General features: G+C 42.1%; 3 protein-coding genes across 6 annotated transcripts; 1 reads left to right on the top strand and 2 right to left on the bottom strand.

Annotated features, from left to right (window-relative positions):
- Positions 1-917: 917 nt before the first annotated feature.
- Positions 918-136,999, bottom strand: AFG1L (AFG1 like ATPase). Of its 2 annotated transcripts, XM_073336943.1 has the most exons (14): positions 136,770-136,999; positions 131,953-132,018; positions 114,810-115,033; positions 87,830-87,881; positions 86,630-86,731; positions 77,634-77,764; positions 67,860-67,959; positions 65,619-65,677; positions 37,516-37,598; positions 30,123-30,193; positions 29,766-29,866; positions 5,663-5,803; positions 2,621-2,734; positions 918-1,491 (listed from the first exon to the last, which is right to left on the bottom strand). In XM_073336943.1, exons 1-14 carry the CDS (start codon positions 136,852-136,854, stop codon positions 1,363-1,365), a joined length of 1,458 nt encoding a protein of 485 aa, XP_073193044.1. In that variant the 5' UTR covers positions 136,855-136,999; the 3' UTR covers positions 918-1,362. The 2 variants fall into 2 exon arrangements, with proteins under 2 accessions (XP_073193044.1, XP_073193046.1); XM_073336945.1 differs by lacking the exon at positions 131,953-132,018.
- Positions 137,000-166,857: 29,858 nt separating this feature from the next.
- SNX3 (sorting nexin 3) lies at positions 166,858-201,146 on the top strand. 3 transcript variants are annotated; one of them, XM_073336941.1, is made up of 5 exons: positions 167,122-167,202; positions 173,719-173,839; positions 194,091-194,186; positions 194,545-194,669; positions 200,439-201,146. In XM_073336941.1, exons 2-5 carry the CDS (start codon positions 173,738-173,740, stop codon positions 200,542-200,544), a joined length of 429 nt encoding a protein of 142 aa, XP_073193042.1. In that variant the 5' UTR covers positions 167,122-167,202; positions 173,719-173,737; the 3' UTR covers positions 200,545-201,146. The 3 variants fall into 3 exon arrangements, with proteins under 3 accessions (XP_073193043.1, XP_073193041.1, XP_073193042.1); XM_073336942.1 differs by lacking the exon at positions 173,719-173,839 and having other exon boundaries at positions 166,858-167,136; XM_073336940.1 differs by lacking the exon at positions 173,719-173,839 and having other exon boundaries at positions 166,859-167,202.
- Positions 201,147-209,854: 8,708 nt separating this feature from the next.
- On the bottom strand, positions 209,855-235,569 carry NR2E1 (nuclear receptor subfamily 2 group E member 1). Its single transcript, XM_073336939.1, has 10 exons — positions 235,545-235,569; positions 230,401-230,546; positions 226,288-226,375; positions 223,539-223,774; positions 221,190-221,336; positions 216,048-216,144; positions 215,516-215,665; positions 215,367-215,369; positions 215,143-215,248; positions 209,855-210,244 (listed from the first exon to the last, which is right to left on the bottom strand). The coding sequence occupies exons 1-10, from the start codon at positions 235,567-235,569 to the stop codon at positions 210,082-210,084; spliced, it is 1,161 nt and encodes a 386-aa protein (XP_073193040.1). The 3' UTR covers positions 209,855-210,081.
- Between the last annotated feature and the right edge of the window lie 8,224 nt (positions 235,570-243,793).

Raw genomic sequence — 243,793 nt, 5'->3', positions numbered from 1 at the left:
GGGTCAGGGAGAGCGAGCTGGCAGCTGTGGGGAGCTGTGGCGGACCCTCCACCTGCCCTGGGCATGGGGCCTGAGCATCCCACTGCCCAGTGTCCCTGACCCCCAGGCTCCTCACCCAGGGCAGGTGGAGGATCTGGGCTGTGGTTCCTCACAGCTGCCCGCCCAGCTATTAACATCAGAGCCCTGCGTGGATACAAAATTTGTATCCACATCTACACTGCTATCTGCAGAAATGGTCCACGGATATAAAGTGGATACCCGCGGATTTGCAGGGCTCTAGTTGTAATCTTGTCTCTTGACTCAATTGTACTATAAAGTGTGATCAAGTCACGCCCAAGTCAACACTGGCCAGTACACGGCTGTTTATAGAAACACAGGAGAAAATGTAGTGTAGCCCAGGCCTTAGAACTTTTAGGCTAGAAAGTACCAAGTACCATGAAGTCCCATCCCCCATCTTCTGGCAGGAACACCCAGCTGGCAGTAGAGATGGACTCTTCTTTCTTGTGCTTTGATGGAAAGTCTTGAAAAAGTATTAATTTCCACTTTTCTATTACATTTTACTCTCTCCCTTGCATAGTTTATTTTTTTTTTTTATTTAGTCACCCTTTTTAACTTGGACCTCTAAGGTGACAAGTACCCTCACCTCCAGCTAGGGCTCATCCCGTCCCCAGGATCAGGCCCTTGGCTTTCAGGCAGTAAGATGGAGCAGCAGCCTCATTAGAATGACAGCAAACAATATGTACCTCAGGAAACTATCAGAGAGTGAAGCATATCCTTGCAGTAGAAGAGAGGAAATTTGAAGTTCAGCAGATGGCTACAAGTCAGAGTTACAAAAATAAAAAGATAGGACACAGGAGTTCTAGAATCTTACAGACTGACTCTAGAGGGAGCAGAGTAAAAAATACAAGTAAATTGGATTTGTGTGGCTTTGATCTTTCTTTTTGTGCAAGCTCTCATAAATATGACAAAAATAGTGCATAAACCACTAAGATGTGCATCCCTGATTTACTGTGACCCCTGCCTATATGGTTGACTTGAGCAGCAGACTAAGAAGTTAACCAGTTAACCATGTTGAATACTGAAGTCATGCTGTACTGGACAAAAAAACTGAAATATAAAAGGCATAATAACAGATCCACAAGCTGCGGGTGTCAAAGAAACCTAAACCAAAACAAAAACCACAATTTACAAAGCTCTTAAATTTGAAATGGCAACATTGCAGATGAAAAGTTATGGTCCAGAGGATAAGTGCAATAATAATCAATTCATTTATATTAAAAATGCTTCCAATTCTATTAGAATCTTTTTTCTTTATATACTATTTTTGTGTTCTCAGAGGTTTTGTTCATCTTTGAGCTACAACTATTTCTTGCTTCTGTCCCCATCTTTCCAATATTGTTCAGTCTGCATTTCTGTAAGTCGTGAGATAGTTCGTTGAAATGCAAAGATTTCCTCCTCTCCTGTAAACATGGAAAGTCCTCCAGCTGAATCCTAGATTGATATATAAAAAACGACACAGAACTGTGAGGCACGGATCTATTTTGATCAGCATCCCATCCAAACTATACTTCTGAATTCTTTAGAGAGCTAAATAATACAAGACAGTGGACAGTATAGGGTACCAAAAAGGAAATAAAATGTAAAAACCCTCGAAGTAATGTTAAAGGAAATCCCTGTTTCAGCCACTCAATTCTCTGTAGAAATATGACAAAGCAATATATGTGGGCTAAAAGGAAAATGATGATGTTGGCGCCTACTTCCACTTTTTTGTTGACTGACTCAGTACAGAGCTACATTTTCTTGATTGTTTTAACATACAATTGCTACAGTTTAATGGCTGATTACCATCACTGGTAAAATATGGTTTTATTCTTTCCTTAAAATTAAATAATTATAACAAATGTTAAGTAATCCCAAACCTTAGATGAATTTAAGCAATCAGAAGACAGGCAATACTTTTGGGGGCCAGTATTGCTTGCTTTGTGTACACCGTAATGCACATTGCCAGAGGTTTAATTCATTTGAGTCATCCAAAAAAATTGCAGAAAAATGCCCTATATGGAGCGATCTAGTTAAAAATTATTTTAAAAGCTATTAGCAATTGTAATAAATCAACTAGGTAGATTCCCTTGTAACAAACACAAACTTATTAGGAACCACTCAGACCAGTAGCCAGTGGACAGACTTGTAAGGTAGCTCTGCATCTCTACAAAGAGATACAACTGACAATTTATTTGTCATTTCCAGTTGTTAAACATAGTGAGCTAAACTGATGCCTGGTGCAACTCCACTGAACTCACTGAAATTACATCAGGGTGAAGCTTGGGTCTGTCAGTATTTTCATAATTGTTGAGCAAATACATAGAATATTAAGATATAAAATGATCCCTAGATTTATGCAAAATGGATCCAAATCTATTGATCTTTTCCTTGACCATACAGATACAGTAAAATATGTAATTAGAAAAGTAACAACTGTGGTGCATGGATTCTACTACACAGCAGCAAGCCACCTGGTAAATGTTTACCTCATTCTTTCTCCTGCACTGGTGCCGTGATATCAGACCAAAGACAATTATGCTCTTTTGTAACAAAAGGAGATGATGTTGATATCACTCACCTGGCTCAACCCCAAATCATCCATCAGTATTCTGCTTTCCTCCAGGCCACTGTCATGATGCTCTAGCAGAAACAAGCTTTGGAGAGGTGTCAGTGCAGAACAAATAATGCGTATCTGAAACAGGGAGAAATGTGCATTGGCGCCATCACTTGTGTTCTACACACACATCTCGTATGGGAAAAGCTTTCCAGGACTTCACTTCGTTTTTCCAAGTATCTTAACTTTCACCCACCCACTAGCACTGCAGCTACCTGGATTTATTATTTAGTCACTTGTGAGAGACAAGGAAATAGATAGTGATATTAACTCTAATTAACCAGGTCTTTTTCTGAATAACAGCTTGCAGACTTTTTATGCACATGCCAGGGTGGCAAGTGCTTTCTCCCCTCAGTGAGTCATTCAGCAGGAATGGATCCACCTAACTGTGTCACCTCAGAATACTTGTTATATGACATAATATTTACCGCTGTAATCTACCTTTTTAAAAAAGCAATATGAAAACCACCGGGAAATTATGGATTCTCACTAGTTAGGGTTGCACTGAGAGGATAAATGAACTGCTCAGACATTCCAATCAGCTGAATGTTTAAGGAATATGAAGTCTTTCTAAAAGTTCAGTTTGGCCACTTCATTTTGGACTCTCAAAATTCAAGTGAGTTAAAAATTTAGCTTGAGTTTTATCATTACTACTTTTTAATAATACTATTAAGGCTGGAATAACTATTTTCAGATTGGATTTGAAGAGCTACTGTATACAGTGAAGTACCAATATCCCTATGAGGTTTATGATATAAACATACTGTAATAGCATTGTGGACAGTGGACAGAATATGGATAGATCCCAGACAAAAGATTTCCATTGCAGATCAGTCTCCACAAATATTTAGTTTCACAATGATGGAAAAAATATAGATTAGTATGTATTAAGTTTTAACTGTGATTTTTTAGATGATTTTTCCACAGGATTAGTCATAGGGTAAATAGGGATAATGTTGCTTAATGCTCATATGTACTTTGGAGGAGGTCATATTTCATGATCACCTGATGTGCTTCTTAGAGATGATACTAAGAGGTAACAGATTGCAAAAATAAGTATCTCTGATTTTGTTACTCCATGCCTATGCATACATATTTTCTAAGACACTGTATTTTGTCCCAGTTCAGCATGGTATTTAAGCAGGTTCCTAACTGACTTCAATAAGACTAAACTTCACATGCTTAAAGTTAGGCAGGTACTTAAGTTTCTTGGTGAATCAGGGTCTTTATGATCATCTTGTAAAAGACTGATATCTCAATTGATATTTCCTGATTGCATACATATTTAAGTGTGTACATATATAATCACACACAGGATGGAACTTAATATTTTCATTACTCTTTTAAAATGATCAGCTTAAATATGAAATGCCTTTTTTGTTGTTTTAATAGTGCTGATTTTGCTTCCCCATGATTGAAACCTTTGTAAATCCCAGTTAAGTGGGTGCATTTATCATTACTGTTCCATTAGCAGTTCTGCGACCTGATTTAAAATCTACAATCAATGTTTCTTCTACAATGAATATCACATTTTAACAAATATATTAACACTTTAATATTCTCTTCATTATTAGTCCCGACTGGCTGTGCTAACATGCCAATTGTCCCTTCCAAATTAAAATCATCTAGCCTGAGCTTAGCTCCAGAATACTCAGTGGCACATTCTTTAGTTACTAGAATGACACCACCCATTTAATTGTTTATTTCTTGATTCAGTAAAACATCCCTATTCAGGAAGGACAAATAAGTACCTACCTAAATTTAAGCACATGCTTAAGTCCCATTGAAATCAGTGTTTGTTTTAAAACATCATCGTATTATGCTAAGCTCACAAATTTTCAAAGTGTTAACAATAATTTCTCACTTTAAAAAAAAAACACTTCATAGATTACAAATGTCTAGAAATGGCCAGATTTTACTCCTAAGCGAAGGTACCTTTAATAAGGGAAAATATGTACATTTCAGATATGGAAAAAGCCAAAGTAAGTTATGTTTTTGAAAAATAAAAATAAAGGAAAATTAATTCCCTGTAATTCTGCTTCTCTGAAGACATCACATAGGATTTTCAATCCTGGAATTAAGCTGGAAGTTTTGTGACATTGTACTAAGGAGCACAAACTCAAGAGTCAGAGTAACAGCCGTGTTAGTCTGTATTCGCAAAAAGAAAAGGAGTACTTGTGGCAGTCTCTAAGGTGCCACAAGTACTCCTTTTCTTTTTGCAAACTCAAGAGTGAGAGTCTTATAGGAGTAGGTCTTCAAAGAAGAATATTCAACCTTATTGAATGATCAAAGAATTTTCTGGACATGGTCATTACTTTCTATTTAAATATGAAAAATGTAAGTGACCTCTTTCCTCTCTCAGTACCCAAGCCACTCTTACTAAGGGTAAAGGAAGAAATTAAAATATAGCAGGACCTTGCTAGTTCACACGAATGCCTGGGAGACACCTGGCCAATTACTTGAAACTTGCGAAAAAATAAGGCCCTGATCCTCCACTTAGCTGCCTGTGAGCAGACCCTTCCACCAGCATGGAGCCCCAATGGCTTCATTGGGGTTCTGTGCGGGCTCTGGGGTCAGCCCCCATGGAGCTCTGTCCTGGATTGGTGAGCAAACAATTGTGCACTAAAAGTGATAACAGAGGTGATAGCAGTCTATTTGACTTGATTTTTTAAAATGGATGTTGCAACATTTATTGTGTATTTGAATGATTGTAAAGGCACCCAATGAGTCTTGGCTGGACATGATCATGGCAAATTTTATAGTAGTAGTCATCTCAGTAATATACTACCTCTGTTGTCAAGTCTTTGCCAAAAAATGCAGAGAAACTGCCATTTTTGTGTGTGCAAATTATGTATGTGACTGAACTAAATGTGAGATTCTACTATAGCTGACAATGTTATCTAAAATAAGATGGTCTTACTTGTTACCTGATGGAAGACAGGATTAATTTATAAAATGGCCAAACAACATTATAATACATGTGTAACTGAAACACTTAGTTCTCACCTTATGATCATAAAATGTATCAATAAGAGTAATGAAGCGGCGAGCTTGGGTCCTTTTTGCTATGGTAAATAGTGGTATGTTACGAACAAAGACTGTGTCAAAATTCTTAGATATTTCCAAATAGTCGCTAGCTCCAACTGGCTGAAATTAAAAAAAAAAAAAAAAAAGTGATCACTGGAATGCCCACTACAGAGAGAATGATACATTAACCCTACATTTCAAAATACTACAATTACAGCATGGTGGATGAAAACTCTTCCAAAATATTTCTTCTTTTCCTTCTTTATATCGTTTGTCTCAGAGAAGCTTCGGTTTCAACGTCTTCCATTTCTGATTGCACATTCCTATTGTTGATGTCTCAACCTAACAGTGCTTGATTGTTCAGAATTTGGCTCATCTGAAAACTTCTCATCTGCTTTTTGACAACACATTATGACCCCTATGACAATCTTAACACAATAACAGCAATAAGGCAAAATCAGCAGAGGAACAGACTGAACATATTGTTTAGCTACAAAATCAACCCAAATTATGAATAATTTGGACTGCTATTAGAAATATCTATTATTGATGCTTTTCAGTAGCAAAATCTGCAGTCAAAACACAAATCCATAGTTTAGATACTAAATCTTAATTAGAAATGTATTTGGCACAACTAAGAGCAATTGTCTAACTTTCCAGATTCTGAAAGAGATGTCACGATATTACATACAGTTCAAAACTTGATCTACCATTAATACTGAATTAAAAGCTTTAATGAAAAGGTTAAATGTTCATTTAAAGATCTGAAATCATTAACAGAAGATACACACTGAGATAAATATCACATGCAAGAACACACAAGCAAATCTGTTTAAAATGATTTTCTGCACTATTTATACATCAAGACCTAAGCTGTTTGCAGTGTTTTTGTAGCCATGTTGGTCCCATGATATGAGAGACACAAGGTGAGTGAGGTAATATCTTTCATTGGACCACCTTCTGTTGGTGGAAGGGACAACCTTTCAAGCTTCACAGAGCTCTTCCTCAGAGCTCTTCCTCTTCCTGTGAGAGATTGTCCCTTCCACCCACACAAAGTGATCCAATAAACAATAATTACCTCATCCATCTTGTCACTCTCAAGACCTAAGTTCACAGGTCTACATTTTTCCTGCAATAGTCAATGATGTCCCCAATACAGTTAACACTATATTACTACAGGGAATATTTTATATTGAGCTATTCATATGTAACTGTGCTTAGAAGAAAAAGTCTTGCACACTGATTTACAACTTATGGGCCAAATCCTATTTGCCTTACTCATAAAGAGGTAGTTCAGTGCCTTGAATGGAACATGCAGGATTTTTCTCTATCAACACAGAAATCCCTTCATCCATTAATGAAATGCATCTACTTCTACAATTAAATATGGTGACAGTGCATAGCAACACCTTTAAACAACAGCTTAGAACAGGAAGTAAAAAAATGTTATCCAACTGAGAGTACCAGGGGAAGTTTTTTGTAGGTCAAATGCAATTACCCAACTGGAATTTCACCTGGACCTCAGGGCTCACACCTCTCCTCTTAAAAGAAATTGTAGGAGATCTTTAATTACTAGAAGTGACCAGGACCTTGGTTTCAAGTCTCTCTCCCTACATCCAAAGCATCAGTCAAATGGAAGAGAGCCACAAGAATTAAGATCTTGTAGAGAAGAGGTTGTCTATATAAGATACACAAACAAGGGAGAGTGAAGTTCTGAAAGACATTCCAGAAAAATCTTCTCAAGAAATAGTGAAACTGAGGCAACCAGTTTCCAGCTCCTTCAGCAGAGGAAGGCATGGATGCTCCTAAAACTTCTCTAATATCTCAAGGGTTCCCATGGATCCCTTCCCCTCCCATTCATAACCATGCAACATTCCTATGCCAACTACAGCAATTACCTACATCATGGAAAAGTAATATTAAAGTATATAAGTATTTTAGCTGTCTTTAGGGTGTTATATATTGGGTAGTCACTCAACAATTAAGCACAGAGTTTATTTTTCACTTCATTTCACCTCCCCATTCCATGAGTGATGTATCTCGCAGCTGGAATGTGGACCAAGAACAGCTGCATCATCTGGATCAGATAAAGCAGGAAAAGTTTAAGGAAGTTGTGGAAGAATTTGTGGATGGAAATTCTGCAGAAGATATCAAGCTGAAACAATCCAGTTTAACACCAGATTAATCTGACTGAAATACCAGCAAACTGGACAGCAGTCATATTGTATACCAGAGCAAATGATGTACAGTGTATACCATGATGCATCCAAGGATTAGTGAGTTGGCCATAATCAAATGTTTCAGCTAGTGATAACTCCTATTCCAGGTCTCCTGGAATACGCAGAGAAGACTAAATACTTCTGCATTCCAGAATGCATGTAAGGGACACTGGGAAGTGTCCTGATGGTATTTGAGAAGAAGAATAAGCACATATCTGTAATTCCAAAGAAATACATAAGTGAATAACCACTCAGGTCCATTCTAGCACATGACCAGACTAAGCATTCTTCTACTGCAGCTCCAAGTTCTAAGGCATTAGTAACCCATACAGGGTAGTTTTGCACTCTACTTCTCAAGTAGTGACTTGGGCTGCCCTGACTCATTTTAGGGACAGTCCTTTCAAGGATGGAGGCAAATCTCCCAAACTAAAAGCCAATTAATAAAAGAAAAGAAAAAAGTACAAAATATTACAGAACTCCAAACCAAACACCCATCCACCATGGTGGATTGATTTAAATCAAAGTGATTTAAATGAGCAAGCAGACACCCTTGATTTAAATAATCTATTTTAATCTTGTTTTGCATTTGTATTTCTTATTTTCCTTAAGAAAAGTTGATTCTCACTGTTCGGTAAAAATTGGTAAATCTTTTTGTTAACCAGGAGGACACACTATATCCATACACTTTAAGAAATTATATAGCTTAACATACAATTATTCAGATTCTGATTTTTTAAAAATTGTGTTAGAAGATAGTGAATGACTTTTTTAATAGATGATAATTTTTTACTTGTGATTTGTGTCATCTTGCATTTGGATGGAAATTGGAATTCAATTAAAACTGCACAAAGCAGCATTTAAAATTGCTTTTTACTTGTTAAATAAAACTACTTTAAACATGATGGATACTTTTTTCTTATGTAAGTTTAGCAAAACATGTTTTGCATTTAAAAATTAACTGATTTTAGATTGGACATTAGGAAAAACTTCCAGTCAGAGTGGTTAAGCACTGGAATAAATTGCCCAGGGAGGTTGGGGACTTTGAAGAGCAGGTTGGACAAACTCCTGTCAGGGATGCTCTAGATCAGTGCTTCTCAAGCTATCTGATGTGGGGGACCAGCAATTTTTTTTCCCAATGTGCGCACAGACTGGCAGCCGATGGCTTGCGGACCAGCACTAGTCTGCAGACCATCACTTTGAGTAGCACTGGTCTAGATAATACTTGCTTATTATATTAGATAATAATGCCTTGAGTGCAGGGGACTGGACTAGATGACCTCTCAAGGTTCCTTCCAGTCCTATGATTCTATGATTTATTAAATAAAGGAAGTGATTAGTGAATTGAACTAATTGTTTCTGGTCACCATGTCCTTCAAGATTTTAGAACTGGTAGATCTCATCCTCACACACCTCATTTTTATTCATATATTAGAAGAGAAAAACAAGCTTTCCTGCTTTTCAACACCCAGTTGGTTTCTTAACTGTGAATGAACTAGTAATCGAATTTAACTCGTTAAATAAACTGAAATTAAGAAAATATTCTCTCTGAACCTGCTACTGCTTTCAAAAGTTAGTTAAGCACATCAACAAATTTTGCTTCCAGGTGCTTAGTGAGCGACTTCCAGCATGTTTGACTTGCTTTAGCAATTTGGCAGAAAATGTTCTGCTTGTATATTTTTAATGTAAATTATTGTAATGGATTATACTAAGTTTGTGCTTTAACACAGATTGTCATAATCTCACAATTAATTTTAAATAGGTTTTTTTAAAAAGAAAAATGTTTTTAAATCAGATTTTTTTAATTTAATTTTTTTTATAATCATAAATTTTCATCCATCCTGCCACCATCCACTTAGATGTATATCTTCTGACAATAAAAATTACAATTAATTAACCCAATGGACTCCCACTCATGGAGGCTAAAAAGTGCGATAATGCAAATTATACTTTAATAGAAACTGAAATAGTTGTAGAACAGACAAAAATAAAGCTAATGTGTTTCAAATCTGTAAAGAGCAACAAGGTTTTTTATAAACTATGGTTAGTTTTTATGTATATCAAGATCAAATATACACACACTCAATTTATAGACAGCTAAAATATACCTCCTAACAAGGGTAAAAGAAGACCTTGAGGTACTTCAGCAATGCAAAAGGTGGGCAATTTAAACAAAGAGATATCCCAAACCAAATAAAGCTACAGCTAGATGAGTTTGAGCACTCCTCAAGCTTGGAAATAGGTTCTATACTATTGATAAGCCAAACCCATATTCTTGTTTAGAAGCCAAATCTACGCAATAATGCTTGGTAAATATGTGCAGAGAGCACCATGGGAACTGCTATGCAAATCTCCTGAACAGAGAGACCTGGCGACCATATCTGTTCTATTCTGACTGGAATGATCTTTGACATCACTGCCAAGCTGCACACCTGCCTACCTGTAACTGAGATGTAGACAGTAATATCTCTTGGCAACAGGAAAAACTAATCACATTAGTGTCATATGAAAGACAGACCTAGGCGGGCTTTCTAAGAGCAATAGTTCTCTCCATGTAAGAACTCTATGACCTTTTCTTTTCCAAGTTTGTGTAGAAGGGCGTGGGCCTAGCAAACAAGCACAGTGGATTTTAATCCTAGTTCCAACAGTGGCTTGTTTTGTTATCTTGGATGAATCACTTAATGACTTTGAGTCTTACTTTCCCCATCTGTAAACTAGGCATAAGAATAATTCCTCAATTTATAAATGCTTTTATGGTACTTTAAAGCTTATCTTTGCACTCCCCAATGTACTGCTGCTCTGGGTAGGCAGCTCCCTCTCTGCTGTGTTTAAGCAGTTTGAATTTACATTAGGTAATATCAGAAGAGACCAAAAATGCAGCTGAGGGTTAATGTGACAGGGCATCCTGATGATACCCCCTTCCCCATTCTCATGTCCCTGCTACATGGGCAGCATGAAGGGTGCATGGCATTAGCACCCCTACATTGGTGCTATCCCACTGAAGGATCTCTGGGCCAGTTAATCAAGCTTTATGGCCAGATTACACCCGCACTACAGCAAAAAGCAGTTGCATTGTACTGGAGGTTCTGGCTTTTTTAACTGCAGTAATATTCAGAGGCTTCAGTCAGGATTAGGGACCCATTGTGTTAGTCATTGTACAAACACAAGAAAACATGGTTCCAGCCCTTCAGAGCACCTCAAAAGCTTTCCCCCCTCCCATATTTCCAGCTGGTCCTTATCCAGCTGCCGCTCTCTGGCAAGCACTGTGATAGTGTTGGACACACCTGCTGAAGAAATATAAATCTGGATGTGGCCAGCATATCACTGGCAATGGAGCTCATGCATCATCACAGACAGTTATGCTTCCTTCTGTCATGATTCATGATGGAAAAACTAGGTCTGGCAAAAACAACTTCTTTTCTTCTTTCAAAATATGACAGCACGTACAAGTATAAACTAGTAAATATTACAGAAACCCAAGTACTACTTGCTACTAAGGAGGCAGTGTTGCCTCATAGAAGGAGACCTGAGTTCTATTTCTGGTTCTGCTATTGGCCTGCTACGTGACCTGGGGCAAATCACTTCACCTCTCTGTGCCTTAGGTTCCCACCTGTTAACTTTGTAATGCACTTTAGGTCAGATTTTGAAAGGTATTTAGGTACCTAAAGATGCAGGTAGGTGGCTAGTGGGATTTCTAAAAGTGCATATTCAAATTCCACTAGTGCCTACCTTTATTGTTAGGCACCTAAACGCCTTTCAAAATTTGAGATCTATGGATGAAAAGTTTTATAAAAGAGCTGGGTATTATTTTTATAAAGCAAAAATATATTCAACTTAAAAAGTCTGGTTAAACCTGAGACCCTGCTCGGATAATACTGAGCCCTCAGCAATACATCTCCTTTGAAGTTTTGCACATTCTGAAAGGCTCCTGATCACTCAACACAGATTAGGTTCTGACTACCATTAATCTATGTCTGCAAGATTGGTGGCAACTGATAGAGAAATGGCGGTTTTCTAAACTTTACAATTCTGACAGGCTGTATTTTATTTTATTTCATTTCATAAGCCTTAATATAATGGACTTTTCAAGCCATAATTAATATTCTGAATTCACATATCCTGTCCCAGAAATACCAGAAGTTGGCTGATTTATTGAGTACTGAATGGCACTTTAGTTAGTAACATCTCTGAGTATATTACTCCATCTTTTAAATTTTAGTTAGGATTACCTCATACCAATCCGTCACAAGGTAATGATGATATTCCTCATCCCCCTACCTGAGCAATTAAAAAGTTCAACATTCTTGGATGTATCTGGTTATCTGAATAATTTTCCAAATGGGAACAATTAAAATCTACTTTTTGATTGATTGTGCATTCTTTGGTATTGTCTGAATACCTTTTGTTTTTGTAAAATTCTGATCAAGACTCAAAGAACTTTAAAACGATCAGGAGTCTGCAGGACACATTTGTCATTTTAAATTAGCAGTCAGCCATCTCATATGCTGAGCAGACTTTCTGTAATAAGCTTTCACAGATAAGGATCTGATTTGCTGTTGATCTCATTGCTCCTGTGTAAAACATGCAGGTGAGGTAAAATCATTGTAGATTTCTGTAATTAACTCTGATGCCAGGCCTCAAGATTTTATCAACAACACACTAATGCAAAATGCATTAGCACTAACATGGGCTACCTCCTGACCAAGAGGCTAGTCCACTTCAGTTTGCCTGACTGCGCTGTCAACTTTATACTTTTTTGTTTCTCTGTCTAGTTAATGCATGTTCTGCTATCATCATGTCCGTTCAAGTAGGAGGTTTATTATTTAGTGTTCTCTGTAGACTGTACTGTTCTCAGAGTTACTCTTCTATTTCCATTATATATTCCTGGTAGAGATACATGGATAGCTAGCTCTTCATTTAACAAGAGTATAAAACATCCTGCTCAGCAATGACAACACAGTATGTCCTATAGAAACTAGTTTTTCGTAGATAAAAGATGCCTTACATAAGTTAGGATGAAATGTCCTTTTCTAAATGAAGGGAAAATATTATATTGATTGATGCTGAACTAGATTATAGGTCCAGACTTAATGAAATACGTAAGACTAGTGATTGATAATTAAGAATACTGAGTGCTGAAAATCATGTACACAACAATACAATTTAGAATACATACATTTACTAAAAGTCAAAAACTGTTCAAAACCTAGAAGCTTGTGAATTTACATATTGAACAACATAAATATATAAAGTCCTTTCTACAGATTCCAGGGAAATCATTCTTCTCTAAGCAGTTTGGCTGATGATGCACAGAATCAAGACAATACCCTTATGATTATGATTCAAGAGAGAAATAATAAAACTTGGGGCATGACCCGTAATTCAGTTACATGTCTGAGGTTGAAGATGAAGAACACAGATAGCTAAAACACTCTGATACCATGGTGAGGCGTATGGTATAAAAAATGTAAAACTCAAGGCATGGTTGACAGTGTAAGTGTACTGGACAGCTTTGTGAATTTAAAGGTAAAAGACAGTGATTACATTTTACCTATGGTTACATTCTGAAGATTTACTCTAAGAAATTTTCGTACTGACCTACTGACATGAGCTATATGGTCTGACTGTTCTTTAAAAGGTCCACTGTGGGGTTTCTTGCACCTTCCACTGAAGGCTCTGATATTGACTACTTCCAGAAACAATATACTGAACTAGACAGACCAATGATCTGATCTGGTATGATGGTTCCTATGTTAATTACACACAAAAAACCTGGGTTCAAATAACATTATTAAGGTTGCAAAGTTAAGCTCTCAAAAGTTAGGAAATGCCAGAATTAAGGTTGCCTGTACGACCTTAATTCAGCTTCCTTGTGCATATGCATTATGATAAAGTCTTTAATTACATGATCACATACTATTTTTTCAATAGGACCCCAACCTCTCTCAGGAGACTGTGTGAAGGTTGGATCTCTGGAATTCAAGCAAGAAGTGTGGGTAGCTGAAATAGTGGATGATAATTTGTTTGGAGTTCATTGTGGCTAATAACTGTGTAATCAATGCCAGGAAAGGGGTCTTATAAATTCAGTCTGTAGAAATTCCCTTTAAAGATATGGCCCAGGTTATACACGTGGTTTGTATGCAATTGGTTTGCAGTGAAAGAGTTGTCGTGCTCCAAGGAGCAGAAACCATTATAACAGCTACATGCTGTGGTAGCTTTCCAGCAAGGGAAAAGATGAGGAGTGGCTGAAACCTTTATGAGACTTGGGGAGCAGGAAGCGGAGAAGTGTCTCTAGGCGGAATCTGAGATACTAAAGTGCTTGTGGATCTGAAACAAGAATTGATCCCTGTTTGTTTACTTATCGTTTGACAAGTGAAGCAGCAAACATGAAAAAGGGAACCACGGTTGCAAAGTGTGAACCGGTAGATCTGGTAAATGCTGGTACAAAGTAAAAGTACAAGGGAGAAAAGGGTGAAGGTGAGCTCTCAGAGTTTCTATCGGACCTGTTCCAGGGCAGTGTTATACACTTAAATGAGGATTAGGATTCAGCTGTTCTCTGAATCCAGCAAAGAAATAGGTTGTTCTGTACTGGTCCAGCACATGGTTGGTACTGGGGGGAAACCAACCCATTAAAGTGCCCCTTCCCTGTTTAACAGTAGCAAAGAGGGACAAGGCATTATAGGCCATTGCGGAAATGTATGGGGAAGGCATAAATAATCAACCTGCAACCAGTCCTTGGGCCCTTGTGTTGGTTAAGAAAAAGGATAGCAGCACCAGACTTTGTGAAAATGAAATGAAGTAACTTTAAAAGATTCTTATCCATTAGCACAAATAGATGATATCCTAGCAGGTTCAATTTGGTTTTCCATAACGGATCTTCAAAATGAGTATTGGCAAGTGAAATTGAATCCAAAAACTAAGGAAAAAACTGCTTTTCGTAGCAGGTCAAGATTTATGGGAGTTTATAGTGATGGCTTTTGGCTTGTGCAGTGCATCAAGTATATTTGAGAGGCTAATGGATATTACATTACAGGGTATTACATGGCATCCCCTCTCAGCCTGTCTGCTATACTTAGATTATATCCAGGTGTGCACTAAAACATTCACAAATGGTCTGTGATAAGCTGAAGGTGGCCAATTTGAAACTGAACCCAAAGAAATGTGAGTTGTTTCTGGGTACAGAATGAGTGAGTAGGGAATTTCCAGTGTCAAAAGCCAGACACTCACACAAGAGCAGAGTTTCTAGAGCTCTGCTCTTATGGTTTATTTGTGGATTTGACAATATTGCAAAACCACTGTATATGTTGGGTGAGAAAAGGAAACCAACTGTTTTAATTGTAGTCCCAGAGGGGGAACATGTACTAAAAATGTTGGGGTATATAGGATAGTCAAATCCTGATAGAAGGGATCAGATTGAACAATGGTTGTGTTTTCAAAGACAGGAATAGGGGAAATCACTTGATTTCCAATTGAGGTAAACTGCTTAGGAGTAAAACAGAAGTTTGGATCTGTGACCCGACACTCCAAGGAACCAAAAAGGAACCTTTCCTGGTTGGTTACTATGCAAAATTGGCTATTTCCAGCATTGGTCACCCTCTCTGTAGGAGTCTTCCATCTGGTCAGTTGGACCATACACCCTAACGATGATTGATTCTGGAGCTCTCCCTGCAGTCGACAGAAGATAGTGTTTGCCTCAAATACATTACATCTGCAGATATACTGAGGCCCCTTTTTAGAGCAATAGGCCATCTGTGGAACTTTCCATTTTTGGGTTAGAGTGTGATAGACTACCAAGGTACGCACATTGACATGTTCCTTGTAGATGCCATCTTCAAGGTGACCTATAACCACCTGACCCAAAGTTGAATATATACAATTGTAACTTGAGGATTAACAGGTTCTTGCCCCAAGATCAGGTCCAGTTAGATTACTGTAAAATTATCATATAATTTGGGAACCCAAATGTACACAGGTGCAACACTCACACTATAGGAACTATATACATACACACACACACACAATTAAATGATTTATTAATAATTTAGCAAAGTTATACACACACAAACTCAACAAGGCAGATAGAGATAATACAGAAAGTACATTTAGATGGCCATACTTACACCCTGGAATGTTAACCATTATCTCTCTCATCACGGTCACCGTCCTCATCTTCCCCAGTGGCCATCATTCTGGCCCCTCCCAAGGTCTACATCTCTCTACTTGCTGCCCCTGGGAGGTTACTTTTATAATAGGTTATGCTGATGTTACCATGTCCAATGCATATTCAATAAAGGTCCTTATTTGTATTTCCTACCCTTAAGGTGTCAGTTTTCTATAGGTTAGTATATGTATGATGTTACACGTCAATTTGTTACCATGGCGCCTTTGCGGTCGGACATTCTGTCCAGAACCTTCCAGATGCTGGCATCAGCTATGTTCTGTGGGTGGCTGATGTCGGTATTCTGGACAAAATTCCCCCTCTTGCATGCTACTTTCAGTTCCCTATAACTTATGAGTTACTTAAATTTATCTATGCCAAAGGTTATAGGCCTCAAGCCTCACACTATCTATTAAAGCCAAATCTTACAGGATAAAAGCCTGTAGGTTCCTCGCAGAATAACAAAGCAATGAGTATAATATAGGTAAGCTGGCCCACTGGGCTACAGGGGACTTGTTCTCTTAAGTCACTTATGTGCTTTTGAAAATTCCACCAGTGAGCTTCTTAACTTAGTACTAAGTCCCTACCTCTCTCTCTCTCTCTCTCTCTCTATTTTAAACGCTTGCTACATCTGTTTTCATATTAAAGTTAATCTATTCAAGCCAGGGACAGGGTCTTCCTATAAATATGTACATCCCCAGCACAGTGGGGCCCCAATCCTGATTGGAGCCTTTGAGAACTGCTGTACTACAAATAATAATATAATGTAAATTACAGTTTGCAGGTTACAAGGAGGCAAAACAACTTTCAAACTAAAAACATAGTGGGAACACTTTGAAAGATATGGATTGCTGTATTTTTTTTTTTTTTTACTTTGCTGTAGAATAGTATGTGATCTAGTGGTGAGAGGCCAGGACTGGTAGGAATCCTTGGTTCTCCGCCAGTAATGACTTATGTTGGTCAAATCACTTAATCGTTGTTCTTCAGTTTCATAGAATATCAGGGTTGGAAGGGACCTCAGGAAGTCATCTAGTCCAACCCCCTGCTCAAAAGCAGGACCCATACCCAATTAAATCATCCCAGCCAGGGCTTTGTCAAGCCTGACCTTAAAAACTTCTAAGGAAGGAGATTCCGCCACCTCCCTAGGCAACGCATTCCAGTGTTTCACCACCCTCCTAGTGAAAAAGTTTTTCCTAATATCCAACCTAAACCTCCCCCACTGCAACTTGAGACTATTACTCCTTGTCCTGTCCTCTTCCACCACTGAAAATAGTCTAGAACCATCCTCTCTGGAACTACCTCTCAGGTAGTTGAAAGCAGCTATCAAATCCCCCTTCATTCTTCTCTTCTGCAGACTAAACAATCCCAGTTCCCTCAGCCTCTCCTCATAAGTCATGTGTTCCAGACCCCTAATCATTTTTGTTGCCCTTCGCTGGACTCTCTCCAATTTATCCACATCCTTCTTGTAGTGTGGGGCCCAAAACTGGACACAGTACTCCAGATGAGGCCTCACCAATGTCGAATAGAGGGGGACGATCACGTCCCTCGATCTGCTCGCTATGCCCCTACTTCTACATCCCAAAATGCCATTGGCCTTCTTGGCAACAAGGGCACACTGCTGGCTCATATCCAGCTTCTCGTCCACTGTCACCCCTAGGTCCTTTTCCGCAGAACTGCTGCCTAGCCATTCGGTCCCTAGTCTGTAGCTGTGCATTGGGTTCTTCCGTCCTAAGTGCAGGACCCTGCACTTATCCTTATTGAACCTCATCAGATTTCTTTTGGCCCAATCCTCCAATTTGTCTAGGTCCCTCTGTATCCTATCCCTGCCGACCAGCGTATCTACCACTCCTCCCAGTTTAGTATCATCCGATTACAGTGGGGGATGTTGAAATGCCCATATAGATCCTAGGAGACCTGGCATGCCTTACAGCCGTGGCTCATGAAACCTTATATGGGAAACCTGGACAGCAGTAAGGAGAGGTCAATAACAGACTGAGTATGTGCCGGATGACAGTAGAATGTGCCTTTGGCAGATTAAAGGCGCTCTGGCGATGCCTTTATGCCAGGCTAGACCTCAATGAGGATAATATTCCCGTGGTCATAGCCGCATGTTGTACATTGCATAATCTTTGTGAAGCTAAGGGTGAAAGATTTGCTCAGGGGTGGAGTGTTGAGGCAGACCGCTTGGCTGACGTTTTTGAGCAGCCAGATACCAAGACTATCAGAGGGGCCCAGAGGGGGGCAATTCGAATCAGGGAGGCTTTGAGGCAACACTTTGAAATTGAGAACCAGTAATGTACATCTCTGTGATTGGTGCTGCAATGTTACATTACATGTAGTTTTCCTTGGAAATAATGGTGACATTTGGGGCCTTACATTCCAGTAAGCAAATGATGAAAGTGCCTGTGTAGGTATTGGTGGTGCCTGCTATCTCAATTTGTAGGAAACAAATAAAGATGAGTTACCATTCAAAATCTTTGCTCTTGTTGCACAAGAAACAAGACACACACACAAACACACACAAAGATGCTTGGTGGGAAAGGCGGAATCAGGGAAGGGCAGACTTTCAGAGCTATCTGTAGGTCCCGCTATCCTTTTGAAAGTTGTCCAGGGCGTGGAGTGAAAGGGAAACCGAGAAGTCCCAGAAAGCGGAAAGGACTGTAGGTCAGAGTTTGGGACAGGGTATAGAAAAGAGTTCTGAATGTGCTGCAGGGGAGAGTGGGCACGCATCTGCTCAGTCTGCAGCATTATTAAGGACTTCAGCATCTTTGTTTGCTCCTCCACGACTTTAATCATCCTCTCAGTAGCATCCTTAAACTCCTGATTTTCTTTTCTGTCCTGCCTTTCAGCTTCCCTCCACTCCTTGTGTTCCCTTTTCTCTGCATTGGAGCAATGCAGTGCCTCCTGGAACGTGTCGTCTTTGCTCCTTCTTGGGCGCTTTCTCATCTGGCGGAGACACTTGGCTGGTATGTGTGGGGTGTTCCTGAAGGCTACATCTGCTGAGGCAGAGGGAACAATCCACAGAAACATGATTGTTATGTTCATGCACAGCACTGAAACATTTCAGTAAAATACACCTTTTGTAACATAACAATCACTTTCTCACTGACCCTTGGCAAGCACACATCTCGGTGAACACCCAAAGTGTGGTGAGTGTTGGCTGGGGGTGCAGGTCACTCTACATGGGGTAAAGGGCACTTTGCAAGGGTTGCGGTGCAGCTGACTAGGGAAAAAATTCTCCCAACCTTTTCCACAAGTGGGGGTCATTATAGCAGACATCTCACTGCTTAGGGTAAGCAGGGAAGCAAGGGCACATCTACTACACACTTGTGGCTTCCGCCCTGGTCCCTATGCTGCTCACCTGTGTGCTGCTTTGGTCCCTGCCCAAGTGACTGCCGAATGGCGTGGAAAAGTTTCCTACAATGGGGGAAGGAACAAAGCAGCTCTGCCAAGGAACCTTTGGCAGAAGATTGCTGAGTACCTCCAGGAAACTTTCCTAGAGATCTCAGCATGCATCAACACCCTGTTCCGCTGTACTAATTAGCTGTACAGGGGAATGTCCAGCACACAGAAACACAGCCAGCTTTGTATATTTCTATACCCTGAACCCACCTCCACACTACACAAACCACAGCCACGTACCAGGCATCTCCTCTCCTGCTTCTTGCTCGCTGAAGAGCAACGGCTGAGACTGGTAGACACCTCCAGAGTGGTGAACAGTTCCTGGCTGGCTACCTACCCCACCGGACGACCCTGCCAGGAGCTCCACTTGGTCATCTAACTCCACCTCTTCATCAATGACTTCGTCCTCAGGGTTAGGTGCTCTTTACACCACCTCCAGGCCTGCTGAAGTATCCACGGGGCTCTTGGCAGTGGAAGTGAGGTTGCCACCAAGGATAGTGTCCAGTTCCTTATAGAACCGGCAGGTCTTAGGTGCAGCATTGGAGCGATGGTTTGCCTCCCCCGCCTTATGGTACAGATGCCTCAGCTCCTTTATCTTTGCTCTGCACTGCAGCGTGTCCCAATCATAGATCTTTTCGCAGAAGGTATCAAAATTCCTACTGCTCAAGCGCAGCTGGGACTGCACAGCCTCCTCTCCCCATATACTGATCAGATCCAGCAGTTCTGCAATGGTCCAAGCTGGAGAACATTTGCTGTGATAATTTGCCATGGTCACCTGGGAAGGTGTGATGAGACCTCTCCATGCTGAGCCAAAAGGAAATGGAATTTCAAAAATTCCCAGGGCTTCTAAGCAGGAGGGGCAGATGGTTGTTTACCTGGCTGCAGGGCAGTGGAGTTCAAACTGCTGACCAGAACGGTCAGGATGGGCATTGTGGGACACCTCCTGGAGGCCAATTAAAGTGATAAAATCAAGCGTGGTGTCAACACTGGCACTTTGTTGACAAAAATTTTGTGCAAAAAGCCTTATGTCTCTCGTCGGGGTGGTTTTATTTTGTTGCCAAAACAGGGCATTTTTGCTGCCAAAAGTTGCATCGCAGTGTGTATGCATTCACTGTTTTGTCGACAAAAGCTGCCTTCTGTCGACAAAACTTTGTAGGGTAGACAAGGTGTTAGGTCGACATAAACTGCATTATGTCGACCTAACTATAGTGTAGACCAAGGCTAAGATGTGCTTTGGATACTTTTATGTAAGTGAATAGTGCCAGCAGAGGGCAGCATTTGCTATGCATAGGTGACAGCATCTTTGAAAGGTGCATCAGGCAATATTGAGAGCAGCTAGACTATGTTCTAGTCCTTAAGAATAAGGAGAACTTTCCTATATCTAGAATGTATACTTCTATCTATTTAATTTATACTAGACTAAGACTGAAGAGTCACAGTTGTCACAGTTATCCATTTTAAAACTAGGTCAAATGTAAATAAAACAGAATGGAAGAAGCAGCAGAGGAAAAGAGACTTTCCATAGAGTCATGAAAAACTTCATGTGGCTTCAGTCTCATGAGATATTTTATTTACAATTTTATAATTTCCAGTTGGCAAATTTGAAAATTTTACATCTAATTAGTATCTGTGCTTTTAAAATAAACAAGGGAGAAATGTTTATTTGACCTCTCTATATATTTACATTATCATAGCTCTTTGACTGACCAAATGTGTAAGGAAGGAAAGATGTTGTTTATTAAACATTTTGTTAATTTAAGGCATCTGGTCTAATCCATCTGAAAGTCTTCTAAAATCTGGTAATTAGTGATAATTATAGGTGCTATTTAATTGACAGGATCCTGATCCTTAGGCTCCAGTTTAATTGCAACCTTTTTCTTAACATACTAGCTATGTGGTCTACCTCACTTTGCAAACATTTTGTGTATAATATAGCACTTTGTGTGGTATATAGCACCTGACATAACTAAACTTTGCAACACTCTTGTCATGTAGCTGAGTTTATTCTTCACATAGAGGTGTAGTGACAGAGAGAGAGAGAGAGAGAGAGAGATTAAGTGACCTATCCAAGGGCACAGAGAGTGGAAGGGGTGTCAATGTCACCATTAGAACTCAGGAGTTGCATCTCAGTCCTATGCTCATCACCTCTCTCAGGTACCTCTAATTAATTAAGTCTGTTTATTTATTTGGAACAGAAGAGGATGTCGAAGCAAAGAATAGATGTTTGATAAAAACAGACAGCTATATTCTGGAACATCACCCAACATTGAGAAATGTCTTGGTACAGAGAAAAACAAAATTATAGCATCAATTCCAAATGGTAGAAGATTACGTGCAAGTCATGGCAGTTTCTGAACTACCAGCATGAATCTTTAGTGCGTCTGAAGTACAGAAAGGTTGCTACACATCATGATTTTGTTAAAGCAAACAAAATAGGTTAAACCTCTTTCATCCTGCTTTGTTATAAATTATGTTCTTGAACACTGTCACATGAACCAATAAACCAAATAATTAATTGTATATGTTTGTCTTATCTTTCTGCTTTCTTGATCCTATGTTAGTTGATCATAACTGAGAATTCTACCTATTTCAGGACTTGTATCATGACAGATTGAATTGTCCCTGAGTTTACCCAAGACCCAAATTTATGACATACTGCCACGGAGAACAAGTCTGACTTTGTGCTCAGTCGGTAAATAATTACTTGTTTCTACAACTTATGCAAGAGAGTTGATCCTCTCACACATCCTCTCCAGCATAAACCCATCAAAGAATTTTGGCACTCTGGAACATGCAAGGGCTCTAGCAGATTTGAGAAAAATCTGTAATGTATTAAATTCATTGCTGTGCTTTTGTGCCAAGGAGATGATCACATATCAGACCATATCAGCTGGCATATGCTTGTCTGGGAAAACTTCACCTGATATCTTCTGAGATGTTGCTGCAACATTACAGTGCAATCCATAAGAATTTCCAAGGACAACTGATACTCACTGATACTCTGAGTCATTTTTCCTGTCCTAAATTATGTAATGTTGTTGGATATGCTAAACCAAGGATAAATGAGAAAAAGACTTAATTAATGTTCTGTATAATGCTTTGAGGACCTCAGGGGAAAGGTGCTACAGATACAAAGATGTCTACCCACACTATTTTATTTTAGGTAAGACAACATCAGAGATAGATTAGATAGAAAATTATCCATGGCAATGGTAGCTACTTTCTGTTATAAAACCGTGTTTTCAGTTGCTTATAACTATACTATAAGCAAAGTTTGGCCTGAAATTTTCCATACCAGATGGCTGCCTCAGACTGATTTTTTTTGGAAAGTTTCAGCTAAAACCATTCTGCTGTTTGAGAATGAAGCTAAGAAAAAAAATATTGTTCTGCCCATGTTAAATTTTTATAACTGTTTTATTGAGACGTTCTAGTGCTGCCATCGCCATGCTTTGGAACAGTGACATGACATGTGTCAGGAGAACTGCCCTAATGTTACGCACATGTCTTGAGCTGTTCTGTGAAAATCTGGGAGCTGCGTGTGGAGCTGAGAGCCCAGGCTCACAGCCCCCCACACTGCCCCTCTTAAGCTGTTGGAAGTGCTCCTGGTGAGGACACATGCCACCTACACCCTCTCCAGTTTTTCAACATCCTTTTAAAAATATGTACACCAGAACTGAATGCAGTATTCCTGTGTCTATCTTACCAGTGCCATATACAGAGATAAAATAACTTCCATATTCCTACCTACTGCTTCCCGGTTTATACAACCATGGATCACATTAGTTCTTTTTGCCACAGCATGACACTGGGCTCTCTTGTTGAGTTGCTTGTCCACTATGATCCCAAAATCATTTTCAGAGTCACTGCTTTCCAGGATACAATCCCCCAGTCTATAGGTATGGTCTGCATTCCTCATTCTTAGATGTATAACTTTGCATTTGGATGTATTAAAACAGTTTATTTGAATGTATTTGAATACAGCCAAATGCAAAGTTGTATTTCTAGCAAAGAGGAATGCAGTGACACAGATCACTCTATGCTGTAAAACTGCATGGTCTCTTACCCCTTTAGTGGCACAGGGAGGACAACAGCCATTAGGTCAAGTGGTAGAGGTGTGTGCTGCGGATCTAAAGGTCCCAACCCACTGATGACCGAGGTGGGGGTCAATATGGTTCCACATAATGGAACTTCTGTATTTTTAGTTTGCTTTTTAAAAAAACCTAAGAAATTACATATGAAAATAACTTGGTCAAAAGAAGATTATTAAGGTTGCAATATCAAGCACTCAAAAATTAGGAATTGCCAAAAGTAAGGTTGCTCATGCTCATCCCAGTCTTCCGCCACCTCCTCTTCCCAGTTCCTTACCCCTAAGCTCCACTTCCGAGACCGCATCCCTGCCTGCTGTGTTGTACCCTTCCATTGTAATTCATATATGGCAATGGGGTGAAGTGGCTTCTCTGAGCGGTTTCACTCATTGTTAAGAGGAGGAGAAGTGAGAACAAAAGGCAAAATTAAAGTTGGAATTGGAACTTTCCCTGAGCATTGTCAGTATCAGCTGTTCAGGTTTTTTTTTTAAAACTAAAACCTCATTAGTTGATTTTCACATATTTATTGTAAAAATTAACTCTCAATACTCTGAATTTTAAATTTATAACTTTTCTTGTTACTGTTGTTTTAAATTACTCACAGAAACTTATGACTGTAAAATAATTTTTTATATGGAAAGTTTCCTAAGTTCACTTTTGCTTTTATTAAACAAATTTCTACCACTAGGCCTGCTTTTGTCCATCCACTGTAAAAAAAAAAAAAAAATAAAATAACAGAAGGCCCTAGGGAAGAAACCTGGTGGCATTTCCCCTAAATCACTCTATGGGAAGACAGAAGTTTGAACCTTGGTGGAACAAACAAGAGATTCCACAGTAGAATTTTTAGGCCCTCCTGAGATCCACATGGATCTTAGGGAGATGGGCAGGAGGCCAGTACCTTTGGCATGAACTCAGCGTTTCCCTATCCACTATCCTATGGTTTCTAGGCAGCATAACTCATCCTGCTCTTTCCCAACTCAGCCCCCAATAATGGAGGCTCTACAGTACATGGGGAACACAAAAATCTCAATGGAGCCTTGGTTACCTCAAAAATCAACCATCAAACTTTCCACAGAATACTCAAAGGCATTAGCCTTCACTGGAGATCAATGAATAAAAAAAAAAATCTGGAGTTTATAAACAAAATAGTTTTTGAGATAGTAAATTAAAAATGTTAGACCTTTTCTGAAAATTAAAATATTATCAAAATATTATCCTCTCTCAGGAAACTGAGCAGAAAGGTATTATTTTTGTGTTTTGTTTTTCAGGAGAGTGTATGTAAAAAAACCAAAGTATATGGAGTTTGCTATCATGTCTCTCTAATAAACAACAGAGTTCAAAGATGATATTTTACTGAAATGTATTTCTTATTAGAAGTATTTTCATGTCATCCCTACTTCATTGCTCTAGGAGTAAGAAAGCTGTTGGTATATTGCTCAGATTCTCAGCTCAAAAGAAAATAATTTTTTTATTTTGCACAAAAAGGAAAAGTATGTGTCTTTCTGGAGGTATGTAAAACATGTTGAAAATTGTCAAGATCTGAGGTCCAGAAAACTTGCCTTACAATAAGAGATGAAAGGAGATCAATCTAGCTAGCTTACTGAAGAGAAGGTCAAGAGGTGGCTTGATCAGTCTTTAGGCATCAGCACACTAGAGGACTCTTTAATCTAGCAGATGGATATGTAACAAAAGCCAGTGGCTGGAGCTGAAGTCAGCAAAGTTCAAATTAGAAACAAGGCACACAATTTTAACAGGATAAACCACCACTGGTTTGGCACAGATTTCCAAAGGATGTAGTAAAATTCTCCATCACTTGGAGTTTTTAAATCAGAATTGGCTGACTTCTAAAAAGAAAAAGTGGGTGTGGTAATATCTTTTATTGGACCAACTTCTGTTGCTGAGAGACAAGGTTTTGAGCTACACAGTCACTCTACTTCAACCACAAATTGTTGGACTAGATTCAGGAGTTCAGAGTGAAATGTATGGGTTGTGTAGTACAGGAGGCCAGACAAGATGATCATAACAGTCCCTTCTGGGATTGAAACCAATGGATTTAAAGGTAAAATTGCCTGGCTTCACATTTTGATTCTGGTTTTGTCAGACGGGAGTGAATCACGGTTTCTGAAACCTAACGCTTTTGGTTTGCTGAGATGGATCACACCAGAGCTGGCAGGTTTTGCAAATCTTATTACTATGTTTCATCCAACAATTTGTGTCATAATGCAGACAACCTGAATAATTAAACAGTAGTATGCTGACATGTTACTTTTCATATTTGAATAAGCTGTGTCATCCTGACACAGAAGAAAGGTAGGGAAGTTTAGTTATCTGCAAATAAAAATATTAAGAGGGCAATTTTATTTTTTTTAAATATTACTTCATACTCCAAAATTAGAGAAGAAACAAGGTTGGGTCCAGCACAGTCTATTGTGACACAAGGACCCATTAGTACCAGCTGGCAAAGGGTTCAATGTTCTATAACAGCAACTCCTATCAGCCTGACAAACTGACTACACCTAACACACTGCTTTCATAATATTTAGGTCATGTGAGGTGTCTAATAAAAAGGCCATGTGAGCTGTCTAATACAACTGTATGTCATATAGAGCTTCAATCATTGCAAGATGACTGTAAGGATATTTAAGGAGCTATGTGTATGTACTGAAAATATGTTTTTGAGTCTGTGTCCCAGGCATGGTTGACAAACAGGTTTTGCCAGACAAAGGGATGCATGTTCACCTATTGCCTAGGTTCACATGTAGATTAAGCATCGTAAACCAACACAATGGAAGTCCGTTTTGGACTCAACACCAGTATGTGAAAACAACTTGGAGCCAGCACACCAAGAAAGGAACCAGAGGACTCATCCTGACTCTGGAGGAAAAACAATGAGTTCTGGTAAATACAAGGAGAAGCAAGGACATTTTGTTATCCTGCATTGAGGAAGTAAATGGACAGTGTGTTTACACTCATGAAAACAGGATCTCAATGAAGATTTGGTTGAATGCACTGAAAAAGGCTTAAGGATGCGATAAACTTATTTAGACAAAAGGTAAGACTGCTAAGCTAAGTTTAGTTTTGAAGAAGTATGTTATACTTTTGCTTTATATGTAACCATTTCTCTTTCCATTATCCTTGTTCACTATCTCTTAAATCTTAGCCTTTGATAATAAACTTGTGATTGTTTTCACTAGAACTATATCTCCGTGCTGTGATGTTATAAAGGACCTGATCCGGAGTTGTACCAGTCAAGTTGTACGTATACTGTTCTCTTGGGGACAAGAAACCAGGTAATTTCTGTGGGTATCCAGTGACAGGGGCTGGATACTATAAGGGAACGCTTTCAGAGGGGGCCAGGGGCTGGGGTGCACCTGTTGCTAACCTGCAAGGCAAAGTAAGGGCTAGCAGGACCCTGAGGAGATTGTCTGGGTGGTTAATGGGCTTGTGGGGTCAGGGAGCTGACATCCAATTAAGTACACGCAAATCTTCCTCTCGCCAGAGACAGGGAGGTAACAAGGTGACTCTCAGTCCAGGGTACCCTGAGAAAGTGGCACATCTATCTACAACTTCTGGAATGTAGAAATCCCAGAAGCCCATGAATGCTGGCTCTGGGTAGGCCAATCTTTTTAGTCTGAAGGTCAATTTGTTGCACAAGTCTCCTTTTTCTTTCAGCCCCCAAAATGTTTTATACTGGGAAAGACTGCACAGTGTAAGTGAGGAGTGATGTAAGTCTAGGCCAGGCGTTATTTCTCCCTTGGTTGGGAGAGCTGAAAGCATCAAGCCAGTGTGTGAAAGTATTTTGAGTAAAGCACAAGAGTTCCAGAAATTCTTCTGCACCTCCTCTATCCCAATAGCAAGTGGTTACATAACACATCACCCATTTTTATTTGCAATGATGGTTCTCTAACAACTATCATCACTGCATTGGGGGACCTCTCCTACCCATACTATTAGAAGAGTTCATGGGTTTCCACCCTCCCTGCTCCCCAGCTCCTCCTCTAGCCTTTTTTTTTTTTTTAAACGTGAGGGGGTTTGGTTTTGGGATACCTGGTCCCTTTGTTTTTGCTGGTTCAGTTCCTGTATGGAGCAGCCCCCCAAAAGAGCCCAGTAACGTTAGCTGCAGCCCCTTTAAATTTCTTTTCCTAGTCAGCCCCATCTAGGGCTTAATGAGCCTGCTTCTATACTATTTTTAAGATCCAGGTTGTCATATGGTGATGGGGGGGGAAGGGAGAGAGATTCCATCTCTGAGCAAGGATACTTGTTGGATGTCCAATTCTGTATTCTGCAATTCCTTGCCTAGCCATTCAAAGTCTCCTCCTTCACGCTCATTGAGTCCCAATTTCTTTCCCCAACTCCTAGTCTCTCCCTCTCCCCAGTCCCAGTCTCCTTACCCAACCAGTTCTCACTTCCATCCCATTCCTCATCTGATCCGTCTTGCTCCTTGTTCCAATCTCCTTGTCCAGCCAGTCCCAGTTCTCCCATCACACCCCAGCTCCTTGCCAAATCTGTCTCTCCTCCCCCACTGCCCAGTTCCTAGTCCCCGTCTCCTTGCCCAGCCAATCCCAGTCTCCTTGTTGCTCTTCCCCCAGTTCCTTGTCCAATTTTTTTGTTCTGCACCCCCAGCCAACTGGCTCCCAGTCTCCCATCCTCTCATTTCCCTCACTGGTTCCTAGGCCCAGCATCCCTTCCCCTGCGTCTGAGCCTTCTTGTCCAGCCAGTCCCAGCCTTCCCAATTCCAACTCCCAGTCACAGTTTCTCTCCTCTTCTCCAAGCCCAGAATCCTTGTCCCAATCTACTCCTTTCCCTCCAGTGCTGGTCTGGCTTTTCCCACCGTGTATTCAAATCAGATGGCTTCCTCCATCCAGCTGCCTGGGTGCCAACAGGGGCATGATCAAGAGCATAGGAGAGACAGGTTCCCTGCTCTCACTTCCAATGCCTGGTCCCACTCAGGCCTGAAGCAGCTGGGAGCAACCCTTACAGGGAAGGTCCTTTTGAGCCCCTGGGCCTCTCTGGCCAGGAGTGTGCTCAGTTGCTCTGTGGGGAGGACTCATGTACAGTCTGGTCAGCGCTATGAGGGGATGGAGCATGCTCAGTAAGGAAGTTCAGAGATTTTAGTTGTTAAGCTCTAGCAAGTCTCTACTGAGCATGTGTGGACTGTGATTTTTCAAAGGCTTATAACTTGGTCAAACTCAGGTGGATTTTCACAGGGTTGGCAAAAAGCACATCCCTGACATAAAGGCAACCTTCTGCCAAATTTCAAGTTCCTACTCCATAGCCTGGGGGCACAACAGCATTTAACAGAAAAGGTCTCCATTTTTAATACAGGCAAAACAACCCATTTTTCCCTAGCCTCGTTCTCAGAAATGACTGAAACATTTTGTCTGAAATGTTCTAGTCTACTTTGAAGTAGACACTCAGCATGGGAAATTTAAGCCCAAATGGTTAAAGTTTGCCATAGTTATAAACACCTGAAAACAGAGTCTTATAATAACAAGTGTTTGGTATCACTAATAATAGGCAGTGCTACCAGCCATGCCTGTAACACAGTTACGTAACTGGCTAATGTTATAATTTTAGAGTCCAGCTGACAAATTATCACTGCACTAAACTTTTACCTCTAGAGACCTATCTTCAAACCTGGGTTAGGTCATGTCTGAACAAGGACTTCATGGAACATCTTTAACTTATGACTACATCACATAACTAGCAGAAAACTTGGCACTATTCATCATCATTGGCAATCTTTGCTTAGAAGAGGCACAGAACTGAATAGCAGGCAATGACAGAGATGTGCAATGATAGTTGTGTGGAGAAGCTTGCACAGCACCTGTCTCATGCTTTGAAGTGCCATCAAACCATCACTTGAATGAGCATCAAGTTTACCCAAAATTTTAAACACATTATAATTTTGTTTACACGTGAATGTGTTTTGAGTTTTAATATTCAAGCAATAAAACTAATTATCCCAGCCACGTAATTCTATTTAGATTTTTAATTATATTCTAGGTTGCCTTCAAGAGATTATTATTGCACCATTATCCGTAAGGAAACGTTCATAGGCGTTCACCCCTTTTTAATTTTGAATTCACATCTTTTTTTGTCAGTTTTAAAAAACCATCTTTGGGATACCTGGGGTTTGGAAAATACGAACTTTAAAAAAAAGCCCAACAACTTTGAAAAGACTCAGTGTTAAACTGATCTAGATTTGACTGGGTACTCACTCTGTCACATAGCTCTTCAAATGTGAAGTCTGCAATGGTTCCACAAGCTTTATTCAGCTTCAGCTCTCTGCCTTGCACTTTTAGAATCCTTGGTCTAGTTACTATGGGAACATGAACAAAGACTCAATCTTGTCTGGATAATTACTATAAAATTCATCTCTTACAGATAGGAAATGCATAGCTTGATGAATAATAGCACATGATTCAACACATAAATTAGACAAAATGCTGATACAATGACTGCCACTTGAGTGTGGCATCAACCCATATACAGCAATGGAACTTATTAATTGGTCAGTGGAGATTGGGCATTGTGTTCTAAATGTATTCTCTTTCAAGAGAAATTAACTTACGCACAATCATTTTGTTTCTGAGCCAGCTCATCAAACAACTTATCCATGACAGCCTCCACATCAGCTTCACTTGTGCTACAGTGAAAAGAATAATAGAATATGAAATTAATAACACTTGAAGCCAACATCAAACAGCTGCCTGAGCCTGCTTAGCTTTTTGCCCATAAAAAACAGAGAACAGGATGTTATGCTCTAAATACAAACATTAGATTTAGAATACACTTAAAAGCAGAGAACATTAACTCTCAGGTAGATGATTCTACCTTATTTGCATACACTGAAAGACTTCTGTGTTTTGAGCGGTTTCCAGTAATGAGGCAATACAGGCAAAGCAAATCCATTAACACTATGTGTACCCAATGAGAAAGAAAGGCTTCTGGCTCTATCCTGCATGCAAAATAAAAGCAAATAGACAAGGCAAGGCAAAGCAGTCAAGCATCTGAAGACGTATCCTTTGAAATCTCTGAGAGGGTACATTCTGAAATTAAATATTGAAATGACTATTTAAAAAAAATCAAGTCAAACTGACTGTGCTGATCAAACATTTTCAAGTTAAAGTATCAGCTTTGAAATACCAATCTGATCAATCAACATCAATAAATTTATCAGACTTCTTCCCTTGTTTGGGAAACATCAGCTATAAACAGCAAAGACTCTCACAAAATCACCTTGTGGAGCACACAAACAAACTAATTAGAAGACACTATATGGTTTATAGAGTCCAAATTTATAAGTGTCATCGTTTCTGTGACCTTTTTTCTCATTTTACTAAGCATATTATTTACACTTCTCCTTTAAAAACAGAGTATGAAACCTGATAACAGTAACAAAAAATTATTGTATATCATCAAGCCAAAACTTAAGTATACAATACTTCGTCCAAATTCATACACAGTGATCTGTCAGTGAATTTACTGTTGGTGTGGAAGTCCACCTTTAAGAAGGTATAAGACGCAATGAAGTTTCATTGGTAGCGTAGTTGTAGGCCTTTCTTAATTGACAAATAATGATCTATCATGTTGTACTATTATTCTTTCGTTTACTGTGCCTTAAGCACTTTAACTACAATTAACATTGAAACTAATTAAAATCAACTGAATTAATTTCCAAGAGGAAATTTAACTACAAATAATGTTGTAGGTTTACAACACAAAGCTGTTCAGCATTTCTGGGGTAGAGGTGAGTGGCTGTGGGGAAACAAAACCCCACATTGTTTTAAACTGCATCATGAAGTATAAAGTCAGTCTGAAGTGCTAGGAATGTTATATTTTTCAGTGACACCTTCTGCAAGTGCCATTTCAAACAGTAACACTTATAAAAACCAAATCTTCTAAACGGGAAGTTGTGTCAGCGTAACAGTATAACTTTCTTTAATTCGTATTAGACTCTCTCATTAATAGTATTATTCCAGTGGCACATTACTGCAATGAAATGACATTAGGAAGGAAGTAGTTCAATCAGAAACAAACCAGCAAAGGGATAAGAATATTAAAAATTATTACAAAATGTTTGACCTGAGGGCTACAATGAGCAGGAAGTGCATGAATACAGTTTTTTTAGGTAGATATTTCATTCCTAAAATTCCATACAATTCCTGAGAAGATTTGTGTTGGAAGCTGACAGTGAAACCAAGCAAGTTTACTTCGATCATCACTCTCATAACTTTGATTATTATATGCAGAGTCCATTTGAAGAGGAGTGGAATACAGTTTTATCCACATTTATTTGCATGTTTAAAATAATAGACTATGCAGATTACGAAGGAAGAAGAGGATTGTGTTTTATAAAATAATTCTAAGTGATAACACTATAGCCATATTATATAGGTGTCCTAATGATTGCCTTTACCAGAAAATTGAGTCATGTCAGAGCACACCTGAAGGAGTCATGTTTGATGTTAAACACAATTTCGCAGTCACTGTAGACAAGGACAAGCTGCGTTTAACATTGCAGTAGTTGGTCATGGTTAAACCCTGCTTGAAGCAATAGAAATGTAATTGTAGTAGGGCTGTCAAGTGATTAAAAAAATTAATTGCAATTAGTCACGCGATTAAAAAAATTAATAGTGGTTAATCGCACTGTTAACAATAATATAATACCATTTATTTAAATATTTTTGGATGTTTTCTACATTTTCAAACATATTGATTTCAATTACAACACAGAATACAAAGTGTACAGTGCTCACTTTATATTTATTTTTGATTACAAGTATTTGCACTGTAAAAAAACCAAAAGAAATAGTAGTTTTCAATTAACCTAATATAAGTACTGTAGTGCAATCTCTTTATCATGAAAGTTGAACTTAAAAATGAAGAATTATGTAAAAAAACCCAAAACCCTGCATTCAAAAATTAAACAATGTAAAATTTTAGAGCCTGCAAGTCCACTCGGTCCTACTTCTTATTCAGCCAATTGCTCAGACAAACAAGTTCGTTTACATTTGCAGGAGATAATGCTGCCCGCTTCTGGTTTACAATGTCACCTGAAAGTAAGAACAGGTGTTCACATGGCACTGTTGTAGCCGGTGTCCCAAGATATTTATATGCCAGATGCACTAACGATTCTTATGCCCTTTGATGCTTCAACCACCATTCTAGAGGACATGCGTCCATGCTGATGATGGGTTCTGCTCGATAACAGTCCAAAGCAGTGCGGACCCACGTATGTTCATTTTCATTATCTGAGTCAGATGCCACCAGCAGAAGGTTGATTTTCTTTTTTGGTGGTTCGGGTTCTGTAGTTTCCGCATTGAAGTGTTGCTCTTTTTAAGACTTCTGAAAGCATGCTCCACACCTCGTCCCTCTCAGATTTTGGAAGGCATTTCAGATTCTTAAATCTTGGGGTAAGTGCTATAGCTATCTTTAGAAATCTCATATTGGTACCTTTGCATTTTGTCAGATCTGCAGTGAAAGTGTTCTTAAAATGAACAACATGTGCTTGGTCATCATCCGAGACTGCTATAACATGAAATATATGGCAGAAGGCGGGTAAAACAGAGCGGGGGACATACAATTCTCTCCCGAGGTCAATCACAAATTTATTTAACACATTATTTTTTTAATGAGCGTCATCAGTATGGAAGCATATCCTTGGCCAAAGCATGAAGGGGCATACGAACATTTAGCATATCTGGCATGTAAATATCTTCCAATGCCGGCTACAAAAGTGCCATGCAAATGCCTGTTTTCACTTTCTGGTGACATTGTAAATAAGAAGAGGGCAGCATTATCTCCTGTAAATGTAAACAAACTTGTTTGTTTTAGCGATTGGCTGGACAAGAAGCAGGACTGAGTGGACTTGTAGGCTCTGAAGTTTTATATTGTTTTGTTTTTGAGTGCAGTTATGTAACAAAAAGAAATCTACATTTGTAAATTGCACTTTCAGATAAAGAGATTGCACTACAATACTTGTATGAGGTGAGCTGAAAAATACTATTTCTTTAGTTTATAATTTTTACAGTGCAAATATTTGTAATAAAAAAATACATGTTGATTTCAATTACAACACAGAATACAATATATATATAAAAATGTAGAAAAATATCCAAAATATTTAATAAATTTCAATTGGCATTCTATTGTTTAACAGTGCGATTAAACTGAGATTAATCGCAATTAACTTTTTTAATCGCAATTAATTTTTTGAGTTAATCTTGTGAAGTAACTGCAATTAGTCGACAGCCCTAAATTGTAGTAAATATTATAATACTAAATTGTTTATATGGTTGATAAACAATTAATAAACCAATTCATCATCTATCAGATGTATGAAGCTTTCAGTGGCATGCTAGTCACCATTTAACTTTTAAAACTTTTTCAGGTGGGCACTTAAAAGTCAATTTTTTCTATATGAAGCCTTAAAAGGAATTGCAGCTTTGTAAGTTTTGTAAATTACAGAACGGCAAACCTGATCTTTCTTTATAGTATCCTACTTCGTGCAAAAGAAGGTCCCTCAACTCCAAATTTCTGTAGCATTAGACAACACAGCCGCTCCCCATCAATAATTAGAAGATACAACCACTCCCCCAAAAATGTAACAGGGAATCTTAATCTTCATTTAAAAAAAAATAAAAATAAAAATGGAAGCTTCTAGTATTCAGTAGGATGCTACTACCACTGAGGGCGGTGTCTTATTTTGGTATTTCAAGTGGGTGGACTTATTTTGTAGATAGAGCTTGGAAGATTACTACTACATTCCCCCGCCCCCCCCACCCCCCGCCCATGCCTCCCCACAAAAATCTGACCTCCATTCTAAACACAGAGAAATTTCCATTTTTCAGGACACACACATACCCTGTTTATTTATCGAAATTAAAGTTGTGCTGATCATACTTATTAATAGACAGCAGGGTGTGAGGATGGTGGACAAGAATCAGTCAACAGGGGGTGGGGGGGGCAGAAGGAGGGGCATGGCAGAGTTGGCAGCAAAATATTTCAGAGATCTGACAAAAAATGTCAATGCCAGCTCTTCAAAGACTGAAGGTCCTCGTGCATGTAAAAGAAATGTGTATTCCTATGGAGATGGTGAGAAAGAGAGGCAAAATGCATCCATCTCTCTGCTGGAGTTGCAAAGATTCTACTAATTTTTCTTTACTTCACATTACACTATTTCAGTGATTTTCAAACTTTTTTCTGGCGATCCAGTAGAGGAAAATTGTTGATGTTCGTGACCCAACAGAGCAGGGGATGCGGGGTTTGGGGAGGGCTCAGGGCCAGGCAGAGGGTTGAGTTCAGGGGTGAGGGCTGTGGGGTGGGGCCAGGAATGAGGGGTTCAGGATGTGGGAGGGGGCTCTGGGCTGGGGCAGGCGTATGGGAGGGGGTCAGGGCTCTGGGCTGGGGGTGCAGGCTCTGGGCTGGGGCCAGGTATGAGGGGTTTGGGGTGCAGAAGGGGGCTCAGGGTTTGGGGGGCTCAGGGCTGGGGTGCAGGAGGGGGTCAGGGCTCTGGGTTGGGGCTGGGGATGAGGGGTTTGGGGAGCAGAAAGGGGCTCTGGGTTTGGGGGGGACTCAAGGCTAGGGTAGGGGATTGGGGCACGGGGTTGGGATGCAGGCTTACCTCGGGGGGGGGCTCCTGGTCAGCGATGCAGCCAGGGTGCAGAGGCAGGCTTCCTGCCTATCCTGGCACTGCAGAGCACGCTGCACCCCAGAAGCAGCCAGCAGCAGGTCCAGCTCCTCGGCGGAGGCGCGCAAGCAGCTCTGTGTGGCTCTTGCCCGCAGGCACCTCTCCCCGCCCCCAGCTCCCATTGGCCGTTTCCCGGCCAATGGGAGTGCGGAGCCAGTGCTCAGGGCTAGGGCAGTGCGTGGAGCCCAGTGGCCCACCCACCTAGGAGCCAGACCTGCTGCTGGCTGCTTCTGGGGCGCAGCGCGGTGTCGGAACAGGTAGGGACTAGCCTGCCTTAGCCCGGCAGCACTGTCGACAGGACTTTTAACTGCCCAGTTGACGGTGCTGACCAGAGCCTCTGTGACCCAGTACCTTACATTCCAAGACCCAGTACTGGGTTGTGACCCACAGTTTTAAAACCACTGCACTATCTTGTGGGTTCAGGAGGCAACCAGCATCCTTTCAGTGACGGAAAGCTGGATGGGACTACCTTCAGTCTCCATCACTATCACTTGGTCATAAGTTTTGCAACTAGTATCATGTACTAGAGCACTAAGCCTTGGGGCAGATGTGTATGTCCCAGTTATGGTCCTTTAAACTGGGAGCTGTAATTGCAGGTCAAATTCTTGTTCTTAATCATTTGGCTTACAGAAAACAGCATAAAGCTTTCTGCCTCTTAGGTGCGGAAGCAAACAAGACAGATCCAGGGTCAGGGCCCCGCGTGCCTCTTGGACAAAAAAGACTTGAGAGGGAAATAGGTGCAGGAAGCAAAGATCAGACGGGAAGAGTGTGGGGAGAGGCTGTGAAGACCTGGGGCAAGGGTTAGAACGAAACCCTGCTGGGTGATTATGACTGTTACAGTCCGTATTTCTAAATGAATATAGAAAAGCCCTGAGTAAAAAAACTGGAACTGGACAGTTTCCTGGAGCATGATTTCACCTTTTCCAGGTGGTATCTGGCCACTTGCTTCCATACTCCTTCCCACAGAGGCTAACTATGCCAGATCCACAGTCACAGCCTTTGAATAAAAGCTGGCTTTTGGTTTCTGGGCTCCCATAAGGTACAGTACAGTACCATTACGGATTCACCAAATGTTTGTTCATTAAGTATAAGGCCCAGATCCTGCAAAGATTTACACATGCACAGTGAAGTCAGTGAGACTACTCATAGGGATAAAGTTAAAAGGTGCCTAAATCTTTGAGGTATTGAGGCCTAAATAAGTACAATTTTGATCTAATAATTCCAAGAATAAAGAAAAGCACCATGTATTTAGAAAAAAGGAAAAACTTTCTAGTATTTAAATTCTCTTCCTCTACAATGCTTTTTAATAAAATGAATACTCAAGAGTAATTTCACTGTTGTAATTTTACTAACTAGTTCTTTCTACGTCTAGAGAAACAACTGTAACTCTTTAATTTTATTATGTGGTACAGGGACATTTAATTTCAAGAGGTCTGTCTCCCAGGCTGAAGCCCCTGAAGGTGCTCATAAACCTTTGTTACTGGAAACATGCTTTGCGACTACATTGTAATTACACCATGGGCAAGAAGATATTACAGCTATAAATCTCATTTAAAATAAATTTGTCTGCACCACTCTGGTTGCCACTGACATAATGATAGACTTGCCTTAAAAGCGCGTTGGCAAAGACAAAAGTCTGTGATGCAAAGGTGTTCCAACATTTTGACTCAAAGAGAAGATGTTTCTATCAGGCAGATGTATCCACTTGTACTTATGGCTGTATTGTGTATCATTTAAATATTTTTATTATGTTCAAATACAGAGTAAATGCTAAAGTAAATTCATCGTGGTAAATACAAACAGATCATCTGTCAAAATAAGACTTTTTTTTTATACCCACACCCAACATTAAATGAATCCTTGTCAGAAGATTTCTATAAATACTTAATTACTTTAATACAATATGGATGTTCTTCTATTATAAGTGAATTGCACACTCTCCTACAAGAGGATATTCATTACTTTCTAACCATCTGTCACTTCAGTTCTCCAAACACCACACCTCCCCAAAAATCTAATTAGTTTTGATTCAGTTGCACATTGTAAATGAAGCTAGTGTGGATATTGAAAATGTAGTTTAATGAAGTTAACATTATGGTATAATGGAAGGCAGTCTGCTGTACAAAATGGATCAGAAGGCAAAGAAAGAAAAAAAAAGTCACACTCTTCTAATTGTATTATACATTTTTCCTCTCCTACTGAGTGAGAAGTTATTGGCTATTAAGAAAAAAAAAAGGGGTGGGGGGGGGCAAAAATCCCACAATAGTTCAACTTACAGGTAGTAAAGTTTCCCTGCTGCAGGAAGAACCCGTTTCCTATAATCTATTCCAGAATCAAGTTGGATTGTGCTGCAGTATTTCTACAGAAACAAAAGATAGCATGATTACTTTCCTCAGTTCTGGCATTAGGGAATGCAGGTTATAAAAATAAAACTAAAATACTGAAACCATACAAACACAACACAGTCAATCATACTCTGGAAAGAAAGAAGTACCCTACAACTACTTCTAATTTGTAGCAATCTTTATATTTTTTTAGTGCAACCAAGATTATAAAAATTCTTTAACTTGACTGAAACAGAAATACAGTTTTTAAAATCATCAACTAATTAGGTTTTGTTGGGAAAAGGACTGAAGCACAGAACACAAAGATTAAAATGCTCTCCCTAGACCAATTATTTTCTTCATGCCCAACTGATGTAAGTCATAATAAGGAACATATTTTTTTATTTTTAATAAACTATTATAACCTCTCCATTTCCATACTTGAACCATAATGTATTCATGATCGCTCACTGACCCTATTGTCATAATAACTATTCAAGCAGAAAGCATAGAACCAACAGTACCAGGTTGCATACTCTTTGGGTGAAATCCTGGCCCCATATAATTCAATAGCAACCCCCTCATTAACTTCAGTGGGGCCAGCATTTCACTCTTTGACGGGGACTATGTCAATGGGGATGAGGGGATTGGGTTTTTTTAGTTTTTTTTTTAAGTGCCCAAAACACATTTGGGCACTGTACAACCAGCAACCACAACAGGAGCCTCAAGAGAAGAAAGGTCTTTAAGGGAAAAGTCTGAATAGATAAACTTGAATCAAGAAGATAAACAATAAAGCAGAATTTTTTTCAGACAGCTCAACAATATTAAGATTACCCTTCATTCCACAAATCCATACAGTACCAAACTCCATGAAATTGTTGTGGATCTCAGCTTTCCTCTGTATTAATAGATTATCTTTAACAGTCTTAGTAAAGATTTCATACTTTGTCTGACTGTTCGACTAGGTCTGATCATTGATCAAAATTACTTTAAGCAGATAACTAATACAATTCACAAGTGTCAAATCTAGTCTATAACAACTAGATAGCAGAATGAATAGGTTAAGGAAACCTTAGAATACCTTCACTATAAATCTAGGAACACTCTCTTTTTGATGAGTGTGATGCTTTCCTAGGAATTACTGATGAAACAAAAAGTTCACAGGAGGGGACTGTGATGATAGGGAATCTTGCTATCACTTTATAATTTTTCTTGGACATTGCTGAAGATTCTGTAGATCTAAAAGTATCAGTTGTATATTTTGATTTAGCCTTCTTCCTCCTTTTAGAAGACATAAGAGTAAAGGAAAAAAGTGAAAAGGGCACCTTAAAAGAACAAAATCCTAGGAAAGAGAATTATTAGAATTTTCCTGGGAAGGAAAATAAAAACCAACTCCGCCCCGCCCAAATCAAAACAGCAACAAACCTAACATAGATTAAATGGCCACAAAAGTAAAAAACAGAGTAACATTGTAATTGGAAAAAATACGCTCTGGAGATAGGCAGCAGCATGAACAAGCAAGTGAGGGATGTTTGAACTTCCCCTTAGCATCATCTGTATCTACTGGTAAGCAAGGCAAAGTAGCAGAGCCCCAGAATTTTACAGCAAGGCTGGTGTAGTCTGCTTTTCTTTGTCAGGAAGCCGTACTCAGCATTTCACTCGCTAGAGCTTTCTAGTTCAACAGAAACGGATCAACGAAAATGTAATTTTTTTTGTCAGACAGAGAAACAAATTTTGGCAAGAGTTATCAGTGCTCTGAGGTCATATAGATCAGCTTTGGGTCTCTGATAATGCTTTGCACTGGTTTCTTTTATCTGGAAATAGTGATCCCTCACTCTCACAGATCTTGGGAGACAGGCCAGTTCTCGCTTGCAGACAGTCCCCCAGCCTGAAAGCAAATACTCACCAGCAACCACACACCATACAACAAAAACACTAACCCAGGAACCTATCCTTGCAACAAAGCCCATTGCCAACTCTGTCCACATATCTATTCAAGGGACACCATCATAGGACCTAATAACATCAGCCACACCATCAGAGGCTCGTTCACCTGCACATCTACCAATGTGATATATGCCATCATGTGCCAGCAATGCCCCACTGCCATGTACATTGGCCAAACTGGAAAAATCTCTACGCAAAAGAATAAACAAACACAAATCCCGTCAAGAATTATAACATTCACAAACCAGTTGGAGAACACTTCAACCTCCCTGGTCACTCAATTTCAGACCTAAAAGTCGCAATTCTCCAACAAAAAAACTTCAAAAACAGACTCCAACAAGAAACTGCAGAATTGGAATTAATTTGCAAACTGGACACCATTAAATTAGGCTTGAATAAAGACTGGGCGTGGATGGTTCATTACACAAAGTTAAAATTATTTCCCCATGATAATTTTCCCCTTACTATTACTCACACCTTCTTGTCAACTGTTTTAAATGGGCCATCCTGATTATCACTACAAAAGTTTTTTTTTCCTCCTGCTGCTAATAGCCCACCTTAATTGATTAGTCTCATTACAGTTGGTATGGCAACACCCATTTTTTCATGTTCTCTGCGTGTGAGATATCTATATCTATCTATCTATCTTCCTACTCTATTTTCCACTGCATGCATCCGATGAAGTGGGTTTTAGCCCACGAAAGCTTATGACCAAATAAATTTGTTCGTCTCTAAGGTGCCACAAGTACTCCTCGTTTTTTTTGCTGATACAGACTAACATGGCTACCACTCTGAAACCTGTGGGTTTCTTGGAATTTTGCAGGAGATTATGGGAGTTTGACCTCATTTTCCACAATCACTTAGGGCTTTTAGGAGGCTTTTCAAAATCCTCCACTACTTCAGGGAGTTGTGGGATAGGTACCCAGAGGGCAGTGCAGCTGCAATGGAACAGAAGAGTTGGAGTATGGCTAAGGGGCAAAGTGCATCTGAAACACGATAGCTAGTTTGGTCACACTGCACTGTAGATACTTACAATGATGTTATCTCATTAGTTCAACTACCAATAGTTCTAATTTGCTAGGGAAGATGCTTTGCATACTTTCACTTTGCTGGTGAGGAATGGGGACCGATTACGCAGACTACTGTTATGAGCAGGGTGAAACCTTGTTACGGGTTGCGTTTAAACCTCCTTCAGAGTGATGTGTGAATGAATTCCCCATTGAAGGCAGATAAGGGCCCACATCTAAAACAAAGCCTCACAGAGTCTGCCCAGAAATAGCACTAGGTTTGGCTGGGTATTGTGATCAGACGTATGGGGGTGGGCGGCAGAACTGGGGAGAGAACACCCAGAAAACTAAAAGAAAGCCTGAAGGAGCAGCTGAAAACTCGATGGCTGACTTTGCAAGTGGTTTTTGTGTCAGGGTGCAGGCTGAAACGATTGCTCTTGAGCAAAAGCAGCTGCTTCCTGCTATTAGATTCTGTCTGCATCCAGAGACACAGGACTTTGTACGTTCTTTTTAAATAAACAAATCCTGCATTATAAAAATACCGATCACCAATTTCTATTCCCAACTGGAACACCCACAGGGCCCCAAAAATTGAATACTGCACGGGTCAAAAAGGGGCAACACTACTGAGGTTGGCAGAAGTACGGTAGCATTTGTTGCTACTGCTATTCATAGCTTGTTTGGCTGATGGGGAGTTTACCATTGTGAAGAAGGTAGGAGTTTGTTTTAATCATCCCAGTGATTTAATCTGTATAGTGAAGGAGTTTATGGAGATGAGAATTGTGAATATACATATTATCAATAACAGCTACGAAGTACCTTTGTTGTGCTCAATTTGTGGTTGATTCACTCTTTTGCTGTATGTCTGCCTTGCCTCCTTTTGTTCATAGGTTAGAAATCTTTTTTAGAAGTGAATTGCTATATTGATATTAAATGTAAAATGATTGGTATAGGATCACACAAAATCTATTCTGAAAAATATCTGTATTAGAAACACAAACATGCAGACTAGCTGCAATATCGAAACAGGGTAACTTTAACCAGAAGGGCAACAGAATATGTACATATCAGGGACATGAAATATACATTTTGTGGGTTTCTATTTTCTTTGCTCTGCTCATGTGCAGGGGTGGAGAGCCACAGAATGGATTTAGGGGGATTGGAACGCAGGAGCAGTCCGATATGGAGCATTGTATTATATTGAGCAAGTGGTACAAGCACTGATTTAGGGGTCAGTTACTGGAATAGACACAATGTCTTCCTCTTTAGAAGCCTTTTGGTATTTATTAAATATTTCTCTTTGGAATGGCCATGACCTTGTTTCCGTGTCATGGCAGATATAGTTCATTGTAAGTTCTTTGTTGTCCTGCTTAAAGCTGTCCTGCCTTTCTAACAGTCCTGGTTTTTCATCTTCAAACCAGAGTAACTAGAATATTCATAGTCCTGTTTCATAATGCTCTTTGTATCCCTGGCCCAGGCATGCTTATTATTGTCCCAAAATTCATTGAATTGGACTTTAAAGCCAGCCTCTTACTGCCACCGCTTGCCAGAGTGATGCTATACTCGGCAAGGTGCTTCAACAGCTGGTTGTAGATGATCGTGTTCCCAACAGAGTTCAGCTGCAACAAAATCTCCTTACCTTTCTCTGTGGTCACCAGTGTCTGTATGTCTGCCACTGTCTTTTCTTTTTAAAAGTGAGATAGCTCAATGAGGCCCTAAAGCCTATTTGGCTAGGCACTGTATACAAATAACAAAAAGATGGCCCCTGCACCAAAGAGTTTATAATCTAGCTTGCAACATGCTCATAGGAAAGCTTTCTCTGAAACATGATTGCTGTTAATTAGATTGTAAGCTCTTTAGGGCAGAAACCATTTTTTCCTTATGCATGTGTGTATAGTACCTAGCATAATTGGACCCTGATCTAGGAGTGGGGCATCTAGCTGCTACCACCAAACAAATTAATAATATAAATAATAAATCACAAAGGAGTGGATCATTGGAGAGTAAATATGCAAGAAACTGATGCTGGCAAAAGTAGCACACAAATGAGCTCTGGTGTGTGCAGTATTTTTGCAAAGGAGACTAAAGAGATTTTCATTCCAGGTTTCTCTAATATAGGCATGGCCACTGTTGGAGAAGTTTAACAAATCCCAAGTTTTGTTTCCATATTTGTAAATTAGGAATAATTTTAATTTACCTACCTCACAGGAGTGTTGTGAGGTTACAGTTAATGTTTGCAAAGAGCTCTGTAAGGGGGAAATGCTGTAAGTGTTAAGTATTAGGAAATGTAACTGGTATGTATTGTAAAAAGAATGAAAATATGCACTAGAAATATTGTATAAATTCAAAATTGAGGGCTTTCAACACTTGAGATTTATAAAAGACGAAGATTGACATACATAAAAAAGGTAAACATTATGGAAGGGCTATTAGTATGTGCTTGTATGAAAAGATGTGTACTGTTCACAAGTACAAATAGTGAACATTATAGAATGTATATAAATGTATTGTGGCAGGTCTAGAAAAATGTCCTTTTCTCCCCCTTATAGATGCCTGTAAAGCTTTATTTATAAATTTGGGAACTGGAAAAAATGATAGTAAAATTTTACAAACTCTTCATGTTCTTAGATGCACTGTCACAGACTTCCCAGCCTTTTAAACTTAATCTTTTATTAACATTTAAAAAAAAGACTAATATGAACTATAGGTTTTAATTTCTCTCTCTTTGGATAACTAACTTCTCCATCTTCAGACTGATTAAACCCTACAAATGTGATTGCATTCTCATACTCACTAATCACCACCAAGAAATCCTAATCAGCAGCAAAAGAACTTTAACTGGAGTCCTCAGATTGTTAGTCCTTAATTGTTAAAGCCACAATCCTAACTATTGGTTTACATTTTTAAAATGGAGCTTTAAACTTTCAGATTTCATCTGCTTGTGCTAGACTTCTCTTATCTTTGTCCCTAAATAAAAACTTAGGGTCAAACCTAGAGTTAGCCTACTCAGGCCTTGTGCTGCTACCTTGGGTTTCCAGCAATTTCTCTGTGCAATGAAGGTATTTAAGGACTGTGACTTCTTACCCCATTCAATTCAAATGCATAAAATTAATCAGCCTTACAATTTATTTTGAACTGGTTTATGTATTTATGTATACAAAGGACAAATACAATTACAGTCTGAAAATGCAATTAGTAAGTTAAAAATAGAGAGTTATCATGTACTCATTACCATATAAGTGGGAGAAAAAGCTTCTGGTTCTGGAAGGAAAAAATGTGAAGCCTCAAAGCTCAAGTGGGGGTAGACAGCACTAAAGAAGAGGCCATAAAACTTAGAACGGCCAATGGGTTGGATTTTACACTTTGAATAGCTCTAATGCTGCGGTTAAAAGTTATTAAATGCACAATGGCTGTATAAATCATCATAGAAATGCAGGACTGGAAGGGACCTCGGTAAGTTATCGAGTCCAGTCCTCTGCAATGAAGAAGGACTAATTATTGTCTAAAGCTTGTCTGACAGGTGTTTATCTAACCTGTTCTACGATGGAGATTCCACAACCTCTCTAGGTAATCTGTTCCAGTGCTTAAGTACCCTTACAGTTAGGAAGTTTTTCCTAATGTCTAACCTCAATCTCCCTTGCTGTAATTTAAGCCCACTACTTCTTATCCTGTCCTCAGTGGTAAGGAGAACAATTTGTCATCCTCCTCTTTATAACAACCTTTTATGTACTTGAAGGCATCATGTCCCCCTCAGTCTGCTCTTCTCCATGCAAAACAATCCAATTTCCCCCCCAATCTTTCCTCGTAGGTCATATTTTCTAGACTTTTAATATTTGTTGTTGCTCTCCCCTGGACTTTCTCCAGGTTGTCCACATCTTTCCTGAAGTGGTGTGCCTAGAACTGGACACAGTACTCCAGTTAAGACCTTATAAGTGCTGAGTAGAATGGAAGAATTACTTCTCATGTCTTGCTTACAACACTTTTGCAAATACATTTTTGACGCATATTTAGTTTGCGATCCACTATAACCCCCAAATCCTTTTCTGCAGTACTCCTTCCTATGCAGTCATTTCCCATTTTGTACTCATGCAATTGATTGTTCCTTCCTAAGTGGAGTACTTTGCATTTGTCCTTATTGAATTTCATCCTCTTTATTTCAGACCGCTTCTCCAGTTTGTCCAGAATTTTGAATTCTAATCATGTCCTCTAAAGCCCCGGCAACTCCTCCCATCTTGGTATTGTCTGCAAACTTTATAAATGTACTCTCAATGCCATTATCCAAATAATTTATGAAGACACTGAATAGAAATGGACCGAGGACACATTCCTCCAGGACCCCATTTGATATGCCTTTCAAGCTTGACTGTGAACCACTGATAACTACTCTCTGAGTACACTTTTCCAACCAGTTGTGAACTCTCCTTATAGTAGGCTTGTCAAGGCTATATTTCTCCAATTTGATTCTGAGCAGGTCATGTCAGATAGTATCAAAAACCTTACTAAGTCGAGATATATCACATCTACTTCTTCCCTCCTATCCACAAGGCCTGTTATCCTGTCAAAGAATGATATTAGGTTGGTTTGACATGATTTGTTCTTGACAAATCTACGTTGAGTGTTACTTATCACATTTCAGAGTAACAGCCGTGTTAGTCTGTATTTGCAAAAAGAAAAGGAGTACTTGTGGCACCTTAGAGACTAACCAATTTATTTGAGCATAAGCTTTCGTGAGCTACAGCTCACTGAATGAGCTGTAGCTCATGAAAGCTTATGCTCAAATAAATTGGTTAGTCTCTAAGGTGCCACAAGTACTCCTTTTCTTTTTACTTATCACATTATTTTCTTCTAGGTGCTTACAAACTGATTAATTGCTCCATTATCTTTCCGGGTGCCAAAGTTAAGCCAATTGATCTATAATTCCCTGTGTTATCCTTATTCTTCCTTTCATAAATAGGTATTATAGTTGCCCTTTTCCAGGCCTCTGGGATCAATCCTGTCCTCCACAAGTTCTCAGCAATAAGCACTAATGGCTCAAGGATCTTTTCAACCAGTTCCTTAAGTATTCTAGGATGTATTTCATCAGGCCCTGCCAACTTGAAGACATTTAACTTCTTGTCTAAGTAATTCTTAACTTGTTCTTTCCTTATTTTAGTTTCAGTTCCTACCCCATTTACATTTATGTTCACTATATTAATCCTCCAATCACTGCTAACGTTTTTGGTGAAAATAAACAAAAAAGGTTTAACATTTTGGCCACAGCTGCATTTTCTGTTATTGTCTTTCCCTGCCTCATTGAGTAATGGGCCTACCCTGTCCTTGGTCTTCCTCTTGCTTCTCATTTGTAAAATGTTTTCTTGTTAAATAAATCTTGTAAAATAAATATTCCTTCCTTTAAACTCTTGTATTATTTATTTGCTATTGCATTCATGTTCGGATACAAGGCCGTTTTTAAATGTTGTCATGATACTAATATATAGTATCTTGATACTAATATATAGTATCATGATACTAATATATAGTATCTTGGACTAGATGACCTCCTGAGGTCCCTTCCAACCCTGATATTCTATAGCACAAAAGTCTGGTAAATAGAGGGACAAAGATTTTTAAGAAGCTCAAATGAAGGTCAAATAAAGTTAATGTATTAACCTGGCAGTCCCCCAAGTAAAATTCCCCTAAGTCGCATTAACATATATGAAACCAAAATAGGTATATTATTAATAGTAAATATTTATATTATGCTTGTACCCAAAGACCTTTCTGGGATTGGGGCTCAATTGTACTGGGCACTATACAAAGAGAAGAGAAAATTCTGTCCTGGATGACTTATCCTCTAAAGAGACAAACAGACAAAGAATAGAGGATGGCTACAGAATATACAAACAAATGAATTTGAAGAACTGGCCCAAGCCAGTATTGCTGCTTTTATTTATTTGGGGGTGCAGTAGGGAGTAAAGCAGCAGGGAAAAGAAAGAAGAACAGAGGGGCAATTGTAGTTCATTGTCTGCCTAGCCATTGCCAGCAGATAAAGTTTTGCAGGCACCACAGCAGAGGATAGTCTTAAGCTTGGACTTGGAGGAGGAGGATGTAGTAGTAGTTGTATGGATTTTATTAGGGAGTTTTCCCCATGTAAGGGTCACCATGAGAGAAAGCATGGAGGTATTTGAGCAGCTGATTAATGGGTAGTAAAGCCAAGAGTTAAAATCGTGAGAAGTTACTAAATCAGATAGCAGCTGAGATGATGGGTTCAGAGTGACAAGCCAGAAAGTTTATTTTACTACATTTGAGGAGAATGAGGTTGCCTTAGTTAAGGTCAGAAAGAAGGAGGTGGTAGCATCACAACATGAAATGAGGATTCATGAGAACAAGACTTTTGGCTGAGCAGATAGACAGGAAAGGCCAGATTGATTAGGATACACAGGCAAATGAACGACAGACACCGGGATGGATTTAAGCAGCAGGGTGCAACTTTATTAAATTAACACTGGGAAGAGGTGCTACACATCCACCTCTGTTCTCATGTATCAGACATTTAACTAATCCAGTGCATGGTTACAGGGCTCCCATCATGTAACTAATAATTTAGGATAGCCCCTGATTGGCCTAGCCCTAGGACTCAGATCGCTTCTCAGTCCTCTCACCCTCAATCCACATGCGGAGGGGAGAGGGTTTACCAAGGAGGGACCTCAGTCCATGAAGACTTCAGGTCTTCCCTTCTCCTGTAGGTTCACCAGTGAAATCCTTGGTCTCATTTGCTTCTGAGAGTTAGTTTTTTTAGCTTTTATTCACATTGGACACCAAACACAAGTTGCGACAAGCTAAACAGTCTTACCATTCCTAATATTAAACATTCAAGACCTATTCCATTCAACCCAATCATGCCTCAACAATACTGTGAGGTAGGTGAAAAACTCCACCAGATCTCAGACAGTCTGATCCACTGTGAAAATCTACTTCCTGATCCTAAAACAGGCCAGCCAAATCCTGAAAAACACAAATCTTACACAACAACTAAAAGGAGAACAGGGGCAGCTAAATGGGGTTTGAGGCTCTTCAAAAGCCCAGACGGAGTTTAAATACACTGGGCAGGTTGGAGGAGAGGATAATGGCCAATCAGCACACCCAGTCCCCAAAGCCTGGCTAATGGGAGATGCAGGACCCGAGAATATGTGGCCAGCTCCTGCCTCCCCACTCTCTTTCAGGGACTGTGCCTCAGTCCTACTGGTCTGATCAACAGACCCTGTGTTCATTTAAGGGGGATGGAATGGCAAGATTTAGTCATAGTAAGACCATGCAGTCAAACTGGGGACTTATCTCTGCTTTATCTACTTATTGAAGGGATCCAGATTACATTTTGCACAAGTATTAAGAACATAAGAATGGCCATACTGGGTCAGATCAAAGGTCCATCCAGCCCCGTATCCTGTCTTTTGACAATGGCCAATGCCAGGTGCCCCAGAGGGAATGAACTGAATAGTTAATCATCAAGTGATCCATCCCCTGTTGCCCATTCCCAGCTTCTGGCAAACAGAGGCTAGGGACGCCATCCCTGCCCATCCTGGCTAATAGCCATTGATGGATCTATCCTCCATGAACTTAGCTAGTTCTTTTTTTAACCCTGTTATAGTCTTGGCCTTCACAACATCCTCTGGCAAGGAGTTCCACAGGTTGACAGTGCATTGTGAAAAAATACTTCCTTTTGTTCGTTTTAAACGTGCTGCCTATTAATTTCATTTGGTGACCCCTAGTTCTTGTGTTATGAGAAGGAGTAAATAACACTTCCTTATTTACTTTCTCCACACCAGTCATGATTTTATAGACCTCTATCATATCCTCCCATAGTTGTCTCTTTTCCAAGATGAAAAGTCCCAGTCTTATTAATCTCTCCTCATATGGAAGCCATTCCATACTTCTAATAATTTTTGTTGCCCTTTTCTGAAACTTTTCCAATTCCAATATATCTTTTTTGAGATGAGGTGACCACATCTGCACGCAATATTCAAGATGTGGACTCAGCATGGATTTATACAGAGGCAATATGATATTTTCTGTCTTATTTTCTATCCCTTTCTTAATGATTCCCAGCATTCTGTTAGGTTTTTTGACCTCCGCTGCACATTGAGTGGATGTTTTCAGAGAACTATCCATAATGACTCCAAGATCACTTTCTTGAGTGATAACACCTAATTTAGACCTCATCATTTTATGTATATACTTGGGATGTTTTCCAATGTGCATTACTTTGCATGAATCAACATTGAATTTCATCTGCCATATTGCTGCCCAGTCATCCAGTTTTCTGAGATCTGTTTGTAGCTCTTTGCAGTCTGCCTGGGACTTAACTATCTTGAGTATTTTTGTATCATCTGCAAATTTTGCCAACTCACTGTTTATCCCTTTTTCCAGATCATTTATGAATATATTGAATAAGACTGGTCCCAGTTCAGACCCCTAGGGGACACCACTATTTACCTCTCTCCATTCTGAAAACTGACCATTTATTCCTACCCTTTGTTTTCTACCTTTTAACCAGTTACCAATCCATGAGAGCACCTTCCCTCTTATCCCATGACAGCTTACTTTTCTTAAGAGCCTTTGGTGAGGGACCTTGTCAAAGTCTTTCTGAAAATCTAAGTACACTACATTCCATGGATCCCCCTTGTCCACATGCCTGTTGACCCCTCAAAGAATTCTAGTAGATTGGTGAGGCAAGATTTCCCTTTACAATAACCACGTAGACTCTTCCCCAACAAATTATGTTAATCTATGTGTCTAACAATTTTGTTTTTCACTATAGTTTCAACCAGTTTCCCTGGTACTGAAGTCAGGCTTACCGGCCTGAAATTGCCAGGATCACCTCTGGAGCCCTTTTTAAAAATTGGCGTGACATTAGCCATGCTCCAGTCATTTGGTACAGAAGCTGATTTAAATGATAGGTTACAAACTAGTTAGTAGTTCTGCAATTTCACATTTGAGTTCCTTCAGAACTCTTGGGTGAATATCATCTGGTCCTGGTGACTTATTACTATTTAGTTTATCAATTTGTTCCAAAAACTCCTCTAATGACACCTCCATCTGGGACAGTTCCTCAGATTTGTCACTTAAAAAGAATGGCTCAGGTTTGGGAATCTCCCTCACATCCTCAGCTGTGAAGACCGATGCAAAGAATTCATTTGGTATCTCCGTAATGGCCTTATCGTCCTTGAGTGTTCCTTTAGCATCTTGATCGTTCAGTGGCCCCACTGGTTGTTTAGCAGGCTTCCTGCTTCTGATGTACTTAAGAAAAAAAATTGCTATTACTTTTCGAGTCTTTGGATAGCTGTTCTTCAAATTCTTTTTTGGCCTTCCTAATTATATTTTTACACTTAATTTGCCAGGGTTTATGCTCCTTTCTATTTTCCTCACTAGGATGTAACTTCTACTTTTTAAAGGATGCCTTTTTGTCTCTCACTGCTTCTTTTACTTTGTTGTTTAGCCACGATGGCACTTCTTTGGTTCTCTTACCATGTTTTTTAATTTGGGATATACATTTAAGTTGAGCCTCTATTATGGTGCCTTTAAATAGTTTCCATGTAGCTTGCAGGGATATTACTTTTGGCACTGTACCTTTTAATTTCTGTTCAACTAACTTCCTCATTTTTGTGTAGTTCCCCTTTCTGAAATTAAATGCTACCATGTTGGGCTGCTGTGGTGTTTTCCCCGCCACAGGAATGTTAAATTTAATTATATTATGGTAACTATTACCGAGCGGTCCAGCTATATTCACTTCTTGAATGAGATTCTGTGCTCCACTTAGAACTAAATCAAGAATTTCCTCTCCTCTTGTGGGTTCCAGGACTAGCTGCTCCAAGAAGCAGTCATTTAAGGTGTCAAGAAACTTTATCTCTGCATCCCACCCTAAGGTCGCATGTACACAGTCAATATGGGGATAGTTGAAATCCCCCATTATTATTGAGTTTTTTATTTTTATAGCCTCTCTAATCTCCCTGAGCATTTCACAGTCACTATCACCATCCTGGTCAGGTGGTCGGTATTCTATCCCTACTGCTATATTCTTATTATGAAGTACATTCTATTGAACAAGCCAAAATCTCGAAGCATTTAAAAGTTACTTTTTTGAAAATTTTCTCTAGATTTTAACATTTTTTCTACTTTAGAATTGTTCAAACTTAAACCACTCAACTATCCATACTTATACATCTTAATGCAGGGGTAGGCAACCTGCGGCATGTGTGCCAAAGGCGGCATGCGAGCTAATTTTCAGTGGCACTCACACTGCCCGGGTTCTGGGCACCGGTCCGGGGGGCTCTGCGTTTTAATTTAATTTTAAATGAAGCTTCTTAAACATTTTAAAAACTTTAAACTTTACTTTACACACAACAATAGTTTAGTTATATATTAAAGACTTATAGAAAGAGACCTTCTAAAAATGTTAAAATGTATTACTGGAATGCAAAACCTTAAATTAGAGTGAATAAATGAAGACATGGCACACCACTTCGGAAAGGTTGCCGACCCCGTCTTAATGTCTACAGTATCAAGTAGGATGAACTGAAAGAGACTTCATACATAATAAAGGAATTATTTAAATGCAGGTTTTATATCAGCTATCCTATATTGCCACAGTGCCCAGTGCACATATATAAAATATATATATACATGTGCACCTGGTTTCAGGTCAACTCTCCTCTTACTGTAATATCTACTCTACACATGTGCAGCAGGTTTCAGGTTCACTCTCCCTTTACCGTAACATTTGGGCTATGTCCACAGAACTGGTTTTACATCAACTCTCTCTTTATCATAATGCCAAGACTATACAATTGTAGCTGGCTGCACATCAGCATTCTCCGGAATGCATGGACTATACATACACACAACTCTCCCATTACTGATCTACACACAGCTGGTTTCAGATCTCGTCTCTTTTACCAGTATAGCAGCACCATACACATACTGACAGTTTTACATCAGCCACTCACACTAAAACACCTCACAATAAAGTGTTAAAACTTTTAAAAAATATTATGCACATTTCAAGCAAAATTAACAAAATCATTTCCCCCCCTCCCCAAAAACAGAGGGAAAGCCAAACAAATAACAGCATTAACACGTTAAGGTTCCTGGACTCCATTCATAAAAACACAATCATTAAAAATAAGGAACTCCTGAGTTTAGGTTCTCTTTCAAAATTTAAGAGAAACTTCCATAAATACTCACCATTTCAAAAACAAAGCATAGCAACTTTTAACTCTGACCATGTTCACAAAAATTTTGTATGTTGCACTTATTATCAAAACAGATTCATATGGGCAAGTTATTGTATAGCACACATATGCCTTTAGGGTAGAAAATGAGCTTTAAAATATAACTTTTATAACAATGCAAGACAGAAATTATTACATTAGTAAATTGTTTATGAGTAAGATAATCTATTGTTTGGCAGACATGCGGTTATGTGTTAAAACATCAACATTAGAATATGTTTCCAGCTACAGATTTCAGATATCTAGTCACTGTGACATTTTAAAAGAACTAAAGAATGATTTATGAAAACCTCAGCTACAACTTAAGCACAAAACCCCCCAACCCAACATGAATGGATATGCTGCATTATATGTTCTCTATGAAAATTTGTGAATGATACAGTGTTTCTTGAATTACATAGCATCAGGGTGTTTAAATATTGAAATGCATCAGCTATTAATATCTTGTCCTATCTCCAATTACTACAGTAATCCAATCAACATTCTCTCTCAAAGCCATTTGATAACACTTTTTAAGAGCAAAAATGTGTACATATATAAATTGACAGTGTATTCAGGGTCTTGTGGTACACAATCTGTTCTACATAATTCTTGTTAGAATCATAGAATCAGCAGGTTAGAAGGGACCCCAAAGGTCATCTAGTCTAACCCCCTGCCAAGATGCAGGATTTGTTGTGTCTAAACCATCCAAGACAGGTGGCTATATTATTTTTTAAAAACTCAAATAAAAGCACCTGTGAAGTATAGATAGAGAAGAGATTACATTGCTATCTTGTATAAATTGTGGAGAATTAATTGTGTAGATGTGTGCTATGAAATATTTTGTATAGAATATTTACTGAACTGTAATCTGTGATTTAATATTTTATTAAATAATGCGTGTGTACAGCAATATGAGATTGCCAGAGTTGAAGATGCTTTTTTGTTTTTATTTTTACCTACATGTGCAATACATGAAAGATAAAGTGATTTTTAAATATTGAGAAGATATATACATATGCATATACGCACATAACTATTAGCTTTATAGAAAAACACACTTTGATGAACCTGTGCAAAAAAATAAAATGGTAAGTGTGGTTTTAAACAAGAGATTACAGGGATAATGACACCACCTTTGTAAAGTGTTTTGAGATCTACTGATGAAAACCCCTATATAGGAGACAGATTTTTATTATTTATTATTATTATTATTATTAACCAGCAAGGATGGCAAAGTACATAAGCTAAGGTCCCAATCCTGCAAAATTTATGCACATGCTTAACTTTAAGCTTCAACTGGACTATTTACATGTATAAAGTTAAGGACATGTATATGTGTTTGCAGCACCAGGGGCTAAAGAGTATAAGTTACCATCACTGTTCTGAACTACTCCAATATGTCCTAAATTGTGAGTATCTTAGGGATGGGGAATCATAAGAAATGGGAAATAAAAAAAAGAAATGTTTTAAAGAACCTGGTACTGTTCCTACTATTGTGTAAAATAACCAGAGTTACATTCTAAATTTCAAGTTAACTAATATGAAGTCATGGTATTTTGTTTCATGGCAATCACTTTTTCTGCTACTATTCCACTAGGATGCAGTTGTATGGATAGAGTGCACTCTCTTTTACAGCACCATTAGAGAACAAAATTCCATACAATCAGTTGCTTCTGCCAACTAACTTGGCAGAAACCTGCTTTCACAAATACATCTGATGGCAAGGACTGCTTCATACTACTGAAGTGAGCTAAGATTAAGATCTTTTCTCCTGTTCTCAGACTCATAATGCTATATAATCAGCTATTACACTTACACATACATACACCATAATTAATTTTAAAAAGAAATATATATGAACACCAACTGTTTATAACCAAGGGCAAGCTGAGCCTGAGAAGTGCAATTCCAACAGAATTTTCTCAATGAAAGGATCAACAACTACTGTTTTAGACTTCAATCTTCCCTTTTCAAGTATATCCTCTCTAGCTAACTCCTTCACGTTACATGACGTCCAAACAAGTATCCAACAGTAACAAGACTGCACAACTGATTTAGACTTCCCTGGCTATTCATGACGACTGAAAATCCCTCCTTCCGTCAAATTATCCAACAACAAGAATTTTCATTAATCATTCTCCTCCCCACCAAGGGATAAAAAACACTCTCCCTTATGATGGAATGCATAAACGTATTGTGGGTGTCTTCCATCACTATTACAAAAAACAGTAGTTTTACTTTTCTTGGCCACAGTCTGTTATCTTTTCTGGTTTCCTTGGTATTTTCATTAATTGACCCATATCAAGTGTCTAATTAAAAGCAAGAGTTTTATTTGAGGGTTTTAAAATTCTTAACTGAGGGATATCAGAAAAAGGCTAACAGACACTTCTCCTTCTGAAGAACACCACTGGAATGGAAATCATTCCAAATAATTCATAACTATAGTAAAACAATAATACTTTCTTAAGTAGGCACATAGTATGTTTAACGAACACATTTGTTTTCTGAGCCACCATATATGATTAACATTAGACTAGTTACAATGGATGGTCTTGAAGTTTTCAGCTAATGCCAATCACCATCTTATTTCAGGATTTAGAGTTAGTCAAGCAGGCCTTATGATTTATAAGACCTGCTCCTCCAGCTGTTTGAAGTTAGGTGGGGCAAATTGGACCGTAAGTTAACACCATCCCTTGTCCTGTTAAGAGAGAGAGAGAGAGAGAGAGAGAGAGAGAGAGGGTATGCTGGCAGTATACTGGTTTCTCTCTGGGCCAGCTTCTGAAGGAGATAGAACTAGGCCATGAGTTACACAACATGTATGGGATGCAGGACCCTGAGAAGCAATGGTTACTTGCATTGCTTATACTTAAGGTTAGTCCTGTTAAACGAATATACCGCATTTTCAGCGCTCCTAATACTCTGCTGTCTAGACTCCTAAGAATTTAAATTTACAACAACAAAAGCAGGAAAGAGGAATCGTCAGGTATTTCATGGCATAAAAAACTTGATCAAAGTCTTGTTCGATATGCACTCAGTTTTCGTCTTCATGTTCAGATGCTATTGAAACAGTAGACTTAAAAGAAATAATGTCAATGAATCCTCCCAAGCACTATACATGACCTCTGGGGTAATTAGCAATCATTCAAAAGCAACAAGACTAAAATGTTCTATTCTTTATTACTGTCAGCTCTTATCTTGATCAGCATTTTAATAAAGATGGTTCGTTTCTAAGACAGTTTCATGAATCAGTCATAATTACATTCTGACATGCAGTGAATAGTAAAGCAAAACTAAATATCACTTCATCAACCTTTCTAACCTTTATGCAAGTATTAACTGTAAATAATTTTTACACAATCCTACAACAGAAAATCTGCATATTTCTTAGCTTTGTACATATTCTACCCTAAGTGAATTTCCTGTGACCTATACCTGAAAAACACAATCAGCCATAATTATTTAGTCTTGTGAGATATTCAGGTGTTGCCTTTCACAGCTCAAATCAACTTCAAGTACAAAAGACTACTTGTAATGTATAATGGCACAATGCTTCAAAAGGGTTAAATGAAATGCTACTTTCTTCACAGGGTTTTTCCTATTATTTTTCAATAACTGTGGAATGATACAACATTGCAGGTTACTACAGTGGTGCTAGAAGCATCATTCCTAATACAACTTTAAAAACACTAGAAAAAATAAATTTTGTGGACAATTTTCAAAATGTTACCTTGGTCAGATTTTGCATTTTAAATAATACAAAAACAATTGGACTGAGTTGTTGTAGTTAAGACTGATCATGTATGACAAATGCAATTCTTATTTATGATATTTTAAAATTGTTATTCTAAATAGACAACAAAAATCTAGGCAGTTACGTGTTGACAAACAGAATTTGTAATATGGGTCTTCTTACACTTGTGATAGAAACATTTTCTCTTTAATCTGAGTAGTTTAACAGGAAAATCATTGAGATTAAATCTATGGAATTACACAGATTTACATCATAGAATCATAGAATATCAGGGTTGGAAGGGACCCCAGAAGGTCATCTAGTCCAACCCCCTGCTCAAAGCAGGACCAATTCCCAGTTAAATCATCCCAGCCAGGGCTTTGTCAAGCCTGACCTTAAAAACCTCTAAGGAAGGAGATTCTACCACCTCCCTAGGTAACGCATTCCAGTGTTTCACCACCCTCTTAGTGAAAAAGTTTTTCCTAATATCCAATCTAAACCTCCCCCACTGCAACTTGAGACCGTTACTCCTCGTTCTGTCATCTGCTACCATTGAGAACAGTCTAGAGCCATCCTCTTTGGAACCCCCTTTCAGGTAGTTGAAAGCAGCTATCAAATCCCCCCTCATTCTTCTCTTCTGCAGGCTAAACAATCCCAGCTCCCTCAGCCTCTCCTCATAACTCATGTGTTCCAGTCCCCTAATCATTTTTGTTGCCCTTCGCTGGACTCTCTCCAATTTATCCACATCCTTCTTGAAGTGTGGGGCCCAAAACTGGACACAGTACTCCAGATGAGGCCTCACCAATGTCGAATAGAGGGGAACGATCACGTCCCTCGATCTGCTCGCTATGCCCCTACTTATACATCCCAAAATGCCATTGGCCTTCTTGGCAACAAGGGCACACTGCTGACTCATATCCAGCTTCTCGTCCACTGTCACTCCTAGGTCCTTTTCTGCAGAACTGCTGCCTAGCCATTCGGTCCCTAGTCTGTAGCTGTGCATTGGGTTCTTCCGTCCTAAGTGCAGGACCCTGCACTTATCCTTATTGAACCTCATCAGATTCCTTTTGGCCCAATCTTCCAATTGGTCTAGGTCCTTCTGTATCCTATCCCTCCCCTCCAGCGTATCTACCACTCCTCCCAGTTTAGTATCAGTTTAGGGTGTGGCCCTATAATTTTAGTGATTAAAAATAAACACTTCTAGCTACTGCAGGAGAACACACAATTCATTTTAGAATCTTGCTACAAATGATTTTAAACCCTGTCTATAAATGTCTATAAATACAGTATCCAGTAAATAATTAAATTTCAAACAATGGGAAATGGGTGTAACATATAAGATTCTGATGTTCACTATGATGTATAATATTTCAGATCTTGAAACTAAACAAAATGTTTTTTATATGTGGGAGGGGGAATGGGGCATGTGGCTGGGCACAAAATGTCTTACTTTTTCCAGCCTTTTGAAAGAGGGAGAAGAAGGATAAAGAACAAGCTGTGTGCAACAGAAACAACACTAAATTAAACAGCTCTATTTCACCTTACTCTTTTGAAGGTCACCCTGTCTCCGAGTATACATCATAAATCTTACATGTTGCTTTAAACCTACATATATTTTGTGTATGTGCATACATACACCACCCCAACTATTGTTATTACTAATGGTTCTTAACAGTCTTTAAATAATAAGCAGTGGTTTGCTGAAAGACAGAACCCTAGCAATATCTCATACTAGATTAGAAGTGTAATAATTTACAAATTAATTCCTGGTATAATTCTGTATACTTTAATGAAGTTACACTAACGATAAAGTTGGCTCACCATGTTATGATTTTTTTTATTTTTTAAATTCTCATTTTATTTCTTTCCCTAGTATTAGCCTTTGCTCTTGCAAGAGCTGCTGGCACGGAGGGGGGGGGAAAGGAGTGTTGATTTAAGAAACTAGATTTCCCAGAATAAAAAAAATGCGATTAAGATCTAAACAAAGGCTAAAGATGGCTTACGCTTAGCTCTGATGAGGTCCACTACCTCATTACCCACAGCTGAAAACTTCTGATGCATTTTGTTTCAAGAGAATCCAAAAGTCCTTGCTGTAAAGCAGACTGGGGGGTGCAGAGTCCATTCACTCTTTCTGTATCACAACCATTATGTAAGAAGTATAAAACACTGCCTTTATGCTGCCAAACCACAATGACTCTTCTTACATCAAAGCATTTTCACCAGTAGGGTTTTTTCTTCTAAATTTATTCAAGCCAAGGGCAGGGAGACAACAATTCATACAGACTAATTACACCTAATTATCTATTCCTTTTTTCCCCCACCAACTTCGGCCAGTGTTATTTGCTATCTGGGTTTCTCACAACCTCCCCTTGCCCTGTCCATCCAGCTCAACAGTGAAGTCTTTGAAGAAAACAGTTGTGGCTTTTTACAATTTTCACAATATAAGGTTCAACTCAAATTAAATTATTCTATTATTAGTTTTGACACGTTTATGTGTTAAATATGAAGGTCTCTTGGTTAATTTGGCAAATTCCTCACATCTCTTCATGGTTAGAATCACTGGTAACACCCTCTCTTGTAGGAGCTTCTCCTCAAGCTTTCTTTTCATGATCTAAATGAAATGTTTATTGGATTAAAGTTCTTCTCTGCAGACCTCCATGGTGGCCTGTGACAAAGAGCTTAAAAGCTTTATTAATTGGCTCGGGCTTTTTTGGGGAGAGGGAGGACCTTATTTCACATTACATCACAAGCAAAGAAAACTGCCACGTGTAATTAAACTAATTTATCCTGTTACATCAAGAACTAACGATAACATATCTGTAATATACTTTGATTTGCCCATTTTAATCAAAGAATTCATTCGCTGAAACAGAACTGAGGAAAACCATTATGATTTAAGGGGAAAAAAGAAAAAGAACACAAGACTCAGCTACAGTAGCAATTATATTTACCCTTGGGTGATAAAACCTAGGAGTCTGTATTTGAACAAACTGCCGGGGGAGGGGTGGAATGTCAGATATGACTTGAAAAAAGGCTTGTAATATTATATAGTTCATAGTATCTACAATGCAATGAATAGATCACAAGAATATTATAATCCCTAAAATGTCTTTGAACTACATAAATACAATTAAACAATCCTTGCCTGTAAATATTTTATATATCACATTCTCTCACATGCACACATACACTTATTGAAAGTATTTAGAACAAAACTGTAAACCTCTAATCAGGCACACAGTAATCTGGATGCAATGTGTTTTACTTGTTAAAATGTTCTTTGAAAACTAATCTGTGTCATAAACAAAAACTGTCCTCAAACAATTCTGATATTAAGCACAGTAATTCATGACTACATTGTAGATGAAGAAGTTATTTTTATCCATTTGATTACCAGATATACTTCACAAAAATAAAATAAGCACTTCCACACCTCGCAAAAAAAGTACCTTCTACTTAAGAGCTTGCTTGGTTACATAATAAGAAGGGAAACAAAAGGCCTAACATCTTCAGTAATGAAGAAGTCAATTGATAAGCAAAGCCATTACAATATCAAAGAATTAATCCCCCCCAGTTCTGACTCAGGTGACAGTTCAGCAGAGGTCAGAGTGGCTGACACTGACCTCAAAAGCAGGTTTTAACTATTCAATGTACTGAAAGCTCCTGAGCTATCACAGCATTAGAATGGAACAAGCTGACAAATCAATTTAATCAGCAAAATGACTTTTTTTAAAAACAAATTGGCAGATCAGCCAATCAACAAATGTGTGTGTTCCTATCACAGATGGATGGACAAAGTACAGCACACAATTAAAAAAAAAAAGTTATATCTACCAATTCCTTTATATGAAATGTAAAACCTACAGATCTCTCTAAGAGTTTTAAATTGGTTAAGTTTTAAACACCTTCATTTCTCTGAACCAAAACCAAAAAAATACAGTCAGCTGATAAATATTTTTAAATTGCTCTGAAGATGGTTTTGTAAGAACAGATGTACATTTTAATATGAAAACCCTATAGAATAACTGAAGCAACCTAAGTATCACTATATCACCACCAACCAATGCTGCAAAAAGTGATATTGAACAGTACCACTCCTGTCATTCTGAAAGCAGGTTATTGTGGTTAGCATCGAATTATTTAAACAAAAATAATTTAAAAAAAAATGAAATATTGATTTATTTTGACCCCAAACAAGGAAATAAAAAAATGATTCAACTGAAAGAAATCTTATAGTGGTTTAATCTCTTATAAATACCACCAATTATGGATATCTGGTTTATATTTTGTTTTATTTCAGTTTAAAAGATATGCTCAGTCAAAGTTCAAGATATTACTTTAAAACTGTACCTGTCAATGATATACCAATGCTTCAGAATTGCTTATTTTTAGTATTAATAGTAGCTTTATTGTATGTAATAATAAACTTGACAGAGAAAATATTTTAGCTATATGATGAAATTGCACTGTGTGATTGTAATTTACATAGCATTTTACAAGAAATCTTTGGATGTTGAGAATCACTATTTATTGATAGTATTTTTGCACATCAAAGTACGGTTCGTAGAACACCAATAGTCCAAGGAGCCCCTCCTGCTGGTCCAAAGAATTCAATGTTGAACCAAACAGAGGGGGATTAGGTTGTTGGAAAGGGCAATAGTCCATGAGAGGATCTCTCTTTTACTAAGTGGCCTGCAGAATGAAAAAAATTGGTGAACTACTGCCAAACCATGTATTAAAGAATCCCTTCACCTCTCCTGCTAATAAAACAAGAACTCACTTTAGATCTTATGTCATCAAGTTTTTAAAGTATTGGTTACAACTCTACATGTAAATTATCTCTGTAAAAATGTCTGGAAATTTTTCAGACTAAATCACTAGGTACTTAGGCTCCTTAACAATTTGTGGAGTACCTGCATTCTCAAAGCATTTGGAAACTGAAGCTGAGCACTTGTTTGTGAGAATCAAGTAAGCCGTGCCTGTTAAGAAATTTTTGTGAATGTGAAGAAACTTTGTCCCATACCTGCCTACTTTAGAAGGCCCCAAAACTAACAGCACCTTAGAAAAGTATGTATGCAACTATGGAATTAAGGGATTTTCACCAAAATATTTCATATCTGTGGTATATTATATTTAAAAAATGGTATGGACTGAAGAAGCAATCTGATTGGTGGAAGATTACAAATCTATATGAATATTTAGCAACAATTTTTTCTCTGCAATCCATACACCTACAAGAGGGGCAGGATCATGGAGGAGGTAACACTGGACAAAAATGTCCCCTCCCCCACCTTATATTTGTTTCATTTTAGGACTGTGTAAAATCAGCCAATAGATTTTTGAAAATAGATACTTAAATTTAAGCAATGCAGACTTCTATTTCTAATGCTTTCATTTCTAACCACCACAGGCCAGACACATAATTCAGACAAGGAATTCTGCCCCAACAGATGATACTCCCCACTCCTTCCTTTTTTACATCACATTTTAAAGTAAGACTGTCGTTTCTTGTTGTTGAGCTTTTCTGAAGCCATCTTTCGGTTTGCTCAGAGAATCTGGTTTTACACTAAACTCTAAAAGCATCAAGATTTGGTTTGAACCTGATCTCCAGTGGTAGAAAACCAAGCCCTTTTATAATGAATACTCTACCTTGCAGAGTTTCAGCCATGGCATCCTTGTACAACGCAGCTAAGCTGAGAGTTGCCATTCACTCTGTATTCTCTGAAATAGCTAAGTCTTAACCTACTGACAGCTTTAGAAAATTGAACCTGGATTTCAGAATGGATCCAGAATTGGACAGGGAGCCAAGTGCACTCCATGAAGAACTGCCACAGTGTGATCTCATTGGTCAATCCCACTTGGGAAGCAGGCTCCCGTAAATTGAACTAACTGGAGCTTGTATATGGCCTTTGTAATCAAGCCCAGATATTATTTATTATTTTTATTGCAGTAGCTCCCGAAGACCCAAATCAGGATTAGGGCCCTATTGTGCTAGGTGCTGTATGAACACAATGGAAAATACAAGCCCTGATGAGTTTACAATATAAAAAGGCAAGATAGACAAGCATATAAATAAAATACCAAAGGTATACATCTTGTGAATTACTTAAAAAAAAAATCTTTCCCCGACCCACCTCTGCTTCCCTTGTTCCCCGAGCTTGGGGCCCAGCCAATCTGCATCACTAGTGTTGAATTGATATGCCTTCTTGCTCACCCTACAAAAACTGATTCAGGAATGAAAAAACATAGGCATTGCAGTTATACAACTTGGAGACAATGAAAGAAAGGATGAATGTGGGTTAAGTCTGTATCTGAAAATAAAGGGTAATTTGCTGATGAGCCAAAGATGGGAAAAGATATTTCTGGCCACTACTACTATCAGTGTGTCTAGGAGCAGCAGTGTCTAATGCATTGCAACTCCTAAATCGTACACCACATTGACAACTCGGAGGCAGATACTCTCAAAGGGTGAGAAGCTAGTTCCTTCCAATTAGTCAAAGTGGTTTCTCCGTCCCACCAATCTCAACTCCATCTTGAGCATATTGAGGTTTAAAGCAGGCAGTTTGACATTGACACTATTTCAAGAGAAGCAGCTCTTTTCAGAAATATACCATTTTCATCCCACTAAAGAGCACTCCCTAAAACCTGGTATAGGAAATTAAAGCCTCTTCTGCTGAGTCATTCTGGATTCAGGCGCTAAAACCTACATTATGATTCAGGCTAATTACTACTGAGTTATGGTGGCAAGTGAGTCCAATTAGCTCCAAGCAGGATATGTGAGACTGGGAGACGCTCTATGTGTGTAAAGGGAATTGAGAACAGAAGAGATCCCAGAGAGAACTCCTAGATGCAGTTAGGACTGATAATTTATGTTTTATTATTTTTTAATTATCCATAAAGCCAAACCCTAGGGAGGGGCTGAGGATGAACTAACTCATGGTCTGTGGACTCTGTTGAGGATAGGGTCAGGATGAAGACCATTCGTAAGCAACCAATTTAATATTTTCCTCCTGAAGTTAGATTGTCATGGAAAATTTCAAGGAACACCTTCAGTTTAATTTGTGTGTGTGTTTTTTAAAAGCTTAAATAGCATAATTGTGAACATGAACAGGAAATGGTGGTTATAATGAGACAATGTAGATGAATACAATGATATAGTTCACATACAAGCATCATGCTTTTGGGAGGAATAAATTGTCATGGTAAAAGCCTATGGCAGACAAAAAATTAGTTTATGTCCACACCTTCTGAACTGCATTCCACCACTTAAGACAATTTGTGTGTCTTATTTTTAAATTTATTCAATTTTAAAAAATGACTGTCCTGCTCCCACAAGTGCCGTATTAAAAATATGAGTTTTGAAGGTCGTTCTTTACTTTATATACAATGCTACCGTTGTTCAGTGTTTGTTATCGAGGACAGAATCCCGTTGCCTGATAAGCCTCCTATGATTTGCTTTTAAAATTTTAAGGGGGATCCAAATTATTTACAAGTACTGTAACATTTACTAAACTAATATTAAAGATGGATTTAATTACAGAAGTATTTAAAAACAAAGTAACATGAAACATACAAAGAACACAGAATAGCGAAAACACAAAGATTACCCTAATAACTAATCTCAGGAGGGAGAAGGTATCTCTTAATATTCCATATGTAAGGTCCTGCCTAAAATCTTGAGATAACTTTAACAGTCAGGATAGTGATCTGGTTTAAAGGCATGTAGTCATTCATTTTTTTGATAGCAAAAGAGGATAAATGACAAATAAAGGGTTTGGCAAGATAGATTCCATAAACCCAGCAATTACAGCAATATGTGTGTGTGTGTGTGTGTGTGTATGTGTATATACACATATACACACTCCCAGTAAGGAATGAAAGAAGGTCAAGGAGAAAAGACTGATTAATGGCAAAATGAAGGAAAGGTTCCAGTGATGCAGGCTGAACACAGTGTTGCCGCTCAGGAAATTAATATAGTTACAATTACTCCTAAGAATTAGGGCCCTGCATGTTCTAGGAGCACAGAATTTGCTGCAGAATATACCTCTGGCTGCAGAATTGTGTTGGAGAATCTCAGGCCTGGTCCACACATAAAAATTAGATTGACCTAGATATATCGCTCAGGGCTGTAAAAAATTTCACACTCTGAGCACTGTAGTTAGGTCAACCTAACCCCCAGTATAGGTGTGGCTAGGTCAACAGAAGAAGAATTCTTCCATCGACCTAGCTACCGCCTCTCAGAGAGGTGGATTACCTACACTGATGGAAAAACCCCTTCTGTAGATGTAGGAAGCCTCTACACTATGGTGCTATAGCGGCATAAGTTGCAGTGCTGTAGCTATGCTGCAGCAGCAGCTGTAGTGTAGACGTGGCCCATGCTTTAATTTTTAATTGAGTTTATAACTTTTATGGTTATGAAGAAAACCTTTCAACATTGCCTTCTTGACAGCATGAAACAGTAATTCTGAGACATGTGAACTGCCACATTCATCTCAATGAGATGTTAATTTTGAAGCCTGATAAGTTTAAATGTCAACACTGAATGGGATTTTCAAAGGGGCCTAACACAATTATGGGTCCTACTGCCATTAAGCTTTAATGGGAATTGAGTGTCTAACTCCCTTAAGCCTCATTGAAAAATCCCAGCCACTATTAACTATTTCACTGCTGATCACTTTAGCAGAAATATCCAATTAATATATTCATCCCACAATCCCAAACTGCTTCCCACTGATCCGTAGATATCAAAACCTCCAGCTTCCCTTCCCTCAATTTCTACAATACAGTTACCTTTTGTGAATTAAAAAAAATCTGTGCCATACCAAAACCTGAAAGTGTCGATACTGCATACATTCATTTTATTTATTATCAAAACAAACCAACCCCAGTGGTTACTCAACTGACTGCATTATTCATATTTAACTCAATGAAAACCTCCATTTTGAATTTAAATGAAGGTGTTGCAGAATTTCCAGTTTGTCATACCAAAGTATGCAGATGTCAAGGAGCTTCCTACAGAATTTAAGTTCCCCTTGCCATGTAGTACTGGAGTCTTTACCATCCCCACTTAGAAAGCCACTTTACATAGGAGAAAATATATTTAAACGTAAGATGGACTTGAATGTTGAAAAAGTGAGGGACAGTCGAATTCCAGAGAAACTCCAGAGAAACAATTATTTTTCTGAGTGAGAAACAATGAGACCCAGCAATTAAAGTGGTGGTGTAGCAGAATGGTTCCCAAACTGTGCTCCATGGCACATTTGCTGGTGGCCTGCAGAGAGCTGGATGATCACATGGTGCTAATTCTTATATTGTTTGTATAGGTGTCCATGGACATCACAGTAAAGGAAAGCTTGGAAATAAGGGGTTGAATCCAGCCACATGCTAGCCACAAGCAAAATAAAAATGTCCACAAGCAGGGAGGAAAGAATGAAGCAGATTGGTAGTAGGTTCCTTTTCTCCCCTCATCAGCTGGATTAAGTCACAAGGAAAGCATATTGGGGGGTGAGGGGGGGAAGGAAGGGGACAAGGCAAGAAAGAAGCATGTGCATGGGAGCAGAAATGAGAGATGAAATGAAAAGCAAAAGTAGACAATGTGATAACTTGAAAAAATTACGTATTATATAACTGAAAATATAGGAGTACCAGTAACTATTCCTTTACTTAGTGTAGTTTTTCAGTTGCAAAGCCTACATTGATGGAGTGCTTACATTTTAAGATAACATCTTTATAGAAAATGCCATTGGCTTGGGAAAAGTATGCTAGCATGATAAATCTAAAACGTCAAAAAATATTGCAGCAACATTTGTTATAACAATTATAGAAATATTACAGTCTCAACTTGCACATACACAGCTGTAATAAAATTCTGTCCAAACAAATATTTTCTACTATGTTACTTATAGAAGCTAACATTTTGCCCTGTTACATGTTCAGCTTTTCCATTAAATACAGATATTAATGTTACAGATGAAAAGTTGTTCCCCCCCATTACAATTTGCTTCAATGCCATAATAAATAAAGCATTTTTCCTGAAGTAAGATTGAAGTAATCCTGTACAAACCCTTGATTATCAATATGACAGGCAAAGAAAGAAAGCATTCAACAAGTGACTTTCCTTACCTTCAGCACAGCGATGAATGGTACAAAGTTAGCTCTCTGAAGCCCATTTTTATAGAGGTCTGAAAGAGAAAACTGGTACTAGTTTTGCTACTTAGCCTTGCCCCTTAATAATAATGCCAGCTTGTCTTTAAATCTGGCAAATAAAGCTCTATGCTGTTAGACGGATAAAGGAATGAAAGGGAATTGAAATTGATTTCTATTCTTTTGCTGCATGAAATTCATTACATTCTTAATAAGGGGGAAAAAAACAAAACAAAACAGAACAGCCCAAGAAAATCTCAAAAGGGATTCAGTGAAATTAGATTTAAATCTCTACTGAGAACTAAGTGATTTTAGCAGAAGAGATACAAAACCTTTGTATTAAAATAAGCTCATAAAAGAATTGGAAACGTTATGTATCAATCAGTGCAACTATAAGGCCAAAATATACAAAAGGCTTAATCTTAATGATTTTATTTTTTGTAAAAAGATTTAAACTACGAAGAAATAATGTCAATTGCCAGAGTTGGTAATGTCTTTATTCTGTTGATTAAGGTTACTCCCTTCATCTTCTAGTAATTCCCATCACATATACCATTTTTTTCAAGGCAAGAAAATACAATTTGCTTTGTAGGCAAACAATAAAATATGACAGATAAATACATTACCTTTGAAAAAAGGTTTAATTTATTAAAATATTTTATCATTAAATGCATATTTAACATTTATGAAATAAAGTGTAGATTAATAAATATAACTGGTAAAACAGAATTTTATATCTATAATAAAAAGGTCTCTTTTCTGGAAACTATGTAACTGTAGGGACAGGATGAATAGTTCCATTACAGCTTTATCATCATACAATAGTTATGATGTGCTACTTCACTTCATTAATACAAGTCTCCATCTGACTGCAAGGTCGTAACACTTGATAACTGGGCAGGTCAACAGAAGAATGTAGACACTCTGTTACAACTGCTCACCTAAATTCCCCTGCCTCTGACACAGACCATGTCAGATGATTATTATATAAGGATTAGATTTTTATCGCTAAATGTTGGTACATGTTGATTTCCCTATACACACAGGCAAACCAACAAAAAAATAAATCTATAAACATTTAAATTTATAGATCGGCAAAGTAAGAAAAATGCTGTTTGAGAACGTATTAGAGTTTCATTTAAGAATATTTACTTTGTCTATTTTACATGCTGCTTCAATGCACCCCCAGCAGCAGGGGACATTGAAACTGCAGCAGCATCCAATTTGCCTCTCAAGGAGAAGGTGATTTGGGGATCTCATATTCCCCCCTCCAACAAAAAGTGATTGTTAAGTCTCCAACTTCTTGTTAACTGAGTTGATCCAGCCCCAAGCACCATCCCACCCTGGTGCCACCTATCCTGATGGCACATGGCGGACTGCGCATCCCAACTGTGTTGCCACTTTTGTTGGTCTTGTTTTGAACACTTGCTAAATTGACTGAGGATAACTCAGGCAGGGAGGGATGCCTGCAAGCTCTGCAAGGGGCTGGGCAGGACAGAGAGCAGGAGGGCAGCTACCAGTGCTACCGCGGCTTCCTTATTTATACATGTGCTAGCACAATGAGAGCTAGTGTATGTTTTCAAAAACAGGGGAAATCACACCCCTGTAGACATAGGACTTGTCTATACCACTGATTAAGTCAACATAACTTACATCACTTACTCAGAGGTGTGGAAAAGTCACCTCTGTGAGCAACGTAAATTACACTGACTTAAAGCGGTGTCTACACCACGCAATGTCAGCGGGAGATGCTCTCCCGGCGACGTAGCTGCAGCGGCACTGAGGTAGCACGGTAGTGTAGACAAGCTCACAGCCTAAGAATGGGGAGGGAAGAAACAGTTACTCATTCACTCTCCCTTCTGCTGGCCAGGCTCTGCCTGTGTCCTTGAGCCCACCCAATCCTGAGGCAGTTTCTCAGCTTTTCTCCCCACTGTAGAGATAGGAAGGGTTACTAACATCACTTAAAGAAGCTGTGGAAGCAGAGAAAAAAAATATTTGGGAGGGGGGAGAGAGAGGAGGGGGATAGGACCCAGGATGAACCCTTTCTTCCATATATGAGAGAAAACTAGGAGGGGTCTGCATGGCATGGACAGAATACCACAGATTTTTAAAACTAGAGATTTTATCACCATTAAATTCGAATACATGTAAAGTGGCTTTTATAAGAAATGTGTTAGTTTCACTGTACTTTTATCATACTGGTAGCATGTTTGTGTTTACCTTCAGGTGGCCTATTGGATGTTGCCACAACGACAACCCCGTTTTGGAACAGATTTTCAAAAAGCTGTTTCAGAATCATGGCATCAGCAATGTCAGTGACCTGTGGAAGACAACACAGTTGTTTTTCTTGCTTTCAACTTCTGCCATAATAGATCTGCAAATGGTTTCATAGTCAGAAAAAAAAATGGCTTGTTAGTAAAATCCTGGAGAAGGATTCTAATTATTGCTTGGGGAGGGGAAGGGGGAAATAAAGGAGATAATTAATAAGCAGGGAACGCATGGCAATCTTTTAAAACTTGCCTGCTCTTTATTACAGAACCCCATCATTTCTTTACCAATTGCTAAATGAGTCCATGTTAACTTCTATTATAAAACTACAGGTGGGAGACACAGAAAACAGACCTACACATTTCAAAGAGGCCTAATTAATTAGAACCAACATGAAAAATAGAAGATAAAGAAAGAAAATACACACCAGCTGTTTTACATTTCTATTACCTTTCTAGTAAAGGTTGGTAGAGGTGACTTTAAATGGTCATGGGACTTCAGAAATAAGGACAAGTAGCCAACTATACATAATCAGCTGCTGTAGAAAATAGAATGATATGACATAGATACTATTGTGTGATTGTTGCACAAAACAATTCAACAGATGGCCCATCACAAAAATAAGCAATTTCATTGTTCTTTTTAAGTGCCTTCTATTACTGTCCATGAATAATCAAAAGGCACTGCAGTCACTTCCAGCACAGTCAGCCTCTTCTAACCTTCAGACAAAACATTCACTTAAAAAACATGAAAAAAATTGGGCGCTACAATTAATAGTGAAAAAAATTAACAAGCAGGAAAATGAAAATTCTTAGCAAAACTATTTAATAAGGCTAATTTTAACTAACCTTAGGGTATCTAGAAACTGATACTATAGACTTGCAGCATACATAATGTTATACGTCAGAATGGAGAAAAATGTAATAAACTTTTCTGAACAGAAGAAAAATTAGATATGACAGTATAATATATGGGTTACAGAATCTCACAGGCTAATAAAAAAAAATCAATGTACCCAATAACGAAACCATCTTAACTACTGTTATCTATTTCAGAGTGGTAGCCATGTTAGTCTGTAACAGCAAAAAACAACGAGGAGTCCTGTGGCACCCTAGGGACTAACACATTTATTTGGGCATACGCTTTCATGGGCTAGAACCCACTTCATCAGATGCATGGAGTGGAAAATACAGTAGCAGATATAAATACACAGCACATGAAAGGATGGGAGTTGCCTTACCAAGTGGCAGGTCAGTCTAACGAGACAATTCGATGAATGTTTTCCTCATATTTTCCCTCCTATTGTTCATTACATCAACTTGTTATACTTTGTCTTAATTTAGGCCCTGATCCCACAAGGGGGGTCTCTGTGCATCTGGATTGTAGGTCTGGAGCTGCGGGCTCCAATCCTGCAATAGATAACACATGGGTAGACTGCTATACCCACATAAAGCCATGCTTTTCACAGGCCAAACAGTCCATCTATGTGTTATCAGTTAAAGGATTGGAGCCTTAGGCCTAGGGTATGCCTACACTTAAAATGCTCCTGTTGGCACAGGTAATCTACCTCCCTGAGAGGCAGTAGCTAGGGACATGTCTTCACGTAAAATGAACAGCTGTACCGCTGGTGTAGTGCTTCAGTGAAGGCACTACCTACATTGACGGGAGGGCTTCTCCTGCTGGCGTAAGTATTCCACCTCCCTGAGAAGCAATAGCTAGGTCGACGGGAGAATTCTCCCATTGACCTAGTGCTGTCTATACCAGAGCTTAGGTCAGGGTAGCTACATCTCTCAGAGGTGTTGATTTTTAAATTCCCAGTGCAGACCAGGCCTTAGTCTACATTAGAAAATGTATAGCTATACTGGCAAACCCTCCTATTATACCAGCAAGAGTACTTTTGCTGATATAGCTCGTGCCGTTCCCCAAATAAAAGCACTTCTTTGCCAGTATAACTGTGCCTACAATACCAGCAAAACCCCTATTGTAGGCACAGTTATACTACAAAAAAAAAAAAATCACACCCCTAACCAACTTTACTATACTGGCAAAAGTTTTGTGTGTATATCTGGCCTTAAACGTTTGGGGGTTTGAGGGTTAAGTAGTTGAAGCCACTGCAGCCTCCACTTAATCCACCAATTTGTGGGGAACCAAGGCAAAAAGGGGGAAAGGAGGAAAGAGTCAGGCTTTGTCTACACTAGCACTTTTGTTGGCAAAACTTTTGTTGGTCAGGGGTGTGAAAAAAACCACACTCTGACTGACATCAGTTTCACTGACAAAAATGCCGGTGTGGACCGCGCTGTGTCGGTGGGAGATGCTTTCACGCCGACGTAGCTACCACCACTCGTTGGGGGTGGTTAAACTATACTGGCAGGAGAGCGCTCTCCCAGCGGCATAGAACAGCTACACAGGAGACCTTTCAGCAGCGCAGCTGCAGCGGTACAGCTGTGCCACCATAAGGTCCATAGTGTAGGCATAGCCTTAGACTCTGCTCCTGACAGCTAGTTTGGAGACAATGGGGGAAAGCTTTATTAACAGAAGCAGTTTTCTCCTTCCCTGTGATCCATCCTTCAGCAACCATTCACTTAATTCTTGTGGGAGGACTAATATTTAGGTGTATTTTTTTTACATTTGCTTTTCTTCCTCAACAATAAGTTCAGTAACACACTCCATGGAGTGCATGCATCATCCAGCAACCCTCTGGTGTGTTCAGGACAGTTATTATACTTCTATCAAAGTATGCATGTATTGGCTGAGGAACACACAACCTGTTGAGTATAGCTGCTTACAGGTCAGCGACGTACATTTTCCTGAAGGCTCTTCTGAATTATTAAAACTTCAGAAACTTCCAAAGCTGTCTTCAAAACTCAAGACATGTAAAGGAAAGTGGTGCTGACATTATTTAATTTGAAAGTTAAGATCCCTGTTATTTTTAGTTTCTACACACTCAAACAGAAGCTTCTTTTCAACTGCTTGAATGCCACTGTTATTTCTGATAAGAAATCAGAACATAATTTCAAATTTAAAAAGAATTTGGACTTTTTTATTGTATCAGAAAAAAAATCTCAGGCATTGGATTTTTTAAAATTATGATACATATTATTTTACTACAAACTTGGTATTTTTTTTAATTACACACTTATGTGGCAGAATATACTTTCGCAGGAGCAGAGTCCATAATGGAGGATTGAAGAGAATTATAACATTTATGCACACTCCAGTGCAAATGTTTACAATGAAGTAAAAGAAAGCAATGAATAAAGGCCTGTTACTGAGTTATTATTTGATGTTACAGAATTTTAGTGTTTTTGCCTTACCAGAATAAATTAACTTTTGAAAGCTATATAATTAATAAAGCAAGAGTCATTTTGTGTACTGGGGTGCCAATTTATTTTCTTTTGATCTTGTACAGCTTTGGAAGGGAAAGATAATTTTACAGCGTAAGCAAGCAGAAGACAATAACTGAAGCGTTCTCATAGCTCAAGTTTTTTCTGTACCCAGCATTCATTACAACCAGGAACAAAAGAGAAGGCTACAAATTACCAATAAGGGGAGTCTGCTAATGGAGAGAATGGAGAAATTTCATTAGCATTTAAGAGAAAAGATTTTTATGACCTAGTGCTGCTTTCCATTATGACTCACTTAAGTAAAAAAGAAAAAAAAATCCAATAGTTAATTTACATGTGTAAGTGCTTGAGACTCAGTCATCCACTGATTGGTACTGCTCCATATAATGAATGACAAACATAAGCATGTATTATCAGTAATTAGTATTAGCACAAAAATAAGAGCCTAGTTTTTTATTAGAGGCTTTTAATAGCTTTGCTGGCTTGTAAAAACTGTCTAAACTGTAGTTCTTTTTTAAACCCAAGTGATACTGAATAGTATTTAAATACTATCTCTGCGCGATCATTCTGCTTACCAAAAAGTAGGGATTCTATTTTCATTACCATTGCTATCTACCACAGGTAATACAAAATTAGAAGCCTAATTACTTTTGTATAGAGTTATTTCAGCACTCGACAAAATAAAATAAAACCCAGATTTTATTTTGTATCCTAGCACCCGTTAGGATACTGAAAAGCACCAATTATAATTACAAATGGCATGCAACTCAGGATTTTACATTTAGGGCCATCTATTAAAGGAGTATATTATTTATGTGGAAGCAAAAAAGATGGGTTGTTTTATTTATCATAAGCACTAATGACAAAAGATTGGGAAGAATACTATTTATTAATCTGTGCACAAGCAGCTCATATTAAGACTGATCAAGCTTTCAGAAACATCTAGTTCATAAGGCATGCTCAGAGGCTTAACTTAGGCATTCGTATAATGGCACCCATACAGTACTTGCAACATGTACTATTACATCTCCACTTTAAGATACCTGAATTCTTTCAATAAGAACTTTAAGAAATAATAAGTAGAATAAGTCAATATATCCTGAACTAGTTTTCTAAGTCACTTAGTCAATACATTATTTTAATTCTGTATTTCTCTGGTTGTTTCTCACCCCCACTCCTACAGGCTCTAAATGATTTACTCCAGGGTCACTATGATGTGGCTTCAGCCAGGTGTTAAATGGAACTCAGCAACTTCAGCAGTGCTGTTGTCTTTAACAATTCTGCATGTGGTAGTCTCTGAAAAGTGGGCATCTTCATTGCTTTCTGCTGTCAGTGTCACAGAATCTCATCTCCTCTATACCACAAAGAACCACATCTTTAACTTTTTCTCCTATATGCAAAAGGTATCGAAAGGAAACCTTCAATATTTCAACTAAATCTCAACAACTACTTCTGTCCATTTCCACAATGCATGATCCTGGGTTCTGCTGTAGGAATAACGACTTGCTTCCACTGTCATTGTCTTTTCTAAAGTAAAAGGATTTTTCAGCTGTCATTGTGGACAGCAATTTTGTCTGTATGTCACAGTTAATATTTGTTCTGCCTCTTTTGTTTTTCTTCCAGTTGTATTTGTAAATCTAGTATTTGCTTAAATTTGAGTGAATCAAGTCTTGTGTGAAGACTGCCAATTGGCATCTTTGCTGGGGAAACCAACTAGGGAAATGAAGGATAACATGTGTCTTTCTTTAAGAGTTTGTTCCCCCCATTTGAACAGCTCTTCCAGTCATCACATCACTTTGTGACTATTTCGGCAGGAAGATGACATATTCAGAAAGAGAGGCCTTAGCAAATTTGAAAATTGAAAATTGGGACTCACTGTCAGTAATTCAAACCTATACAGTAGCACATGGCTTACATATTCTATGACTTGCTACAAATGATCAGCAATCTACTGTCTGTTTGATCGTTTTGAAATCTCTGAATTCAGAGTAGTACCAAATTAATAAATACATTTATAAAATTGGCATAAGTATTCAAATACTAAATTTGTTGTTTCCCTCCCAGCCACACCTTGGAGATAGAAAAAGGAAAGCGTTATTTTATTCAGTAAAATGATGGTAGTACTTCTACCTTGACAAAATGGTGATGAGGCAATCAACTTGAAAAAAAAAGGCAATCAACTTGAAAAAAAAAATTCCAGAAGGATCCAAGCCTACCTTTGAAATGTGGAACGAAAACAGAAAACTCCTCAGTACTGGAGTAACCAAGCAGTGGGTATCCATATGGGAAAAGAGTTATTTATACCAGTATATCCAATACTGGAATTAGCAAAGAGGTTCCTTTACCAAGTGTTTAAAATGTACATCTCTGGCATATCATGTTTACTCAAAAACTTCTCATTGCTTAGTAGTATAAATACAACATGGCATGTAGTTGGATTATGTAGCAGAGCTCTGTTTTGTGATACTATTCATACTCACTGGATGAAGTAAATATAAAATTACCAGCAAACAACTAGGTTAAGAATCAGAAATAGTACTTCATTCAAAGCCAAGAGTTAAAACACATGGAAGAGGAAAAACTAAGTGAGTAAGCCTGGTACAAGTGGTTTCTTTTACCAAAGGAACACAGGGAAAAGCAAGCAAGCATGCAGTACAAAAACTAAAGCAAACTCTGAGGAAGCGTAATGTGGTGGTGAAATCCTTGTGCCTGACAAGGAGTGTAGAAATGCACTGGCAGTGTTTTCTAGATGGAAGGAGGAGATTGGGAATAACATATAATCAATAAGACAAATGAACTCTTCTCCCATCTGGCAACATGATTTTTAGCTTCTCTTCTGCCTGTGAAATAACTTTAAAACACAACCAGTCTTTTGCAAGAGAGAAAAAATGGCACATTTTCACTAAACTAAAATTTTACTTATCTATTACAAAGTGTGCTTGTATTTGCACAAGCCAACTAATCAGCCATCATGTATTTTTGACACTTTTGCATCAATGGTGGTGCACACACACACACACACACACACCTCCGCCTCCCCACAAGTCTTTGTATTTACAATACCTACACACACAAAAAAATTTTGACATGAGGATCTTCCTCAAAACTTTACAAAAGCCAGGCGATTCATAGCTAAAGTTGAAACTTTTTCTTGATTTCACCCTGCTGTCCTTAAGTATTGCCTGAGTTGCCACCTCCACTCATAAATGAGCAACCAAAGTTAGAAGCAAAACAAAATCCCAAACCAAAGGCTGAATATCTCAGGCTTGCAGAAGCTGAAGGATTTTATACTACTGTACGGGCAACAAAGCCATTATTTGAGAGTCTTCTGAGAAAGTTCAATCAGATTAGGGAAACAGTATTCTACCCAAGTTGCCTTATTATTATACTTGAGGATTTTTTAAAAAACACCACCACAACAAACACACGAAGGTCTGCCACCTGGTCAGTTCATAAATTTGCAGAATTGACCACACCACACCTTTAAAAGAGAGAGAGAGAGAGAGAGAGAGAGAGTGTGAGTGTGTGAGTGTGTGAGTGTGAGAGTGTGTGAGTGTGAGAGTGTGTCGGGGGGGTATTGTCCAACTTGCTGGGGAAGAGGGAATAGCTCTTTATGGCCAAGAGTGGGAGCAAGAATCAGAAGCTGCTGCAAAAGGGGGAGTGGGTCAGCGTGGCGACACCGACTCATCCCCAGGGACCAGAAGAGCTGGGAAGTTCAAAAGGGGCAAGTCTGGCAGGAGAAGCCCCTTTTCCCCGGACCAGGTGGAGCAGCACCCACCCTGCCTCCCCTTGAGGGGGCAAAATAACAGGTTTGCTCAGGCCCTGCTGTGGGCTTCGTGCTAGCTGCTCCTTTCTAGGGGGGCTGGGAAGGAATTTTTCCCTCACCACCAGATTGGCATAGATGGAGCGGGGTTTTTTTCACCTTCCACACAGTGGGTTCAGGAAGGGCTTTGTTATCGTGAGTAGGGAAGGGAGTTAGGCTATGATGTCACAACTCATTATACAAGTGTGGGGCAGAAGTCTATGCAGGTGCTTCACAGGGAAGGGATAGAGCGACCAGATGAATAGCTTGGTAAAGGACTCAAACACAGAGACGACCTGTGCCTGCCCATTGGGGGGGGGAAGAGGTGGCGCAGATGACAGAATGAGGGTAGCCAGCTTCAGCAGTGTTACTGAGCATGCTCAGTACAAGCCAAGCAGCAAATCTGGGGGTGCACATGACCTCAAATGCTCGCCCACATCACCACTGTTTAAAAAGGAGCAGAATGCGGGGGGGAGCTCCTATGACTGGTACAGCAGGGAGCCAACCCCCTTACTTATAGCCAACCTTAACCCTTGTTCAAGAGGGGGATGGTAAGGTCCCAGCAAAGGGTTTGCTGCGGGACCAGGATGGAAAAAGAAAGGGTCTGGTGGAAGCCCATCAGGTAGATATTGAATGAACATGGAATTACCTGCGCTGTACATTTTTATCTGCTGAGTAGTCCCAGACATCTAATAATAAAGTTGCAACGGGATTAAAACCATATCAAGTGTCTCTTGTCCTTCTTTCAGTATAGCCAGACAACAAGTTTTGACACAAAAGCCAAAACAAAACACAGTAGTCTCACTCCATGTCTCAAAGACATATCATAACATCTAGTTATTTGTAAATATTCAACTACAGTATATAACTAGCATACTAACTCATATAGTTAAAACAATATTTGACAAAATATCAAACAAAGGTTATTCTGTGATACAGAATCCTTTATCACAGTTGTTCACTTACTCATTAATTTGCATAATTCAATAATGTGCATTTCATCCTCAGTCACTAGGACAAAAAACAAGTTCTAATAAGAGACCAGCGCTGGCTTTTACCTATCAAAAGATATGCAAGAAATTTTCTTAAATAGAATTTTTTTTATTATTAACAAACATTCCTATGAATGACACTGCACCACAGCAATGTCCTTGTCCATTCTGCAGCCATACAGTTTACTAAAGAATTCACTGTTGCTGCAAAATTATACTCTAGAACAGAAGATTTAATTTTTTTTTAAAATTAACTTTATAGCACTAATGGCTATAAAAAAGCATTCCAATATGAACTGACTATAAACTGATGGAAATAAACAATTGTTCTCAGCGTCCACCGAAGGTAGGACAAGAAGTAATAGGATTAATCTGCAGCAAGGGAGATTTAGGTTAGATATTTGAAAACATTTTCTAACTGTAGTTATGCTCTGGAATAGGCTTCCAAGGGAGGTTGTGGAATCCCCATCACTGGAGGCTTTTAAGAACATTCTGGAGAAACATCTGTAAGGCATGGTCTAGGCCTATTTGGTCCTGCCTCAGCATGGGGGGCTGGACTTGATGAGCTCTTGAGGTCCCTTTCAGCTCTACATTTCTACAGCTCTATGATGAAGTGTTGTCTTCTCAGGTCGGTAGATTGCCTGAAACAATGGCTGAAAGGTGTAAGCTTCTCCATTCATCTCAACAGGATATATTAACTTTAAAAACTTAATGACAATTTAAATGTCAACACGGATAACTACTTAATTGCTGATCATTTTAGCAGTAATACCCAGCAAACGTCTTTATCCCAGACTGTCTCCCACAACTTCTCAGAAGCCAACAAGCCCCAATCATCTCAAGCTACCACAACCTCCAGCTTCCCTGTGGACAATTTCTATAATGCAGTTGGTGTGTTTTCAATATAAATTTGTGAGGCACAATTAAAATTAAGAATTTAGGGGTAGTACAGAATAAACTGAATTAATCAAGGTAAGTTAAACAAAGAATATTTTATCAATTTATTATTCATTTTCTTATTTAATTCAATAAAAGCTTCCATTTTAAAATTTATCTGACATGGCCACAGATTGATAGCCCAGTGCACAAAGTCTTCAGGACATTGCCACAGAATTTAGGTTTAATTTGATATATTGTTCCCATGTCCTTGATCTCAATGAGTCAAATTATTATTTTGTTATTTCAATTTCAGGAATGCCGGGGGGGCAAACATGGACCAGTGTACCACTGTGCTAGACACTGTACAAACTCCTTATAAAAAGAAAGTCTCTTCCCCAAAGTGCTCATAAGAATCTCATCAAATTCTATTTGTCCTCTACAGTGAGCTTTAATGATGTTGATTAGAGCAGATAACTGAAAGGGACTCAAAGTAGACTGAAGCAGTCAACTTCCACCTCTTTGAAAAATATTTTCTTCACAGTCTTGGAAACTCTTTCTATTTCTGAACTTTTATCTTCTACAGTTCACCATGGGCTAGTAACTTGAATACTATACTAACAACAAAGGGTATTATATTTAAGGTAAAAGATCAAACAATACTTTAAATGTTTTATTGAAGCCAGGAAACTCTCTCTAATTAATTACTTACTTGAAATTCATCAAAACACAAGAGACAGGCCCCCTCACTTATTTCCTCAGCTATAGGGGCTATTGGATCATATGACTTGGCCATTAGTCCTGGCTTCCTTTTAGGCAAGCTCTGTTTAAGACGATGTATTCCTGTAGTGAATAAAACAGAAAAAGAAACAGTGGAAGTGCTGCATTTAACTCTGTGGAACATATAAAGCAATAATACACACATATGTAGTTTAGATACAGAAATACAAAAATCACATGCATTATGATTTTAAAAGGCACACTTGGTAATTTTTCAACCCTTTAAAGCAAACTGCTAAAGCCTCACAGAGTCAGCAATCTGTGTTTTCTTGTTTACAAATAAAGTAAAGTATTGTACTGTAGCCCCACAGATGCCTGCTGTTACATACTTTTTTAAAATGGTGCATCTATCCTACCATTGTTTCAAAAAACTTTGATATTGTAATTGGTACTCTATCATTTTGTCTTGCTTCAAATTTATTACCTTGATTCAGTTGCATTTCTTTGAAATTATACCCACTCTCTCCTAGTCTATGCTCTAATAATCAGAACCCTTAAAGCATTTAGAAGTCAGCTGCAAAACACTGCACATTCCATTTCCCTAAAGTATGTTTACAACCTGTAGTCAAACTCTGAAATAGCAGGGAAAAAATCAACTCAGAGAAACCAATCCCTATGGTTTTAAAAAAAGGAAAACTGACTAAGATGCAAAGATTGTACAAAACAAGTATTACAGTAAAAAAATGTACGATAAGGTGTTAGAGATTGTACTCTATGTATGTATTTAAGATAAAGTGAACATTAGGAAAAGAAAGGCCCTGTGGTGGGAGGTTAGCTTTATTACTAGTAGACATAAAGGAACACACAGATAACAAGAGATATTGTCACTCTGGCCCACCTACAAGGGGTGCAAGTGGGGCAATTGCCCAAGGGCCCGGGCCCTTTTAAATCACGTGTGCGGGCTGCACGGCTCCTAGGCACACACGACTGCTCCAGGCCCCGTGCTTTGCGCGACTGGCCAGTTCGTCAGTCCTGGAAGTGACAGGCGGTCCCAGAAGTGACAGATTCGTCACTTCTGCCCCAGGCCCAGCCCTGGGGCCCGTAATTGCTGTCAGCGGGCCTGTTGTCACTGCAGAATGTATCTATTAGATTTCCAGAATATGGATCACCACCAAGTGCAAAATTGGTCATGTATCACAGAAAGCAATTGCTGTCTTGGAGTAGGTGAAGCATAGGGTCCCAAAGAAGGCAGATCTTAATATTTTATAAATGAAGAGGTTAAGTTTTAAGAAACAGTTTAGGGAAACTCTCATTGGAAAAGAGGAGACTAAATAAACTGGGTTTAAAAAAAATTACTAACCGTTTGTAATTGTTGTTCTTTGAGATGCGTTGCTTATGTCCATTCCATTGTAGGTGTGTGTGCTCGCCACATGCACTGGTGCCTGAAGTTTGTTCCTCAGTGGTATCCATAGGGGACTGGCTCTGGTGCCCTCTGGAGTAGCACACATATGCGCTGGTAAAAGGGGCTCCGCTGGCCATCTCCCTCCCTCAGTTCCTCCTTGCCAGAACTCCGACAGAGGGGAAGGAGGGTGGGTCATGGAATGGACATGACCAACAAACTTGAAGAACAACAGTTACAAAAGGTTAGTAACCGTTTTTTCTTCGAGTGCTTGCTCATGTCCATTCCATTGTAGGCGACTCCCAAGCAGTACCTCTGGAGGTAGGCAGGAGTTCATAGATGTGTCGATTGCAACACAGCTCTGCCAAATCTAGCGTAATCTCTGGCCTGCTGGGTAATGGCATAATGCGTGGTGAATGTTTGCACTGAAGATCACGTCGCAGCCCTGTAGATGTCCTGGATAGGGACTTGTGCCAGGAAGGCAGCCGGCGCCTGAGCCTAGTAGAGTAAGCCTTCACTATCGGTGGAGGCACAGCCTGCATCAACTTGTAACAAGTGAGGATGCAGTTTGAAATCCTCTGAGAGGACACCGGAAGGCCCTTCATCCTGTCAGCTATCGCAATAAAGAGCTGAGCTGATCTGCGGAAGGGCTTGGTGTGCTCCAAGAAGAAAGCTAGGGCACACCTGACAACTAGAGTGTGCAGGTGTCTCTCCTCGTTGGTTGCGTGCATCTTTAGATAGAACACTGGGAGGAAGATATCCTGGTTGACATGGAAGTGCGACACCATCTTCAGCAGGAAGGCTGGATAGGGCTGCAGCTGAACCTTGTCCTTGTAGGACACCATATACGGGGCCTCCGAAGTGAGGGCGTTAATCTCGGAGACTCACCTCACCGAAGTAATGGCTACAAGGAATGAGACCTTCCATGACAGGTGCAAGAGACAGCAAGAGGCTAGAGGCTCAAAAGGAGGACCGGTAAGCCTGGAAAGGACTAGATTGAAATCCCAATGGGAAACCGGATCCCAGAACGGAGGAAACAGCCTCTAGAGGCCTTTGAGGAACCTGACAGTCATCTTATGTGAGAATACTGATCGTCCCTGGACGTGCAGATGAAAGGCTGATATGGCCGCCAAGTGCACCTTGATTGATGAAAAGGCAAGGCCTTGGCACGTTAAGTGCAGGAGGTAGTCAGGATGGATTGTAAAGAGGCAGTAACAGGGTAGATATTTCACTCTGAAGCCCAGCAGGAGAAGCGCTTCCACTTTGAAAGGTAAGTAGCTCTAGTAGAGGACTTTCTGCTTTCCAGAAGAACCTGCTGGACCTGACTGGAGCAGGCCAGCTCCTCGGGGCTCCGTCATGCAACATCCACTCTGTGAGGTGGAGAGAGGTGAAGTTCAGGTGCAGCAGTGATCCTGAGAAAGTGGGTCCGGACATACGGGAAGAGTCCACGGTGCTGCCGCTGCCAAGTCCATGAGACTGCCAAACCAATGCTGGTAACGCCAGGCCAGGGCAATCATAATGACTCACGCCTTGTCCCTCTTGATCTTGGAAAGGACCCTGCTGATCAGTGGGATTGGCGGAAAGGCATACATGAGACCTCTAACTATGACAGACGGAAGGCATCTGACAGTGAACCGCTGTCGAGGCCTTGTAACGAGCAGAATTGATGCCATTTTCTGTTCTGTCTGGTGACAAACAGGTCCATTTGGGGAGCTCCCCACCTTTGGAAGAGCATCTGGCAACCTCCGAGTAGAGGGACCACTTGTGGTGAGAGAAGAAGGACCTGCTGAGGCGATCTGCCAGCATGTTCCGTATGACGGGGAGGTGCAAGGCTTCCAGGTGGATAGCATACTGGATGCATAAGTGGCTCAGAGCTTCTTGACACAGGACAGATGATGTGATGAAAGATTTTGCCTCTGTTGCCTAAAAAGCCTTATATCACTTTAAATTGAAGGTTTACAGAAAAACCTCAGAAGAGGTTTAAATTTCGGAAAAATTATAACTTGTTTAATTGGATATAAAAAGGGTGGTGACAGTGTCAGGACCCTTTGGGATGCTTAGAGTAGTGATTAGTTTTAAGAATAAGGTTTTAATTAAACAGAAATTAATAGTAGTTTACATTAAGAAAATCCAGAAATGGTGGCTATAGGATGATGTACTGTGGTGAAAGACTCCATAGGAACACATAGAGGGCCCATAAAACTGATGATGCAATCAGGAGACAGTATTATATCAGCCTCCTATGGGGAATGACTCAGCAAAACCCCATTGAAAGGAGCTACCTATCAAGGGTGAAGCTAAGAAATGTTGGAAGCTGATTGGCTGAGCTTGGGAGAACAAATAGTGTACAAGACCGACAGCCGACAGACTAAACCCTATAAGTGGGTCTGGGGTCCTGGAAGAGAGAAGACACCTGCAAGGAAGAAGATGCTTGCACAGAAGAAGCCACCTGAGAAACAATATCAATGGCAGCAGAAGAAACTAGGCAGCTTTGGGTGGAGGCTTGTTTGACGGAGCAGAAAGACAGCGCTTATTGACGGAGCAGAAAGACCAATAGATGAATCAGAGGGAATCTGATTGGAAGAATGTAAGTTATCAAGGAGTGTATGGATTTTGCCTCCCAATAAAGTTGGATGTCTGTGGTCTGAGAGAGATCTTCCCCTACCCATTCAATAACTGCCTGATCAGCACTTATTGGATGTTAGTGTAAATAGTTAAATATTAAATATGTGTTTAATTGATATATATTATATGCTTAATTGTTATATTGTTATAAGATACAGAGTATTAAGTGAATGATTATATTGCTCTATTATCTGTTATAGTGATATTGAAAGTGTTATTGTAGTGTTGCGTCTTTATTTGCCACGCCGTTTCACTCCTGCAACTGTAACCTTTATCATATTTGTTCCTACAGTACTTTATATCCATCTCTAATCTTTTACTGTGATCACTCATTCTAAATAAATATTATTTTGTTTTCAAAGATTTACTGCTTACCTGTCTATTCTTGATCGGAGGGCTGTATCTGTGTCCTTTCAAGGGAAAGCAAGCTAGCTGCAGCTTTCCCTGGCAATTCCTTTAGGGCAGGCCACAACCTTGGCTACCGATTTAAATAGTTAATAAGAAAAGGTTTTAAATTAAAAGCATTATTTTAGAGCACATCATTGGTTTAATATAATTGAATTCAAATCTTCCGGTAACCAAGACCGGGCTCCCCCTTGTCTGTTGATGTAGAACATGGAGGCAGTGTTGTCTGTCAGTACCTGCACCACTCAACCAGATAGACGGGGAAGGAACACCTCGCACACCAGGCAAATGGTCCTGAGCTCTCCGAAGTTCACGTGAAGTGACAGCTCCTCCCGCGACCATAGTCCTTGAGTTTTGAGGGAACCGAGGTATGCTCCCCAGCTGAGGTCAGATGCATCTGACACCAGGGACACTGTGGGCCGTGGAGCCACAAACAGAACCTCTTTCATCACCGAATTTGGATTGCACCACCATTAGAGAGAGGTGAGTACCTGAGGCGGTATCGTGAGGAGCCTATCCAAGCGGTGTCTGGCTGAGGAATAGACGGACAACAGTCATATTTGAAGGGGCCTCAGTCGCAATCTTGTGTGCCGAACTAGGAGTCTGAGACAGACCCAAGATCCCTTCTGACCTAAATATCTATGAATCTATTTGGTGAGTGGGTGCGCAGTGACTTGGGCAATCAGATCTGACATTGCTCTGAACCTGGCTTGTGGGAAGAATGCTCTGGCTTGGGTAGAGTCGACGACTGCTCCGATGAACTCTATCCTCTGATCAGTGACCAATGTTGATTTTTGTTCATTTATCAACAGGCCCAGGGCGTGACAAGTGGCTCATAGCACCTCCATACTGTGCTGCACCTGCCCTTTGGAGCGGCCCTTGATGAGCCAGTCATCCAGATAGAGATTGATTTGGACCCCCCCACCCGACACCTGAGGTAAGCTGCGACTACTGCCATGCACTTTGTAAACACTCTTGATGCTGTCGCTATGCCGAACAGGAGCGCTGTGAACTGGTAATGTGCCTGACTGACAACAAACCATAGAAATCTCTTCTGTCCGGGAAATATTGAGATGTGAAAGTAAACATCTTTTAGGTCAAGGGCAGTATACCAATCTCAGGATCCAGTGAGGGGATGATGGAGGCCAGGGAGACCATGAGGAACTTCACCTTCTTGAGATATTTGTTGAAGTCTCAAGTCCAGGATGGAGCATAGGCCCCCTTTGACCTTCAGAATGAGAAAATATCAGGAGTAAAGATATTTCCCTCTTCGTTCTGTGGGAACTTCCTCCACGGCCCCCAGCCGCAGAAGGGCTTGCACCTCCTGGGCGAGCAGTTGCTTGTGAGAAGGGTCCCTGAAAAGAGACAGGGAAGGGAGGGTGGGAAAGAACAAAATACCCCGATGCCTCTGTATTGAGGACCCAGCAGTCCGTAGTTATGGCGGTCCAAGCGGGGAGTAAAGGTAACAAACAGTGGGAAAATAAAGGGTGAGACAGATCCTGGTTGCAGGCTGGGAGTTTGCCCTCGAGTGTCCCCTCAAAATGATTGCCTGGTTTTGGGATGGGCATGGGTCAAGCCTGAATGAGCCCCTGCTGTAGGCTGTTGGCCTTGGTGACACCTATATCTGATGTCTCTCTCCTTTCTGATCCAGGGCTTGAATCCCTTGCAGATATGGCACTTTTCATGAATGTGGGACTCACCCAGACACTTCAGACAACTAAGATGTGGATTGCTGATTGGCATGGACTTCTTACAGCAGGGCTTGAAGCCCGGGGAGCCGGGCATTCCCTGTTCCTGGGCAAAGTCCCTTAGGGGACTATGAATAACTAAGTATGCTAACACTATTAGGAACTGATGACTATCTACAACTATTTACACAATAAAAGTTCAAAGAGAAAGAGAAACCACTTGCCAGAGCAGGGTGGGCAAACTTTTTGGCCCGAGGGCCACATCTGGATATGGAAATTGTATGGCAGGCCATGAATGCTCATGAAGTTGGGGTTGGGAGGAGGTGAGGGCTTTGGATGGAGGTGCAGGCTCTGGGATGAGTCTGGGGATGAGGGGTTTGAGGTGGAGGAGGGTGCTCCAGGCTGGGATCGAGGGGTTTGGATGGAGGGAGGGGGCAGGGGTGGGGCGGGGTGGAGGCTCCGGTCGGTACTTACCTCAAGCAGCTCCCGGAAGCAGCAGCATGTCCCCCCTCCGGGTCCTACACAAAGGCGCGGCCAGGTGACTCAGCACACTGCCCCATCCACAGGCACCGCCCCTGCAGCTCCCAGCCATTGAGAGCTGCGGGGCGGCGCTTTGGGTGGGGGCAGTGCGTGGAGCCCCCTGGCTGCCCCTAAACATAGGAGCCGGAGAAAGGACATGCTGCTGCTTCCGGGAGCCACACAGAGCTATGGCAGGCACGCATGGAGTGGCCACCAACCCCGCTCCCGGATTGGAGTGTGGGAGCGGGACAAGCCCCAGACCCTGCTCTCCAGCGGGAGCTCAAGGGCCACATTAAATCGGCTGAAGGGCCGGATGTGGCCCATGGGCCGTAGTCTGCCCATCCCTGTGCTATAGCAAGGGGAGCGTTCCAGCACTGTCACTGGCAATAAGAAGGAACTGAGGGAGGAAGGGGGCTGGCAGCGCCCCTTATACTGGTGCATATGCACGCCACTCCAGAGAGCACCAGAGCTGGTCCCCTACAGATACCACTGAGGAAAAAACTTCCAGCACCAGTGCACGTGGCGAGCACACACACCTACAATGGAATGGACATAAGCACTCACTCAAAGAAGAAGAATTAGATAAGTTAATGGCAGATAGGCCCATCAGTGACTATTAGCCAAGATGGTTAGGGACATAACCCCATGCTTGGGTGTCCCTAAACCTCCAAGTGCAGAAGCTGGGACTGGATGACAGGGATGGGTCATTCTAAATTGCTCTTTCTGTTCATTCCCTCTGAAGCATCTGGTTCCGGCCACTGTCAGAGACAGGATGCTGGGCTATATGGACAATTTGTCTGACCCAGTATATCCGTTCTTATTATGTTAAATACCCAATCTGATCTTTGCAACATAAAAGGTACATTGGCTAGAAAAATGTCCACTCAGAGGGTGGGAAAGGAAAGAGGAAAAATGAGGGTGGCAATGAATGAAATAACATGATTCTTTAGTAAGGCATACACAGATCTTGACAGATTTTTTTTAATTAGGTCATCTAGTCCACCTTCCTGAAATTTTGCAAAATCGCTTTAGTTATTCTTAAGTTGTTCCTAGCAGACATATAGCTAGTATAGCCCTAAATAACTCAAGTAATGGCAATTACATAACCCTTTGCAGAAGCTTTTTTCACTGCTACCTGTTCTTAGAGCTCAAGTTCTCACTGAGAATAACTGATTCCTGTCCACTCCTAACATTCCTTTTCATATGTGTAAAGTTATGTTTCCTGGACATGGAAGATATCCCAACCCCTAACCCTTCCTCATCTTATTTTCCAAACTTAACTTTGTTTGTTTTCTTTCTTAAATCGTTGTACCCTCAACTGAACACAGATGCCAAATAAGTATCAAATAATTTAACTGTAGCTTTTACATAAACTATATCTTTGGGACACCATCACATTATTTATCTCAGTCAATATAAAATTCACTATTAGCATATAACTTCTTCCGAATGGAGTGTAAGTTAATTGATAAATTATGGGTGTTTAGTTAAGGGGTAAATTAATCTTGAATATACATCTGATTTCACATACATCGCACACTACATTATCTTTTGAGTGGATATTCCTATTAATATTGGATATTGTAGCTATTAATAGCTATACTGGAATAACAGAAGATTCTAACAATGCTTTAATAAATGTATTTTTGATTACTTATGTAAAAGAAAGTGAAATTGGCTCATATGCTAAGAAGAATAAACCAGGGTTGCTTTATAGATCAGAGGTTCTCAAGCTGTGGTCCATGGACCACCAGTGATCTGCGAGCTCCATTCAGGTGCTCTGTGGATAGTTCCCTCTAAGGTGTGCACCTGGGTGGCTGCACACAAGAGAATGAAGAGCCACCCGTCTAGTTAGTGGAGCCGCGCGGGGAGGGGGGAATTTGGGATGTGCAGGGCTGCGGCAGCCAGAGAAAGAAGCGACTTTCTGCAGCTCCAGGGCTGCGGCGAGATGGCCCTTCTTCCCAGCCTCAGCTCAGGGGCTGCCGTGTTGGGGGAGAGAGGGAGAGACCCCACCTCCTTTCCAGCCCCAGCTCGGGGGCTGCCGTGTTGGGGGAGAGAGAGCACATCCATTGCATTAGAAAGGTAAGACTACTGATATTAAAATATGAGTTGTGTGCTTTTACTTGTCGAACAAAAAAGTTAATTGTTAAGTTTTTTTTTATATAGCGCTTTTATCCAAAGCGCTTTACAATAGTTATCTAATGGTACAAACAACATTTGGAAAGATCATTAAGTGGTCTGCCGAGACCCTCAGCAATTTTCAAGTGGTCCACAAAAAAAAAGTTTGAGAACCACTGTTATAGATTATACACTCAATGAGACTCATGTAAATGTCAGAGTATTTGCACTTACTTTTGTGTACATCTAGCATGAAACCATGAAAATGGACTCTCTTTTTCTTCTCTACTTCTATATGAGAATAAAACATGTCCATCACCATTGTCTTTCCTGTGCCTTCAAATAAAAAACAAATAGACTCAACAGGTAGTTAATTTAAAAACAGTATGTACTGATTACAGTAATGATTGTTCATTAGCTTTGAACTAATGAAACTACACTCTTCAGCTGAACAGTAAAAAGCTTGCTTGTTTGGGAAGAGAGATTATATTTTATGTTAAAAGAGCTAGGAGGAAAGTTGTATTTCACTTTATCAAGGACAAATTCTGAAAAAATAAAGTATGACATTTTGAGCCAACAAGTGGCCCTATTGTCTCCATCTGAGTCAAGGCATTTTCATGGTACATTGACATGACTAGAATAAAATCTTCATCTCTCTGCCTCCTTCTTCTTACTTTACACATGTTGTTAAATAGTGGTTATTTAGGAAATAACATGTCACAAACAGAAATACATTAATGCACGCCACTCCATATACAGCAACTGGATCTATACTTAATACCATTCCATATTCTAAAAGAAACAAGTATGAAAAGTTAATTAAAATAGTAACTTGTTATACAAAAAATAAAAAACCTTTGACATTAAAGGCTACATTAGAACTTGAGTAAGTCCTCTGTAGAAGGGCATGCCTGTCCTGTAGCATCCCCTGCTGGTCAAGTGTGGCCCTGCCTCAGTTTCCCCTACTCTCAGCATCCCTTAAGAATTCCACACAGTCCAAAAGTTATAAGACAAAATACCTATCCTGGGGTTCTACTTTATTAAGTTAAAATAAACTTAAAATAAAGTCTCTTTTTCCCAGACTCCAAGTAAAGTCTCCCTGGGCTTTTTTCTCTTCCCTCAGGTTCAGAGGGTGGCAAAGCCATCCTTTCTTGGGGTTATGTTTCTGGGCTCTCAACAGCTACCCCAACAGCTTTCTTCAGGAATCCTTCTAGCACCTTTTCCCTGCCTTTCCGGGCTGAGAGAGATTAATGGGTAGCAGTCCTTCCCTTGTTGCTACCTTCCCCTTTGTAAGGCGCAGATTCCTTCCCTTAAACCCAGGTAGGCAGCAGGCAATCAGTCACAGGTGCACTGGATCCTGCTCCCTCTTAAATGGAAACTCTGTGAAACCCTCATTTTGCCAAAACTTCCAATGAAATCTTTACTGAAACTTACCTACATCTCCATAGATGTAAAGACCTTTCGGAGGTTTGCTTTTTGCAAAGAGCTGCAAAAAAGAGAAGGATCACTTTATATAAACACGGTGTGTAATTAATGTGAGCCTATTGTTGAGGGAATGAAATCAGGTGGCTGGATTTAATTAACTAAGTAGGGCTACCATAAAAAATATTATAAATAAAACAGTTACTAACCTTTCTATAACTGTTGTTCGAGATGTGTTGCACATGTCCATTCCACTGTAGGTGTTTGCGCGCTCCAATGCATAATTGTTGGAGAGTTTTTACCTTTAGTAATGCCCTCAATTTCCCTTCTCTCCTGACCAATGTAATAGCTACTAAAATGCTATCTTCATTGAAAGGTGCAACAGAGAGCAGGTCTGTAGAGGTTCAAAGGGGGGGAATCCATCAGTTTTGTTATGACTAGATTCAGGCTCCATGGTGGAAGAGAGCTCTGTATGTGTGGAAATGGTCTGCCCAAACCCTTTAAAAATCTTACTGCGATCAGGTTGGAAAAAAGGGAGTGATTATCCACAGGAAGGGGAAATGCCAATATAGCTGCTAGGTATACCCTGATTGAGCTAATTGCCAATCCTTGATGATTCAAACACAAAAAAGATATTCTTGCTTCTATTCAGAATGTGTTGGACAAGGGGAGACCCCTTTTAGCCTCGACCAGGTGAAAAACTTATTTTACTTCTCAAGGTAAGTTGACCTCATTGATGGTTTTCTACTAGTCAGCACTACCTCCTGCACCTTTCCAGAGCTGGACTCATTTGCCAACGTTAACCCTGAAGTCTCCAGGGCCTGAAAGCTGGGATGGAGGAGGCGTCCGTGATTCTCCAAAAATAGGTCTGCATGAAGTGTGAGTAACAGTGGGGACTGATTGAGAGGTCCAAGAGCTGTGAAAACCAGTACTGACGGGGCCACGCTGGGGCAATCAGTATAAGACGGGCCTTGTCCTGCTTGCCTGGCAGACAACTCTGGGCAAAAGAGGGATTGGCAGAAAAGTGTACTGCAGACCTTCTGACCACAGCAGTAGAAAAGCATCGGTCAACAAACCTGGGTTGTGTCCTGCCCCCCAGAGCTAAAAAAATAACCTTGCTATGTCTGGGTAAAGGGACCACTCATGGTGATCAACCTTGCTCAGTCGATCTGCCATTATATTCTGAGTCCCTGGGACATGAGCTACTTTCAGAAGTATAGTTACTGATACACAAGTCCCAGAGCCAGATTGCTTCCTGATAGAATAGTGAGGATCGGGCTCCTTCCTGCTTGTTTACATAAAACATGGTAGTCATATTGTCAGTCAGCAACAATATGCCGCTTCCTACTTGGATGTGAGAAAGGAACGCCATGCAAGCTAAACGGCTAGCACCCTGGATCAACTTCTTATCAATCAGGGAATGGTACCAAGATCCTTAACCTCTGGAGGAATGGTGCTACCACCACCATACACTTTGGAGCCGCCAAGAGACCAAAGGGGCGGACTGTGAACTGATAAAGGTTTCCACTGACAAAGAATCTCAGAATTTTTCTGTGGCTCTGATGAACTGCCATGTGAAAGTAGGCATCCTTTACGTCAAAGGCAGTGTACCTGTCCCCCTGGCTCCAGAGAAGAAATAATAGAAGCTAGATTGACCATCCGGAATTTTGATTATTTTTAGGAACTTGCTTAGCTGCCTTAGATCTAAAATAGGTGTGAGACCCCTTTTACCTTCGGGATCAGGAAGGATGAACCTCCTCTATAGCTCTTACAAGATGAAGTGATTATATCTCTTGGAGTAATACTGTCTCTTGGGAGGGGTCCCTGAAGAGAGATGGGGAAGGGCAGAGAAGGGGGTTAGAGGCAGAAATAAAATGGAATGTATATCTCACCGCCACCATGCTTAGAACTCACCAATCTGTTGGGATGTGGGCCCAAGCACAACAGAAGTGGGACAGGCAGTTTGAAAAAGCTGGAAAAGAAAAAGATGGCACTCTTGTATGTAGTGGACTGCTCTCAATCCACCCATCAAAATGAGCTCTTGGAAGATGCTGCTGCCAGCCTCGCTGAACTGGTGGCTGTGGAAGCAGAGGCAGTGGTGGTCATCGTTTGTAACCTCTGCTCCTTCTCCTTGGTAGGACTTGGGGTCCAGGGGCAAATCCCTGAAAACACTGGAACTGAGAAGGATGAAACCCCTTCCACCTCTTTGCTGGGGTGTTAACTTCACAGAGTCTCATCTGTCTTTTCTGTGAAGCGCAATGTTGCTTCATAAGGTAGGTCCTGGACTGTATGTTACACATCTGGAAAGAGGCCAGAAGAGTGTAACCAGAATGATAGCATCACGATAGCAGAGGTCAGGTGGTGCACTGCAGAATTTGCTGCATTGAGACCTGCCTGCAGAGTTGTTCCGGCAACAAACGTTCCCTCCACTATGAGAGGCTGGAACTCTTGTTTCACCTCATCTGGAAGTTTGTCTTTGAACTTCAAAGCATATAGATTCATAGATATTAAGGTCAGAAGGGACCATTATGATCATCTAGTCTGACCTCCTGCACAACGCAGGCCACAGAATCTCACCCACCCACTCCTGCGAAAAACGTCTCACCTATGTCTGAGCTATTGAAGTCCTCAAATTGTGGTTTAAAGACTTCAAGGAGCACAGAATCCTCCAGCAAGTGATCCATGGCCCATGCTACAGAAGAAGGTGAAAAACCTCCAGGGCCGCTTCCAATCTGCCCTGGAGGAAAATTCCTTTCCCACCCCAAATATGGTGATCAGCTAAACCCTGAGCATATGGACAAGATTCACCAGCCAGATACCCAGGAAAGAATTCTCTGTAGTAACTCAGATCCCACCCCATCTAACATCCCATCACAGGATGAAATCGTAGTGCCTCAGCAAAGCTTGCTGGTTTGGAGGATGAAGCTGTAATTCACCTGTGGAATAAAGCTTCCTTCCAAATAAGTTCAGCTTCTTGTCCTCTTTATTTTTTGGCATTGGTGCCCTATCTTTCTTTTACACTGGCTGCTGCCACTACAAGGGAGCCTGGAGGAGGATGGTTACATAGGTGTGCGAACCCCTGGAAGGGGACAGAATACCATCTCTCCCCTCTTTTTGCAGTTGGAGGCAGGGAAGTGAGTCTGCCAGAGCGCTTAGGTAGGATCTAAGATAGTTTTACTGATACATGAGGCTATTCTAGCCAGAGCTGCAGATGTCAGAATGTCCACCAGTTTGTGGGATTTTTCCTGGATGTCCTCTGGGTGGATATCAAGGGTGATAGCCATCCTCCTCAACAACTCCAGATGAGCCTTAAAATCATCAGGAGATGAAGAAATAGGCTCTACCACAATTGGCTTATCAGGGGATGAGAACGAGGCTGCCAATGGTACCGGAGGCTGATCCAGTTCCTGCTCCTTTTGCAGCTGTTCGTGAGAGGGATCCTGACTGCTTGGTGCTGGGCTTGGTACCAACACTATGGTGTTTGAGGTGTTAATGCTCCTGATGCCCAGAAGTTGGAGCCAGCTGATGTGGCCATGGGGATACTCTTGATTGAGAGAGGAAGCCCCATGGTTCCAAAAGGGCCACTGGTGCAGCCTGGTCCCCAACTATGCATAGTCCAAAGGTCACAGCTGAAACCAGGGCAGGCAGGTGACATATCCCCTCGGATGGGACCGGCTAGGAGTTTGATGAAGAAGAAGCTTCTTGTTAGTATGTTGGTGCCGTACCCATCAATACTAGTGAAGAAGGCTGACTCTGAAGAAAGGGGAGCCAAGGAGATCATCTGTGGCTTTCCCCTCGAACAGGGGTGGGTGAAGCTTTTGGCCCAAGGGCCACATCTGGGAATAGAAATTGTATGGTGGGCCATGAATCTTCAGAAAATTGGGGCTGAGGTGTGGGAGGAGGTGAGGGCTCTGGTTGGGGGTGTGGGCTCCAGGGTGGGGCCAGAAATGAGGAGTTCAGGGTGTGGGAAGAGGCTCAGGGCTGGGGTGGGGGTGTGGGGTGCAGCGGGGGGGAGGTGAGGGCTCCGGCTGGGGGTGCAGGCTCTGGGGTGGGTCTGGGGTGCAAGAGGGTGCTCCGGGCTGGGATCAAGAGGTTTGGAGGGTGGGAGGGGGATCAGGGCTGGGGCAGGGAGTTGGGGCACGGGGAGAGGCTCAGGGGTGCAGGCGCTGGGTGGCACTTACCTCCATCTTTAAAAAAGGGAAGGAGGATCCTGGGAACTACAGGCCAGTCAGCCTCACCTCAGTCCCTGGAAAAATCATGGAGCAGGTCCTCAAGGAATCAATTCTGAAGCACTTAGAGGAGAGGAAAGTGATCAGGAACAGTCAGCATGGATTCACTAAGGGAAAGTCATGCCTGACTAAACTAATTGCCTTCTATGACGAGATAACTGGCTCTGTGGATGAGAGGAAAGCAGTGGACATGTTGTTCCTTGACTTTAGCAAAGCTTTTGACACAGTCTCCCACAGTATTCTTGCCAGCAAGTTAAAGAAGTATGGGCTGGATGAATGGACTATACGGTGGATAGAAAGTTGGCTAGATTGTCGGGCTCAACGGATAGTGATCAATGGCTCCATGTCCAGTTAGCAGCCAGTATCAAGTGGAGTGCCCCAAGGTTCAGTTCTGGGGCCGGTTTTGTTCAGTATCTTCGTTAATGATCTGGAGGATGGTATGGATTGCACCCTCAGCAAGTTTGCAGATGACCCTAAACTGGGAGGAGAGGTAGATACGCTGGAGGGTAGGGCTAGGATACAGAGGGACCTAGACAAATTAGAGGATTGGGCCAAAAGAAATCTGATGAGGGTCAACAAGGTCAAGTGCAGAGTCCTGCACTTAGGACGGAAGAATCCCATGCACCGCTACAGACTAGGGACCGAATGGCTAGGCAGCAGTTGTGCAGAAAAGGACCTAAGGGTTACAGTGGACGAGAAGCTGGATATGAGTCAGTGTGCCCTTGTTGGCAAGAAGGCCAATGACATTTTGGGATGTATAAGTAGGGGCATAGCGAGCAGATCGAGGGACATTATTGTTCCCCTCTATTTGACATTGGTGAGGCCTCATCTGGAGTACTGTGTCCAGTTTTGGGCCCCACACTACAAGGAGGATGTGGAAAAATTGGAAAACATCCAGTGGAGGGCAACAAAAATGATTAGGGGACTGGAACACATGACTTATGAGGAGAGGCTGAGGGAACTGGGATTGTTTAGTCTGAGGAAGAGAAGAATGAGGGGGGATTTGATAGCGGCTTTCAACTACCTGAAAGGGGGTTCCAAAGAGGATGGATCTAGACTGTTCTCAGTGGTAGCAGATGACAGAACAAGGAGTAATGGTCTCAAGTTGCAGTGGGGGAGGTTTAGGTTGGATATTAGGAAAAACTTTTTCACTAGGAGGGTGGTGAAACACTGGAATGCGTTACCTAGGGAGGTGGTGGAATCTCCTTCCTTAGAAGTTTTTAAGGTCAGGCTTGACAAAGCCCTGGCTGGGATGATTTATTTGGGGATTGGTCCTGCTTTGAGCAGGGGGTTGGACTAGATGACCTCCTGAGGTCCCTTCCAACCCCGATATTCTATGATTCTATGATTCAAGCGGCTCCCGGAAGCAGCAGCATGTCCCTTCTCTGGCTCCTATGCGGAGGTATGGCCAGGTGGCTTTGCATGCTACCCTGTCTGCAGGCACTGCCCCTGCAGCTCCCATTGGCTGCAGTTCCCGGCTAATGGGAGCTGTGGGGGCGGCGTTTGAGGTGGGGGCAGCGTGCAGAGCGGAGCCCCCTGGCTGCTCCTACGTGTAGGAGCTGGAGGGGGGCCATGCCGCTGCTTCCAGGAACCACGTGGAGCAGCCTCTGACCCTGCTCCCCAGCTGGAGCAGGGTCATTCCGCTGCTTCTGGGAGCTGCGTGGAGCGGCTCCCAACCCTGCGCCCCAGCTGGAGCACTGGAGTGGGGAAGCCCCAGACCCCACTCCCCAGCGGGAGCCGAGGGCCAGTTTAAAACGGCTGGTGGGCTGGATCCGGCCTGTGGGCCATGGTTTACCCACCCCTGCCCTAGATGGTACCAGCTCAATTGGGACCCAGGTGCAGAGATGAAGGTGTTCAAGGTGGTACCTTGGGTGCCAGTGCTGAATGAGTCTCTTTAACTGATGGTGACAGTGGCACTGAGAGGTTTAACAACTCTCTTGCAGCCTCAAACACCTTAGGAGAAGAGGGCATCAGTGGCATCTCAGCGCTTTATGCCTGTGTGGTGTGTGAGAGACTGCAGAGGCTGCCCCAATGGGTAAAAACAAGGGTAAAAACTCTCACATCTGCACACTGCTGTGCACAAACATCTACAGTGGAATGGACATGTTCAATCACTCAAAGAAGAACCTTGCTAAATTACTAACTCAGAAGTTTTCAACCAATCTAATATTACAACAATATGTGGGTTGTGCAAAGGGGAAAAAGAGGAAAAATATGTACAATTTTATTTAGAACTGTTTAAAACAATCATATCTCTAGGAATGCTTACAGTATTTAACACCACACATCCAAACTCCACAATTAAACTTTTCCCAATCCACCATCAAAACAGACTCTCTCATCATCCACTAAACCCTTTGACCACATAGCCCAGCAAGAACTCGGGAAAATAGATTTTGTTATATAAACCAGTATCATAATATTTGCAAATACATACTGTAGATTACCAGCAATGTTTAGGATGTGAAGTTTCTTGGCTTTAAAAAGGAGGTAGGGTTGCGTGGAGGATATTCTTAGTCTCCATCCTTTCTACCTAGAGCTTTTGAGCAAAAGTTATCTCTGGTTTAAGCTTCATTCAAGACAACAGAGTTACAGTAGGGACAAGTCTGTCTTTTTAGGTCTAAAAGTGTTTCACTTCAAAACATGTATTTTACTAACTCACAGTTTATCTAATAGTAAGTTGCATTTATCTTGAATGAATATTGCTGAAGTGTTTTCAGCCTGAGTGGCTGTTACTTGAGACATACCTGTTGTATTTGAAAGTTTGTTTTCTAAGTTACACTTAATAAAGGCATTCCTACTTGCAAATATTTCCATATAGATGATTTTGCTAAGCAGTTTGCATTTATCTTAAGATTCACAATTCACTTCCATTTTTCAAGTAACCGAACAGAAACATTTACAAGTGTATACATAATTCCAAACAGAAATCAGTTTCTAAAGTAGAGAACTGAATAAAAGTCTGATCAGCTTATGAGACTGGACTGACATCCACTACAATATTTCGCACTTGTTTGGTTATTTTAAATGCTGCAATTTCACAAAGCAATAAAAGCTAAGCAAGAACAGAGGAAAATTAAAATTACAACCCTGTGGTCTCATTTGGATTTGTGTAATTGCTAAACAACTTGAATCTGGAGCACATTTCAAAACACAGTGCTACATTAAAGAAACAGTAGCTTCTGTAGCAAAAACATTCATTAATGGGCATACAAAAACATAATACATGACCAAAAACAGCAAGATGCAAGTCTCAGAATAACACGCCTTTTTAGTACCAATATCCTCAACAAATATGCAAGTCTGACTATAATGGAACCACTTATAGTTTTAATTTAGAGAGCTATATTAATAGAAATGCCCCAAAATTTTATTAATTTAATCTGTAGTTGAAACAAGGTTTCAGATGTTCGGAACAGTTCCGCTAATAGATTCCAAGGCCAGAAGGGACTCCTGTAACCATCTAGTCTGATCTCCTGGGTAACACAGGTCATAGAACTTCCCCACAATAATTCCTAGAGCACATCTTTTAGGAAAACATCCAATCTTGATTTAAAAATTACCAGTGACGGAGAATTCACCACCACCCTTGGTAAGTTGTTCCGGTGGTTAATTACTCCTACTGTTAAAAATTATGCCTTATTAAGAGTCTGAATTTATCTAGCTTCATCTTCCAGCCATTGGATCATGTTATACTTTTCTCTGATAGATTGAAGAGTCCATTATTAAATGTTTGTTCCCCGTGTAGATAATTACCGACTGTAATTAAGGGACCCCTTAACCTTCTCTTTGTTACATTAAATAAATAGGTTTCAGAGTAGCAGCCGTGGTAGTCTCTAAGGTGCCACAAGTACTCCTTTTCTTTTTATTAAATAAATAGAGTTCCTTGAGTCTATCATCATAGGACATGTTTTCCAATCCTGGGTCTTCTCTGAATTCTCTTGAATTTACCGATATCCTCCTGGAATTATAAAAACCAGAACTGAACACAGTATTCCAGCGGCGGTTGCACCAGTGCACAATATAGAGCTAAAATAACCTCTCTACTCCAGTTTATGCATCCAAGGATTGCATTAGCCTTTTTGTCCACAGCATCGTATGGGAGCTCACGTTCAGCTGATTATCCACCATGACCCCCAAATCTTTTTCAGAATCACTGCTTCTCAGAATAGAGTCCCCCGTTGTGACAATATGGTCTACATTCTTTGCTCCAAGATGTATACAATTACATTTATTCATATTAAAACACATATTGTTAGCCTGCGCCCAGTTTACCAAGCAATCCAGATTGCTCTGTATCAATGATGTGTCCTCTTCATTATTTACCACTCCCCCTGCAAACCTTTTTAGCAAGGTTTTCTTCCAGGTCATTAGTAAAAATGTTAAATAGACGTAGGGCCAACAACCAGTCCCTGCCGTACCCCAATAGAAAACCCATTTGACGATGATCCCCCTTTACAAATACATTTTGAGACCTATCATTTAGCCAGTTTGTAATCCATTTAGCATGTGCTATATTAATTTTATATCTTTATGTTCTTTTAATCAAGTACCAAGTAAAATACCTTATGAAAGTCTAAGTATATTACATCAACACTATTACCTTTAACAACCAAAACCTGTAATAGAACTGGCTGCAACTGTTTTTGCTTGGGCTTTGAACATATAGCAAGATAATTTAATTGATGACTTTTTCCTGTGTGCATTTGTGCATTTTTTTAAAAAAAGCTTTCTCTCAATATAGTTGCAGAATCTCAGAGTTGTACAGCTAAGGAACAACAACAAAAACAAAAAGGATATTTGTATGAAAATATAGATCTACAAATTTCTTTTTGAAAATAAAAGGATTTCTCTAGAGTAAATTTAGGATTATTGACCGCACACCTGGTCATTTTTCATTTTTTATGAGGCATAAGATGTAATACTTATTAGTAAATAGAAAAAGTCTGCATTTTTAAAAAACTCAGGTTCCACAACTTAAAAAAAACAAACTAACTCTCTCTCCCACAAACACATACAAATAAAAATCAGGAAATGCAAATAGGTCAAAGCAAAAGTGAGGGTGTTGTTGCACAAATGTTTCCATTCTAAATGGTCTGTCTGAGTTGCTTGTAACTTCCTTGAATTTCAACCTTTTGGACAGATACTTCTGTTTGATTCTCACTCCAGGAGTTATCATCTCTGGAAAGTCTGAGAAAAAAAACTGTTTTGGGTCAAAGGAAGGAAGCATAATTGCTTGGACTCTCAGAACATCCAAGATTAACTTTTGAGGATGAAAGCAGAATTTGTCTTCACAAAAATTTATGACTGGTGAATGAAGTATCCCTCCGTTACTTCAATTCTGCTACTGAAGTGGTCTGAATGGATGTTCAGTGAGAGCTTCTGAAGATGTAGTTAGTCCCAGGAAAGGGCCCTACATACTTGGAGGAATTCTAGTGGTTTAGGGGATCTTTTCACATGTAAGTGAAACGATGTTCTATTTTATTTGATGTTGCCAGGAGAGAAGACACTGTAGTCACCTTTAGGATAGCTCATTTTGAAGACAGGTGGAAATTATAAGAATGTAAGAATGGCCATACTGGATTAGACCAATGGTCCATCTAGCCCAGTATCTTGTCTCTGAGAGTGGCCAGTGCCAGACACTTCAGAGGGAATGAACAGAACAAGGCAATTTTGAATTATACATCCTGTCATCCAGTCCCAGCTTCTGGCAGTTGAAGGTTTAGGGACACCCAGAGCATAGGGTTACATCTCTGATCATCTTGGCTAATAGCCATTGATGGACCTATCACTTATCTAATTATTTTTGAACCCAGTTATACTTTTAAATGCTTTTAAATTTTAGCATATGGTTTACTTGGGATTCCTAAAAGTGTCAATTTTTTTAAAAATTGAATCTCCTCCAAATTAAAAGAATAACTTGATTAATAGATTTCCAGAACTGCCAAGCCTAAACATTCAAACACGATGAGTCAGGCATCCAAAATCATGAGATCATGGTTTGTATCAGGGCTCTGAATCACCGCAGCATAACATTTAAGGCACCCAATGATGCAATACAGATGTTGACTGAACACTTTACTGGGCTGAATAAACCCCAGAGCATCACAGCATCCAACTGCTGAAAAAACCAGGCCAGCACCATGCATACAGAGGGGAACTACATACTCTCCACCCTGGAGCAGAAAAGAAATATTGGATCTCCTGGACCTGTGGGGGATAAGAGGCTATACAAGCACAGCTATGGACCAGCTGTAGAAAATGTACATCTAACGGGCAGATTGCATGGCAGTTGCAGGCAAAGGGATACAATGGGAATCAGTAGCAGTGCCGTGTGAAAGCGAAGGAACTTCACCAGGGATACGATAAGGTGAGGGTAGATAACAAGAAATGTGGTGCTACCCTGTAGATCTGCCACTTTTACAACAAACTGCATGCCCTACTTGGCAGGGACCCCGGCAGCGCTCCGTGTACAACTGCGGACACTTCATAGGAAGCTGAGGCAGAAACCCCTGTGGTGGACAGTGAGGAGGGAAGAGCACGTGACATGACAGAGGACTCAAACCATGCCACAAGCTCTTTGAGACTGTGAAGTCAAGCCAGTCCCACCACACAAACACATAGGAGCCCAGTGATAAGGGGGAAGGAACCTTGGGAAGGTTTGTTCAGGAATTATTCCTTGTATTAATTTTTCCCCTTGCTGTTGCTCAAAACCTGATCTCTCACCTTCTTCCTCCCTCCCACTGCCCTTCTTCACCATTTAAAAAAATGGCACCCGTCCCATCCTGAATTTTAGAGAACAAAGGCATTTACTTTTGATTGATTATTGATAAAGTGTTAGAAAATATAGTGCTAGAGAATACATTCTAAAAAATAGTATGGCAGTCAGGTCACACAATCCATGCCACATCAGTGGCCTGTGCTCAGGTGGAGATAGGTAGAAGAAACAGAGGTAGAATCCATATCTGTTTTTCAATATTTTGGCTTCTTGGGTTAGGCTGAGAGGCCCAAGCAGAGTACTTCGTTTATCTGAACAGGGATGTCCCTTTTGTCCTGTTGAGAGTTCTCAGTGAAACTTTAATGGAGATACTCTGTGACCCTCTCCTGAACATTGCTAGGGATGGCAGCCTTGTTTCTTTCCCCACCATAGAAGGCTTTCTCCCATGCCACTCTGTGATGAGCTCAGATGGCATCATTGCAATAGGCTAGCAGCATATGTGCCTGGATGGCTTCAGGACGACAGTAGCAGCTGGTTCTCTGTGCCTTTATCATCCTCAGGAAAAAGATGTTAACAAAAGTGACCGCTGCCGGTGAAAATATTGCCTATATTCACTGCTTTTCCCCCATACCCACAGGCGCCTAGTTTTTAAAGCTTACATGCAACAGAAGCCCACCCTCTTCTCCCCAGAAGGCTATGTCACAATGGTTTAAGCTGAAGAGTGGTTCTGTACCCAGCCTCCCCAAAGCAAAAGTGACCATTAGCATTTGTTAAAAATATTTATGGGAATAATGCAAGGGAGTTTTGAGACTTATCTTTCCCTTTTCTATTGGGACTGCAAATCTAACAGTGTATCTGTTTGTTGTAATCAGCCTCCTGCATGGTGGCCTTGAGAGGTTCCCTCCTCCACACCTGCTGAAAGTCTGACTCCGATGAAGAGGAGAAAGAAGAGCACTCAGGAGGATATGTTTGGCAAGCGCCTCCAATCCTCTGTGGCCTCGGCCCATGAAAATAGGGCTTGTAGAGCCACGAACACATAGAAAGTATGAGAATGGAGGGTTCAGTTGCCGCAGAAGAGGGAAAAGGACTGAGAGGCACATCAGGAAATCCACCAGGATATAATGGGTCTGCTCAGGTAACAAACACAAATGTTGTAGAGCACCATTGACTTACATGCTCACAGAATACTGACTCCACAGATTTTTCAGTCCCTGGAGAACTCTTTGGTCAGTGGTCCCTACATCCCACAACACAACAGATGGCATCACGGTGTGCACCCATACCCCTACTATGCCACACTGGGGGGAAAGCAAGGAGAACCACAGTTACACATACAGAGACCTGTGGAAACTACGCTATCAGACAATACTTGTTGCATTCCATTTTGGACTGTGGGTTTAAAGTTTGGTTAACCCTGTTACACTTTTGCTAGACTGTTTTTACTGAGTTTTTTGCACATTACTTTTGTTGGCTGTTGGTTTGCAATTTTTGAAAACTCTGCATATCTTTATTATTATAGGCAATAAACAACCCATATTCATAAGTTTAAACAAAGCATTACAGATATTATAATAATGTACACCAAGCATTACTGAATTCATAGTGACACACAATCCCTTCCCCCCTCCCCATTTTAAGTAATTTACACTAAGCATTACAGATTCAAAAATGGGAGAGACAGTAACCTATTCCTGAACACTGTTTCATAAAATGTTCAGACAATTCTACTGTGCCTGACTGCTAAAATGGTCTTTTAAGCCTCCCTCAGCGATACAGCTCCGTGGTGAGCTCTTCTAATAGTTCATGTGTCTGATTGTTCAAATTCAGCAGACAGCTGATCCACCTCACTCCACCACCACAGGATAACTTTTCTCCCTTCACTTCACAGACATTGTGCAATAAACAACATGCAGCAATAACAATGCCTCGCTGAAATCCAATCTAGTGGGCAAACATCTCCAATGACTCCTCAATCTACCACAAGCACATTCAACTGTCATTCCACTGAGCCAGTCCCTGAATCTTTCCTTGGTGCTGTAGAGGTGGCCAGTGTATGGCTTCATGAGCCAGGGGAAGGCTGAGTCACCCAGAATCACTATTGGCATTTCAACATCCCCAATTTGAATGCACTGGTTGGGGATGAATGTCCCTGTTTGCAACTTTTTGAAAACTCTTGTTTTCTTAAAGATGCGAGCATCATGAATCTTCCCCAATATCAGTGAAGTGTCCTGTCCTTGCATAACCATTGAAAAGTAACCCTTTCTGTTAATATACTCAGTGGTGACATGGGCTAGTGCCAGAACAGGGATACGTGTGCTGTGTATTGCCCTACTGCAGTTTGGGAAACCCACTGCTGCAAAACCATCCAGTATTTCATGCATGTTACCAACAGTCACAATTCTGTGTAGCAGGAGATGATTAATGGCCTTGCACATTTCTATGATGATGGCCCCACACTGTGGATTTTCCAACTCCAAAATGATTGTCCACTGACCAATTTGGTGTTGCAAGTTTCCAGAGTGTGATCGCTACGCACTTCTCCACTGCCAGTGAAGCTCTCATTTTGGCATCCCAGCACAAGACAGCTGGGGCAAGCTCAGCACACCCCTTCAGGAGCACAGGTTTTTGCACCCGAAATTTCTGAAGCCACCACTCATCATCCCACACCTGTTTTATGATGAAATCCCATTAATCAGTGCTTGTTTCTTAGGTGGCAAAAGTGGTGATACACCGTGAGGAGCTGCTTTGTGAATGCCTGTAAGCAACCAGGCTTTTTTTCCCCCACCATGTCCAATCAGCATGGAGTTATTGAGCCCAAACATCTCTGCATCTTCCTCATTACACTCCCAGTTGTAGTAGTATTTATTCAAGCTCTGCAAACAGGAGAATCATGCATCTTGTACTAGCAGCTGTCATGAGAATTCTGCTGAGCTGTGTAGAGTCCATGCTTCTGCCAGAGAGATAAGAGAAACCTAAAATGGCATGCAGGATTGTGGGAGATTTAAAAAACTGTTCCAGTACTATGGGACGGAACAGGTGTCACAGTTCAGAGCAACTGCATCTGTATTTCCCTAGTGGTCCACCAAGGGAACCCAGGCTCAGGCTTCTGGCTCCCCAGCTGTTGCCGTTTTTGGGTGGAAACCCAAGTCTCTCTCCCTCCCGACTGGTCTATTTCCAGGCTGAACAGTTCCCTGCCTTCATTGTTTTATGCCCAGTATACAACAGTTGGCCCAAGCAAGCCTGCTTTGCTTCTTCCCTTCAGAGATGACACATGGTATAACTGCCAACATTTGTAAGTTACCACACACCACTGCCTATGAAAGCCTATTTTATTAGTTAGGTAGAAACACTGCAGACAAAACATTAAAAACAATAAAGTAACTTACATGCATAGTAATAAGCTTACTCGAGATCACCCCAACTATCTTTGGCAGCTGAGTCATTCAAACCCCAAAAAGGGGTCTCATTTGTGGTCGTTAGTTCATAACAGCCCTAGCTCAAAACTAGGACATCATGAAAATTTAGTCCCTCTGTTATACAGTTTGGAGATCTTAGAACTGGAGATTTCTGGAGCAGGTAATCAATAGACAATCAGTTTCTTTCCTCAGGGTGTAGCTTCAAAGGGAGGGATTCAATGAGAGTCATTTGCATTCTCCTCACCCCAAGTAATTCCCAGGAAATCCATTTCAAACACATTGTCCCAAAAAGTCCTTTGAAATACCACACATCTCCCAGAGATTGCATGAATCTTGTCTTCCTGGTAAAGGAAATTTCATACAATCCCACAACAGTAAATATTATAGAATCATAGAATATCAGGGTTGGAAGGGACCTCAGGAGGTCATCTAGTCCAACCCCCCACTCAAAGCAGGACCAATCCCCAATTTTTGCCCCAGATACCTAAATAGCCCCCTCAGGGATTGAACTCACAATCCTGGGTTTAACAGGCCAATGCTCAAACCACTGAGCTATCCCTCTCCCCCCTAAACATTGCATTTTTAATACAATTGACCCCAAGCTATTAAATGCAATTCAATAAGGTTTAACTCAATCTTATAAGTTTTGCTCAATATATTGCAGGATACTGTCATATCTGTCACACTAGGCATTATTGGATGAAGAAAGTGGCATGACAGAAACTCAGTCTCTACTTTCAGAAATCCCTGGGTGAACTGGAGGCATCCCAGGAATTAAGGTGGATGGTGGCTTTGGGCACACTGGGATACCGACCTGTTGTGCACCGCATTTTATGTCAGTGCAACCATTCACAGAGAGGACACACACTGCTTAGGCAAGCACCCAAGTGTGCACATGTATGAGCGACATGTTACAGTTGGCAGCTATTCAGCAACATAATTTATGTTGACCAAACTTTGTACTGTAATGTAGACATGGCCATAAACTGTCAGATGGAAGTAGAGTAAACTGGAATCATAGTGCAGTGCTGCAGCAAGCCAGCAGAGTGTCTGAATTCAAAGGAGAAAGGACAGAAAGTAAAAAGAAACTTGAATTTTGATGGAGTGAGCAGATGTAAACCAACAAGTAGTATCCAGACCAAGGGATTGCTAATGAAAGAGAAACACTGTGGAGAGCCGTGGAGAGTTATTGTAGTTAGCTTATTCCATTCTTCAATTTTAGGAAGATTTTACACATACACTCCATACGTTTACCAAAAAGGCAGTTCAAATAGTAGGATTTTTTCACACTGCTCTGCAACCAGATCTCCTGATGAATATGGACTGACTTGGAATGGATCTGTAGAGTCCTTCTGGTCCTCTTTTATGGATATTAACCACTTATCATAGAATCATAGATTATCAGAGTTGGAAGGGACCTCAGGAGGACCTCAGGAGGTCAAAGCAGGTCCAATCCCCAATCACTTCATGGGGCTTTGAGTCGTAAAGGAGGCGGGGAAAACAAGGTAAAGTAGTGACTGCACTCAGATGTCTAGTAAAAATACTTAAGTCCACCTCTCCCTCAGACAAAATAGATTCTTGGACAGCTTTGTTTTTGCAGTGTCATCATTTAAAGATAACTAACACTTAATACCTACAAAAGCAAAGAGGTTAAGGCATACCACAAAAGCTGACTTGCACAAGGAATGGTCAAAAATCCACTATATCAATACGCTCCCAATAACCTTCCCAAGAGATGCAATCAGTACATTACCATACAGTCTTAACTATTTCCTTCTTTAAATCCTGTCACATCCAGCCCTGTGATAGACTGCTAACTCCTACTCCTCTGCAATATCCATAAAATACACCATGCTTATGATACCACATAATGCATAGAATCACTGGAACAGGCACATAGTGCGGGATACATATTTTTCTTTTCCTTTTTTATTTAAGTTGCTTTGCAAAAGTTTTGAAAATTGTTTTATATTCTTTAAAATATTAATTTTTCCAAAGGAGAGGCAGAATTTCAAACTATGCTCCCATACCAAATTAAATTAATTTTGTTCTCTACTACTGAGATCCTTTTTATCCTATTTTTAAAAAGTAATTTGTGTCTCTCACAGCGTGTTCTACGCTGGTTCAGACTGGATTTTTTTCTATTCCTTTTTTAATGTCTCTTTGATTAATCACTATTCTTTCCCAAGTGGTAATATGGTCAGAATATTTCATTTCAGTCTGAGAACTCTCCATTATTTCTTGAGTATTTTTAAAAGGGTCTGACAATTTTTTCTGTCTTGGATACTACAGTATGATAGGTGCCTTAGAAATACCTAACTGCCAATTTTAAACGTATTTGGATCATAATGTATTTGCCGATATGAAATTAGTCTAAATATGCAAAATTCCAGATGCAATTCTCTATATTTATCAGATTAGATTAATACAGGCAGTATCAAGTTAAAACATATTAGAGAATATTCCTTATTTAAGAGCAGATCAGTCTCTTTCTCATCCTCTTTTCAGAGCTCCTTTTGGTTGCAGCTATATTTGAAGATATTTTCAAGGTCCTGAATCACATTTACTATTGTTCATACCCTATTTCAAAACATGACCTCACTTAGAGTTGAGCTTATTTCGAGTAATTAATATAGTTGCTCAACAACACTTAAAATGCCTCAGTTGGTGTTTATTCTGAAAACCTGGAGATCTGAAACATTTTTACAAACTCTTGTGGCCTTGAGCCTCAGATATTTTCAGATCCTCTGAACTGAACATACACAAGGTAATTCCTTAATAAAATTAAAGTCATTGTTTAAAATTTGAGGCTAATAATTTTGAAAATTTATTCTATTTGCATCAATAGACTTCATAGCTTTTTTTTTTAAACTCGAGTTCATTTTGAACTAATCCAAAAAAAGCATCTTGAAGTACCAGCAAATTTATATCTATATTTTCATAATGGAAATGTTGTTTCAATCATAGATAATAATAAGGTTTAATAATAAATCTTATGTTTGTCATATTTTAGTGAATAAAGCTATTTGAACCACAGCAACCATTACATTAAACATACAAAAAAAATCAAAACCCAAAGTGTGTTGTGCTTAGTACAGTTCATATCTTCAAGAAGCTCGCAAGTTATCTGCACTGCGGAAATGGGGCCAGATTATTCCCTGATTTCTAATGGTATTAAACCTGGAGTAAGTCCATGATTTCACGAGGTACTCCAGATTTCCGCTGCTAGAAGTGAGGGAAGAAGTCAGACCATGAAATAAAGTGACGTTGCTCAGACTAAATGCAATTGTACTATCAACTATTTGTGCCTGTTTCTCTCCTCATCCTCTTCACCACCATTCCTCATATACATTATCTCAAAAAATGACAGAATCAAAGACAATGATTCCAGCTGGACAGCTGCATATAATTACTTCTTTTAAAAGAACTAGTATTTATCACTCTGAACAGAAAGCATTTCTTGATAAAAGTAGATCATTTCAGGTTTCTAAGAACATCCGTAAAAACTAAAAAGCTGAACTACATATAAGCACCCTCCAACTCCTACTAAATAAAAATCCTTTTGTATATAAAAATATTTTAGCTAATTGCAAAAAGCATCTCTGTAATCTAAAATACACCAATCTGTTCAATTTAATTCCATAACCAATCCTAATTTAAGTATCTCAATAACCAATAAAAAAAAAACAAAAAAAGAAGTCCAGATTTTAGCATAAAAATAACTGAATACCCCTGCCGAGGTTTACCTTGATCTGTTAGGTTTCAGAGTAACAGCCGTGTTAGTCTGTATTCGCAAAAAGAAAAGGAGGACTTGTGGCACCTTAGAGACTAACCAATTTATTAGAGCATAAGCTTTCGTGAGCTACAGCTCACTTCTTCAGATGCATATCGTGGAAACTGCAGCAGGCTTTATATATACACAGAGAATATGAAACAATACCTATTCCCACCCCACTGTCCTGCTGGTAATAGCTTATCTAAAGTGATTTCCAGCACAAATCCAGGTTTTCTCACCCTCCACCCCCCCACACAAATTCACTCTCCTGCTGGTGATAGCCCATCCAAAGTGATAACTCTTTACACAATGTGCATGACAATTAAACTGGGCTATTTCCTGCATAAATCTGTTAATGTGTCAACACTACAAATGATCTTTTCTTCACTAGAATTTTACCTCATGTTAGTTACTGCATGTTAGCTAATTGATGGTAAGAACACACCTTTGTTCCTTGTGAAGATGAACCTTTGAAGACAGGATCATACTCATTAATTACTGGCACAAAACTTGGCTCCACGCAGTCATGAGTTTTCCAGAGTTATGATACACAAATGATTCCAATCAGACAAGCTGTTCTAACTCACACTATATAATAAACCCAGATGGAATGACCACGACAGAACACCCGACCGACTCCTGCTGTGAAAAATAACGAAAAAACCGAAAACCGAACAGCCCCCGTTCCCGCCTAACCTTTTACTTTTTCCTAACACTGAGTGAACCTGCAACAGCATTTCAAATCCTGTGCTAAATACACATAGCAGAAAAAACACACATTGCCTGCAAGTACCTTGCTACAAACAGAGATATTATCATAAGAATTGAAATAAATCTGTGACACCACCTGCAACCTAGGCTTGTGCCCCTCTTGGCTGTCTAATACCAGTGGAGAATGCCTTGGCCCTCAGCTAACAGTAACAGTCAATGCCTCTTTCTGAGACAACACTGAAATAGGTGGTAGTCCCAGTGTCAAGAAACACTAGATGCCAGTGACCTCACCATTGACTATTCAGTGTTGAAATTCTTATTCCTGGGCAAGATTTTAATCAAGACTATGACAGTAAACTAAATGTAGCAACACCGGGCTTCCATTGGTATTCAAACCCCAATCAACCTGGCTTACGCCCAGGTCATGTAACTGAAACAGCACCATTTGCACTGTGCCACAAGTACTCCTTTTCTTTGTGTTTCACCTCTGCCATTGCTGAAGAAAAAGGTGGTACTATGTGATCTACTCTGCCATCTGACATGGATCATGAGGTACTGCTGCCCAGCTACATGTGCTGGCAAGAGTCAACAGAATCACACGAAGCTCATTATACTCATTCTTTTCAAACAGATCCAAAGGAGTTAGGATAAGCAGCTACTGCTCCTGACCAAGAATTTTTGGTGTGTAGAGTCCCACAGAACTCACTCTTCTCACTACTCTTATTTAATATTTCTATACCACATTAGAGAAACATTTTGTGATGAAACAAGTTGCAACATGAATGATATGCCAGTGACACACAGCTCTATTTACCTTTTTCATCCAGTGCAGACGGCATTCCATCCCAGATATCAAAATGAATGAAGGAGACAGAAGCCTGAATTTGGAACAAATGGCTCAACTGGAACAAGACTGAAGCGAGGCTAACTAAAAGTGTTTTAAAGAACCAGTGAACACCAGGGTCTCACTCTGCATCAGGGGCATCTGATCACATTAAGAAAATGTGTCATCATGGGGTCCTACTGGAATCAACATTGTCACTGAATAATAAAGTACCAGATGCTGTCACAGGCACCATTTCCAACTAAATGACAACTACAATCATTCCTCTCATACAACAGCTCTACCACAGTATTTTGTGCACCTGTCACCTCAAGGCTAGACTACTGTAGCTCAACCAGAAGCTTTATAAAATGTTCAAAAAGAAGCTATAACTGTGCAGTCTCCTAAGCAGGATGAGCCAAACACAGCATATCACTTTTGTTCTCTGCAACACACATCTGCTCCCCCATTCACTACAATACCCACTTAAAGATTCTTGTACTGAAGCCCTTAAAAGTCATCTACCTTAACAGCTGCAATCATTCAGTATAGTCTAACATAATTAGGTATAAACTCCAGGAGACAGAGGTAAAGCTCCTTCAACAAGACAAGAGGTTCAAAACTCTGGAACAACTACCCAATGGAGATCAGAGTCCTAACATTCCTATCCTCAGGTCATACTGTAAGATTCAACTCTTTTTCCCCAAAGAACCACAGCAGAAGATAGCCTGGCAGAGTGCTCAAGAGGAGGGAAGATCACTGTCTGCCCTTCTGGACAGTTATGACTTTTTATATATATAATTCTCTGACCAAATGTTGAGGAAAGTAACTGAAAGGTAAAGAGCTCTTGGAAATGAGCTTACCTCCTCTGGCTTAACAGATTTTTGCTTCTTTAAACCCAACACATGCAACTATTCTGCAAATGGGAGTTATGTCAGCTCTAGAAATGACAAACTGTCTAATGTCCCTAGAAATTGTGTGTGTTTGGAAAACACTGAGGAAAACTGATCCCAAAGATCATCCTCACAAAAGTTTGTGATTTTGTTTCCTTTAACTTAAACAGAACTTGAAAGTTTAGGTGAAGGAAGGTGAATGTGTACGCAGTCCCACATGGCCAGGGTTTTTATTTTATTAAAAGATACTTGATACATCTTCAGTTCATGCAGGATATCTTCAATGTTGTTTGTCAGCTGATTGTCTGCTTTTGAGGTTGTAAGGCTGAGCCATTTGCCTCTCCATTCTGATCAATAAAAAAAAAAATTAGCAAGCCAATATCAAGAAGGCCTGTTAGCAAGGGAAGACGACAGAGAATCTGAAATTTCAGCTGTGGTCCAACAAGAAGTAATTTTTCTCTGCTTACCGGCTACATCAGGATGCCTAGAATACTCTCAGAACACGTTCAGTGTATATTGTGTTAGCTCTCCTTCGCAGATACACTCAGGAAAACATGTCCCATACATCACAACTGGACTGTAAGGACTCAGACACTGTGTGATGGTGGTAGAGAATGTATAAGCAGATGTTTCATGACTGTATTCCCCCCTCTAACCAGGATTAGCCTATCTAGCCGTGGAACACACTAGGGCTACAAAGCTCCTGTGGGCCAGCAGCTAAAGATGTTATTTTTTACAGGATTAACTCCTTAAAATTGCAATCATAGAATCATAGAATATCAGGGTTGGAAGGGACCCCAGAAGGGCATCTAGTCCAACCCCCTGCTCAAAGCAGGACCAATTCCCAGTTAAATCATCCCAGCCAGGGCTTTGTCAAGCCTGACCTTAAAAACCTCTAAGGAAGGAGATTCTACCACCTCCCTAGGTAACGCATTCCAGTGTTTCACCACCCTCTTAGTGAAAAAGTTTTTCCTAATATCCAATCTAAACCTCCCCCACTGCAACTTGAGACCATTACTCCTCGTTCTGTCATCTGCTACCATTGAGAACAGTCTAGAGCCATCCTCTTTGGAACCCCCTTTCAGGTAGTTGAAAGCAGCTATCAAATCCCCCCTCATTCTTCTCTTCTGCAGGCTAAACAATCCCAGCTCCCTCAGCCTCTCCTCATAACTCATGTGTTCCAGTCCCCTAATCATTTTTGTTGCCCTTCGCTGGACTCTCTCCAATTTATCCACATCCTTCTTGAAGTGTGGGGCCCAAAACTGGACACAGTACTCCAGATGAGGCCTCACCAATGTCGAATAGAGGGGAACGATCACGTCCCTCGATCTGCTCGCTATGCCCCTACTTATACATCCCAAAATGCCATTGGCCTTCTTGGCAACAAGGGCACACTGCTGACTCATATCCAGCTTCTCGTCCACTGTCACCCCTAGGTCCTTTTCCGCAGAACTGCTGCCTAGCCATTCAGTCCCTAGTCTGTAGCTGTGCATTGGGTTCTTCCGTCCTAAGTGCAGGACCCTGCACTTATCCTTATTGAACCTCATCAGATTCCATGATTCATGATTCCAATTCCATGATTATTATTAAATCAAAATCACTGTGTGTAGGCTTATCGTTGTATGTCAAAATAATACCTTAAGCCTTTAAGGGTACATCTATACTCCAATTAGACACCTACGGCTTGCCTGTGCCAGCTGACTCAGGCTCGAGCTAAGGGGCTGTTTCATTGCTACAGACTGATCTCTGGGACCCTCACAGCTCCAGCCTGAGCCCAAACATTTACACCACAATTAAACAGCCCCTTAGGCTGAGCCGCAGGCTTTTAATTGCAGTGTAGACATACCCTAAGTATGACCTTACAGCAAAGGTCAAGTACATCATTCATCTCTGACTTTACATGCAAAAAGTGTTCTATGAAGAGAAAAGAAAAATAACATCTGCCAGCGATGATAGCAGAGTGTATTTTCCAGTAGGTTTTACCATGCTAAGGTGTCAGGCTGCCAACCCAGGAAGGGAACAGTTGTCTTCCTTCTTGAGGTTGGGTGCTAGCTAAATTGAGGAGGCAAACGGGCCACTGACAGCATAGCCAGCGAGTGGCTGAAGAAATGGCTAAAACAACATGAATAAATGGGCCCCAGTTTCTTGCGTGTCCCTCGATCTATTCTACAGCGGCGGCATGGAGGCTGTCCCCAATGAGAGGCTGCTAAGAATCTCAGGGGCTACAAAAAGACTTGCCCTCTCAGTGTGTACCTACAACTGTAGGACACTGATAAGGGATGACTCGATCAACCATTTAATGGAGGAGAAGGCAAGGCCAGCCTGCAAAGTCTTTGGTCTCTGCGAAACATGATGAAGAAAGGAGATGAAAGTGAAGTGAAGAGATAGAAGCACCATCATATTGGGAAAAGGAGAAGGCGCGAGAACTGTTGGACGAATCGATTTTATTGTCAACAAGGAATGGTCTTCAAAAATCATCTCCTGCAAGTTCAAGTCATCACACATCGGAATGCTACACCTCCAACTGAACAAGAACAGCACCCTCAAGATTATCCAGATCTATGCTCCCACAAGCACAAGTGAAGATGATAATGTGGAAAAATTCTATCAGTAGCTCGAAGAAACCCTCACTCAAAAATCCACAAATACGATTGTGAAGGGAGACGTCAATGCCAAGGTCGGAAGAGGGAAAGAAGGCGAAAAGTTCATTGGAAGGTATGGCATCAGCAAACGGACTGCATGAGGAGAGTGACTGGCAACTCTGGTGGAGATGAAAGAAATGTTCATTGGTAACATTGGTTTAAGTAGAACAAGAGAAGGTGGATCATGCCCAATGTGAAGAACAAGAATGAGATTGACTATATTCTGATCGATAAGCGGCACATCATACAAAACATCTCAGTAGTGTAATCATTCAACACCAGTACTGACCATCGCTTGCTTAGAGCGAGACTCATCTTCAACGAAAAGGTAGAGAAGAAAGCGTTACTGATGGCAAATCAGAGACAGGGGCCAAAAATATTCTATGAGGCAATCCTGAAAATGAACATTTCCAAGGAAGACTGAAGTCTCATAGAATACTGTGATGAGTACTATAAAAACTTCACTGATAAGCTGAGACAATGCATGCAATTAGCTAACAAAAAAAGACCGAAAAGAGCAAAGGTAAGAGTCTCAGAGGAAACAAGGAACTTGCTACAGAAATGGAGAACTATGAAGAGAAATGATGGCAACAAACTCAAGTACTCCCTCCTCTGCAAGCTGATAAGACGACGACTAAAGGAGGATTTTGAGAAGTACTGAAATGAAAGCTTCTTAAAGATGGCTAAAGATCACAGAAGCCTCAAAAAATGCCAACGGGAATTGACACTGTACTGGTTGACAATAATGGCACTGAAGAACAAGGATGGAAAAGCAGTAATTGACAGAACAGGGATGGAAGCAGTCTGCAAAGATTTCTGCACTGAACTGTTCATGTATCAAATAAATGTCCCACTACCAACACTTCAACAGACCAATGAGCACATACTCCCAGTCCTCATCAGCGAAGTTCGACATGCAGTTTATCAAATGAAGGAAGGAAAAATTCCAGGAAAAGATGGACTGACAACCAAAATAATAAGAACTGGAGGCCAAGACCTCTGGGAAATTCTTGCTAAGAGGTTTAGCTGGAAGGAGTCCAACACCATTTTGCTGTATAAGAAGGGTGATCGTGAAGATCTAAATAACTATTTTCCAATATTCCTGCTTTCACTTGTTTATAAGCTGTTCCAGACTAATAACAAACTGACTCTCAAAGTTGGGATGAGCAGCAGCCAAAAGAGCAGGCAGGTTTTCGAAGGAATTTCAGCACTATGGACCAGCTAATGGAGCACTCAAGGCAATACAAATTCCCTTTATGCATTGCTTTCGACAACTATGAAAAAGCATTCGACAGTGTAGAGATCAATGCAGTGCTGAAAGTTCTTGCAGAGCAGGGCATCGACACAAACTACATCAACCTATTAAAAGAAGCAAACTCTGACTGCACTATGCATATAACTCTGTTTGACACTCCCCTTCGTACCCCAATCAAAAAAGGTGTGAAGCAAGGAGACATGATTTCACCCGAACTCTTCACAACCTGCCTCGAAATGGTAATGAGGTGGATGAACTGGAAGGGTGGAATTAGTACCAATGAAGAGCAGTTAATCCACCTCAGATATCATGCTGATTACTGAAAACACTATGAAACTACAGAAAATGCTGCAAGAACTCGACAGAAAAAGCAGCCAAGTTGGACTAAAAATGAACAGCTCTAAGATGAAATTTATGCGGCCTGATGCCTTGCCTAAAGCCCAAATAATAGTTAAGAAAGAACAAATTGAAGAAGTCAAGCAATACGTTTATCTGGGCCAAGAAATTAATATGCACCACGATCAGTAAGACGAACTCTCACAAAGAAAGAAAGCTGGTTCGCACGCATTCAGTTCTATCAAGGATGTCCTCCAAGGAAAAATCAACAAGGCAACACACACCAACCTCTTCAACTCAACAGTACTGCCAGCAATATTGTACAGCAGCGAAACATGGATACTGATAAAAGGTAGAGGAGCAACAACTGGCTGTAACAGAGACAGCAATGGAAAGAAGAATTCTGGGGATGGGATTTCAATCCACAACCGATTCCCCAATGAAATGATCAAACAGCAGAGTGGAGTGCAGGACGTCGTTGTTGAAAGCAGGTACAGTAAAATGCGATGGGCCAGGCATACAGCTAGGCTCACTGTCAGTCGATGGACTGCAGCTGTCGCTGAATGGTATCCACAGGAACTGAAACAACCATTTGGCCAACATCCAAAGAGATGGGAAGATTTTATCGTAAAAAGGCATGGCCGCACATGGAGAAGTAAGGCCAGGATAAGAGAAGAATGGAAGGCATGTTGTGATTGGCTCAATCTATATGAGGGCTGAAGGACTGATCGATCAAGGTGAGATAGGAGGCCAAACTCAGCCAGTAAAAAAGTTAAATTAAACTTTTAAAAGTTCACATGGGAACAGGTGCACAAATTATTATTCTAGAATAAATTTGGTTGCCCTGTTATTACTGTACCTATTTTAATATATACCACGGAACACCTCATTTTGTTCAACAGAGCACCAGGCAATTCCCAACATTTATTAAAAATGCATATAGATCATTAAATTAAAACTCCTGCATACCATCCTCATGGAGAAGGCAAAAGAAATCCCAGTTTATTCCTACATCAACTGGCCTCCAGATATAGATCTTTGGCATTGTAGAGTATGTCTACATAGGATTTTCCCTGACCTACACTAGAAAAGGAAGTGTATTAATCCATCCCCCTGCATCTATGTGAAAAGAAGATCTAAGCACCACATCACATGCCCTCTGGATATGGAATATGGGAGATACCCTTTGTGGGTAATTTTAAGGGGAAAAATATCCCTTCCTCTGCTGGTAGCCCAAACACTGATTTCCAAGTGTCTGCTTTTGGATTCAGAAGCAGAATTAAAAAGGAATTATGGAAATCTAGGGCCCCAAGAGCACACATCCACATACCTAGACTTGCAATAGAAGTTTCAAAATAGAGGTTTGTTTTCAGGTAGTGTCCCTCATTTTGGAAACAGTCTTCAATTATTTATTTATTTTTAAGAAATCCCAGAATTGGCATTTTTCAAAGAAAGGCCCTGGAAAGTGATGCGTTAGTCCACAAGCTGGAGAAAGCGAAACCATGATCTGGTAAATAGTAGTGTAAATAGTAATGATGTAGGTCCGATATTTAAGTTTTGTTTAAAAAATATTTTACAAAGCTTAAAATTAATTAGAATCTTGGCATTAATTGAAAAATATTAATTACAAAGTTTGTTATGACAAACGTTTGCCTCCAGTGTTTACAACTCAAGCACTCCAGCATTCTGCCTGTGCACATGCACCAGAAACTGACAAGGCCTTTTTGCCAAAGCTCAGTGAAATACAAAAGCAGACAGCATGTGTGACAAAAAGTACATTTGATTTAGTTTTAGAATTCTTTTAGTTTTAATAACTTGATTATTATTATTATGGTGTGGCAAGCTTTCTAGGGGATGTCCATAAACTACGTAACACATTTTTTTGTTATTTTCATCACTCACTTTCCTCCCCTTGTAACACTGAAACAAACATGCAAAATTAAGGACTCACCCACCCCTAATGTGTTACATAATTTATTGACAGCCGCTTATATACTGAAAGCAAAGAATGGAGTTCCATGCAGGAACAAGAGTCTGATTGCAGAACTGGGGCCAAAGTTAGTAACAAAGAAAGATTTTTTAAAACGTGACAGTCTCTTTAAACATACCCATGTAGACAAAACATTTATATAAAAAATAAAAGTTCTGAGGACAAACATTTAAAGCGGTTTTCTATTATCACCATAAGCCTCACCTTTGACAGAAGATTGTTTGGACTGATACTGTAGCCTTTAAGGCTCTCATGTAACTTCTGCAAGCATTGTACAACTCTTCGTTGTTGTTCATCATTCCCCAGCTCTTCTGCTTTGATCAGAAAGTCATAGTGTTCTAAAGGTCCATTGCAAACCAACAAGGCCCTAGAGTTAGCATCTGCTAGAGTATTAGGGGCTATGTTCTCAGCTGCCTGAATTGTGTATGCTGTAAAATAAGAAATAATTAACTGTTAATAGAAAGGTTCTGAAAGTTGTTTTATTATATCCTTAAACAATATACACATTTACACAAATTATGTTCAAAAATGGCTGCTACTTTAAATAAGTAGTAACAGAACAGTATAGATTAGCTAAATATGCACCAATATATTATATGCAATCTCTTTGTATTTCTCTAAATAAGCTTTTTAAAATGTAGTTCAAAACTGGAAGTTGCTTAGTACAGGGGGGAAGGGTTAAACATGTTTATATATATATATATAGTGACAAAGCTCTGTCCTTGCCTCCATGGGTCCCGCGTTTCTTGGCGGATTTCACTAGCCTCAGAGGCTCACTGTGACCCTCCACATAACCCTTCTTTCTCTAGAGACAAGGGTCACAGTCTACTGAGCCATTTTAATCATAAGCCAGCGAGGGAGGTGAGGAGAAGTTATCCTTCCTTACACAGTCTCTGTTGTCTCCCAGTCTCAGTGATTAATCAGGGGGCGAGGGGGGGGGGAGGAGCCCGGGCCCACCCTCTACTCTGGGCTCCAGCCCAGGGACCCTAATAGTATCAGCTATGGTAGCTGACCTTTTAGAAACATGACATGTACAATTCCCTGTGCTACTTCCCCCACAGCAACCCTCACTTCCTCAAGCTCCACTTCACCCTTACCTCAGGGCCTCCTTCCTTGTGCCTGATATGGTGTGTACTACTCAGCCTCTCCAACAGCGCAACTTCCTCCCACAGCTCCTGACATGCACACCCACCTGACTGACTGGGAGGCTTTTAACTAGTTTCAGCCAGCCCCTGATTGGCTTCAAGTGTCCTAATCAACCTAGCATTCTCCCTGACTTCTGGAAAGTTCTTAATTGGCCCCAGGTGTCTTAATTGACATGGAGCAGCTTCCATTTCACTTAACCTGGTACCAGGGATTTGTTTAGCCTGGAGCTAATATATCTATCTCCCCCTACTTTTCTATAGCCATCTGGCCTTGCCCCATCACAATATATATATATATACATATACACACACACACATATATAAAATAAATACACAAACTTTAAAAAAAAAAACAATTAGAGCTGGTCAAAACTTGCGATTTGCATTCCACAGGAAATTCTATCATTTAGAAATCTGGCTTTGTTCCAAATTGGAACAAAAACAAAACATTTCAAAACTGACCACAAAATGAATTATTTTTTAAAAAATTATTCAATTAAATTGAAACATTTCATCCCGATTGACTTTAATTTTATATTTAAACTAAAAATCAAAATGATATGATCCAATAAGATAGACAAAACAAAATCAAAACAAAATTTTGTTGAACAACGTTTTTCTGTGGCAAGTTTTGATTTTGCTGAAACATTTTCTGACAGAAAACAGCATTGTGTCAAAAAAATTTTGACCAGCTCCACCCCAACAAAACACTGACAACCAGACAGTGCTATATATCAGGGCAATCCTCAGATCAGTCTGGATGGTCCACCAGAAATCACCATCCCTGGAGGCAAACCCCAGCTATTCCTGATTGGACCTGTGAGTTTGGATCCTGTATAGTTTCTTCAGAGCTGTCTTCCCTCTACACTATGTGGGGGGAGTCGGTGATATGGGAGTTTTGATTCGAAGGGAAGCCAGTGCCCCCATCAAACCCACGGAGCCCCAGTTCCTATTGGATACCCCAAGATCATAGAACAAGTAGCAGCATGAAACCTAGATTTATGGAAGGGAAAGTAATCTGGTGCCGTACAGTTCCTGAACACAGGGCTGAATGCATCGTAATAGAGATCTCCCTCAGTAGACCACAACAGGCTCTCCTTAAAGAAGGTGCATCTTTGTGCCTTGGACTTCACCTGTTCTGTCTTGCCAAACAGCAGCAGAAGGTGATAAACCCTCAGGTAGTCTCTTGGGATGGAAAGGAAAAGTCTTCCTCATTTACAGACATGGGAGATAGAGAGCATGTGTAAGTGCTGATAGAGGGTTCTGTGGGAGAAACTGCTCACGGTTGTCCCAAAATAAACATTTAAAGCCGAGGTTTGTGAAAGAGGAGCACTGCTGCAACTTCACCACTAGATGGACAAGATCTGGTGGGTGACAGAAGAGGCATGGCTAAGCCCCAAAACCTTGGTGACATGTCTGGTGTTGGGACTGCTTCCAGTATCTACAAGATGTAATCCCACTAGAAACAGATTCGGAGAGAGGTCAGGAGCCAAACTATGTCATTCCACTGCATCATCTACCCTACAACAATAATTTGATACACATGGCCAGAATAGACTTCTCAGTCATCCAGTATTTTACAGGACTGATCCATATATCATTAACACTGCTTCTCTACTGTTACCTGTTCTTGAACAGATCCAGAGAAGGGGATTCTTCATTATTATGAGCAAAACGTAGCAAATGTACACCAGAATATTCTTCCATCCTTATTCTTACACTTCTTACAACTTCTTATTCTATCATTTTGTGGTAATGTCAACAATGCTTTCTTCATTTACGGTATATATCACTTCCCTGCAAGCTTTTATTTTCCAGAGTGTAGAAACTGGGCTCTGACCATTTCTCTTCCAGCCTACCCTCTAATGCTTGTATTATATATCACAAAGCTCTGTGTGTGTTTTCTCTATTTCCCTCCACACTCAAAAGTATCCTTCTTAAACTGTGAGGATTACATGTAACATTTCTGATATGGTCACAGCAGAGTGAAAAGCCATATCAGATTCCCCTAATTTTATATGAATTCTGTGTATTTATACAAAAACAGAATTGGCTTTTTTCACAAGAGTGCTACATTCCAAGCTTGTTTATTTTGTTATACATTGTCACTCTCTCTTCTTAAATTCACTGCTTTCTAGAGAGCTGACTCCAGTTTCTATCAGTATTTTTATTTCTGTTCCTAAAATCCATGTATTCAAATTTAATCTCATTTTATTGCATGCAGCCAATTTTGCTGCCCTGCTGGCTGTCTACTACCCAAATATTACTGATCAACATGCCAGAAGATATTGATAATGAAATAAAGTGAAAGAAACCTCTTACTAACAGAAAATAAAAAACAAAACCTGAAGCAAACAAGAATACATGAACTTAGGGCTTGAAAAATCCATTTACAAGTATAAAAATTTTCCTGGCAAGCGAGGAACCTAAGAGCAACTTCTGCTGCATCTAATCTTTCTTTTTTAGAATATTGTTTATTGTTGCAAAGATCACCATTTGAATGTAAACCAAACATAAAACAATGCAGTGATATCTTCCTACATTTGTGATAGACAATTCCAGTCCCCTAGTCTTACCAACCTACAGCAGGGTGAAAATTAAATTGAACCTTGTCAGTTTTTCCTGCTGCTATTCAGAAACTTGCAGCAGCACTGAAACTGATCAATCAGTTTTGATTTTGATTCGAGCTGTAAAGCAATTAAAAAAATTAATTGCAATTAATCGCAGTTAATAATAGAATACCATGTATTTAAATATTTTTGGGTGTTTTCTACATTTTCGAATATATTGATTTCAATTATAACAGAATACAAAGTGTACAGTGCTCACTTTATATTTATTTTTATTACAAATATTTCCACTGTAAAGAACAGAATAGTATTTTTCAATTCACCTAATACAAGTACTGTATTGCAATCTCTTTATCATGAAAGTTGAACTTACAAATGTAGAATTATGTAAAGTGCCAGTGTAAGACAAGCCCTCAGTATGTATTTCCAACTTACCAACGTTGATGTTTCAAATTCCAAGAGGCAGCGTTACAGGAAGGAAATAGTAGTCAGGACTTCTGGGCTTTATTCTCATCTTTGCCATCAGTTCACTACATGACCCTGGGCAAGTCACTTACCCCGCCTATAGTTTACCCGTTATGGTACTATAAAGCTCCTCAGAAAAAGTATAAAGTATTGTTATTAGCCCTGGAATTCCGTTTTTTCCCCCAGCTGCTTCACTATTATGATATGAGAGGACTGCCTGTGCTACTGCTGCTCATAGGAATAGCCCCATGTATAGTCCTTACGATTGGAAAGAAAAGCTTGAAAACATGGTGTGACAGAATATACCCATGTCCACTATTGTAGAAATCTTTGTACAAGGTATGCCTTGTGAGGTGTTATTTGAAAACTCATAATTTGCTGGTCATTATTGTCCTGGTAAAATCCTGTATATGAATTTATAAGATGCCACTGTTTAGTGGTATTAACACAGGTTCCAAACCACAGCCCTGCCCAAACAGAAGTTGGCAAACAGGTCTGTCTCAAAGAAAATGTGTGCTCTGCTTAATCTGCATTTAAGCAGTAAACAGAGTCATCAAGCAGGAAGGGAGACAAAGGGTAAACTAGGTGTAAACAAGGCTGATGGGCCATTACATGCTAAGTGACCATTCTCTGGCTGGAAAGGGAGCAGGGGCAAAAAGAATCTACATTAAGGTCTTGTCTACACTATTGAGTTTTGTCAACAAAAGGCCGCTTTTGTCAAAACACACTACAATGCAACCTTTGGTGGCAAAAATGTCCTGTTTTGGCAACAAAATAAAACTACCCCGACAAAAGACAAGGCTTTTTGCACAAAATTTTTGTCAACGAAGTGCCAGTGTCGACGCCACGCTTGATTTTATCGCTTTAGTTGGCCCGCAGGAGGTGTCCCACAATGCCCATCCTGATCGTTCTGGTCAGCAGTTTGAACTCCACTGCCCTGCAGCCAGGTAAACAACTATCCACCCCTCCCCCTTAGAAGCCCTGGGAATTTTTGAAATTCCATTTCCTGTTGGCTCGGCATGGAGAGGTCTCATCACATCTTCACAGGTGACCATAGCGGCTTATTACAGCAAACACTCTCCCACTTGGACCACTGCAAAGCTGCTGGATCTCTTCCAGTATATGGGGAGAGGAGGCTGTGCAGTCCCAGCTGAGAGTGAGCCATAGGAATTGGGATACCTATGGGCTGATTTCTCGAGGCTTGTGCAAAAAGGGCTATGATTGGGACACGCTGCAGTGCAGAGTGAAGATAAAGGAGCTGAGGCAGGTGTACCATAAGGCGAGGGAGGCGAACCATCGCTCCAGTGCTGCACCTAAGACCTGCCAGTTCTACAAGGAGCTGGATGCTATCCTCAGTGGCGACCCCACCTCCACTGCCAAGAGCCCCATGGATACTCTGGTGGGCCTGGAGATGCTGGAAAGAGGACCTAACCCGAAGGACGAAGTCATTGATGAAGAGGTGGAGTTAGACAACAATGTGGAGCTCCTGGCAGGGTCGCCTGGTGGGGCAGGCAGCCAGAAACTGTTCACCTCTCCGGAGGTGTCTACCAGTCTCAGCAGTTGCTCTCTGACGAGCAAGATGCAGGAGAGGAGATGCCTGGTTAGTGGCTGTGGTTTGTGTAGTGTGGAGGTGGGTTCAGGGTATAGAAATATACAAGGCTGGCTTGTTTCCGTGTGCTGGACTTTCCCTGGTACAGCTAATCAGCACAATAGAACAGGGTGTTGATGCATGCTGAGATCTTTCGAGAATCCACCAGAGAGATCTCTAGGAAAGTTTCCTGGAGGTACTCGACAATCCTCTGCTGAAAATTCCTTGGCAGAACTGCTTTGTTCCTTCCCCCATTGTAGGAAACTTTCCCGTGCCATTCGGCAATCACTTGTGCAGAGACACAAGAGGCACAAAGGCAAGCAACATAGGGACCAGGGCAGAAGCCACAAGCATGTAGTAGATATGCCTTTGCTTCCCTGCTTACCTTCAGAAGTGAGATATCTGCTACAATGACCCCCGCCTGTGGAAAAGTGTGGGATAATTTTAGAATTTTTTTCTCTAGTTGGCTGCACTGCAACCCTTGCAGAGTGCTCTATTCCCATATAGAGTGGCCTCCCACCCCCAACCAACACTCATCATTCTTTGGGTGTTCGCCGAGATGTGTGCTTGCCAAGGGTCAGTGAGAAAGTGATTGTTATGTTATCAGAGTGACATGAGTGCTGTGAGTGAACTTAACAATCATGCTTCTGTGCATTGTTCCTTGTGCTTCAGCAGATGTGGCCTTGGGGAACATCCCACACACACTTGCCGAGTGTCTCTGCCAGATAAGAAAGTGCCCAAGATGGAGCAAAGACGACATATTCTGGGAGGTTCATTGCAGGTCTCCAATGCAGAGAAAAGGGAACACAAGGAGTGGAAAGACAGGACAGAAAAGAAAATCATGAGTTTGTTAAGGATGCTACTGAGCGGATGATTAAAGTCATGGAGGAGCAAACGCAGATGCTGAAGTCCTTAATAATGCTGCAGACTGAGCAGATGCGTGCCTGCCGTCTCCTGCAGCATATTCAGAACTCTTTTCCATGCCCCCTCCCAAACTCCGTCCACACAGTCCTTTCCACTTTTTGAGACTTCTCGTTTTCCCGTTCACTCCACCCCCTCGGACAACTTTCAAAATGACAGCTAGACCTAAACACAGCTCTGAGAGTCTGCCCGTCCCTAGTACCTCTTTTCCCTCCAAGCGTTTGCGTGTGTGTTGTTTCTTGTGCAATAAAAGCAAAGTTTTTGAATGGTAACTCATCTTTATTTGCTTTCTACAAATTGAGATAGCAGGCACTATCAATACCTACACAGGCAGTTTCATTATTTGCTTACTAGAATTTAAGGCCCCAAATGTCACCATTGTTTCCTAGGAAAACTACATATAATGTAACACTGCAGCACCAATCACAGAGATATACATTACTGGTTCTCATTTTCAAAGTGTTGCCTCAAAGCTTCCCTGATTCGAATTGCCCCCCTATGGGCCTCTCTGATAGCCCTGGTATCTGGCTGTTGAAAATCAGCAGCCACACCTGAGCAAACCTTTCACCCTTAGCTTCACAAAGATTATGCAATGTACAACACATGGCTATGACCATGGGAATATTATCCTCATTGAGGTCTAACCTGTCATAAAGGCATCGCCAGCACACCTTTAATCTGCCAAAGGCACATTCCACTGTCACCTGTCACCTACTCAGCTTATTGTTGAACAGCTCCTTACTTCTGTCCGGGTTTCCTGTGTAATATCCCCCACTACAATCTTCTGGTCTGGAAAGAAAGACTCCACTTGTAGCTTTCTATACAGGCCAGTGTCCCTGAAGATGCATGCATCACGCACCTTCTTGGACCAACCCACACTGATGAAACGCCCATGGTGATCCACAAGCACCTGCAACACCATGGAGAAGTATACCTTCCTATTGATGTACTCTGTCGCAAGGTGGTCTGATGTCAAAATTGGAATGTGTGTGCCATCTATCCACCCCTCTTTTCCCATTTCTGAAAAACCGTCCGCTATTTCACGCACATTTCCCAGAGTCACAGTCCTTCGTAGCAGGATGCAATTAATTGCCCTGCATACTTGCATTAACACACCCAACAGTCGACTTCCCGACTCCAAACTGATTCACAACTGGCTGGTAGCAGTCTGGAGTCTGGAGCAGTCACCAGCTTCCACACAGCGATTCCCATTCTGGTGTCCTTATGCACACAGTTCCAGGAAGGTGGCTTTCTGCATCCAAAAGTTCTGTAGCCACTGCTCGTCATCCCAGATCTGCGATATGATCCCACCATTCAGTGCTTGTTTCCCGAGCCCAAAAGCGACGGTCCACCGTCGCAGCTGTTCCGTGAATGCCAAAAGCAATCTAAAGTTGCTCCTGTCCTTAACACACAGCATGTCAGGCAACTGGGAGTCTTCTTCGATTAGGAACTTCGTGATTAACTGCACTGCCATCCGCAATGTCTTCATGACAGTGATCAGAGCATAGGAGAGCAGTGCGGGATCCATCCCTTCCCACAGAGATGGCGGGGTGAACAGCAAACAAGGGCCGTTGAAAAATGCCATGAAAGAAAGCTGGAAGCCAATGGAATGCTGCGACAGAAAACAATGTATCATGGGACACTGAGTCTGGTCCCAAGATGCACCGCAATCCCCTCTGCCCTCCCACAAGACCTAGCAGCAGAATGTGTTGAGCTGGACTGTGGGATACGTACCCACAGTGCATTGCTCACATTGTCGATGACAATGCCCCAACTGTGGACACACTTTGCTGACAGAGGGAGACTGTGTGAATATGCAATACTGATTTTTATTATAGCACTTCTTGATTGTCGACATATCTTTAGTCGACAAAACTCTGAAGTGTAGACAAGGCCTATGACGCCCTTCCTCCTCTCTCTCTGTCCATTGATTTACTGCATGAGAAGGAACAAAGGAAACAGCCATTAAACAGAAGAATGAGTCCTGGCCTAAAAAGTTTGGCCAGTAAGCCTGTTGAGGACCTGTGGTAAGAAAAACTTTGCTTTGAATTTAACATAGTTAAATTAGGCATTAGTTGCATTTTATCTCTATTTTTCTTGTAAACATTTCGACTTTTATGCCTCATTACTTGTATTCACTTAAAAAGCTCTCTCTTTGTAGTTAATAAACTTGTTTTACCTAATCCAGTGTGTTTAAACTGAAGTGTATGGGATACTCCATTTGGGATAACAAAATGTGTGCATATTATTTCCATTGATGAAATAACAGATCTATATACATTTCTATTATCCAGAAGGCTGGGCAGTACAGGACATACACTTCTTGGGGGAAAATCTGGGACTGGGAGTGCGTTGGGGTCACCCTACAGTATAATTCAAGATACTAAGAGCCTAAGTGTGGATGGCTGGCTGCAGCCCAGAACTGTGAGCGACTTGCATGCTGGAGGCTGTTCGTGAACAGTTCAGGTCAGAGGCTGCAGCAGCAAAGCTTTGTAAAGGGCACCCCAGGTTGGAGGGCAAGGGTGACACAGCTACGCATTAGTCTGGATTGTACTCTGGTTGTGTCACATGGGACAGAGCATAAACCAATGTAATGATGGATTCCCAACTCTGCAAAAACCCTAAAACAATAGGTCTGAGAGGGAAGACCCTATTGATCTCAATGCATTAAGGCTGTGTCTACACTATAAAATCATGTTGACCTAACTTACATCGGCATATAGCCACCGTAGTTATTAAATTGCGAGTGTGTGCACACATTTGGCTCCTTATGTTGGCAGTGCACGCCTGCATGAGGAGCACTTGTATGGAATTTATTGTCAGCATGAGGCATATTGGGACAGGTCCTGAAAGCCAGTAACAGTCAGCATAAGCAACACAATGTCTATGCTGGCACTGCATTGACCTAATTATATCTACACTGCTTGGAGAAGTGGTGCTACTACATTGGCATAGAGATGCACTTACATCAGAGGAAGCCAAACTTAAGCAAAGACACTTCCACAGCTAGGTCAACACAAGGCAGCTTATGTCAACCTAGCCCTGTAGTACAGATCAAGCTTAAGTCTGTAACTTAAAAGGGTCAAGTTAAGTAGCAACATTGTTAACTATTCCAAAGCTTATCGTTTTTAGTATGAACATACAGCTCATGTGTCTTCCCATAATCCCAAACTGCTCTCGTTCCTCCACTACGGCAAAAATTTGTACACAGCTGCTAAAGCCTCCAGATTTGCTCCTGACAAATTTTATAAGGCAGTCACATGATGGCAGCCCAACCCCCCAAAAATATTAAATAAACTAAAAAAAACCAAAAATGCTGGTAAAGTAAATTGAATGTAATATCAAAATAACAGTGACTACTTAAAACCCTCCTGAAAGCTGGAGCAACTTGGAGATCACAGCAGATCCTCGGATGACCTAGGCCCAGGACTGCACTCCTGTCCACCCTTCCCCCTCTCTTCTTCTTACGTTACACCCAGGCTTGGCCAGCTTTGGATCGGGCGTATGTAAGTATGAAAGTGGGTTAGAGTTTGGTGCACTAACGCTTTCTTCCTTCCTTTAAGTGATGTGAAAGCATTTCCAGCACTCTCCGCTGTTATTTTATTATTTTATCAATAAAGCTTTAAAATTTAAACCCTTGGCGTGTTCCGTTATCTCCTCCCTTAATGATCCTGTGGCCTCATACTGATCACCTGATGCTTCAGGCAGATTGGTAACAACAATCTGTTTTGGTGGAGAAATGTGGAGGGGAGGAGCCCTGCGGAGACCACCAACTGTTTTGTCCTTGGTATTTCATGTTTTCTGTGTCCGGCACTGTTGGTATTGCATGTTAAGGATTTTATATGATTAAAGGTGGCCCCACCCTCAGTCATAGCAGGATTGAAAACCGGAGGGAGGTTTAGCATTCCTCTTTCCACCCCGATCGGCGGTGGAAGGGTGCAGGTGGGTCTACCCCCGGTCGTAAAAGTACCGGACAATGGGAAGAGGGCTTAGAGTCCCTCTCTCCAAACGGAAGGGATAATCCTCGGTGCATGAGACCTCAGCTGTAGTATAACTAAGCAAAAAAGAAAAACTTAAAGCTCCTCACTCTGTCTGCGAAGGGTTTGGGATTTAGTGCATAAACCCTCGGTGGTAGAGGACCGAGTAATATGGAGGGAGACTTAGCGTCTCTCCCTCCAGCCCAGGGGTGAGCATTGCAAGTCCCAGTGCTAACGTGGGCAATGTAAAATCTCAAGTAATTAAAAACACCTTAAGAGTGGTACTACCAAATTGTAATAACATGTTCAAAAAACAAAGGGTATAGCTCGGGACTTGGGTGTCCTGCAGTCATGGGCGATGGCGTCAATGGTGGGTTCATGGCTGGACGCACGGGCATTAGGGGGCGCGGACACGGAAGTCCGGCTGCTCGGCCCGCTGGTGTCATGGAAGTCCGAACCATGGGAGAGGCAGCAAAGAGGGACGAAACCCTGATGCCTCTTTCAAAGGGGGGAGAGAACCTCTCCCAGTTGGAGAGGGCTCTCACCAAGGTGGGATACAATCCCTGGAGTTCTGTGGCGGAGCTTCAAAAAAGCGTACATACTAGGCAGGACTTGTTAGACCTGTATGCCAAGTATAAAAAGCAAAAGGGTAAAAACCTAGCAGCAGCTGTGGGATTAATCTAAACTGCAGCGGCCATGTGGTATCAAATGTTGTTGAGACAAAAAGAACAGTTGGGGAAAAGGTGTGTACCTGATTGCTTAATTTTTACCAGCAACTAAAAATGCAAATTACTAACCACGCTGCAACAAGTTGCAAGCCTTAAAACAAAACTTCCAGATGAAAAAGGCAAAACGCACCTGCCTGGAAGCACTGGCTATGCAAGTACCAGTCCTTCAAGAACTCGTTGAGGATTTAACCATTCGTACGCAAAATACACCGCAAAGGCAGTGTGCTCGCCATAAAAAAAAAATTAAACAGTTAAAATGCCAATTGGCCGTGCATTCTGTCCAAGTGGCAAGCCTCACGAAAAATAAATCAGGTAACCCTTGTAAGGGCTTTAATCTCTCCCTCTGTGAGAATCCTCAATTTTGGGCAAAACCTTGTTGCACCCCCATAGCAGCCCTCATTAAAACTAAGGAGAGGTCCATCAAACAACTCCAGGATGGGGCTTGGGTCGAAACTCAGAGTGTTTCAGCCAGAATTCAAAGTCTGCTGGGCCCGGCTAACATCTCCATGCTGGCTCGCGAGTTTGGCCGGTTTAAAATAAAAAAAGCTGCTACCTGGCTTCTTTCCTTCTAAAATATCATACCTGTAAATAATTTGTCCCAGCAAAAAATTAAGCGGGTGCTCACCGCTGCCAGTTCAAAGCTGGCCTCCACCCTAAAAATCGCAGTGGGTCAGCTGCAGGGAGAGGGGTTGCTTGTTGTGCAAGCTGTGGCGAAAGTCCTTCTTTCCACCCAAGAAAAATGAAAATATCTGTCAAACCTGGACCAGGCCCTGGAACAAACCAGGTTAAATTATTTTTATCAACAACGTTTAATCGCGCTGGTCGTGAAGAAAATCCAGCCAGTGACCGCAGCACAGTGTCACTTGTCCCAACGTCCCTGAACCATTGCTCAGTTACAAAAGCTTACAAACGGATAAATAATTGGTGAAGAGATAAATTGGGGTTTTGGGCCAAGGACAAACCTGTCACCTGGAAGGCATTAAAAAAATAAAATTATGCAAATTGCTAAGCATTTCAAAAAAACAATTAAAAGGGTAAAGGTGGCAGCGCTCCAGGCCACCCAAAAGGTGGAAGGTACCCCCACATATACTAACTGGGTACCCAGGAACGGCGAAACAAAGCCAGTTAAAAGCCAATCAAACCGGCGCCCCAAAGAGGGCCAGTCTTTGCCACTAACTAAGAAGAAGGTATATAAAACCAAAATGGCAGTCCGCAAGCTTGGAGCTCCCTCCGGGCTCTGGCAGAGGATATGAACAGATGGTATAAAAAACCCACTTTAGTGTTAGTAAAAAGGCTCTTGGCCCTCTCGGCCAGGTGGGATGAATGGGCCGCCAGCATCTCCAAAACCCAGGCCCACACATTGGGTGATATGCCACCCCTGCCCCGGCCTGTGGCAGCAGCCACCCCTTCCGCCCCATCGGTGGAGAATTATCGCCAGCTCCACAAGCAACTCCCGTGGGCTAGGAACCCCAGGGAGGGCTTCAGTTAGGGCAGCCCCATTGTCAGCCAGGCGTCCCGCTGGCAGTATCAGGGTAAAGGAACCTAAAACTCCAACCGCCGCCCCAAAATTGCTGTTGTAGTCATTCAGAGTCCCTGCATGGCCCTGTTGGACAATGGGGCTGGTATAAATGTATTAAATTTTATCCCTGCTAAGGGCAACCCAGGGCCTCCTACCCGGGTCTCTGCCTTCAATTCGAAGCCGCAACAGCAACTAACCGGGAACCAAGTCCCAGTAACGATTGTAAAAACAGTTTTACATGCCTCATTTACCATTAACCCCTCCTCTATAAAAAAGGTAATTTGGGGAATGCCATGAATGCTGGAGCAGCGGCTGTGGTTTAATCCTTACGATCAAGGGGGCACACTATGGCAGGAGAGGGGCATGCCCCTGCCCCGGGACGAGGGGGGTAGGTTTGCCACCGCCATATTGGCAGCTTTAACTGCAGAGGAGGCGGCATATTGAAAACAAGTGGTGCCAGGGGTCTGGCAAACATATCCCTCCAAGTGTGGTAGTCATAAAACGGCGCTAGTGGAGGAGATGGAGTCCCTGGTTCCCCTGCAACAACAACATCCTTATTCCAAAGCAGTGGAGGAGGTTATTGCAGGGGTAATTGCCAATTTGAAAAGACAAGGGGTGCTGCAAACTACCCATAGCCCCTTTAATAGCCTGGTCTTTCTGGTAGTAAAGGCGGGAGGGCAGGCCTAACGCCTTACCGTAAATTACCAAAAAAATAAAGCAAAACACCCCCATAATGGCACCAGTAGTCACTTCAATGCCTAAGGTCTTGCTCCATGTGCAGCCACAAAACAAATGGTTTTCAGTTATTAACCTAGCCAACTGCTTTTTTGCCTTACCCCTTACCCCTGCCTCCCAAGACCGCTTTGCATTTCAGTTTAGGGGAAAACAGTTGACTTTCACATGCGTCCCCATAGGATTCCACAATGCCCCCTCCATCACCCACTAGCATGTGGTGGCTATGCTAGATGAATTGCCCCCGAAGGTCCGTTGCCATGTCATTTCATACGTGAATAATTTGTTGGTGCATGGAAAAACAAAACCCCTGGCACAAAACTTTACGAAAACAATTCTAAATAAAAAACTGGGTTCAAGGTGTCATTAAAAAAGGCACATTTGGTCCAGCGGTCAGTCATCTACTTGGGCATCACCCTGTGGGAAAGGGGCAGGCTAGTAAATGTAGCCAAGGTCCGTGCATTGTGTAAGATGAAAAAGCCCACCAACTTAAAACAATTGCGCACTATTTTCGTGGGCTTTAACTTTATTCGAAACCATATTCCCAATTTTGCCACTCTCACTTGTGGGCACTGCTTAAAAAGAGGGCTCGTGGCACTGGGGCGAGGAACCACAAAAAAACACCTTTAATGCCTTAAAGCGGGCTGCCGTGCAAGCACTGGCCCTCGCTTTCCCAGGCATTGCCAAGCCCTTTTACCTTTGGCTGTCCTGTGGTCCGGAGGCACTGGGGGCCGTCCTCCTTCAAAAAATCACGAAGGGTCTGCTAATCCCAGTTGCATACAATTCCCGGGCGCTACAGCAGCCAAAGATAAAATATAGCCCCTGTAAAAAAAAAAAAAAAAAGCTTGGCGGCGGTATGGGCAGTGCAAACTTTCCAGGCATACACTGAAGGAGCACCAATAGTACTGCAAACCCCGCACACACACTTAAAATACATTTTAACCGGGTCCAAAATGAGTTCAGTCTCAAACACCCGCTTGGCACAGTGGACTCTGTTTCTCACTCAAAGGAGGGTGGCCTCAAAAACTCTGCAGTCCCCGGACCTGATCAGCACGGCCCTGGTGAAACGGTGCAAAGCATTCCTGCAAGGTTGCCAAGCGGAAATGGACAGCTGCCTGGGAATGGGATCCCCTCCCAATCCTTCACAATCCAAACCGGGCCAATCATTTATGGTTTACCAATGGCTCCCTCTTTTTCCACCAAGGGAATTGGTACGCCCAGTGAGCAGCTTTCAGTGGGGGGGATGGGGGTGAGCCTCACCAAAAACGTAGCGCATGGCTCAGCACAAAATGCCAAAATAAAGGCAGTGCTCCAGGTTCTAAAATATAACGCTCAGTTGGGGGAGAACTGTGCGGTATACCTCATTCCAAACAATAGATATGTGGTGCAGGGGGTATCAACGTATATGTTTTATTAAAAAAAAAATTAAAACACCGCAAACCGCAAGCCCATCAAACATCAAAAAAGTGGCAAAAAATAATGGCATTATATAAAGCACAAAAGGGGAAGGTTTACATTGCCTGGCTAAAATCACATGCCTATAAGGATAAGGGATTACTTCATAAATAAAACAAACAAGTAAACAAACTAACTCAAATTTGTTCAACTAAGGTAGCAGCCTTAATCACAAAATTAGCTACCACCAAGCAAAACAACATGGTCTGGAAATTACATGAGTGGGCATATGAGGGGGTGGAGGAAACCCTATTCAAAGTCAAACAGTGGCACAGTGGCCAAAACAAAAACAAATGATGCAACTAATCGTAGAGGGATGCCTTAAGTGTGCCCAGGTAAAGCGAGAGGCCCAGCTCCCTGTTTTGCAGGGGCAAAAAACCCAAGGGGTATGGCACCATCTGCAAATAAATTTTACTAATTTACTACCAACAACATAAAAGGGATATAAATACCTCCTAGTAATAATTAATGTATTTTCTGCCTAAACAAAGGCATTCCAAACCCGGGTTAATACTGTGGCAGTGGGGCCAAAAAACTCTATAAGAAAATCTTCTGCCAGTATGGCACACCCTAAATTATGGTTTCTAATCAGGGGGGTGGCTTTTGAGGAAAAAGTCTTTAAATCCTTGCTGGCGGCCTTAAACATTAAGCAACAAATTCACATCAGTTATCGGCCACAAAGCAGTGGCACTGTAAAAAGGCAAAACCAAAATCTAAAAAATGCCCTCTGGAAAATGTGCTCTACTTCGAAAATGAACTGGCCCCAAAAGCTGACAACCATTTTGGCAGCTTTACGCAATTCAAACTGCCTAGGTACCGGGTACACCCCCTCCCATATTCTTTTTGGTTGTGGGGCAATCTATGAAAATGGGAGAAAAGCTCGCCCGCCAATTCACCAAATGGTTGGTATATTGCCCAGCTTAAAAAAAAAACTTTCTAAAACCCGTAAAGCAGTAAAGGGCGCTCTAAACAAACAAACAAACAAAGGCCAGATGCAAAAAAACCTTCAAAAAAAAAAACAACCAGGGGTGGCAAGTCAAAAATAAGGTAATGTTACAAAAACTGGGGAGAGGGGCCCATACCTTAAATGTTAAGTGGATGGGCCCGTACCCCGTGGTAAACTGCATTTCTCTGGTAGTTTACCAGCTGCAGCTACCCAGTAAATTAAAATGGGCACATGCCAACCAGCTTAAAACCTATGCTTCTTTCTCGGTTTCTAATCATAACGTCGTGGGCCTCAGTTGTGAACCAGCCACCTGACTGAACCATCCAGATTTCCATCTATCCATGGAATTATTTGAATTACAAACAAACAAACAAACAAAAAAGTACTTCCAAAGGCTCTCCATGGTTCGAGCCACCAATGGGGCTCAAGCCACAGTATGGCGCAAGGCTGGAGGGGAGGGGCCATGGGAACAATGCATAGTCCAAATAAACACCGTAGGGCCACAGAGAAATACGTGGTGGGTCGCCCCGGACCTTCCATGCATCCCCGAGGGACAAACTCTGTTCCCCCTGTGGTGGCCTGAAGCAAAATAAAAGCCTAAGGCAAAATGGAAGGCCCCTTGGCAAGCAATAGCCACCCCTAATCCCTAAACAAAATATTGTTGTTACAACCTCCTAAACCAGGCAAACAACATCCATAATAAAAGCCCAAACAAGCCATAGCAAAATAACTAAAGGCTTAGAGGATTTTATGTGCCTCAGTTTCCCCAATAGATGCACTTATAATATGTTGCTTTTTTTCCCCCTTTGCTTTGTTAACAGTGCAAGGCAGTAACAGCAAAAGCCCCAAAACACCCCAAACAAAAGCTGTGGAACCGCTCTTGCTGCTTTAAGCCTATGGAATTCGTCAGGGCAATACAGTGTATGTATGGTGGTACATTTCTATCGAAATCCTCGTGTTTCCGGCGCTTTCAGCCTCCTTTGTTAATTTTACTGTTCTTCAAAATTGGCCCTGGTGAAAAAAACAATCGATTATCCACTGGCAGGGGGGCAATTGTGGCTTAGCATCCTGGGAATGTGGCGTCACATATTACCTGGGCATTTTCCCAGGGGCGGCCCCCTGCCGAGAGCCCCGGGTCCCCTGGCCCTGTGTATCCCTCCCAAATTAAATCCCAAGCAAAATTAATCCAAAAAGGCCCTAAGCCACGCCAAACATCATCATAAAAAACAACATTACATCCCTGCACTACCTAAGCCCACCTCCTAAAAGGTGTGTGTCTACCTGGAAGCAGTGGCCCCTACCTTTAAAGGAAAAAAAAACCTCCATCCTTACTGCCAATGCTTGCGGTTCCACAGGGAGGGAAAAATCTAAAAAAAAAAAAAAAAAGGCTCAAATAAACTACCAATGGCAGGGTACATGGGCAGGTGTTCAATGTCACAAAAACATTCAATTTGCCATCCAAGTCACTGCTCCACATGAACAGCTGGCATAGGGATGTAGCTGCAATATTAGTCCCCGAACGGTGTAAGGTGCAACCTGACCCCCACAGTTCCACATGTTGGTATATCATCCACTCACACAGCCTGCCAGTGTAAAAAGGCACATATTACCTGCCTCAAACAATTTCCAGCCTCCCTTCTTAAATGTAGCCTCCTCCGCTTAGTCCCTAGTCTTCAAAAAATAATCCTAGAAAGGCACCTCCACCTCTCCCCTCACCAGCATTGGTGGCAGATGGCACCCGCCACCAACTAGGAGGCGGCCACTCAATGCTAAATCCTCCTAAATGCCACCTTAAAAGTATTAAACATTGACCTACCCCTACCACGACTTCAGGCAGGGCTGGTGTAACCACTAGGCAGACCAGTCGGCCGCTTAGGGCGCCAAGATTTGGGATGCCAAAAAGAGGTTCCCCCCAATTTTTTTTTTTTGCTTCATCCAAAATGGGACAGGGCGCAGTTCAGTCCTTTCCCCAAGCCGCCTTCCCCCATACCTGGGTCTCCCTCGCTCTCTGTCTTTTCCACACACTACATTGGGCAGCTCTGTCCCATTATGTGTGCAGGTTGCCTCATGGCAACCCAGTTGTGCACGCAAGGAGGGTTCATCTTTGTTCCTTTCTTCTTCCAGGGAAAACCTCTGCCTGGGGCAAATAAATCAAGGAGCCGGATCAGAGAGCTTGTCAGGAATGGTCTAGATCAGTGGCTCTTAACCTGGGGTGCATGCACCCCCTGGGGGTGGGAGATGTCTTTTCTGGGGGTGTGAGGCGTGCCAGATTTTTTTAGAAGGTAAATCATCGAAAACACAAATTAAGCACAGGCCCGTAAGTACAACTACTTTGTTTCATCAAACCTATATATTTATTAACTTTATACATTTTTTAACGATTTCTGTAATATACAAACAAAAAAATATATCTAGGTTTAAAGAACTGACCTACTTCAACAATTTTTTATAAGGGCTGTGAGAACATATTTTGAGAACCAAAGGGGTGCAGGCTGCAGTAAAGGTTAAGAACCACTGGTCTAGATAATACTTAGTCCTGCAATGAGTGCAGGGGACTGGAATAGAGGACCTCTCGAGGTCCCTTCCAGTCCTACGATTCTATATCCATGAGGAGATGTCAGAGAGACAGGCTGAGATTTTAGTTGAACAAGAGAGAGGTCCAGAGTAGAGAGGTAGGTCTGCATAAAGATGGTAGTTGAAGTTGTGTTTGTGGCTAAGATTACCCAGAAATAAGGTGCAAAGGAAGAGAAAGGAACCAAGAACAAAGCCCTGTGGAATCTCAGACTGAAAGTTGCAGAGGGTGGTGGTGCGGGCAGGGAGGGAGAGAGCAGGGGGAAGGATCCTCTGAAGGACAGACTGAAGGAGTGATTTCAGAGGCAGGAGGAGAACCAGGAAAGAACAGTCACAGAAGCCACAGGAGAACAAGAATCCAAGAAGAGCATGACTGACTATGTTAATATGGCTGACAAGTCAAGACAATTATGATGGAGTGCTGGGTTCTGAGCTTTGGCTAGGAAGAGGTCATTAGGGACTTTGCCAAGAGCAATTTCAGTTGAGTGAAAGGGACAGAACCAGGATTGGAGAATAGTCTCAGATAAAATTGGAAGAGAGCAACTCCAGACAATTATTGTAAACAGTGCATTCAGTGAACTCAGAGAAGAAAGGGGGAAGGGAGATGGGGCAGTAGTCAAACAGGCAAGCAGGGTCAATGGTGTGGATTTATTTATTTATTTATTGAGATGGGAAATACTAAAGCTTACTTGTATTGTGACAGGGAAAAGCCAGAGGAAAGTGAGAGGTTAATGAGAAGAGTAAGGGAGGGGAGGAGAGTAGATGCAAGAGAGACAGGATGGGATGCCTACAGCATACAGAGGGGTTAGAATACATGGGGCCTTGCTCATAATGCTTTCCGCTCAGGCTAAAACTGGTAGGTATAAAAAAGCATAACCCAACATCATCTTCATTCTGTTTCATTCTGAAAGGAGATTCACACGTGATCTCCTCTACTGCTATGGAAAAAAGGTATGAATAATAAGGAGGGGAAGAAAGAATTAAACCTCTGCTTGTGTACATATTACCCCTGTGGCTCAACAAAAGAAGCAAAATGAAATTAACAGGAATACAGTCAGTTACACCTGACTGCTGCTTCCCCCAGGCACTGTTGCAGAAATACTGGAAGTCAAAGCACAGATGCAGCAGAAAAGAAAAAAATGCTAAAATGGGATGGGTTGTAGGAACAAACAGAGGCTTGAAGAACAAATGTGGAGACTACAGAAATTTGGCATACAAAGCACCACTTGGTCCATCACATATCTGCACAAAAAATGTTCATAATGATGCAAAGGTAATCAAACTGTTTGCATTAGATTTCCTTTCAGCAAGGCTAACCGTTGTATGGTCTTCCACTATGCCAGTCTTCACTTGTGCAATGTGGACAGAAATTGCTGGTGTAATAACACCAGCCAAGCAAAGAGTCTACTTTCCCACAGTGCACTGATCATTACTTAGGTGGTCTGCCTGCTCTATTTTCTTTATGGCAATACACAGAGTCATGTTTGCAGGAAGCAACATACTGAACAAGTCATACTGCACACACTGCAGCTCATTTGCATATTATTTCACAGCAATCAACTTCAAGTATCTCCTATAAGAGGACTTCTCCCCATGAAGATATTCACAAATCATGATCAAATCATTTCTTAAGCTTCTCTTGGTTAAGTTAAACGGAGTTGAACTTCTTACGATTCTCACTGTAAAGCATGTTTTCCAGACTTCAAACCATTCTCATAGCTCTTTTCTGAACTCTTCCCTATTTTTCACAAGCACTGGATACAATATTCCAGGAGTTCTCTCACTAATGCTGTTCGCAAAGGTAATACTACCTCCCTTCTATTCAATCTTCCCCTGCCTATACATCCAAGGATCATGTTGGCCCCCTTAACCAAAGCATAATACTGTGGGAAGTCATGTTCAGTTGGTTTGCCTACCATGATTTCTAAGTCCTTTTCAGAATCAATTCCTTCCAGAATACAATCCCCTATCCCATAAATTTGATCTATCTTCTTTGTTCCTACATATATGTTACATTTGACTGTATACCTACACATGCTATTCATAGGAGCCCAGTTTATCAAACAGTTTACAGATTACTCTGTAAAACTGACCTGTCCTTATTCTTATTCATTACTCCGCTATTTAGTTACCAGCTTCTGTTCTCCAAACTCAACAGAGGGTGATGAAGAGTGCAGTTCCTCATCTCCTGCGGCAGCCCCAGCTGGTGATCAATCTGTGGCTCACTGGTCAATAGTCTCACTTTGACAACCTACCCATAGTTTGTTAGACCTGAACTTGCAGTTGGCAAACTATGAGTGATCACCCACTGAGGACTTACAGAGCTGGAGGCTTTACTGGCATGGAGGGAGAGGGGAAGGTACAAAACAGCAGGAAGCAGAGAATGCAGCCTCACTTAATGATCCATAACTGGATCCAGACCTGCAAAGGTATAGTAGGGGGATCAAGACAAGGGAGGCCCATGGCTGAGCCATTTCTAGGGAGGAGCGCTAAAGACGATAGGGCGAGGATCAGAGAGGAGACTCAACCAGTGAACTAAGGATGTTTGCCAGCAGAGGGAACTGTCAACTCTGACAGCTATTGATTATGTCAGTGGGAGATGACCATACTAGCATTCAGTTGATTGAGATGCCATCAGGGTCTTACCTCTACAAATTACAGGGGTAACTCAATGATTGCGGCTGCCCTGATAATCAGCTGAAGCATTTGTGTTTGGACACACGTGTATTTCAATCAATTGAGGGGGAGCAACTGGTGTTTATGCTAGTAAATTTCTCCAGTAGAGAGGAGGACTCCGAACATAGGAGTTTAGGAAAAGGGACCTCATCTCCTTATACGTCTGGGGCTTGGAAAATGTCCTCGCCCACATGCCAGAAAACTTCTCCTGGCAAGCAGGTGAGGGCAGGTACACGTAGCCATAATGGGACACTGAGCGAGAAACGTGGTTTGTTCCTTGGGAGCAGGGCTACAGCTGCCCACCAAGTGTCAGTTACACAGAGGCTCATTCTTTCCACTGCCGGGGGAAGGAGACACTGTCCTTTGCTCCTGGCTCTCTCTTTCCTTCTTGCACCAAGGAGTGAGCTGAGCCTCCCCGCCATTCTGCTGCTGCCTGCGGGTAGCTCCGTGAAGCTTATGCGTATCTGAGCAACTTACCTGCTGCTCAGACAAGGGAGAAGAAGCCCCCGACCCCACTTCCGTCCCAGCAGCCGCGGGGTGGGCAGAGGGCAGCGCCGCTCGCTTTACTCCCAGTCGCAGGGAAGGGAGCGCCGGGCGCCCCAAGCCTATCAGACCCCCAGAGCCAGGGGAGCGAGCAGCAGGGACACACCGCAGCGCTTCTTCTCCCTCCAGCCCTGGCGGGGGAAGGCCCACGTGGGGGTGCCCAGTGCCTGGGGGGACCCCGCGCAGAGCATCACAGCGCGGGGCACCCCCGGCCCATCAGCCTCCCCGGCGATACGGGCAGAGCTGGCGCTGGCCCGGGCCTCCCAGGGGCGAGGCGGCGCCGCCTGCACCCAGCCCGGGCTCCCCCCCTTTTGCGGCCGGCACTGACCTCTCTGCGGGGCCGCGGCCCGAGCCGGCAGCAGGCGGGCTGCGTGTCTGGCAGCGGTAACCAAGGGCGACACGGGCGCCGCCATCTTCCCGGCAGGGTCGGTCCTCCCCCGCCCTTCTAAGTAACTTCACTCAGAGCCTGGAGGAGAAGCGGCCAGAGCCGTCCCCCGGCCGGGTCGCTGCCGCCGTGCGTGACACGCCCTCTGCGCGAGGCAGAGGCCGAGCTCGGCCCCACCCTCTCTCCCTCCGTTCGGGGCCGAACCGCATCCCGCAGGGCCTACAAGCCCCAGCATGCAACGCGCCACCTCCGCCCGCCAAGCGACCGGGAGCGATGCGTGCTGGGAAATGCAGTTTATTCTGGGCTGCAGGAGGAGCTGGGCGGGCAGCTCCTTCGTGGCTGGGCCCGAGGTGAGGCGCGTCCCTGGGGGGCTCATGGGCAGCCTTCTGCCCGTGCATTTGCTCAGTTACCCCTAGGAGGCTGGGACTGGTTCGGCTCACGTTGACTGAGGATGTCTGCCTGTTGCCCCGGCAGGAGAAGTGGTGTGTGTGATTTTACCAGGTTCCTCTGTCTCAGAGGGGGATTTTTCATGCCCCTCTGACTCCTCAACAGGGAAGAAGGCTGGTCTTGTAGGGAAGGTTAAGGATGTGGATGTGGTACAGCTGGGTTCAGTTTCCGTTCTGCCACATCCTTCCTGAATAATGTTAGGCAAGTCACTTAACCTCTCCAGGGCCTGGGTGACTGATCCCTGCGCTGGCTGGCTCTAGGGACAGAATGGGATGTTGCTTGTGTTTCCCTTGCTCAGGGGATGAAGATGTAGACTAGGGTAGCCCTGAGACCTCTCACTTGCACTTCATGCTGCTGGAGCTCCCGTGGGACTTGTGGCAGTGAGGGATGCTTAGGGTAGGGTGCAGATCTGCCTCAGCCATGCCTCTAGTCCCCACCGCTGCCATATGCTAGGGCAACTGAGTAAGAGTAGAGGAGTAAGTGGTAATGTAGTGTAGCATGTGCTGATTTGTCATTAAGTAGAAGGGTGAAACAAGCATATTGTATGTGCAGAGAGGTCAAAAAGGAAATGTACAAAACAAAGTAAAAGAAGGGTGTAAAATAAAGCAAGCCTCAGCCACTGATTATTTGCAGTTCCTACTTAAACCCCTTATCCCACTTGGCATAAACTGTACTCATTCTACAAACCTACTGAGTGCCAGATTGCTGCAATTTACACTACTTTACCACATGTATCCACTTACTCCAATTTTTTTTAAAACTTACATGCTGCATATAATTTACACCATGGTTTACAACACTACTGGATTTGATTCAGAGACTTCCATGGAAGTAGCAACTGCTTACCCTCAAGTGTGCCCCAAATTGAATGTGAGCTTCTTTCTGTAACGCAGATTGTTGCAGCTTTGCTTCAGCATAGTGAATTTATGAAGGATCTTTGCAGTTAATTTACATTTCTTGGTGTTGGTCAGCTTGTGGGGTTATTTTTTTCAATTATGTAGATTTTGTAACTGAAAGTGAAAGGCTAATACTTCTGGCTAGAGCAAGATCTGGGGCACAGAGATGCTGTGCCTCCATTTGCATGCCAGTACACTTTGATGTTGAACAGTAACATCCCAACATTTTCAGTGGGGAGCACATTTTGCTGGTTTTAAGGCAAGACACAGGGACTTGAGCATAAGGAGTCTCTTTCCCTGGTGTAGTCAGGTCAGAAAACCTATCTCATACTCAAGAGAGCATGAGGGTAGGGGATGGGCTACTTCCCTAGCTTGGTATGGCCAATTCCCCAGTCAGCTAATGTGGGCTATCTTCTGCAGCCTGTAGTACAGGGGTGGGCAAACTTTTTGACCTCAGGGCACATCCGGGTTGCAAAACTGTATGAAGGGCTATGTAGGGAAGGCTGTGCCTCCCCAAACAGCCTGGCCCCCATCCCCTATCTGCCCTCTCCCACTTCCCGCCCCCTGACTACCCCCTCTGAACTCCCGACCCATCCAACTCCCCCTGCTCCTTGTCCCCTTACCGTCCCCCCCCCCCGGGACCCTACGCCCTACCAACCCCCCTTGCTCTCTGTCCCCTGACTGTCCCAACCCCATCCACACCCCCGCCCCTTGACAGGCCCCCCGGGACTCCCACGCCTATCCAACACCCCTGTTTCTCATTCCCTGACTGCCCTGACCCCTATCCACACCCCTGCTCCTAACTGCCCCCCCAGGACCCCACTCGCTATCTAACCCCCCCTGCTCCCCATACCCTGACTGCTCCCCCCCAGAACCTTCGCCCCATCCAACCTCCCCCTGTTCCCTGTCCAACCTCCCTGCCTCCTTACCATGATGGAGCCAGCTACGCCGCCACGCTGCCTGGCAGGAGCTTGCAGCCCCACCGCCCGGCCAGAGCCAGCCAGGCCGCCGCATTGCCCGGCAGGAGCAGTGGGCGAGAGCGCTGACGGTGTGGCAAGCTGAGGCTGTGGGGGAGGAAGGACAGTAGGGGAGGGACCAGGGGCTAGCCTCCCCGGGCGGGAGCTCAAGGGCCGGGCAGGTGCCGTGAGCCGGATGCGGCCCACAGGCCATAGTTTGCCCACCTCTGCTATAGTAGCTTGGTATACATCCTACTATTTTTGTCCAAAGGAACAACAGTGGGTGTCCCACCATGCAGTGCTGCTGCCAGCCCTGATAATTCTTGTGCTTCACCAGTAAAATGGCACTAGCAATTACTGCATTGTTAGTATTTCTCTGCTCCACGTCCCATCCCCACAACTGCTACTCCACCCAGAAAGACCAGATTTTCAACCACTAGTTTCTACTGCCATCTCATCTTTTAATGGCCTCCACAGCAGCCAACACAAACATAAACAAGTTTCAAAGCTTATCATCACATATGGCAGCTCCTCCCATAGTCTGTTGCCTGTAACCATTACACTGAGACCACATCTGCACTATAGAATTATGTCGACTTAAGTTATCTTGGTGTTAAGCCGCCGCAGATATTATATCGCTTGTGCATCTCCACACTATGCTCCTTGTGTCAGCAGTGCATGTCCTCACTAGGAGTGCTTGTATCGATGCAGAGAGCAGTGTACTGTGGGTAGCTATCCAACTGTGCAACTTGCCACCATGTAGCACTGGGTGTTTTGAGAAGGTTTTGCAATGCCTCATGGGACTGAAACGAGTTGCACAGTGGTGACTGGGAGCACGGGTTCAATTTTATATAATGCAATGTTCTCCATCCCATAATGTTTCACTCCTCTTTTCAAAATCACTCGCACAAACCTGCGCATCCCTCCTTGCTGTCCGCCATCTGTGACAGAAGTATGGATCCTGCACAGCTCTGCACTACTGTGATAAGCATTGTAAGCATGGGCTGCCTGATCCTGCAGTATTTGCAGAGTGACAAGAGAAGGCGCAGAGAACATGATGATTCTTTGGAGGCTTGATTGCTGTGGGACATAGAAACTATCCAAGGTTGTTGGCAGTTTTCATGGAGCAGCTTCAGATGATGGAGCACCAGTTCTGGGCCTAAGAAACATGCACTAATTGATGGGATCACATTGTGATGCAGGTTTAGGATGATGAGCACTGGATGCAGAACTTTTGGATGGGCAAGGCCATATTCCTGGATCTCTGTGCAGAGCTCATCCCAGCCTGCCCCCACAGCCATACCAAAATGAGATCCACACTGACAGTGGAGAAGCAAGTGGGAATTGTTCTGTGGAAACTTGCAATGCAATTTGAAGTTGGGAAATCCTCTGTAGGGGTTTTTGTAATGCAAATGTGCAGGGTCATTAATCACCTTCTGCTATGAAGGACTGTGATTCTGGGCAATATGCAGGACATAGTGGATGGCTTTGCATCAGTAGAGTTCCCAAACTGTAGTGGAGCAATAGATGGCATGCACATCCCCATTTTGACACCAGACCACCTTGCCACAGAGTACATCAACAGAAAGGGCTACTTTTCTATGGTAATGCAAGCTTTGTGGGATCACCGGGAATGCTTTACTGACATCATTGTGGGCTGGTCAGGGAAGGTGCATGATACACACATCTTTAAGAACACAGGACTGTTCAGAAAGCTGAAAACAGGGACTTTGTTTCCCGACTGGTGGATTACCATTGGCAATGTTGAAATGCCAAAGTGATCCTGGGAGACCCAGCCTACCCCTTGCTCCTATGGCTTATGAAGCCATACAGAAGCCACCTCAACAGCACCAAGGACTGCTTCAACTACAGGCTCAACAGGTGCAGAATAGTGGTTGAATGTGTCTTTTGTTGGTTGAAGGGTCGCTGGCGCTGTCTACGCACAAGCTTGAACCTCAGTGAAAAAAATATTCCAAGGGATATAGCTGGTTGCTGTGTCCTGCATAATATATGTGAAGAAAAGGGGGGAAAGTTTCTGCTGGGGTGGAGGGCACAGGTGGAGTGGCTGTCTGGTGATTTTGAGCAGCTGGACACCAGGACTATCAGAAGGACTCAGTGCAGAGTTATATGGCTCAGGAAGGCTTTGAAAGACCATTTTAATAGTGAACCGGAGTAGTGAGTTGCTGTAGTTTGCTCTACCTGTCTTTGGTCTTTTGCAGCCCTGTATGAACCCTTTGGTGAATGCTGTGTGTATAATAATATAACATTGCCAAAGCACCTTTTAATACTGTCTGTAAATGATGTCAGCCCCAGCCAGCATGTGTTGTGAACAAATAAAGATGAACTAGGTTTCCATAAACAGACTTTTATTCCATAACAATGCAAATAGAAAAATATTTATAACTTAATAAAACTTCATAAGTTCTTTTTCCGTAATTTATTAAGGGAAAGAACAGTCATTTCCATTTCAGGTCAGTGTATTGGCAGCTGTACATATCTTTAATGTCACCTGGGGTAGAGTGGTAGGTGTAGTAGGGAGAGAGCCTGAGATATAAGCTCTTGTATTAGAGGCCTAAGCTACAGTAGTGGGCAAGCTTTGCTGATGTAAAGCAAAGTTAGAAAAACTCAGGCTGTGAGCAAACATCAGGCTCTGCCTCCTTGCAAGTTCACAGAATCTGTCAAGAACAGGGCTGATATTGCAGAAACACATATTCTTACGAAGTGCTAGGCACAGAGTACTCATGCAAACACATTCCAGAAGATTGGTACCAGAACATCCCAATATCAAGGATGGGACAAAAACATTCCCCCAGGATAATAGGAACACACAGACGCCTCCTAAAAGATAAGGTCAGGATGACAATGTGATGAATAAAGATGTTTTGATCAAACCCACATGTACAAGGAGATGGGTAATAACTAGCCACGTCAAGGGGCAGTAACTAACTATGTCAGAGGGGCAGTATGTAACTTGTTTCTACAGTATGTAACTTGATAGAAACAAGAAGTATCTCTGAGAGAGTGTCTTGGTCCAGCCGAGGGGGGAATGGAAAGTCCCACCATTCACTGAGCTGCATCCATTGTCATGGGCATACATGTCTTAGTATCCTCGTAGAGTGTGCCAGGTGCTATTTCCGTGCTTTGTCAACAATAAACCTGGCTAGGTGCCTTCGTGCCTTAATGGATCTTGTGGTCATTGGGCAGTTCGCTTGAGGTCTGCTGTGCTGGCTGTCTGCACAGAGCTGGGGCAGCACACAGAGAACACACACACACACACACAGCTGAACATCTAACCACAGTAGAGATAGTACAGCAGCCCCTGATGCCACGAGGAATGTTGAGAGGAGGTGTAGGGAGGTCCTGATATGAAGCTCTCTATGGGCTGCAGAGGGAGGCGAGCATGGGATTGTTGAACCTTCAGGTCCACCAGAGTCAGCAGCATGTCTGTTTGCTGCCTGAGAAGTGCAAGAATCTCCTGCTGCACATTCCTCTTCTTTTCTTATGCCTGTCTCCTCTGCGCTCTGTCCCCATCCATGCTGTCTGCAAGAGTGATCCTCCAAGCCCTGTGCTCATTATCTGAAGCAGCAGAGCCTTGCAGAATTTCTTGAAACATGTCATCCCGAGTCCTCTTCCTTCTTCTCCAAATTTGGCTCAGCCATTCTGCTGGTGTGGATGGAGAGACCCTCAAAGCCACATTTGCAGCAGCTGAAGATACAATACACAGAAATACTATTATCACTGTATTCGCGAGATAAATCAAAACCTATGATATTGAACTCACTCCCCTTGAGTTGCGCAAGTTGTAAGCACTACATCCTCATTTCGCCTTAGGATTTATACAGCATAGTGGCAGTCACAGCACCAGTGTTATGGGGTCACTCACCATACTGGCACCTCCTGGTGGGAAGTTTGGGAATTAGCTCAGCCCCAGCAGATGTGCCCTCGGGTGGTGATGGCTCTCCCGTCCTCACCTCTGCCTGCAGACCCGTTAGGCTCCTTTCTCTCCGTGTCTGCTTCGTGCAGGGCTGTCCTTACGCAGCTGCGTAGGGCACCTGAAAATTTGGGGCACCACTGGGTCTTAGTGTCCACCCATCAGCCTTTCCTATCCCTGTTCTGACCCTTCCTGCAGGCTCCGAGTCTGAAATGAAATGAAAATGAAAAGGCGTTCCAGGCTGCCAGACCTATTAGCACAACATTGAAACTGTCAAAGAGCCATTCAAGGGGTAATGAAGCCATTTAACAGGCATTTGCCAAACCCCAGGTATATACTGTCAGTTTCTTAATTTACTGACAAAAACAGTTGTGCATTACTGTAATATTTACTCAGAACATGTCAGTCTACAGGACCTTAGTTAAAATTTGCTTTAAAAATATTTCAGTAGTGTGTTGGCGAAGATTATAAAATCACATCTCTAAAAAATCCTTGCATAGATTTTTAGATGCACAGTCATCTTTAGCCTTAAATGCCTGGATCTTCAGACATTGTTTTTTTAAATAAATCCTTCAAAAGACCACCCTTATCTAAAATACACATTTTAATTACTATAGTAAAAAAAACTTGCTTCCAAAGTCTTTCTGTCCTTTCTGTCCATCCCTTTCTCCCTTCACCCACTCTTATCCCTCTTACCCCCATTGAAGAGGTTCCTTAAAGGGACAATACCCCTTTCCTTCCAGATAGCTGGACAGAGTTTCCCTTTCTTCTGATTATCTGATGAACTAGTTTTAAGAGAACCCGCCGGAAAAATCAGTACCTTAGTAAGATATAAAATCCTTTGTTATGCCTAAATTTTTGGAGACATATTTTTTAAAGTTGGTGAAATTTCATAAATGTGTCTATTGTTATGGAGATCACACAAAGTAAATTAGTGTTCCCTTTCCTACAAGCAATGAACATTGTTATGAACATTCTAAACCTCTGTGACTGATTACTACATATTTAACTCACTGAAACAAAGACATTATTTTAATTAATCTGGAATGATTACTTTATGAAGGCTTTTAAAATATAAAATCATCTTAGAAATACTGATGAAGAAAATGTAAAACAGAGAAGAGCTGCATCATGTATTCCATAATATAGCAAGACAGCCGACTCACCCTTACTACTAGTGACAGGTTTCAGAGTAGCAGCCGTGCTAGTCTGTATTCGCAAAAAGAAAAGGAGTACTTGTGGCACCTTAGAGACTAACCAATTTATTTGAGCATAAGCTTTTGTGAGCTACAGCTCACTTCTACTAAGTTTTTGCAAATAAATGTCTGACAAACTTCAGGGCATATCAAAAACCCTGTGATTGACATTTTTTATACTCAAGTTTAGTGCTTGTAATTAGGTACCTTCTGCATGAAGGAGAGGGTATGGGGGTCTCTGCGGGGAACTGTGACTCTCTGCCACCGTGAGGCGGGCCAGGCATCTTATTATCCTTTGCTGCTTTGTCCCTTCCCGCCGCCAGGCTGCGAGCTCAGGCTGCAGTCGGGCATAGGAGCACCAGTTTAATAATACTGCATAGGGCCCCATAAATCCTAAGGACAGCCCTGGCTTCGTTGCACAGCCCTCCAGCTGTGTCAACATCTGGTTTCCCTTTCGGGGGACTCCTCTAACAAGAGTCCAGCCACTCCTCACAGCAGCTTGATGGTCCACAGCCAGGTCACTCCTTCCTTGCTAGCACCTACCCTTCCCCAGATATTGGTCTCTCTGTAGCCCTCTAGGAAGGCAGTCTTCTCCCTAGGGCTTGCTGCAGCAGACTCATTCGCTCTGGTTCCCCTGCAGCCATTCCTTTGGCTACCTACTGCTCACCCTCCCTAGGCTGGTTTTAACCTTCTCAGGGCCAGTGCGGGGCAGATGCCCCGTCACAACCAATCATGGTGAGTATGGCCCTGGGGTGGGAGGTGAATTGGGAAAATGAGGGGGGATAATTCACAGGCATGAGTATGTGGCTATAGGGCAAGCAAAAATACTGCAATCGTTTTCCACAGATGGTAGTGATTTTAGCCGATATCTCACTCCTGAGGGTAATGGATGCTGAAAGGGAACAGCTTTGGCAGGCATCTGTCTGCTGTCTGGGATCATATGCTGCTAGCCTGTGTGCTGCAATGGTTCCTGCTGAAGTAATTGCTGAGTGGTGTGGAAAAGTGTCCTACCATGGTGAAAGAAATAAGGCAGCCCTCCCCAGAAACCTACAGCAGAGGATTGCAGACTACCTACAGGAAAGTTTCACTGAGATCTCTGTGGAGGATTCACAGGACATCCCAGTGCACATAAACCAATTGTTCCACAGGGCCCCCTCTGCCTAACTTTAGAGGTGGGGAGAGAAGCAGAGAGCAACTCTACCTCTCTTGTTTGTTTAACTACCTCTTCTAGCATAAGTAAAGAGAGTAAATCAAGAGATGTGTCCTGCTGTTTTGGGGGTTCCCTCCCTGTAATTTTAAAGCAAACAGCATACTTACCAGAGGTTCCTTCCCCTGCATCAGGCTTGTGCTGAAGTCAAACACATGTCCTGGCTCATCGTGCAGCTGCACCCGATTGCCTGTTCCTCATACTCCTCCTCTTCTTCCTCCTCCTCACTGTTCACGGAAGGGGGTCCTCTGACTCAGGCTCCTTCAAAGTATCCTCACGGTTCTTGGAGGTGGTGGCAGGGTCTTGTCTGAGGATGGCATGCAGCTCTTTGTAAAAGTGGCAGGTCCGCAGTTCCACACCAGAGGGGGGGAGGGATAACTCAGTGGTTTGAGCATTGGCCTGCTAAACTGAGGGTTGCGAGTTCAATCCTTGAGGGGGCCATTTAGGGATGTGGGGCAAAAATTGGGGATTGGTTCTGCTTTGAGCAGGGGGTTGGACTGGATGACCTCCTGAGGTCCCTTCCAACCCTGATACTCTATGATTGTTACCCTCCCTTGCCTTCTGGTACACCTGCCGCAGCTCCTTTGGCTTTCATGCAGCACTGCTGCCTGGTCCCTCTTGTAGCTCTTCTCCTCTGTGCCCCAAGCAACCTGCTTGTAGATGTCGACATTTATGTGGCTGAAGCTGAGCTGTGTCTGCACAGCCTCCCACAGACGCAGGAGATCCAGCACCTCCTGTGTATTCCAAACAGGAGTGTGTCTGCAGCGTATAGCCAGCATGGTCAGCTGAGCAGTTGTTAGATGAGCGCTCCAAGATGGGCAACCACAACCAGAAAATGGAGTTTCAAAAATTCACGAGGCTTTATAGGGGAGGGGTGGTTCCCTGCCAGCTGGTACCTAGGCAGCCGAGTTCACAGTGACCAGAGTGGTCAGGGTGGGGTATTGTGGAACAGCTCCCAGAGGCCACTAGCATGCAATGTGAGTAACGCAGTGTGTCAACCTACATTGACCTTGGCTCTGTACTGCTTGGGGAGGCGGTGTTAAGTCAATGTAATGGGGCAGCTACGTTGCCGGGAGAGAAATTTAAATGTAGATGCATAGATAGCTATGTCGATGTAAGCTGCCTTGCATCGACTTAACTGTGTAGCATAGACCAATGAGACATAACCATCATAAAAATGTGAGCAACATGGCACCTCACATGCTGCTTTTCCTTACTACCATTTATACTAGCATGAAGGCCAGGTCCAAGTATCAGAGCACATGCCTACCTTTAATATAACTGTGACAGGTTGGTCTGCCCTCTTACGGGTAGTGGTGCCTAATGGTCAGCTCACCCCATTGTGTGGCTTGGCCCTTTAAGGTTTGAAATGTCCTATATATTTAGGGACCTTGGGGTTATTGATAAAGTGGTCCTGGGAATAAGTGGTGCTTGGGAGAAAATCTTGACACTGTATCTTTAAAGGCCTGGGGCCTCTCCCCCAGGCAACTGAGCAGGGAGAAGGGAACTGCATAAATGCCTCCTGCTTCATAGTAGGACAGATGCCAGCAGGAGAAGCCTGAGGATTAATTGAGGAAAAGGGCTATCTGAGGAAGAAGCTGGCTAAATTATAACCCAGCTCCAGGAGGAGTACTGGGACAACTAACAAAGTAAGCCACACTTTGTAGAAAAAATTAATAAATCAAACCCCACAAACGGGGTTCACGTTTTTGAATCAACTCAAGTCTGGTAACTGATTGAAAGAACCCAAGGGAGTGGTGAGTGAGATAAAGTGGGGTAGTACAAGGGGGCATGTTGGAGACACACTCACCCCTTGACAATATCCCATGGATACAGCTCATCAAATCTGAGCTGTAGTCGATGGATCTACATAAGGAGCCTTTGCAAATGAAGGAAAAGCATTTGCAACAGTAGCTCCCAATGGGTAAAACTTCCTGTGGTGGTTCAATCAACTTAGGTGCCACTGAGAAGATGCACTTCTTCCATGCCCTCTACCAATGCAAGAGCAATGTAATATCATCCAGCCAGAAAAGCTTCGCGGTGAAAGAAATTCCTCTAAATATGTTATAAAGGCAAAGAGAAGGTGGGTCAAGTTCAGAGGCGAGTCTAAGTAAATCTAGAGAAAGTCTAAGTTGAGGTAACTTACGTCTTTGTCACCCAAGTACAGACAAAGACTTAGACTTCCTTATATTTACTTACACCAATTTGCTGAGGTGTAAGTAGGTTTAAAATAGTCTTACTGCATCTATAGAAATTTAGGTCTAAGGGTCTATGAAGAAGTCTAACTTACATCATCATACATGGAACTTCTGAATCTGCTGCAGTGAATTTGAGAGCCAGTAAGGCGGCTCCAGAGTGAAGACCTGCAAGGGGAAAGAGAAGTGTTGTCTTTCCATCTTAGATGGCCTCCTTATCATAGTATCTTTAATGTATTTATTCTCACAACACCCTGTGAAGTAGGGGAAATGCTATTATCCCCATTTTATAGACAGGGAACTGGGGTACAGAGACAATAAGTGATTTGCTCAAGGTCAGACAGAAAGTTTGTGGCAGAGCAGGGAACTGAACCTCGGTCTTCCCAGTGAATGCCTTAACCACTGAACCATCCTTGAGCTCATTGTCAAGCTCTACACCCTTCCAAGAATCTGCTTATTATATTTCTCTGGTCTGTCCTTCTCAGTCTATGTTAAATTTTCCAAGCGCTCTGAACTCTAGAGCAAGAGCCTTGTTTGGCCTCAGGAACACTATTCTTGGTGTGATTTATCTGATTCCATCCCCATGCTTCCTAGGAGATGGAGTTTGTCACAAAGAAAGCAGAACAGGAGTGGGACTCTCAACTGAGGGTAGCCAACTATTTGGATTCCAACAGTCAAGAGAACTAGATAAAAAGGACAGTGGGAATGAAGGAAGGAACTAGATATAAAAGGACAATGGGAATGAATGAAGGAATCATCAACCATAATGTGTGCTTCTGGGTTATTTGCATAGCTAGCTGCTAGCCCCTTGCTCGTCCTCCTTTGTTGGGGGGCATTGATCAGTGTTCACATCGCACTCGCCGTCAGTACCTGGCCCAAGCTGGGGAAGCTAATGATCCAACCTGCGGACCTAATTCAGTGATGAATCCTGGTCCCATGCCACCTGAGGCATGTTGCACATATGCTTAGAAGAAGTGGTCAGTGGGTTCATTGCAAAACTGACTTCCCCTCTTTTCTCTGTGTTGAAGTGTGGAGAGTGTCTGCAGTGCCCTCTGCAGGCTCTGCTGATTGTCCTTCCAGCTTAGCAGAAACACACCCAACAAGCAGATTTGAGCTTCAAGAGTGTTGCTCTCTGAGTACTTAGTGTGGGGGAAAAAGCTGAGATAATTTCACAATCTTCTCATCCGAGAAACATGTAGGAAATACTTTGGATTACCACAGAGACATCAGTTTTCACTGATATATACCTTTGTGACATCCATTTCCCATAAATTACTTCTGAGGTAAATTTCTGCATTTCATGGAAAAGAGAAGTCATTTTCATTGAGCACTGCTCAATAATTTCTTCTTATAAGACTGTTTACAAGCTGTACTTTAGTGCCTTAGTTTGCATTTTTGCTAGAAAGCAAAATATGTCCTTAATGCAATTACTAATTTTTAAATAATTATTTTGATATTGAAAATACTAACAATGATTAAAATGTACTTTTGAACATACTATTTAAAAATTGTGTGGTTGCTCAAAACACATTTTCTGTGCTATATATACGTAGTTTAGTAGTGATCTAAAATGCCATTTTTATCACATCTTTAAAGAGTTGATTTTAGTGTATTTCCTTTCTACCCTGCCTTTACTGAGCAGTGATTGGTTTTGACTCATTCTTGTATGATACATACATCAACACCTGTGCCCATTTAGCAGTGAATTTCAGTACAAATCACAGTGACTTGAATAGACATCTCAAAAGAAGCATTACAATTGTAGCAATATTTTTAGAAACTCAAACAAGGAAATAAACAACTTCAGTAAAAGTAATTTAAATAACAAATAACTTATCTTTATAAACTGCTTCTCTCCTTGAGAACAAAGAATAAACAAGGAGACAAGCCTCTTTTCCTTCCATTATTAACTCAGATCACAATATGAATGGGTGAAATGTCAAGAATAATTGGAGCAAATCACAGCATAATCTTCAGCAAAAACATGTGATTTATTTAAATTGTCACTGCTTTTCTTAATAGATCCTCTGTTTAACCTTGTTATCCAAGACAGCATGTAAAAAAAGGCACTCTTGGATTTGTTCTGAAATTGTCAGCTTAAAGGCATGTACTCTACTGTTGTGTTGTGAACCATAATCTAGGACACTTTCGTGTTATGAAACATCAATATATTGTATTGTGACCCTAAGATGCTACAATTACACTGGTGCATGCACCCCAAAACAGTATTTTTCCATTCATTTAAGAGTATTTTGCCATTCATGGTCATGGGGATTCTCTTGATTAAGACCATGTAATGGGTACTGTAATGAGAGATTTTGCTTTGAATGTTCTGAGATACCTTGCAGCACCTTAATAGAAGCTTGCAGAAAAACCTTGGAGGGGGTTTAAAAACACCGTACAACTCACTTCTTCCCAGTAATATAATGAAGGTGGTGACAGTGTCAGGACACTTTGACTTGCATAAAACAGCAGTTAATTTTAAGATTAAGGCTTTAGATAAATAGTAATTAGTGATAGTTTGAAATTAGAAATCCAAAATGGTGGATGCAATAATCCTATATGAAAGACGCAGGGTTAGGATAACAAGAGTTCCAGCAACTCACAGGGAGAAGCTTTGCTTTTTAAAAATAGGTTAGAGAGAGGAGCTCTACCCAACATGGCAACCGGGGTAGGAGCTTTACTATCTAAAAATAGGAATGATGTAATAGGAAGGATCTAGAATTATGCTAATATCTGGAAGCAGATTGGCTGAGATAAGATGACCTTAAGAGAGCAACTAGTATATAAGGTTGACAGCCAGCAGGCTTAGTTGTGGGAGTTTGGGGGCGGGGGGGGGGGGATTGTGAAGATCAAAAGCCTCAAGACGCAGCACGAACAGCAGAAGCTGAGACAACTGCAGCAGTATCTTAAGAAAATTCTAGGAAGCAGCTACCTGCAGAAACAGCAGCAGTAGAATCTCCTAGAGGGCAGCAGCTTTAGAACATAGTAGGTATGGAAGCCTCTAAGGCAGACAGCCTGAGGGAGATGGTGGCGGCAGCTTTAATCACCACTACAGCGGCAGCTCCTTCAAGACAAACAGCTGCCTCAACTCCATGGAGACAGCACCTGCCGTCATTTCTGGTGCCATCCCCACCCAACTGACAGAACAGAAGGACCCCTGAGATGAGTCAGAAGGAATTGAGAGGAAAGAGTGTTAGGGCATGGCTACACTTGCAGATGTAGAGCGCTTCGAGTTAAACCCGCCTTCGAAAAGTGCAGTAGGGAAAGTGCTGCAGTCTGTCCACACTGACAGCTGCAAAAGCACTGGCATGGCCACATTTGCGGCACTTGCAGCGGCACTGGGAGCGGTGCATTATGGGTAGCTATCCCACAGAGCACCTCTTCCCATTCTGATGCTGTGGCTTGTGGGAAGGGGGCGGGAGGTGTGGGGCATTCTGGGTCCTGTCCCAATGCCCCGTGATGCATCAGTTCACATCCCAGCGATCCCTGTGCTTCTGTCCACATTTGGCGCCATCTTTCAATATTTTTTGTACTGCGCACTCTGTCTTCCCTTTCGGTCTGCGGGAATGGAGCCCGAATTGCTGAGGAGTATGCTGATGAGTCTCGCCAGCACATCACGTTTGGCAGTCAAGTTATTCCTTATGATCCAAAATGACAGTGAGGGCTCCGATGATGATATCGACTCGAGTAACTTATAGGACACGAGATTGCTTGTGGCATTCACGGACATGCTCACCACCATGGAATGCCACTTTTGGGCTTGGGAAACAAGCACTGAGTGGTGGGATCACATCGTCATGCAAGTCTGGGATGACGAGCAGTGGCTGCAGAACTTCTGGATGAGAAAAGCCACTTTCATGGGACTGTGTGAGGAGCTCTCCCCCACCCTGCAGCACAACGACATGAGACTGAGAGCTGCCCTGATGGTGGAGAAGTGGGTGGCTATTGCAATCTGGAAGCTGGCAACTCCAGACAGCTACCGATCGGTCGCTAACCAGTTTGGAGTGGGAAAGTGGACAGCTGGAATTGTGTTGATGCAAGTTTGCAGGGCCATTAATCGCATCCTGCTTAGAAGAACCGTGACTTTGGGTAATGTGCATGACATTGTGGATGGCTTTGCACAAATGGGTTTCCCATCTGCGGAGGGGCGATAGATGGCACACATTCCAATTCTGGCACCAGCCCACCTAGCCTCAGAGTACGTTAATCGGAAGGGGTATTTCTCTATGGTTCTCCAGGTGCTTGTGGATCACCGTGGGCATTTCATTGACATTAACGCAGGCTGGCCCAGAAAGGTGCATGACGCATGCATCTTTCGGAACTCTGGCCTGTTCAGGAAGTTGCAAGCCGGGACTTTTTCCCCAGACCAGAAGATCACCATAGGGGAAGTCGAAATGCCCATTGTGATCCTTGGAGACCCTGCTTACCTTTTAGTGCCGTGGCTCATGAAACCCTACACAGGGAGCCTTGACAGCAGCAAGGAGTGTTTGTCACGCCCCAATGGCCTCCTCCCTCAAGGAGTCCCCAGGGAAGGCAGATCAGCATTGTATGTGGCTAACACTGTTGCAATCATTGCAAAGCATTTTGGAGAGGGTCAAAGGTGTGTGAGTGGAGAGTGGAAGTTTCCTTTGCAGAGTACGAGAGGCCGGGGGAAAGAAAGAAGAGGAGCAGAGAACGGGTTAACTCAACACTTCAGCTAGCTCCGTGTGAAGATAAAACGCTGGCCCCAGCCCAAGGTCATGGGCTCAACAAAAAATCAGCAGCTGCCCAGCTGTAAAAAAAAAAAAATCTAAATTAAGCAAAGCTGCAAAAATAGCAGCAAAAACAATAAAAGCAAACAAAACAGCAACAGCAAAGGCCAATAGAAGGGAAAACAAAGTCTCCAGAGCTGGAATGTTTTGGGAAACAGAGGAGGCCACAGCAAGCCAGTTTGGACTGGCACAAAAAGCACCAGGAGCAGAGGTCCCTGAATGGAAACAACCCCCCCCCCCCCCCAAAACGAGCCCAGGACTTAAAACCCTCCTAAGAGCTGGAGCAACTCGGAGATCAACAGCGAATCCTTGGATGACCTGGGCCCAGGACACCACACCCTTCCCCCCTCTTCTTCTGACTTTACATGCAGGCCTGGCCAGTCTCAGGTAGTGCGTGTGTGAGTATGAAAGTGGGTTAGGGCTTGGGGCGTTAACGCTTTCTTTCTTCCCGAGTGACATGGGAGCATTCCCAGAATTCTATGCTGTTATTATTTTATTAATAAAGCTTTTAAATTTAGATGCTTGGTGTATTCCAGTACCTCCTCCCCAAACAATCCTGCAGCATCAGCCTGATCAACCGACGCCCCAGGCAGATTGGTAACAAAAATCTGTCACAGTTTTGGTGGAGAATTGCAGAGTAGGGGAGCCCTGCGAAGCACACCAACTGTTTTGCCCTTGGTATTTCATGTTTGCTCTGTCCTGTACTGTTGGTATTACATGCTAAAAAATTTATAATTAAAGGGGTGCCCACTCTCAGCTGTAGTAGGCCTGAGAACCCGAGAGAGGTTTAGCATTCCTCTCTCCACCCTGGTTGGCAGGGATAGGGTACAGGTGGGCATACTCCCAGTTGTAGAAGTCTGGGGTAGTTGGAGGAGAACTCAGGGAGTCTCACTCCACACATATAATCCTTGGTGCATGTGCCCTCAGTCGTACTATGACTGAGTTGAAGAGGAGGACATAGGGTGTCTCACTCTGCCTGGGAAGGGTTTTAATGTATGGACCCTCAGTAATATTGGACCGAGTAATACGGAGGGAGGCTTAGCGTCTCTCCCTCCAGCCCAGGGAGGTGAACATTGTAAGCCTCGGTGCCAATGTGGGCTACATAAAATCTCAAGTAATTAAAAAAATCTTAAAAGTGGTACTAACAAATTGTAACAGTATATTAAAAAAACAAAAGCGTGTAGCTGCGGACTCAGGAGTTCTGCAGTCGTGGGCAATGGCATCAGCGATGGGTTCAATCCTGGACGTAGAGGCATTAGGGAGCACAGACATGGCAGTCCGGCTGCCCAGACAGCTGGCATCATCGAAGGCTGGTGGACCTGATGTCCAAGCCATGGGGGAGGCAGCAAAGAGGGACGGGACCCTGCTGCCTCTTTCTAAAATGGTTGAGGACCTCTCCCAGCTGGAGAGGGCTCTCACCAAGGTGGAATACAATCCCTGGGGTTCCGTAGTGGAGCTTCAAAGAAAAATGCAGACTTGGGAGAATTTGTTAGACCTGTATGCCAAGTATAAAAGTCAGAAGGGTAAGAACCTAAGGGCAGCTGTGGAATTAATTTGGACTGCAGCAGCCATGTGGTATCAAATGTTGTTGGGACAGAAAGAGGAGTTGGGGAAAAGAAAAAAGGTGTGTACCTGACAGCTGGTGGAAATTGAGCAACTAAAAGCACAAATTACTAACTAGGCAGCAACCCAAGCCTACACCCAGGACAAGTTGCAGGACTTCCAGGCGGAAAAAGCGGAACATACCTGTTAGGGGGCTTATTCCTTCACCCACTTACAACCCTGGTCCTTCTCGCATGAACAGAGAGCAACAATACCCGAAGTCCAAAGGTGCAAACAATTCGATGTTTATTGGGGTGAACTTCCAGCAAGCATGATTCCAGTTTCCTTCCTTAGTGTCCCCTTTCCCAGCTCTGACACCACAGAGCCTTACTGTGTCCCTGTTTCCATTCCCCCCCTTAGCAAAACATGATTCCAATTTCCTTACCCCATTCCCTGTTCCCATTTCTCCCACCCACCCACTTGCTGATTGACTGCAGACTATATAGTAAAACTTGAGTTCTGCTTAGCTATACCTTAACCAATCATTTTACATTTAGTTTGATAGCATTCTGTCTGGCAAGAACTCACTTATCTATAGCTGAGATGTGAAATCCTCACTTCTGTATTGTTTTGTCATTATAGTTCCCACTTTGCTATTGTTTATTTGCATAGTCTCTGTCTGGTTCTGTGATTGTTTCTGTCTGCCGTATAATTAATTTTGCTTGGTGTAAACTAATTAAGGTGGTGGGATATAATTGGTTAAATAATCATGTTAGGAAATGTTAAATAATATGTCAGGGTTGGTTAGTTAAATTTCAGTAAAATGATTGGTTAAGGTATAGCTAAGCAGAACTCAAATTTTACTATATAGTCTGCAGTCAATCAGCAAGTGGGTGGGGGAATGGGAACAGGGAATGGGGAAATTGGAATCATGTTTTGCTAAGGGGGGGAAATGGGAACAGGGACACAGGTAAGGCTCTGTGGTGTCAGAGCTGGGAAGGGGGACACTAAGGAAGGAAACTGGAATCATGCTTGCTGGAAGTTCACCCCAATAAACATCGAATTGTTTGCACCTTTGGACTTTGGGTATTGTTGCTCTCTGTTCATGCAAGAAGGACCAGGGTTGTAAGTGGGTGAAGGAATAAGCCCCCTAACACAAACCATCATTGGAGTGCCTGAGGTGTACATTTTGGGGTAACTGTATAGGTATATTCTTACCTGCAGTATTTTGGTATAGCTCAGCCATACTGCTTGTCCCTCTCTCTGTTCAATTTCAAATAATGGGATTCTAACTGGGCAAAATGTAGATCATCATTAAGGGCCCACTCTCAGGTTTAAAATCATGGGACAGATTCACTCTTGCTTGCCCATGGAGGTATAAATTATACCTCCCTGTGCCGGCCTGGTCCACTGACCCCCAAAGGGAACTGGCCTGAGGGTGGGGAGGCAGCACGATCTCCATGTGTCCTCTTCTGGGTTTTTGCAGGAGGAGAGCAGCTTATTTGCGCTTCAGGCTCCATGACAGCCTCACCAGTGGAAGCTGATCCGGCCATGTCCCCCTTTTGTCCAGTACTTCTCCCATTTTGGGCTGTGCTGGATGCCTGTTGGCAACCTGGTAGAAGGGAATTTGTAGTTGCTTTTCACTACGGCAGCTTCCTCCAGACGTCATCCTGTTGCTGGGGTCCTGTACCTATGTTTACACCAGCAGAATTTGGGGGTAAATCTGGGCTGATTTTAGCCAAATTTATTACAGAAAGAAATCAAATGTTATTACCAACCTGTGTTGCTTACGATACTTAGATGAATAAGAATTTTACAAATCTAATTGACTTCTCACTGTTTAGGCTGTTTTGTTTATATTTTCCATTTCACTTGGCTTGGACAGTAAATCTTGTCAGAGCTGTCCCGGAACAGTGAGCAGGAACTTTGTGGTATATGCTGGGAGGAACAAGTGTACACTGCAGCTTTAACACTTTGACGTCCTGTTCACAATGGCACTGCAAAGGTGAAGGATGTAACGGTGCTCAGCTTTACTCAAAGCCAGTGCCTCAGAGTAGTGGTACGAGTGCCTCTGGATTGTTGGAAGAAGTTTTGTGTGCGGACAGGAAGCACATTATAATCATGCTTTTAGATGTAAGCAGGGTCTGAATGAACTCTCCCCTGACAGCTAGTTGGGGAGGGGGAGAGACTTCAGAAGCAAACTGTATTTACATGAAAACACCTACTCTTCACAGGTATCTAGCAGACAGGAACTGTGTAGCTCCATGTGATCAGTTTTGGCTGGTGTTGAGTTACAAATCACATTAGTACTGAATGCAGGGGTAGTGAAATGTTGTTATCAGTGTTATCTTCATTGTATGAGTAAAGGGGATCAGAACTGTGCTGAGCTAAAAGGAACTCTCTAAGCCAGGGGCTCGAATGCCAGACCCCCGTGAAAGTACAGGAGTGGGGGACAGGTGTTCCAGCCAGGAAGTGTGGACTCTCCCTAAGGGTCCCTGGTCTGTACCTCCCCACTGTTCAAAGATAAAGCTCAGTAGGCTTCATTAGGAGCCTTTTGTTATTTTTAGTGCTCAAAAAAGAGCTGAAATCATTTGTGGTGGGGCACATGACTTATGAGGAGAGGCTGAGGGAACTGGGCTTGTTTAGTCTGCAGAAGAGAAGAGTGAGGGGGGATTTGATAGCAGCCTTAAACTATCTGAAAGGGGGTTCCAAAGAGGCTGGAGCTAGGTTGTTCTCAGTGGTAGCAGATGACAGAACAAGAAACAATGGTCTCCAGTTGCAGTGGGGGAGGTCTAGGTTGGATATTAGGAAACACTATTTCACTAGGTGAAGCACTGGAATGGGTTACCTAGGGAAGTGGTGGAATCTCCCTCCTTAGAGGTTTTTAAGGCCTGGCTTGACAAAGCCCTGGCTGGGATGATTTAGTTGGGGTTGGTCCTGCTTTGAGCAGGGGGTTGGACTAAATGACCTCCTGAGGTCTCTTGCAACCATACTCTTCTATGACTCAATGTGGCAGGGGACAGCTAAATAGAAAAGCTTAGACTTTTCAGCTTCCCTGAAATAATGCCAGTACTCTTCTATAAATTCACATTTGAAGTTCTGAACCTGGAGTTTGATCCAGATGTGTGTGTAATCAACAGTGGAATTCACAAAGTTTTCCCTGCATGACTGCATGATCAGTGTAATATCCAATAATAGCATAAATATTTGCAAAAAGAAAAGGAGTACTTGTGGCACCTTAGAGACTAACCAATTTATTTGAGCATAAGCTTCCGTGAGCTACAGCTCACTTCATTGGATGCAAACACTGAATGCATCCGATGAAGTGAGCTGTAGCTCGCGAAAGTTTATGCTCAAATAAATTGGTTAGTCTCTAAGGTGCCACAAGTACTCCTTTTCTTTTTGCAAATACAGATTAACACAGCTGCTACTCTGAAACCTGTCAGCATAAATATTATTATGTTTATAGAGTTGGGAGTTGCTACCTGGGAGAAAAGAAGCAGAAAGGTGAAGTAAGAAAAGGGAGGAGCGAGGCTGGAGGAACTGTGGGCAGCCTATACATAGAGTGCAATTCATCTACAAACAAGGCCTTTAATGGCTTTTCCCCACCCATCATCTCTCATTCAGTATCAGAAGGTTGACTCTTGCCTCTGGCCCATGATGCCAGCTGCTATTGCTCAATTTACTTGTTCAATTTTCAAACAAGCACTTTTGTGCTTTCTGCCATGCTGCACCTCATGCTTGAGAGGAATTCCCTTAAACAGACTCAAAACTAACTCATTATCCTTCTTCCAAACCCTCCCTTGCTTTGAGATCTACAAAAACATGAACAACAAGGTACATCAATCCACACTTCAATCACTTCCTTATGAACCTATATTGTGAATCATCCCCCACTCCCATTTTTTAAGTGGCCTTGTCATTCATAACTACATTGCATGGCAATAAAGCCACCCCTTCCACAAGCACTGAACCCCTACTGCAACACAATGAGCACCATCCCCCGCACCAAGTGCATTCATAAAGGTACTATTCCCCTGTGATGGGTTGGATCACAGAAACCCTCTGGGAGCTGCCACCTGATGTGCTAAGACTACTTCTGCTCCTGCTTTCCTGTCCTGCCAGCTTAGGACTCCAGTACCCTGCCTGGTTTGAGCCAGATCCGCTAGCCTGCTGCAAACCCAGACCCACGTCTGAACCACGTCCCCTAACAGCTGTAGGCTTAACTGAAAGCAGCTTACAAAAGTGTTCCCATCTTTAACACTCAGATGCCCAACTCCCAATGGGGTCCAAACCCCAAATAAACCTGTTTTACCCTGTATAAACTTTATACAGGGTAAACTCATAAATTGTTCGCCCGCTATAACACTGATAGAGAGATATGCACAGCTGTTTCCCCCCCCCCCCCCCAGTATTAAAACATACTCTGGGTTAATTAATAAGTAAGAAGTGATTTTATTAAATACAGAAAGTAGGATTTAAATGGCTCAAGTAGTAATAGGCAGAACAAAGTGAATTACCAAGCAAAATAAAATAAAACCCACAAGTCTATGTCTAATAAAACTGAATGCAGACAAAACCCCACCAGCTTCAGTAAGCTTCTTTTTACAGACTAATCTCCTTTTAGTCCAGGTCCAGCAATCACTCACACCCCCTGTAGCTACTGTCTTTTGTTCCAGTTTCTTTCAGGTATCCTTGGGGATGGAGAGGTTATCTCTTTAACCAGCCAAAGACAAAATGGAGGGGTCTCCCACTGGCTTAAATAGACTTTCTCTTGTGGGTGGAGACCCCCTCCTCTCTCCTATACAAAGTCCAGCTCCAAGATGGAGTTCTGGAGTCACCTGGGCAAGTCACATGTCCATGCATGACTCACAGTTTTTACAGGCAGAAGCCATTGCCCACATGGTATCTTGAATGTCTCCAGGAAGACTTCTTATGTGGATTGGAGCTTTCGAAGATGCATTGTTCCTTAAGTGCTTCTTAACTGGGCACTTAACTTTGCAAATTCCTTTCTCCAGGAACTGAGCAAATGCTCTACTAAGGTTATTTAGAAATCAAGCCAGTACACGGCCAATATTCATAACTTCAACTACAAAAATGATACAGGCATACAAATAGGAGGAATAGATTCAATAGAGCATAACCTTTACAGAGATATTTTACATGGCATATGTAGCATAAAACATATTCCAGTTATGTCGTTTATATACATTCATAAGCATATTTCCATAGAGCTTTATGGTGTGCACTGTCACATCCCTCTCTTTCATTGGGTCACGCAAGTCCATAATGTGGAAGCACAAAGAATCCCTGACTTCTGTTGCTTGGGTGCATCCAGCTTCAACCATGGTAGGTGCACTGTCTGACTGAGTGTACCGATTCAGGGGCCGCTCACTGTCATAGGTCTATTCAGGGGGAAATGGCTCACCTCTGGCTTCTCAAAGATTGCGAAGATGATACACGAGGCTTTTAGTTGCTCTATACTGTGTAAAAAAAATCAGCAGCATCAAGAATAGCACCCAAGCATGCAAGAAGGGGAAGAAATCATCTTAACATTCACCTCCCCCAGTTATCATAAGAAAAGTAGTGACTGGATCATAATGCTTAAACATGGATAGTTAGCACTGTTAAAGATTAAAGATTTAAGGCTTTTGATAAGTAATAAATAGTAAGAGTTTAGAGTAGGTATAGCTAGAAATCTAAAATGGAGGACTCAGACTGAATTGACCAGTAGGAGACTGGGGTGAAATAAAGTTCAGCAGGGTAAGGCTGAGTTCACTCCAAAATACCTGAAGGAAGAGGTCAGGAGCAGGCTCTTAACTAGGTTCAGCTCAAATGACAGATAAAGGTGATTGGCTAAGCAGGTATTGCCCCACTGGGGGATCTATGCTAATAGTTGGAATTGAGAAAGCAGCCAATCAGAGAAGGCCAAAAATCAAATACAAGGCAGAGAGATGGCAGGCTTGGGTGTGTGAGTGGAGAAGGAGAAACACAGAAAAACAGCACCAGAACCAGAACGAGCAGAAGGACCAGAGATGGTCCAGAGGGGTATAATTCCTCCTTAATCATAAGGAATGCATAATTATGATTGTAAATAAAGCTGGATGCCTGTGTCTGAATGAATTTTACCCCACCTATTCCATGATTTCCTGATCACCATTCTTAGAATGTTATTATTTAGTAATGTTCTTTAAGGTGTAATGTTACTTTATACATACGTATAGGGGATCTATGTGTTACATTGTAATAGGTTTAATATTATGTCACAGCATTGTATTAAGGCTTGATACCAGGGGTGGCCAACCTGTGGCTCTGGAGCCACATGCAGCTCTTCAGAAGTTAATATGCGGCTCCTTGTATAGGCACCGACCCCGGGGCTGGAGCTACAGGCGCCAACTTTCCAATGTGCCGGGGGGTGTTCCCGGCTCTGCCACAGACCCTGCACCCACTCCACCCCTTCCCATGCCCTCCCCTGAGCCTGCCATGCCCTTGCTCCTCCTCCTCCCCTCCAGAGCCTCCCTTATGCCACGAAACAGCAGATTGGGAGGTGTGGAGAGGGAGAGGGAGGTGCTGAAGAGCAGGACTGCTGGTGGGTGGGAGGCACTGGGAGCGGGGGAGGTGATGGGGGGCTGCTGATGTATTACTGTGGCTCTTTGGCAATGTACATTGGTAAATTCTGGCAGCTTCTCAGGCTCAGGTTGGCCACCCCTGCTTGATACATATATAAGGGATCACTCTGTACCATATCATGCAACACTGTATCTGCATGGTTTCTGTAGTCTATTGCAGTGGTCTCCAACCTAGGGTATGCGCACCCCAGGGGGTGCGCGAGATGATCCCAGGGGGTGTGCAGCAGCAGGAGTGCCGCTGGCCGGCACTCTGCCGCTTTTTTCTTTGGCGGCAGCTCTGCACGTCCACGGCTGGTGTTCCCCTCCGGCAGCGCGTCTGCGGCTGGTCTTCCGGTCTTCTTCCGTCGGCAGCGCATCTGGTCTTCTGGTCTTCTTCCGTCAGCGGTATGTCTGCGGCAGGTCTTCCGATCTTCACCCTGGGGGCGTGTGAACCAAAAAGTTTGGAGACCACTGGTCTATTGTGTCACCGTAGTATATGATTTCTAAATGAAATGTAATTGTGTTATGCTATGTGTCATGTATTGCAGTGTATTCTATCTTGCTTATTAAGTGTATTGTAACTGATTATTTTCTTTAAAATAAGTTATTTTGTTTTTGAAGAATTACTCTTGAGCATCAATCCTTTGAGTGGAAGGCTGGATTCAGGTCCTCTCATGGGTTAACAGAACTAGTCTGTTCTGGGGAGTCTTCTGAGATGAGACACAAACTCCCTGGTAAAACCAGGGCAATTCCTCTAGGGTGGGCCACCTCCTGTTACCCATTGATGCAGACCAAATTGACAATTGCTTTACAGTTATAGGTAAGCCATTACTGGGGTGCCTTGGGTCCAAATTTTGGGGTAACAGAGCACAGCAAGCCACAGTAACGCAGACAACATTGATGACACTGCAATCCAAATGGGCCTGTAGACAGCTCCAATGGGATTTCAGTCTGCCAAAAGCACATTTAGCAACCATTCTATACCCACTGAGAGTGTAATTAAACCTTCTTTTGCCGGGGCCTCTGAAATCAGGGAATGGTTTCATAAGCCAAGGCAAAAATGGGTATGCAGGGTTCCCCAGAATAATGGTGGGGACAGTACCTCTCTTTATGACAATGTAATTTGGTGGGAATAGTGTCCATCCTGTCTGTGAATGTAGACTCCTGATCTGCAAAAAACCCTGGCATCATGAACTTTCCCAGTACAACCCACACGGACATTCATAAATCATCCTCTGTGGTCCACTAGGGCCCACATAACAATGGAGTAGTACCCTGTGTGGTTTATGTACTAATGCTCCTTGAGGTGAACAAACTATGGGCACATGAGTCCCATCAATGGCCCCAGCACAGTTTGTAAACCCCATTGCCATGACTTTACCCACAGTCAACTCTCAAACACCAAACTGCTTGGCAATGGACCTACAGAAGTCTGGGGTAGCCAACTTCCAGATGGTTACAGCAACCTGCTTCTGGACCAGTAAGGGTGACCTCATGTGTGTATCTTTATGCTAGGGGGTCGGGGCAAGCTGCTCACAAAGCTCCAGAAATGTAGTTTTTTTCATGCAAAATTTCTGAATACACTGCTAGTCATCCCAGGTCTGCATGACCATGTGATCCCACCAGTCTGCACTTGTGGCCCTGTGCCAAGAGCACAAGTCTAAGTAGGGGGCGTCAGTGGTTGTACTGAGTGTAACAGCAGCATTAACCAGTTTGAGTCTCTTCCTCCTCTGCCTCCTCCTGATCAATCATAAGCTGTATCAAGTGCCTTTGGTGGGTCAGAAAACACCGCCAAAACGTCCACCAATGCCTTACAGAAGCTCTGCCCGTTTCCTGACACAGGAGTGTAAGTGCAAGCAAGAGACGTTCTTCAAATGGCATCTCTGCCATGTTGCTGGTTCCAGTAGCTGGGAGCACACAGACCAAAATGACTGCTTGGCAGCATGTGTTGTCAGTTGTTCAAATTTCCTGTAATGTGCAATGTGGACAGTCCAGTTTTCCCACAGTCCATCACAGTCCAAAGGCTAGAGCAGCCACATTTCAGGTGGGTGCTAGAGAGTCTTGGATATGATTGGTTTGACTCGGGACTGCATACTACAGTGAAGACATTGGATCCCAGGTTAGAAAATTCTTAACATGTGGTTAACAATCAGTGCCAACAATCAAGCCCTGGGTTATCTAACCCAGGATCAGCTGACTCAAGTCCCTCTACCTCTGGGCTTACATTGCAGTGTAGACATACCCTAATGCAAATTGCTGGTGGCAGGAGTCATGGACTCTGGATGTTGCTTCCCTCTTGGTTTGCCAGAACATTGTTTTCAGGGTACAGTACAAGCATTACCTTGTTGGGAAGGGGGATTGATATGGTTATTCTGGTGTAGATAGTAGGGAGGAATTTCATTTGTTTCATGGTTGTAAAGATATGTTGGGGAGATATGTTGGATATATACAACATTATCTTCAGAGGCTAGCTGAGCATATACAATGATTCTTTTGTTCTGAGCCTGGGCAGATCTTTCTGAGTAATAAATGAGTAATAGAATTTAGTTATTATTTTAACTGTATTTATGACAGCTTTCATATATGTGGGCTATCAAATATTTTCCTAAATGCCTCAAGATTTTTGAAAGTTGCAATAAATCAGATGGAAGAAATAAGTATGATTACCTAATAGAAATCCTGAAAGCCAGGTTTAAGAACGTAAGAATGGTCATACTGGGTCAGACCAATGGTCTATTTAGCCCAGTATCCTGTCTTCTGATAGTGGCCAATGCTGGGTGCTTCAGAGGGAATGAACACAACAGGCAATCATCAAGTGATCCCTTGTCGTCCACTCCAAGCTTTTGGCATTCAGAGGCTTAGGGATATCCCGAGCATGGGGTTGCTGCCCTGACCATCTTGGCTAATAGCTAAGGCTACGTTTTAGTCATGGGTATTTTTAGTAAAAGTTATGGACAGGTCACAGGCAGTAAACAAAAATTCATGGCCCATGACCTGTCCATGACTTGTACTATATACCCCTAACTATAGTGTTCTGGGGGGAGCGGCTCAGGGGTGCTGTGGGTGTTCTGAGAGGGGCAGCCCTGGGGCACCACAGGTGCTGGGGCGGCGGGCAGCAGTGTGCAGCCCGGGATCCTCACTGGTGCTGGCGGGGCTGGCAGGCTCCCTGCCTGGCTCCACACGGCTCCCCAGAAGTGGCGACATGTCCCTTGGCTCCTAGGCGGAGGCGTGACCAGGGAGGCTCCAGACACTGCCCCTACCCTGAGTGCCTGCTCCGCAGTTCCCATTGACTAGGAACCACAGCCAATGGGAGCTGGGGGGGCGGTGCCTGCAGGCAGAGGCAGCACGCAGAGCCGCCTGGCCGCACCTCCACCAAGGAGCTGAAGGAAGTACATGTTGCTGCTTCTAGGGAGCCCCCCAAGGTAAGTGCCACCCAGAGCCCTCCCCCACACACACCCCAACCCCCTGCCCCAGCCCTGAACCTCCTCCCACACCCAAACTCCTGCTGCTGCTGCTGCTGGGGGGTGGGAGGGGCATGATGGCCCAGCCAATGGAAGCTGCGGAGCTGGTGCTCAGGGTGGCACCTGCACCACAGGCATGGGCAGCGCACAGAGTCCCCCATGTCACCTCAGGAAAGGAAGCAGAGATAAAGTTTCTTGACACCTTAAATGACTGCTTCTTGGAGCAGCTAGTCCTGGAACCCACAAGAGGAGAGGCAATTCTTGATTTAGTCCTAAGTGGAGCACGAGATCTGGTCCAAGAGGTGAATATAGCTGGACCCCTTGGTAATAGTGACCAAAATATAACATAATAAAATTTAGCATCCCTGTGGCGGGGAAAACACCACAGCAGCACAACACTGTAGCATTTAATTTCAGAAAGGGGAATGAGGGAAAATGAAAAATGAGGAAGCTAGTGAAACAAAACACAAAAATGAGGAAGCTAGTGAAACAAAAATTAAAAGGTACAGCGCCCAAAGTGAAATCACTGCAAGATGCATGGAAACTTTTTAAAGACACCGTAACAGAGGCTCAAGTTAAATGTATACCCCAAATTAAAAAACGTAGTAAGAGAAACTATGGTGACAAATCTGAGGAACTGTCCCAGATGGAGGTGTCATTAGAGGAGATTTTGGAACAAATTGATAAACTAAATAGTAATAAGTCACCAGGAGCAGATGGTAGTCACCCAAGAGGTCTGAAGGAACTCAAATGTGAAACTGCAGAACTACTAACTGTAGTCTGTAACCTATAATTTAAATCCTACTTCTGTACCAAATGGCTGGAGGATAGCTAATGTGACGCCAATTTTTAAAAAGGGCTCCAGAGGTGATCCTGGCAATTACAGGCCAGTAAGCCTGACTTCAATACCAGGCAAACTAGTTGAAACTATAGTGAAGAACAAAATTGTCAGATTAGCATAATTTGTTGGGGAAGAGTCAACATGGCTTTTGTAAAGGGAAATCATGCCTCACCAATCTGCCAAAATTCTTTGAGGGGGTCAACAAGCATGTGGACAAGGGGGATCCAGTGGATATAGTGTACTTAAATTTTCAGAAAGCCTTTGACAAGGTCCCTCACCAAAGGCTCTTAAGAAACGTAAATTGTCATGGAATAAGGGGGAAGGTCCTCTCATGGATTGGTAGCTGGTTAAAAGATAGGAAAGAAAGGGTAGGAATATATGGTCAGCTTTCAGAATGGAGAGAGGCAAATAGTGGTGTTCCCCAGGGGTCTGTACTGGGTCCAGTCCTATTCAACATACTCAAAAATAATCTGGAAAAAGGGGTAAACAGTGAGGTGGCAAAATTTGCAGATGATACAAAACTACTCAAGATAGTTAAGTCCCAGGCAGACTGCAAAGAGCTACAAAAGGATCCCTCAAAACTGGGTGACTGGGCAACAAAATGGCAGATGAAATTCAATGTTGATAAATGCAAAGTACTGCACATTGGAGAAAATAATCCCAACTATACATCTAAAATGATGAGGTCTAAGTTAGCTGTTACTACTCAAGAAAGAGATCTTGGAGTCACTGTGGATGAAAAACTCCATTCAATGTACAGAGGCAGTCAAAAAAGCGAACAAAATGTTGGGAATCATTAAGGGATAGATATTAAGACAGAAAATATCATATTGCCTCTACATAAATCCATAGTACATCCATATCTTGAATACTGCAAGCAGATGTGGTCACCTCATCTCAAAAAAGATATATTGGAATTGGAAAAGGTTCAGAAAAGGGCAACAAAAATTATTAGGGTTATGGAACGGCTTCCGTATGAGGAGAGATTAATAAAACTGGGACTTTTCACTTTGGAAAAGAGATGACTAAGGGGGGATATGATTGAGGTCTATAAAATCATGAATGGTGTTGAGAAAGTAAATAAGGAAATGTTATTTACTCCTTCTCATAAGACAAAAACTAGAGGTTACCAAATGAAATTAATAGGCAGCAGGTTTAATACAAACAAAAGGAAGTATTTCTTCACACAACACACAGTCAACCTGTGGAACTACTTGCCAGAGTCTGTTGTGAAGGCCAACACTATAACAGGGTTCAAAAAAGAACTAGATAAATTCATGGAGGATAGGTCCATCAGTGGCTATTAGCCAGGATGGCGTCCCTAGGCTCTGTTTGCCAGAAGCTGGGAATGGGCGACAGGGGACGGATCACTTGATTATTACCTGTTCTGTTCCTTCTCTCTGGGGTATGTGGCACCGGCCACTATTGGGAGGACAGGATACTGGGATAGATCGATGGACCTTTGGTCTGACCCAGTGTGGCCGTTCTTATGTTTGACGCTGCGCCTAGGAGCCAGCGGGACATACGAGTTGCTTCCAAAATCTGCACAGAGCCGGCCCCTGTAGCCAGCTGGACTTTTAGCAGTCTGGTCGGCAGTGCTGACCAGAGCCATCAGGGTCCCTTTTCAACCCAGGGTTCCAGTCCAAAACCGGATGCCTGGCAACCCTACCTATAAATGAGAAAGGAGGAGAAGTGACTGGGGAGCCTGCAACTCCCCCTCCCTCACAAATGCAGAGACTATGAACTCAATCCTAGGGCGAGGGAAGTTCCTGGCAGTTTCCCCATAACTATTATTAGGCCCCAAGTACTGATCTGGGCCTGCCCCATGTAGCTTTCCATTTCCTTCTGCGTGCGGGCCCATGAAGACAATTTTTTTCAAAGACCTGCCTGTTGCGCCCCTTCCCGGTGCAGTATGAGAGTTGTAGTTTTCTCGTCCCTGCCCGTGCTAGCTCTGAGCGAGTTCGGCGGCAGGGAAAGGACTACAAGTCCCGGGATTCCCTGCGCGGCTGGTGGGCGCATCCGCTCGTGCCGGGCGGCGGCCGGGTCGCTGCGCGTTGCTGGGGAGTCAGCTGTTTGCCGGAGAATAAGAGGGCGAGTGGGGTTAGCTTGCTACGTTCCTGCTGTCTCTGCGCGGCTGTCTGCGAGGGAGGGGCGGGGACCCGGCGCGGGCGGGCAGGGAAATGGCCGAGACCATCGCGGACACCAGGCGGCTCATGAGCAAACCGCAGAATCTGAACGACGCCTACGGGCCTCCCAGCAACTTCCTCGAGATCGACGTGAGCAACCCGCAGACCGTGGGGGTCGGCCGGGGCCGCTTCACCACCTACGAGATCAGGGTCAAGGTGAGGGGGGAGGGTCGGTGTCCTGGGGCTGCCAGCGAGCGAGCGGGGGTCCTGTTGCTGCCGCCCGGTGGACCCCCAGGGTTGTGTCTCCCCTCCCCCGCCGCGTGGGTGAGGTAGCGTCTTCTCTGCTCCCTCCCACTCCAGGCTGGGACCTTCTCCCCAGCCCCTCTGGGCTGTAACCGTGACACGGCGGGGGGCTGGGCCGTGCTGGGGCCGCGGATCCCCCCCCCGCGGGTAGCGCCGTCTCTCACATTCCCCATCTTGCGGCTGGGAGGGCCCGTGCTGGCGGGCCTAGGGCCCGGCTACGAGCCCCGCCTGAGCAGCTGAGGTGATGCCGCCCCTGTTCCACGGTGTTCGCACCAGGTGTTAAAACTCCGCCTAACCTGTAGTGTAAACCTGCCGTAAGGGGGACACTTGACTCTCCTTTCCCGCCCACTCCACTTTTGTGAGGGTGGCACTGAGAGACCAGAGTGGGGCTTGGCTCCAATGTGAGCCAGTCTGCCTTGGAGGACTAGGGGAAAGCTTGATGAGGGCCTTTGTATGGTTTAGCTTATCTAACTCTCCTGCTAGTTGGTGTGTGCCCTAGAGAGGTCTTATTTATGTTTGTGACAACTTGGCAGTGTTGTTGCTGTGGTGGCCTTGGGATATGTGGGGGATGGAATATCTTTTATTGGACCAACTTCTGTTGGTGAGAGAGATGCTTTTGAGGTTCCCTAGAGCTCTTCAGCTCTGTGTCGCTCCAATGTGTGTAGTGCTCCTCAACAGAAGTTAGTCCAATAAACAATGTTACTTCACCCACTTTGTCTCTTTAGTGAGAAGTGACAGGTTCACTTTAAGGAAGATGTGCAAAACATAAAATCACATTTTTATTTTTAAATAAGCAGCTTCTGCTATGTATTTGGGTGTCTGTCAACAGTTTCTCAGGCTATTGAAACTGGAGCTCAGGCCTTAAGTAATCTTCCTGGCTAACATATGCGTATGGATATCTTGTAGGCATCTGTTTGCCAGGGTGGATAGTAATGACTGAATATATTTTATTGGTGTAATGGGGCTCAGCTAATAGAAGCATGGGAATTTATTTTAGATTATAAACTATTCCTGAGAGGCATATGAAAGCTGTGTGATAATGGATCCCATCCTTATGCAGAGCAAAGGAGCTAACCTTTTTATTGGGGGGGGGGGGGGGGGAAAGAGTCTGAGCTGGATACAGGCTTATTGATGGAAATAAAATACTGTAAATAAAACTGCAACTGGCTTTTTTGCTCTTGACTAAGACAATGAGGAGAATTTATAAATAAAAAAATGTTGTCTTGTGTCAAAGTTCCTTCCCCACTCTGAACTCTAGGGTACAGATGTGGGGACCTGCATGAAAGACCCCCTAAGCTTATTCTTACCAATTTAGGTTAAAAACTTCCCCAAGGTACAAACTTTGCCTTGTCCTTGAACCCTATGCTGCCACCACCAAGTGTGTTAAACAAAGAACAGGGAAAGAGCCCACTTGGAGACGTCTTCCCGCAAACTACCCTCCCAAGCCCTACACCCCCTTTCCTCATCAATTTGTACAGGTGAACACCGACCCAAACCCTTGGATCTTAAGAACAATGAAAAACAATCAGGTTCTTAGAAGAAGAATTTTAATTAAAGAAAAGGTAAATACCTTACACGGTAATCAGATTCAGAACATAGAGAACCCTCTAGGCAATACCTTAAGTTACAAAAAGAGACAAAAGCAGGAATATACATTCCATTCAGCAGAGTTTATTTTACTAGCCATTAAACAAAAGGAAATATAATGCATTTCTAGCTAGATTACTTACTAACTAACAGAAGTTCTGAGACTGCATTCCTGATCTGTTACCCTTTGTTCTCTCCCCCCCGCCCCCCTCGATTTGAAAGTATCTTGTCCCCTCGTTGGTCATTTTGGTCAGGTGCCAGCGAGGTTATCTTAGCTTCTTAACCCTTTACAGGTGAAAGGGTTTTGCCTCTGGCCAGGAGGGATTTTATAGCACTGTATACAGACAGGTGATTACCCTTCCCTTTATTTTTATGACCTCTTGTAAAGTGTTAATGTAGGTGGGTGCTATTTAGATTTTTGTTGCTGCTGTAGTACAGGGGTGGGCAAACTGCGGCCAGGGGCCGCATCCAACCCTCGAGCTCCTGCTGGGATCTGGGGTCTGGGACTTGCCCTGCTCTGGTGCTCTAGCCGAGGAGTGGGGTCTGGGGCTTTCCCCACTCTGTGCGGCTCCCGGAAGCAGTGGCATGTCCCTTCTCCGGCTCCTATGCATAGGGGTAGCCATGGGGCTCCATGTGCTGTCCCCACCTCAAGTGCTGTCCCTGCAGCTCCCGCTGGCCGGGAACCGTGGCCAATGGGAGCTGCAGGGGTGGCGTCTGCAGACAGGGCAGTGTGCAGAGCTACCTGGCCGCACCTCCACGTAGGAGCCGGAGAGGGGACATGCTGCTGCTGCTTCTGGGAGCTGCTTGAGGTAAGCACCACCTGGAGCCCACACCCTGAGACCCTCCCATACCCCAACACCTTGCCCTGATCCCCCTCCTGCCTCCAAACTCCTCAGTCCCAACCTGGAGTACTCTCCCACACCCTCAACTCCTCATTTCTGGCCCCACCCCAGAACCCACACCCCCAGCCAGAGCCCTCATCCCCTCCTGCACCCCAACCTCCAATTTTGTGAGCATTCATGGCCTGCCATACAATTTCCATACCCAGATATGGACCTCTGGCCAAAAAGTTTGCCAATCCCTGCTCTAGTAAATGGAGCAATTGTATTGCACAGTAATAATGTAATATCAAACTGAAGTATATTACCAAACCAAGTGTCTAAAAGTGTCTCTGCTTGTACTGTCAAAATAATGGGCTGAAGTAAACTTGCATGATGTAATGTTCTTAATCTTCTGAATTACTTATTAACAAATCCCACGCAGAAATATGCTAACTGAAAATGGTGCCAACCTTGACATATGAGCAAAATATTGAATCTTGAACTTAAATTGTAAGTTAAATGTATCTTTAATGATGAATGGTGTGTATAAAACAGGGTAGGGAGAAATAGAATTTGATACTTCAGTTATCTAGTGTGTATTCTGCATGTCTACTACACTCTCTAAATAATTGGATTTTAATGGTCTTGGAGCCTAAATTCTGAAATGCCTATGAGTTTGGATGTATCTCGTTACTTTTTTCTATGAAATACCCTCCTCACTCCCTTTGACTCAGAACTATTATGTTAAAACATTGGTCTCACTTGACTTGGATTGGCTAACATAGACACTTGTGGTAAAATCCTGGCACTAGTGAAGTTGTTGTGAGGCAGATTTTGCCTACAATATTGATGTAGTGCAAGACTTAGAAAAACTTACTAGCTGGATGCCTAAAATTATTTACAGGAGGGGTGGATTGAGTCCCACTACCAAGGCCCAGGGGCAGTGTTCTCCTAAACCCAGCCTTCTGCTGGTTTTGGTGGAGAGGGAAAGGGAGAATGCTGGGATTTTTACTGGAGTGTTGTTGCTAGACTGCTTTTTGGGCTCAGTTGCTTATAACTGTTCCTGAGTAGTAAATGGCTAGTATGTCATGTGGAGCTCTACCCCCTTCTAGATGCTGGGTGGTAAAAGTAGCCTTGTCTAGTCCCTCCCCTCCATAGCCTCCTGTCTACTGTTAGGGAGGTGGAGGAATAAACCTGTGCTACTATACTCCTCCCCAGTCTTTTTTTTTTTTTTTTCCTGCCCCTGGGGTGGGAGAGAGATCCTCTCTTGTGAATAACTCCAGCTTGAAGCTGTTCTTGATGGCTTCACTAAGACCCACAGGGATATAATTAGTAGAAGTGAAACTAACCGTTTCTCTCAATTTTACTCAGCTGCTGTTTGGGTAAACAGCAGTGGTGGCACTGGAGTTGCCAGTCTCTAGACAGAAGAAGATAACATTGTCAACCTTGCAAGTGTTAAATGCATGTAAACTATCTTCATGAACAATGACTAGAAACTTTCAATGAAAGCTTTATCTATGCAGAAGCTGATGGCTTAATTCTCTGTATGCATACAAGAGAGCTTGCTGCCAGTCAGCAGATGAGACCTGATATAGTAGTTCGTGAGTTTTTAAAGCTTATCTACAGTAGGCCCCTCTTAGAGTTTGGAATCCAAGGTTAAAATTACTCCTAAACTACCTTTTATCTGAGAGCTTGGAAGCCTTGGTTGGCAGGGTTTGATATGACTACTTGGTTCTACACAAGTTTGTCCTCGTTTTAAAATGCTTCTCACTTAGTTAGCTAAAAAGTTGGTGGCTGAATTTCAGTTGGAAGGATCAAGTTATTTCTAGCAAGCTTAAACTTCTGATACTTAAAAGCCACTGTGCATTAATAACCCCACTTGCCAATATTAACTTCAAGTGTTTCTTAAAGCCTAGAATAAATTCCTCCAGCATCTACAGATTTTAAAAAAGAAACTGTCTGCAAACACTTGTCAGCTAACAGTTTTATTTGTAAGTTCTCATTCATGCTTTTTTGTGACTAGACAACTCCATAATAGTCTTACTCTATCCACTTTCCACTTTTAACATTTCAGTTGCTCTGACCATGACATTGGAGGCGAATAAGTGGTAGAATTTCATATTTGTTATATTCTTGCAGCACTTCAGTCTTTCCCCCCCCCCCCCCCCCCTCTGAAATCCAAACAGGAAAATAATTGTGAATATATCTGAAGCACATCTTTAATGAATGTGCTTATATGATGTATACAGCTAGGTGAGTATTTTAGCTTTGAATTTGTGAATGCTTAACCAATGGCTCAGGATGAATAGTACCACTTGATGTTAAGTAAAATATTTAAAAGGGCATAGGTCCCATTGTCAATTGACTTAAGCACTTAAGGTGGATAATAATCTGTACTTTTTTCTAAAAAAGCCTATGCTTTAAAAAACAAAAAACAAAACCTATTGGAAATTGACCACCTATAGTATGGTCTAAACCAGTGGTTCTCAAACCTTTGTACTGGTGACACCTTTCAAATAGCAAGCCTCTGAGTGTGACACCCCTCCCCCCATTATAAATTAAACACACTTTTTTAATATATTTAACACCGTTATAAATGCTGGATGCAAAGTGGGGTTTGGGGTGGAGGCTGACAGCTCGTGACCCCCTGAGGGGTCCAGACCACCAGTTTGAGAACCCCTAGTCTAAATGTATTGAGACAATGTTTCAGCTTCCAGTACTTCCATTTTTGCAAATGACTTAGGCAAGAAGAATTTACATTGTATACTTTATGCCAGGAGGATTAAATATGTTGGTACATGTAATATGCCAATAGTTTGAACAATATTTATGGAGATCTGCTCTATGAAATATAGAATTGTAATGTAACTGAGTTCTTTCATAACTAAGCAGTAGTGTTGTCTAGCCTTTATAGTAAAGTACAGATTCTCTGCAAGAGATTGTATCAGAGAAATAGAGAACTCAGCTATGCTTGTACAAGGAATGTTTCATGCTGTAAGGGTATGTCTACACTATGAAATTAGGTCGAATTTATAGAAGTTGGTTTTGTAGAAAGCGTTTTTATACAGTTGATTATGTGTGTCCCCACACAAATGCTCTAAGTGCATGTAGTTGGCGGAGTGTGTCCACAGTACCGAGGCAACCGTTGACTTCCGGAGCGTTGCACGGTGGGTAGCTATCCCACAGTTCCCGCAGTCTCCGCTGCCCATTTGAATTCTGGGTAGAAATCCCAGTGCGTGATGGGGCTAAAACATTGTTGCGGGTGGTTCTGGGTACATATCGTCAGGCCCCCCTTCCCTCCCTCCTTCTGTGAAAGCAAGGACAGACAATCATTTTGCGCCTTTTTTCTTAAGTTACCTGTGCAGACGCCATACCACGGCAAGCCTGGAGCCTGCTCAGCTAACTGTCACCGTATGTCTCTTGGGTGCTGGCAGACACGGTACTGCATTGCTACACAGCAGCAGTTTATTGCCTTTTGGCAGCAGAAAGTGCAGTATGACTGGTAGCCATCATCGACATAGTCCTGGGTGCTCTTTTAACCGACCTCGATGAGGTCAGGGGTGCCTGGGCAAACATGGGAGTGACTCGGCCAGGTCATTTCCCTTTTAAGTTTTGTGTCATGGCAATTGAGTCCAACGGGCAGTGCACTGTCTTTTAATCAGCAGCCAGCAGAAGATGATGGCCAGCAGTCATACTGCACCGTCTTCTGCCGAGCACGCAGGAGATGACTATGTACTGCACAGTCTGCTGCCAGCAAGATGTATAAAGATGGATGAAGTGGCTCAAAACAAGAAATAGACCAGATTTGTTTTGTATTCATTTTCTCCTCCCTCTGTGAAATCAACAGCCTGCTAAACCCAGTTTTGAGTTCTATCCTTGAGGGGACCATTCAGGTTCTCGCAAAGCAACCCCTTTTGTTGATTTTAATTCCCTTTAAGCCAACCCTGTAAGCCATGTCGTCAGTCTCCCCTCCCTCCATCAGGGCAACAGCAGACAATCATTCTGTGCCTTTTCTGTGCAGACGCCATACCACGGCAAGCATGGAGCCCGCTCAGATCACTTTGGCGATTAGGAGCACATTCAACACCACACACATTATCCAGCAGTATATGCAGCACCAGAACCTGGCAAAGCGAAACCAGGTGAGTAGGTGATGTCAGCGCAGTGACGAGAGTGATGAGGACATGGACACAGACTTCTCTCAAAGCACAGGCCCTAAGAATGTGGGCATCATGGTGCTAATGGGGCAGGTTCATGCGGTGGAACGCCGATTCTGGGCTCGGGAAACAAGCACAGACTGATGGGACCACACAGTGTTGCAGGTGTGGGACGATTCCCAGTGGCTGCAAAACTTTCACATGCGTAAGGGCACTTTGATGGAACTTTGACTTGCTTTCCCCTGCCCTGAGGCACAAGAATACCAAGATGAGAGCAGCCCTCACAGTTGAGAAGCAAGTGGCAATAGCCCAGTGCAAGCTTGCAATGCCAGACAGCTACCAGTCAGTAGGGAATCAATTTGGAGTGGGCAAATCTACTGTGGGGGCTGCTGTGATGCAAGTAGCCAAAGCAATCCAAGATCTGCAGATACCAAGGGTAGTGACCCTGGGAAATGTGCAGGTCATAGTGGATGGCTTTGCTGCAATGGGATTCCCTAACTGTGGTGGGGCCATAGACGGAATCCATATCCCTGTCTTGGCACCGGAGCACCAAGCTGGCGAGTACATAAACCACAAGGGGTACTTTTCAATAGTGCTGCAAGCACTGGTGGATCACAAGGGATGTTTCACCATAATCAGTGTGGGATGGCTGGGAAAGGTACATGACGCTCGCATCTTCAGGAACTCTGGTCTGTTTCAAAAGCTGCAGGAAGGGACTTTATTCCCAGACCAGAAAATAATTGTTGGGGATGTTGAAATGCCTATAGTTAACCTTGGGGACCCAGCCTACCCCTTAATGCCATGACTCATGAAGCCGTACACAGGCAGCCTGGACAGCAGTCAGGAGCTGTTCAACTACAGGCTGAGCAAGTGCAGAATGGTGATAGAAATGTTCATTTGGACATTTAAAAGCACGCTGGTGCAGTTTACTGACTCAGACCTCAGTGAAACCAATATTACCACTGTTGTTACTGCTCGCTGTGTGCTCCACAATATCTGTGAGAGTAAGGGGGAGACGTTTATGGCAGGGTGGGAGGTTGAGGCAAATCGCCTGGCTGCTGGTTACGTGCAGCCAGACACCAGAGCAGTTAGAGCACAGGAGGGTGCGGTGCACATCAGAGAAGCTTTGAAAACCAGTTTCATGACTGGCCAGGCTACGGTGTGAAAGTTCTGTGTTTCTCCTTGATGGAAACCCCCCCCCCACCCCTTGGTTTACTCTACTTCCCTGTAAGCTAACCACCCTCCCCTCCTCCCTTCGATCACCGCTTGCAGAGGCAATAAAGTAATTGTTGCTTCACATTCATGCATTCTTCATTAATTCATCACACAAATAGGGGGGTAACTACCAAGGTAGCCCAGGAGGGGTGGTGGAGGAGGGAAGGACAAGGCCACATAGCACTTTAAAAGTTTAAAACTTATTGAATGCCAGCCTTCTGTTGCTTGGGCAATCCTCTGGGGTGGAGTGGCTGAGTGGCCAGAAGTGCCCCCCCCCACCGTGTTCTTGGGCTTCTGGGTGTGGAGGCTATGGAACTTGGGGAAGAGGGCGGTTGGTTACACAGGGGCTGTAGCGGTGGTCTGTGCTCAACCATACGCTGGAGCATATTAGTTTGATTCCCCCAGCAGCCTCAGCATTGAATCCTGCCTCCTCTCATCACGCTGCCACCACCTTTCAGCTTCAGCCCGCCTCTCCTCCCGGTCATTTTGTGCTTTCCTGCACTCTGACATTGTCTGCCTCCACGCATTCGTCTGTGCTCTGTCAGTGTGGGAGGACAGCATGAGCTCAGAGAACATTTCATCGCGAGTGTGGGGTTTTTTTTTTGCCTTCTGATCTTCGCTAGCCTCTGGGAAGGAGAAGCTCCTGTGATCCTTGAAACACATGCAGCTGGTGGAGGGGGGGAAAAAAGGGACAGTGCTATTTAAGACACATTTTATAGAACAATGGGTATGCTCTTTCATGGTAAACCTTGCTGTTAACATTACATACATAGCACATGTGCTTTTGTTCCAAGGTCGCATTTTGCCTCCCCCACCGCGTGGCTAGTCCCTCCACCCTCCCCTCTCCCCATGGCTAACAGCGGGGAACATTTCTGTTCAGCCGTAGGCAAATAGCCCAGCAGGAACAGGCACCTCTGAATGTCCCCTTAAGAAAAGCACCCTATTTCAACCAGGTGACCATGAATGATATCGCTCTCCTGAGGATAACAGAGATAAAGAACGGATGTTGTTTGAACGCCAGCAAACATACACTGCAATGCTTTGTTCTACAGTGATTCCCGAGTACCTGCTACTGGCCTAGAGTGGTAAAGCGTCCTACCATGGAGGGCGCAATAAGGCTGCCCTCCAGAAACCTTTTGCAAAGGCTTTGGGAGTACATCCAGGAGAGCCACGAATGCCAGGGCAAATTAATCCTTAAACATGCTTGCTTTTTAAACCATGTATAGTATTTTAAAAGGTACACTCACCAGAGGTCCCTTCTCTGCCTGGCGGGTCCAGGAGGCAACCTTGGGTGGGTTCGGGGGGTACTGGCTCCAGGTCCAGGGTGAGAAACAGTTCCTGGCTGTCGGGGGGGCGGGGGGGGAACCGGTTTCTCCGCTTGCTTGCTGTGAGCTATCTACAACCTCATCATCATCATTATCTTCTTTGTCCCCAAAACCTGCTTTCGTATTGCCTCCATCTCCATTGAAGGAGTCAAACAACACGGCTGGGGTAGTGGTGGCTGAACCCCCTAAAATGGCATGCAGCTCATCATAGAAGCAGCATGTTTTGGGCTCTGACCTGGAGCGGCTGTTCACCTCTCTGGTAGGCTTGCCTCAGCACCTTAAGTTTCATGCGGCACTGGTTCGGGTCCCTGTTATGGCCTCTGTCCTTCATGCCCTGGGAGATTTTGACAAATATTTTGGCATTTCGAAAACTGGAATGTAATTCTGATAGCATGGATTCCTCTCCCCATACAGCAATCAGATCCAGTACCTCCCATTCAGTCCATGCTGGACCTCTTTTGCGATTCTGGGACTCCATCATGGTCACCTATGCTGATGAGCTCTGCATGGTCACCTGCAGCTTGCCACACTGACCAAACAGGAAATTGAAATTCAGAAGTTCGTGGGCCTTTTCCTGTCTACCTGGCCAGTGCATCTGAGTTGAGCGCACTGTCCAGAGCGGTCACAATGGAGCACTCTGGGTTAGCTTACGGAGGCCAATACCATCTAATTGTGTCCACAGTACCCCAAATTTGACCCAGCAAGGCCGATTTCAGTGGTAATCTCCTTGTCGGGGGTGGAGTAAAGAAATCTATTTTAAGAGCCCTTTAAGTCGAAAGAAAGGGCTTTGTCGTGTGGACAGGTGCAGGGTTAAATAGATTTAACGCTGCTAAATTCAACCAGCTCCTAGTGTAGACCAGGGCTAAGAATGTTGGCTTTAATTCTAGTTAAGTTCCTCCTTTTTTAGTGTGTGTGAGAAAGGGGAGAGGGGGACAATGAGCTGCTGTGGTGGTGGTTTATCCTTTGTAGGCTTTTCAAAAACACTGATTAGCACAGGAGGAACAAATTTGGTACCTGTTTTTTGAAATTGTGTGTGTGACTTTTTATTGAAAGTTTTACAACTTTACTTATAATACAACTGCATTCACAACTCTCTCCTAGACTTGTTAGAAACATACTGTTGAAGGGCAAGTGCAGAACTGGAAATACATTATAGGATACTAGCTTAGGAGAAATAATTAGAATGTCAACTTCTGAAAGGGGAAGTGGTTTAAGAAATAGTAACTCCTTGTTTCAGGACAATGGGAAGGAGACCAAATATGCCCATCCATTCATTTCTAAATGGTTTGAGTATGAAGTCTTAATTTAGATATTTTCCTAATGACTACCTACACTAAAAATTAGAATTATTGAAGTGTTGTCCACATTCATCATAATATAAAATCTAGGAATTCCAAACCTTTAGTCGAATCACATTTCTTCAATGCCCTTCTATGTGCTCTATCATTATATTGATTCTGAACACTCTGATTTGGTTTACACCAATTAATGCAGGTCTTAGTGGTGTTTTGTGTTCATATAAATACTTCTACTTTGTATGTAAAATGCAGTTTTCTACTCATAATGTTCTGTGCCATACTGATTAGAACTTAGTGAAATTAATCATTGTTACATTTGCTAGGGCAAGTAGGCATGTGATAGCAGAATATTTCAGATCTCTCCTTATTTTAGAGGAGGCTTGCCAAAAACATTCTTGTCAGCTCAAATTTCATACTGTCATATTTATCTTATAGAAAATAAGGAAGCCTTATAATATCAGATGTCCTAGCTAGGACTGCAGCAGTGTCATGATGTAGGGTAGGGAAATGTCATGGATACCATGATTTTCCCGTTTGTCCACATCTTGTCCATGATTTCAGTACTCACCTTGCAGGCTGGGCCTCGCTCACCACTCTTGGCATTGCCACCTGGCATATGGGTTCACGGCACCGTTCACACAGATTCAGCCTGGCCATTGACCAGCCAGGTCAACTTTGAGTGAGTGAGTGTGCTGCAACCACTTGTGCCAGGTCACAATGACCAGAGTAGTGAGCCAGGCCCAGCCTCATAGGATGGGAGCTGCAGGAGCTGCCCCAAAGGGTAAGTATGGGGGCAAGCTAGCTCTCCTTCCCCTTTCTGCTCTCCTTTCTCTTCTCCTCCTCCCCCCCCCCCCCACACACACTGTCCCTGTGTCTCATTGTCACTTGTAGCAAAAAACAAAACCCATGACTTCTTCTAAACTTACTAGGACTGCTCCATGATTTTGGTGTGGGGGGGTGTGGTTTTTGGATTTTTTTATACCAGGACAAGTCTGCACCCCTACTCAGCCTTATCAAAACTTGACTTGATATTATTAACTGCTTTATTTTAAGGGAAAGCAAAACTTAATCGTAAAGGAATCAATTTCTCTGAACTAAGTGACCATTGTAGCATCAGAGAACCCTATACTTGCAAGAAGCAACTTTGTGCCTCTATCTGGCCATTTGAAAGACTTACAATGATTAAGATTCCTTGATATCAATCTTCAGGAGTTTCTTACACAACCGTTTAGACACAAAGTGCCTGTAATGCAATCCTAACTGCACAGTTGAAGATTAGCCTAGCATGGGAGAATATTCAAATGGCATAGAACTGGTACTTCCATCTCTGGGCCCTCTCTGATGTAGAGAGGAATGTCCTACACATTCCAGGTTATGTTGTTACAAGGTAGAGCAGTAGAGAGCAGCCCCAAGACTGCTCTAAACTATGTTGGTGACCAAGATAATGAAAAAACTGATTCCAGGATTAAAGAACTGTAAACAACTGCTTTTTGGGTCTCCAGCACTTAAGCCCTAAGTGAACAACCTACTGGAAAATATACCTAATCGGTGCCAAAGAATTCATTCAATAGCTGATACAAAAATATGTAAAATCCCAGGATATTTATGAAATAACAAACTGATTATCACTTTAATCTAGAGTGATCGATTATGTTCAAGTCAGTCAGTTGGCTGGCTAAGATGTTTTTCTTAGTGTGAAGGGAATCTTTTTTTAGAATTTTTAAAAACTAAGTGTTTATGAACACCAAGTAACTTCTTTTTTACACTAATATAGTTTTCCCTAACTCTAGTTAGGAATCTGAGTGTATGAAATGTTCAGCTATGTTTGTAGGCTTATCTTGAATTCAGTAAAGGCATATGAAAATTTCTGGTCTGACTGGCATAAAACATTGTATAGTTCATAACCTGCAACCAGGTGCTCTGGGTTCATATTTAACAGCAATGGACAGCTGTGTGAAAGCAGATATTGTTTGATCATTTATTGAGAATAAAGCATGTCTTGGTTTAGACTGCTGGAGATGCAAAACTGCTGCTCCCTGGTGACATAAGTAGTAATGATGTCCTTCCAGTCTTTAGATCTCCTGAAAGCTCTTGCTATCTCAGTTTATATTTGCCTCGTGTAATTGTGCATTGGTGACAATTGGATATTTTAGAGGAAAAACAAACTTAGAATGAGGCAATAAGATCAAATGTAGAGTTGATGGACTGAATTCTGCCCTCAGATGTTTGACTTCTACCAGAAAAATAGAGTAGAGTTTGGTCCTCTTTTTACTGCACACAATGGTGCTCCCAAAACATACCAAACTATATACAAATAGCTACTATAAAAGCTTGCTGCTTTTCAAATTTGGGGGGCTGATGTAAGCCAAGGACAAACTAAAATATGAATGAGAGAGGTATAATATATAGATACTCAAGCCTTCTCTTCTGAAGTTAGTTTTGCTAACTCTTTCCTGTGTGGAATAGAGGCAGCTTGTGAGGGGAGACTTCAATCCATCCATATTGGATATGGAGAATGACTTCTTGGTTTGGTGGGTTGTGTGGAACTACACTATAAAAGCAGCATAACCGCTTTTGTGGCAGCAGCATTAGGACCAACATATACACTTTTGATACTTATCCAGGGCTGAGGGGAAAAACTTCCAGAAGCTAAACCCACTGGCTATAGGCTTGCACAGAATTCTCATCTGTCAGAGGGAAGTGGTAGGACCTCTGAGAGGACTATCCCTTCCACCCTCTAGGTGGGCTTCCATCTCCTCCCCAGAAACTGAAGGATGAAGCTATTTGATAAAAATGAAATCACCTGTGAGAACAGGTTTTTTGTTTTTTTTTCCTCCTCTAGAGTTCTATTTTACTTCACTGAGCCTCTTTTCTGACCTCTGTGAATACGTCAGTGCCTGGCTCTGCTGATAACTTTATTTAGGAGCAGCAGAGTGAAACCGACAATTCTTACAGTACACTCTCAACAAAGTTCTAATCTAAGTCAGTGTTCTGTTGGTGTTTAAAGCTCTGAGCAGCACCATGGGCACTAAAGTGATCTACAGTCTTAAAGACAACAGTGCATTTGTAAGGTTTACTCTGCAACCAGGTGGACTAGAAGTTTATCTTAAGGGAGTCTCAGTTCTGCAGAAATCGATAGTAAGTAGCTTAAGTCATCAATGGCAAGTTGAAAACTTATCCTGACAAGCAGGCGTTGGTTTTTTTTTCGAGCCCTAGTCCAATGTGCCATAGCTTGAAGTATGAAATTCAATAGTAACATTAGTGGGTGTGTCCACAGAATATATTCTTATAAAGTTGAACTCCATATTTGAACTTTAAATTAAAACAAAATGCTTTCAATATAGGAATGTCTTTATAAGACTACAGCACTATAAAAATTCTTGTCTGACTTATCGCTTCTCTTTATATCCCATTAAGTGGCAATACCGGGGAAGAAGAGGATGGTGTGACGCAGATGTATATGTAACACTAGTTCAGAATGAGCAAGAGCGTGTTCCAAAAAGTATTAAATAGTCTTGAATACCCTTATTGTACTTATATCTAACTGTATTTTGGAATCCAAATGCAAGACATTCTTTTCCAGGGGAGCATATTGTATAAGGTAACTCAAGTGTAGGGGCAGATCTAAACATCTTGGACAGTGGGGGGGACTCCTGGATTTTAGATAACATTCAATCTACTCTTGAGATTTTTTTTCCTAGGGAGACCTTTTACTGTAGCTTCTGAATTTGATTTAATAACTTGCTAGCTTTGTCTTCGTACTTCAGAACTCTGGTAATGTCAAAATATTCACTAGATGTCTGCCATAACAATGAATGGGCTATATGTTAAAGCCCTCCATTTTCCAGTTGGCTGGCAGAAGGTAATAAAGGATCACGACTCCAGGCCTGAATGTTACTGCTTTACAGTGTCAGAGCTCCACTGGGATGATGCATGTTTTATTGCGGGACGATGGAAGGCTCTTTTCATTGCTGAAGACAATGTTCTATTTAGTTTTTTACAGGTCTGAATTCAAAGTGCTGATTCAATTGTAGCTTTTTCCATAAAATGCAATAAAATCTTTTTTGAAAGTTAATTGCATTTAAGCTTGTGCCATCAAAAGTGAACTTAGTGCATTTTTATGAAGACCTACTATAGCTTACTTCAAAAGACTACATCCAAAGAGGTGCTATGGCAACAGGGTAGTTAAGAGGAGAGCGTATGCGGCGGGGACAAGTACTGCAATGTTTCTCATGAGTTCTACTTGCAGATAGTTTTTATTTTGAATAAAACTGTCCCATACTGAAGGAAATGCAAAATTACTGTTAAGTATCTAACTCATGCAAGTGTGTGGGTGAGCTGCCAGAGCATGCAGAATGACTTACAGATGGAATGTCAACTTCAGCTTTCCTTCCTCTAAGACAATCTGTATAGTGTTTAGGTTACTTTAATGTCTTTTGCATGAATGTTTTCAAAATGCATACTGGTAATAGGAACATGAGTGGCTGCTGTGGAAGGGCTTCTTCAGATCAATTGAGTTTATTTTAAATATTTTCTAAAAACCATCTAAAGCTTGATTACTTTTACTTCTATAATAAACTTCTATTTACAGGCTAAATGATTAACCCTCTAAATTCAGCTTCTACCTGTCTTACCATATGTATAATCTTGGCTAGTGGGCTGCTTTTTTTTTTAAGCCTGAAGGGGATTAGACCATATTCATGGGCAACAGTTTGCCAAATTTCAGTTTAAGGATTAGCCTTTCTAAATTAGTATTCAGCTTTTCATTTATATAACAAGTTCTTCTCTTTTTTTTTCTTTTTTTTTTTAAAGTGCTTAAATCTTGGGCTGAGCATAGCTGTTACCCAGGGCAACTTTTTACAACCAAGCTAATGCATCTTGAAAAATCAGGCTCCTAGTATTGTCTTGTCATAACCAAGAGCCAGTTCTGAGATGTGTGGGAGACCTGGAACTCTCATTGAACTTGAAGTTGCAGGTACTTGGAACTCTGTAGGAGTGGGCCAGTAAGTCACTGTTCAGTGCATGTGCCAATATCTAGCCTTTTTGAGAGGGGAAATTGATTATTCCAAGTCCACAAACCTGTCCTTGGCCTAAACAAACATTTAATCCAATTCATAGCTATACTCTTCCTACTTGTCATATACTGCTAGGGAAATGTTTCTTTGCAGAATTAATCTGTTAGAGAATAGGATTTTAGTAAATTCCGTTTGACGTAAACCAGCAGAATGGAGCACAGCAACACAACAGGAGAGGAGATATAGCTGACACACAATGGATTGAAATGGGAGAGACCACTGAAGTGCTAACAATGGCAAATCTGATAAATTAAACCCCTTGTTTTGAGTGAGTGAAACTAAATGATAGCTGGTAGCTAATCTTGGTTATAATGAATTTATTTCCCTTGAAGTTCTGGTATGTTGGCTCAACCATATCAAACATCAGATTTTGTTTGTGGTGCAAATACAATTTAATACGCTTTCCATAAAGACTTCTCACAACAAAAATGTAAGCGCTCTTCATGCTTATGTTGAAACAAAATACAGCAGGTATGACTTACAGCATATTATGCCTTTTTACACTTGGCTTTGAATTTTGTAGCCCTTTCATTGTGTGTAAGTGACGTATTAATTCTGCAGTTCTCTAAAGTAATTTTTTGTGTTCCAAATGTTCCAGTTGGGACTGGGCATCCAGTGTTCTGGATGCACACAGCAGTCCTTGACCTGAAAAGCTTACTCCAAATACAGGGTAGATGAAAGTTAAGGGAAGGAATGCAGTTTGGTTAATTCAGGTATCAAACTTGGTTTTGGTCCTTTGTACATTAGTGGAGGACAAAGGTGGGGGGGGGTGGATGAATTGGAGGACAAAGGTGGGGGGGTGGATGAATAGGAGTGAAGGGTAGGGGGGGAGTTCAGCAGGGCTGTGAGTGGATGTTCATACCAATATGATCAGCAAGTAGGAAAATACTCAAGCAAAAAAGTTCCTGAAATTACCTGTTTCCAAAGGTGCCTCCATATCTCCCATCATATAGCTGTCTGAGCTTCCAGCTCCTACCAAGAGGGAGGGGAGTCCTTGTGCCCTGAGGTCAAACTCTGCCCTTGGAGCAACATGGGCTAGAGGAGGAAGTATGGGCTACAAGGAGCTGGTTATGAAAGATCTCCAGAGGCCAAAAATGCTGCAGATTTGCATGGATGCAAATCTGCAGCCTCTGTTGGTGATAGTTTCTTTAATGGAACTTGTTCCAGGAGTTGAAATATAAATTCTTAACATTGTTGCTTTCCTCTTCTAATGGGGGGAAAACAAAGCATTGGTTTGAACAGTCTGATCATTTTGGCATACACAGGATACTCTGATGGTGTCTTTGTTAAAGTAGATGGATCCAACCAAAATAAACTGGACTCCTTTGGAATCATGAGGGCTAAAATCTTTAGCAGAATAACTCTTGATGCAATTCTGTTCTGAAGTAACTTGGAGTCCAAAGATGCCTTTGTTTTTCTCCCTCTGTGTTGTCTGATTATGGACACATCTTTAGTTCTTGTTAGTCTTGCATAGCCAACATTGCTGTAAAAGAGTGAGCTGGATTATGGTTAGTAACTCCCTCCCTGACTCAAAGTCCAGACAGATTGCAGAATATTTGTTGTTTGACCTAGAAAGAATACATTTGGACTCTGATTCCAAACAGATTTTGTAGGGCTGGTATTTTGAATCTGTATTGTCATTTCAGAAGCATCTGATTGCACTTCTAGTATTCCAGAATACCAACTTCATTTTCTCTTAGAGAACTGTGATGCTTTGTGGAATCAGTCTGTAGAATTTATGAATTCTGGTTTCATTGTGATTTTTTTCTTATGAAAATTGCTGTATCATGGAATGTCTGTATATCTGTATCCACCACTGTTCCCTCTAAGCTGTGCACAGGTGCACACGCACACAGATCCTAAACACCACACACACAAATTTGCACAGAAGCACAACAATTTGCACAGAAGAAATTTTTTGCACACATGGTCTGTCAAAAATTAGAGGGAACATTGGTATCCACCATTGCTGACAAGCCTCTAACCATGTCTCTCCCAGGCTAGATATAGTGGAGAGGAGATATATTAAGGAGGCTGGCTACAGCTGGAAGAAGCCAGTTCCTCCCGCTTGCCTGTAAAGGGCTGGGATTTGGAGAGTGGAAAATTACAAGACACATGACACAAGGACTCAGCTGTTAGTGGTGGGACTTGAGACTCTCAAAGCCACACAGGAAACTTAGGGCAGAGGCAGGAATGCTTTTGTAGCAGTAGAGGCTTGGCTTAGCTGCAGGATCAACCAAGGTCAAAGTATGCTGGCAGAGAGGGGGTCCATAACTAAGAAGAAAACACATGTGCTGCAGCAGAAGGACCCTAGACAGTCCACAGAGGATCCTGACTGCAGTCCTAATTTTTCAGAGTGGTGAATAAACTGTTAGAGAAATGTATGAAGGGGGTATTTTTGTATATTTCTCATGCTTAAGTAAAGAGCAATGATTTAGAATCCTGTGCAAAGTCTCTGTTGTGACATCTATCATATTCCCTGAAGTTAACTGTAGACCCTGAACGCCCATGTGGATGGGTTCTGGGAGAGGGTGTGTTTAAGCTATGCAGGAGTCTGGGGGGTCAGTACTGATCCTGGGGGTTGGACAACTAGACCTTGAGGTCTAAACTCACAGGATGGGGTGCAAGATTGGGAATCTCTTTTCTGAGAATGTGCCTAGGGACCTTTAAACTAAGGGCAATATGTGACCTTCCACTGGTGGTATCTGGACCAGTGATCTGCGAGGTCACTCCAATCCTCAACTCTGGAAGCCAGCCTTACTCTACTCTGCTGTGAGAACCCCCACTCCCAGGCTGTTCATGCACAGCCTCTAGCATGTAAACTGCTCCCAACTATGGGAGTGAGCACTTCTGGCCAGCCGCTGCTTGGATTGTGCAACTGAATGACACTACCCAATACCTCTGGCCTCAGACACAATCCTAGGAATCTCCATCTTGCAGTGTCCAGTTATGCCCAGTGGACGCTGCAAGCTTCTGAGTTTGTCAATTTAACAAAGAAATTGATATGTATCAGGCTTGTTATCCCAAGGGGAGTCTGACATGCTTCAAACCAAACACACACTGCTTCAGGTAGAATAAACAAATGTATTACTTAAAAAAAAAAATCTCTTTTGTAGTTGATTATAAGTCAAAGCACAATAAGTCGATTTGCTTTTATTTCATTTGACCGAAACGCATTCTAAGCTGATCTTAATGCTTTCAGTGCCCTTACAAACTTAGGGCATGGCTACACTGGAAACTTCAAAGCACTGTCACGGAAGCGCTCCTACGGCTGCGGTTTGAAGTGTGAGTGTGGTCGCACATGAGTGCTGGGAGAGCTCCCCAGTGCTCCTGGTAATCCACCTCCATGAGGGAATTGGCTCCGAGCACTGGGAGCGCAGCTTCCAGCGCTCAGCCTGTTTACACTAGCGCTTTAAAGCACTCTGACTTACTGCACTTGGGGGTGATTTTTCACACCCCTGAGCCAGCAAGTTAGAGTGCTATAAAATGTAAGTGTAGACAAGCCCTTAGATGCTTCTCACCACAGGCTGGCTGGTTGACCTTCAGCCAGGCTGTCCCCTTTGATCAGCGCTTCAGTCGAGTGGTGGTGGTGGTGTCTGTAGATGGAGGTGGGGGAGAGAAAGAGAGCATGGCAAACATCTCTCCCTTTCATAATGTTCTTTCTTCCCTCTTGGCTTTGATTTGGGGGGGAGAGCAGAGTCAGGTGAGCATTACCTCATTGCAGTCCCAAACTGACCAGCAGAAAGGGGGTGACTCACCTGAGTCCAACAGATCCTTTGTTGCTGTCTAGGCCAGTGTCCTTTGTTCCTGTGAGGCTGGGCTGGGTTTATCCCATCCATGCCCTGATGAGGTGTGAACTGCTCCTGGAGAGTTTTTACCTGGGCTTGTTTTCAGCTTCATAACTGCATACATCAAATTACAACCTATAACAAAGCTCAGTGCATCATGAGCCTTCCGAAGACACCCAGCATGACAAACTTTGCATTGGATAAAGAAAAGGAGTACTTGTGGCACCTTAGAGACTAACCAATTTATTTGAGCATGAGCTTCCGTGAGCTACAGCTCACTTCATTGGATGCATCTGATGAAGTGAGCTGTAGCTCACGGAAGCTCATGCTCAAATAAATTGGTTAGTCTCTAAGGTGCCACAAGTACTCCTTTTCTTTTTGCCAATACAGACTAACACGGCTGTTACTCTGAAACTTTGCATTGGATACCACACAATCCTATTAGAAGGATGAAATGTGGGTGCAGTGTGTTTCCCTGAGGTACAGAGTGTCACACGGTGCATGAACCTTGTTCAGACTTCGGAGGAGTAAAACAGATGGAGTGTGGTAAGGTGGGTCCCCCTCACAGCAGCCTGGTGAACACTCAAGATGGGGCAGTCTGGTGACTATGCATTGGATAGCAGTTTGTAAACAGTAAAGGGCCCCAATAAGTATTTGACTTTTTTGATGTTAGATGGGGAAATAAAACAAGAAAACTTTTAAAAAGACTTGAATCCCTGAAGTACTTCAGCTCTTTTGTGGTCCCACTTTTTTAACATGAGCCATAGCCAGCCACCCTTACTGTGCCAGCTTAGACTGATGCAAAAAAGCTGTTTCTTTTGTTTTCACCTTTATTAGACTAAGGTTATTGCTTATTTTGATGGGCTGGCTCACCAGCCTTTATGAAACAATTTAGTGAATTTTTCTTACAGAAGTAGTGCAAACTTGTGCTGTAAATAGGAAACAGTTAACTGTAGCAGCAGCTACTGGAATCAGTGGCAATTCTCCCTAATCTCACGGGTCATGATGATCTGTGGCTCTTATAGTGAATAAGTGAATGAATGTTGCTGCTCATATTAGCCAGAGACTCTAGTAGGCTTGGTTTGGATCTCTTGCTTGCTGGCATTGTTACCTGGTGCCATAGTTTATGCCTCCTTGCACTGTCTTAGCAGGAGCCCTCTTCATGAGGAATTGATCCCAGCCTTCGCCTGCTGGCAGTTACAGCTTCTTCATGAGTCTTTGGTACAATAGGCAGCTGCCTGGCTAGATCATCTGATGCCTGCTCTTCTTGTTTCTTCATCAGAGGTTGAAAGGGATGCAAAAGCTATTTCACCCCTTCTAATGAGATTCATCTTGGTACTTTGGGTTGCTCAAGCCCCTCTATCAGCTCCTGTAAAGAGGCATGTATAGCCCACTTCCACTGGGAATACAAGGTAGGTTAACAGAGAGAGGCTGTAAAGTGAGAGCAGGGTGGGTGAGAAACAGGAAAGCAAAACAGTGCTTTCAGTCTGCAGACTTGCTTGAAAGCAGATCCACTCAGATGTGTCAAACAGGTGTACTTCTGGGAAATGAATATGGCTGTATCTGCACTATTTAAAATAGCTGTAACTGCAGTGATTCTACTTCCTTCAAAAGGTATGTTAAATGAAAAAAGGGGTTAATACATTGCTAGTCCTTTTTCATAGCTTCCTTCAGGTCATGGATTTGAAGTATAGTAAAAGTACACTGGTCAGTCCACATGACTTCTGATCAATAACTTTCAGTTATGAAATACTTGCTGTTATGTCTAACCCATTATGTTTTTCAGGGCTTTGTGAAGTAGATTTAATCAATACCAGTAGATGCTTTCACAAATGCTGAAACTGCATCAATTAGCCACAGGGTATTTCAAAACTGGAGGAACTGATGGTTTGTTTCCTGTGCCTCCCAACTTCTAAGTGCTGAAATAGTTAAACTTATGAGTCAGATTTAATCACAGTTGTGCCAAAAGTTCAAAAAGGAAAATGTGGAAGGTAAAATGAGCTGAACTGGCATTTTTACCCCAACATTGTACCTGTAAGCCTGATATGTTGTTTAAAGATTAACTTTATAGACTTCCGTACCCAGAAGTATGAAAAATCTTAGGGAACTCTTTTCATAGGCTTGATCTTTGCATTGAATAAAAGAGCAGCTAATCCCTTTTATTAAGTAACTTGAGAGGAGGGAATCTAAAATGTGAAATCTCACCTGCAGAAAACACTCAATATTGTAAAGGCCTTTCTATCTTTAGACACTTACAAAGACTTAATATTTTAATGCGGAAGGTTGAACTCAGTTAAAAAGCCAATAGGTGAAATCAGAGAGAAATAATCCAGTTCTTTATTTCTGGGAATCCTCATCCTGCACTCTGGGGGACCTAATTTATTCCCTGCTGGGGATAAGAATAGTGTTCTGTACAGAAAGCCAGCATCTTTAAATATAAGCCTGACTTTTAGTATAATAAGAGTCTTGTTAGCTGCATTTTTGCACTTAGTCATTAGTACAATGAACAATGTTGTGGTTACCTGGGAAAGAACTCAAATGCTGTCAGACGTCCAGTGAGCTCAGATTTAATGTATGAAACATACAGTGTTATGCACACAAGCATCTGTAGAAAGTACATGGGAGTATATGTAAGTAGCATAGCGTAGAAGTTCATACACCTCAGAAAAGCTTAATACTAAACAGAACTGCTTTACTACATTAGGCATAATACAAGCTCTTACTGACTGGCAGTTACACCTATGTGTGCAGTGACCACTAAATAGGCCTGTTTCTCTTCTATATAGAAGTAGTTTCGTAAGAGGTAGTGCAATTATAGGCAATTAAATTTGTCCTCAGTGGCTTAACTCTTCATTCAACCTCAAAATATCATTTGGGTAGCCACAGAGCTTAACTGCCCACTTCCTTTCTTAAATGGAAACTGTCTGAGTTGGGCCCAGAATTTGACCACAGCTTACTAGTTTGTATAGTCAGTAACGGTCAACACGTGTTTCCAAACCGAAATTTTCATCAGTCCACCACTCATCTGTAATTTTAGGGTTGCTCATAACAGTGTATGATAGACTAAGGAGTCTCAGCTCTTCCTGTGTAGTACACCTGTGGGAAAGATACTAGAGGGTCACACACTTAGTTGCTTGTGTAGGGTGAACTATACATCCAGTTGGAGAAAATTAAGCGGGGGTGGGTTTGGGGGTGTGTGTGAGAGAGAGAGCAGGGATTGCCAGAGAATCTTCTACCTGCAGCATGGAATAGGCACTCCATGGGCCTGTTTGTTTATGGTTTTTTAAAAACTCTTCCTTCCTTTTTTCCCCACGCCTAAGAGTGGAAATCAGGCTTTTCCCATTGATGCATAGAACACTCTGAAATTTTGGGATTGATCCAATGTGTGGCACAAAAAGCCTTCAGGCCAAAGCTCATGTGCTTGCCAAGGAGTCAGACTAGATCAAAGGTTTCAGAATAGCAGCCATGTTAGTCTGTATCGGCCAAAAGAACAGGAGTACTTGTGACACCTTAGAGACTAGATCAAAGGTCATTAACAAACTGTTAATGTGTGTTAGCATGGTGCATGTGGACAGTTAGAGTGCAGCAGGCTAATGGGGCAAAGATACCCAACCATTTAGTTCAAGGCAAGCTAAGGTGTGAATCGCTGCTGGAATGCCCTCCCCTCCCCTAGAGCAGTGCTTCTCAAGCTATCTGATGTGGGGGGCCGGCAATTTTTTTTTTTCCAATGTGTGTGCAGACCGGTAGCCGATGGCTCACGGACTGGAACCGGTCCACAAACCACCACTTTGAGTAGCACTACCCTAGAGCACCATCCATCTGAAGATATCAAAGCCTGAGAGAATTCACCCTTTCACTCTCCGGACCAACAAGAGACAAAAAAAGTAAGATTAGTCAGTTCCTGCTGCCTTGATCCCCCTCTGCCCCGAGCTTCCCCACCACCCAGGCTTGCAACCTCCACGTTGCCTTTTACTCCCCTACCCCCAGAATGCTATTGAATCCTGTTTTCCATCACTGCTAAACCCTGGTCCCTTGCCTTGGTCATCTCTCCCCGTGATTCCTGTAATTGTTGCCTCTGCAGCCTTGCTCCATCTCCCTTTGCTGCCCCTTGCCCAGCCAAAGAGTCACTCACTATTTCAGATCCCTGCACAGCTTCCCCTTGCTTTCTGCATCTAGGGCAGATTTCTCACCTGTAAGGCCCTACCCAGCTCTTCCTGTCTGTCTCCGTCCCCCACTTTGCTCAGCCCAAGCTTCCCTCCACACCATGCCTTCATATTCTTTCACCAACACCTTTATGCTGCCTTTCATGCCCCTGCCTTCTGTGGGGAACAGTCTCCATCTTTCTGTAGGTCACATCTCAATTCCTCCTTCATATTCCTCCCTACTGCAACTTCTGAGATTCCTGCACATATCCCTCGGTGTGCTCCGTAGGTCTGACCTGCTGACTGGATCATAGTCCTTGGGACAGGGACGTCTGTAGAAGCTGTCACTGGCACACTGCAATTCTGAACTTCTAGTACAAAGCTCTCTGCCACTCTGAAATGGAAAATGCTTTATTATGTAGGCTGAGCTGTATACCAATGAGAGAATAGCGTATTAAGCTAAGTGTAGGCAGGAGCAAGGGATGCCAGAGATTCCTCTGTCTACAGCACCAAATAGGTATTCTGGACCCAACCAACAGAAATCAAGGTATTCCAATTTGCTAGTTTTTCACGAGAATTCTACCCACACATGCTTAGAACAGTCCCTGAAATTTTGGAATTGAGTGATTGAATGCTGTAATGAAAAGTTGCCATGTTAAGCAAAGAGACTTCCATCAGGTTGAGTGTAGGGGCCTGACTTTAGTTGGCCAAACCCATTCATCCATCAGTGACTTATCCAGGGTGGTAGGTGTATGTGAAATAGCAAAAGGGAGACCAAAATCTTAAGTGTGTAGCTGTCTAATATCTACTACTGTTCTCAGCGATGAGATGAGCCAGGATTATTGTAGACTATAAGAAGCCAATAGGATTCAGTGAAGTAGAAAGAGCTTTAATATATGTATCTAAATGTTGGCTCTGATTTTGTTTGTAATCTCTCAGTATATAAACATACAGAATCTCAAGCTATGAAAGTAGGTTAATAAATTACTTTAAGTTAGTAGATCTCAAGCATTGCCAGGTAATATTTCCCTTTGCCAGTTGTGAGCAAGTTGCTCAGTGCAAGTTTGTCTGATTAGTTTTGTACATAATTGACTGTCAGACTTTTCTGCCATGTCCACTCTGTCAAGTGGCCTTAATATGGTAGTGGGAGTCAAAAATTCTCTTCCTTTCTCTGACCCTTATATGCTATGAGACAGTGTCACACATCTGTGTCTTATTTCCTCATCTGTAAAATGGATACCAGGCTCTGAAGGAATGTCGAGGACTAACATCTCTACAGTGATCCAACTATGGAAAGCCCTGAGGGGAAGGTTATAAGCGGGATGAAGACTCTTTGGCAGGGGTACCAGAGGAAAAAGTGTCCAGTTGCCAACCTTAAAATCAAGTACCACCTCCTGTTTAAAAATAACTGCACACAGGAAAACCTCTTCATTATCCCTTCTGCCCAAGAACTGTTGTGAGAATCCTGATGAACAAATGCATCTTGCATTTGATCCGAGTTTTGAAAGATGGGGATTCCAGTATTTCATGAGAGTCAGATCGGTAGGTGTGGCATGCTCCTGAGAAGGCCTAACCAGAGAACCTGCCCTTAGGGCTCAATTTTAGTTTAATGACTTATGGAAGTTCTTGACATCGGAAGTGAGCGCTAATCCTGACCCTCAGTGTCATTGGAAAATATTGCTGAATGTGAACTGTTGGAGACCCATTGCTATATTTTCACATTTCACGGAACTTAACGATCACAGGTTATTTATGGTCTTATCCCCCTTCTGTCTCTGTTCCTAGGTCGCAACAAACTGCCTAAGTGACATTTGCTGCCAAAAAAATCTTTAATACTAACTAGTAAATAATTATGTAGCCTATTATAGGAGGAGCTGGTAGTGTTGCTTGTAGTCAAGGTTGCTTAACAAGTTGTATCACAAGACCTTGTCAATTGCTTATAAGCTATACCAGGCTGAAACATCCCATGCTGGATGTCTGCCTTTGGCTGGATTTTTTTGGGAAAGGTGTGGGTGTGGGTTTTTTGTTGAAGCCATCCAGCCAGGTCATCCTATAACTAGGTTGGAGGGGGATGGAGGTAAATGCCCATGTCAAAAAATCTGTTTCATTGGGAAGCTGTAGTGCTTCCATGCTCTGGTGAAGGGACTTCAGATTTGGCAGGGGTATCACCCTGGAGTCAGATACACATTTTTCACATCCCTGTAAAGTGTCTAATTTGGCCAAAGTATAACCCTCTGAAAAATCAGCCAGCAAGTGTTTGCAGGCTTGTTAAAAGCTGGCAGCTAAATTCTCTGAAGATTCAGTCTTCACTGAACATGCTTATTCCCCCCCCTCTCCCCCAGCTCCCACATGTGACTGGTCTGCAAATACTTTATCCCCGCTGAGCAGGACTTTCCCTGTAATTGCTGCATCTGGCTGTTGAGAGCTATTGTGATGCCAGGCACCAGAACAGAGAGCAGGGAGACTCTTCTATTCCTTTTTTAAATTTTATTTATTTATTTTAAAGGAATGCTACTGATGTTGCTAAGTTAAGCACTCAAATTTTAGGACATGCTAGATGTAAGGTTCTCTCTGCAATCTTAATTTGTATGTATTATGATAGTCTCTTTAATTGGTCACACTTTTTCCACAGGACGGCTGCCTCATTTAGTGCACAGGATTGACTCTGCCCACTGAATGGGCAACTATTTAATATTTTAATTCTTGTCATTCAGTGTGTGGTCCCAGTCCTATTCATGTGCGGAATAGAAAGTTATTAATTGTATCATGGTCCAAGGTATTGATTTGAACACCCAAAAAACCAAACCCACCTGTGAGGCTTTTGGTTGAAGTGACTTGTCTCTTGTTGCATTATAACTCTTTTGCAGAGGCACAGATAGAATACTGTTTGCCACAGTGGCATTCAACTGCCTTTACAATGAGATTCTGCTTTCTGTTCCTGGAATCCCCTGTCTCATTCACTACACACCTTCCAACTTCCTGAGGCAGGGGTCATACAAACAACACAACTGTGATTCTTTCCCAGAGCACAGTCTATCCTGTGCACAAAATGAGACTTGTATCTTGAGGGGTGGCAGGTGAGGGAAAGTATGTGATCATGTAATTAAAGACTGTATCAATGCATCCAAATTTACAGCTTTAATTCTGGCATTTTCTAACTTTGAATGTTTGACTTCACACATCAGTGTTTAACCTTTTTTTGTTTAACTTAAGAGCAATGATGAGGAAAAACATTGACTCCTTTCCTCCTTTTTAAGGAAGGGTATTGGGGAATGTCATGACTCAGAACTTAGCAAGAAACTTCAACCTATTTTTGTCATTCTTCCCCTCCCCCCCGCATCAGTTGTTCATTTTGAAAGTGTAGTCACTTAGTGATCTATCTTTGTATTTCAGACAAACCTTCCTATTTTCAAATTAAAAGAGTCTACAGTCAGAAGAAGATACAGTGACTTTGAATGGCTGAGAAGTGAACTTGAAAGAGAAAGCAAGGTGAGTCAAATACTAAAAAGTAAATATACAAATCTACTTGGGAAAGCTTAATTATCACAACATATTAACCTTTAAATTCTCTACTGGGGTGCTGAAGACCATATAAAAGCTGTAGAGAGGCTTCAGGTTTTAACTCCAAATTTAAATGTCGTAATCTTACGGTCTGACACAAGTATAAAATCGCTTTTTCTATGTGGACTAACTTTCTTCATTGCTTCAGTGTAGGCAAACCAATTCCTTTTTCACAGCCTAAATGCAGTATTGCTTATTGAGGTGTGTCGGGAGGTGGTGAGGGGGTGTTAATCTGCTTGCAGGCTGGAGTTATGGTTACTTTTTTTTTTCTTTTAAATTGTTTTAGGTTGTGGTACCACCCTTACCTGGAAAAGCTCTCTTTCGTCAGCTTCCTTTTAGAGGAGATGATGGAATATTTGATGATTCATTTATAGAAGAAAGGAAGCAAGGTCTTGAGCAGTTTATAAACAAGTGAGTGAGTTTATTTCTTAGCTTATGAACAAATGAGTTTTATTAGCTCCTTTCCATCTTTTAGTGTTAAAAGGTGGCTACACCATGTTTTAGAACAATAAGCTAGATGCTCAAACCACAAGTTTTAAAACATAAAATGTTAATATCCAAATCTGATGATCATATCCGATATTCAGCATTTACTCATTCAGCCATTCTCATGTGTTGACCAGAGTTCTGTATGTTTTGCTTAGTTAATTTATGCAAATTAATACTGAAATTACAGCATTCAAAAAAGTTCTACTTGTATGATTCTTTCTGGAAAAAGGTACGTTCCGTCAGACAAACATTTTAAGCTTACAGACATTTTGTTTGATTGCAGAAGTGAGGTATTATCAGCTCATGTCATGGGGCACATTTTTCTTTTTTATGGTAAAATGTGTTCTTTTGAAACTGTAAAAACGCTACTTGATTGAGACAATCTGGTATATTCTATTTATTAAACTAAATATCAATTTGAAACAACCAGGTTGAATCAGGTTGTCTAAAAGCTAAAATAACCTAAAGGCTTATGCCAGGAAGCAGAGGTGGCCCAACTACTTTTTTTTTTCTTCCTCCCTCTCTCCATGTATTGACCCAAACAAAACTCTTTAAAGTAAATCTAAGCTTTCTAATACCATTTACTGTAAAGCAGACTTTCAAAGGCAGTCCAAAAAAGTACTAATTTGTAGGTGGGAGTGCTGTGGGGCTTTTGTAAAGTGTACCTCATCTGTTTTGAGAATCAGTGATGACTAAAATTAAAAAAAGAAATCTAGAAGTTATCATTCTGAAAGATAAGCATTTATAAAGGACAATAAACAATTACACTGGCATTTAATGTCATTGAGACCTAAACTGCATGAAAGTTTCAACTCTTGGGAGTAGCACAAATGTCTGACACTTTATGGCAGATTGGTTAATGGCTTGGTTTGCTCGGAGGCAAAATGTTCTATCCTCCCCCTCTCCCCCTTCCCCAGTATATGTATAGATTAGAATACTGCTTCAGAATTTAAACAGCTGAGGCTAGGAACTTTCAAATATGGCCTGTCAGTGAGGATAAAAGCTGAGGTAATACATTTTGACTTTGATGCCTTTAACAAAAGCATCTGCCAAATTCAGGTGTTCATACTCTTTGAAAAGTACAGAACTGAGTCTGTTTTAAATCTAGTTGAGATTGGGGCTATCAGAATTTTAAATTTGGGTTTGGACAGATCAAATATGTCCAAGGTACTTCAGTTTTTCTCTTAAGGAAACAGCACGGCTTCTTTTAATCAGGAGACATTTGGGAATGGGTACTGAAGACCCTCTTTTAAAAGCAAAACTATGAATACTTGCATGTCAGACAGGATAAACACATGTACTTGCTACACTAGATCTGGACAGTGAAAGGGTGTTTTGTATGTTTTAGAAATCTGGACTTCATGGACATAAACATAACCCTACTAATGATGCTACTAGGATAACATGACTTAAAACCTGCAACCGCTAGGTTCTTGAGGCAGGCACCCCTACAAAAATTATTCTAAGGATAGCATTGAATAATAAGTGCTACTTCCCTATCCAGGTATCTTACTACTAAAATGCCTTGCATCATGTCTCAAAGCTCATTTAATCTGTCTAGCAGAGTGTACCAAGGAAATAAACTTGAGAAGGAGATCGCAAATGGCTTATCTGCAGCTTAATGTTTTGTGCTATGGATACGTAGTAAGGCTAAAAGTACCTCTTACGCTTTGTTGAACAAACAAAAGGTGAAGAATAGAATTCTATAGCAAGTCACCTATCTGGAAAAAATGCATTCTAAGTTTGTAAGTGGTATGTTGAGTGTGATATGTTGAATGTCACATTGACTACATATGCCTTGGAAAAATCTAGCTTGTTTCATTCTAACCTGCTCCAAATGAACTTGCTCTTTACATTTAATTTACAGCCTCTTCCAAAAGTAACATATATCCAGGTACAAAAGACAGCTAATCCAACTGCAAGTAGAGTACACTGTTGATGCCCATAAACTTGCTGGAAAAGTTTAAATCCATCTTGAATAGTTAACAATATATTCTGAAATTGTAGAACAAATTATTCAAGTCAGCTTCCCTTCTTTTGAAAGATAAAAGCAGATTTTTAATGCAGTTATTGATGCCTCTTGAGTACAGCTGGAACAGCAGCCATTACTGTGTAAAACTCCTGATTGCTCTGAACTTGTTGATTCAAGTTTAACATATCCTACTTTAATGAAAAGAGCTGTTTCAGGTAATAGCGTGTGCTGTGGCTTAACAGAGAACGACAGTGGTGAACCTTGAGAGTTGGACCCTGGTCCTCTACGTTGTAAAGCAGATCCAAATATTAGCGTTACTGAAAAGTACTAAAAAACAAATCACCGCATTCCCGAATTCTCTTGCAGCTAAGGTTGAGTGTTTCAGGGGAGTCTTGCTAGCACCCAGAGAGCACGCTTTCCTTACCAGAATTCTATACTTAAGTCTAAATGAGTAGTTAAGGTGTTGGCTTAATGATTATCTACTGGCACCTTCATCAGGTCGCACTGCTATCCACACTTTTGACTGCTGGATGCTTGAATACAGAGTTTTCTGGTAGCCTATGTCTGCACAGGTGCGTAATTTAAAGAACCAACTAAATGACAGCAGTGTAACTTGACTGAATTACTTGCAGCCATTCAGGATTGTGGCTGGGTTAACCTTGAGGTTGATAGTACCATCTTTGCACAATGCAGTTCTGACACCAATTTTGTTGTACCAATAAAATAAAAACCATCAGGATCTTATTAAAAGGGGAAAAAAGGCAAAATACCACATTTATTGTGAATATAGAAAGAATCATAGTAAGCAGTTATAGCTGTAACATTACACACACACGTACGTACGTACATACGTACGTACCTACGTTCTGCAAGGTTATCATAGTTACCAGCCTTAGAGTTGCTCATGCCAAGCCACTGGCCAAGTGGCCTGGACATGAGCAGGGAGCAGGGCCTTGTCTGATGCTCCTGGAAGTTGGTTTGCAGAATCAGACCCCTAAGTTCTCACTTTTTAGAGTCTGTTTTTATAGGAATTTCTTCCTATGCCAGTCTATGGGAATTGCTTCATCATGCTGTTGCTGATTCAATCAGCGGATAGCACATTCCTGACAGCTCCATGCTGCTAGATGTTATCTTGTTCTTTGGTTCTCCCATTCTTGAGGCTGTTGGGTGGATTCCAGTCTGCCCTCCGGGGGTCCTCTGGTTATTTCCACTTGACGCCTTCTTCAGCCAATGGACACTGGATTCTTAGGCTGGCACCTCCCTGATCATTCAGTTATTATCCACACCAAGCATCCATCCACATACATCCTCTATCTCTATTTTAATCACAATTGTTAATACAACAAAAGGGCGGGGAGTCTCTGGGTGCTGTTTCTGTTACAGAATATTGCTTTGAGTCTCTCTGTGTGAATTGCTTTGAGAACAGACTGTCTTAGAATGTACTAATGCAATCAGCAGCTTGCAAGTTTCACACCTAGAGGGAGAGAAACAGTACCAAAACCAAGAGACCTCTTAATTAGTAATGCCCTGGAATTTAAACTATGGGGAATCACACTCATACAGAACTTCTTTAATATGATCCAACAATTTGGGACACAGCATTCTGTGCCATACTTGCATCAAGACTGACTAGTTTCACCAGTGTGCACAGTGCAAACATCAACAGCGATGATGCAGCCTGTGCTGATTTAGTATTTACACAAAAATTCAAGGGCAAGAACAAAGTGCCTGGTCCAGGTTGCATCTTACTCTGGATGATCTGATGTTGAGCTGTCACACCTTTAACTCTTCCTTCTCCAGCTTGGTGGAAAGACTTTCCCATCCTCCATATAAGAGCAGGGTGACTAAGACTGCTATTGCTAAAGAAAGGATTGTCAAATTCCTTGCACAGTGCACCAGAAATGTAAGGCTTGATGCTAGGACTTGTCTGGTAAAGTCTGTGGCCAAACTGAAGCTGCCAAGATAACAGCTTTTGCTGGCAGGTTAGCTGACCTACATAGCCAAAAGTCACTTCAAAATGTGGAAGGATTGCTCTGGTCAAGAATCTTTACAGAGAACAGAGCCAAGAGCTGTGGAAGGTCTTTTGAGGGCATTGACCTCCCATGACATCAAGTTGCTAGCATGCAGTGGAAAGTGCTGTTATCAAAAGTGTCTTGCTGTATGGGCTGGCAAATGTCTGGCTTCCACTCAGATCCAGAAGAAGCTTTGACTAAACTTTGATTCCAGAAGAACGTGTTCAAAAAGTACAGGCCGTTTTACAGGAGGTGAAAGACTAAGTCCTCTATAATCTCAAACGATCAATAAAATCAATCTATAATCGTCAAAACTCAGATAGGCAAAGTAAGAAATGCTGCCTCACTTATTACTTTGGTATAAGGATATTTACTTTGTATATTTGGACATGTGATGTTGACAGTTTGTTTTAACAGATTTGAAAAGTTAAAGCTTTATAACCTCTATTAATTAGTCTGATCCTCCCCATAATTTTCCACACAGTGAAAACTTTATTGATGATGCTTAAAACCCATAATTTTGTGCTACTGTGAAAATGTAAATAAAATTTAAATGTTGAAATATTAAAAAAACTGCAGAGCCTAGTCATGTTATAGGTCATCTGCCTTATGCTGGATCTTTTGAATTTCTATCAATTCAAAGAAAAGTTTAAAGATGGTCATTCTGAGGACTCATTCCTTTCCAAGAGAAAAGGGGAATCGGAGCCTTCTGATTCCTGCATGCACGTTCTGACCACAGAATGAATCTCCAGTTTTCAGTAGAACAGAAGTGCTAATCTTGGTCTGGAGTCAGTGTTGCTCAGTAATGGTGGCCTAGTTGCACAGACTCTGAGTAACATGTTCCCTGACATGAATGATTGGGATGGATTACACTACTGTGGAAGGTACCCTAAGATTGACTGATTCTTAGATATGTCTACCCTGCAATAAAACACCCACAGCTGGCCCATGCCCACTGACTTGGGCTCAGAGGGGTTGGGCTGTGGGGCTATAGAATTGCAATATAATCATTCAGGTGTAGGCTAGAGTCTGGGCCTACAACCCCCTCCCCTCCCCAGGGCACAGGCTCCAGCCTGAGCCCAAATATCTACTCTGCAATTTTATAGCCCCTCAGCCCAAGTCAGCTGGCACAGACCAGCCATGGGTGTTTTATTGCAGTGTAGACTTTAATCCCTACTGGACTAGAAGAATGCCTACATGCGCTGCTAGAACTTACTCCAAAGCAAAAAACCTTCCTACATCAGGGTGGGATCAAGTATGTCTGAGGACTTGCCTGAGCCAGTGAATCAGTCCTTGTTACAAACTTTGGATTTGGCCTTATTTTTATGGTACCAGATTGACTGACTGGTCTGTGCAACCGCTGTAATGTGGAGATAATTTAATAAATTAACAAATGAATATGCCTTGCTGTAATCTAGCTGCTTTCCCTCAATGTTTTAAAGACACCTGACTCACTGGAGAACATCCTGTCATGTACCTCCAATATATGGTATAAACACAAATATCCCAGGGGTCAGGATGGGAAATTGAAGAAATACGTGAAGTCTCATTCTTGCGTAATGTGTTGCATTTTAGGTGTATACATTTCTTATCTGGGGTTGGGGATTTAAGTGTCTTCAGGTTAAGAACCTGAAGGGGGTTTTAGCAAAATGTATTAAGCTTTTGTTTCACTATTTGTCTGGAACTAACTTTTTCTTTTCTTCCTAGAGTTGCTGGCCACCCTCTAGCACAGAATGAACGCTGTCTTCACATGTTTTTACAAGATGAAGTAATAGACAAAAGCTACACGCCATCCAAAATAAGACATGCCTGAATGCTCTAAATATACACCTCAGAATAAATGTTAGTGATTAATACACATGGTTTAAGAGTTTATAGTTAAGCATGCTGCAGATACTGGCACAATAAGCCTCCACTATACTAACGTGAGTATGCTGCTCAGTCTTTGCATTAATTTTATGGCAGTAAAGAACTAATTTGCTTTAGCTAAATCACTCCATGAATCTCTTACGATTATACTAGCATTAAAGCTATTTAGAGTCCATCCACACTAGTGATGGAGTCCTTTCCACTCTTGTCTGCAGTGACCCTAACAGTTTACTGAGTTGGCCTTACTTGAACTAGCACTATTCCAGTGTCACATGTTCACTTGCATTTGATTAAATCACTTGACTGTTTCTTGTTAAAATAACTACTATATTATCTGTTTAACTTTTGTGTAGAGAACTGAGGCACTCTTTCAAATATCCCCATGTGTAAGATAGACACTTCTGCAATTGTCTTGAAGCTTGTAAAACACTTTATACTGAAAAATGAGGGAATTATCTTTATATTCTGTAAAAAGAAAAATCAAATTTATATACTAAAATCATTTGTCAAAAGTTGTTTTGAAATAAAAGTGAAAATGCACTTCCAGTGAGTCTGTTGCTCTGATACTGACATTGAGTTGGGGAGGGAGAGAAATGTTTTCTTCCCTTACATTCCTTCACCTCCTGAGCAAGTTGGCTCACCTCAGATACAGTATAAATTTGATAGTCTTTCCACTTCTGGTGATATCACATACTGCTAGCCAGTAATAAGTTACAAGTTCTTGCATTACAATAGTGCACCCGTAACAAGGTTGTGGCTCAGAATGTATGAAAGTGAGTAAAAGGTCACCTGTAGAAAACCTAGCCAATTTGAATTGCAGAGTTGGTCACTGGCTCTAGATGCAATCTCTACATTGCATCTGCCGCTTACAAGAGAATGGGAGGGAGCAATGTTTCTTACAAGGTTTTCACTATCGCTGGACTTTCCTTGGAAAGGAGGATGAGTTGTGATCAAACTGAAGATGGAAGCCAGTTCATAGTTGGATACAACTAGCATGCTTACTTCTTGTACTGAACTTGCCCAGAAAAAAATAGTTAGTTCTCTTAGTAATGTAAAAGGAACCTGTTTGAAACAAACAGAACTGTATGATAGAAATATATTTAACAAGTTAATGACATGCAAGCTGGTGAATCATGAGTTCTTAAACCCTGCAATTCTTTGACGGGCTCAAAAATACTACAATATCTTACCTTGGCAGCTTGGACTAGAGTAGGGGCTGGTTGCTACAATCTAGGAATAAATCTGAATTTTATATACTAAGAATTGCCTATTAGGGAGTCATTTGACAGAACAGCATTGGTGGTTCTCATTCTTTTTAAGTGTTGCACAACTTCCGTTTTTATGTAAATGAATTCTTAATCTTGGTTTGCTGAAGACTGAGTCCAAGAAAAGCCATGAGCTTCAAGTAATACTCTGGACAGTTGCAACAGAATGAGAATACTGACTCAGCTGTACATAGTTGACTTTTTAGTATAAAGACCCAATTTGTGTACATACAATCAAACTGCAATGCTTGCTGAAAACACTCAATATCAATCCAAATGCTAACACCTGCAGTCAAATGTACTACAGTGTTCTAAGAACACCGAATGGGTTTGTAGTGGCTTTGATTTTTTTTTAAAAAAAAAATCTGCATGGTTGCTGTTCCTTATGCTCCCTCTCTGAAGCCCCTGGACATTCTTTTAGTTGCAGAGTCATCTGTCTATAGAACATTTACAAGTTGGGCTGTTTATGAACAGCTGTTGTATCACTACATTATGGAGCCCCCTACTGGGAGTGAGTTGCATTCGTCTCACATTCCCCTCCCCATCCTTCCAAGATGCTGGGGGCCCTCGTCTGACATTGCTCAAGACTTTGTGGCGCTTCAGAGGCTGAATCCATAGAATGTGTCACTCAGTTGCTTCCTTGCTTATAAGTTGTTTCTACATGTAGATCACTGGATTCTATTCTAGTAGTCTTTAATACTGGATGCATATTACTAGTAGCTGTCAAACTTTGTTTTCAAGTATGGTCAGTTGAGATCCCAAAGGAGTTTAGTTGAACTCCTATTCAGTGTAGTAAAATGTTTACTCTTAAGCTGTTTAAGATGCATGTTAAGATGTCAGTGTTACTCACCTTAAAATCTGTTAAAGTGTATGTGTTGCTCACGCAAGGGGGCTGTTCATAGATAATGTCTAAAAGCCCCTCAACAGACTCTTGTGCCCATCTAAGGGATCTTTAGGGAGCTGTTGAAAGCTCTGTCTTGTTCCCCTCGCTGCACAAAGGTCTTCCTAAAGCTTTGCGGTGCTCTCCCAGTGGTTTAGGGGGCCAGCCTGTTAGAGCAGAGCCTCTATATTCTGTCTCTATTCCCTTTTTATTGGGGGTCTGGTTGCCTTACATGTGGAAGGAAACTGGGATGGAATTGATGCGCTGGGCTTGTCTGAGTCCAGAAGAAAAAGCTGGAGGCTTGAGCTGAAATAAGAACAGAGGCAAAGTGACCCCTATGATCTCATGGAAACACTAACGAATCTCTACCCTTTCTATCACAGCCCCCTGGTGCTTTAACTCTCAGCGCTCTCATCTGGGACCTGTCAAGGCCACTGTCCCAATCCAAAGAAGGACCTTGTCCATTCCATGCCTACTGTCATTTTAAAGCCTACCTATATATGAGGGCCCTGGCCATGTTTCATGCCCAGAAGTATGGTGTTTCTCTGTGCTATATAATCCCAAATACAGCCAGGGGAAAAGTCCATCCTTGTCTCCCCATCTCCTGGCACATAAGGTCTTCTGGGGTGGAGGACAACCCCTTTACTCTGTTGAAGAGCATCGTAGCTGAGCCCCTTTCCCTACTGCCTGAGAGGGTGCAGGAAGTAATGGGGAAGGTGACTGAGTTTGAGTTTTGGCTAAACCCGCCTTGGAGGTGACTGGAGGCAGCACCTCTACAACAGCTACCTGCCCTGCAAGATGAGTTATTTAGAGGCATGCTGCCCTAAGAGCTGAGTTAATTTGTTGTGGCCCCTGCAACCTCCAGTACTGCCTCACCTTCCCATCTACTCTGCCTGAAGCTGAATCATTCTCAAGGCAGTCACTTCCTTCTGGGGCCACCATCTCTCTTCTCCTCACCTGTGTGTGTGTGTGTCTCCTGGCCAAGGGCCTCCTGGTCCCCAAGAGAATCATCAGAGTCACAACAGAGAAGGGGGAAGCGCTGAGTGATTTGGGGATGGGAAAGAGCAAAGAAGCCCTTGAGTGGGAGGAAAGACACTTTCCTTATGTGCCCCAGAACTCCACAATTAATCAGGTTTTATGTACAAAAATAAGCAAGGGCCAAATTCAGCTCTCCTTTACAATTGCCTTCTCAATAATATTGCACAGGTTTTTGTGAGAATGGAATTTGGTCCCTTAAGTATTTTTATACACCAAACCTGCTGAGTTAGAGTACAAATATATGGTAATGTGGCATTGAGAGTGCCATTCTGTCATCTAAACACTTCTGAATATTGCAATGCAGATTTAAACATAATTATCAGGTGCGAGACCATAGCCATCTTAAAATACAGTTGTGATTTTCCCAAAGTATTTGATTTTCCTCAGATGACCATAACATTTTTACAAAGAAGGATCTCAGGAGAAGTTGTAATGAAAGCAGACTGGGTTTGGGTAAGCTTCTGCTGTGCTGCTTTAGGTTTGGACTCTGGTAAGTTACACTGTTTTTCTTTTCAAAGGGGAATTGTTTAACGCTTTTAGAGGAAAACGGCAATGAACATAAAGTATAGAATAGTATCCGGTACGAAACTGCAGAAAAACCTGAGTGTCTCTGGATTAAGTTTAGAAGTGTGTGCAACAAGAGTGATGTAGTGGTGGGAGTCTGCTATAGACCACCGGACCAGGGGGATGAGGTGGATGAGGCTTTCTTCCGGCAGCTCACGGAAGCTACTAGATCGCATGCCCTGATTCTCATGGGTGACTTTAATTTTCCTGATACCTGCTGGGAGAGCAATACAGCGGTGCATAGACAATCCAGGAAGTTTTTGGAAAGCGTAGGGGACAATTTCCTGGCGCAAGTGCTAGAGGAGCCAACTAGGGGGGGTGCTTTTCTTGACCTGCTGCTCACAAACCGGGTAGAATTAGTGGGGGAAGCAAAAGTGGATGGGAATCTGGGAGGCAGTGACCATGAGTTGGTTGAGTTCAGGATCCTGACGCAGGGAACAAAGGTAAGCAGCAGGATACGGACCCTGGACTTCAGGAAAGCAGACTTCGACTCCCTCAGGGAACGGATGGCCAGGATCCCCTGGGGGACTAACTTGAAGGGGAAAGGAGTCCAGGAGAGCTGGCTGTATTTCAAGGAATCCCTGTTGAGGTTACAGGGACAAACCATCCCGATGAGTCGAAAGAATAGTAAATATGGCAGGCGACCAACTTGGCTTAATGGTGAAATCCTAGCGGATCTTAAACATAAAAAAGAAGCTTACAAGAAGTGGAAGGTTGGACATATGACCAGGGAAGAGTATAAAAATATTGCTCGGGCATGTAGGAATGTTATCAGGAGGGCCAAATCGCACCTGGAGCTGCAGCTAGCCAGAGATGTCAAGAGTAACAAGAAGGGTTTCTTCAGGTATGTTGGCAACAAGAAGAAAGCCAAGGAATGTGTGGGCCCCTTACTGAATGAGGGAGGCAACCTAGTGACAGAGGATGTGGAAAAAGCTAATGTACTCAATGCTTTTTTTGCCTCTGTTTTCACTAACAAGGTCAGCTCCCAGACTGCTGCGCTGGGCATCACAAAATGCGGAAGAGATGGCCAGCCCTCTGTGGAGATAGAGGCGGTTAGGGACTATTTAGAAAAGCTGGACGTGCACAAGTCCATGGGGCCGGACGAGTTGCATCCGAGAGTGCTGAAGGAATTGGCGGCTGTGATTGCAGAGCCACTGGCCATTATCTTTGAAAACTCGTGGTGAACCGGGGAAGTCCCGGATGACTGGAAAAAGGCTAATGTAGTGCCAATCTTTAAAAAAGGGAAGAAGGAAGATCCTGGGAACTACAGGCCAGTCAGCCTCACCTCAGTCCCTGGAAAAATCATGGAGCAGGTCCTCAAAGAATCAATCCTGAAGCACTTGCATGAGAGGAAAGTGATCAGGAACAGCCAGCATGGATTCACCAAGGGAAGGTCATGCCTGACTAATCTAATCGCCTTTTATGATGAGATTACTGGTTCTGTGGATGAAGGGAAAGCAGTGGATGTATTGTTTCTTGACTTTAGCAAAGCTTTTGACACGGTCTCCCATAGTATTCTTGTCAGCAAGTTAAGGAAGTATGGGCTGGATGAATGCACTATAAGGTGGGTAGAAAGCTGGCTAAATTGTCGGGCTCAACGGGTAGTGATCAATGGCTCCATGTCTAGTTGGCAGCCGGTATCAAGTGGAGTGCCCCAAGGGTCGGTCCTGGGGCCGGTTTTATTCAATATCTTCATAAATGATCTGGAAGATGGTGTGGATTGCACTCTCAGCAAATTTGCGGATGATACTAAACTGGGAGGAGTGGTAGATACGCTGGAGGGGAGGGATAGGATACAGAAGGACCTAGACCAATTGGAAGATTGGGCCAAAAGGAATCTGATGAGGTTCAATAAGGATAAGTGCAGGGTCCTGCACTTAGGACGGAAGAACCCAATGCACAGCTACAGACTAGGGACCGAATGGCTAGGCAGCAGTTCTGCAGAAAAGGACCTAGGGGTGACAGTGGACGAGAAGCTGGATATGAGTCAGCAGTGTGCCCTTGTTGCCAAGAAGGCCAATGGCATTTTGGGATGTATAAGTAGGGGCATAGCGAGCAGATCGAGGGACGTGATCGTTCCCCTCTATTCGACATTGGTGAGGCCTCATCTGGAGTACTGTGTCCAGTTTTGGGCCCCACACTTCAAGAAGGATGTGGATAAATTGGAGAGAGTCCAGCGAAGGGCAACAAAAATGATTAGGGGACTGGAACACATGAGTTATGAGGAGAGGCTGAGGGAGCTGGGATTGTTTAGCCTGCAGAAGAGAAGAATGAGGGGGGATTTGATAGCTGCTTTCAACTACCTGAAAGGGGGTTCCAAAGAGGATGGCTCTAGACTGTTCTCAATGGTAGCAGATGACAGAACGAGGAGTAATGGTCTCAAGTTGCAGTGGGGGAGGTTTAGATTGGATATTAGGAAAAACTTTTTCACTAAGAGGGTGGTGAAACACTGGAATGCGTTACCTAGGGAGGTGGTAGAATCTCCTTCCTTAGAGGTTTTTAAGGTCAGGCTTGACAAAGCCCTGGCTGGGATGATTTAACTGGGAATTGGTCCTGCTTTGAGCAGGGGGTTGGACTAGATGACCTTCTGGGATCCCTTCCAACCCTGATATTCTATGATTCTATGATTCTAACTGCAGCTCCTTTTCATGCGTATTGTTTAGATGCTTCTTACAAATTAGGAGCACAACTTTCTGAATACTTTAAAAAAAAAAGTTACTTGTGCATGAGTCCCTACTCAGTTTTCTGTTGCACAATTATTTAAAAAATTTAGAAGTTGCAGTAAAACATGCCTATTTTTTCTCTAATACTATGAAACCGTAACTCAATAAAGTGGTGTGTAGGTGCTTTATTATTTAAATAGTGCATAGAAGACTTTGTAAATTTCCTTAGTTTTTCAAAACTTCATTTAACATTAGTTACGGTTGCTCTGATCAATAAACTATACCATAAATTAGGAAATACGAAGTCAAGGATTTAAAGGTTGCAAAGTCAAGCATGCTCAAGTTAGAAAATGCCAGAATGAATGTTGCTCATGCAACCATAACTCTCCGCCCTCCCACTGCCACCTTTGTATTCATTATGATACAGTCTTTAATTACATGATCTCATATCATTACAAGGGAACACTGGTTCAGTCAGTGCATTGGATCAATCTGCTCTGGGGATGAATCAAGATTGTGTGTGTGTGTGTGTGTGTGTGTGTATACACACACACACACACACACACACAGAAAGATTCTTGTCTAGTTTATTGTAGAAGTTGAAACATTTGTAGTAAATGAGATGGGACTGCAGGGAGAAAGGGTGGTCTCATAGGGCATTTACATGCCACCCTAGAAACCTAGATTCTATCCTTGCTTCTGCTCAGAGTTCCTATGTGACATTGGGTAATTCACTTACACCATACCTTTCACAGATACACTTCTGCATGTAATTTAAAGGATCTATTGTAATGCATACTCATAACAGAGCCAAATTAAGGTTGCCTGGGCAACATTAATTCTGGCATTTCCAAATTTGTGAGTGCTTGACTTTACTATCTTTAATTCTTAACTTTTTATTTCCTATTTTTAGGGTTTAGGTTATTGATGAGAGAAACCTAATAATAAAAAAAAGTTTGTAAATTCAGAGTGCAATTCCAAAATTTTGGATCCTTCTATCCTACTAAGAAGGCTGGCTTCTCTGTCTCCCTAATTACTAGAAAACTAATACTATAGAGCTGGAAAGCCTCAGCACCCCCAAACAGAGGAGTAGTCTTGTATACTTCGATTTGGCTGCCTTGAATAGGCTGCCATGCAAAAAACTTAAACTGAACATCTGGGAAACAGACGAAATCTTAGCCCCACTGAAGTAAATAGATGTTTTTGCCAGGATTTCACCCATGGTCTTTGTTCCTTGACATGGTTTATGTAAACCTCTATATCAAATTTCTAATGTGTATATTCTCTTCATTCACTGATCACCATATGGTTACAGTGCCTTTCCTTCATTTCTACATTTCTGCCTTTTCTGTTCCCACTGCCAGTTTCTTTCTTGCGTTCTGGGAATTACATTATCTGATCTTTGGATTGTTGATATAATTGCACACCTAAAAGTCATTTTAATTGGGGGGAAGTGGTGTGCCCCTCCATCCCATCAACAGTGCCTTGTTAGCTGTCTGGTTAGTTGTTGACCATTTTAACATGGAACAAAAGAATTGTCCAGGTAACTTAAACCCATGATCCACTGAGTCCAGTACTCTGTCTTCAGAAGAGGTCCATGCCAGCTGCTTCAGAGAAAGATTAAAGAAACCCTGCGGTAGGCAAGATCACTGAATACATCCAATGAAGTGAGCTGTAGCTCATGAAAGCTTATGCTCAAATAAATTTGTTAGTCTCTAAGGTGCCACAAGTACTCCTTATATTTGAAGAATGTTTCTGTTGTCTGGCAAGCAGTGTACAGTATTATCTGGAGGAAACTAATCCAGGAACTGAGGGAGAGAAGTGAAAGAAACAAAGGAAGGATTGTTTAAATTCAATATATTTTTATTCTTTGTAAATACAATGAGTACAACTTTTTAACTTCACAAATCAGTTAATCCACTTTGTACAAGAAAAGTTTTACTCATTCTATGATAGTTCAAGTGCTGATTTTTCTCAGTGCTAGTTCCTAATAACAAATCAAAATTTGAAAAGTACAGCAGCTATCTTTAAATGTGTTTTCTACATTTTTCATAAGTAGTCTTATATCAAATAAGCAGCTTATAATGTGTCTGTGTGAGAGAGATCAAAGCTTTAATTAAACCAGAAGCTTTCTAAAAAGGCATTGGAGAGTCTTGGAGACTATTAGCATTGTATCAATTGACCATCTTTATTTCTTCATAATTAAGTTCTTTTCATTGTCTTTTGTAAGTTGGTTCACCTTTCTGCATCTCATTGACAAAGAGTTTGGCCACCATTGCCTTTGGTTTCAGCACTATGCCAATGGGACAGCGATCAGCTCACTGAATCAATCATCTCCATTTTATTTGGTTTTGCTGTTTTAGTCTCTTTTTTGACTTGTAGTCATTTGTTTGTGTGTGCACACAAAGCTCTTCTGTCTTTGAGATGTTAACCAAATTGCAAGTTATCAGAATTTCATCAAAGTTTACCAGTTCGTTTTACAGGAAGGCCTGGTCTGCTGAATCCAAAACGTAACTGCCAGCATTTAAAATCAGTTCTGAAGGCCACTTTATGATATATTACAACAGAAGCAATATTTTGGTAACCTGTTTTAGATGTTGTCTAGAATATTATGAGCATATTCACCAATATAAGCTACTTTTAAAACCGATCTGAAGGCCACCTCATGACACATTATAACAGATGCAATGTTTAGTTACCAAATGTTCCAAATGAAGGAACTAAAGTACCTTCTTTTTCTCAGATCTGCCAGTTAAATGACAGAATTGCACAGTCTTTCTTAACTATGACTGACAAATTAATTGCCGCCACTGTGGAGAAAGAGAAGCAGCAAAATTCCATCCAATTCACTTTTTCTGTAGAGCAAAACACTCTCTCCATGCTCTAAATCACTCTGTTCAAGGCAGCAAAATCATATCTAATGGGATTTTTTAAAAAAATTTCTCAATGAATTTAAAAGTTAAACATTCCCAGGCTTATGCTTCCTGTAGATTTTGTTAGTTGAGGTTTATTCTCCATAGATAAAAGTTCTTATCAAACTGTCCATCCTGATTGTTTATTTTTAAGGTAGTTTATATGTCACTGGATTTGTACATATCTGAAAGCAGTCTTGTAATTGGCACATTCCCAATGGTCTTTTTGAAAAACACTTCTTCTATTGTAGATGGACTAATTGAACGTAAAGCTGGCAAAAGCAATAAGAGTTTTCCAAAACGGCAGGGTTGTGTGGGGTACCTAGAATATAAAACGAAAAAGAATGTTATTGAGGTGTTGTATGTTTCTCCAAACAGCAAAATCACTTGCCTTAATGAGCAACAAAACCCAAATTAAGCAAATTGTAGGGTTTAGTTCTGACTGAGTGAAATCCTACTTGCCTTTTCATAAAAGTAGACATGTTGACTTTATGGGAATGTTGATGTGAGTGAGGTAAGCAGGCTTTGGGCCTGTTTTCACATTTTGTTGTTTGGCCATTTTGTTTGATCGCTCAGATGAATAACTTATAGAAGGCCAAACTCTGCCCTGACTTACACCTCAAACAATAACCTTGAATTAGGTGTAACTCAGAAGAATTTGGCCCATGTTCAATAAACTGGGTTTATTAAATTGAACTTGCAATCTACCCAGTATGCTGCAGATGTTTGAGTGCAGCGTCACTTTTAATAATTGACATTTTGAATACAAAATTCTGAGTGAGAAGCAACATTTCCTTCCCCCTGAAAATATACATCTATAAAAGGCTATTTTCCATCCTCGTTAGCCACAGAATTCTTCACAACTTTTAAAGATAAAACAATATGGGCCTGATTCTGATCTTGCTGGTGCTGATTTTTTCACCAGTGTAACTCTGCTGACTTTGGAGGCATTACTCTGGATTTTGCACTGCTGTAAGTAAAACGAGAAATAGGCCCACTATCAGAAACATTTGGAGCCCGATTCTCCAATCTTCTATCACTTTCACTAATGTAAATCTGGAGTTACCTTATTGAAATCAAGACTTGCACTAGGGTAAAACTAGAATGAGAGCAGAATCAGACCTCTTTCTTCACATGTCACATAATACAAGATGAAATCCTGACTCTGTTGAAGTCAACAGGGAGTTTTCTCTTAGACTTCAATGGGTCTAGGTTTCACCTACAACATTTCCAACACTCTTATGGAAATACATCAACGTACAATGGAAACTTCTACGACGTTCCAAGGCTATTGCATTGACAAAAGAAAATAAATCTCCTATGATGGGTCCTAGCTCCATCAAACGTGGCCAACAATATTTTTTGTATGTCCATCTTTCCAGAAAAGTGGCATAGACTTTGATATACCTAAAACTGCAGGGGAGGAGGGGAATTATGCTGTTCCTAATTGCTGGCTTTATTTAGACTGCAAGATTTATTTATGGTGTATAGTCATTCACCGCTCTTTACCCTTGTGGTGCAGAGCTAACCATTCCACTCCTGCACACATACCCGTGGAAAAATACTATCTATCTAGTCTGTAGTATTGCTTTGGCATCCATGCTGACAGGCAGCCCCTCTATATTGCTCCACTGCTCTGTGCCTTTTTGTTTACCTCAGAAACATGGAGCACTCTAGAACCAGGAGACTGTAGATCCCCAGTTCATGCCTGTTCTCACAACCCATTTGTTGGTTCTCAAGGCTGGATTCTCCTTTCAAGTCCATGTAAATAACTGATGTAAATAGTTATACTGGTGTAAAACTGGTGTAAGTTAGAGGGCTTCCAGAGCATTGACCAGTAGGAAAGCTGCTGAGTTTGGAAAGAGGACCATTCCATGTAAAGCAGCTGCTTCCTGGCTTTTTTTTCCCACTGGCTGGCCATGTAACCCTAACTCTCACTGAGCTTCAGTGGCACACTATTCATGTGGAGGGGCTTCAATGTGGGTGGAGAGAGCATGCCACACAGCTGCTGCTTTTTCCTTTTTAGTATGTACTGGCTGGTATTTTTAAGTTTGCTCACATCAGCAGTGAAGGATTCTATTTATAGTCTAAACAAAGGACTTCAAAGATTTCTGCCAGTGAGCATCATTGTTTTTAAGAGTAGGCAATTTTTTAATTTATCCTTGGATTTGCAAAATAATTGCAGTCGGTGGTGGAACTTCAGTATAGCTTATAGCTAGGCTTGGCAGAATTCAGTTTTCCCCCTACAATGTCAATTGATGATATTAATGTATGTTTGTCAGCATTTTTTATTATTATATACTTAAATTTTCACAGTTGCGTGAAATTCTGGGGGCCGGGGTCAAAATACAAAGTAAACATCCCTAAGTCAAACTTTGATAAGTTCTCAAGCAGCATTGTTCTTACTTTGCCTAGCTCTAAATTTTGGTTATCATCAATGGAAATATCTTTTCATCGGTCGGTGTGTGTGTGTACAGTGAAATGGATATTTACCAATATTTATAGATTAAAAACCTAACCCTTTCAAGGCTAGTTATAGCAGTACTTGATGCTGATAGGGGGGATTTTCCTAGAATACATTGTCATCTGGATTCACATGTGTAACTCTCAGATCATTGAATTACGTCCTCTACTGGAGATTTTATTATACCATGCTCATCACCATAGTATTTGAGTGTGTTAAACAGTGTGACTGTCTGTCATTGTGTGTGTTCTCTCATCTTCTCGCCGGGGGCAGAAGTGTGTGCAATGGAGTGTTTTGGATTTTATTTTTAAACGATATATAACACATACACACAGACATGTTGCTATGTGTGTGTTAGAGAAGGCAAGGTCAAAGAAATGTGCCTTGCACATAGAGCAGAAGGTGATGATGAGATTTGTGATGGTCCTTAGTTTTTGGGAAAGTTCATACCACAGTCTTGGGTTAGCCCACGAGAAAGCCCTGTCTCCCACACAGATAGGCTTCACCCTTATTTGTACAGAATTCCATTATGCCAGAGGAGAAAAGTTGTTCAGTGGAAGTTGTAGCTTTTATAAAATGGGTTAGGTCAAGAAATAAATAGAAATTAGGCTTTGGCTTTAATTAGGCTAAGTATAGAGGAGTTTGGGAAATTGAGTTTGTTAGTGTGCGTAAAAGTTAGACAGTAAGATGGGAAAATTGAAGTCAGCAAGGACATGACCCAGGGTTATGTTGTGGCTATGTGTTGGTTAAAACTGGTTTTGGAATGGTTTTTAATGAGCAGTTTTGAGAATTAGGAATGTTTTACTAAAATGCTATGAACACTGATAGCATGGAAAGAACATTGGTGCAAATGTTAATTTAAATGTGTAATGTGAAGAGCCAATGCAGAGGTGGAAGAAATGTGACTATGGTAATGGACAGGTTTAATGTTAATTAGTATTATCATGGGTTGTAAAAAGAGTAGCCTTTTAAATTGGACGGAGCTCCAGTGCTGTGGCTTGCATTGTGCAGGAGGTCAGACTAGATGATCATAATGGTCCCTTCTGACCTTAATAGCTGAGTCTATGAGAACACCGAAAGGGTACTGTTAGGTTATAGGATTATAAGGCTGTACTTTATCTGGTTGTCAGTGGACTGATCATCTGTTGATACACCATTCCACCTTCAAATGTGAGTATAATTGTAGTACTGTGTAAATGGTAATTGTATGCCTGTTTGCTTAACTAATTTTTCTCTTTTTTAAAAAGTTTGGTTCTATCATTCAAAGTGTCATCCAAGATCCTCTACTAAATTAAATTGTCTGTAAGTGACCTAGAGGCTCGAAAACTAAGGTTGGTTTATTATATTCTTAGCTTTAGTGAATTAACATTTAATTGACAATGTTTAAAATTCAAGGTTATAAAAGTGAGGGGAATTGACAGCAGTGAGTCTAAGTATTGCCCCTTTTCAGAATAATCGTTTAAGAGGAGGCAGTTTGGTGATATAGATCAGATGTACTTCAATGACACCAGACAGAATCTGGCTAAAAAGTTTAATATTTCAAGCTGACATTTTGGAAGGGACAGGTGAGGATAGGTGACACAAAAGAATGGGTATATGGAAATGCACAGACTGGAGGTTAGACCTTTTTTCTTTTGGGTGCACCTCCATGTCCACTATGGAACCCTGAAGATTCTCCCTTCTCCCCCACCCTTGTGCCGCTACTCAAATTCCACCTGCTCCAGGCCTTGCATTACAGCCAGTTTATTTCTGGCTGAGGACTGGACAAGACGCCTTTCAGAGCTCATCACAATAGCTCCTGAAATGACTGGAGGAAACACTATTGAAGGGTGTGCTTTGCATCTCATTCCTCTGTCTCCTTTCCTCCCCACCCAATTGCCTAATGAATTGCTTGGGCAGTAGTCCTCCTAGCCCTTGTGCTCCAAGGCTGGAGGATAGTTTTAAAAAGTATTCAAAGCATGGTGCTCTAAACTGGTCACATTAAGACAACTGCTCACATAGTGAAAATAACAGTGGTTTTCTACATAGTACAATTCACATATTCCCAGTTTTACCCTTGTTAGTTTCATGAGGTGGTGACTTATATAGTTGGTATAAAGGTTTGACTTATGACTTTATAGTTGGTATAAAGGTTTCTGTTTCATGTTTTATGCTGAACAAGATATATGGAAAACCTCATTTCAAAACTACTATTCTCATCATTCTGGTTAAGATGTACCGAGCTAGGAGTCACAAGATCTGGATTTTTCGATTTCCAGCTCTGCCATGACTCACACTACAGTCTTGGACAAGTCACTGCCTCTGTTTCCTTATCTAAAAAGTGGGAATAATACAATAAAAGATTCTGAGATGCTAAAATGTAAAGCACTTTATGTGGTGGTGGTGGTGTTGTTTAATACAGTGAGCTGTAGCTCACGAAAGCTTATGCTCTAATAAATTGGTTAGTCTCTAAGGTGCCACAAGTACTCCTTTTCTTTTCACAAAAACTCCAGTTTTCTAAACGTATTATGTTCCTTTTCAGGTATCACATACCATGAAAAACTCCCTCTTTTTCATTTTCTCACTTATTTGAATACATTCCATGTTCCCCATTCTGTTTGGATAACCCAAGTTCTCCTACAGGCATACAGTCACCGTGAACACGGTATGAAATCCTGGCTCCACTGAAGTCAATGGACATTTTGCCGTTTACTTCACTGAGGTGAGAATTTCACCCAGAGTGTTTGAAAAAAGTATTCAAAGAAAATATTGATCACCTGGTGTGGATGTAACTGTTCAGAGTGAGCTGAGCTTCATCCTGAAGAGCTGCAATGGCAGCAGCATTTCGAAAACTTCTCAGTTCAGAACCACTGTGTGTAGGTACTGGAAAGCAGATCAGTAACTAGTCAGGTGGACTCTTAAGGTCAAAATATTTAAGATTTACCGTAAAAATAAAGATTCATTTTTAAACATTTAATTTGTAATAGTTAAAGTGTAACACTGCCTATCAGAATTCAACAGCAGAAAACCTATTAGCTGATGTAATCACATCACTGTTTTAAAATGTCCGTGTAGACTTTGAAGTGGCCAACCAGCAAAATAGCTAGTTATCAAAAAAAAAACAACAAAAAACAGATTATTTCTGCTTACCAGCTTTAAAAGTGACAATGCATTTGAGACAGGCAAATTCAGTAGCATCTAGCCGAAGTTGTCTAAATCTAGCCACAACCTCCTGTAAAGCCTGTATTTCTGAAATAATTTTATTCAGCTTCTGAGAATCTGTATTGTCACCATTCATGCCTAGAATAGAAACATATGAAAAATACTCTATATTAAGGCATTTGCATTAATATATATTGATTTCTGACAATCCTCTGTATCAATATCTATTCAATTGTCACTTAGATATCCGATTCCATGTAAACTGACTATATTGTGTGAAAGTTAATATAAAATCTTCTCTTGGATGATAACAAACACAGTAATTTGCATTTAAATGACAATGCAAGCAGTCATGAATACAACAAAACAACATTATTTGCATTTAAATATAGATTTATAAATGACAGGTATGCTCTATTGTTCAGTGGGAATTTGTTATTCTTTACATGTTGTTCTTTTTTCAGTAATGTATTTTTATGGTAATTTCTATAACAAAGTCATTAAATTGTGCAATTCTTACCAGATACAGCCAGTAGAGTGTTAGCATCAACTGGAATGGCCCATTGTGCTATTCCTAGAACAAACAGTTCTCTCCAAGCATCTTCCAAAAGCATCAGCTGCCATACAATAGATGTACAATATAACATGGTGTATAATTTATAGATTTATAAACATTTTCAAAATGTAAATTTCTGTTATTTTAAAAACTGCTTTAAATGCCTGTTTTTGTATTTTCCCCTGAATGTTTTAGCTCTTTCTTTATCTTTTTGATAAGGTATATGGGTAAGAATAGCCCTGGAAGAAATATTAGTATTAATTACTTGTATTACTGTAGAACCTAGAGTCCCCACCCACACTCAGAGCCCATTGTGCTAGGTGCTGTGCAAACACAGAGGGAGAAAGACAGTCCCTACCCCCAAAGAGCTTACACTCTTCTTAAAAATCTACTCATATTTTTCAAAAGCAGGCTTGCTCAATAAGCGCTCTCTTCTCCTCCTCAGTGTTAATAGACATGTGTATTGAGAGCAGAATGGATGCCTGACAGTTCTTTTAATGATTTCTGTACTATTAGACCTTTTTTACCCTGCAAATATGTGATTTGTGAAATGAGTGGCAGATTACTAGATGGTGGCCTGAACTGACACCACTTGATAGAGAGTCAGTTCAAAGCACTACTACACAATGGCAGACATCCTCTTATTTACATTTAATCCACTGTTGGTTAAACAAATCTCTAGTCTGTTAAAGGACAATATCAAGGTATATTAAAATCTTTGTTTTCCTACTTTTGCTGAAACTAGCCCTTGAAAGCTGGCTACTGAAATCTGGTTACTTTAGAATGTCACTGAACTTTGGGGAAGTTTGAATCCAGGTCCAAACACCTTAGATTGTCCCTCTTCAACAAGGGACGAACCCCAACTCCACAGCCAAACAGGTGTGGAGGCTGGAGCCCCTCTGATTTGGATCCAGGTATTGCAGCTCTCCATAATCTTCTATCCTGATTTTGTTTTTGTAGACTTTTTTTCCTTGCAAGGGCTGAGTGGCAGACTCTGTGCCCAATTTGCTTCTCTGTTTGCACTGGGGCAATCCCATTGATTTAAGTACAAATACACTGTTAGGCACGAGAAGAAAATTAAGATCCTTAGGAATTACAGTGGCAAAGCCAGCAAAGAATAATTTAAGTGCACATATGACATTTTGGCTTAGCACACCTTCTTTGCATGGACATGAAGGGTCCTACATTCAGCTGAATCTCATCAGTTCCATGGCATGGTTTGAGGGGCACACCACAGAGCACACACAGTAGGGACTTGATGCCTCTTTGCGGTCCACAACAAGGTGGAGGTGACTTTGTGAGCAGGTCTAGGCTCAGGAAGTATTGTCTGGTGGCTCTAGGCTGATACATTGCCCAAAACTCCTACAAGGAAGGGAGGCATCACACAAGGGCCTGTGGCTGCTACTGTCACCCTAAGACTTCAGTAGCAGTTGCAAAGACACTTCACTGTTATGCAATTGGCAGGAAAAGAGAAGGGATCCCATCCTCAAGCCTCAGGATAACACACGCTTAGACTTATCGTGTTGGTCAAAGGTTTTGCTGAGAAAACGTTACATGGATTTTGGAAATGCAGGGTATACTGGGAACAAGGGAAGAACACATTTTGGAACTATTAAGTTTAGTGATGTCCCTTTATAACATTTAAAAAATAGAATCCTTTCAACAGAATTTTGTTTTTCTGACACATCTGAATTTAAGAGATGCATTTCAGTTGCACTGAAATCCTCCAACAATTGGAAATTTCTTATCTAAGTTCTAATTTTTAATACCCAGTATTTTAAGCCATATTGGTTTGAAGTCATTACAGCACTACTAGAGAGACAAGGTGGGGGAGCAGTGAAAGAGGCATCATTTGTACTGAAAGAGGTGCTGAGGCTCAAGCAATTTTTTTACATTCATAACTGGGGCAGCAAGCCCAGAGGTGCTGGGGCTATGACCTGCCAAGCCTAGAAGTGCCAGGGCTGAGCCCTGGCACAAATTAAGCACTGTGGATGAGGTAGTATATTTTACTGGACCTAAAAGATATTACCTCACCCACTTTGTCTCCCTAATATCCTGGGACCAACACGGCTACAATGCCACTGCATTACAGAACTATGACCATCACAACGTCAGTTTCTTTCTGAACCATCTACTTAAACTTTGCAGAGCTTTTATTCAACTCTAATAAAGAAACTGTGACTGAAATGGAAATGTCTGCACAGAATATGGGTTTTAATTAATTGCATTGGCTTTTATAGTAACAAAAACTTCCCAGAGATATGAAATTATCTGAAGTACCATACCCATCTCAGATTTCTGGTGAGAGAAACAGAACTTGCATTGCTAACCAGCCATTCCCTGTGCCTTATAAAGAACTGATATTTCATTTAGATATGCAGGTTTCTATGTGGTATAAAGAAATTGATTCTTAGCCATTAATTAATTGGCTTTTGTAAAACTTTTTGTCACTTGTTCATGCAGATGGCAATGAACAATGATTCCTAGATATCAACACCATGCAGTTAAAGTCAGAAGACTTTAGAAATTAAAGGAACTTTCTCCTCCAACTAGCTAAGCCTCTCCTGGTTCTGATGAATATGTCTTTAAAGCCTCCAGTTGGAATAGCTCATGCTGACCTTAGTGAGGGCTTATAAATGGCCTTCATTCCTCAAAGGAATTAGAAAATCCCAGGCTTTCTAAAGGACCTACTTCTGCTTTAGAATCAGGCACTATCTGTAAGGATAACCTGCTGTTGATTACTTGTGTTTTGTCAACTGATAGGGTTCCACATTTTTCAAGACAGAAAAGTGCCACATAGTTTATAGAATTGTAATGTTTTAATTTTTCTAGAGGTGCCCAAAACAAAAGCAGATCCTAGGAAAAGATTTTAAACTCTTAGCTAGATGTCAAAAGACATGCAGAGGAAATTTTAGACATTTTTATCTGTGCCACTATTAAATTAAATGAAACAGTACTATTGTAAGGATCATCTATCTGATTCTATAACTATGGAATAAGGCTATTAAAACAAGAGTTATTTCCTTTGAGATTCTCTTGAATATGAGAGGAAGCTGAGGTGCTGGATAGAGGTTCAAACCATAGTTCCATATCTGAACCTCTCTGAATTTTGAGAAATGTGGATCCAGGTCTAAACTTTTCAACTCAAACCCATCCTTACAACTTGGAGGGAAGAATGGTGAAGTTGACATTGTTAGAACTTTAAAACAGATTCAATTGATGTTACAATTTGCTAACACTTGCCTTTCATTTAAAATGTAAGCCATGTCGCTGGCTCATTTAAGATGACAGGATAAACTGATTTCTGTGAAGAATTTAATGGGAAACGTTCAACTATATGGAATGTGCATTAGCCATTGCTACTGTATTGATGAGCCTCTCTCTTGAAAGATGTTTCCTTCCTCCCACTCCCTTCACTCCATTCTTCCTGGAGGGATGATCGCTTGGGGAATTTTTACATATTAGACCAAACTGAGCCCTGGCCTAGGTGGATGCAACTGCTGTTGATGTTAATAGTCCATGGCTGAATGTGATTGTTGTAGCATTATGACAGAGATTGTTTTCTTTGAAATGGCAGTAGTTTTCAAAGCAAAAACCATTTTCCATGATGTCTGTGTAATGAAGTACACTCTAGGTCTGATTCTGCAGGTCTTTCATAAGCCTGATCCAGCTTCCCGATCCACAAGAGCAACTGTATTTGAAGTTGACGGAAATGGCTTGCATGCAGCAGCTGATGAACTGGGCCCATTCCTGTTATCTTCCTGTCAGTTGTTCCCTGTTGACTGTTAAGCCTTTGGCTTATGGCAGTTCTGCAGCCTCTTTAAGATCCTACTCATCCAATGGCCCTGAATGTATGTACCTGATTTGCTGGTGACAATACATAGAGGGAGGTGAATGAGGCTCCACATAGCTAACCTCACAAAAGGGCTCTCAAAATCTGGGACTAGCTCTAGAAAAAGGACCTTTCAGTTTATCTAAGCAAATGTCTTTTTGTGCTATATGTGATATGTATTTAGGTAGAAAACTCTATTGTCATCCTGAAAATCTTTTTCTGTTCACAATATGCATTTGTTTATGTACTTACACTAACATGCCACAGACCAAATATTGTATTTTATTTGGTGACTATTATAAGAGTCTAATACAATTAGTTGTAATATTTAAGATATGACTTTTATTTCTAGTTATTGTATTGCAAAATTAAACTCAATGATATTAGATACATTTTTGTGGTTAGAGCTTTGTATAGTTTTTTCCTTTTATTATTGTCTGATTACTTTTCAGAACTAATGCATTATATTAAATAGATCAAGTCCTCATCAAAAATCAAGTAATTACAAAATTGCTTTAGTTACTGTGGTTCACTCACAAATCACTTGAGGCAAAGGCAAGTTGTCACAGAGGAAAACAAGACAAATTAAGGAGGATTTTAATTAGGATTAAAAAAAGAGTAGGCTGAATTCTGCTCTGAGTCAGATCAGTGTAAATGTGGAATAACTTCATTGAAGTCAGTGTGACTCAGAGAACTATTTGGCCATTGTACACTAGTAGGATTAAATGGTAAAAATGTTTACTGAGAGTGCACTTTTCATCCAGAGAGCTCAAAGCACTTTACAAAGGAGAATAAATACCACTATACTCAGTTTGCAATTAGAGAAGCTGAGGCACACAGAGATTAAATGACTTGCAAAAGTTCAGATAGAAGGTCAAGGGAAGAACCAGGAATAGAACTTGGAGGCGAACTTTTAACCCCATTTAAGTCAATATGAGCTTTGCCATTGACTTCAGTGGGGCCAGGATTTCATCCCCAGTCTCCTGACTTCCAGCCCTGTGCTCTGTCCACTGCAACATGCTGCCTCTCATAATATTTGTCTTATAGCAACATCTATTTCCTATCTGAGTTTCACCTACACTATAACATATCCATTTCAGATTGATGAAAATTGCTGTTAAAACAATATATTATTTTAGAAATGGGCCAGATCAAAAACTATGGGGGCCAATTCCTTTGGAAGGGTGAAAAATCTGATCTAGATCTGAATTTTGTGGACCATCTTTAAATATGGTTGCCAGGCTAAGGACAATTACTTGTCGTATAAGTCTTACCTGATCTTGTAACGACAGAGTGGAAAAGGCTGGAACGCTCTTGGCCCATTTGATGCTCATAAAGAGAAGCCTGGCAGCAGATTCACAAACAGATTCAGTGGCCACTTCATAGAGGTACATAGGTGTACCATTGACTTCATGTGGATACTAATATAAAAAGTAAAATAAGGAATAATAAAAAGTGACTAAGATAGCCATAGACTTTAAGATCGGAAGGAACCACCAGATCATCTTGTCTAACCTCATGTATATCCTAGGCCACCACCCATGCATTAAACCCCAGCAACTAACATGAGACCAAAATATCAGCCTCCAGAAGACTAGGCTATTATGTGCCAGGCAGAGAATAGGAGGGACTGAGATCCAACAGTGTCTGAAGCCCCTGCAAGGGCAGGGAAATGATTAAGTGAGATATCGCCAGATAATCCTGGCAAGTGACCCACATGCACATGTTGCAGAGGAAGGTAACTCTTTCCCCCGACCTCCCCAGATCACTGCCAGTCTAACCTTCTCAACTTATAAAAATTCCTTCCCAAACCAGCATGTGGTGACCCATTAGACCCTGAGACTGTGAGCAAGAACCAGCCCCCTGAGCATGTGAGCAAGCACTAGCCAGCCAAGAACCTAAAAGAGAGAATGCTCTTTGCCACCTCTCAAGCCCTGGCTCACCCCAGCCAATGTCCCATCTCCAGCAATGAGCATCCTGATGCTTCAGAGGAAGGAGATAAAAACAAAAAATAAAATAAACAACAAAACTAAACCACCCACCCAGTATACATTGGGGAGAGGAAGAATCCTCCCTGCAGGTGGCTGGCTGAAACCCTGAAATGAGCTTTCAGGAACATAAACATAAAACAAAAACCAGAAGTGAGACCACTGGCTGCTAAGCCCTGCCCTCTTTTTATTCCTCACCTCAGATATGCCTGCACTTCACTAGTCATTCCTGTATATAGATAATTGATGCAATCCCCCATCCTGCACCCACTGAAATTAATAGCAAAACTTCCATTGGCTTCTGTGGGCCCTTTATAAAGCAGGCTATTTGCTTTGCTATCCATGGGGATGAATGGGACCATATAAGCATAAGATCACAGTATGGCAGAATTAAATTCTAACAGTAGAAGAAACCTATTAAAAATATAGTTTGATTCCCGGACCCTGTCTCATTACTTTATTCAGTGTTCCCTGTTTTCAGAGCAGATATAGATATATGTTTGAATCAGTATTTTATTTTGTCACCCCTAATCCACACCCAGATTCAGCAGTATATCCCTATTCCTCAAAGCACTTACGCAGGTGCTTAGCCTTAGTCACATACTGAAGTCCCACTGAGTTCAGTTGGATTTAAACATGCACTTAAGTGGTTTGCAGCAAGCACAGAGTAAAATGCATTTTCTTTCTAAATAATTTCTGGTTTAATATTTTTGAATTTACATTTATAAAAATAGAAATATGATTTTTACAAGCAAGTTCACAGTGGGTTTCACCAAGCTATAGACCAGGGTTGATTTACAACAATTTTTCTGTAATTTGTTGTGTACTCTAAATACAAACGTGCTTATGAATATTTTGGAAAGGAGAGCATGAAAATATTTGAGTTATCAATTTAAATAACTCATAGATAAGCCTCATCCACCAAGTTATGACAGCAATTTCCTATGCTGCTTATTAAATGTCAAAATCCAGAAATAAAAAGATAAATATATTTCTGTACCTAGATATTTGGATAGGCTGCGATAATTTGCTCAGTTCATTACAGTGCATTATGGGCTCAATCATGACATTTTTTTGTCCAGAACGTCAATGATTCTCCAATCTTGGGTCATTTTAATAATACTGTGTCCAAGACTGAAACATGTAGGTTGGCGGGTAGTCTGCAGGTGGCAGTATTTCTGAACTGTTCCACTGTGTGTAGGTCTTTCCAGGGAATGCATATTTATACATATACTATAAAAGCTCACAAATGGTGTGTGCTTATGTCTAAAATGCACTGGTGTGTATTTATCTCCATATAGCAAGAATGATTTTAACTTGCAGACAATTGTTCTCTTGTTCTCCACCAAAATAGTTTTTTTTTAAGTGTTGAGGGGGCCAATCATAAAGTTCTTATTCAAACACAGTTCTCCTTAAAATCAATAGGAGCATTTACATTTCATAGTATTGGGTCCGAATTTGTATTCTGCCATAGAACTGACTGGATCTCACACAAACACACCCTGTGGAGACACTTAACAACCCCAGCTCTAAAACAAGACTTGCCAACCCCTGATTTCAGGACCAAATATTTTTGCCATAATCTCTGAACACTCTCTTAGTGCACCTCATTAGAACACGGAAGGCAGCTCTGACCTTTGGCGTTGGTTGTGCCAGGCCCACCAACGTCTGCCGTTCAGGGGTAGTCGATACAGCAGCCAGCTCTAGATTGTGGGGTTCCAGCTGCGAGACAGCCGTAAAGAAGGTCGGAGCAGGTAAAGCTGCAGAGGGAAAGTGAGGTGTAGCTCCATTCTCGTCCTTGTGTCCCCTGAAATACAGCGCAACTTGCTTCCTTATTGTGGATGTCCTTGGACCTCTTTCGTGTTGCACAGCTGGGAACAAAGGGCTCATTTAGTGAATACATTACCCAGTTGCGGCCTGATCCCAAAGCCCATTGAAATCAATGGAAAGACTCCCATTAACAGCAAAGGGCTTTGGAACAGGCTTCACTGACTTACTCTATTTCATTGTCCTAGATTATTTACTGGTGCATGCGGAATTAAGTGCCTGATATTGCATACCATAGCATTACTTTCAGTACCTAATATTAGGTGGCTGACCTTAAATGCAACATAAACCTCCATATTTCTCCCCCCCCAAAAAAAAGAAATGAAAATAGTTATCTGAAAGTTTGTCTGGATTTCATGTATAGGCATTAGTAGCCATCTCTTCAGCATGACAATGTTATTCATTTAGTGGCACTAGGCGTTTTATAGCCCTGATTTTCTTTTCCTGTGATGTCCAGTTTAGGATTTCTGTGGGGTTCTTTGAGGGATAGTGTGGTAACTAGTTACTGGGTCATAGAATCATAGAATCTCAGGGTTGGAAGGGACCTCAGGAGGTCATCTAGTCCAACCCCCTGCTCAAAGCAGGACCAATCCCCAATTTTTGACCCAAATGGCCCCTCAAGGATTGAACCCACAACCCTGGGTTTAGCAGGCCAATGCTCAAACCACTGAGCTGTTGAGGATCAAATCAGTAGGATGCTAACGTCCTGTTTTATTAGGTCAAGATATTCCACAACTTTGATTGTGCTATTCAGCAGGAAGTGTCTAAAATACAGGTTCAGTTTTGTAATCTGGAGTCAGCAATGCATTAGCCTTGCCTAGATTTTGTTGCCTAAGGTATTATGGGGCAGCTCTAGTGAATCTGCAAGGAAATATTTGCCGGTCCCCACAGCATTAGGGTTGCCAATTTTGGTTGGATGTATTCCTGGAGGTTTCATCACATGACATAATCTTTAATTAAAGATTAATCTTTAATACCTGGAGACTTCAGGGCCATCCTGGAGGGTTGGCAAGCCTAGTCAGCAATGACAGCACACTACTTTCCAGACTCACTCTGGCAGGCATTAGAACCCGGCCATTAGAAAACAAACAAACAAAAAGTTTACTGCAGAATTATAACGGGAAATAGCCAAGACTCGATAAGATTGCAACCCAATGAGTCACTTGGAGTGTTTGCACGACTAAATTCTGTTGCTGGTCTCCATAGGATCATAATCGGATTCAAGTCGAGAAGATTTATGCCAATAACTGTGGCAAGCGCATCAGGAAATTTCTCTGTTTAGGCATCTTCAATGTACAGCCATTGTCTTACATGTGCTAATAAAACAACCTGAGTGTGAAATCCTGACCCCATCGAGGTCAAGCGGAGCTTTGCCCAGGACTTCCCAGGAGCCAGGATTTCACTGTCCTTGTTTCGGACCGAAATGTGTTGAAAGGTTTATTGGGCACTAGAAGACAGTAGACGGTTGCATACGAGGTATACTGAATGAATGCCAAGCCAGGCTGACTGCTCGTGGATTATCAATCGAAAAATTCGTCATTGTTTCGGGCTACTGTTTCCTCCACAGAGACGATCTGTGGCTCATCATATCGTTTATTGTATAGGGAAATCTTACAGCTCACAGTTTGCTGACCTATGCCAGGCCTCGCGGCTTCCAAGTGACGGACTTTAATTGACAGTCTAATTGAGTCTTAATTCTAGTATTAATAGCATCTCAAAAACGTTAAGGTGAAAGGCTAATTTTAACAGCAAGGTTCTTAATTCTCGAATAAAGCACGGGGTTCCTGTCTGCACTGATGACAGTGGCAAAAGTCCCGTTGCCTTCAATAAGCTGAGGGTTTCACCCACTGCCTACACTTCATTACATTGTTTGCAGAGCGACTTTTTTCTTTCTTTTTTGGGGGTCTACAACAAGGGACTGGATTGTGTCTAACCTGATCAGCGCTTAGGGCTGTGGAATAACTGGGTCCTTCTTACTCGGAGCTCTATGACATTTCTGTTCCCTGCACAAAAATCCTGCAGCTCCTTAGCACACGTTGGATCTGGACATTATGGGTCAAATCCATCCCTGGCATAGCTCTGCTAAATCGCATGGATCCACGCCAAGGGCTGGATTTGGCTGAAATACATTAATTGGTGGTTTCATTGCGCTTGTTTCAGTGTTTTAGTTGCTTTTGTCATCAACCCAAACAATTTGCCCGGCCCTGGCTTTGGGTCCATTGTACACAGCTGAATAACAGACGTTCCGATGGGAACGGATCGGCTCCGAATTGGTGGCAGGGGCAGGAGGGCTAAAGGCAGTGGCGTTCATTGCTGGGGCAGGAAGGGGTGCTGGGGCAGGGCGTTAATTGCTCGTTGGCAGGAAGGGGTCATTGAGCTGAGCCAGGCACGGTGGACGGGAAGGGAGAATTTTGCCGACAGGTGGAGGGCAGCTGGGAGGGAATACTCCGGGCCGTGGGTTCCGGGCGCTTACTTTACAATGCGTTTTCCCCATACATGCGATTCATGTTTCATATTACTCAGCCACAAGGAGAAGGGTAAAAGGATGTGCAAATACCATCTTTGTTCATGTTGACTTCCAAGCATTTCTTCAGTCGACACGCCCTGCATTGGTTCCTGTGTGTCTTATCCACGGGGCAACCTCCCTAAAACAGAGAAACTCCTTTCGTTAAGAGATGGGCTTGCATAGGGCACGGGGTGGGGAACTGACAAGCGAAGGGCGGGGCAGCTAAGAACCTGCTTAGCGATCGCAGCATTAGGGAGTACTCCCCCCGTCACCCAAGTATGTGGCTGGTGCCCTTTCTGCTTGTCGTCCGCCTAGGAAGGATTTGTGAACGGAGGGATTTATGGTGCCAACGATTTTCCAACCGGAACATCAGCCCGAAACCAGTGGGAAGTTCTGCTTTTAAACAGATGCCACCATATGACCCTGTGTATTTACACTGCCTAACCTTCCCTGGGTCACCTGTGTGCACGGCCCTTACTCAGACAAAACTCCCTGCGACGCCAAAGAGTAGATTGGCCTGAGCAAGCAGCTCAGGCTTGGGCCCTTGGTCAGCGCAGTCTGTAGCTGGAGAGGACAGGGGTAGAGTCATTTGGGTTTGCAGGATCCCTTCGCTTCAGCGGTTGGGTTGTAGGCTGTGCAGAAACGAGTTACTTCTACAGAAACAGAGAAATGAAGGGGAGACTATAGCGTGTGCCGAAGTGTCCCGGTGAGAAACGGAAGAAAGGGCTCGTTTGGCGGGTGTGAGTCCATGCTCCTGGAATCCGATCTAGTCACAAAGGGGTTCCTTTCTGGGGAGACTATACCGAGGGTTATACGAGTGTGTATGTAGGGTTTAACGAGGTGTAAGGGACCAAATCATGTTGTCCTCATTCCTGGGAGCAGCCCCGGTGAAATCAATAAAGCAGAATCTGATCTCAGTCACATAGAGGGGAAAACCGGAGTCACTCCACAGTGACTCCAAATGGAGCTACCAAGGATTTCCACCAGTGTAAATAAGATTAGAATCTGGCCCAATAGGGCTACTGGAGTGAGTAAGGCGAACAGGATTTGGACCCTAACAAATGAGTGGGCAGGTGGTTATGGACAAATCTGTTTCAGCACCTTAGACAGCTCCCCACCCCCAGAGGCTCCAGCTGCGCCCCGGAATAACAGGGCTCCCGAGGCCTGCAGATGCAGCAGGAGCCCCTGTCCGAAGAGGAATAGTATAGACGTAGAGCCATCCAGAGTCCCGGAAAGTCACATACAGCCCTCGGCTCAGTCAACCAGAACTATCTAGCCACAAAGCCAAACTTCAGCCGATACTGAGGTAGTGGACATGGAGACCTTAAGAAGATGGGACAAGATGGGGGTGGGTGGATTTTGTAAATTAGTGTAAATGCTGGTGACAGATATCAGAATTATAAAAAAAGTCACTGAACCAGACACACTATGTGTATGTGTCTGTCTGTGTTTATACTCTGGCACCGGCTATATTCATTTAGCCCCGGAGCCTCAGATAACTTGACTTACGCATGCAAAAGTTAATGGTCCTTCAGTCTGCCCCTTATCCTTTGGTACTAACTCCGGGCACCATGTGTGTTTATACCGCCATCCCCCCACGCCTCCTGTGCCCTGTGAGACATGATAATGAAGGAAAACCCCTTCTCAGAAAGGTGGGAGCCTGGTATAAATTGTTAGTGTTAATTGTTCAGAAACAATTTGGCTGTAACTGTGCCGTTCTGGCTTGCGGTGAGCTGGAAACCAGTTCACACCTGCCGAGACCCCGTAGAAGTTAGAGTCCTGAATGCATCCGATGAAGTGAGCTGTAGCTCACGAAACCTTATGCTCTAATAAATGTGTTAGTCTCCAAGGTGCCACGAGTCCTCCTGTTCTTTTTACTCCTCCTCGATCAATGGAAACTCGCCTTTCCCAGAAGTCAGGTTGCAAAGCGAAACTTATTCCGGACTCTTACGGGGGTCTCCAGCTCCCACTGAAGTAAGGTGCGAAACACCCACAGACTTAGGTTCGGGCCCGGATCGATGCGCTCTCTTCTCTAGCTCTTCCAAGTGCCCTCAAACAAAAAAGCTTCCCGCCTAAAACCCCTTCCGAGACAATCCAATGAACAGAAGCAGAGGGCGCCTAACGCAATATTGTTATGAGTAAGGGGGATTTATAGCTGCTTCGGAAAAATCTGTTTACTCTCCCTGCACGGTTCCCTTGCCTAGAAGTACAAAGCTGACGCTGTCTGATCAATTTACTTCAATATTCTCTTTGCCATCCGCCTTTTGACTTGACAGCCTTTTCCTTTTTTACTGTTACACATTAGACGATCTTTAAATGTGTGAGGGTGAGTGGAGGCGACACACGTTTCACAGCAGCCTTGTGGATGCACTATATAATGGTTGATTCGCCGCTGTCCTTGCTCGGACATAGTTCACAGTGAAGTCAGTGGGAATTCGCCGGAGACAGGAGCGTGTTTGTAAACACACAGAGGAGACAAGGAGGAAAGTGAAAATTCTTTTCCGCAGTGAGTGAACAGTTCAAATACTCCGGAAAGGGGAACCCTCGATTAATTATCCTAGCGCTAATCCTTCAGGTATGATAGTACCGTCATATCATTTCCCACCACTCCTTATTCTATTTACAACACAGGCAATGAACCCTCTACTTGAATCTACTAGCTGCCTTTATTATAATATGTTTGCAGCGTTGCTGTAGCCTTTTGGTCCCAGGATATTAGAGATCACAAGGTGGGTGAGGTCATCTCTTTTATTGGGCCAACTTCTGTTGGTGAAAAAGACACGCCTTTGAGCTCCACTGTTCTGAAGGAGAGCTATGCGGAGCTTGAAAGCTTGTCCCTTTCACTAACAGAAGTCGGTCCAGTAAAAGATATTACTCCACCCGCCTTGTCTCTTTTATTATAATAGGTATTTATTAGATAGTTGGTGGGAGCTGGAATTTTTACTGTCCTAAATTTCATAGTGACCTGGAAAAGAAACTCTAGCGAGAGAAGCTTGTTCAAAAAGTTTGTACAAACGTCTTTTCCAGTGAGATGGGCGGGGGGAGGGGGTTGTTTTCAAGAAATCTTCCCTGTAACTATGGTATTGGCTTGGCTTGAACTCATCAGCTCCTCCGTTCACCCCCTCCCTCTCTCTATAACTGCGCTTTTATTTTAATTAAGGGGGGCTAGAGGTAGGGGACACAGAAATCAAAAGCTGGGGGGTTGATTTTTCTCAGACTTGGTTATATTTGAATAGCAAAGTTTATATCAGAACATTGTCTTAAAATATTTGCGAGTCTTTGCCCTCTTTTATGCTTAAATAAGCTTGGTAGAAGCGCAGAGTTGGCCTGACCTGCACCATTATGTAGCGAGGACAAACAGAACCTGTAGCAAGAGAAGGCCACACCAAGTTATGTCACTGTAGTTAAGGTAAATTGGTTTAGTGTTTGAATCTATTTTGTCTCTGTGCTGCTGAACAGAGTATTTATATACCGATACACTTCCACATATGCGCACAACCAGAGAGTAATCGGAACACATGGAGACCAGGGCATTGGCCCCGGAAAACTGCCCAACCTCATGCTAATATACATTGCGTTAATTGACACATAACAATCTACTCGAATTTTGAACTTCTCTTGCTTTAAGAGGAAAGATCTGACGTGTGGAATCAGACTCTTGGTCCATGAAATCCCTTATCCTACCGCAGTCCAATATCTAATGCTTCAGAGACCGTTCGGTGGCCAGTATATCTGGCGAAACTCCGCCACAATGCAGAGGATGGGGCAGGCATTTCCTCCTGACCACCGCAGGCGATCGTTTGGTCCTGAAGCATGAGATCTGATTTTTGATTTGCTGTTTAAATCCCCCCACCCCCGGAAGCTGACTCCTATTCTATTATAATACGCGCCCGGAAGAAGCTTGCGTTAAACATACTGTTAAAATGTGAATATCCTTAAAATGTTTAGCAAACATCCTTGATCTGCTTAAATCTATCACAGACAAATTCTAGTCCCCCAGCACCGCATCTCCAGTCTGTATTAAGCTGGGATGGCATCCAGTTGGCAGGATGCGTATTAGATTTTGATCCATATTTCGGCATGCCGGAGGGAACTCCGGAGCGACAGTACCATAAATAACTCTTTGGAAGTGGAAGGGAAATGAGCCAATGCTGTCACTAGTACCTGATTTCCAGATTTGCAGACGTACGTCCTGTTCCTCCTGATGCTCCGTTTGAAAAATCCTGAGCATCCATCGCAAGCGTAAACCCCATAGTGCTTGCCGGAGCTGCGGTCCCCACACACTTTACAAGGGATGTCTAATATACGACCTGAAAAAGCAGAGGCAAGGGAGCGGGGGGAGGGAGAGAGAGAGAGAACTAAGCAATCTGACCTCTGAAGGGATTAGCACCAGAGCTGCGATAAAAGCAAATAATGAAGTGGTTTTATAGGCAACCTTCTTTCCCTTGAGCAAGTGTCAGTTTTCTACAATGAGAATTATTCATGCACCGCTACATTTATTTGGATCTTCTATAATCGCCAAGACCCGTTTTGGAACGAAAGATTACAGCAGCAGCAGTAGCAAAAACCTCCCTGCTAGGAGAGAAAAGTTTTTGCTGGGTCTGAAGTGCTCTTCAAGCAGGGGGGAAACGACGTTCTGTGTGTAGGGAGTGGCGAGAACCGAGTCACAAAACCAGCTCACGGTGGGGTTTGTTCCCGCCATTACCTTGGATGGGTTTCCATTACCCTAAAATTTAAGCAAAACTTTCCGCATTAACTGTGGGAAAGTGCGTTTATGTACTGCCGAACGTACTTGAAATGCCTGGTTTGTTCCTTTCTTCTATCTAATCTATCAATCAGCCACACAGTCTGAATCGTGTTTCCTTTTCAGAGACTTTTACTGTCAGTGCAAATGCACTGAAAGTCATATAAAATGTATAGAGATTATTAAACCCCATTTCAATGAACGCACCACAAAACCCCTACTAGCTCCTTTCTTTTATTTTTGTTAGCATCAGTTCAAACAGCCTCCTTCCCCCCCAAAAGGAACTCAAGCTAAAAGTGCAGCTCTCTCACAAAACCTGGGTTTGAGAAACCTGGCCGATTTGGTTTACAGCAATTTGCTTTGCTTTGAATTAGCTCAGTGAGAGTGTCTTAAGTGTGTGTGGGGGGGTGGGGGGTGGGGTTGGAAGAGGGATGGGGGAAGGGGTTGGAAGCTGAATTCAGAGAAGTCTCTTCTGCTCCCTAGAGAATTTAGGAGCCCGGGATGTTTTCAGACATGTTTATCTGGAGGCTCTAAAACAATGCTTCCTGGCAGACAATAGGGACATTAGATAAAGTGTTAACTTAATGATTTTCCCCATTGAAACTCGTTTGACTGCCTCCAATCAGCACAAGCTGCCAGCTTCTCCCCTAAATGAAACTCGACAGCTGCTATATACAACACGGCTAGAGGAATGGGGATTAGGTTAGGGACTGGGGAAGGGAGGGAGCTGAGGAGGGAGGGTAGAGGGGTTAAAGAATAGAAAACTTTTAGGCAATTAATAAGAAGTCCAGCTAGGAGAGCCACCCCGCACCCCTCCCCCTACAGACTGTAACGCAAATTGTGGCTCTGGGTCTGCAGGTAGGAGATCGCGAGGAGGGTTTGGGGACAAGGAGTGATTCCTGGGATTGTGTAATTACAAGCCCTCCTTGCCACCTGCCTATTGGGTCACCAGTGACCCGTCAAAAAGAGTAGCATGGGAATTCGGATATCACACAATGCCAACAGGGGCGAGCACTCGACTCCCCCCACCCCCTTCAGCTTCAGCATCCACAGATAGACTTTTACACACACACACACACGAAGAGGAGGAGGGTGAAGAAAAGACAGTGAAATTATACATGCATCTGTGCCATCCCCTTGCATGCAATGTCACCACCAGACTAAATGCAGAGTTCACAGGCACTTTGGAGTTTGATTTTAGCTATGCAAATCCCAGACTTTCTTCCCCTGGCTGGAGCTTGCAGATAAATCGGAGCTTCCCGCTCCAAATAAACCCGAACTTTGTTTTCAATCACAGCAAGGAATTTTTGAAACCAGCCTCAGACTAGGCAGTGAACCAGTGAAATGAAGGAGTGCGTTTATTCTCTTTTTTGAAAATAAATAATCCGGATGGGTAGCAGTATATGTATAACATCAGAGCGGGACTTTTATTTAGTGTGAAAGACCGTTTTAATACTGAGCGGTTTCTATTTTGTATTTTATTTCACCATATCCAGAGATGATAAAATAATATTTTAAATCCTCTAGACCTAGAGCTAGTAAAATAATGCTAGATTCAGCATTCGTCGCTGTAATTGTAAAAGGAGGGGGGTGGTGACGCAAATTGCAGCCAGATGTATAGTAATTCATGTAAAATATAATTCTATCAGTCGGTTTCCCCGCCCTCCATTCAATACCTAACTAAACTTACTTCTTCTCCCAGTCCCAAGTGTGTCCATCTCATCTGATCACTTTTGCAATTATTCTGACTCTCCCCCGACTAATCAACATCTTTAGTGAGTGTCAGCCCCTCAGACTATTGTAGACGTGGCTGTTGTTATGAGAAAATTCTTGGGCAGAACAAATATGAAAGAAAAAAAAAGCGAGCGAGAGAGAAATGTTAACATGACACGGGGTCATGAGATAACCGATTCCCCCTGTTTAAAAAAGCTCCCCTTTGACGAAGCAGAGCTTGGTCTCCGAAGTCCAACGTTAAGAAAATTGAATTTTGTTGATCTGGGAAACCGTTTTTTAACATCCCTCGACAGGGGGTCCTTTGCAGCTTTTTGTGTGTCATAATTGCTTAAAGATATATGGCAGCTTCGATTACTGTAATTACCATCAGAGGCTGTTGAAAGAAGTTAGTCTGGGTTTGAGGGACTGCGGGACGGGGTCTTGTTGCCACCCAGGCAGAGATCACGTTTGACATAACTATACACTCACTGGAGGGGAAGTGGAGCAAGATCCACACGGCAAACTCAGGCCAAGGAGAAAAGCCACAGTAAAAAAACAAAACACCCCCCCCTCCAAAAAACAAAAAACAAAAAAACCAACCCCACCTCGTGCCTGCATCTCCCCGGGCTATTCCATCACCACTGGCTGAGCCTGCCTTAGGTCTTCAGCCGCAGACCGTAGACCTTGAATGGCTCCAGCAGGGCTAGTACTCATCCTTTCGGGAACAGCTTGCAGGTTTCCCTTTAGATCTCTCTCTCTCTCCCCTGATCTCTCTAAATTATAACTTCTCACGAGAGTCCCTTGGATAAAATCTTATAATTTAGACCAACTTGAAGAAAGTGCCAAGAAACGGCGCGGGCTCCTGTCAAACCTTTAACCGCACCAGTTACAAGATTATGGATGGTTTCCTGAAACCAGGGGATGCCCCTTTTTGAGCTTTTCTTCTTTACTAACCACCAGCCTCGTGCGCGCACCTAGAAGAAGCCATCCTTTTCCCATGCAATGGTCCCGCGTCCACGCAGCAAATCAAGGGACACAGAAATAGCCCTAGCTTTAAATTAAAATGTAGTTTGCTTCCCTGCTCCCCAGAACTGAAAGAGGAAACGGAAAATCTGTCCCGATTTTGGGAAACGAGCTGTTGGGGAGGGGTGCAGCTGGTAACAAATCTATTTCAAACGGCAGTCGGTGCCGCCAGCTCTCGCGGGAGGCAAACTCAGTAAGTAACAAGGTTCATTTGAAAGGGCTCCAGGGAGGATCGGAGCCAGAAGTCAAAGTGCTATTGATTTCACGGTGTCAGAAATGAGGAGGGTGATGTGAAAAGCACCCAACGATGGGGAAGCCGGCCCAGAACTAAGGTTCTAGATGCGTTGAGTTTTCTCTCCCCCAAAATGTTTTCTATCCCTTCAAACATTTTTAGGGGCACTGGGCTTTTTCCCTGCACCCCTCCCCCCGTTTTATTTTATCCTTATCTTTAGAAAAATATGCCAGGAAACTATTTAATTTGCTGCTTTCGCTCCCCCATCCTTTGCTACCCAATTCCCCTGGGGTGTGGGCTTCAGCGGGAGTTTTGGGTGCGCCAGCAAAGCAAGATCAAGTCCTTACATCTTCATTTTTTTTGCTCGGCTTTTGTTAGTGACACAGATCAAGTTCCTTAGGGAGAAAAAAAGCCTTAACGCATCTGTAGGAAAATACTTAACGCAACTCTCTGTGCATAGACAGAAATCAACTTCACCCGCTCGCTTTTCCAAAAGAAACCCCTACATTCAAGCCAGTATTAATTGAAGTAACAACGGCAAAACTCCGAACAAGAATGGCCAGGCAACCAGCAAAAACAGCGGCTTCTCCCTTGGATGGATTCAAACCTCCAAGGGACAAAGGAGGATTGGGGGGCGGGGGAGAATAATAGAGGCTAGAAGCAAAGATAACCATCATGGGTGAGTTAGATGTACATGCATGAGCGTGAATGTAGCAGTTATGTACATATTGTCACAAACTCACGTGTACACCCACTTTTCAGGCGCCTGTTTAAATTGCACTCCACCACCATGATCCTGCTCTGCACAGTGTATTAAATAGCAAGGAATATAAAGGTCCATTCAGTCACCTGTCATACATTAAATTGGATTGCGTATTTTTTTCTTTTGTTACTGACTTCGTCCATATTATAAACTCCAAAAGTGCCAGCTGGGATTAGAACCGATTGAGCCGCTCTTCGCAAGAGCGGTTAGTCATACTTTAAATTCCCCAGTTATGAGGTACACGGATTTAGGATTAAGGAAAATGTGACTTTTAAGTTGTTTCTGCTTTCCTCTTTGCAGGATTATTTGGTATGACTGGAAATGGTGTTCAAAGTATTGCATTTAAATCCTCTTTCAACAGAGTTGCTTAATTTAATGATCTGAGTTTTAAACTCTTTTTTCAAAATAAAAATATTGTCCTATAGAAAAAAGGTTGAATGAGGCCCATGAGAGAAGCAGCACGTTTCAGCTCTTTAATGCTGTTTTAAAACCAAACACCCCCAACCCACAAAATCACGCAGACCTCCGCACAAATGCTCACCTCCAGGTGGAATATAACTAACACTCGCTGCACGTATAACTGCATTTCAGACATGCTCGACATCAAAAGTGGAGCAAGATTTCATTAGAGAGCTGTACGATCAAAACAAGCTGTTGGAAATGACAAACCCAGCATTTTGCAAGCACTTGTCCCAATCTCCCCAAATTCCATCTGGGGCCTGACTGTGTATTAACTGCCGCTACAGATGGAAATATAACATGCTTTTGCAAAACACCCAGGCTGGGCCAGCTCTTCTAAAGGCGGTTAGAAACCTGCATCACATATTACCCACTTGTTGATCCTGCCGGCTTGCTCATGCTCGAATCCCTTTGGAAATCGCTAACTCTGGCTAAAGTCTTGCTGCTTTGGGGAGATCTCTATTCTCCCCTTCCTTGTTTTTCTCTCTCAGTGACAGGTGTTTCCCAAGCAGTCAGAAGTCCTTGCCCGTTGGGAATCGACACATCCTCGCGTCTCTTCCCAGCTCTGGCAGCTTCTTGGGAAGGTTTCTGGAGACAGAGACAAGTTTGCTGTGGTTTGTTGTTCCTGCAAGAAAATCCTTCCCGGAGCCGAGGAGAACCCAAACGGCTTAGACGGGGGCTCGCTAGTATTGTCCTAGAAGAAAAATAATACCAGCAGCAATGAAAGGAGAAGGTAGGATTTGTGAGCTGGATTCTGTGCTGAGTGCCTCAGTGCAGCTAGGAGAGATCAGAGCCTGGAAAATAATAGAAGGGTGCCGGGGGGGGGGGGGGGGAGCGTCAGAGGAGGCAGTCTCTGGCTCTCACAAGCTGAATGGCACAAAAAGGGAAAGGTTTCCAGAAGTTCATTACACTGGATGACTTTGTGCTTTGAGCTTCAGGCTGAAGCCCCTGTAATATCCCCCGAGAAGCTCTGACAGGCAGCAGTAGGGAGGGGAATAGGACGCCCCTTGCCCACTTAGCTTCTCCTTGCTCGCCCCCCCGCAACTCCTGGAGGGCTGTGACGTCAGCCCTGCGCTGGGCAGGGAGTGGGTTAAATGCTAATGATATTAATGAACCCCCAAGCGGCTTCCATAGAAAACGCAGGCGTTTGCCAAGCTGATTTTCCCCTTGGTGTGTGTGTGCATTGCGCCTTTCCTGTAATAAAAGCGGGTTTTTACAAGTGAGATTGGGTTTTTCTCAAACTCCGATTTCCCCTTATTCCCTCCGCCCGGTTGCTGGAGTGTGAAGTGTGTGTTGGGGGGGAAGTGGGGGGGCCTTGCATTGATGGAAGAGGTGGGATCACTTTCTGAATATAAAGGTGTCAACTGAAGGCCCGTCCCTGGGGATAAAACTTGGCTGGAACACAAGGTAAGCGGACGATCCTTTGCAAGCTCTGCACTGGGCCGTGTTTGTGGGCGAGAGACGGGCCCGAGAAGGACGAGCGAGTGGGTGGGTGGGGTGGGTGGAGGCCCAGTTATCTTTAAAACCAGCGCATCCTGCAGCTTGTCCATCCCGCACCTGCCGGGGGCGGGGCTGGCCTGGCCTGGCCTGGCATGGCTAGGCTAGGCTAGGCTAGGCTAAAGGCATCCTTCTCGGGCCTCTCATGGTCTGTTACGCGATTAATACGGGTTTACATCGAAATCGGAGGCTCTCGCAGCTCCTTGACCTCGTTGCACAAGATCCTGTGAACCTCTGCCAGGTGTGTGGTTTTGTTTGGCGGTTTCGGTAATTCCTTCTCCCGGGCTATCATCCTTCACCCCACGGGAGCTGGGAGATTTAAAGGGCTCCTAACATTGCTTTACTTGCTTGCAGGGGGATGTTCTTAGCCCTGGGCGCCACAGATCTTGCTGTGTATCAGCAGTCAGCAAATTCAATTAAATCCGCGACAGTTCCCTAACGAGAGGGGTCGCTGGCTGTACCAAATTGGTCATGGCGTATTTATTCCTCAGGCTTCGGAGCAAATCCCTGGCTTGAAAGGGGAAAGTTTTGTTTGTGATCAACTCCTTAAGTGATTCAGGTTACTTAATTTCTGCCGGTGCTAGTGGCAGGAATGCAAACCCCAGGTCATTAGCCCGTCGGTGGGTATCTACAGTACACCAAACACGTGACAACGCCTTTCTGTGCATTGCAGTCTGGGGAAACCCACGAGAAACGGGTAGAAAGGAACCAGCATCAGACAACTGCTGACATTGTCACACATGTGCAGAAGAGTCACTGAACCTGCTGTTCTGGGGATCACAGCCCGATTTTACATGTGGGGTTGAGTGGGCAGCCTGAAAAGCACAAGCTAAAATCCCAGATTTCAGCATGATCAAACCTACTTTTGTTAAAGTGTCAATAGTTTGCATTTGACTTGGGACCACAGCTTTATTATTGTGAAACCGAGTCAGATTAGCAAGGAGACTAAAGAAGTGGGGGTGGGGCACACAAACCCCCACCAGCCCTGGATAAGGAACCTAAAAAGGCACCTAGATTTAGAGTTGAAGAAAGGAGGAAGCTGAGAAATGCAAACCAAGGCAACATGGTTTTAACCTAGCAACTATATTGATTCAAAGTGTGACTTAAAAGCCCTTCCTTCTGTGTTGAAAACTCTTGGTCAAGGTCAAAGCAGATACGCCACAGCGGCAAATGGGCAGAAGGATCTGCTGGAAAAGTTGGGAGGACAGTGTGTATTTAGGCAGGGGAATCAGATCAGAAATCATTTTGATTTTAGGTTTGATGTTCAGTAGGAGCCGAGGCCAGATTCTGAAATCGCCAAGCGGTTCTGAAATCTATGTAATGTTACTGAGCAGTACCCTGTTTTCTCCTTCATGTAACTTTCCGTGGTTTTCTTACCGTTATTGATATTTCATTTGTTAACAGCAGACTATCTTGAGAATGCGACAGCTGAATAAATCATCCCAAAGCCTAATTGAGGTATTCTGTTTCCAGGCCTTACATGGCGCACACAAACACACACATCATTGTATTTTCTCCCTTTAAGTCTAGCAATAATTATTCCCCAGTTTTGCATAAATCCCGATGACAATACTGAAATCATAGTCATCACTTTCTGCTCTCTATTTTTGTGCCTGATATGTCAATAACAGGGAGACACATCCAACAGCGATAAACCAAAAATGACATTTTGTACTATTTAGAGACACCCAAATGGGAATGTTAAGTGAATGGAATCAAATGGGGAAGGTATTAGGAGAGATCCAAAACAACAAATAAATCGATCAAGTCATTTAAAGCAAGACTTTCATTCCAACCCCGCATAGTTATTAATTCCGTGCAGTAGGAGTTTCAACCACTTGTGTTCTGTCTGAATAGCATATAAGAATAAGCATGCAGGTCCCCAGTTCTATCCACATGTGACCCCAGTGGGGTTACCCGAGTGCAAGCCAGGGTAAAATATAGTTCAAGGTAGACAGAGAATCTAGAATCGCTGTTACAGATTGGAACACAAAAGGTAGGAGTAGCTGCAGATGTCAGATACAAATGAAGTCAAATAGCTCGGAACTCTTCCTCCCTCAGACATCAATAGCAGACGGCACCTACACTATACGGGTCTATTATGAGCAGGCCATAAGCACTCCTACCTCCTGCCTGCCTAGTAAAGCACATTAAAGCAGGATTTTCACTTTACTGATTGTGCATATTCCTTAGAATGCAACCCAAGGCATTTCAGAGAGATTGACATTGTTAGTTTAAATTGGAAACATTGAAACTATGGGCAAAGGCCTTTGCCTAGTTCTGCCTATCCGAAACCATGCATAGTCGCAGACATTTACATTTTTGGAATGGGGTTTCTTACAGTTTGTATAACCCTGCTTGGCAGATACAATAAAATCAACTTTTTCATCTTCGCCAGGTTCCCAGCACCCAGCCTTATGGGGCTGAAGGTGTCTTGATCATTGTGTTGTGATCATGAGATGGTAGAACACAAATTGCAGGCAACAAGAACAGAAAAAGTGTTAACCCCTTTAAAAAAATATGCAGAAGCCATTGTACCATAGGTGCGAGTGGGTGAGAGAGCCCCCTTGATGACCTGTAAAGTTCAATCACTTCTCAATGCTACTTACTAATCTTTCAGTCATGGTCACTGGAATTCCAATAGCTGATATCAATTAAATAATTTAACTTTTCTATTGTTTCTCTGGGGATTCTTTATTGTTTCTCTTAAACATTTCAGGGTAGTGCTCAGAAAGATTTAGGGTGTGATTCTGCTGGCTTTGAAGGTAAAGGCCAGTTATTTCAGCCAGAGCAGGTTTGGATAGTTATCCTCATAGAAGTCCCTGGGTGAGATCTCTCTGTTTACCTCCAAAGTTACTTTGTCTTGACTGCACCAACAGGAGGTAAAGAAGTTGTCAAAGATCACAGACAATAGTGTGAATTTTTGACTGAGATGGGAATGGATTAAAGCACTTAAATTTTTAACCCTTAAAATACTAATATATTTCATCCTTATTCTTTAACTGGATATTTTATTTAGGAGGAAGATAAGCAAAACTGACCACAGCGAGATCACTTCACAACCCTCTAGGGATGAATATTCAACAAATAGCCTACATTCCTTCCATTGCCTTCCTATATATGATAGTGGATAGTGCCAAAGTTACCTATGGAAGATGTGTCACTACTATAGAAAACAGCTGCACTCACTAGAGCAAGTTTATGGCTGTAACTGCGTGTGTGAAAATGTATAAATTCAATTTCATTACAGTGCTCTATTAGCAGAGAACTTGTATACTTTAGTTAAGATTTTAAAAATTGTGTGTGTAATCTCTTGATCTAAAATAATGTAACCGAATGAGTAACAGCTCTTTTAAACCATAAGAAGAATGTGCCGATATTCTAGTTATTCATACAGGCAGAATGGTGCATTCTTGAACACTTCCACTAAAATTGTGAGCAATCACAGAAGAAAGACTTGCTAATTAAAGAATCTGGAAATCGTATTGAATCAAGCAATTTTCTGTAACACATGTATCCCTTTTCCTCATCTTTGGTCAGAGTTTATTAATACATTGAATGATATTTTAATAGCAAACCACTCTTTTGATAAGTAAGTTCTGTACATTTCCAGATCACTTCCCATCATTCTTGGAGGGGGTGAGGAAATCAAGAAGAAATTAGAAGAAAAGTTGAGTATCAGATAAAATGGTCATTCTTGTGGATGCTCATGTCACTGCTTGGAGCTATTCCTCTTGTGCAATTATTATTTAGTACATTATTTGGCACAAAAAGCTGTTGTTGTTGGAAGGGCCAGTTTTGCAAACTTTTGGGTCAAGTCCCATTGAAATGAACAGGACTGGGAATGGGTGACAGGGGGTGGACCACTTGATTATTTCCTGTTCTGTTCATTCCCTTTGGGGCACCTGGCATTGGCCACTGTTGGAAGACAGGATACTGGGCTAGATGGACCTTTGGTCTGACCCAGTATGGCCGTTCTTATGTTGTAAGAAAAGATTTGCAGTAATGGGCATTTTTAATAGGTAATATTGAACTATTTGTATATGTAGCATATTGCAATTCCTGCTTGGGGAGTACAAACAACTAGCTATTATAGCATGAAATTGGGGTTAATAAACTTTTCATCAAATGTCTTATTGGTCTTCAGCAAAACATAGTTCTTATAAAAGTGATTTCTGACTCTGCTGATCTATAACACCAGATACAAGGCTCTCTGTTATTTGTCAGCAATATTTTCTTTCCTCTGATGGTGTCGAAGAGCAACTCATGTTAAAATCAAATGCCCTCCTCCAGCCCCCCGACCTTATCCATATTCGCTATTAACTTGAAATGAGTCTTAAACATCTGGAGGGAAAGAAGTTCCATTGCTAGGGAGAGGAATATGGAGGAAAGAGGTTCAGGTTACAACAGGTAGTTTTTCTACTTTTCTTTTCCATTGAGGAAGGGCATGATTAGGCAATGAGAATCTGCCTTCATGGGTGGCTGTGTTTGTGTGTGGTAGACTTGACTGGAAAGTCAGGCTCTTGTTTCTCTTTCTGGGGCAGATAGGAAGGATCAGGCAAGCATAACCTACCCCTTCTCCTTTTTGTGGAGGTGATGAGGACTTTAACAGTGGATTAGCTCATGGGAAGCCACACCCAATTCACTTCTTCCTTGGGGGTATCAAATGGCAAGGGCTACCCCACATCTCCCGTAAGACTGAGATCTGTGCATGCAGGGAAAGTGGCCTATAAAAGGGAGCTGGTACCTAGAGGGATGATATTAAGGTCTTCTGGATTCCTGTGTCCACTCTGAAGGTTGTGGCTGCTTCCACCCACCAGCCCCCCTTCCATTTACACCTCAACCTTAAGTTACTCCACCAACAATCCCCATTCATTTTACTATGTGGGAAAGGAATTTGATCATTCATTTCTTTCATGTTCTTTCCAAACATTTTGTAAGAATTTCCCAAAGGTGAGTGGATTATGACAAGAAAACCCCAATAGAAGTCTGGACCAAAGGAAAAATATGCAGCAACCCTCAAACAACATTCCACACAGTCACTTACCAATTGTAGTAAACAGCTCATGCAAGGGCTGGTAAAGATTTGAATGGTGACCATTGCAAAATTGTCACCCTGGACTGAGTAAGGAGTTTTGTGAGCAGACTGTTCATTTATATCTTCAGCAATTATGGCAGGCCAAAGTACAGATTCTCCAGGACACAGCAGAGTGGTGTTTGTTGTATTGGTAGAGGTTATAACTTCAGCCTCTGGAACTGGAGGCACATGCTTTCTTTGACATTTCTCCTCACTGTACTCCAGAACTTCTGTAGATCAGTTCACTTCCTATGTTCCGTACTTGGCTGAATTTGATGTCCTTTTTAGCCTTCAATTTTTGTCCTTTAGTCATATTTTGCTTTAGTTGTGGAGTGACAACAATGCTTTTCATCATGAGCCCTGTTATAGTTTTAAAGCTTCTTTCTGCTCCCTTCTTTTTGAAAGCCCCTACCCCATGATGACAGATATTCATTTTGGAGGATTATACTTTATATGTTCAGCGTAATACACTAGCTCTGTAACTCACACTGAACAATAACTATTTTAATCTTCCCAACACTCAGTATAAATTATCTCATCCAATATGGCTGCCACCTAGGGAGGTCAAGGTGTTGCCTAGCAACACACCCATATAACCATTTTCAACCTTCTTGAAGTTTTCCTGTGGGCGGGTTATTGAGGAAACTTTGGCTTCTCTTAGGCAATGGCCAGCTTGGAGCCCTGAAGAGCCCCAGTAAGTTGCCAGATGGTTTAAAAAAAAAAAAACCAACCCAAAACCACGTAGTGCCTCATGTTGCAGAATTTCTTTTATTATTTTAAAATGCTTGTGCTATTGTGCAGGGCAAGCGTCTTCCTTTTACTTTCCTGATTTCTATTTTTGCTGGTTTTCTTATCAGTTTTTAGGGTACCTTAAATTTTGTGGCTGAAATCTGAGCCTGGGCCTTACTCTGGCACAGGACGAGGTGTATTATGGAACATTGGTGGCAAAATGAAGTCCAAGCCTCTCATGGAGGGAGAGAAGTGCAAGAGAGGGCTGGATATCTCACACAGCAGAGGCTGGAGTGGGTTGGACTGATTAGCTATTGGGATGTGAAAGTGTTATTTTATTCCTTTCTATATAGATTCTTATACCGTTCTTATTGCCTAGCATCTGAATGTTGTCCACTAGTGCATTAAGCAACGGGACTAATCTGTCACGTGTGTGTTCTCTCATCCTCTCTCTAGGGGGAGAAAGGTGTGCAATGGACTGATCTGTTTTGGAATTTATACGCACATTGTGGTATGTTTATGTTAGAGGACGTAAATTCAAAGAGCTGCACATTGCACTTGGAGCAGAAGGATTGGCCTCAATTCTTCTGGGAGTTCCTTCTACAGTCTTGGGCCAGCCACCTTAAAGCCCAAATAACTAGAAAGTACAACAGGCTGTGTTTCTCACAGGGGGGACATATGCCTTGCAGTGGAAGGAGCCATGTGTCTCAAAGGGAGTGCGCATGCTGGAGTATGTTAGAGAAACAGGCATGTGAGGGATGAATACTTATGGGGTGGGATGTTTACTGTGGGAAGAATGGGTGTCTCTGCTGTATGACAGTGCACAGGGGAGTAGCACGAAGTGGAGGTGTGTGAGTCTAAATGGGACAAAAGGCCATCAGCAGCCTCCTCATCATGGTCATGCTTTCTCCATTCTTGGTGGGCAGGGAAGATGGATATCAGCTGCCTCCCACTAAATATTCTCTCAAGCAGAGCCTGGTAGTGACCATCACTTCCTGTATTCCTTGCTGACCAGTAATTATGCTTCTAGGCAAAATCAAAACAAGTTAAAGTGAACTGTTATTAATGTGAACAGGAATCATTAGGTCAAATTCTATGACCTGTGCTATGTGGGAAATCAGATTAGATGATCGTGAATTAAATAAAACTTGATTTTTCACATTTAGTTAATCACTCCTGCGACATGTCCAGAATATCTGACCAAAAGTCTTTTGATGCAAGCCAAGTTTTTTCTTCAGCTGAGAAAAAAAAAAAATTTCTGAGTGGAAAAATAAGTGGATGGGCTGCTTAAGGTTGCCCTGTAAATACTATGCCTGCCCA

Source organism: Lepidochelys kempii, chromosome 3 (genome assembly GCF_965140265.1).
Source record: "Lepidochelys kempii isolate rLepKem1 chromosome 3, rLepKem1.hap2, whole genome shotgun sequence".
NCBI lineage: Eukaryota > Metazoa > Chordata > Testudines > Cheloniidae > Lepidochelys > Lepidochelys kempii.
This window is presented reverse-complemented; position numbering and strand designations above follow the sequence as displayed.

What these genes read in the sequence shown, in the direction of transcription:
- AFG1L (XM_073336943.1), bottom strand. Translation starts at nt 136,854, where the DNA reads ATGGCGGCGCCCGTGTCGCCCTTGGTTACCGCTGCCAGACACGCAGCC. An exon ending in GGTTTTTTTTTCCTTTAAAG is followed by an intron (nt 115,034 to 131,952) that starts GTAGGGGCCACT and finishes CTTATTTTACAG; the next exon opens with CATACACAATTCAGGCAGCT. An exon ending in GCAGGGAAACTTTACTACCT is followed by an intron (nt 30,194 to 37,515) that starts GTAAGTTGAACT and finishes TTTTCACTGTAG; the next exon opens with CACAAGTGAAGCTGATGTGG.
- NR2E1 (XM_073336939.1), bottom strand. Translation starts at nt 235,569, where the DNA reads ATGAGCAAGCCGGCAGGATCAACAA. An exon ending in TGGCACAACCAACGCCAAAG is followed by an intron (nt 221,337 to 223,538) that starts GTCAGAGCTGCC and finishes TTTTTATATTAG; the next exon opens with TATCCACATGAAGTCAATGG. An exon ending in AACAGTTACATCCACACCAG is followed by an intron (nt 210,245 to 215,142) that starts GTGATCAATATT and finishes TTTATATTCTAG; the next exon opens with GTACCCCACACAACCCTGCC.
- SNX3 (XM_073336940.1), top strand. Translation starts at nt 167,041, where the DNA reads ATGGCCGAGACCATCGCGGACACCAGGCGGCTCATGAGCAAACCGCAG. An exon ending in CCTACGAGATCAGGGTCAAG is followed by an intron (nt 167,203 to 194,090) that starts GTGAGGGGGGAG and finishes TTTGTATTTCAG; the next exon opens with ACAAACCTTCCTATTTTCAA. An exon ending in AACTTGAAAGAGAAAGCAAG is followed by an intron (nt 194,187 to 194,544) that starts GTGAGTCAAATA and finishes AAATTGTTTTAG; the next exon opens with GTTGTGGTACCACCCTTACC.